This window comes from Melozone crissalis, unplaced genomic scaffold, assembly GCF_028551555.1.
Source record: "Melozone crissalis strain CALT ecotype California unplaced genomic scaffold, PUWL_Pcris_2 ptg000006l_1, whole genome shotgun sequence".
Taxonomy (NCBI): Eukaryota; Metazoa; Chordata; class Aves; order Passeriformes; family Passerellidae; genus Melozone; species Melozone crissalis.
The window spans coordinates 26,784,443-27,063,923 of NW_026535784.1; the positions used below are offsets into that span (position 1 = coordinate 26,784,443).

General features: G+C 42.0%; 4 protein-coding genes across 14 annotated transcripts; 2 read left to right on the top strand and 2 right to left on the bottom strand.

Moving 5' to 3' along the window:
• Positions 1-20,821: 20,821 nt before the first annotated feature.
• ENPP6 (ectonucleotide pyrophosphatase/phosphodiesterase 6) lies at positions 20,822-50,762 on the top strand. The gene is made up of 8 exons (XM_054295534.1): positions 20,822-21,077; positions 31,049-31,228; positions 37,235-37,346; positions 41,604-41,745; positions 42,637-42,816; positions 45,066-45,203; positions 48,064-48,187; positions 48,988-50,762. The coding sequence occupies exons 1-8, from the start codon at positions 20,822-20,824 to the stop codon at positions 49,209-49,211; spliced, it is 1,356 nt and encodes a 451-aa protein (XP_054151509.1). The 3' UTR covers positions 49,212-50,762.
• A 13,104-nt stretch (positions 50,763-63,866) lies between these two features.
• On the bottom strand, positions 63,867-206,540 carry STOX2 (storkhead box 2). 10 transcript variants are annotated; one of them, XM_054291623.1, is made up of 5 exons: positions 161,383-161,649; positions 108,538-108,636; positions 83,385-83,537; positions 74,205-76,470; positions 63,867-69,560 (listed from the first exon to the last, which is right to left on the bottom strand). In XM_054291623.1, the coding sequence occupies exons 2-5, from the start codon at positions 108,620-108,622 to the stop codon at positions 69,365-69,367; spliced, it is 2,700 nt and encodes an 899-aa protein (XP_054147598.1). In that variant the 5' UTR covers positions 108,623-108,636; positions 161,383-161,649; the 3' UTR covers positions 63,867-69,364. The 10 variants fall into 10 exon arrangements, with proteins under 10 accessions (XP_054147598.1, XP_054147602.1, XP_054147582.1 ...); XM_054291627.1 differs by lacking the exon at positions 161,383-161,649 and adding an exon at positions 158,408-158,487; XM_054291607.1 differs by lacking the exon at positions 161,383-161,649 and adding an exon at positions 134,365-135,007.
• Positions 206,541-222,135: 15,595 nt separating this feature from the next.
• On the bottom strand, positions 222,136-245,289 carry TRAPPC11 (trafficking protein particle complex subunit 11). The gene is made up of 29 exons (XM_054295653.1): positions 244,977-245,289; positions 243,825-243,994; positions 243,333-243,403; positions 242,369-242,483; positions 239,985-240,084; positions 239,169-239,242; positions 238,849-238,945; positions 237,894-238,027; positions 237,446-237,593; positions 236,900-236,993; positions 236,469-236,548; positions 236,286-236,364; positions 236,151-236,205; positions 235,057-235,202; positions 233,949-234,010; positions 233,714-233,846; positions 232,998-233,128; positions 232,353-232,508; positions 231,673-231,860; positions 231,321-231,469; positions 229,624-229,745; positions 228,812-228,931; positions 228,385-228,450; positions 228,129-228,285; positions 226,435-226,543; positions 226,093-226,184; positions 225,066-225,199; positions 224,531-224,698; positions 222,136-223,071 (listed from the first exon to the last, which is right to left on the bottom strand). Exons 1-29 carry the CDS (start codon positions 245,181-245,183, stop codon positions 223,027-223,029), a joined length of 3,402 nt encoding a protein of 1,133 aa, XP_054151628.1. The 5' UTR covers positions 245,184-245,289; the 3' UTR covers positions 222,136-223,026.
• A 350-nt stretch (positions 245,290-245,639) lies between these two features.
• On the top strand, positions 245,640-254,148 carry RWDD4 (RWD domain containing 4). 2 transcript variants are annotated; one of them, XM_054294227.1, is made up of 8 exons: positions 245,640-245,727; positions 245,984-246,064; positions 248,447-248,556; positions 248,666-248,810; positions 249,580-249,694; positions 250,857-250,906; positions 251,077-251,079; positions 251,981-254,148. In XM_054294227.1, the coding sequence occupies exons 1-8, from the start codon at positions 245,704-245,706 to the stop codon at positions 252,011-252,013; spliced, it is 561 nt and encodes a 186-aa protein (XP_054150202.1). In that variant the 5' UTR covers positions 245,640-245,703; the 3' UTR covers positions 252,014-254,148. The 2 variants fall into 2 exon arrangements, with proteins under 2 accessions (XP_054150202.1, XP_054150195.1); XM_054294220.1 differs by lacking the exon at positions 251,981-254,148 and having other exon boundaries at positions 251,077-251,258.
• Positions 254,149-279,481: the final 25,333 nt, after the last annotated feature.

Below are 279,481 nucleotides of genomic sequence, written 5' to 3' on the forward strand. Positions count from 1 at the left end.
TCTCCCATCAGAGAGACTCAAGATAAAGAGCTTCTTAAAATATCATTGAAAAATACTGTACTGGGCACTTGATAAGCTTCCCATCCTTAGGATGATATTCACATCTGTTGCTCTAGGAATGAGAAAACATTTCCTATTTCTTAGACAAAACTAGGCTAAGATGGAATTATAGCTGGAAGCAGATTAATAAACTCCAAAAGTAAAATATACTACACGACTGGCAATTATCTATCAAAACAAAGCATGTTAAAACTCCAGAAAAATCAGACTTACAGGTAAATTTAAATAGAAATGTAAACACATGAACACAGAGAGACATAGGCAGCCAAGCATGGCAGGGATGATGGTGCCTCTGTGAGCATGGTGTCAGTCCAACCCCACAATTTTGGGGCAGCACCTGCTTCATCTGGTGTGCTCAGCTGAGGGCCCTAGGGCCTTGTTCTTACACAGTTTTACCTCCATTTAAATGCTCCATTTAAATGAAAGTATATGTGAAAAATGCTGCTGATTTGTTTTCATCATGTCCAGACATTATCCTGGAGCACTTACCCCTTAGCTGGTATAGAACATTAGAGTATGTCAGTCCAAAACCCCAATTTTGTTAATAGTACTATGAAAGGTCATGCCACCATAAGATCCTGCCTTACCCCATCTTTAGCTTTGCCACATTGACTTTTTATACATTTTTAAAGCAGTAATACCATCTCTTCATTTTAAAAAGCAGTTATGTCCCCCTGGCATTCATGGGAAGTTAGACACCAAATCTCTCATTTTCTGTTGTCCAGACCCAGCCTATGACTGGTTAGATGGCATGCCTAGTTATAGCTCCCTCACCCAAATATTTCCTCTTGGCTCTAGTTACCAACAGCAACCCCACCTAATTCAAACCTAAGGAGCCAGAACCATCAGCCATCCCCAGCTCCAGTTCTGCCTGCTGGCTGAGGAATAACCTTTCCCCATCACACAGAGATTTCTTTAAACCCAAGCCTGTAAATAAACTACTTTGAGGTTGCAGTTTCATGTCATTTTTAGGGCAGACTGAAAAATGCTTCCAGTAGCAATACAAAAACTCCCCACCCTCCTTTCATTTCAGCTAAGTTTAAAAGAGATCTCATCCAAGTAGATGGTGTAAAACCCCTCTCACTCCCTCTCTCAAGTGGTTTGATGGGGTTTTACATCTCTGTCTGATCTGCAGGGATTTTTTTCCGGGCGTGTGCATAGCGCCTGCTGTCCCTGGGGCCAGTAAGCAGAGCTGCTTCTTCACTCGTGGGCTTCGCTTCAGCTCCTTTCTTAGAAAGTACAAGCCATGCAGAAAACCTTGCTGAGAAGTCACTGCATGCCTGAGAAAGTGAAAAGCTGTTCTTGGGCAGCCCCGAACGCCTGACTGTGAGCGCCGAAAGCTCGGGGGCGAGGCAGCTCCCGCAGCCCTTGGGAGGCAGCGGGGGATGCAGGGGGGCAGAACGCCCCAGGGCCACCCCTGTGGCCTCCTGTGCCATCACCCCAAGCAATCAGGGAGGAACCATCGTGCAGTTTAGTCTCATATTACGTTATGCAGCAGAGACAGTTTAAAAATAGGTTTCTTGGTGCCAGCCCAAGCTTCCCATCCCCTGATGTGTGTCTGAGTCTGGCTGTGATGGCCATGGAGGCAAGAGCTTTGCTCAGTAGAACATGAACTGAGCCACCTTTTCTAGCTAGCTTCTGCAGATACTTTGGAGGGTGCCAGTGAAGCTGCTGCTGGGGTTTTGTTTTGTCTATATTCTGGAACTGAAATTTATCTCTAACAGAAGGGTAGAGGGAAGAAGAAACACTGGGATCTCCACTACTGCAAGCTCTTTGACAAAGTGGACTTAGATGCAAATTAGGTGTGCCACAGCCTGGACCAGAGTACACAGAAATGAAAGTGACACTGATGAGCAGAGACAGCGCCAGCAGCAACAGCTCCTCCACAGGAGTGCTCGGATGAGGTGTGAGGAAGAAGCAGGTATGGCTGCCCTGAGGTGGGGGCATTTCCATCCCCCTCTCCACCAAAGCATTTTCACCATTTCCGTTTTCAGGCTGTGCTGCTCAATCTTTTGCAGAAACCAAGTTACTGTCCCATAGCCCAAGGCTGTCTTACTGTTCCCTAGCAGGCTGAGAGTGTTAAGATCACTCTTGCAGTGCATGTCCCCATGGGAAGGTTATTAGAGAGTACTTGTTTTGCCAGGGCAGTGTGAGACTACCCCATGACCCACTGGCATACACCAAAGCCAGTACACACTTAGATATTTTTAATGAGAACAACTCACAAACACTGCCTGTTCCTTCTATCTTCCATATCACATAGAGGTTTGCAGATGGTCTGAGATGTGATGGTCTGAGCTCTGACAGCTGCAAGATGTTCAGGTTGTTTATAGAGACTAGCAGAGAAAAAATTCAGCCTTGGCCCTTTCCCCACCTACATGTGAAGCTATATGTGGAACAAAGTGTCCAATGTTTGCACTGAACCTCGCTGTCAATTGCAGAGCTGAAGACAGGAGGAAACAAGAGCAGAAGACTGCAAGACCTGAACACAATCACAGACATTCACTTGAGGCTTCTTTCAACACCCCACTCTGCAATGCAGCTTTAATCTTTTTGCTGTTATTTGGATCAATACTTCTTTCTGATATGATCTTACTGGGGAGAAAAGGTGCTTCCTGAGGGGATCTACAGCTGTGCACCCACAGCCGACACACTAAAGTATCTGTAACCTCAACATGACAGGAGAAAACTTTGTTCTGCCAACAGCAGCTCTTCTCGGGCTTGTCATCACTTGGCAATTTTTGGTGTTCAGACATGCTGCTGACAGAAATTGTGTGAGTTGCTTAAACAGGAGAATCTGTGCTCTGGATAATGCCAGTGAATCATCATCAAACTTGTGGGAAAAGGTTTTCACCAAGGTTAGCCAACAGAGCTGTAAAGTCACCTACCTCAGAGAAAAATGTCACACTTAGAGCAGCAGGGGGGAAAAGTCTTGACTAAGGGAGGGAAAGGCTTAAGAATCAACATTACTCTCTGAGGGAATGGAAAACTGTCATGTGCACTTTTATTTGCTGTGAAATAAATTAGACACAGCAAACAGTAGCATTTACAGAGAATTCTGCCTGGTCCTGCAACAGCTATGAAACCCAAGACTACCAGAAAAGCAAAATCTGGAGCTTTTGCTCAGTGTGTCTTGAAGGGACTGCTCCAAGCTGCTGTCTCTGATGGGTCAGCCTTTCCCTGCCCCACAGTGTGCCAAAAGCTGACACTGCATTGTGAGGCTGGTGTGGCTGAGGAGCTTCATCTGCACTGAGAGTGTGACCTAGCTGCCTGAGGCAAGAGCAGTGACCTCTGAAGGCTTCGTGCTCCCAGGAGAGGGGCTGTGGTGACCAGGAGCCTGCCCCAGGCTGCCTTGCTCTGAAGCAGGTTTCTCACAACACAATGGGACATGTCATTAGACAGAAAGCCTGGGGAGAATTCTCACTCTTGGATTAAAAGAAAAAATTATTTTCACAGTTTCCAGGAGTTAATGGTGAATGGCAAGATCAGCTAGGTTGATTTTCGTGAACATTATGTTAAGGATATCTGAGAAGAGCAAAATGTGATTGAAGACATGTCAAAAGAGTGGCCTGCTCAGGATTTTGTAGGGGCACAGCTTCTCTTGGGACTCTGACAGCAAAATAAATATGAAATGTAGCAAACCAGGACCCCATCTGACTCCAGAGCAACTGAAAGGTCCATATGGAATTTTGAACCATAGAGGTCAGAGATAGATTTCAGGGCACTGTATGGCTGAAGCCATCAAAAAGTGGTACATTAAAGAGACTGCAGAGCACAATACCACTGCCCAAGTAAGGGATCATGCTGCAGAGATCAGGAATGGCAGAACAGGCAATGGGCTAAGGCCTAAAGCTTTGCCTTTGTGGGTCCTTAACTCAAAACAAGTGCAACTCCTGGATTCCGGAAAAAGAATGGGCGGGAAGGAAGGGGGAGGGGAAGGGGGAGGGGAAGGGGGAGGGGAAGGGAAGGGGAAGATTTAAAATCCAACTGAAGGAAATCCTATGTACTTGTAGTGAGTTAAAAGCTTAAAAAGGTACAGTCACTATAGCCACAAAGGCACTGATCTGTATGCTGTTTGACTGGGGAGGCCCAGAAATTCTGATGCACAAGGCTCCTGTTTCTGTGTCATAGTGAATATTGCTATGAACCACAAATATTTTGTTCATTTTGGCACTGAGAAGATGGCAAGAAACTGGAAGGGACTCAAACAACAGTAGACATGATTTAGGAGACACTGGAAGAACTGGCTTGAGAAACGAGCAAACAAATGTAAAATGGGATGAGCAATGTGCTAGAGCTCTTTAGAGACTATAAAACCACTGAGAGAGGAACTATTTAGTTTTATAGAACAGAATATAAACAAAATGAATGTGCCATGAGTAACAAAGAGCTCTACAAAATTAACTCTTGCTGGTCTCACTGCCCTGATTTAAGTTACCAGTCCTTTTTCTTGCACCCCAGCTACACCAGGGGCAGCAGCAAGACAGGCAGGGCAGCCTTCCCTCCACTGGCAGCCCCTGCATGGAGGATTTAAATCCTCACTTCTTCCAGGCTAGAAGGGCATGCCAAACTTGGGTGAGCTTGGTTGGTCAGTGCAGTCTGCTGCCATTGTTCCTGCCCCAATATCTCCAGTAGTGCAGGGATGAAGGGGAAACAGTGGTTGGCAATTTCCACAGCTACCCCAGCAAGAGCTTCTTGTTGCTGTGAGTAACCCCCAGCAGCAGCTTCTCCGTGGGGGTCTTCAATAAATCTGTATGGAGGTGAGGTAACAAAAGCAAACTCCTTGATGTGGTGCCCCACACCAGAACCCCTCTTTTGAGTACTGCCAGCCCCCGTGTGGACTGTACACGGTTTCACCTGCTCCCTCCAGCTGCCTGAACAGCAGCTGCTGGGCACTGCTTTCCTCCTTGGCTGCATTGCCTGCAGTGCATCAGCAGAGCAGCGAGCCCCAACAATTTCAGAGGATCTCTCCCACTCCTCCACAAGCCCTGTGCACAGCAGGATAGAGCACCAACAGAGGGGTGGGCTGCCCCTTCAGAGTAGCTCACCCCTTGACAGTTTTGTCACCTGTGTTTTGTCACCTTCATGACCTGCACATGCACAGAGAGCTGGCAGCATGTCGAGCATCCTTGCAGCTCCACTCCCTGCCTTTCCAGCACTCATCCCTATTTCTAAAGCAGGCATGAAGCTGCAGATGCCCATACTGAGCTCATGCAAAATATTTCAGCCTGTTCACATCAGACCTTTGCTGTGAGGCATGGCTTGCTCCCAGCTGGTGGCTCTTTGTGGGATGCTCATGCCTGCAAGTGACCAGAAGGGTGCTGTGCCCCCAGTAGGAAGCCTGCCCTTGCATCCATGCACTCCCACCCCATGCACTCATGCAGCAGTGCATTCATGCACCTGCACACCCACGCACCCACCTTCCCCTGCACCAGGACTCCGTGTGCCCAGGAAGCCACAGCAGCTCCTGCCGGCCCTGCAGCAGCTCTGCCAGCCCTGCAGCATCTCCTGCCATCCCTGCAGCATCTCCTGCCCGCCCTGCAGCATCTCCTGCCAGCCCTGCAGCATCTCCTGCCATCCCTGCAGCATCTCCTGCCAGCCCTGCAGCAGCTCTGCCAGCCCTGCAGCATCTCCTGCCATCCTTGCAGCATCTCTGCCAGCCCTGCAGCAATGCTGTTTGCTGCCTGCACTTCAGTGGCCATGGCAACTGTTGTTGTGTAATGAAGCGTTGCCAGGATCCAGGAGCAGAGCTTCGTAAAGGAAATGAAAAATAAAAAAGATCAAGCCATGGAAAGGCATGATGTCAAGGCAATGAAGTCCAAGTCCCCCCTCTGCCTGGTGTCACACGTGCTTTCCCACACAGGCTGCCTGCAATTCAGCCTTGCCACTGCTGACCCAAGGAGCAGCAGCTGAAGAGTCACTGCTCAAACCAGTGCATGTGGTTGTTTGTGCTGCTGTGTTCTTTCTTCCTCAGCAATAGTCAAGAACAAATTGTATCCACCACACATCTAGCTGTTCTTTAAGGAAGTGGCTCAGAAATGAAACACATCTTACCGAGCAGCTAAGCCAGCAGAACAGGCTACCTACTGCAGGATACCAGGCTGGAGCACCTTCAATACTTGTTCTTTTGACCCAGAGCTGTTTGCATTTTCTTTGCTGAAAATCCCTTGATTGAAAGAAGAGGGGTTTTCGAAAGTGCAAGAGCTTGAAGGTGTCTCTAGGTTTGTCTTTGTGAGGGGCAAATTCACCAAGAGAGCAGGAGGCCTGGCTGCAGGGATGCCTGAGCCCTTCCTGTGCCAGCCAGTTCAGATGCAGCAACCTCATCCCTGCTGTGGGGAGCTCTTGCCAGGCCAGGGGTGTCCCAAACAAACATATGGGAAGTGCACTGCACCCCATGGAGCTGCAGCTCAGCTGGGTTCTGCCTGGGGGATTCCTGAATGCCTCTCATTGCACAACAGGGCAGAAGGAAGGACAGGTGCTGGGCAGGGAAACTCTCATACCTTAAAAAAAAAAAAAAAACCCCCCCCAAAAAAAAACAACCCCCCCCCAAAAAAACAAAACAGAAAAAACAGAGGGTGGAAAAGCAGGAAGAGATGTGAAGGAGTGGGTATTAACTGCCAGCCTTTAATCCCTGGATTCCACAAGGGCATGTCACCCCTGTAGCCTGAAGCCCTTGCCAGGCGGGCCTGCCAGAGAGTGAGTTTGGGAGAATGAGAGGGAAATGGGGAAGGCTGTTTTCCAAACAAGGGAAGGGGAAATTGCCTCCGTCCCCAGAGTGGAAATATGAGGAAATGCTACGTTTTCACTGGGCAATTTCTGTTTTTCTCTCAGGGTTTTCAGTCGACACTAACCTTGGTAACTGGTGTCTGTGAGCTAAACAGTCTGGGACAACAATGCCGTGAGGAGGAAAAAAACCCTAATGGAGCTTTAAATTACTTGCAAAAAGCGCCCTGGTGAGTGCAGCTTCCCTGCCACTGCTGTCACTCGCTGTGACACCCAAGGTGCCCCATCAGTCTGAGCTCAGGAGAGCCCAGAGCCGGGGCTGTTTCTGGCCCACAGCAGCCCGGAGCTCCTCCAGGGCAGCGGTGCAGCCGCTTTCCCTCCCCATGGCCGGGGAAGGTGCCCCTCATGGATGGTCTCCGGGAGATGTCAGCCTCCTTCTGCCACGCCTGGCACAAGGGCAGGAACTTCGGGCGCAAGTTTTCCCCCCTTAAAATGCACAAACGCATGTTAATTTAGAAAGGGACTCAGTGCGAGGCGGCGGGAGCGCCCCTCCTTTCCCCGGCGCTCCGTGCCGGGCGCAGGTCCCAGCCCCATCCCCGTGCAGCCCCTCCGTGCTGGGGCAGCTCCGAGGCGCTCGGGGTCGGAGCAGAAGCGCCGCGGGCTTGGGCTGACATCTAGCGTCGGCATGGAGCGGCGCCTCCCCTCCCGACAGGTGATGTGGAAGAAAAATGAAGGGGAGTTTCCTTTGCATTAGTACTTTCAATCTGGCGAGAGACCTGACCCATAAACCCGCGAGTATCTTTGCTCCGTTAAAGACCGAATCATAATAACAGAATAAATAATCACAGAACGCTCAGAAGTGGAAATAAATATTGTTAAGGAAATTCAATTGTTAGTGGAAATTAAATATTGTTAAGGAAATTTCCCTAGCCCAGATTTCCTGCAGCAGAGTGTCAGGGGTCTGATTTCAGCAGGGGGCAAACATGAGATAACTGATTGCTACAGCAAGAGGAGCAGCTCAGCCTGGGGGCTGCAGGGAGGGACCACAAACAAAGGAATCCCTGGGCTTCTGTACCCTTACAGCCTACCCACCTGTTCCAGTGGTTATTTTTGGGTCTGGGGTCTTCCAGTTGTTCACTGGCTGGACAGTTATCACCCTTTGTCACCTTTCACATCTGTTTTTCTGGTTTTGGTTTAGATCTGTTCTAACCTTTCCACAGGATACATTAAAAAAAAAAAAAAAGAAAAAGTTGTAGCAGGCATTTTATCTGAAGTCATAAAGATATAGTCATTAAGTCATAAAAAAAAAAGTTGTAGCAGGCATTTTATCTGAAGCTGCAGAAACAGACTTCAGGCTTATAAATTTGTGAAGGAAGCGGAAAATGTGTTTGTGCTCTACTTTTCCCAGAAAACTGGGGTGGTGCAAGAGGGTTCCCTGGGTCCTGTTGGTCAAAGTCTACAGTGTTTATGCAGGAGCTGGCTTTGCTAATAGGGTCAGATGCAGTCAGGGAGCAGATCTTATCATCCTGACAGAGCAGGCATCCTGCCATTGATGTTTGCCCAGGAAGTTTCCTGTTGCTGTTTAACCTTTAAATGTGTGGTCTTTCTTGTCAGATTTCCCATCAGATAGCCCATTTCAGACAGCCAGGGTATTCATACTTCAGTTCAGATGGAGCAGGGAATCTTGTGGAACCATAAACTGTTTGCTCTTACACACACTTGAACTTCAGAATGTACACAGAGATACTTTATATTAAACTGTGGCTGATTTAAGGACAAAATAATCCCTCATATTGTTTTAATTACAGTATCTTTTACTTCATGAAACATTCAAATATATGCATATATGCATTTACGGGCGCTGTTTATGTTTGATACAGACCCTCTCTTTATCTTCATGGCCACATTGCTGCCATCACTCCACATGCAATCTGCCTCCCCAACACAAAACCAAAACAGCAGGGAGCTGATCTTGGCATGCAGAAACAGCCACTGGAAACAAACCTCTGGAGAGGAACAAGCCTGTCACCAAGCCGTGCAGTTACTGAAAGCATCCTTCAGTGACAGGGTTTCTCCTGGCTCAGCCACGATGCTAAGGGGTTTGGATGGTGCATCCTCCAGGGAGAAAATGGTCTGACACAGCACAAACAAGATACATCAAGGGTAGCAGCAAAGGTTGGGGTTTCATAACCCTCTTCTGTGATACCAAGGCCATTATAGCACTTGAAGAATAAGAGTTTTCTTCCAGAAGCCTTATTCCTGAGCCAGCTGCTGCTGGAGGCACCCACTTGGGCAAACACTGCCTCTGCCTTGGCAAACCGCAGCACAAGGGGCTGTTTTGAGACCACCCCTCAATTATTAAATCTGATGTGTTGGCTCAAAAGAAGAAGACAAAATCCACTTTTCTTTTACAATGTATTCTTTTAGAGTGAGTGCTGTAAAGCATTAGTGGTTTCACATTTCATAAAACCATGTAATGCTCTTGTTTTGAGGAAAGGCAAACTAGCAGCTGCACAAGGGCCGCATAAAAAAACAACTCTGGATGAGTAATCATGAGTTTCTACCTATGGGCTATTCAGCATGAAACTTGCTTCAGAGACTGATGCTTCTCTTCTCTTCTTCAGAAGAGCTTTTCCAAGCTCCTCTGATCAGTATCCCACAGATGAAGTTGCTCAGTCCAGTGTTTTGGCTGCTTGGAAGTGCTGACTTGCTTCCAGGGCACTTTTGAGTCTCGCCTTTTGGCTGATGGCAACAATGCTGTGCCACCCACAGAGAGTTTTCTAAGGAAAATATCTCACACTGACTGGGGTATGAGCAGCATTTACCTTTCAGTTTCTTTGGTTTCAGATGTGCTTCAAGTGTCATCAGCAGGAAAACATTTAATGGCTCATGCAATGTATCTTTAATTACTATTCATCCAGTGTCTTGCTAATAGATGCTCATGTCACACATTTTAAAATAACATGCTTGTAATTCATGTTTAGAAAGTATTGGTCCAATCTACCACTTGTAGGTGATTCCTGTGGCATATTCCACCCTGGCAGCAGTGCTGTGCTATGAGGACTGAACGATCAGGGAGTGGTACCCCACAGCACTCCCAAGGGATGTGACTGACCCTGTGCAATATGGTTCCCAAAGGAGAACAGAAATTGGAACTCACCTTCCCAGCCTGCCAGAGCCAGGAGGGATGCTGGAGATGCTGGGCACAAGGGAGAGCCTGGGGAATGGCACAGTGACTGGCAAGGGGCAGTGTGAGCTCCCAGCACCCAGATGAGAGGAAACCACATCAAAGAGACCTGAGCTGGTGTCAGCCTCAGTGACACTGACTCCTTCCCCCAGGAAAGGGAGTGGATAACTCCAGCACTGTGCACAAAGCATGGACAGCATGTTGGCACAGGCTGTGCTTCCACAGCAAAGGATCATCTCCTGGATTTGGGCTTCACACCCAGGTGTGGGGACCTCAATACTTCTCCAGTCCAGCCAGGGTGGACACAGTTTGAGATGCTCCCTTAAAGCATGTCGTAAATCCCTGCCTGCAGTACTGGAAATATTCCTGTTTTCCCCAAGACTCTGCTGCCTCTGGTGCAACTATTTCCAGCTTGTGGAGGAAACTGCAGCTGTGGGGAAGTATAACAAAATAAGTCAAACTCCAAACAAGCAAAGCAAACAAGCTCCTAACCTTATTTCTTGGAAAAAAGATATCCATTTCAAATGTGTCTTGCACCTGCGAAATGCACTAGCAGTGGTGTTGTATCCTGAACGAGCAGTCCTGATGAAAGAAAAATAGCTTCTTTGTTGTGACCTGGTGTGCTTGTGACAGCCATTCAGGAGATGATTTACAGCTCTGTGCTGGAAGCTGGACAGCCACACTCAGTGCTCACATGGTTGCTCTCCATCATTTCCAAACTTCCTTGAAAGAGCTAAGCACTTTGCCACCTATTTTCTCTTTAATAAAAAACCTCAAATGAAGTTTTGCACGTGTTGGCTATGCCAAGGAAAATAAGTCCTTATTGGGAACTGGAGGCAGAGGGCCATTGGCCCTGGAGATTATTCCAGGGTGTCCAGTTCCATGAGCTGACAGTGCTGCAGGAAATCTCAAACATTTCTTGCTGCCATGCTGGGGGTTAACACATCTGCATAATGTCAGGAGGAAAAACACAGAAAATATGAGCCACATGCTATTAAAACAGACTGATCAAAGAGCTTGGTTGGCATGAGGCTGCTCCAGTGGGCTGGTGCTGGAGGAACTGCCCATGCTCTCCACCTGGGGCCACCAGCTGCCCCTGCTCTGCCCATGTGGCCTCGGCCATGCTTTTCCTCCTCTCTGCACGGGAGGTGGCCAGGGACGTGCCTAACAGCATGCAGCCCAGAACCACAGTGCTGGTCAGCCCTGGCCTGTGGCAAATGAGAATCCATTTTTTCAAATAGGTTTTCACTCAAAAAGCATAGTGGGGTGGGGGGCTGACTGCTTCTGACACAGTATATCAGAGGAAACAGTTGTGGCCTCCAGCACTCACAGGCACAGCACAGGGTTCCCTGGAAACAAGGTGAAAATGAACTCTGGAAACATGAACCACTTTGCCATAGCTTTCTGTGGTGCCCGCTTAAAGTGGCAGTGAGAACACGTCATTTTGCCAAGATGCATGTGCCATTTTTGTGGGCTACTTGTTTTGGTGATAAAAGAGGAAGGATGAAAAGGATGGCAAGTTTTTACTGGTTATCCTGAGCAGGGGAAAGGGCACATTTTCACCTGCTTCTCTGTCAGTGGCCAGCGTGGTGCCTTCCAGCCCATCCCACTCCTCCCTGCCCTGTGTCAGCCTCAGGAATAGCTACAGGGAACAGTATGGGGAAACAAGAGCCTGAAGTGATTTGGCTCCATGACAACCTTCCTTGCGCCCTGAACAGGTGATAGATCAGGCAGCTGATGTTGGAGGGCTACCAGAAGAAAAGCACCCCTCAGAAAGAATGCAAAGCGCTGTGACTTCTGGGATCCCCTGGGATGATGGTTCCTAAGAAGAAGTAAGCCTTCCTACTGTTTATTTCTCTTCACTTCAGGTAATCAGAGCTTTGTTTAGCTTCTTCTCCAAGAAAACCATAAAACTACCGACACTTGAACTTCTCTGAGTCATTCCAGCTGAAGGGAGCACTCAAGAGCAGCCCAGTCACTCAGGCACAAGTGGCAACAGTGTGCATGTACAAACATGCTTCTCTCATGCTGCCCCTTGGCTTGTTTGCCAGTGTCCAGATGGGCTCATTCAGGCTAGAGGAAAAGGTGTGCCACAGAGGATGTGTAACACAGCAGGACAAGCAGGATCCCCTTGGCTGGAGGCAGAGAGGTCTCCCCACAGACAGGAGATGGCCCCTGGAGTCATTTACAAAAGAAGGAGAAAAGGAAAGGAGGGGGGCTCTTCAGGTTTTCAGCTTCTCCTGGCAGCATGAATGGTTGCTTTCTAGAAATGGTGATAGTGATTGAAAACATATTGACTTCACGATGTCCATACAAAGATAAAAGTGTTTTTACATAGCACTAAATAGGAGCCTCCACACTGGGGGCATATTTCAGGGAAAGGAAAGGTATGATTTCACTCAAGTCTATGATAAGGGCCTTGACAGAGAGCAGAAGAATGTTAAATGACAGACTGTGTTCACTACTGGAATTGAAAGATGTGATTGCAAATCTCAGTACTGCAGAGAAGTGGAGTAACACAAAGCCACAAAGTCAAGGTAACAGAAATAGGATGCAGATGTGGCATAGTGAATTCAGAGCAGAATAAACACCCCATCTGCAACATTCAGATCCCACTGAAATCCTGCTGAAGTCTGCTTGGACTTGCAGTGAGAGATAATGAGGACAGATGTCGGAGAATGACTTAAAGAAAAGGCCATGAGACATACAATTGAGAGAAAAGTATAGGGGAAAAGTAAAGCAGTTTCTAACAGTTCTCAGCCTTCTGATTTGTATAAACAATTAGACTCTCTCAGGCATCATTCTATAAACAATGGAGTTCTCAGATTGTCTTCCCATAATAAGCAGAACACCGTCTCTGGGAAGGCCTGCCATCCTGAGAACAGATGTAGAAGTTTTGGGAACACTGGTTTCTGTTTTAGTTTCTGGTTTCTGTTTTGGTTTCTGTTTTTAATAAACAATTGTAGGTATTCTAAAACAAAGGGAGTGGTTAGAAATTTCTCTGTTAGCCTATCATGACATTGGATTACAGAATATGCATGAAGTTCGTTAACTTTGTTATTTAAGGTGATTGATTGATCAATAAAGTTGGAGTTCGATGCATCAATCGGATGGTCGTGTCTCCCTTCACTTCAATAGACAGAAATCAAGGGAATTTGTCTCAGACAGAGACTTCTGAGTACTCAGATGGAAAAATCAGATCAGATACCCCAGCACTGAGGGCTGTTCCAGCTCCTGTCCTCAGATCAAAGATTCCTGCCATCACTGAGACCAGTTCCAGCCATAAGTAATATATTAGGATTTCCCAACCTGAGCCCACAGCTGGTGAGAGAAAGTAAAGCTGATCCTGATGCCCAGATATGGCCCTGCCTTCCTGTAGGGAAGGACGTCATCCATGGTGCTTGGGCAGGGATGGGACTTTGCCTGTAAGAAAATCTGATGCAGATAAGGCTTTGCTTGAGAAGTTGTAGCCTGTTGATGGAGAAACACCCAAAGCTGGGGAACAGATATAATGAGACTATTTCTTTACCCAGAGTAGTGATTGGGTTGTAAAACAGCTGTCTCTTCTCTTGGGAGCAAACTCCCCAGGGGTGACTCAGCACTCAGCATCATGAGAACCAGACGCTTGTAGTTTCTGAACAATGGGCAAAACTGAGACTTTAATTTGTGTCCTCCAGGTAAGGACTTCAACCTCCAGCATGGCCTTACTAATGAATAAGATACAGCAATGAAAAGCCAGGACTGATGAGATCAAAAATAGGAAAGCCAAGATGGACAATTTGCAGTGGCACACCAAAAAAGTGAGGGCAATTGGAGGCAGCAAACTCTCTGCAGCACAGGGCATGCTTGCTGCAGGCAGCCTGTCAGAGACCAGCCTTTGGCACCTCATTATAAATATCCTCAGGGTAGCTTAAATAACTACTGCCAGAATAAAGGCCTGTTTCTTTGTTAGATCATGATGCAAGCCCAACTCCCTCAGTTCTTAAACACTAATGTCAAAAGTTAAAGCTGAACTCCCTGTAACCTCTGGGCTATAAAGGATGCCAAATGCCAAATATTTTTTGAGTTTTAAAATGACATTTTATGTTAGACCTGGATAGTTTACTTTGTAGATATACTAAGTTCAAGCCAATGTTTTAAGTCTCTTTGTGCTCCATGTAGAAATCTAGCAGAAAGATCAAACATAGAAATTTTTTTGTTCTTGGAAATTGGGCACTGGAATACTTATTTGCCAGATATTTTAACCTCTCAAAATACCCCTCATTTAATGGGAAAATCTGAAACTCAAATACTTCACTGAATAGGTCTACATTTGACTAGCACTAGATGGCTGTAAGATTGTGCAAGATTGTTGGATTTAATCTCATACTTTCATCTTTTAAGGCTGAAGCTCCAGCAAGAGCATAAACTGTCAGGAACTGCTGTGCAAGGCACTGGTGGACGTGCAGAATACCCTGTTCTTTTCTTGGAGGAGCCACTGGCACATGAATGGATGTGTTGAGTTTGAGTGCCAGGAACATGTTAGTGTCACTGCACAGCAGGATTAGTGACACCTACTTTATTTGGCTGACCATAGTTTTGTATTTTTATACTAAATAAACCAAATAATCTTGATCCACCTGCTTAGCTTGCCAAGTTTTCATCCCCACTCACACTATGGCATGTTGACACCAGCTTCTAGAACAGCAGTAACCTTCACCACAGTCCCCCCTGTATGAGAAATGACCACACAGCATAGATGAAGTAGAGCATACAGTATCCAGGTGCTTAGGAGTGACTATCTGGTTTTGCTGTCTAGCAAACTTAACTTCTCTGATTTCAACAGAGAAATGCATTGCACAAGGTTTCCTCAATGAGATAAAACCTCCTGGTTTTATCTCCTGTGTTACAGAACACCAATGTTCAGACATGCACAGTCTTGGGCTAATTAAGCAGTAATGTTGCAGAGATGTGAGTTAGAAATGTTGAGGAAATAGTGGTGGTGGAGATGGGTTGATATCCAAGCAAAACTCAAATTCTTTGGAAGAGCTGAAGACTAGTTTCAGTCCAAGAAAATGAGTGCCCTTGAGCTGGACAGTGCTGTGCTCAGGCTGCCACATCATGGGCTGAGGGAGGAGTGGTTTTGTGTCACATGCAGCCATCTGGTGGTGCAGGCTTCCCAGGGGTTTTTGACCTGAGCTCCTATACCTTTCAGTGACAGAGGTTCCCTGTGTAGTTTAAGCCCACTGGTGAACTGTTTATTTCTCTTAATTGCCTTCACTAGGTAGTAACCCTCTGTGGCTCTGCAGGGTTCAGGTCAAAACTGTTCTTCCAGGCCACACTGGCTGTATGAAACATGCTTTTCCTTAGGGGCCTTTTTGGGAGCTCCTCTGAAGTGATATTTGCATCCTCTCCTTCCCACCTCAGGTGTGCAGAAGTGCAGCCTCTCCTGCTGGGCAGCACCTGGCTGATGTAGGGGCTGACAGCAGGCAGCACTGACTGGGTTCAGTCCTGTTGGAGACACATCCTCTCTGCTGTTGGCCCCAGAACCCTTCTCTTCTCTTCTTGGCTATGAATGTGCTCTGCAGCAGTTCAGATATCTGTGTAAAGTGGGCAAGAGTGAGCTGCAGTTAGTGCCCAAGAGAAATCATTGAGAGAAGGTGCTCTTGGAGCTCTGGGTAGTGATCGTACAACACTGGGTTAAGAGAGGAGCTAAGCAAAACACTTGAAAGGTCCTCCCAGTGATTAAATACTCCTGTTCACCCTCTGTAAGAACACAAAGCTCTAGGATGGCTGGAGTGCGTGCTGATTGCGTTTACCAGCCCTGGGTGCCCTTTTTTCCTGTGAATCTGTCCCACCTAAGCTTTTAGCAGTCAGGGTTTCCAGGCAAAAGGCCTTGCACACCCCAGCAGGGCTATGGTGCCAAGAGCCACCCTCTTTGTTCATTCTAGTTACACTTAATGAAAGCACAGCCTGTTCCCCAAGGACACCATTGTCAGGGAGCATGCACAGAGCAGTGCTGACAATGATGTACCAAGCCCATGCAGCTCCTTGCAAGGAAACTGGGAGCCATGGAGGGGTCTCCACTAATTCATTAAATTTCTTCATGCCCAAGAAGGAGATCTTCAACTAGGAAAGTTATTGATATGACCTGTGACTGTTGTAGTGAAAGACAGAGTGAGATTTGGAGAGGTGTTCTCTAAATGTCACAATTGCCTGAATTGAGGCACTTCAAAGAACACTAAACAGCCCCTGGCTGTCAGTCAGGGTGGTCACTGTCCTACTTTGATGTAATTCTTATTCAGCATGTGAAAGTTTTCAGTAAGGCAAGTCTCATATCAGATAGTTAGGTCTTTGCCTCAAGAAATAGGGAAAGATCCCTGCTTTTCTCCAGGAAAACTGGAGTTTCTGGCTTTGAAATGCTCTGTAGCTAACAAGTGTGTGACTTTATCATATATACCTGTACATGACTGACAGCAAGAGCAAACCACTTATGTCTTGAATTCCTCGTGGATGAACTACTGCATACCACAAGATCACAGAAATAACTGACTTGACATAAAGTATCATCCAGGAAGAGCTGAAGGGACAGCAGATGCTTTGCCTAATGCACACCTCCACGCAGAAGCATTTGTGAGAATGCACAGGGCAGGAGAGCAAAGAAAGGGATACTAAACCCCTGCAGGCCAAGACCTCTACCAAGGTAAGCCCTTCTATCAGCTCAGAAGCTGATACACATACTGCCAGAGGTTTTCTGTGGAAGGCAGCAGTGGGCCTAGTACCACCTGTGACTTTTTTATCTTGGGCTTGGTGGGCAGAAGAGGAAGAAGAACCTTAGACCAGCAGGATCAAAACTTCAGACTGGCACAAACTCCCTTCTTCCAAGAAAAGCAAGCAGCTCAAGGCTTATATGTCTGGATGTGGCCTGCATTCTTCTCTAATGACAGAAAAGAAACAACCAAACTAGTCAGGCTGTATTGGCCAAAGTGTTCAACTACTGCTGTGTGTGAAGGAGAACAGGAACTGAAAAGGAACTTCAAGCTGTCAATGAGTCCTGTTATGGTTTCTCTTCTTTCTTTCAGAAGAGAAAGAAGGACAAGTTTTCCTCTTAGATTTTCTAGTTCATTGGGGAAAAGGGAAATTATGTTTTCTTTTAGCAGCTGTTGTTCTTGCATGTGCTCCTGGACCTAAGAGCACAGACAGAGTTGCACTGCCAGGAAGGCTGTGTAAGGCTTGTATCTGACAGGGCAGATTGAGCTATTGGTGTCAGCCCAAAGAATTTTCTTTCATTTCTATTGTTATGTTTGTGATTTCTGTAGGACTAGGGAAAAAAAATGATAGATTCAAGGACACTGGAGGCAGTTTCTGCCAAGAGGATTTCTTGAACAATCCAAGTGGCTGAGGATATCTTCTCAAATAATTTTGGATCAATGGGGTATCTCCTCATGTTCAATTTGGGTTGAGGGATTTTCTTTCCTTTATGCATGCTTCTTCCTAAACCCTGTCTAACAGCTAACTAGTGAGCACTGTTCTCCCTAGACACCAGCTCAGGCTCTGTTAGCTTTTGTAAGAGCATTTGTATCAAAATATTGTTGTGCTGGAGTCTCCACGACCATCTGGGGCTTTGTGCAGACAGGGTGCTTACAAATGAATGTGAACCAAAGCAAATCAACATTGCTTGGAATCAATGAAATGTATTGCTAGGATCTGTCTCTGCCAAGCTAGAGACTGTTTGGCTCCAGTCCCACTCTTCAGGGGGATTGTCTGTCAAAACACAAGTTGGTATTATACAGCATCATGGTTACATGGCTCACTAGTCCTTTAACCCCTCTCAGGCCTTACTCTTATTTGTTGAGTGGAAACCTGTAAATTCCAATTCTAAAGGCAGACTTTGAGCTCTGGTACCTTGCTCCAATTGTTGCTCATGCCACTGTCAGCTCAGATAGAGCTTTCTCTTAAGGGGCTGTTAAATAAAAGATTGCAACCCTTTTGAAAGGAAGGCATTATTTCATAAGGTTAAGAAGACATATATTTTGTACCATCTCATGATAGAAGCCTGCCTTCTTGGTCTAACCACCTCAAAAACCTGGTCATCCTTTCAAGGTGAGAGTCCATCTCAGACACTTTACTGTCTCTCCTTTATTATCCCATTCCTTCACGGGCAGCAGCTGCTGCTGCTGCTGAGCCCTGCTGCTAAGCCCAGAGGCCACACATCAGAGGCCAAGCCAAGACATCAATGTGAATGACCTCGTGGGTCTGCCAAGAGGTGCATAATAATATTTCCCTTCCCATTTCTGGACATGTTTCTGAGTTCATTCAACATAAGTATGGACACAATAAATTACCACAGTGGCTTGGCCAAGACATGACACTACAGGTGGCTCCAAGCCCATAACATCCAGGTTTTGCTGTAGTGAAAATCCACAGTGAGCACTAGTAGAAGTGCTGTATCTGAACACAAGTTCTGCAGGGCTACCTCCCATCCTGGCAGCCCAGCCAGGGCCAGCAGAAGGAGGATGTGCACATTCCCCTCAGGAGGTGGATGAAGTGGCAGATTCTTGGCTGAGACCCCGTGGGGTCTGGAGCTGGCTGAGAAGAGCGGTGACTCTCCATAGGTGTGCCAGGCAGCACGTGCCATCCCTCAGGCAGGCAGCTGCCCAGAGCAGTGCCCAGGCTGTCACGTCTCCAGCAGCCTGGTGCAGCTGCAGCTCGTCCCTGGGGGCAGGGCAGGGGCAGCCTTGCACAGGCTGGGACGCCGGCCGAGCACGGACCAACCGCCCGGTCACGCAGCCTCGCGCCTGTCCCTCGCACACAGGATTGGTGTGTGCTCCTTCCACATCCAGGCTCGAGCATGCCCATGTCTGCTCAGGGGACCAGGCCTTTAATCATCCCAGGGGATCATGGTCCAGATTTCCCTCTTGTGGGCAGTAAGCTTTATGGATGGCCCCAGGGCTCAGCTGTCTCTGACACAAGGTGTGGCACAGCTGTGTGACCCCAGGTTGGTTTTTGCTGAGGAAACTGCTGCTGCACTGTGAGAAAACAAATTAGCTACAGCCAAGCAAGATAAGAAAAGTCAAAACATAGAATTAAAGTTGTCAAGATGATGATAGCTAGCAATGCAAGGCTTCCAAAGTAAACATTATGTGAAGAGGGACAAAGCCCCGAATGGCTAGGTCCCTATGTTTCTTTAAAGATCCCTGAGCTGCAGCTTAGAAATGCTCCAAGTTCTTGCCTCAGGTTTAACTGATGTGAGGGTATCTCCCAAGTGCTGGACTCCAAGATGGGAATGGAAAAAGGGGCACATGAAAAAAAAGGGGAAAAAATGTGGCTGGGCACATGACAGAGCGGGAGATGTCGACAAAGAGCGCATTTAGTCTGCTGATGGGGAGGAAGCATGAGGAATTCTACTGAGAAGGTGAACAAAAGCGCCGGTAGCTGAAGGGCCTGTGCAGTTCTGCTGGGCTGCACGCATACTCCATCCTCTTCCACCTTCCTAGAATGTCTACCTCCTACAGAAAGTTCCAGCACCCCTTCCCTGACAGGGCATCTTTTTTCTGGAGCAGGAAGCCCTGTGGGAGGAAGGCATGAATAGAACATCCCCAGCCATGTCCTGGGAGCAGTGACCTGCAGGCAGCAGCTTTGGCTCATGGGCACCAGCACCCTGTCCAACATTGTGCAAAAGGCAGGTCAGGACACGAGGAGGGTTTGCAAGGGGCTAAATAAGTGTTTGGGGCAAATGGGGCTGACAGCTGTCTTGCTGAGCTTGCACCAACCCAGTATTTGGCAAGAGGTAACTGGATGTGCTACGAGGAGATTTGTAAGGAGCAAGGAGAAGTTCAGATGCCCACACTGGGGTGGTGGCCAGCTATTGCAACCTTCCCCCGTGGAAACATCTGCAAAAGGCATTTCCCACAGTTGGACAATGTTAGCAATGCAATGAAATTCTTTTATTTGGGAAAAAGAAATAAAGTAAAGAAAGTAAAGTGTAGTTATGGTGTACAACAGGTGCAGGCATTGCATTAGAGGTATAGTTAGGTTTTTGTGAAGAAGAGGCACCTGGTGGTGACTCGTGACTAAAATGCAAGCATTTTTTAATTTTTAATATGAAATTAGGCGCTATCCAGCACTGAATATCTAAATAATTTCAACGGCCAGAAAATACATGTATCAATTATTATCTAGCTGAAGCTAGATTTTTCTGCTGGTACATCAGGAGCAGGGCAGCACAGAGGAAACCGAGAGGACAGGGACCTTTGCAGGGAGTTGCATCCAGGTAGAGGAGAGCCTGCTCAGCTGGAGCTCTGCGATACCGCCATGCCATCAACTCAGCACATCCAGGTGGGAGATGCTTTGTCTTAACCTCGCTCTGAGTTCTATCAGAAGCCCCAGCCGGAGAGAAGCGAAGGAAGCCGGCGTTCGCGCTGCTGGGGATGTGAGGCTGTGTTCCAAAGGCTGCAACCCCTCTCTGCGAGCCCCCAGCTCGGCGCGGGGCTGGGCGGTAAGCGGGCTGCGCTCCGTGCCGAGCCGTGCCGTGCCGAGCCGTGCCGGCGGTGGGAGCGCGCCGGGCCCCTCCTGGCCGGGGCCGTCGGGCAGCGTGCCCGCACCGCCTCGGGAGCGTCTGCGGAGCGTCCGGAGAGGCTCCGGTTACTTTTATGCTGGGTGTTCCCCACCGACGCGAAGCATTTTTTCCTGCAGCTGGGCAGGACCAAGCTCTTCCCTCAGCTCGAGGTTAATCATCTGCCTGCAATTAACCAGTGACCTCCCACGCCCGCCGGGCAGCGCTGTAGCTTTAACGCGGGCGCTGGAGCGGAGGGGCAGCAGCGGCAGGGCCGGCCCGGAGCCGCTCAGATCCCTCAGATCCCTCAGCCTGCCATGGAGAGCCGCAGCCTCCTCGCCGCCCTCCTGGCCGCTGCCCTCGCCGCCCTCCTGCCGCTTCCCGCCGCCTCCTCGGGCCACCGCAAGCTCCTGGTGTTCCTGCTCGACGGCTTTCGCTTCGACTACATTGATGACAGCGAGCTGGAGGGTCTGCCGGGCTTTCGGGACATTGTGAACATGGGGGTGAAGGTGGATTACATGACCCCAGACTTCCCCAGCCTCTCTTACCCAAATTACTACACACTGATGACGGGTGAGTACCTGTATCTCTGTGCTGGGATGCTCCTCAGAGCTGCCGGCTCCCCGTGCCAAGGTGGAAGGCGGCTCCCGGTGACTTTTGCTTCCAAAGAAGATATAAAAATAACCCAAGTCGTGCTTTTAGCTGGGAGTTTAAAAGCACTGTGGCATTACCGCCCAGAATTGTTTCTCTGAAATGTGTTCCAAATTTGGAAATGCCACCTGGCACTAATTAAGTTCCCTTTTGCTCATGCAAGGTGTAGCTATGTTCCTACCTGCTGCCACCTCAGCTCACCTGGAGCAAGCACCAGGGGGGCTACTGCATATATATATAGAGAGAGAGAACATAGAAACAACTGGGCCTGCATGGGAAATGAATACAGAGACTGCTCAGGGGCTTTAATAAAAATGCATGTGAACCGAGTGTGGCTGCACTAAGAACTTATTTTCAGTCAGCAGGTCTGTTTTGGCAAGTTCAGCATTAAATTTCTTTTTAAACTTAGTAGGTTTTCTGTTTTCTTAACTTTGCTACAAGTCCTCATATCTGTAATAATTCAAAATAGCCAATTGGAAAAACAGTCAGGATTTTTGCTTTTCCTCCCCCTGCAGTTTCTCAGAATGTCCAGAGGAGGCTTTCAGAAAATTGAGAGGACAGTCATAGTTTTCATTATGCTGATTTTCTTTTAATCTTATGTGGAAAACACATGATTACAGGGACACTAGGAAGGTGCAGAGAGTAGAGCTGGGCCAATTCCTTCAGAGACAGACACCAAGAAAGCAAAAGTTGAATAATAAAACAACAGAACCCAACAGAACAGGTTTGGGGGTTTTTTTGGTTTTTTTCTGGAGTTTCTGCTTGGATTTTTCTCTGGAGTTAATAAGCAGGAGTTTCCAACCAATGAGGAGGTGTAAGAAAATCTATCCTCTCCTAAGATATGTGCCATCTTCTGCTATTCTTGGAACAATGCAGTGCCCAGTGATTCACATACTGCTTGCTGGGAAAGCAAATAGATGCCATTGTAAGACAAAAATCTGACATCAGTTGTGCCCAGCTTGTTTTGAAACTGCTTAACTCCTTCTTCACTCTCTCTCAAGAGAAACCCTTTTCTCTTGCTCATCTCTGATCAGAGAAGAGTATAAAACCATCACAGGGTTGGGTTTGATTCTTTTTCATTATTTGGTGCAAATACATGAATGCAGAATAAATGTTGTGAGAGAAAACAGAGGTGTTCCACTCCAGGCCATGTTCTTTAGGTGTACATAGGCATACCGACCTAACACTTCACAGGTGCAAAAAGAAATTTGGATGGAGCTGTTAAAGAGAGAAGAAAAGTGAGTGACATTTCACTCCTAACCACATTTAGTCATCACTCCTATTAAGTATATATATGTAAAATGAAGTCTATTATTATCAGCCTTTTGAAGAGTTTTGAAAACCTCCTACTTTGTACTTAGAAAGAAGAGTTTTGTTTTCAGAGATGAAACACCACTACTGGACTTTTAATATTTTTAGTAGAGTCCTGCACCTCAGTCTGAAGCAATAAGATAGTCTGTGAGATAAAACTCACTCTTATTGCAAGTCTCCCAGACTTTATGATAGAGATATCAATGCAAATACAACTTAATTGGAAATAGCAATTCACCTCCCTAACACATGAGTCACAGGAGTATTAAGTAGGTCAGGAACCAATTGAGGACTAAGTTTAGGTGAAGAACATTGCCCAGAGGAAGATCCAAGTCTGCCCTTTGGCCCTTGGGGTGTTAGTTACCCCCATGACTGTGTCTTGGTACGACAGCAGGGTAACTCCCATAGCTGGACTGTTCTTACCCTTTAGGGCCATGGTGCCATTTCCACTGAGATTTTATGGGATGGTGAGGTTAGGAGTGCAGAACACATGGCAGATGTAGTGTTAAGCTGTGTTCAGAATACATACATTATACAGGTTTAACAGAAAATTCAGCATGGCAAGGGGACACAAGCATCATGCCACAGTGACCTGCTTAGGGAATGGCAAGCTGCTGTTTCCCTGGTGCTGCTGCATGGGCATGGGGAAGCTTCATCGTATCTCACCAGGCATGCAGTCCCTCTGCTGCAGGCAGACACAACCGTAACTGCTTTTATTTCTGTTTGTGGCTAGGATGTCTGGGAGTTAAATGCTGCCATAATTTCTTCTGAGAAATCAGGAACAAATTATTCTTCATGTCTTGTCCTACACTGCTGCTTCAGGAGCTGCTAAGAAAGTCACATTTTAACTTCCAAAACATTGTATTTTTCTTCATAGTATATTGGAGTCTTTCAAATCAGTTTAAGAAATTGCACATTCCCACCCCTGGCTTGTTCATGATATCCCACTTTGGGTTTTCTGTTTGTTTTTTGTTTTGATAAATACTCCTGCCCCTTCTCTCTCTGCTCATTCACAAGGCCTTATGGCTCCACATCCATTCAGGAGCACTCATGGCTGCCAGGTCTTGGATAACATGTGCATACAAGTGTTGTAGTTTGTGTGTATCTGATTTCTCTCTGTTCATTCTTGTGAGCAAGGCCTTTCCTTTCTGCCTACTGCCTTCCACCCCACATCCATGCAACCTTCAGGACTCCAGAGCACTTGAGTTGTTACCAAATGAGAGAAGTTCTGCCTCATTTCTGTGGCTTTGGAGGAGGACAGTGGACTCTGCCCCTCAGATACCATCACTTGGGGCTGGTCAGTCTCCTCAGACATGAACTCAGCTCCTCCTCCTGCCCAGACCTGCAGGCAGAGGTTGTGGAGATCAGCAGCATCGGCCCCAGCGCTTCTCAGTGCAGATGCCAAGCAGATGAAACCATAACTGTTGACCAGAAACCACATATCTAAAAGCAACTAACTTATGCTGATGAGAACCCCACCCCTTTCTGCTGAGGAGAGTTTCTAGGTGAAGCACTGACATAGCAGGACAAGCAGGGTCCAGCCTGGTGAAATTTTGGAAGGAAACATGGGAGGGACGTGGCTTGCTTGTGGTCATGCAGTGCTGCAGGGCTATGGCAGAGCTCTTCATGTGTCCTTCTGCTGCTATTAACCTGTGAGAAGATACTTGCTGGAGCGTCCCCAAGACACACAGAAAGCCCCAGCCCAGAGGTCTTTTCCTTTCCTACTCCAACTGCAAGAAAGAAAACCAGAGCATAGAAAAATGTAAAATCACTAAGTAACTCAGAGTTTGGGACGAAGCTCCAGTTTTCCTGCAAGCCAGAGCATGGCATCAGGACCTACTATTTGCTTGAAGAAGCCTCAAACAAATATCCAAATTAGGGCTGGTGCAAAGGCATCTTACTGACAAGCAACCAGAGAAGCTGTTTTGTTGCAAAAACCTGGTGCTGTGCAAGGTAGCTCAAGGATATGCTAGCTTAAAATCTAACTCTTTGAAAAGCAGTCTCCTCTGGCAACTTCCAGCATGCCGTGTTTCTTAGTATTGGCTTCTACTGTGGCAGAAAGGCTCGTTTTTAGGTGGTTGGGCTGCTTTCTGAGCTGCTGGACTGAATCCTGCCTGGTGTGCTGGCTCTCCATGGTGCAGTTACAATATTGCAATTGTTGACCTGAAAAACATGAAATGGAGAATTAGGTAGAAGGAGATGTTGCAGCTGTGACAGAGCTTTTGCAGGACTCTGTGGGCTTGGCAAGGGAGGTAAGAAGTCCAAATATGTCTATTTGAAAAGGCTCCCTTAATCATACCATGTGCTGTTTGTTTTGGAAAGGCAGGAATTAAGTCCACAAACCCTCTTGGGTTGTTATCCTGTGGGGAGTTTTCCCTGCCATGGCCTGGCTCTGCAGGGAGCTCTCATGCCAAGTTCAGTGGAAAGTCTGAGATCTTCCCTGTAAGCACTGCAAGGTAGGAGTTACTGCTCCAGAGCACTTCTGCCACATCTGTCAAGAAAAGCTGCTCATGCTCTGGTTGGGTCTCCCTTACCTAACAACCTGCAGGTGTTGGAGGGGTGATGAAGTACTCCCTGCAGCCCAGCTCTCCTGAAGTCTCCCCCAGCTGAGAACACTCAGGGGCACCTCACATTTCCAGCCAGCTTAAACATGAACAGAGAGTATCACATCTGATATAGAAATCCAGAAAGGATTTCTTTTCCTAGATCATAGCTAGAAATGAAGTCTTTCTGGCAGGTCTTCCATGTGGATGTGCCAGCTGCTGGTCAGCTGTGCAGCCCCACATCCAAGAGTCATATTTCACTTGGCCTCCATGGGAAGCAAAGGGAGCCCCTGATTGCAGAGATGGGTGGGGAACTGCTTGGAGAGGAGCCAGCAAGGAGCCTCCATGTGCCTCTTTGGACAGGACCTGATCTTAAATAAGTGGCAGAGGGGCTGTGAGGTCCCCTGAGGCTTGAGGGGTGGAGGAAAAGGTGGACCAGAGAACATTTCAGTCTCCTGCACCCAGAGTGAGGGCTGTGGCCCTTTGCAGGGGTGTGTCATCACTGTCACACAGTGATGACACATTTGGGTGTTGTCTAAAATACAGGGGTGGTTTGAGGTGTTTTCTCAGCCACTGCAGCTCATCCCTACACATGCCATGACCTCTTCCTCTGCATAGCAGTAGGGAATGGGGTGACATGGCAGAGCTCCCACGGATAGGTGACATCAAGGTCCACTCTGCCAGACTGAAGATTTCACCCATCTTCTATGTTTCAACAATCTTCCCTTCACTCCTCACTCTTGATGTTGGCATACTTAACTGCTGAGGGGCTTTGGTGGATGATGCCAAAGTCTAACAAACAGTCTACATCTGTTCTCCCCTGAGCACAGCAACTCAACATACACTGCACCCCATTTGTCCCATGTTTTCTGGGAGAAAATACCCTGTGGGCTCCCAGCCCTGGAATCCCCTGCAGTCTGGCTGATGTGCACACATACTCATGTATTTACTGCTTACTGTGAGAGGTTTCCTGATTAAAAGCACAGCAGCTCCAGGCTCCTTCCACCCAGCACCTGAAGGAAGCCCAGCCTGGTGATGGTTCTAGTGGATGCCTCTTTTCTGCTGCACAGGTAATGGCATCCTGACTCCAGCCTGGTCCAGAGAAGGATGCTGACAATGTCTGTTCAGCAGTTAAGCAAATTCTGTGTAAGCAATACCGTTTTCTGAGGAATAAAAAAATGGAAGGAAAGGAGTACAACAGGGAAGTTTATTACATACACATGAACTAAAACTATCTCTACTTCACAAGCTAGAAGCTTAGAAAAAATCCAGAAGGACACAAAGTGCATGATGAGTGAAAAGGGAAAATTACTTTTTCTTTTTGATCCTCTCAAACATCTACAGATGCCAGCAGCAGCAGAGATTTAAAAGATTCTGTTTGTTACATAAAGCTCTGAAATCAAGTCTCCTCTTGGATTCATTAGCTTTCCATTTCTAAAATTCTGTGTTGGGAAGCAAAACAGCATGAGCTGTGGTAATACTGTTAACTGGCAAAGAAAGGGTACTGTCCCAGCAAGAACAGGCTGGAAAAGTTAGTGGGAACCAGGAGGATTTTTTTTTCCACATTTTGCCTCTCACTTTGTTTACTCACCACCTGCAGAAAAGCTGCAATGCCAAGCATCAAGATTTTTCTCTTTCTCAGACAAAATATTGCAAAAATCTGTGTTTGCTTCTACCAGTTAAAGAATTAGAAACACTCCTAAAATGTAGAGCAGAAAGTTTTTTCTAACCCAAGTTCAAGTAGCAACAATGCTACAAATTAAAATACAGACCTTTTTTTCTCCTCATTAGCTACAATCTCACAGCTCACAACTAGTGTACCTACTGCCAGCTGTTAGCTAAGCAGACATTCACATATCAAGGTATTTCTTAGCCCAGAGCTGAAGTCCCTGCCACAGGCTCATACTCTGCCCAATAATGCAGGCAGCAGCTTTGCCCATTGTTCTGCCCCGTGCTTGGAACCTCAGTGCCCTCTAGTCACACCCAGCTCTGGGGGTTCAGGGGTCCCAGAGTGCTCCCTGAGCCCACCACAGTTCGGAAGAGCAATCAACAGCTCGCAGTCCTGGCTCTCCAGGGACACAAGACCTGACTTCCCACACAAGAAAGCATCTGCAAAGCCTCAGCTGGATGATTTATTAGCAATTTTTGTGCATCCCAGCCCTGGCTCCATGATGAAAGCATTAAATTAAGAGTTTCAAGGTCTTACTAAATGAATTCCCTTTAAGGAAAAAAATAATGCTGTGTGTAGCTGAGATTTTTTTCTGTGCTTTTTGATGTGATCCTACTTGAATTGCAAAGTCTTGCCTGACACAGGCTAAGGTGTTCATGCTTTGGCTTTGTCTGATATTAGAGGTCATAAAAATTTGGAGAGACTTTGCCAGCAAACTCCTTTGGAACATGAATTGCCCATGCACATCATACAAGTACTGTTTTTGCTTGGGGGTCTGCAGATGGCAGGGCCACCATTCCCCCATTTGTCCAGGCCAGCATTCCCCCAAGACTTCCCATGAGCTCTGGCCTTCTCCAGGCTCCTCAGGGTTTAGCACAAGGGCTTTTTTTTTACCCTGTGGTCTTTCTTGTCAAAGCAGAGCAAGTGAGACCCATCAGGGGAACAGCAGAGCAGTGCATATATCAAAGCTTAGTTCCTGGGGACAGCAACTGCTATATCTGCTCCAGAACAGGAATATGGTGCTGGTGACTTTTTAAGTCCTGCTTTCTTCATCCTTATAGGAGGCAGCATGAGCAGAGCATTTCCCAAGGCAAGTCATCCAGCTGTTTGCATGGAGGAATTTAACTCTTCCCCAGACTGCATAGCCCTGTGGCAGCCTTGCAGTGCTTGCATCTGCCCCCCTGACTCTTGCCACTTTCCAGAGAGTGGGGACATGGTGGTGGGAGATGAGAAGAAAGGTCTCACCATAGCAGCAAGGCACATACAAAATATTGCATAGTACATTTAGCTAAATGCAGGTACTGGTCTTCGCCATCAGATTGTGGTACCTTTGCTGCATTGGCTAAGAGACACACTGTGGGTTCTCTGATAAATCTGCTTTGCTGAGTGCAGAGATGGCAGATGGCCCAGGAGTGCACATGCTGGTTTCTGGATCTCACACACAGCCAGGGCAGGGTGCACAGCACTCAGTGTGACTGTGCTGCTGCTGTGGGTGGCCCAGTGGCTGTGTGTTCTGCTGGCTTTTTAAATTTCGTCTTTGTTTTGCAGAGATTCATTTGAATGCTGACGAAAGTGCCTGGAGACACGGGAATGTGCTTTAGACAAATGCTGTATGAAGTGTAGAGTCCAAGTAAGCTGGAGCATGCAGACTTGCAAATGCTTTTGCTGGCTCTCCTCCAGAAGGATACAGCAGTTATCATATTCTTGGGAACTATACCCTCTTTGTTTTCCTCTGTTGCTTGAGGAAGGAGTAATTTTTACTACAATTACAGTGAGTTTAAATAGTGACATCTGTGTGCTGAAATTGCTTGCTGCCCTGTTTCTAATTTTGAAACCCTTAAGATAAGAGTTTGATTACTGAGGAAAGCTATAGTAATGGAAGAAGTAATAAATTCTGAATGTTATGGTGACTCTCTAACACCATGTTGCTATTTTGATAATGATTAAGGAAGTACACCAAAGGTAATTTTCTTAGGCTGGAGAAAACAAGTGAAAACAGGATATAAAGAATAAGAGTTGGATGGGTGACCCAAAAGAAACTTGAGAAATGGCCTAAATTCTGTGTACAAGTATCCTGGAGGGAGGGGGCACGGGCAGAAATTCCAGTTATTCCAGAGCTTTTCAATCTAGTGAGCAAGGCTCAGAATAGCCATGGTTAAAGATTAACCAAGGTCAAAAATAAAATTGGACATCAGACATACTTTTGAATATGTTAACTGATGACAAATATTGGGTGGAGAAACCAAAGGAAGAGGTTAATTGCTTGATTACTGATGTCTTCCAAGGAGGTCCAAGGTCTTTCTGAGACACAGGCCACAGGTAAGCAGGCATGAATGGCATTAAATGGTCATGTCTTTGATGTGTTGCTCACCTGACCTTCTCTTCTGACCCTGTCAACCAGGGATGTCTGCAATGAAAACGGATGCCTTACAGTCTTCTAGGTCTCTTTTTCAACAATAAAAGAAAGGATTTGGAGTCCATAGAAAATTGAACTAATCTAATGTGGAGAACAGAATACTGTCCTCTGTATTAGTTCAAACAGTTAATTAAATTTCCCAACAATACTACAAAGAACTATCTCCAATCTCTTCCTTTAAAACAACAGATCTTAAGTCCTGTAGGATCAGTAGCAGCTAGAGCTCATTAGCTCTATATGAACACTACACTACACATCACACAGATCCCTAATATGTAGGTTTCACACTGATAGAGCTTCAGCATTGACCTGTAAGTTTCCCAGGCTGGCACAAATTGCCTGCTGCAGTTTATCAGGTTGATAGATGCTTAGGAATACATGGAATTCAAGAAGCTCAGGTTGTCCTGTAAATTGTACAGCTGTACTTTTGATGCTCTCTAGAGACTTCCCTTCTCTCTCTTTTGAGACTTACAGAAAAGAGAAAACTTGGCAGCCTGAAGAGAACAGATCACTGCCCATCCAATCCACCAGATCTCCTATGTTAAACCTGTTTGGGTTAGTATGATAAGGATTGACTGCCACAAACTGGGACCACTTTTTTCCTCTGGGAAAGAGGAAATGTTCTGCATAATTGAAATACTTTTTAGTAGGGAAGGAGAGTTCAAAATCCATTTCAAGATCACATGCTCCCAAAGCATACAGAGTCCTCTGCTTGAAATGACATCTTTTCAGAACAAGAATACCAAGGTTATTTCAGTTCTGATCACCATGCTCAGGCTCAAAATAATCAAAACCTGTTATCTGAATCCTTGCAATAACATGACTCACCAGCTAATGAGGACAGTGTCTATCACATGCTTCAGTCATTGCTTTTTAAGATATGTAAATAAGGAACTTCCAGTACAACTTATTCTTCATCATTTCTTTTCCCATTTATGTTAATTCATCTTCAGAATAATTATTAAAATATAGCATCTTCTCTTCTGAAAATTACAAGAAGTCAAGAGGTAGAAGATCTCTCTCAGTTATGATATACTAGTTTCTTGTAATATGAAGTAGCCCAAGGGCCCCTCAGTACAGTAACAAGCCTGAACATGTCTGATGAAGTTATTGCTGTGCCCACAAGCAAGAAAAAAGCATGATGATTGCAAGAAAAAAAAAAGAAAAATGAACAATAATCGAAAATAACAGTAACATATAAATGTTTTTGCCTAGATTTTGCCTGTTTGCAGAAAAACAGTGTGCCCTATGGATCAAAGAAGGAGAAATACAAATTTCTCAATCTTTGTTCTGTGTTTCTAGATTGTGCTCTTATCACCTTCTGTTCACAGCTTGCTTCCCACAGCAGGTTGTGAGTTCTGATGGGTTCCTTAAAATGGCCTCAGACTTGCCAGCTGTTGGGTGTGTAGAAGGAGCCAGGTGTCAGCCAAGCATGTGGCACCCATGGGCTGCTGCTGACACAGTTTGTGTGTGGGGCTGGGTTTGAAATGTTGAGCAAGACACGGGGTGCAAGGTTTGTTTTTTCTGTCCTCAGCTGTTTAAAATTTGGCTATCTGAAGCTGAGAAAAGGCCGTGATCTTTCTCTACCAATAATTGAGAGCATCTGCACCTCCAGATACCCAAATGCCTATCTTAGGGTGGCATGAATTGCTTTCTAGACATGACTCTTCTTATCTGTTGATTGTGAAGAGAACACAGGGGGCTGACAAACTTTAGCAACTCACTTTTGGGTGTCTGAACTGGGGGATTTAGTAATCAAACTGGAGCACCCCAGTGAAAGGTAAGAGTCAGGGAGATTTCATGAATGGTTGCAAGGTAAGAGATCCTGGAATTCAAGACAGGGCTTTTCAGCTGATTTGCTGGATGATCCAGTAGTAGCAGTGGTGGTGATGCCAGCAACCTTCTACTGAAGAACACCAGTCTGATTGTGCTGCTTTTGTCTCCACTCTCAAAGGTCGCCACTGCGAGGTCCATCAGATGACTGGAAACTACATGTGGGACCAGAAGGCAAATGTATCATTTGATATTGGTGTGAATAAAGAAAGCCTGCTGCCTCTCTGGTGGAATGGATCAGAGCCTCTGTGGGTCACTATGATGAAAGCTAAAAAGAACGTTTCCATGTACTACTGGCCAGGTTAGTATGTGAAAAATTCCTACAATGCACTTTGACACCTGAGCACTCCATATGCTGTAAGAATGGCTCTCTAATACAGTTCTGAAATACAGATAGGAATTTTTTGTGCTTTACTAACCAGGCATAGAAATGAATTAGCTTTTTTTCAGTCATGATAATTTGCATATTGCTTAGAAAGGAGAAAACTGAAGTTCAGTAGAGGCAGCTTTCCACTAAATGCTAGCTTCAGGAGGGTGCTGGCTTGAAGAGCATTCCCTCTTCCATCAACTGCTTTTTCCTCTTGTCCACCTGTAACTTCTGCTATGCTCAATGGTTGCTCCATGGTTCACGGTCCAATCAAAGTTAAACAATAACCACCCTCCCCCAATGCTTCTTTGGTTTTAATCTGGAAATTAGTAGCTGAGAGCTGAAGATTATCTGCTCTGTGAGAACAAGAAAATCCAGCTGAAAGCAAAGCATCCTTGTCTTCTGGTCCTCCTTCATTGTTAATTCATCTGTGGTCCCAGTTGGTCTGAGTCTGGGCCATTCATTTGGAGGGACTGGCCTTTCTGTTCCTCATTTGTTAGATACTGGACCACTGGAATGACTAGGGATGTGCAATAATGAGTCCTTTTTATCAAACAGAAGTATTGTATCCCCTTAGACTACACGTTTAGGGACTCACATGGAAATAGACATTCCAGCTGAGCAACCAGACCAAATCCCTTGCAAAGCACCCAGATTCTCAACATTTTTACCTTCTAACTGCTCCCTACCCTGAGCAGTCTGCAGACACCCTCAATGTGCAAGCGCAGGCAGGAGGACCAGAGAGCTGTTAGCAGAGCTGTGCTGAGCACAGCCAGTGCCAGCAGGGCAGAGGCAGCTGACTCATGCCATGGGCTCCTGGCCAGCTCGTCTCTGCTTCCCAATGCAGAGTGTGTGCCTGGCCACAGGCTTCCCATGCAATGTGACTAAGGGTGCCCTGGCAAAAAGCCCATGATTCTAAGGAATGGGAGGTAAGAGTGAACCAAGATGAAAAACATTGAAAAGCCATCCAGAGTGTTTCTACAGTACTGAAGAGCAAAAAGATCTGAGGGTGACAATGTTGCTTTGTGGACTCAGAGGCAGTCAAAGAGTTTACATCAGCCCTGAAAAAAGGCTGCTTCCTACTGAAGATGTCTCAAGTGATCTAACAACAAGGCAAATAGTAGGATATAGAAATTATACAAGAATGTACGAATTCTTCTAAAAATTTACAAAAATATCTCTTTCAGTAGACTATTCATTTTTAACTACTATTGTAATTGCTGTCAATAGGTATAATTATGTACTGAATAGATGTAACAGCCTACAGAGAGCTGCTGAAATCCAAAAAACCAGTATCACTTTCCATTAAGTGCCTTTGGACTTCACCTAGCTTCTTCATGTTGCCCTTTGAGCAGTGTTTCCCAGGGAATATATATGTATCCCTGTATATATATATATTTATACTATATATGTATATATGTATATGCAGACTCTGCCTGCAATTTCTAGCTGAAAATTGCAAGGAACAAGAGAAACCCCCTTCCCCCAGTGCTTATACTTCCAAGTATATGCACTGAACTCTCTTATGATACAGAGGGGGAGTTTTTGCATGGATCTGGAATTTTAGCTGTGGACTGTGACATGTAACTGCCTATTCTTAATTATTTATCTGTGATGGTTGACCTTTGGCAAAGCCATCAGCGCTTCAGTTCAGCAAAAGCATGAAGCACATGTTTATTTTCAGGGTACTCGTGGTCTCAAAGGACACATTGGCCATACAGGGTCAGACACAGGAAGCAGAGTGAAATATGGAACTTCTGAACTAAAATACAGGGCTGTTGGGGTGCAGTAGGACTCCAGCTATAACTGGGGTGAACAGAAGTCTCTTCAAATGCAACAGCATTTGTTACGTTTTCCCTATATGATTTTTTTTTCCAAGCATTTTCTTGTTCCATAGCAAGGACAAAATCCTTTCTAAAAATTCTACATCTATCATTTCAAAGCTTAAATTCTTAACAAGCCATTTGAGTGGGGAGCGATACCAAACAAAATGAAAATAAAACCCCAAGATTTCATAACCAAGGTGAGTAGAGGAAGGCATTTGTACTGCATATGATCTGCTATTAGCAATTAGCTTTCCAGCATGAATACACACTGCTGCTTAGTAATGAATCTTGCAATTATGATAAAGATCCAAACAGAAAAGTTTGGGAAACTCTTAATAGGAACTGCAATATGTAGCCAAATTCATTCCACTTTGTTCTGGAAGATGCTATTTTCTCTTTAGCTATCAATAAAGACAAACAACATCAATGAACCATAGCAGGAATGCATTGGAAACACCAGAGTGCTGATTCCCAAGATTAACTTTTACCAGCGTCATTTCCTCCTCAGAGTCAGTTCCAAGCTTTGCAAAGCCTAAACCCAAAATCTGCTGCTTCATTTTCTTCCCTATGTTCCTCTCTCATGTGTAGTCACTGCCCAAAGAAATAAAATCCAGACCCCAGCACACAGGAACACAGAACACAGGAGAGCTCTGGGATGCAAACAATCACACAGCTTTATCTGTGAGCCTGACACAAACCCAGCAAAGACAACTCATGAGCAGAATGCATCTGAGATCTTGTGATTCTAGAAGCAGTGGAGCCAAACTATCACCATGCTGGGGGTCCCAAACACCACTTCTGCCAGAACATAAGGCCTTGCCTTGTAGGGATGTTTTTCTCCTTTCTTCATGCTCTATGTGGGGTGAAAGGCACAGCCTCACCCCCAGGTTGCCTGTCCAAAGCACTGCTGCTCCAGCAGGTGGAGAATGCCCAGAGGAGTGCAAGAGCATCCTGGTCAAAATCTTGGAGTGATCCTTGCCCTCAGCCCAGTAAGTGCCATCATCCCAGATGCTCAAGCTCCTTCATTTTCCAGCAGCCCATGCAACTACTTCAGCTGAACTGCAGTGACAACTTCTCTAAACACTGAAATAAGAGACAGAAGGGGGAAGAAAAAAGACTCTAAACTCAACTTTTGCCATTTAAACATAATATTTACCAGACCATACAGCTAGTCTGGAAAGTTTTCAAAATCTTCTGTTATGACATGAAGTGTCCAACTGTTAAATAAATGTTTAGAAATGTAATTTAAAGCCGGCAGAGATTCTGGTCTCCATGTCAGATAGATAAAGAGGGGTTTATCACTCTGAAAGAAGTCCTTATTCCTGCTCCAGTAGTTCAGGTTTTTAAATAAAGGTTTAGCATCATGCAAAACTATGCAGAGGGATCTAGCATGACATCTTAGTAAATACAGCTTAACTATTTGTAGTTCAACCAAGAAAAACTTGGCATTCCCTTTGGCTGCCTCCAAATCTGCTTAAATTTTCTTTCCCATAATATCTAAAAGAAAAAACTTACCATCTGTCCTGGCCTCTTCCAAAACGAAATTTAAATATTAAAGGGTCTTCATAGCCACTATTTTGGACTTGTAACAAGCCTTAACATTAAAAACCCTAATTTAAGTTCTATTCCTCATAGAGGAAAAAAAAAAAAAGAAAAAAAGAAGCACACTTGAAGACCACTATTTCATGGCCAAAATGATTAAATGATTTCTAATTGTTGCCACCCTGTAGTCTTTTACGTCATGCTCATCACTTGACAACCTAGAAATAGCAAAGATAACTCAGAAACTAAAATATCCCGGATCCCCAAGAGGTTAATGCTCCCAGTTACCCAGTTAAAATTATCTCATGAGTAATTCTGAAGAAAGTTATTTGAGAAAATTACAATCTGATGTCAGTATCTGAAGGCAAAAAGAGGCAGAATGATCATATTAGTCACTGGCTACAAGCAGTTATCCAGCTGAAGTTAAACACAAGGTATTTCTAATGACTTTCCAAATGCATTCTTAACTTCTTGCTTGGTTTTGGAGACAATCTTGAGCCAGACTCAAGTATGAAATGAGAAATTGGCTCCAAAGTTCCAATTCAATCCTGAAATACTAGCAAAGCCTGTAGAGGACAATTGCATCACCTCTAGCATCTGAGGTAGCCGAAAGCCCTTGTTTTGCTGCTGGTAGCACCCAGGACACCCTACAAAAGGCTGGATCTCTGAGCCCTCAGGGAAGGGACTTCCTGGGTATGACTTCAGGCCATTCATGGAACACATTTTTATGATGATTTGGTTCAGTATCAGCTCAGACCCATCTCTGCTGCACAGTGTAATTTCTTGGGGACACTGTGTGCAGATGTAAAGGAGTTTTATTGCGGGGTGATCAAGAGACTCAGTTATTGTCACATAATCTGCTGGCTGCTTATCCAGGCTGCAGACAACTGTCATGGGGAATCATGGTGGAGAGATGAACACTGAGGTATTTTCATGCAGAAAGTGGAAGAGTAAATCCTATGTTTGGGGCAACAGGGGAAGAATAAAAAGTAAGTACCATCCCGCAATTTTGATACAAATAAAAATTAGATATAGCTTCAAGAGTAGGCAAATGTGTTTTTACAGGAAAATAAATCAGTTGACTACATTAGATGTTTATTATTGCAAATAATTAATTAATCATAACAGATGGGGTCCCTTGAAACACACAGAGCATGTGGAGACCTGGGAGCTGCTACCACAGGTGAAGAGACTGAATCTGTCATGTGTGCTATGGCCCTTTCACTTTTGGAAAAGATAATTTCCATCTGACTTATCTGGCTTTCTGCAAATCATTGAAGGTTTTAAAAAATTCCTAAGTTTAAACACATACGTTTTTCTCATTTTTCATGGTAGTCCTGAACTATCACATCAGAAGACTCCTAGCCATCTTGGCCTGCAAGTGGTGTGCTTTTCCCTACGTCCAGCACTGCATCTGAGTGATGTGAGCCCATGGGAGCTGAGATGCAAGGCTGACAGACTCTCTTTATTGAGTGTCCCAGTAAGCAAACCACTGTAAATCACCTCTGTTGGTAGCTCTGCTTGCTCTAGGGCCCTGCCTGTACTTACACCTCCTTCTCACACCCCAAGCAACAAGTCAACATATGACAGTCCTTAATGCATTTCACTTTCCTCCCAAAGGAGAAGCAGAGGGACCCAGATGTACAGATTCAGGCTTTGGCTTAGAGCTGCCTTTTTGACCAGACTGTGTTGCTATATGCAGAGGCCATTTTGCAAAAGGTGGGGGTTTTTTGGTTTTGATTCCTCCTTGTGGCCCTTGTTTTCTGATGTGTTTCTGAATACATCAGAAAATGCCTAACTGTGATGGGAGGACTCTGGGGTTCTGGAATGATGATTTGCATTAATCCAGTGTTTCTGGAAGCATACTTCTTTTAAATATTAATATTATTCAGCAGCATAGTAACTGGAGAGCAAAAGGGCAAAGAAACCTCACAAAAACATGTTTTTCTATGTTCAAGGCCATGTTCTCCTGTAGGATTTGTTGCCATAAATTTTTAGGCCACAAAACAGACTTTATTTTGCAAGAAAGGCTGCCAGTTACCAAGAGAGTTAATTGGTTTACACTGTTTTAATAAGACCTCCTGGGAAACAGATATAATAGTGGAGAGCCAGTATCACATCATAAAATACACTTTATAGAGGATATTGCAATGTAAGATACAGTGTGTCTAACTGGAAAGTATTTGCTGAAGTTTCAGAGAACAATATCTAAATCTATTATGTTGGAAGCCTGGAAATGAGGCTATATGGCCACAGAAGTTAAAATATAAACAAGCTGGTGATTTAGGTGGAAATGGTCTGCCACAAGGGAATCAAGCATTTTATTGTGGGCAGCTCGCACAGAGACCTTCCTTTTAGAGAGGGAAATAAAAGAGTGCAATGTACAGTTTGCTACAAGCACTTGTCAAACCAACCTCTCTCCCCTTTTCCCTTGCCAACCACATGGTTTCCTGCAGGGAAGACATAAGGTAAGTAATGTCACAGGGAATTTACAGACCTGAACTTGCACACCAGGGTGTGAGGTCTGTGACCAAGGTGAAATAGCAGAGCTTACCACATTTTTTGCTCGTAGGTTGCGAGGTGGAAATCCTTGGAGTCAGACCAAGTTACTGCCGCGAGTACTTCAGCGTTCCAACAGACAGGAACTTCGCAGACGCCATCAGCGATGCCATCGAGTCTCTGTGGTACGTCACGAGATTTTTGCAGTGTGGGGTTTCCTCTCTCTGGGACAAATCTTTGGATTTACTATCAGGGAAATTTTCAGGATGAGCTTCCAGGCAGAAAGAGGGGGGCCAAGAGTGCTTTAGAGTATCATCATAGAAACAACGCCATAACAGAAATAGGGCCTTACATTAAGAGTGGAGGGAAAGATGTGCTCCTTTGTTTTGGTGTAGTCTGCAACAAGGAGGAGACATCCTGACTAAAAGGCTTGTAATTTGCTGTTTCAAACAACTTCAGGATGAGCCTGTGCATGTCTACTCCTGCAAGAAAAGGCTTTGAAATGCTTGTATTTAGACAGGGGATTTGGAAATTCTGAAATTCAGCTCCAGTCACTTGTTTATGAGAGTGATGGTCTGGCTTTTTCTTCATTTTAGAACATCTCAAGCCAAATATTTTTGGGACAGGGCATTTCTTTTGTGCAAATATGGGAATAGAATAGAATAGAATAGAATAGAATAGCATAGAATAGAATAGAATAGAATAGAATAGAATAGAATAGAATAGAATAGAATAGTTCTATTGGGAGGGTCCTACAACAGCCATATAGTCCAACTGATGGGAATATATCTCTCAGACAACTCCTAGGAAAAATGCATGCTCCAGACCCAGCTTTCAAGTTCCACCATCTCTCATCCAAACATTTACAAGAGACAATTCCACATAGGGTGTAAAATCAGGGAAGGTTGCACCATCACATGCAGCACCAATGCCTTACTTGGGCTATAACTGAGCTCCTCCTTTTAAAGCCTTGTTGGTTCCATAATTAATCCAATCCTAGGAGATCCTTCTACTTCAATACTTGCAATGGCCATAGCAATTTGAATCCAAAAAGTTTTCTATTCAGGTGCTGAGTGTTGATTGTTCCTGAAATAAAGGCTCCAAGATTATGAGAGTGCTCTTGGGGAAGTTGCTCCCAGTTGCACACTGGGTCCTGCTGCACAGAGGCTCACAAATAAGTGTTGTTTGCAGCATGGGCTCAGACAGAAGGTTTCTGAGACCATGTGAGAGGTTTTATCCTGAAATTATTTCGCTTAGATTTAAAGAAAGTTACCTGCATGTGACATGAGGAAGCCATATGTGTCATAGGAGGCTTTCTGGAGCTTTTGCAATGCTTTTAATTCAGTGAATAAAAAAGGGAATGGAAGATGTAATACAGACATCAGCTCTGGCTTCTGGTAGAAACCCAGAATTAATGTAGAAAGATTTTTGGTTTGGTATCATTTTGGGATGGGTCAAGATATACTTGAAGCTTCTTGCCTGGTTTCTGTGAAGCACAGTGTGTAAGGGTGCTCAGTGCTGTTTTTCAGCTCTGTAATTGTGAACATAGTGAAAAATGAGGCACAAACTGCTAAAAGTACCAGCCCTTCAAGCTGTTATTTTGGGTAGCTGGAGAGTTTCAATAGCTAATTCTGTCCAAGCCACAAGGCTGCCTGTTGCTGGCTGTGGTGGAAAAGGAAAGGGACACAACAGTGTTGGTGGAACAACTTGGAAGAGGTGAAAGCTGATGATTTCAAGAAAAGTGTAAGTCCCTGCCACCAAGATGTCATAAATAACAGCTACAGTCTTCTGAAGTGCCCAAATCCCATAGATCATCCCAGTGTAGCAGGAGGTCCTGTCACTGGTGTCTGTTTACACACCATCCCTGGTGAATTTCTTCCTGAGTTCTTTTCCTTTAAACTAAGTGCCCTGTATCCAACAAGGTGGGAAAGAGGAAAAATTAATGCTCTTACATAAAACTAATAATCAGGTTTGGGTGTGAATACTGCAGGGACTTAAGGTAAGAAGGGAGGGTAGAGAATGAAAATATTAAAAATCTGGTAGGTTTTCCTTATTCTTTCTCTCATCCATCCTCTTTGTTTATTTCTTTAAGATTTAGAAGTTCCATGCTGCTGTGCCAGCCCATAAGAAGTAAAGCCTCTGAAATGCTTTTATTGTAGTCATATTCATTTAGGAGGATTTAGCATCTCCAGTAGAAGAGTCCTCAGCTTGTCATCTATATGTTTCACAAGTGCTTTTGACTTCTGGAGCTGTTCAAAGGCTGGCAAATGCAGCATGTTTCCTTTCCACACCCTAGGTAATTGGAAAAGCCCATTAGGCTGAGCCTGTCCTTAGCTGTATGTGAGAAAACAGCCTGTGGCAAGGGCAGTCTGTTGCCTGGAGCAGTGCCTCGCTCAGCAGCCCTAATGGCAGGTATCAGTAGTTAAAGAACTGCACTTGGGCTCCCACCATTAGCAAACCTTGCAGGGACTCCAGGGTGAAGTACCTAACTCATCAGGGAGCCACTGAGCTTCTCTTGCAACCAAAGGAAATCATCCTTCAGCAATATTCTCCAGTCTTTTCAAACAGGTGCTTCAAGACCACTATTTGGACCAAGAATATTCAAAACAAAGTCAAGCATCTGTTTTTGGCAAGTGAAACTAAAACCTCCCTTGAATCTTTTCAACAATTCTAACTTATGGGCTGTTGTAGTCTACCTACCTGCCTGGGGAGGTGTCCTGAGGTCTGCATTGTACTTGCAAAGTGTGCTGGTAGAATATAAAAGCCCTTTTTGATGTTGCCATCAATGCTGTCCAACTTTCTTCAGCATTCTTTTCTAAGTCATTTATTTGGAAAGTTACTGGTGATGGAAGAAGACAGAACTAACAGAATACTTCTGTCTAAAGACAGAATACTTCTCCCATGCAAGCCATGATAAGGGTTTTCTTAGAAAACTTAGAAAACCCCTTTTATCCATAGAAAAACAAGCAAAAATGGAAACAAAGTCAAGCCCCAGACATGCTGTACCAAATCCTGCAAACTCCTAAGCATGCTGCATTACTGGATCTTGTCCCATTGAAGTAATTAAATATTCTTCCTTACAGCACTAAGCCCTCATGGAGAAATCTCACCACAGCCTAAATGAGATCACTTGCTTTATGCAGTAAATCTCTTTCTTAGCTTCTATCTTGGTCAAAATGATAATTTACTTACAGGTGAGAAGACATAAATTAGTTTAAGTAGCTTATAACACAGGTACTGCAGCAGAAGAGAACTATTTCAATAGGTTCAATGACTGTGTATGCAATAGAGAAATTACAGGGTCAAATTTTAGAAAATAATTTATGCCTAATACAGATGGAAAGTAATGCTTAAAATGAAACTGGGGAGAGGGAAGTGCTGCTTCATTTAAATTATTTTAAAACCTTGAAGAGTGAGGAACAACACTGTTCTGCAGGGCCAGCAGTGGAGAAATTCCCACCCCAGCAGACATCTTCAGCTTCTCACAGGACTGCTCCTCTGAGCCTTCTACAAACTGAGAAATGCAAATGACAGACCCTAATTCATTCACTCAATCCCTCATCTCTGATTTTGCCTCTTCTGTCCCACTAATGACACCAGACTACCCAGGTGTCTTTAATCAGACATGCTGGATAAACAAGTCTTTCTGTAGAGATCTTAATATGGATGAGAGCATGTAATATGGATGGCATGCTCTGCCATATATTAAGTACAGCACAAAAAGACTGGGTTTGGGTTCATGAGTATAGGTTTGTTATTTTATCCACACAATTTCTCTCAGGGAGATTTACAGAGAACAGTAAAGTGGTCATGAAAATGAAATTAAGCACTGATATGTGTGCTATCCCCACTAATGAGGCTGACAGCAATCAATACAGAAAAGTGTGATCAGCTAAACTTGTGCAATTCTGAGATTACCTTTGTTTCCCTTGCTCGTGTTCCTGAATAAAACCCCCTCCTAAAATCTCATCCCAGTTCATAATGCTTGGTATTTTGTAAGGCAGAGCACATCCTGAGTTGACCTCTGTGGTTTGGAAGACCTCACACAGGAGAAAGCAAGAGTGCCAAACTTTAATTAAAGCACATTTGACTGGTAATTCCCATAATCCTTTTAATAGGGCCATTCAGCACAGAAATCAGAATTTCTTTGTTCTTAAAGGGAAAGCTTCTTTCCTGATTCAAATAGGTTAGTAGAGGACTGCCAGGCCAGCCTGTACATGGCAGTTTCCACCTGCTGCCTCTGATGGGAGTCTCAGGCAAACTCAGGAGACTCTGGGTGTGAATAATGAGCCCAGCAGTGCAATAGGTGGTAGGACAGCATAGGGTGGAAGCAGAAAACAGGGTTTTGTGGCTCTATGTGCTTGTGAAGACAACAGTGCCAGCAGCCAGGAGGTCTCCATGTGTGTCAGCCTTTCACTCCTTGCCCTCTGTCCCACCCCCAGCAACAACAGTGCCGAGATGGCCGCAGTGTACTACGAGCGCATCGACGTGGAAGGCCACCACTATGGCCCTTCGTCCCAGCAGCGCAAGAACGCTTTGAGGGAAGTGGACAAAGCCTTGAGCAACATGATCTCACTCATCAAGGTGAGTGGCTTCCATAAACCCAGCTCCTGGGTGCCTTTGGACAAGGCTTTTAAAACTGGTCCTTGTGGCACGGCCCAGAGTCCGTTTAACATCTGTAACTGAATGCAGTGGCTGCAAATTTTTCTTTCCTGAGAAACAGGCTACTGAGTTCATGTGGAAGTCAAGGCACCATTACCCTGATTATTATTTTCATTGATGGCATTATAACCCTCCTGGTGGATTTATACCAGTAGCCACAGGAAGCCACAAACCAATATACATGTTGCTCTGTTTATGACTTGTGTTGCCAGCTGGACTTCATTGTAGGTGAAGAAATCAAAACTGTGTTTCCTAAGGTTTGTGGAATCAGACTATTAACTTCTATAGCAGCTTTTATGACAGCATTCAGAACTCTGTACTTTAAACTTGTTTTTAAAAAAGCATTATTGAAATGATTTTGCAGCGAGAAAATCTTTTGGGTAAATGGCAATTCTATGAATATTTCTGACAATGATAAATGCATGTTGGAGTTTTTATATGTTTCAGTAAAGAGAGGAATATGCATCTTCAATTTCACTAAATATTAAAAGCTCTAATGCTAAGTGCTCATGTTTGGGAGGGAAAGAGAAACACCCCTTCCACAAGTGGTATCATGGCAAAATTGCTGTGTGGACTTGTTTAGGAAAAACTCTGGTGCTAACCTCTCAGACTCTTCCAGAGCAGCAATTAAAAGTGGGTATCCACCATTATGGATGGTGGCAAAGCACATTGCAGGACATTGATGGATGTGATCCTTCTGGTTAACTTCCACAGAAACAGTGGAGGTCAAAAGGAGATTTACATTTTTCAAGAAGCACAGACAGTGCAAAGCTCTTACCTGGCCCTAAAAGCTGTCATACACTTTCCTCACAGAGCAAAGGCCTTCAGAATGATATCAACGTCCTCCTCTTCTCTGATCATGGGATGACAGACATCTCTTGGGCAGATAAAGTGATTGAGCTGAAAAACTATATCAATATGAGTGACACCATACAAATGAAAGACCGAGGTCCTGTTGTGAGCCTCTGGCCAGCTCCAGAGAAGCATGCAGAGGTGAGTACAGCCTAGTTGTACACCTCAGTTTTGTGTTTTCTCAGTTTTTATGCCAATTGTGTCTTCTGTTTTCTCTTAACATCCAAATACTGCTCTCAGAGATGTGTGCAAAAATCAGCTCTTATCAGGAGTCAGACTTGGATCCTGTGACATCCTTGTGATGCTGGTTTCCAAAGGAAAGTAACACCAGGCAAATAAAAAAGCATGAACTTGCACTGTTACATGGCAGGGACACGTATTAGCTTCTGATAAATAGCTAAAATATTTTAGTTCAAAATGCGCTTTTAGGATTTTATATATTAGTCAATTTATTGACACTCTAGCTAGGATGTCCAAATCATCTGAAGCAGGTTCAAGCATTTATATTCCAGTAAACTTCCACTGAAGAACCAACTCCATTAGACCAGAATTGCAATATTGTCCTTGGAAGAATTTTTCATGAAGCATGTTGGATTGAGTCAACCATAAAAGCTCAATGCTAGAACTTCAGGGTTTTGAGGGATAAATTAAAACAATAGAGAAAAGATTTGAAAATCACTTGAAAAGAATTAAAATGTAATTTCTCTAACTAATAGACAAATACATTATAGTTTAACCCAAAACCAATGCATGAGGAGTCATTACTGCTGTTCTCAGAATATAGATGAGTGGATGTACAAAATGGGCAAGCTGTTCCCCAGGCAAATAATTTTGGTTTCTACATTATATTTCATCCAGTTACAGTATATTGTAGCCTGAGCAATTTTTAAAAGAGAATATTTGCTGATCTTTGCACCCAATCTCTTTAGGAATTGTGTGTCTGTGATATTGTGAACATTTCAAATTAGTGCCAGAACTGAAAGTTGTCTTAGAGGCATGCATGAGCAATTCACTCTCAAGTGCATCACAGGGCATCACAGCATTGACGTGCTTAACCCAGAGCTCCCTGGTTTTGTAGGCCAGACCTTCAAACAAGGGCAAGTTGCAACTTCACACAGCCATAGGGTTTCATCCAACAAAGCTCTTCAGCACATGCTTCTCTCTTGTTAAACACCCTAATATTCCTAAGGAGAATAAAGCACAATGCCTTATACTATTGTTTTGTTTCCTTCTTTCATTTCTTTTTAGGATTTCTTACTGGATGGATGCTTTTTAAGCAAAATGAAGTTGATTTTCAGTTTCCCAATAGCTAGATTCTCTATTTCTAATGAATTTTAAACAGCTATGTTTATGAGTTGTAGTATATTATAACATAGTGGTTATCATCTCCAAGAATTACCCCATTTCAAAGCACCAGAAGTACTGGTGACAACTCTCTAGCCCTGGTCGTGGTGGGAGAAATTGTGCCATCACACCCTGGTGATGTCCTTATGGTCACTGCACATCAGTGCACATATCTGGCACACATATACACACCAGAGTGACTTAGCTGAAAGGCTAGTGAAGAACCTTTCATTCTTTGAAGAACTGAGCTATTTATTCCTGAAGATTATTTATATTTAACTTATTAAAGAACAATATAGAGTCTGGAGGCTCCAAGAGCTGCCTTCTCTTTGGCATATGAACATCTTTTCGAGGCATTTAAAATCTATTTTCTGAATAATTTGTGGTGTAATGACATTTGTGTGATTATATTCCAGACAGTATAATTAATATTAATAAACCACTTGTATGGCATTGTGCAGATTCAAAGCTGCAGGTTTTGGCTAATTAACCTCACATCAGATAACTAACGAAGCAGATAACTGAGCACTATCAATCCCTTGATAGTGATTGAGTGGGTGAGTGCAGAAACACAGGTGAGGTGACATTCATTCTCCACTCAAGAGCACAAAGAGGGAATGAGTGGCAGACAGTAAAGATGATATCTCTTTTCCATGCCTGTCCACAGTCCACATGGTGCCTTTGAGTGTCTCAGCACTTCACTCACTGCCTCCTGTCTCCACAGGTGTGGTTTCTCCTGGTCTGTTTCTGCAGGCTGGTACACTCACATGTATACATTTGTGAACATGTGTATTATAAATACACACAATACATTAATTCATGCATTCCTATGTGTTTATGATTCGAGTTTTTAGAATCCCCTAAACCACACAGGCAGGTTTTGTCCAGCCATGATTTTTGGACAGGCAAAGTCCTGGTGTGAATGTGCTGAGGATTAGCCATTACAGAGGATTAGCCATTCTGCAAATCCAGGTGTTTCCATGTACCCATTAGTGTATTTATGATTTTACAGCCTGATCGTGTTCTAACATTCATTTGTTTTGCAGATATATCAAAAACTGAAAGCTGTGGAACACATGGATGTTTATAACATACAGGATATTCCAAACAGATTTTTCTACAAAAAAGGAAAATTTGTGTCTCCACTAACTCTCGTGGCTGAAGAAGGATGGTTCATAGTAGAGGTAAAGTATAGAAGCAAAATACTTAGACAGGACTGTGGAAAGGTGCAATATATTACTGATCATTGAGTTAAAGTCAATGGCCTGACTACAAAACTAATGTCAAATTCTGCTGTGTGCTTAAAAGAACTTAAATGTATTGCAGCTATCCTAGAGGCAACCAGTTAAATAGTCAAGGTGCCTCTTTTTGCTCTGTTGTCATAAAGCAGTAGTTCTTGTATTTCACATTCCAGTTTTGTTGCTTTACTCTTCTTCTCCCCCCTTGCTATCTACTTTCATTTCAGACAAAAAGAGTGTTTCCATTTCAAGTCCTTATTATCCTCCTCCTCCTTATTATGCTCCAATCAGCAGTACCTTGTGACAATTTTTCCTTCTCCCTGGCTTTCCTCCCATCAGACTGTCCTAAAAAATGCCCCATTTCTCCCAAGACCACCAGTCTCAAAAGGGTCAGACTGGAGATTTACTCCTCAGAGATTCCCATGCACACACTGAAAACCTGGGAACTTAAGCAGAAAACACAAACATGAAGAGATTTTTCATACTAACTTATTTTCTTACTATGAATTGTTGTTGTTACTTTGTCTTTGTGTCACCACTGGGCACCTCCACATTACAGATACTAACTGCAGCTCAGCACAGCTCAGAGGGTGAGATAACTGTGTATTTTTTAAGGAGGTAAACTGAGCAGTGTATTAAGTGATTTGCCCAAGGCCATACATGAATTCAGTAAGTTGGCAACAGAACCACAGAGTGCTGGGTTTCTTTTGTGTCCCAGCATAGACAGTGCACTTTGTTGCCTTGTAGGTGATTGTAACTTAGCTCAGCACCTTTCATGGCCTTCAGAGCTACTGCTCACCAAGCTTTGCTCAGTCCACACTACAGCATTTCTCACTAGCCAACATGAATTTAGCATAATAGTTTCTACAGCTGAATAAAAATGCACCTCTAAAAAAACCTGATGGCTTTTGAATACAGCTGGATGAGTACCACATTTCTGATTTAAAAAAAAAGTATTAAAAGCCAGAGTTAAGATTTAGACAGGTAAAGTAGGAATCTGAAACGTTTTCTCCAAAATTATTTTTAAAAAATACAACTAAACTCTCTTGCACAAAAGTTCAAAATAGAATGCTTTTACATATTCTGTAGAAAATAAAAAAGCACTTTAAAAATCATTGAAAGTCTGACAAACCTTAATAACAGTGCAGCAAACACTGCTGCTATGATAATTATTTCTGTCTCTCTGCCCATTCCTTCCTATTGTTTCTGATTTTCAAGAATGTCCTCTCATTAATGCTGTCAGATTTTCCTTCTCTTCAGTACATTTTCATTATCTGTGAATGGGATATGAAAATTAAAGTTTCCTGTCATATTTTTAAAGAAATTATTGAGCCTTTTATTATACTTCCTGCCCAAACCAGTGAAGAGAGGATGTGCAGCTCTTCCCTGTCATGCTCCCAGGGCTTTTAAACTCTCTGTTAGCTAGTGGATAGCTAAAAGCTGTTTGAAAAAGGGGATTCTGTTGATGGTGGGGGTTTTTGAAAGAGACAAAGGGGGTGTATCTGGAAAGTTGTTTCCCTCATCACGGAGCATAGGAACTGAAGCCCATCTATGTTTTGGTTAAATCAGGATGAGGAGGGATTTCATGCTGTATCAAAGCTGATCTGCTCATATGACCTTGTTCCTTTCACATGAGTGAGTGGTCCCCATCCTTTAGGCATTGCACACTCAATTTTCTTTCTTAAAAAGATAAAAATCAGACAAAATAAATGTTTATAAAAGGAAAGGGAACCTCATTTAATCTGCTTCACCATCTGCAGAAGCTGCAGCACTTGCCCAAAGTGGGAATGTGGGAAACTCTTGTGGGCATCTTCTGTCCTTCTGTACCTGAGTGTGAAGGCTAGACCTGAACACTCCAGAGGACTGTGCAGCTCCTTCTCTGTAATCATCAGAGAAATTAGTGCCATGGGTCTGATGAACTGTCAGTTGATGTTCTTTGTTTAAGTGAAATTCCTGCCACAGTTTTGGGGTGATGTAGAGTGCCACATCTGTCTGCTGCTATCCCTAAGGAGCACAGGACAGGAGAAACTCATGGACAGGTTGGTCCAGCATTTGATCAGCCCCTAGGGACTGCTGCTCTGACAGATATGGCACTGTTGTAGGTAAGAGCTGTGGATACAAAGCAGGAGAAAGTAAGGAAGGATTTTAAGAGTACATCTTAAGTGCAGTATGGGCTAGGAAGAACAAGATTTATAATGATAAATTAATAAAGCATAGATCCACTGAGCAAGGAAATAAAACAGAGCACAGGCCACAGAGAGTGGGACTGTCTCAGGCCAGAACCAGTGTTCCCTGGAACAAACTTCATTGCTGTAATACAAAAACCAGTGGGGAGAAGAAATAATGATTAGAAAATATCTAGTAGGGGGAATATTTGCATTATTAGGCTGAATAGTCAAATGGAGAAAAAATTACTTATTTTTTTAAGGTGTCAATGGCATGTGGGGCAGAACAACACCCCAGCAAACCCACAGAAGTGCATGGTGCTGGGTGGGAGAGCAGTGCTGCAGGCAAGGAACAGCACCTTCCTTACACAAGTCACATACGACTGTGGTACTTCATGTTTGTGGCAGAAATCTACATGAGTTGTCCTCCCCTCCCTGTGGAGGGGGAGGTGGTTACTCACTGAGACAGCAAAGCCTGTCAGGAGGGCTCACCCCTCCTGGGCATGAGCTCCTGTGCAGGTGACAGCACAGTGTGGGGCCTGAAGGGGTGGTACAGCACATGGAGACACAACATGGCACCCCACAGTGCCCAGCACAGCTCAGCAGGCAGGCACTAACCATGCTCTGCTGTTGTCACCCAGAGCAGGGACAAGCTGCCCTACTGGGAGAACGGGACGGGGAGGAAGGAGGCCTGGCAGAATGGCTGGCATGGCTACGACAACGAGCTCATGGACATGAGAGGCTTCTTCCTCGCATATGGCCCAGGTACAGTGCCACCATCCCTGGTGTTCCCCTTCCCCTGCAGCCCCAGGGTCCTCACCCCTGCAGCCCTGCAGCCCCTGGCACACCAGGACCCCGATGCAGCACTCTGTGACACCCAAAAATTACAAATAGATGGCAGGATTTCCTCACAATGGAGGGGTTGTTGCACTGCATCTATTTTATAGCTGAAAAAACAGGGCAGAGAGATATGAAGGGATTTAGTTAGCCTCTCTGTGATGTCCCAGGGCAGTTACGAACTCTTGGCCTAAATGTTTCCCTAAATTTTGGCCTAAATTTTCAATTCTATTTGAAACACATGAATCCTGCTTTTGTTGGGGAATTCACACTCGCTACAGCAGGGCACTTTCTTTGGGAAGGTTGCAGCATAGCTCACCCATGTGTCTGATGGGCAGACACATAACTCCTGGTTTCTACTTCATCAGGCCCTTTAAACAGGACAGAGCACCAGGCAGAGCACCAGGCTAATTGTATTGCACCAGTGAAAGCAGAATGTGCAATACAATTATGTCAGGCTATTACGTCTATCAAGCACATCCAGTAAAGTAACTCCTGTACTTAAAGCTTCAGAGCTTTCTTTAGTTTTTATAATAAAATTGGCCCAGAAGTAATAATAATGAATAAAATTGTTTAAATTAATGTTTTTGCTGAGCTGTGCTCCAAATTGTATAGCATGCCACATCCCAGCCTGGTGGGTAAGTCTCAGGAAAGGCAAAGGAGCCCTTGCCTCACAGCACCCCACGTTCCAGGGTTGCCTGATGCCAACTCCTCTCTTTTGCCTGCAGATTTCCGATCCAACTACCGAGCGCCTCCCATCCGATCTGTGGATGTTTACAACATCATGTGCAGCCTGGCAGGAGTACAGCCACTGCCCAACAATGGCTCCTGGTCCAGGGTGGAGTGCATGCTCCGAAACACAGCCCCCTTGGCACCGCTCCCCCCGCGCAGCAGCTGTGCCCTGGCACTAGCTCTGCTCTCCCTGTTCTCCAGGCACATCTCCTTACTGTGATCCCTGAACAATGTCACTCAGTGTCACCAGCAACTCCATCCTTCTCTGTTTGTTTTTTTAAAGTTCTTCATTTGAATAATAGCTTCATTAATAGAGGGCTGTCCCCCACTCCTCCATTGTGCTCCACCAGGCATGAATCTGACCCATCCTGCATTTACAATGGTTTTAACATGAAGCCGGGTTTTGTGCTGCTCCAAACACAGCCAGGGACAATGGTGTCACTCACCTAGATTTACAGCACTGCCAGTGAGGGCACAGTCCCGGCTGGGTGTCCACAAAGTTTTCTGGTGGGTGCACATGGGGATCTCTGAGCATCAAACACATCTCACCCAAGCATCTTTCACTGAGGAGCTCACTCTGGTTGGGCATACTGAGAAGTTCAGGAGTGGAGACAACCTCTCTGTGTGTAGCTGGGATCATCCTGGTTCACCCCTTCATCTCCAGCTCCAGCAGCAGCAGAGTCCCATCTTCTCCTTACAGCACCAGCCAAGCCCTGTCTATACAGACACAGTCTTTAAAGAGCCAAGAGCTTTGCTGAGGGACCATAATGCTGAGAGAGGTGGGTCAGCAGGAGAGCATCCTGCTTCTCTCAGCCTTTGCTTCTTTATTTTCACCAACACAAGTCCTGGCTCTGCCCATTTCCAGGGCCAGGCTTTCCTCACAGACCACAGCAGAGGGAAAGGCTGGGAAAGAAGAAAGTGACAGAAATCCTCCACTTCAAAGCCAGTGGGAAAATGAATAGACATCTGGACACACAAGGGTCAGGAGAACATAGGATGAGGAAGGCTGGCATTTAACAGCCTCTCTGCTTTTCCTGGTGAAGATAATATCATCTGATCATGTTCTATACCCAATTGCATGTCTGAAGTTTTTTCAACATTTACTGCTCTTCTATCAGCTTTTGCTCTCTACACCTCTGCCTGGTGATCAGCACATTTCCCTTTATTCTGCAGCAGGGAGAGAGGTCTACACTGATAGATCTCCCACCCTCCCAGCTAATCCAGGTGATTTTTTCCACCATGGGCCATCAAGCACAAGCAAAGTTGTAACAGCGAAGTTAAATTAAACAGCAGGAGAAGATAGAGTTGTTGCCAGAGGTGCCTTTGGGAGTGCACAGCGCTTTATCTGATATACCTCTGAACCAGGAGCTTTCAGCAACAACTGCCTTTGGAAGGACTGAGGTCCCTCCCCATGTAAAACAAACCCCTAGGACTCACAACTCTTCTGGATCCAGGGACAAGCACGATCCCAGTATGTGTGCTACAGTGCATTTAAGGGTGAATGATTACACTGGGGGGGGAGAAAAAACAAACACCAAATTAAACTTGACAAAAGACTTCTGTAATAGCTGTAAAGATTTATGTAATGTGTTATTAAAGCTCAAGTGAACCATCAAATCAGTTGGGAGAAAAATGGAAAAAATCAGGCTTTGTTATTAGACTGTTGAGTATAAAAGGCAATTTAGTGCTTTCGAAGCATTTGCAGTAGCTGTAAAACAAGCACCTATTGTTCAGAGTTCCCTGTTGCTCTTTAATGGATCAGGCTCAATGAAATCACTGGAGCACATTTTTAAAGAAAAAAAAAAGAAAAACGAAAAAAAGAAAAAATTAAGTCAGCATACAAGATAACTAAATTACCAAGTTTTGTCTGAAAATCATCAGGTTAAGACACCATCAGTGCCTGCTAACCCCTCCACAATGTGCCATTTTAAGTCTTACCAGAGAGCAGAAGCCAAGGTCTTCTTACAGAAGAAATGTTTCTAAAGCTATAAGGGTACATTCAGCTCCTCAGTTATACAAACAGAAACTGAAAATAACAAATTGGATCCCTTGAGTTGTTCCATGGATGGGCCATGACACATGAAACCAACACTGATCCTTGTGAGTACTTTGTGTAACTCATTTTTGTCAGGGTCCACATGCAAATACTGAAGGGTAAATCCAATTGCAATATGATTTGTTTGACCTTAATGCAAGCATTGTGTGTATGGTAAAAGATACTTGGTCTGTAAAAGCAAAATTTGATGGCAGATCTTCAAGAAGCTCGCTAGCTTCAGGAGAACTACAGCTCATTATTTTTTAGAAATTGCATCTTTCTTCCTCAGAAATGTCATACCTCTGAATCAATTCACGTTCTCATTCAAAAATCAAGTGTCTTAACTCTCGCCTATTTTTCTGTATACTATGCAATGGAGGTGGGTGTATTTTAAAACCTATTTCTGAATGATGTTTTTATACAATGATTGTGAATGAGTGAATAATTCTAAAAATGGTGTTAGAAAAAGCACTTCTTTGTAAATACTGTAAGATTTTTGAAGAAAAAAATAGCCCAAAACCTTCCCTTCAACACTTTGCCTTTCTTGTCTAATTGCTGCATCAAAGTGTGATAAACAGTGTTTGAAGCTTGTGCTGATTAATTATCAGAAAGACGAATGATAACATTGTTTAGAAATGGCAAAGTTGTCAGCATGTAAATTAAGGACATTAAATGCATCACATGAGATGATGTAGCTCGTATATGCAGTCCTTTTTTCCAGATGTATTTCATTATTTAACCTTTTGAACATCCATTGAGGAACACATCATTCCCACTAGGCAATGGACATGACAAGACATTTTGCATTTCTAAGAAGAGAGGTGAGCCCTGGATGCTCTCTCACTTCTCCAAGCCTCCTGTGTCACCATCACATCAGCTGCTTGCACAGAAATTAAGACCATTGTCCCTGGTATGAGGGTGCATTAGGCTCAGGCTGTCCAGAGCCCCCCTTTCCCGGTGGGAGAAGGTGCAAATGTCAACAAGAGCTCAAAAACCAACCCTAGAGGCCTCAAGAACAAGGGGGCCCTACTCCACCCTAAGCTCCACAAACCAACAATGTCCATGGAAGAGACTAATTTAACAGAAACAAGTCTCCAAGCCTACTCAGTAGAATTTATCTCCTTTTCCTTGTATTGACTGACCACAGAGCAGGGAGGGGATGATGGAGGAGGACCAGTGCAGGTATGCCAACAAGTCCTTTCATTCCCAGCAGGATTCTCTCTGAACCAGGAGCACTGCCAAGGTCTGCCAGAGATGCTCCCCTCATGTTCCATGAACATGGATCCTCAGGAAAGGGAGGTGCTGAGGGATGACCTGCACAGGAATAAGTCTGTCAGCTCCCCATAACAGTGCCAAAAATGGCATTTTCACAGCTTAATAAGATGAGTCCTTTTTACCAATGACCTTGGTGGCCATGCAAGTGGCATGGCTGGCTAAGGCTCAGCGGGTGAGCCCTCCAGCATCCCTCTGGATGCAGCCTGCATTGCCTGCACAGACTGCAGCACCATGGAGACACTTTCCATTGGCCCAGACACCAGCCTGCACCCTTCACAAGTACAGAGACTTTGCAAATAAGGGGTGAATGAGAGGGTTTTGCAGTGCTGGTCATCTTCCTTGTCTCCAAACTAATACATCACATCACAAAATCACACAGTATTCTGACTTGGAAGGAACCCGCAAGGATCATCAAGTCCAACTCCTGGCCCTTCACAGGACCATCCCCAAGAATCACACCCTGTGTCCAAGAGTATTGTCCAAATGCTTCCTGAACTTTGTCAGGCTTGGTGCTGAGGCATCTGTCAGATGTTAGCCCATACACCCCAGGGGAGGTGCAGACCAAACGAGCTCTGCCCACTGGGAAGTGAGAGGCATTGGAAAAGTGTAACATTTCCTCACCTTCTTTTCCCTGTAGGGCTGTAGCAGAGAGGGCAGGTAGCAGCAAATCCAACTGGAATTTTTTAAGAAAACATGGCCTAATGAGGAGGAAGGTGTGAAACCCTGCATTTTAGCATAAGAAGTATTTAACAGCTGTTTTAAAAGACAACTGTCACATACACAGAAAAACAATTTTTGTGTAAGTATCGAAACAAATCTAAGTTAAGACAAGGTTCAAAAATAAGAACATTTCAGAATTACAGTTGACTAAATACAGTAATTCTCAAGCTTCATAGAGATGGACTGCATGGATTATATGGACTGTATGGATTATTCCGGCATTCCAAATACATGGAAATCGATATGGACTTTAGAACCAGTATGAGTTGTCCCAAAGCCGTATCAATTACACCAGTTCAGCCCTGCCAGCCCAGTTCCATCAGGAAACCACTGTGAGCAGCCTACCCTGCCCTGCCCTGTCCTGCCGCACCCAGCCAGGTGTCTGTCTGTCCGACATGCGGAACGCCTTGTGCAGCCGCAGCACCGAGGCTGCCGCGGATCTGCTGCCCTCCGCTGGACCGGCTCCAGGAGCTCCACGTCTCTCACGTACCGCGGAGCCCAGAACGGGACACACATTTCCCCGCACGCCGCCTGTCCCCCTCTCCTGCCCATTTCCCGCCCGCCAGGCGGGGCCGAGGCCGCGGCCCTGAGGGAGGGAGGGCGGGCGGGAGGAGCCGCGGAGCCCGGCCCGGCCGCGCCCCCTGGCGGCCCTGCCGCAAACCGCGCCGTGGGACCGGCGTGATCCGGGCCTTGGTGAGGGGCGGAGGGACGGGCACTCTCCTTCCCTCTGCGTCTCTCCCCGCAGCTTTTCCTCCTTCTCCCTTTTAACTCTCCCGGTACCCTTTGCGCTAGGGCCCATTCCTCCTCACCCAAACGTGCTGCCTCCATGTAGCACTCTGAGCTATCTTCCCACCTGCTCCTGCTTCCCCGAGAGATGAGTGGGCAGAACAAGACCTTCGTGTGTACATGGCCCTAAGTGATCCAAGAGAGGAACCAGCTGGATGTAATCCCTACTCTCAGGACTTGGGCTGCGTCTCAAGCTGCCTTTGTTGTCATTGTAGTCTGATCCCACTGGTGGGGAACAAAGCACATAAAAGCACGAGGGGAGGGGAGCAGGGGGAGTGACCCACCTGTTGCTCTGCTGCTTGTGTCCGCTGGAAGCTTGGCTCGAACGCAGAATCCTTGGGTCAGATGTCCCAGCAGTGCCACACTGCGAACTCTGAGCTTTTGTCAGCACAGGGGAACTCCGACTAGAACAGACACAGGTAGCAAAGAAATGGAAGAATGGGCTGAGGTGGGGGAAATTCAGTGCCCACTTTCCACACCAGCACAGATCAGGGCTTAGCTGAGCTCCAGGTAGTTGATTTTGATCCTCCCTTGGTCACAGCAAATGAGGCATTTTAGTATCAGGATTGTATCTGTCTTCAGGAGCAAGGGACACCAGTGCAGGCATAGAGGATGTTCCTCCATCCCTCACCAAGGGGTTGCAGGGAGCCAGCCAGCCCCAGAATGTCGGCATTCTCTGCTGGGAACACGACCAACCAAATTTTTGTGGCTGCCAGAGTGGGCATTGACAGCTCTTGAGCAGCCCTCTGTTTTTCCCAAGAAATTAATAATACACTAAAACATTACTCATCACTTACACACATTGTTCAACGAATATTAATTAAGCCACAAAATTGGCTGGGGACTGTCATTTCTTCCTTGCCAGACAGAAAAAGGGAGGCTGAGGTGGCATCAGCTGTTGCAAAGTCTTTGGAGTGCAGGTCAGGCTTGCAGGGGATCATCCACAATCCCCACTGAACACTCACTCATCCTGCTGCTCTCACTGGGCTGCCTCCAGGCAAAGGCTCCACGTAAATCTACATAATCTCTGCCATGTGTCCATTAGAGGCAGTTTTAACCTTTCTTCAGCAGTCCCAGGTGCTGCCCATCCTACAACACTGAAACAAGCAGTGCATTGGCATTCACTGTACCCCCTGTTCAGGTTAACTTTAGCCCTGCGAGGACAGGGCCATCCCAAGGGACTCAGCAGGAGCCTGCTTCTGATTTCCGAGAGGTGCCTCACACCCTCTACGTGATCCCTGGGCAGAAGGAGGCTCTGACAAATTAAAGATTAATTTTTTTGGAAGGGTTTATTTGCCTCCCAATGTATCCATCCATCCATCCATCCATCCATCCATCCATCCACCTGTAAATTGCACTCTCCCTTGATACTTCTTCCATGCACTCCATACTGGCGGAGGTTTGGCATGCAAGACTTTGTGCCCTTGCTTTCCATAGTAGGCATCAATGTGGTTCTCATCTTACAGCTCATTCATTGTCCATGAGAATGTGAGGGCTGAAAGAGGGGTAATCCTGCTGACCCCATCTCAACTGAGTAAATTCTGTAAGAGACAGGGATAGCAGCCCTTGCCTATCCATGGAGGGATTCTCCAAGAACAGCTATAACAAGGAAATAATTTTGGTCTTAAAAACTAAGATTTTGTAGTAGTCTTCAAATAGCAGCTGTGAAAGAAGACCAAAAAAAAAAAGCTGAATGTTTTTTTACAGTAGAATTCAAGCAGTTTATGAGCTGGATTATACAAGCTGCTTGCTTACACTGCTGCAGAGGCTGGGTGAAACATCCTGAAACATCCCCTCTTGCCTTAATCTCAAGTGATTCCTTACAAGAACACTTCTGACAAAGAAAAATAACTATTTTTCCCCCTCTAAACAGAATAAAATTGTGAGGGCACTGAGCTTTCTTTGTGTTTCATACAACTTCTTTTGTCAAGAACAAATGGGATGAACAAACCCAGGTCCTACAGAGAAGAAGATATTTAATATCCATAATGTGGGGAGCTTTCCAGCAGAAAAAAACTCAGCAGAAATAGCTGAGTGCAGCCTGTAAAGGCCTAGCAATTAATCACGCACTTGAAGAAATACAACACGCTCATAGAGGCTGAATTTTAAATGCTTGCTGCTCCAGTTTGGACAGTGACAAATTAAGGCCCCCACAAAAGCAGGTGTGGCTCTTGAAAAAGCCCTCTGAGGGCAATTAAAAATGGGAAACCAGCTGGTAACTGTGCAGATGTGACAGCTAGGGCAGCTCAGGAAATTAATACAAAGGAAGAGGATGGAGGAATAAATGGTGTAGGAGCTGAGGCAATAGGAACAGGACCCGCTCTTCCCAGGGGGTTGCTCCATGGCAGGTGAAGTGCCTTATCATGTGGGATGCTCAAAGGGTGACAGCCACATATCCCCATTGCCTGAAGAGCTGCCAGAGACAGGCTTCAAACGAACCCCTCACTGAAGGACCCCAAAAACCAGAGGAGTTCCTGCTTTGTGTGTCACAGAGTTTCCCCTGGTGTCCAGGGGACAGCGGCATTCAAGGATGTCTGATGCAGATGGCCTGGGCACATCTGAAATTGTCTGTGGTACCCTGTGATGGAAAGGGCGATGGATGAGGTCAAGGGTGGATTTTCCCAAATCAGCTTCAATGAGCTCCAATCCAACAGGTAGTATCCAGCCAAGTTTCACATACAGTGCTTCATTGTTCTGGTCAGTTAATTGTCTCCAGTGTTCACTGTTCTGAATCAGTCAAGAAAATGGTAGTTTGTCCCATTGAAAATACAGCAAATAATTCAGACACGTGACAGATTATAAGGACATTCCATCAGGATGTCCACTGAGGAAATGTGAGCAAAATTATAAACAGTGCCATGCAAACAAACTGTGTATCAGTACAAGCCAGAGCTCCTCATCTCATTTGGAAAATGATGTCCCCATGATTTTCATCACAATTGCTCAGGGCTGTTCCTCACACGTCTACTCCTACTCTGCCTTTCTCCACACATCCAGTGTGTGTGAGGCATCACTGGACAGAATTTACCTTCTACCAAAGTGCAGGCTGGGGGACTGGTCCCATCAGTCTGTTCTTCTAAAGTAGTTTGTTGATAAAAATCTCTTTCCTGTTGTGAATTCTATGGACTATTTCTCAGAAAAAGCTGTCAGCACAGATCATTATACATTACTTTTTTGGTTGTTTTTTTTTTCTCTCCTTGTCCATAGGAAACATGTATTCCTGTTAAAGTTAAGCTTTGGCATCCTTCTAGGATGCTGAGCTAACAGCATTTTATTTGAGACTGCTGATAAAGGGCAGAGTAGACAGGTCCTTACCAGTCTCAACTGGTAATAAATAAAAAGATCTCTCTAGTGAAGAGCTGCTCGGCCACCTGCTTGGCTCTGTGAAGATGAGTATTCTCTTCTCTCTTGAAAAAAAAAAAATCTTGTTCTGTTGGACCTATTTCCAGCACAGTGTTGACAGTGTGAAGCATAGGAAACTTTCTGTGTTCCCCTTCAACACTTGCTGCTTGTCACCAGTGTGCATCATGACAGTCCTCACAGTGCCATCCTAACCAGAATGCCAAATAATAAGGCAGGAGGGCAGATTCACTGTGAGAAAGTACCATCCACCTCAGTACCTGGGCACAGGAAGTCATTGCAGCACAGAAACCCTCTCTGGCCTAGCAGCTTTCATATCGTAAACACACCCTAAGACTGAATAAATTTTATAACAAGCTCAGCATCCAGGGTCTCAGCCAGGGACAAGGGCCCCAGCTGGCCAGGAAAAAACCCAGCATCAAAAAGCAGGAATTTTTTGCCAAAAATCCTGCAAGGGTGGGAGAAAGGCTGCAACCAGAGAGAGCCATGAAGACAGCCTGAGGCTGTACTGAGCACACCACCAGCAGCCACAGGGTGGAGATGATCTCTGCCAGCACTTTTCCTCTCTTTGAAGGGATGGTAATGGGCTAATTTGGAACTGGCAATGGGTAAACAAAGAGAAGATATAAGATGAATCTTATAGAATTATCTAAACCTGTTCTGCATCCCCCTTCCACTTCCCCTGACAATCACAGATAGAAATGGAGAAGCTTTCAAGTGATGTTTAAAAAGTTTCATGTACCAGCATGGCAAACAGAGCCAACAAAACAACTTCCCAGCCTCCAAGAAGGGACAAGAGGAGAAGAAATTGTTTGGTGCTCATCCCTTTTCCTCCTGTAATCTGTGGTGACTGGTGACTGCAGCCACGTGCGAACATCTGGGATGCACCACAGACCTGCTGGAGAGAGAAGTTGGTTTTTTTGGACACAAAATAAGTTTGGAGACACTTTGCAGGCCTTGCAAAGGAATGAACAGCAAGCTATTGCATGTATGATAAGAATGGGGAAAAAAAGGGAGAAGATTTTATTCTAAGACAAATGTGGGTGCCTTGAGGGTGACCAAAACTTTCAGGAGCAGAAACCTCCTGCACACATGAGAAGGGGGAGGCTGATAGGTTGAGACAAGCAATTATGACTTGTGTTTTAGAGCCTTGCCTGAGCAGAGGGGAATACCTCACCAGGTTTGTAAGATGTGCCGAGTTCCTACCTACTGGGTGAGGAGTGGCAAGTTGTTCTTCAGGCCAGGAGTAAACCAGGAGTGAGGAGGGCCACTGCACTTGAGCAGCAGAGAGGAGGAGTCTGCATGGCAGGACTGCCAGATGGCTCCTACCAGGATCTCTCTCCATCCCTTCCCACAGGGCTTTTCCAGGACCCCACTCTGCCTACAAACAGGGCACCTCCAGGAAAGCCAATCTCTGCTGCCCTCAGTGGCTGCACCATCTCCTGGCCCCAGCTGGGCATCACTCAGGGACACCAATGCTTACAGTACCACCACAGACATGTCAGAACATTCCAGTATCAGTTCCTATTTATTTTAAGTCTGTATAAACCATGAAGGCAGTCACATGTAGTTCCCCACCTCAGCTGGCTTTTGGGAGTTCAGGATCCTCCAGCCTCCCAATAATGCAAAGAATTTTTTCATCTGTCTTGAACTGACATTCCTTCTCCAGCTGCTGGTCCTAACTGTGAATCCCCTGCTACTGAAGTACATCCTCACATTCCTCTGTCCTCAAGTTTTCCTCTTTATTTGGTGAACTCTCTCAGGATTTTAAGCCCTGATATTCCAATTCCTTCATCTTCCTTATGGAGAACAGTATCCACCCTCCTTCTCTTCCCCTTGAGTTGCAAGGATCCCAATTTGGAAGAAATCTGGGCAGAAGCTGGTTCCTTCTGCCTGCTGACCCGTCTGTTCATGGAGACCCATGCCAGAGTTGCACCCCTGACTGCATTATCCATGGCACAAGGCAGCAGTCAGGAGACACAGAATTCACATAGTACATGCCAATATAGTCTAGAGATTATACTATTATTTTTATTTTTACCAAGAAAGAAAGACAAAAAAAAGGGGGAAAAAAAAGAGGCTGGCAGGTGAGACTAACTCCTAATCTAGTGTCAAAAAAGGCAGCTTCCTCTTCTACAACATCCCAAGCAATTAATTTTTAGAAAGACAAACAGTTCTGAAACTGCAATGGTCTAAATATATTAAGGCAATAGTCTTTCATTAGTTTCTGGATCAAAAAAGGTCCACCCATCTCCCAGCAAGTGTTTTAAATGCAGTGAAGGAGCTTTTCAAAGCTGTTTGTCATTCTGTAAAGCTTTCGCTTTCCAGGATTTTTTTTCCTTACTTCTGTGTGCAAAAATGAGTGGGTTTCTCCCTTTTTTTTTTTTTTTCTGTGATTTGGTGAAACTTGTTTGCTCCCAACAGCAAAGCATGAGAGGTAATTGTCTCTTGATATTGTGTTATAGATAACAATAAAACCATAAGGGCAAAGGGGTCTAACTTTAAGGAGGAGCAATAAATATATTGCCTGCCTTAGGTCTGAGGACTCCTGAGTTTCTTCATCATGAATTAATAATAAATCTCCAGGGTCCACTGGCACCTACTTACAAATAAAGCACTCTGGTTACAAGATAGAATAATTTTCTTTGTAAGTAAGAAGTAATTAGGGAAAAGATGGGACACTAGTCCCATCTAGACTAGATGGGACACAGTCCATGATGCTGGGAGGGCTCTGGGGAGCTGCCAGCTGCCAGGCACAGGAGCCATGGGACAGCAGAACAATAGAGCTGAGGAGTTTTTTAGGTTTCCCTTTCTACTTCATGGGCTGGAGGTGTCTTCCTCACCCACCAGGCAAGGCAAGTGGAGAAGGCTCCAGCTGGGGTCCCTCTGTGGACTTGGCACCTCTGTTCCTCAGGCTGGTCACCAGGGTGGCCTTGTGCACTTGCATCATGATGGACAAAATAGTTCCTGCCCCTCTCCTCCTGCCTGCCCTGACACTTGTGCCACAGACTTCATCTGACCTCTGCCTCAACACAGAGTGCCCTGGGAATTTTCAGCACTCCTTTAGAAGAAAAGGAAAAAAACACACTGCTTTGTCCAGGTTAAAAAAGAAGAGGGGAAAAAACCCACGTGGTTACTGTTTTAGTGAGCTGTGCCAGGGTCATGTTTTAGGTGAGTTTTACAGCTGGACCAGTTACAAGTGTCTTAAAGTCACCATCAGCTTGTGTCACAAAGAAGCACATTAAACTGCAGCAGCTGGATGTACAATAGGGCTGCTCTGAACGCTTCACCTTGGGCCCAAGCCAGAGGCTTGCACTAAACTGGACAGAGAAGAGCCTCTCCCTCAGCATTAATTAATTTTAATTAATGAGGGGGGTGAGTGGCAGCAAGGGGCTGGGGCCCCACAGCCCTTCAGGGAGGAAGCTGAGACTGGGGATTTGGTTCAAGGCTACTGAGCAAGGAACAGCGGTGCAGAGGGAAGGGGGAGACCTCACTGTGGAGGCAGGGACATCTACCATCTGCCATAACCAGCAAGTCAAATGTCCCTCTCTCCTGTCCTTGTCCCTGTCACTGCCCATAAGCCTAAGGCACGCCTACCCCAAAGGTTTGCACTTCTGAGTCCGTAAGTCTGTAGCCCTGACGGCCGCTGGCAGTCACTGCACAGTGGTACACGCTCAGTGTGTGCATGGTGGAGACCCAGGTACATGGGTCATGGGTGGGGTTTGCATTCAAACCCTTCCAGTGCACAAGCTGCCCTGTTAAGTTAATTACTTAGGTCCTCCTTTTCCAAAACCCAGCTGACAGGACCCAAAAAGGCTGTAGTGCTGTGGCTCTGCTCCTGATGTGCATCCTCTGGTACAGAAGTTTCATCAGCAAGTGGTGCAGCCCATCTGTGCTGAGACTGCAACTGGAGCCACAGCACAGAGTCACAGAGTGTGTGGGCACCCAGGACAGCCCTTGCTGGAGCACAGCCCTGCTGCATCTCAAGTGCTAGTGCTGGTGTACCTTCTGGCTCTGCATGAGGAAAGCCCATATCTACAGGAGAGGCCCTGGCTCTTGCTTGTCCTCTCACTACTGGTACACTACTGAAAACACTGGGAGCTGCTATTTTGCAGCTTCCTGCCAGAGTGACCCTCTTTGGTATTTAAAAAGCAACTGGCCTAATTTTACCAGCAACAAGCACAGGGACAAGAAGAAAGAGATTGAGAGAACTCAAAACAAAAGGCTTCAGGTTTCCCTAAGCAAGCAAGCAACCAAAAGATACAACTATTTCAGTGTATGCACAGCCATGTTGGTAAATTTATTTACTGTCTTTGCTTACTTTCACATAGCTGGCAGAACAGGGTTAGGTTTTATGTGCTTATTAGAATGAGAGAGAAGAAAAAAGATGTTAAGTAAAAGTACTTGGGATTTCCCGTTCCTTGTCCTCATTCATCACTTCTGTGACAGCTGGGCTAAAATTACTTTGCTAAACATGAGGACCCATGGGCATGAAAGGAAGTTGCTTATAAATGCAAGCTCAGCCATCTCCACACAAAACAACAGGCAATTATCAAAGCACCAGCATCACTGACTGCTCAAAACCCTTTTCTCTTTAAGTACCAGCTACAGTGAACAGGACTCAGAGCCATGGGCTCCTTCCCTGCAGTTTAGGACAGGCTAGTAAGTTGAGGCCATTTTCTTCATATCCATTCTGCAAAGCACAGCTGAATAGATTGCTTTTTTAAGCATTTACCTGAGGCCTTGCTTGATGCCCTAAGGAAGACAGATGTGACCTGGTGTTCCAGTATAGTTAGGGGTTTTGTGTCTTCTCTTTCAGCCCTCAAATCACAGAGACACAGAGATGCTGGACAGAATAGCACATAGTCTCTAAAAAAAACCCAGAAGCAGCAGATAAAAGGAGGAAGAGAACAGAAAGGATTAAAATATGGGGGTATATTTACATTCCTAAACATTTTTAAAATTATAAACTGCAACAGCATGGCCTGAAGGAAAGTGGTGACAGGAGCACTGCACCTATCCTGAAGCAGCTGACCACCTTTTCTTCTCTAAGGTCTTTCTGAGGAGCAGGGAAAATGAAAAAGGGAAAGTAATGGAGAAGTGGAAGATTAGGCTTTAAGATTAGAATGAGGTTTTGAGAGGGTAGGATGAGAAATGAGCCAGAAGAACTCTCCAGTCAAGTAATATGTAGGGAAATAAAACCCCAACCTGAAGGAAAGTAAATGTCAAAAAGAAGCAGAAGATGAGGGGATTCAACAGAAGAAGGATATTATAGAAAGTAAGTTATAAGGAAAACAACAAACTAAAGAAACAGTTGAGAGGCTAATGGAGACAAAATATGGAGAGAAGATCTTTGAAAAAGTTATCTTACAGAGGAAAGATATCTGTAGATACTGAGGGATGTAAATCTACTCAGTGCTCTCAGCAGAAAGGTGTGACCTAAGAGCAAGAGAGTACTTCTTCAGCCAAGCAGTGGCCCTAGACATTTTCAGTATGTTACAGACCATGTTTGACAAAAAAGATGTCACTTGATCAAGATCTTCAGTTTACCTGTCAGCAGATTAACTATAAAGAGAATTCAAGCCAGGTTTGCAAGCAAGTTTTAAAGTGCATGGTGTGGTAACTTTGGACAACAGTCGTTTCTTTCTAATTACTGATTAGGCTAACTTAGCACCTAAAATAAAAGCACACCATAAGGAGAGAAAATAAAACAAAGTGCTCTGTGAGGGGAAATAGTGCTTGCAAACTTCTCCAATAATACTGAAAAGGCCTTGAAAGTTTGAGTCTACCAAAACCCAAAATTGACTTTGCCTGTGCAAAGCACTAGTGCTGGCATAAAGCCCTAACCAAACCCTGTCTGGTTTTGGGATTTTTTTGCCCCTGTAATTCAAAATGCACAATTTCATGAATATGAATTACAGTGGAAGCAGATGGATGAAGGGGAATGAGCTAAGACTAGGAACAGTGTGGTATTAGTATGTGCCATTAGCAGGTGACAAGCCAAGGTGCTTAAGACAGCACCAATTTTCAAGAGATGCTGCTCTGTTTTTTATCTTATAAATGTTGTAAATTCTCATAGCTGACCTTGGCAAACAGCAGTTCTCATGACACAGCTCTGGCAAATCTCCTGGACCCTAAACTTCCTCCAAACTTTCTTCCAGGTGGTGGCAGAAGGTTGGAAAATGGTACTTGCATGTTACATTGTCCACTTGGGCCTTTCCAAATAGCAGCTATCAGTTTTCTTGAAGAATGTTAAAAAAACTCCTTCCTAGAACCCTCTCTCTTGGATGCACCAGGTCCTCCTTTGGCTCACGAGGATGGAGAGGAGAGGAAATGAGGAACCTGACAGCTGTTGCCCTTGGCATCAGGAGGTCCTAATGCACTTCTCATTTCTTGGAGCTTGGGTGCATCTCAGCTGGACACTCACATTCAGTGGAGATCACACTCTCCCTGCAGCTGTCAAATTCACATCCAGTCCAAGCCAGAAAAAAGGTTATTTTCTCTCTTGCACTCTTAATGGCCCAAAGAGCTTTTATAAAGTACAGGGGAACACAGCGAGTTGTTACAGTGTTTGTTTATCTGAGATTTCTGTTTGCTGTGCAAGGTTTCCTAAGTGAGGGAGAGAAACAGCATGTTAAATGGAAATATAAGTATACTCTCTAAAAATCACCGATGAGTGCAAAGAATCCACTTAGAACATATAACCAAATGTTATTTAATATCTTAAAAAGTAACACAATCCAAAATGGATATTTCACACAACACTACATAAACAACATGAACACAATATTACCATATGGAGGGACTTTCAAATATAGACTTACAAAAATCCCTGTCCTTTTTTTCCTTTAAATTATTATACTAAGCATGACAAGTAATCATCATTTACAATATGGTACACTGACACAATAAAAACCATGTTACAAATGTGCTGTTATAAATCAGTAACGTTAGGGAAGACATTTCATGAACTGCAATTATTTCATATGAAATACTATACAATATAAACAGAACATCCATCTTGGATGACCTTTACAGCAACCAGAGACCAAGTAATTTTTTAATTTTTTTTTTCAGTGCAAACACATTTATACAAGGCAGTCTTGGCTGCAAAACTCCCTTCTAACATACAGTAAGTCCCACTTGCATTTATTAACTCATTTAAACCTAATGCAACAGCCACATTCAGTCACTCACAGAAAATTACCTGCAGAATTATGATCCCTTTAAACTTAAAATCTCCTCCACACATAAAAGTAACATCTGTGCCAATTACTCCAAGGGCCCTTTCATACATCTGGGTGGGTATCCTTTGGGTGGCTCTAACCGAGGGCAGTGCACCATGTGGAGAATCACCCTCGCAAGGCGGGGCACGCTGGCGGCTGGCCCGGATCCCGGCCGAGTGGCTGTGCATTCCAGCAGGGATTCAGCCCAGGCTGCCCTGCCAAAGCCAGGTGCATTCCAGCAGGGATTCAGCCCAGGCTGCCCTGCCAAAGCCAGGTGCATGGCCCTCTGCTCAGTCTCTGCCTTTAGTGTCTCGGGGCGGGGGGAGGAACACGGAAACCCTCAGCTCAGAACTGAGCTTCAATGGAGTTAACGACCCATTCCCATCTCTCAGATCCTCAGAGATCAGGGGAGTTATGCCAGATTCACTCTCGCATAACTGGAACCAATGTTTAGAGCGCCACTATAAAAGACATGTGATAGTCCCGTTTTCTTCTAGCACCAGCTTGGCTTTTGGTGGGTCCGCTGCATGCGTCGCATGCAGTAATGATGTACTTTACTTATGCTGGGGGGAACATTTTAGATATATAGCCTTTTTTTTTAAGAATTTTGTAAAAAATAGAACTTTTCTCTCTAATACTGTACAGTTTTCTTCAGAAGAGCAAAGAGAATTGTAAACTGTGGGTATGACACCAGATTAGGAGTGCTATTTGCTTTCTCAGCACAACAATTTGAACAAGTGTTTGGGAAAAGCACTGGAAAATGTATCTGAAAAACAAATTTTTAATTAACATGACTGTTTCTAAAACCACTGCTGCCAGTACTCATATGACTGCAAAATTGTTTTTGGAACTGCTAATCCAAGAGTGTCTACAGGGCTGTGAAGTAGTTTCTTGCTTAAACAAACTGAATGCGTCAAAAGAATAATTTCAGAATATAAACATTAAACACTTTGGTTAACTTACTTCAGTAACTTTAAAAAAGCAACTGGTTAATAAATTAGTCTGCAGACTCTTAGCCTTTGCTATTTCCAATGGGCCGACAAAAAGTAGGGTCAGTGAACTCTGCCTACCTCACAGGCAAGTGCTTCGAGACCCTCAGGCAAAAAGGTGTGATTTAAGTGCAAAGTATTATCTGTGTTCATGATGGCCTCTGAATACTGGTTTGCTTGTTCTCTTTCCTAACAATGACTACTGCTGGCAAGCACTTCGGCCACGGTTTTCATTAAAATATTTGTTTTCCAATACATTTTTATTTTTAAAGTTGAGTTAATGTTGTTTCACATATAACAGTCATTTTACAGTGGTGCTGGGAGTCAAATGGCTAATGATTTCTTCTAAATTTTAACTGAAATACTTAAAATGGCAAAATTAGCTCAACTGATGATTGTTTATTAATCTGCATCAGGATAATGGTACTAGGTTTGCTGAAAGGTGTTTATAAATCGGGATTTGTATACAATGTGATCTGCTTAGGTTCAACTGCCACTTTCTTCCTTTGGTTTTTGGAAAAATCTTTCTTTCTTCCCTCTTGAAAGGTGGCTTGTTGCAGCTGGCTACTTTTCAAAAGCCAGCTTAATTTCTCTTGGAAACTTGCCCATGTTCTTTGAACAATAGGCACATACCTCGAGTAGGGACCCTAATACTGCTCCCAGCAACGTCAGTGAAAGGCTGTTGGTAATTTCTATAGGAGCAAATGTTTTAGATGCACACAATCTAGAGACCAGAGTGCACATCATTAAAGGAAGAGTTGTTTTAACACCCTTGCCAGTTCAGAGAAACCATGACGTACTAATGTTGACAAAGATGGAGGCAGAACAGGGCCCCAAGTATCTGAAGGCTGCCAAGAAAATACCCAGAGTGTCTTCTGTTAAACCCCAAACTGTCAATCATATTTCACAGACTGTAGATGTTTCTAATTTGCTAAATTACAAATACATTTTCAAGTTCTACCAGGCAGAAATTTTAGCAGTAACTGGGGGAGAGGATGGAAGGTTTCAGCCTCCCTTTCACTTTTATCCCAATTATGCAGCCTTGTCAAAGTCTTAATTGACTCATCTGAAAGCCATCTTTTTAACATTGTAGAAGGAAATTGTGGCAATGGAAACATGATGACTTCATATGCAAGCTTTAACACACAAGAGAACGCCATGACCTAATGCTTCAAAGTTTCTAATCTTGCTTTGTACAATACACTTTTCATGTTGCTGCATTTCATCAAATTCATGGAGGTAGTTATATGTGTAAAAAAAATTACCATAAAAGTAACATGTTGTATTATAATAATACATATTAAGTGTGCAAAATGCCGACAGATTTGTGTTGACCCTTTACAGTTGAACACAACACAGATTCAACCTAATCTAACTCTGTAAACCTTTAAATTGATACATTAGAATGATAGATAAGCAACCACATAATACAAGGCTATGATTTCATCAAAGGATTAGGGTGACATAAAGCACTCAAGCTCCACTCTCGTGGTTTTGTTACCAGAACCTCAAGATGGAATTTTCTTATTTTCCATTGTTGATTTTAAAAGGAAAAAAGAAAATCAAGATTAGAACGTTTCTATTTGAAACTTCTGTTTACATTCCATATTCCAAGAGTCACATTAATATTGGTACAATGCCATGTCAACATTAATATGACATTTATGTTGTCTGCTGGTCTCTGGGAACTTCAGGAAATAACATACTATACAGTTTATAGGTATGTACTATCACATTTTGTTGGAATTATGTCTTCTGTACAACCAGCTGCCTGCACAAATTCTGATTAGCTTATGACAAACAATTATTTCTCCAAAGGTGACACCTGTTTCTGCTCTTCACATTTTAATACTGCCATTAGTACTTCAGATGATCACTGTAAATTTTTTTACCATTTCAACATTTCTATTTACTGAATTGATACATACTACTGATGTCAGAGCTCATTTCAGAAACAAAATCACAGTCAGCCACTGCATAGTATATGACAATTTCCCACAAGAACTCTGACTCTACAGTTCGCATGGAATAAGTACGGCTGGAGTTACATATCGAATAAGAAGATGCATCATGCAAAGCATTATATGGTAATTAGAGCACATCTTGGAAGGTATGATAAGGCAGAAGGCTAAAGGCCAAGTGACTTTGATAACCAACCAAAAGCACAATAATTTCCTTTGTGTGCACTGAAAGGTCTTATTGCTCCTATGAAATGGAAATTATACACTGAAATCAATGAAAACAGACCTGTGCATTGGCTGTGTATTCTTGACAGAACTGATTGTGTCCAGAGTTAGAAAGCTGTTTCATAAGCAAATGATCAATATCCCATGGTGTAACATAAGGCTGAATTGTCAGTAAAGACTTCCGATCACAATAGAGAACATAAGTGAAGCTCAAATGACTTTGTATACAGAGTAATAAATGTCACCAGAACCTGATGAAAATACTGGGTTTTCATATGTACAGTTGGGTTTCATACCTATGTACTACAAGAGCTAGACAGGGTAAATGTCCCTTTTCTATGGAACAATTTGGGCTGTTGCACATTTTAGTATCTTTGTTATTATTCCACCAATTCGTCTGTTCTGATAAAAAAAGTCAGTTTGTTGCACTACCAGGTTGCATGAGCAGAATGTGACCCTATACCTAAAATTACTCTTGGAGTTTAACTATCTGTAGAGTTTACTCTGCAGTAATTAGCATAGTACTAATTACATTGGAGTAACAGTTTAGGGAGAGCAATTGGGATGTACCGTGCCTGCAGGACTCAGATTTCTACTGCAAACCAAGTGGACATATTGAATTTCTAGAAACCAGACATGTCCATAAAATGGTAAATTGCAAATAACATCCACTGAATAAAAAGGCCAGAAGTTTATAATTCTCTAAATTTTGTTCTCTGATAATCATTACACTGTATGCTATTTTTAATAGCCTAATTTAGGCACTCTATTTAATAAGCTACATAAAATAGATTTATGTCCTTCCACTAGAAAGAAATCAATTCTTCAGGCCATACTTGTCATTTATATCATAAAGGATATTTTTGTCCCAAGAAATTAGTTATCCTGATTTCTATATTAATGGCAAGTTGCAATACCAGAAGTGACACAAGAATTAGATTATCTTTTTAAAATAAGTGAATTATACTGAAGACATTTAATATATTTCGTGTCACTCCACATGGTGGCTCCATGACAGTTACATCTTTCCCTTCCCTCCCCACTCCCCCCACTCTGCAAAGGCCCACCTCCTCACGGGTGACTATGGAAGGTCAAGTAGCAGGTCTCATTAAGTAAACATCTCTCGTATTTTTGAAACAAAAGGAGGAGCTGCCTCCCTTCCCACCCTCCATACCTAGAAAAAAAGCAAATCAAAACAAACCCCAAACCTCCTTTTACTCGCTTAACTAGGTATTTGTAAAATTGTGTCACAAAAATGCACAGTGAAAATGACTGATTAGTATTAATAATTCACATATAGAGCTGAGGTCATGACTTGTCATGTTTGGCATTGTTTTTCCTCATGGTGATCCTGGCTGGTTACTTTCAGCAGTGGCTCAGTTTTCGAAGAAAAAAATGATGAACTCTGCGGCAGAGTTTAGCCTCTGACCAGGGGCATCACACATCTGTGGCATTTTTTAAATGAAGTTGGCAACTGCATGGACATTGAAAATGCAGATTACACTTACAGTGTCTAGACTTTCATATATGTGCTCAGTTACAATTAAGTGAAGCAAAAAGTGTACATATTATCCCTACTGCTATTCTGTTGCTACAGAGCCGCAAATGTGAAAAGCAATACCTTGAAATAAAGACTTCTTTGTTGCCCCTAGTCTACGTAGCAGCACAGTTTAAGTGAACACCAAAACTGTGGTTGAGATGCTTGCTTTATTTTTCCCCAAAGATGTAAACATCAGTCCCAGTGTGGTAAACTTTGCTGTATAGGATGAGACAGACGATCTGAGGCAGGCTGACTATCAGACACTAGTGACAGAAGCTTGCAGGCAGTTACCAGGTTTCTGCAGTTTCTCAGCCTCGCTCGTGGGCGGGTCTGCAGTGGCTCGGAAGCTGAACGTGGGGCCTGCGCCGCCGTGTGCAGGGCTCAGAGCGGGGTTCTGGCGTCTGTTGCTTTCGACAATACTTGAAGTGTTGGATGCCAGGCTCTCACGAGTACTGGAATGGAAAAGAAATATATATACACACTCATATATGACATGCCTATATACCTATGGACCAGACAGGAAAGGAGAACAGTGTTTTATAATGGGTTTCCTGTGTTTGTATGTAATGTCACGTCAATGAAATCTCTCATTTTGATAGTACACATATGTTACTCCCAAAATGTGTCCCAGAGGTGCTCAGCAATCATCATACAGGTATAGCACTAAGCACAGCTCAAACTGTCACACAGACTATAAGCTGAACCAGTATCAAGCATCTGGATTTTTCACTCAAGGAAATAGCTTCCATCTTGCACTTGGAATTTACTAGTTTTCTTTCCTAGCTTCTTTCCTAGATGCAGTTTTGCACAAAGTAGCTTCATCAAATAGATTCTGTGACTAGGCAGAGTTAGGACAGCAATCATATAACACAGTATCTTCTGTTGTCTCCTCTTCTACCTATGTTTTTGTACACAAAATATTACATAAAAGTTTTACCTTACATTAAACCCAATGCTTCTAAACCCAACACTGTAATTTTGCTTTGCAGCTGAGATCATCACAACTTAACAAGACAATGAGAAATCTTAACTGCCAGTCTGTGACCTTGCCTTGGACAACAACTACTGCTGCAATTTCATTCACAAACTGGATAATGTTCCTTCAGTTCTAACATATAATTTAACCACAAGAGTGACAGAACACTTAACACTTTTGAAGATTAGGCCTTTTAATGATACGTCTAATTATGAATGCAGAGAAGCTTGTATTTTAGTCTACAGCTTTTACAAAGCTCAGCCATGACATGCTAAGGGTACTTTTATCAGTACTACTGCTTCTGTTGTCTTTACACTAATAAATAATTTTTGCTCTCTAAATAATGTGTGCCTGTTCAGGAACAGATTTGCTTTCAAACATCCATGTGGCCCCCTGGTCATGTATCCTTCACTGTACCCCTACTTCTTTGTAAAATGACATCACCACTTGCTATGGAGATGTTCACAGAATAGATTTAGAGGACTGAATGCACTTACTAAACAAGCACTAGAAACGAGGATACTAATGACAAAAGTTTCATAGTCAGTTTAAAGTCAACCTAAATTTACCTGCTACTGAAAGGGGTAGTAGCTCTTGCCTGCCTTGTGTGGACCTGACCCTGCCACATGTTTCTGCTGCTTTCCTGACTAAGCCTTGCAGGCAGCCAGACAAATCAGGGGCCACTCTCAGTTAAATACTAGCCCTAAGAAAAAACAAAAAATTAGTCCTAGCATCAAGGGAAGAGTAGGAATGCACAGCTTTAAATGGCAGGGGAGTGCATGGCATAAGAGAAGGAAAAAAACACTGTTCCTAGTCATCAGGACAGATTTAAATAATCTTAAACTGACTGAGTCTGGAAAATCAATGAGGCTTTTAGAAGAACTCTCATAGATCTTTTAAACTGGTCGAAATGGATGGTACTGATATTCTTCTGTCAATGATTGTTTTATATTCCACAGTTCCAAAGAGCTATGGTGGGTGACACACACAGTACATGATTCCTGTGAGCTGCAATGATGTATGGTGCACTTCTCTTGCTCATTTTTTAATTCCTCTCCCTCTGCTTTTTAATGAAAATAGATGCAAATCTTAGTTTTCAGAGATGATTTAGTATTGTATCATTCTTTTTGGGACCACCAATTCCAAATCTTCAGACATGTTCAACTCTGATATTACAAAGTGACTGTTACAACATGTATACACAAAAACTGCATTGAAAATTTTGCATGCAGAGTAATGTCAAAATTAGCTTTCTTTAGGTGACAAAGGAGCAACAGTATTATATAAGCCCTAAAAATAAAGGAATAAAATTAATCATGACAGCTAACATTTCCTATATATAACTTGCATAAAAGCAATGCATGAAAAATTGTGAGGTTTTTCTTCCCAATGATAATTAGTATCTTCACACATTTTGCACACAAATACTTTGGAAGTCAAATGACCATTGCAAATCTCTTTAACTGCAGCCATTTCGTTCTGATTTTTTTACTGTCCTTTTTTCAATTTATCAGACTTTAAAAATGTATTTTTTCTTTTATAGTACGAAATTGGTAATTTTGATTCCCCAAACAATGTTGTCTACTTCAGTTTGAATGACAAGATACCACCCTACCTCAGGAAGCAGAGTTACAAAACCAGTGGAAGCTAGAAGAATATACTTGAGGAACATCACTATATGCACAACCTGTTCTTCTATTCCTCCCATGGCATCTTCTGAAGGACACTGTCACACCTAGCTGAATCTTGCCAGATGGATGCTGGATGCTACTTTGTATTTCCTGGAAAAGGGCTGTGGAGTACATTTTTTATTATAAGGTAGGATAATAAGAACAACATGGTACTTTCAGCCAAAGGGCTGAACTCACCCTCAGTTCAATTTAGTTTTGGAGACTTATGTGAAGAAATGACGCAAACTCAGCAAAATCCCCAAATTTAATTATTTTCACGCAAAGCTTATCAAAAAGCTTTGAAATATCCTATCCTATCCTAACTATATGCCAGTCTCCCAAAACAAAATGCCCTATAGAATGTTTTGGCTTGGTTTTTTTTTAAGCTTACTTTATGTGACCTTGCAAAAAAATGGTATTTGTTAATAATTAAACAATTAAAATTTTTAATAAAAAATTTTAAAAAAAGGATGTGTGGAACACAAATGTAATTGAAAGTTGCTCATCTGTTTCCTTTATGATTTAAACAAGGTGGTATAGCAGCACTAAATCCAGTATGTTCACCACATTCTGTTCTCTTGCTAGCCAAGTTTAGCATAAACAGAAATTTTATCTTTTGTGTAAATAATTAGGGAAGAAAATGTCTACCATTGCATTAATCAGAAACACAAGTTTGATATACAGCTAGCGTACAAAACAGTAGTCCAAGAACTGATTTTTCATCCAGCTGACACCCTGTCCTGGAGGGGACTCTCATACTCTGGAGTGAGACAGGCTGAGCAAGAAGCACACACCGCAACATACTCCCCCACAAAAACTGACTGCAAGTACAGCACTTCAACTACTGGAAGACATCGCATTTAAAGAAGAAAAGTGCAAACAGTTTCATACAACAGTTCTATGTGAGAAAAATGTCAGGCATCTGCAGAACAATCAATAACATAAATTCAAAGCCTTCTCAAGCTTCTTTTTTAGAGCAGACTCAGTGGTAATGGTATGATTTACTCAATTTTTCAGGATTTTTGCTCAGGAAAAAATATTCATTCATTAGAATCTCACTGTAGTTTGATACATCACTGCAAGCTGCATCAGGCTCTCTAATTTCTCTCATCATTAACATAAGAGGGAGTAACCATCAAATCCAGAGGAATTTCTTCCAGAATGACAGGACTTCGACTGAAATTGAAATTTAGTCCCGTGTATGAACAGGACATCCTTCACATGCCTGAGAGTCTTTGCTATTGATGTAAAAAAATATACATACTTCTGAGGAAAAAGAACACCATTTATAGGGGAAAATAAAAAAAAGTGACCAAAAACCAAGCCAAGAAAAAAAACCCCAAAACAAAACAAAACAAAAAAACAACCCACAAAAACCCACCAAAAAAAAGAAAAAATAAAACCCACAAACCTCCTCCCCCCCTTTTTTCACATAGTATAAAATCAGTCTTGGAGGTTTTATTTTTAAACACAGGCAATAAATAATTTAAGCTTAAGTAAGCCACTCTAAGAGAACTACTACTGTACATTATTTCTGTGTTCTCAGAGTCATTGTTCTGAACTCTGATGAGTTGCTATGCAGGCCAAACAAAGCAGGTCATGCTCCATTCCATCAAGGACTGCCAAAGGTCAGACAGACAAGGAAGAAGGCTAGCATAAAGGATTCTTGAACCTGGAAATGAACTTTTGAAATCTCCAGGGCAGGGAATGCACCAACAATTCTCTCCTCCCTACATTTCTAAGACTTCTAGCACACTGAGACTTCCATGATGCCTGAAATCCCTGGAACAGTAACTACTAACCAGCACCACCACATGCAAACATCTGGACTCTCTTCCCAAGTATCTTAGACAAGGCACCTCTCTCTCAGCAGTGCTAAGTCACATCTCAAATATCAAGTTCAAATATCCTGAGCACTTTTAATTTGTAGTGGGAGTGGCTATTCCAGTTTCACCAGCTTGAAATTGTGACTAGATACACTTTCAAAACTTTTGAAGAAAACAAACAAGGAAGCCCAAACATAAAACAACATAATTTGTTTTTCTTTTTGGCTGAGCCAAAGATTATGCCACCTGCTCATGCCTAGTCTTTCCATTAGTCTTGTTGATGGTGCCTTAGAGGGCAAGGGAAGAGTATGCAGGAGCTCATCCCTTTTATTCTAAAAGCAAACACAAGTTTAATATAGAAAAAGAAGGACACAGGGAGGTTTTCTGCAAACAGAAAATGAACTAATACAGAGTCAATGCCGCCAGTAGTCATTGGTTTCTTACTGTATGGTGGGAAACCCATACATCTGAACAGAGGATTCCAGAGCTGTAGAAAAAACACTGTCTGAAAATGTGTGAAATTTTCAAATACAGCCCTACATTCTGTCACCAATATCACACACCCATAAAACCATAAATGGAACTTGCTAGTCTGTAAAGCTGCAATGAATGTGACAGTCCTACCGTGGAGAGTTGAACCCGCTGTCCACAGTAATGCTGCTGCTGTCCATGCTGTCCAGGCGGGCTGAGTGGGTGGCTCTCTGGTTGTTGCTATTTTCTGTTTCCTTCGGGGTGAGAAGAGTAAGATTCTTCTCAAACTTTCGCTGCAGATCCCTTTCCTTTTCTCTCTCTAGGAGCCATTGCATGGTACCAACATCATCCCTGTTCTTTTCTTCCTCAGCATTTTTGTTGGTTCCTTCCTCTGAGTCATCATCATCAGATACGTTGTAGTAGTCAAAGGAGGCCTCCTGGTTCCCGGCTGTCTCCTGCTGTCTCTGAGAAACAGGCATGACTTGTGTGACTGAGGTTACCATCGCTTGTTCAAGTTTCTCACATCTGACAGGCAATGTGTCAGAGGGGGTCTTTTGATGGGGCTTTAGCAGAGGGGTGTTAGACTTATGATAACTATTCACAGAGAGAGTGTTGTGCAGAGGCTTAAAGAGTGTATCCTTGCTAAATATTTCTTTCCTTTTATCAAGGCTGCTTGATTCAGTGCTATGGTGCTGAACTAGCCGCCCGTTAGCAATCACCTCTGGAGTTTGGCCAGCAATCACTGAGCCACTGCTTGGGCCCTTTGGGGACTCCTCCTTGTGCACCCCAGGCTCCCTAGCAATATGTTGAGACTGTCTTTCTGTGGGAGTCATTTTTTTTAGCCCATCTGTCCCTGTTAGCGTATCATGATCCTCTTTATTCTTTCCCAGTGGTGATGGAGCGGTAAGCACAGTCTCACTGGATGTGTTGCACTGAAAATAGTCATCAACTGCAGATTTTGTTGTGCAGGAGTTGAGCTCACTATATGATGGCAAATTCTCTGTAGGCTTGCCTTGTTCCAATAGGCTACAAGAACTGGGGGTTTCTGCGCTGCCCCCGGTTATTTCAGGGATGCAAGTCTCTTTGTAGCTTGCGGATGAAATCAGAGCCCTTTGATGACTGAGCGACTGAGATGGCCTTAAGGTACTATCATCAATGTAGGTTTGGCTAGTTGTTTGGTCATCTGGGCTACAGCCTTCACCTATATCTTCAGGTGTGCCTAAAGTAGCTGAGCCCAGAGGTCCCTTGGAGTTATCCATGGATCTAGACCTTTCTTTAGCCTTACTGGACCGCTCATTCCTTGATCGTCTATCCTGCGTATGGCTGTGGCTCCGATGGACCTTGGAGTGGGAGCTTCCCCTGGAAGGTTCAGGGAAAGGCATTTCAGTTCTTCTTTTGGCCAGTTCACCAGACACATCCCACTCTGGTGTCATGGGAAAGTGAGATTCAATCATGTTAGGATTGCTGTGCATTATATAATTATCTCCCTTGTGTTCTATTATAAAACACCCTTCCCGTGGGGATCGAGTCAAGGGATCATAGAACTCGTACTCCCTTTCAGCAGGTATATCCAAATGAGAGCCATCTGATGGGTCTCCTTTGGACACCCGGGTCTTGCTGTGCGACCTTGATTTCCCATGAGACTTTCTGTGATTCCTGCTCTTTTTACTTCGTCCGCTGTGGTGAGCTGAAGACCCTGCTTTGCTTCGTTGAGCTTTTTCTTCTTCAAGTTTCTTCATTAGTGCAGTGTGTCTCATGACATTTTCCACAGTCAAGTCTGGGTTAATGCGCCTAATAATCTCCATTTCTACCTCTCTAGGTATAGTGGTAGGGGTGTCCTCGTCCCTCAGCGGCCACTCCTCTGGAGGAAACTGGGCAGAGAAATTTGCCAACTGTTTGGTCTTATCCTTCTTAAAACTTAATCGGAATAATTTGAGTCCAAATTTCTTAGACTGCTTTTCTACATCCTTAGGCTTTGTGAGTGTCTCTGATTTATATGAAAAATTGACAGTACTTTTACTTTTCTCAGTAGGTGGGACCTGACATAATGAAGGAGGACAGTATGAGTCTTTACAGTCTTTTGCTGATTTCCTCTGTAGGGTGGATGCATGCATGCTGTGCATGTCTTCTCTGCAACAATGGCAGGAGTCGCAGTGGTTTTTGGGTAGTGTTCGGTCCCTGACACATCCCGAGGTGGAGGGAGTTATAGTTCCTTGTTGTGGAGAGGTACATTGAGACCTGTCAGGTATCCTCTCATCCAAATGGTACCATTTACTGTTAGTTCTTATGAGAGATGGCGTTATAAAGTAAGTCTGTGGGGTTACAATGAAATAACCATCCGGAGTTGGGTATATTTTCCTCTCCCGTACAAGCATGTTCAAAGTATGTCGAAGGATTTCTGGACTGGGTGTTGGAACTCCTAGAAATAACAGTAAACACATATCAGGAAGTGCATAAAACTGTGTAGGACTCTCTAGTTTCCCCCTTCCCAGCAAAACGCTAGTTTTCCCAATGTGCAAGCCGAAATATGCTGAACAAACATAAAGCGTTTTAGGTATTCTCTTCTCTGTTTATTTCTCCACTTATCTCCTACACTTCAGACATATCAATTATTAATTAAATAGTAGGCCATTAATAAAGAGCTAAAAAAAAAAACCCAAGAGAACTTCTAGTCACTTCCAAGTGCAGGTGACCTTAAGCTAAAAGATGGAATCACTGAAAATCAGAATGTCAAGGGAAATATTCTACTTTTATTCTTCTTCCAACAAAACATTTATATCCAAATTCACAAGAACTATTCTTATAACGCCTTGTCACATAAAAGGCAGTAGGTATTTGTTATTTTGGATAACTAAGCTGCTTTTCCCACAGAATAGTACACAGGAAAAAAAAAAAACCAGTTCCTCAAACTGTCCCTTTATCACCTGATTTAACTGATTTGCTCTCCCATTAAAATATGTTTCAACCATATCAACTGCTTCAAAACAGAGACATTCTGAATGATCACGTTCATCTTACCCAGAAAGTCTTTTCCATCAGGCTGGAAATTACAGATTTAGCTCCCAAAAATTTGCTTCTCAGTTCCTTGTCTTTCAGGTGAGATGTGTGGGACACTACCTAAGTGCATGTATTGCATACCAAGAGAGGGACGAGTATGACTACCCCACATCAATGGCATATGATACACTTGGCACTGTGAGCCAGATCCTTCCCATTCCCAGTGCACCTGCTGGATTCAGGGGTGCTGACCAAGTCTTCAATACTTCATTAGATAAAACACTAAGTTGCATGTTGTGTATAGGGGTAAGTTCCATCTAGAGCTAAGGAAAAAAGAACTTTAGTTCACAAACTAGTTTCAAAAAGTTTGTTTATGCTGAATAAAAAATTAAAATACTTCCATGTTATAAGTGGAAAAAGCTATCTTCAATCAATACATTTTGTTTAACTAAAAAGCATTTTAATTCTGAGTACTAGTCTGGTTTACATTTTTAGAACTAAGGACTTTTTTTTCAAACATTTGGATGCTCTATTTTAAACAGAAAAAGTTGAAATTATTTATTCTGGGTCTTAGTTTTAAACAAAAGTAATTTAGGGGGAAAAAAAAGAACCAGAGAGCAACTTAGTTTGGAAGAGAACTCATGAATTAATCTGGTTAGCATCTCTACTCAAATCCTGGCAAATTTAGATGAGGCTGGTCAGGAGCTTGTCAAGTCAAACTCTGTCTTGAAGAATAGTATTTCAATGCATGCAAAAACATTTCAGTGAAGCATCTGCTTTTTTACAGAAACACTTCATGGAGAAATCTCAGCTGGGGTACCTGCCCCAAACACAGCATCTCCAGGGGCACACAGAGTCTGGTCACCAACTCTTCTCCAACATGTCAAAGGCTGGAGCCTGTAAGCTGACTGATCTCCTGATGACAGCAAAACCCATTAAAAACAACAAGAAAAAGAGAATTTGGACTCATCCTGTTTCTTGCAACTGGGTTGGAGGCAACATATTCTTACATCTGACTCTGAGTGTTGTTTGAACTTAGAGACATGACCATACTACTCATACACATAACTAAAATTTTAAAATGGAAACACAAAGGGTTAGGAACAACACGGACATGAGTGAAAGCAGTTACAGCACAAAAGACACCAGGAAGAAGTACACAGGGACATGTGCTGGTTTTGACTGGGGTAGAGTTAATACAGCTCATCCACCATCCATAGGCCTGAAATATTTGGGCCACTGTGGACACAGGAAGTGAGAGGCCAAGATACCATATCAGTTGAGAGCACAAATGAGAATGAACATTAGAAAAAAATTATGGAGAATCAGGAGCTTGCATTTTCTTCCTCTTTCATGCAGGTGTCCACAATTTCTGTAATAATCTGAGTGAGAGTAACAAAGATCCCCAGAACCTCTAGATGAGTTAACATGCCAGAAAGAGCAACAGGTGGGAAAAGCTAAAATCCAGAGAGCTGGGGGAAAAAATCTAGCCCAGAATTCTGAATCTCCCTGAACTAAGTAGACAATATGCTGGCTTCCTGTGGATTATGAAGCAGAGCAGGCTGTCCTCTGCATGACCTTTTGATATCACACAGGAACATGAAGAGTGATTTCAATCCCTGTAACAACCCATGGTCACCTAACTCTTCATTCCTGCAGTGGAGCTGCTGTGTCTGCTCGGGCAACGCCACCCCTTTGACATTATGATGTGCATCACAACAAGACGTGGATGACTGCAAAACTCAAGCTCATTTGTTTCTCCATCCTGTGCTGAATATGCACTGCAGGGTCCAACCATGGTCCAGCTGGTGCACCTGCCCTGCAGCAGCCAACCTCTCTTCCTTGCCCTACACAAACAACCTGCCCCACCCATTGCACTCTTCAGAAGCTTACAAGTAAAGACTCCAACACATACTTAGCTTTGTGAGAACCTGGCTTTTCCTCCTTATTTTACTAAAAAGACTTTTCTTAACATACTGTTTCAAAAACATCACAACACAAATAAAAGGGATGAAAGTACTTCTCCTGGGAGCTTAGAGAAAAGTTAGGGAAAGAGATTGAAATGGATGTACTGATGTTTTACAGCAATTTAGGCAAAAATGCACTGCAAATACATGGCAAAAATAATAATATGCATTTTTCACCCAGTAAACTATAAGGGCTACAATGTGTTGGGTAAGTCTCTAAACACTGGATACACAGTAATTACATTGAGTAAGTCCTATGAATGGAGAATGTGCAGATAAACACCAAGGGAAAAAAATCAGCATGCCTGGCAGTCAATGATGCTGCAAAGTTAATTGTGTCAGCCTTCTCTCTGGAGTTGAAGCCTATCATTTTTATCACTCCCAGCATACAGTCCATGCTGTGGTTCACTAAGCCAGCAGGGATGACAGCAGATGCAGATCTTGGAAGCTCAGCACTGTCAGCTAAGGGTAGCTATGGGTTTTATTCCAAGCTCTTTTAGGTACTTACAAAAGCAGAAACAGACCCAAACTCAGCTTCGGCTTTCCTGCATGCAGACAGGAGCAATGACATTAAAAAAGGAATAATGGGATCCAGAGTGAATACAGATTTCTTGGCTTTCTCAAGACTTTCCTCTTTAAAGCAATCTGCCCCCCCGCACTCAAAGGTCTCCTTATGGTCTCCCTTCCTCCATTAAATAGGAACAAGGGAAAAAACCCCAGTGACTTACAGATTCCAGCCCATAAAATATTGCATGACAGCAGTGGTGTTATTTAAGATTATGTAGTGGTTTAATAATTCAAAAGCAGAAACTGTCTGGACACTGAATCATCAGACATGTACATTTTCTGTATCTCAAGAGAGTCTACTATGCCATCCACTGAGCTTCCAGACAGAAGATTATGTCTTGTTTGCTGCTCACAAAGAACACTGACCTAGAGTGAACTCAGTTAATGTAAGACACTTCTTTTAAGTGCTACACATATAATTCATATATTTAAAGAGTGAAGTTATAAAGGTGATTGTCAGAGGAATTTGCCAGCTTTCAGAAAACTGCTTGCTTCAAAAGTAACCTAGGCCAATACACAAGTATTTTCTACACTGAAATTTTGAAGGTCTTAAAATTATTTAAACATATATGTGGACAGAACTGGTGAGGAAACAAAAAAAAAAGGAGACAAATATCCTTATTAAAGGCAGCACAGACTAAGGTTTGATGTTGTCTTTGTCCAGGTTCATACAGATAAGAGGGTCTGGTTGCCAAACACAGAACAGGGGTTACATTCTTAGCTCTTTATACTGGATTTCAAAGATTTACATTTAATGTATGGGATTTAAACCATGGTCAATAAATTACAAAGCAGGGCTGTACAAACATCTTATTGTTTAATTCTAAGTTAGAATAATGGAAGCACGTGCAGGAGCAGCCCTCTTGTTTTTTTAAAAACCCAACAAATAACAAAAACCACAAATAAGATGTGCATTATCAATACAAACTTTTTGAATAAAATAAATTCATGAAAAATACATCTGAAGTAGTACTTAAATGGTGTTAAATCTGCTAAAATGATTTTCTCCTGAGCTGATGCTAAGGCTTAACAAGGGATAAAAGAAATACTCTGATTGGCTCATGAAATACTAGTTAAAGATGTGGAGTGGTTGCTATGTGATGTTATAAATAATTAGCATACCTTATTTCAGATAGAGCCATGGCCCAGATTTATGCCTGCACAATGGCTCAGCAAACTAGAGGGCTAGACAGCAACTGTAAGAGCCTGCACTGAGCAAAAAGGTTTATTATTCTTAGGCACTTTTGAAAATAGCATCTGGGGTCTTAGGAAATTTATCTTCACCATGAAACGCAGTGAAGCATCTGTTCATTAAAGCACAAACAACACAGGCAGACAAGTGCTGCTACAGGAAGAGATACAGAGAGGTTATGTGATAATAACAGACACATCTACAGTGGTAATGCTCTTCTCTCCCTCAGAGCATCAGCACCTAGCTAGGAAAAATAAACTATCAGAATATGAGAGGACATCTGAGAGGCTATTTTACAATAGCCACAAAGAATACAAAGGCTCAAAAAGGTACAGATTATTTATTACAGGGATTTGGGCAGAAAAGTGAAAAGTGTCAGCACAAGAATTTCTTTTTATTGGAAAGGAGAAAAATTTTGGATAATCCTCATACACTGAGAGAACATGTATGCTTGCTATATTAAATATGCCATGGCTGGGAGAAAAAGGCATTTCTCTAGTGAAGGGGAAAAATTGGTCAACAAAGGGTGAATTTTTTTTCTTCAAATAACTTTATCTACATTTTGGGAAGTGAGGCTCTCCCCTTTTTTTTTCTTTTTTTTTTTAATCTCAGACTTGAGAAATTCACATGTTAATGGCTAGTGGAAAAAAAAAAGGCAGCAAGAGACTATGTGCTAACTTGCCTCAGGCTTCGTCTGAGCAACGTCTACAAAATAATCCAGCCAGTTGAATAATTTTTCATGTTTGGCTCTGTCTAACAAGAATAGCACAACACACCAAGTGAACTGATAATCATGCTCCCAGGAAACTCAAGGCATGTCACCAATAAATTATTATTTCCACCATAAATGGTTATATAAAAATATTGATCAAATAATTGAAAAAATACTTGCAATCTATGAAATTCTTCTAGTACATAGCATACATAGAAAAGATAACTTGGGAAAAAATCATCAAAATTAATTCAGAGAATTACAATAGTGAACTTTGCCTTCTTCACATTCTAGCCCTTACAATTTTTACCACTATTTTCAAAATCAGCCTGATAAACAAAACTACAAATATGGAGATAAAGCCAGTATTTAGAAAATAAGCTTGCAGTATTTTTTTCAAAGTGCAATAATTAAATGTCAGACAATTGTTTATTCCAAACATAGCACTCAATTGAGAATTATATTTTAAATTCTCAGAACTCAGCATCAGTTATAGCAAAAGACATGTAAATTGCAAGGCTTTAAGTATCTCTTGCTGTAAAATGTAAGCAAAAAAATTCCAGACATCAAAACATGGCTGTGGTCGGGCTGCCTAGACGAGACCGATGCATCAGTAGTTTTCCTGCTGAGGTATTTTTAATTAGCTACTTTTATGTAACTATAAATAGGTACAATGGAGAAGTTTCTCAGCTACTTTAGAGAACTGTAAACTCAGACACAGAACAGATAAACATCTTGCCCAGGATCATACAAAGCACAAATGAAGAAGTTCTGCTCTCTTGAGCAGTAAACCTCTGCCCAGTGCCTTAGTGCCTCAATGCAAAAACTCTCTACAAGATGCATTTTGCATGATTCACCTGCTCCAGATACAGCCAGCAGAGAAGCAGCATGTTCAAGAATACATTCTTTGTTATAGGATTCCCTTTTGTGGTATTTTGCCTCTAATCCGAGGCAATTTCCATTTACCATTTGATAAATATCAAATGCTGACAAGAATACCTTCTGAACAGTACATTTGTGTATGTGAACACAGCAAGTGTATCTATAGCTCTCCAAAACTTTTAGTTTAGTCATGGAGAGAGATGCCTTTTTTTGTTGCTGTTTTTCAACCAAGGGCAGTGCAGAAGCAAAAGTCAGAACTGTGTCCAGGAAGGATCTGAGAACTCTTGGAAAGCAGGCTGACACAATCCTTTCACTTTAAATTGATCTCCCACTGAAACAGTCATATCATTGTTACTGGACTCTACTACTGGCATCAGACCACACATTGAGAGCCTGTTCTAGGTGAAGGAAGACATGCAGTTGTGTGGGAAATCTGGTCTTTAGAAGGGAGGTCTCTACAGAGATCTCCATGAGGTTACCTCTTCAGAGGCTGGACAATGACACTTCAACTGGTTGAATGATGCCAACACAACCTTATGAGTTACTACAACCAGCTTGAAAGCCACAAGGTGAAATTAGTTTCTCTGGCTATATCACGTCATGCTTTGTTCTCCATAGTTATTAAAGAAGCCCTGCACTTCTTTAGCTATGATGATAAAAAAGGTTATTTTATGAGAAAAAAATCACAAACAAGCTTATTCTGATACTGTCTGAAAAAAGAAACAAGCCAATATTTTGTTGTTTAGTACACCAAGTATTTTTTATTACTTATATGAAGTCAGGAGTTTGCTCTGCAGAATGCATTCCACTTGAATGATCTTATCAAAGAGAACTCAATTCTCTATATGTTTAAGGATAAAGAACAAGTTCCAAGATTAGAACCCTATTGTCCCTTTTACTTTTGGTTAGAATGTCGGATTAGTCAATATTGCCATGCAGAAGGTACTGAGGATTCTTTAACTGCCTTTTTACAGCCATGTGCTCATCTGACTGATGATTCATGAATGACTGGTTACCTGGGAAGCAGGTGGTTAGGTGCTCCATTAGTGCTTCTTGTGTGACTTGTTTCCGGGCAGAGTTCATTGCTGAGATGGCCAGGCAAAGGATTTCCCCAAGTGGAATAAACTGTGACTGAGTGATGGGAGACATGCTGATGGGTGATACATCACCTGTAAAAAGACAAAAGATGTGCAATGAAGCATTTTGTTCAAAAATCTGCTCATAGGACAAAGAGGTAGAGATACAGCTGGTGAAAATTCAGAGATCTCTAGTTTTTGTACTGAGCTGGGGATAAAACCCTTACAATGGAGAACCATCACCTTATTTCAAAACTTAAGACACAGAGAAATTTGAAAAAAGAGAAATGTACACTATGCAGACATAGTTTCTCAAAGGGTACAACTGACAGACTCAGAAAAATGCCAATAAATTAACACTCATGGTTGCAAAATCTCCTGTTAACATCCTACTAGGTAACAGCACAAACAAAACAGTTGCATGTATTTCTCTGGACATAAAAGGGGAAATTTCACTCCCCTTTCAAAGTATAGATCACCCACCATTCCCATTTGATATAGTATTTTTTATTAATAGTAACAAAGATAAAAAAAATGTTGCTAATTTAATGAATAACATTTTAACTCAGCTGATAAAGCACAGAACTCTTTAGAGGCCCAAAAGCATCAAAACACCTTAAGACTGATACTCTGAATAAACCTCTCCTGGATCTACATGCCAATATATAGTTGTACAAACGATACATTTTTTAGAAGAGAAGTTTTATGGTAACTTTTCTCATGTTGTCTTACAAACTATTCATTAACCTACAGTTTTAAAAAATCATTAAAAGATCTTAAAGTTATGGGAGAAATTACAATTTGATAATACTGGCATGACTACACATATACAAGGCCATTTTAACATGTTTTATCCAAGTACATAAATCTTTGATTCTGCTCTGTAAATCTTCCTGAAGTGGTAACAGCTCCCCAATGATGTCAAAGAAAGGAAAGCAACAGGCTAAAATATTTTCCTTGCCAGTGAAAAAGGAGTAATAAAGAGTAACAGACAGAACAAAGGGCACTTAATTATGAATCCTATTCTGCCCACAGGTCAGTAAATAGCCAGGGATTAAGTTCTACCTAAATGGCTTTGAAATGTCACAAAAATCATCTTATTTCTGCTGTCACAGAGCAACACCTTGTGATCACGCCATGAATCAAATTACTAGAAATTAATTAAAATTCAAATTTTCATTCTCAGTTCAGAAGATCTAATATTTGCCCCATTAATTCTATATTCCTATTATGTCTACTAAGCAAGAGCAGCAGCTTCCGAAATTGATTATCAAAATGCATTCACTCTAGCATTATACTCAGCACTTTGGTGGGAAAAAATTGGTGAGAGTAGTAAACTGCATAGCTGTCTCAGTGAGACTTATGAGCAACATTTTTCAATCACAAGTTCTACAATCTGCTTTACAGCAGTGATACACATTATCCAAGGCACAAGAATGATTTAAAACAACACATTTGTGCTATGCTATCTCCTGATTGCTTTTGCTTAATCAGGCCTGACCAGATCAATGCTGCACTCCCTTCCCAGCACAGCAGCATTCCTCCCCCTTCAACACAGTGAAGCCCAAGATCCGACTCATTCTTATCTGACCACAGAATTATGACCTTAAAATATAACATTCTCTGGACATTTTTTTACTCAAATACACCTAAAAGTTCCTGCCCCATGCATTACAGAGAACAGCAAAGAAGATGACACACAATTTACAGGGAAACATGAGAGATATGCTTCCACATGACATGGGAGCAACACCATTTGTTTCCTCATCATTTTAGTATGGATAAAGAACATCACAGTTATTATATTGCTATTTACTAATAATTATCTCTGCTGTCAGTTTAAACTCCTTCATAGACAAATCTTTGTAATCAGCCAGACACGTAAGTTTACCAACTTTGATCACCAGTCATCATACACTTTGTACAGAACATCAGTTTCTTTAATGATTAGTTTCATGTCTAAGAAGCATCAGAATTAAGGTAAGAATTATGTAGATTTAGCTAAATAATATAAGAAACTACTGTCTTTGACACAAAGATTATGTCATGGGTATCCTTGGGAGAACTACTAAATTAAGTTCAGTGCAATGTCAGACAGATTGGCATATAGTGGCCACAGCTGATAATCTTATCAAGTTCACAGGGCACTGAAATGGGCTCTCTGGTGTCCTGGTTTTGCCTGGGATAGAGCAGCTTTAAGGGCATCCAGGCAAAGGGCAGCAACTCCTTAATTGTTCTATCTGTATCATCAAAGACCTGGCAATTTCTCAAACCTAAGCAGCCTGGCAGGAGTATCCCTGTGCCTGTTCCCAGCCATGCACCCTCACTGCCACCTACACAGGTGCCAGGACAAGACAGCAAGAGGAAGACTTCTTCCTTTCCCTGACATGGGAATGATCCATTCACAGCTAACCACCATGATACTCAGGATGTAGAGAAGAGGCCATAATACCATAACCAGCCTCCTGAAGTGGGAAAGGGACTCAAGGAGTTCTATACCTGAAGCTTTGCTCTGCAGCCTTATAGTTACCCACAGAGGGATGCTTGAACAAGAACTCAGAAACCAGTTGCTCTGCTCATGTCCAGGAGTGGCCCATCCCTCTGCCATGACTGCCAAGAACCTGCAGAAATCCACCTCTGAGATCACTTCCAGTTGGGACTTGTTAACTTAAAACTGGCTAAGTACAAGCTAAGAAATAATAAAATTTACCTGATTTTAGTAACTTCCCACAATTCTCCCTTTTAAAGTAGGCCTTCAGCAAGGAATTGCTTTCTAGGTTAGTGAGCAGAAAACACTCACTGACCCCCTGCCAGGAGGGCTCTTGTCACCAGGAACAAGCCAGGGATTTCCACTGAAATACTAACTATAGGTCACATAATTCCTCAATATGAAACATTCAGTAGTGGCTCCTCAATGTTAACACAATTTCTAGCACAGCATATTATAGTTAGTATACCAGGGTAATGCACACCCTGCTTGCAAATATTTGGGAGCTTAACAACCATTTAATTAACTACAAAGATTACTATAATTGCCCATTAAATTTTAACTTAAATGGCTTTAAATGAAATAGAGATGTTTAAAAAATATTGGTTTATGTGAGGGCCTTTCTGGTTTGTAAGGGAATACCGTGAGTTAAGCCTTACTCCTTTCCACTGAGTGCTCCTCAACCTTCTTCATTATGACAAGGAAACTTGTTTCAGCTCTGTTGAGATAGAATGATCTCCACAGCTTGTTCATAACTGTCTGCTAGAGATAGTTACTAGCTCTTGTTTCAAAAGGCTAGCACAGATTTTGAGCAGACCTAGTGATAGAAAGCCAAACTCCCCTCACTCAGGGAAGCTCTAATTTGTCAGATTTTATCTTGACTGTCCCATGGCTCTGAGAAATCACACACACTCTGTGGTTATAGTTAAGTCAACAAACTTCTTTGATGCACAGTAACAGCAAATATCTTGCATCTATGAGATAATATAATACATTAACATCAATTACACACATAAATACTGTTAGGCTGTTGAACAGAAGGTTTACTACAACTTCTTTAGGAAAAGATCTGCTAAAAAAAAAAGGCAAATACGCTTTTCCTAATTTTTTTGAAGACCACATCACTTACATCTAGCATATGGCTCTTGTTAGCTGTGACTGATGTTTGTCTCAAGCAGCTTTCTTTTGAAATCAAATTACTAGCCTCAACTTTCATATGTTTGTGTTCCCAATTATATGAAAACTAGAGCTCAGAGAGCAGTTTTCACCAGCTGACTGCATGTTTTGTTTAAATATGAGATATATACATGTATATATAGCTTCAGCTCTGTTTCTACAATGTCTTTCCAAACCTTTCTCTAAATAATTTTAAAAAAAAGTTTTTTAGAATTATTGTATTAAGTGACATTCAATTTTAAAGAATGTCGAAGCACATAAGAAACAGTGAACGGGAATTGTACTCATTTATGCCTTGGGGATTTGTATCGCTGGCCTGGGGGGAAAATTATTTTTATTACTTAGAACAAAAGATAATGTAGCACATAAAATAAACACTTAGCTCTTACACAGCACTTTTCTTCAGCGGTTTTCAAACACTCTGAAAAACTGGGAACCATAACTATCCTTAACATACAGATGAGAAATTGATGGTCTAACATAGCTGAACCCACATCCTGAACCCATACCAGCCAGAACTTTTCCTGTGCCAGTGTATCTAGTGTGTCTGTTCTCTGCAAGTCTGGGTAACACCATTTGGAGAGAAAATGAGGCAGACTACATTCTGTACCATGTATCAGCAATTAACTATCAACTACATACCAATGACAGACTTTTTATTAGTGATTCTACTGCTGGAAAGAAGTGACCTGGAAGTCAAACTCTTTGTCTCATGAACTTTGCATAAAGATTACTTGAAAAATCACCTCTTGACTTACAAATGGAACCAATTCAGTACAACCATTGTATATGAATTAAAGAAATTACAGTGCAAAATCATACTATATTAGAATTTATACACCCTATTTCTCTGAAACAGGGAGGAAACCCTCTGATTTACACACTGCGTCCTGTAAAGTACAGGAAGTCAAAGCCCTTCTTTAGACACTCAATGCCTTTTTAATCTTTTGTTTCTTATGGCCCAAGACAACCTTTAAACACAATTTTTAGCCTGGTTTACACAGAAAATGAGGCTTGCACAATCACAATCTGGGTGTTTGTATTGGAGATTGAGCCTCACTAGACAAGCGTAGGGATTCTAAAACAAGTGCTTGCTACACTTGTATAGATGTATACTTTGTATAGATGCTACACATTACATCTATACAGAGCTTCAGGCATAGCAACCTCCCACTACATAGGACAGAATCCAGTCAAAAAACACTTGACAAGGGAAATCTGACTTCACTTCTTTTGCTGCTTACAGAACTACATTATTAATCAGAAAACATCAAGCTAGAGCACAGTAACTTCATGGCATCTCATGATTACAGTGGTGGCTGCAATAGAAATCCCCTACAAAAATGTTCTCGCCAACAGCCTGTTGTCATCAACACTTGTCTATGATTTCATCCTTGGAATAACTACAGAAAGGTCATTTTCTAACAAAACTACTTGTGATGGGCAAAGGAGGGCCTAGAATATTATCTTTTTTTCCCCCCAATAATACTGAAAGTAAAACGTCTCTTCTAGAAAAAGTACACTTTCAGATTTACTTAATGATGGGACAGATGCTGAAGAAGTTACATGTCTGGCCTGGGTTGCACAATTATCCCATTTTGCCCCAAACCCCAGCTTGACTGAATTATGCTAATTAAAGAATACTTTGTAAGTAGATGCAGCAAACCTACTCTGATGTGAATTCACAACAAGGAATTGCCATTTTAAGTTAGACATTCCCATTTGACTGAACAAAAGGAGGGAAAAGGAGGAATATGCAGATTTCTTCAGTATTAACCAGACTACTGTGAAGTACCTTGAATCTGCACTAGCATGCTAACACAGAAAAGATCCCATTTCACTGACAAAATCAGAAACAAAGAAAATTAGAAGAAATGTTGCTTGTTCGGTTTCCAGACATAGCCTAAATCCTCCTTTTAAGCTACATTTCCTGGAGTATTTTATGAAAAATGCTGCAGGTTGTGTTTACTGGACAGATACACATATTAGAGGACAGAAAACAACAATAAAAAAATACATTAAAGATTTTTCCATTTATTCCTGTATAAGAGCAGCTTAAACAAAGGCTCAACAAATGCAGTAATACATTCATTCACTAACAAGCAAGTTCCCTCTGCAACTCTGAAATGCACACCTATCAAAATAAGTAATGAACACTTCCAAGGATGTGACCACTCCAAATCTACACAGCCTGAAGAAAACACATCAAACTTACCATAACCAATATAACAAACCTAAACAGAGTTCTAGTTCCTTACTAGTTATTAACTTCAACTGTGTAAATTGATCTTTTTAATCATTCAGACCTAGCTAAAATAATGATCTCCAGCTTCACCAAGTGGCACCAACTTTCAGAAGTAGGTGCTAAATTACCCACAGTCAGCAGACTCATCTTACGTGCATTCATCCTGTGTATTTCCTGTGATTTAATTTTCCATTTCTTTGTTCATGTCCTGTGGCCAGCTGCCTCCTGATCCAAAGTGATATCCCAGCACGTGTTACAACCATGATCATAAAAAGTTTCTGCTGGAGCACGGAACTTTCCCAGAGGATTCAGTTGAGGAGATTTCTGTAGCGTTGCTTATCCTGGGAAGGAGGTGTGGGGGGACTGTGTTTTTTTAATATATTGTGTGCTTTAGAATGTGTTTCCCCAAACAATATTTTTCAAATGCATTTTTAATAAATGTCCATGTCTGTATTCCTGGCACACAATATGTTAAAAAAGGGGGACTTACCTGAACCCCTATGGTCTGGTTCCATGCTCCAGCACAGTATCCAGAGAAGCAGTGATGTAACAACAATGTGCATATTGGGGCTTTATATCACTGTGGAAGCTGGCTGAATGCAGCATAGGTCAGTGCCACAGGACCTGAAAGAAGGAAAACAAAGCATGCTTTTAAGCATTAATATGCTGAACACCCACCTCTCAAAGCAGGAAATAGGGGCATACTGAAGAAAAAAATGCAGTTATCTATGCAGGTCCACTGAAAGGAACACTATTTCATGCAATTCTCATATAAGCATGAGAAATAAATGGTTAAGAAATTACAGAGGAGGTGGAGAAGAATCTAAAAGGGACTACAAATATAACTCCCACACAGTGTTTTGAAAACATCTCTCTCTCTTGCCCTGTTTCCATGGAATGGCTGAAATCACGTTCTGATACCACCCCCTGTTCCGAAGGCACTCACAGTCTTGCAAAGCACCTCTCCACTGCAGTGCCTCAGGATTCTGCAGTGTCACTCCTCTTCTCCCTGGCTCTCTGCAAAGTGAAGTCATAGGAATGGATCAGCCAACCTGACTTCTCACTACCCTGCCCAGAATCCTTTGTGAACTGAAATGAGTCATCGCTCTGAAAAAATCCACAGCGCAATGTTCCAGGTTTCTCCCTGTGTCTGCGCTGGCTTCTTTGTCTTTGAAATGAAGTGCCTATGCTTCTGGAACAGTGCCCAGCTGCATTGTACAGGATAACAAGCCAGCCTTCTCATTAAGTGGACAAGAAAGCTATTTACATGCATTAGCACAGACAAGTTAAAGCTTTAACCCTCTAGTCAAGATAAAAAAATCACCCTTAACATATCTTCTTGATGTAATGCACAACTCCCCCTATACACAGAAACATAAATGCACAGACATACATGGGCATACAGATACACAGAGCAGTATTTTCTTTAACTATTCACTATTTTTCATTACACTTACCAGTTTTGGGTCTATTAATTAAAAAGAATGATTTACTCTCTTTTGTCAGTCCTGAAGAATGCTGCAGATCTAAATGTAACAAGCAGCTCTGCTGTACACTAGATCAAAGTTGTGCTGCTGTGAACTGTTAATCAAAAAATTAGAAGCAGTGGACAAGTTCTTGAAAGCTTATTTTTCATTATCCCATTCACCATTTGGGCTTAAAACAAAGTGAGCCCTGAAACCATGCCAGACAGAAAATGTCAAACTGTTCCAAGAGCCGAGGGCCAGCAGAGCTGCTTCAGCTTCTGCTACCACTGACAAAGAAGGTAATGCTCAGAACGAGGTCACTGTGTCAGGATCTCACTCCCAGTGCTAGGTTTTCTTTTACTTGGTGAGGATATGCTAAGGTAAAGTATCAGGAAGACACAGAAGAAATAGGAATAGTGTGAGATGAGAGACAGATGCTGCTGTTTCAGAGGAACATTTTTAGTTGTTCTGAGATATTCTTTTAAAAGAAGGAAACACTTAAAATTGACTTTACTATAAAAGAACTATTTCTAATCATGGCCTAATCATCAAAATCAGACCAATATGCCAAAATGGAGGTGCAAAAGGAAAAAGGAAGTTTTGCTACAAAGCACCTCTTTAAAGGATCCTATATTCCATGCATTCTGAAATGGTTTGAAGCAAAGAAGGCACATAATCCACAGAACTTTGAAACACAGCACTTTAGGACTCACCTGTGCTATGCTGGAACAGGCAGTTCCCCTATGTGTTTCACCAAATGAACACACCAGGTGCTTAGGACTGAATGAAGTACAAAAGTCACTACCACCCTGGCCCTTCAAAAACCCTGGCAGTGAGAGTCCAACCAAGCCTTAAACAGGTCTGTGTGTTTCAAGAGGACAAGTAAATAGCTGGGTTATACAGCTACAGTTTGTTGTATGAACAAACATCACTTTTGGCCACAGGTCTGTGGGGGTTGTTAAGCAGCAAAGCCATACAGATCGATTTACAAGTGTACCACACTGGTAGTTACACAGTAGCCATAATCTCAACATTAAAAGATGGGGGCTTGCTATACACACAGTCGGCAATTTTTGTGTTCCCTGAAAGGCCTCCTTCCAGCAAATCTTCCTTCAGCTTCACAGAATTTTTGCCTTCCCTGGAGCTGCAGCATCAGCCACAGCATCTCTAATGAATCCAACTTGACATTTACAATGTTTTGGGTCTCCTAGGATTGTCCTTCAGAAACTCTGATTGTCTACTAAGTACACACCCACTTTACAGCAACAAAACCCACTCCATGAAAAAAAAAATTAACAAGTGAATTAGACCAAGCACTTATTGAAAGTAAAAACAACAGTTCCAATCTTCTTCCCCTTTGCACCAGACAGCTGCCATGCAAAGCTAAATGGGCTCATGCATGCAGCACTGTTTTCACAGACACACACAAGTTCTTGCTGCAGTAGTCTTGCAACTAACACCAAAGTTAAAACACTGACAGAAGAAAGCTAAAGGTAATTAATACTGCAGCCTAAACAGCTTTTCTCTCTACCAAATTTCTCTAGCACTTGAATCCATATTATATGCTCAGGACAAACTCAAGTATTCTGAACAGACTAATACAACTGCAAGCTCTTTCAGTGAGACAATTCCTCTCGTATGTGTGATGCCTATGGATACCTGGAATGCACCAAGCATGCACAGACATTTTGTGTGCGTGCACCTAGGCATGCCTTTACTCAAATTCCTCAGTTTACAGCACTCTTACACAGCCCTTTAAGCAGTATTAACAACAACAAGAAATACCTGATACCTCAAGCATAGCAGAGAGCAAAAGTGAGAGACCAGCAGTGGGGGAAATATAAATGAGAATGTTTAGAAGAGCTGAAATTGATGGACAAACCAGTGCTGCCACCATCAGCGATGTCACAGGACGGCCTCACAGGAGGAAGCCCTAGTGAAAATCCCACATGCACTCCCCAACCAGGGCAGGTGCTCTGTTCCTCCATTCCACATCTCCGCCTGTAGCACGACGGAGGTTGGTACTAAAACAAAAGCTGCCTTATTGATAGCATACAGTACAGTACACTCTGTGTAACTCCATGCATGCATGTGCATCCAAGCAGACCAGTACAAAATACAGTACAGCTTAACATCAATCTTCATCCCACACTGAGGAAGCAGATGATGTAAAAATCCCAATTTCTTTGTTTGCACACACTCCTTTGTCAAACTCTACATTAGCTTAGCTACATTACATATATCCTTCACTCTTCCCAAGTTGGGGCCTGGGATTCCCCTCCTTTGCCACAGCCCCTTCCTGATCATTAGAGGGAAAGTCAAGAGAAAGAAAGGAATATGCTAAAATGGGGATACACACACACTGACCCACACACATGGTAACACATGAGAGAAAATAAAAAAGGTTAAAAAAAGAACATGCTCAAAAGAAGCCAAGAAGGTTATCAAGAGTGCAAGTCCATCTTGCCTGTACCAGTTACCCAAATTTCAGAGGCTAAAATGAGCTATCGGTGCTCAGCAACTGTAGCTGCAGAGACCATAACCATCTACCACAGGATCATAGAATATTCTGAGTTGGAAGGGACACACAAGGATCATCAAGTCCAACACCAGTAAACAGCTCATAAGCAGACCAAACCTGCAACCTTGGTGTTTTTAGAACCATGTTCCAACCAACTGAGTTAATTTCAGTGTTGGTCATCATGATCAGCTCTACAAGAATGAATTTCACAAAGCAGGAACCACCCATCCACCAGGAACACAGCGCAGGAACTCTGTGGTCTCAGAAGAAACCAGATTGAGGAATATCAGAAAGATACCAACTTACACTTCCATTTCTTTAGGAAATCTCTTAATACAAGAAATTTTGACATATTAGTGCTTCACTAACAACAACTTACTTGCAGTATGCTAATAAGTTCCGCTTGACTTACCTGAACAAATCTCCTGGTTCTTTAAGAAATCACAAGAGGAAACATGATCAGGGTATTAAGTTCACTAAAATCTCAATAAGTAAAACCCATCTGTTTCTGTGCTAGTTGTCTAGGAGCTAAATATCCTTCCTCTTTTTTTTTTCTTACTCCTGCTGCTTACACCCCAGTTTATTAGCAGAGAACACACCTCCTCTCCTTCAGATCTCAGTGCACTGGCTTTTAAAAATCACACTCTTCTAGAGTTCTTTTCTATGTCTGCCCTTCCTGTCCCTTTAATCCTGTTAGAGGACTCCTATACATTTACTCTAACTTACGTAACTTTCCTTTAAAAGCAACAACCAGAATTCTGCACCATATTCCAGTGTTCCAGCTAACCTCCCACCTGCATGGGAAATTGCAATTTCCTTACTTTTAGTAGAAATATCCTACTTTAAACCCTGCTTTTTTCCCCACAGTTGTATTTTACTGGGGGCTCACTGCCACTCTACAACTGAGCAAGCAGTTCCAGTTAACCTTTTTATGCTGACTGCAAGTGAGTTTGAAGCAAATATTTCTAGGTTTGACTCCCAAAACCACGATCTTCAACAGCTCGCTCTGTGGATATGATTAAGGATCTTTGACCATCCCGTTTTTCTCAGCTGTTATCCATTTTTAAGCATCTCTGCTTACCACATTCTAAAAAAGAATCTCAAAACCTAGGACCAAAAACAAACAATGTTTTAAGTGTTACCTAATGCAGGACAGAATCATTATCCAGTGTGACACTTGCTAATACAACCACCCAGGAAACAGCATTTGAATGAAAACATCAAGTCTTAAGGGAGAACCAAGGCAACCAACGTAACTCCTTCCCTCAAAAAGCCCACCAGTTAAAACAATTGTGTCTTTTCAGAATTCAACTGCTAAATGAGTTTTCTTTAAATTATAGCTCACTGGAAAGTATGTGATATTTTAAACCACACAGAAGAATTCTGTAATATATTTTGTCACTAGGACCACAAAATGAGAAAAGAGGAGGGTTTGGGGCTTTTTCATAGAAATCTGCTACTATCAAATTAATTTGACTCATGTTAATGCTATATTGTAATCAACCACACCAACACCCCACTCCCTCAAAAACAAAGCCTGCTTGTTCTCTGGCAGCAAACAGCAAATGCAAGGAAAGATAGAAGCATTTTAAAAATCTGACACTAGAGGAAGTTTGGCAAGAGAGAGTAAGCAAATGAGAAACAAAAGAAAGAAAACCCAACAAAGATAAACCTAGATGTTTTCTTCTAGAAATTTTAAAAACACAGATAAAAATGCTCCTTTGCAAACACTTCTGAAAGCACAAAACACAGTTGTTGAAGGTCTTAACAAGATGTTCTTCACTATCCTCTTCAGTTTAGCCAGAACACATGCAGTGTGGCTGGAGATGCTGCAGCAAACATTCAGCAAGAATCTAATCAGCAGAAAAAATTCTTGAAAGGTGAAGTGATAATTAGTAACACAACCCGAAGACATAGTGCACTCTCTCTCATTTATATTGACTGCTGTAACCATTAAAAGATTTTCAGCCCAAAGACAGTACTGCAGTGGTTACAGCTTTTCAAACCAATAGTGATGACTGGCAGATAACATCAGGTTAAAATAAGAACCTGCAACACTGAACACAAGTCCCATGGTACTGCAGCAGCCTTTAACAGCCCAATTTTTCCTGGCAAGAAGAGAACTGATGAAAAGGCCAGGCATGGAATCAATTAAATTAGTGCCAAAGTGCTTTTAAAAGGAAAAGGTTAGATGCTCCAAAGACTTAGCAGTTGAGAGTTTACTGGGTCATTTTTTTCCCTGTGGTCGACAGTAGAGTTTTCAATATGGCTGGAGTACCCTTAAGAAGATATACTTTAAAGTGAAATTGAAATATTTTACACCTCAATACATGAAGAAGCTGTATTAGTATATTCTGCCCCTATGCTCTACCTGCATGAGGTAGATGCAATGACCCCTGCTTCCCACCATGGTTCAAAATTCTTTCAAATTGTGTCCTTTGGTCTCACCTGTGTGGGGATTAGCTGTGAGGATGGGAACAAAGGAAATGCCATGGCACAACAGTTCAGCAACTCACCAAATCTGCTGCCTGCCTCATGCTCATCAATCATTTTATAAAGGAAGCATTAGAAATCCAAGTGCACACATTACCACTAGTGTATACTGCACCTTAAAGGGAAATGCCCTTGTTCCAGAAACAGTTCTTTTGAGATCCTCAGGGACTGGCATATTTTGACTCTTTATCCCAATGAGTATAACTATCAGCAAATGCAGCAACCAAAACCGACCTCCCCAAATAAATGACAGTACCTGGAACCAGGGCTTCCCACAATTAACTCACTGGATGAAATATTTCCTCCTGTCCATTTTATAAATCTTTTACTTTTGAATTTTACTGAGCACTTATTTACAGGAAGCAGTAAACTAAAACCTACAACAGACATTTTACTACTTTTTAAACAGCAATACATCTCTACCTGCTGCTCTACCATTTTTAAATGAAATCTCAGAAATCTGAAAACTGCCTTGTACATAAAACCATAGTATCCAAAAGGATAAAATTACCAATTTCACAGAGCAACCTCTCTTGTATGACTTCTTACGCACCTCCCCATTTATAGCCATAAGTTTAGACTTTTAATTACCACTCCTGACTCATCTAATGCATTCACCGACTCCAGCAACACGCAGAGACCATGCTCCTAAAAAAGCACAAAACTTAACCAATTTAAGCACTATTTTGTCAGTGCCCACTGCACTGCTTTATCCTACAGTGCTGATGTCACTACTCTGCAGAATTGCTCAGCTGTTTCACTCAGCTGTCGCTAGTCCCCTCTGAAATCCTCCTCCGCAGTTTTAATGAACCTGAACAACTGCGATCGGACAGACAGGGTTACCACTTCATTATCCATTCCATCCTTCAGACTTCTTGTATAGCTATTAAACCCCAAACATTTGGTATTGATCCCTGCTGCACAAAGCACCATTAACCATTTACAGGGCCCAGAAGGGGCCATCCTTCTTTTTTCTCCTCTCCACATTAAACTGAGCTTGACAAGACTCTTCTTTTGGACTTCCACCAAGCATTTATAAAGCACTAGAGCGTAGAGTTCTTGTGCTCCCTGAGTGTCGCTATGACCCAGTTTTCTGAAAGATGAGAGCACATAAAAATAGTTGTCTCTTTGCCCTCTTATTCAGTATAGAGAGACCTAAACTAGGATATCAAGGCTAGATTCCTGAAATGATCTCAGGAGCTGATGATGATCTCACCTTCAACTGAACTAAACCAAAAGGCTAGCAAAAGGAGAATCAAGATAATTTCTTTAACAAATTTCACAAGCAAACACAGGACACAGTGAGAAAAAAATAATGTATCAAAACAGGTTGAGATCAAAGCATAGAGGATACATAAACCCAAACTCTGAATTACTACATTTTACGCCATAGCAAGATAGTTATTTTCTAAGACACATTAAAACAACAAAATAAGTCTTCCCTTGTATCTTGTCACCATGTTGTAATTCCTTACTCTTGGCCATTAAGAAAAAAGTCCTTGTAGTTACCATCATATTCTTTCACCAAGCAATCTCCACAGGCAGTACTTTAACTCACCCAGATCTTCCTGGCCTGAGGACACCCCCTACTTAGGTGAAAACCTAAGTTAGGTTTAAGTTAGGTCAGAACCAGAGCTTGAGAAGGCTCTCTGCTGCAAAAGCACTTCTGATTATCAGTAAACATGGCTCTACACATGGCACTGCACATAAGCCCGAAAGAACAAATGTTATCTTGTGCTGCAGACCCAAGCCCGAGCCCAGGTGCCAAGGGCCCAGGAAAGGCAGCATCCCCAGCAGAGCACCAAGCACCTGCCAAGGGTACCCACATATTACTACACTCCCTTGGAAAGAGCCCTCCTCCCCTCCCAGTGCCTGGAACAGGCAGAACAGCTAAAAAGAAACATTTAGCTTCATATCCAAAAAGCTGCTTCTAAGCTTTTATGATGAAAGATCAAAGCTAGGGGAAGGGTGGGAGCTTACAGGACAGTAAAAAAAGTTGAGAGTAAATTAGTAGTGTGCATGCTAATAAGACACACATACAACATTACTAAGGGAGCATGTTAATGGTTTGGATAGTTTGAACGGAAACATGTGAAAGCAGTTCAGCATGTTATCACCAATACTGTCTTTAGAAGTGTTCTGCTGCTTTATGAGCAGCTCTTAAAAACACACATGCACGTGTAGTTGCATAAAAAGATGGTGTAATCCACAAGAACTTGAAAATGTGAGGCTACCCAAAGGGTGTCCTGCATGGTCTGCAAAGCCTATGCATAATGCATGAGAATTTTTGCTTTAAACTGTGGTATTTCATTTCTGGTACTGCATTTAACTGAGTTATTCCAACATGGATTTGTTGTGCAGTGTCCAGTTTGATACAAGCTTGGAACATAATTTGGAGAACATCTATGTAACAGGGATAAGATGGAAACTGACCTCAGGACTTTGGTCTAAAAGACTAATTTACTGTCAGAACTATCTTGGTGTAACTATACCTACATAAATAGCCATTTATTTTGGAGTAAGAGTATCTTGTTTAACCTGATTTAGCTTGTACAACTTCCAGAAGTTTTATCAATGGGGTTGGTAGTACATGCACAATCCTGCTAAATTCATCTGCATGACCTGTTGTATCATGCACAAAAAGGTGGAAGTTAAAAATGGAATAAACAAGACTAAAAATAAAATACTAATTTTGTTACAGGCAAGCATATATCTTCCTGTTGTTCAATCATATGATCATGATGCATTCAAAAACGAAATGTTTAAACAAAGGAATTAACTTTCTACTGGTATTTTTTTTTCTGGGTTCGGATAGCTTCAGTCATCAAGAGTACATAACCATTGACATTAAGAGTTGCAAGTACTATTTCTGTAAAATCTTCCTGTTATGGGAAAAGGCAGAGATAGTAAGGGAGCCAAATGTGGCTTCTATTGCCATATGTTGTTTCTAATAGTCGCAGCTTCAAACCTGATGTGGGTTTTCATTTCCCTTTATCTCAATTGAGTGCTGCTGTACTATCAGTACTTCTTAAAATCAAGACTTACTAAGAAGCCTAATTTTAGGCACTCATTTCTGGAACATGGCACAGAAGCTCACACTCAAATGTAAAAAGAATCCAGGCATGTAAGGTATCTGGAAATACCTGAAAGTCTTGGACACTTCTCCTTCATACTTCAGTTTACAAACAAGAGCTTAAAAGTCTACTTTAGGGCATAGAGGTTTGTATGTGATTTACATGTCTTTTGCCTTGCTCCTGACAAACATTTTTTGATGGAAGTTTTGATGTAATTAGTGTTTCCAAGAAAAGTCTGAGGGTTACAAAATTATATTCTTAAGGTACACAGAGTAAGAAGTTATTGCTTTAGAGAGTGCATTTCTGGTATTCTTCATATCTTTGGAGACTGAGGATACAAAAGCTGAGTGTAGCTTCCCAGTGACAGTTTTCTTCCTGATAACATCTTCCAAGGGCAAAAATTACGTTGAAAACATAATCACCGCATATTTTCCCCTCACACGCGGCCTCTGATTGTCTCATTCATCACCTAGGTAGACAGGCATTATGCAATTCTGTTTGCCAGATACTGCTCCTTAGGAAGCACTTGCACAATACTAAAAGGATATAAACTGCCCCCAGGCCTCCAGAATGGGTCATCTTCAACTATGGCTTCCACCAACAGTGAAGTCACAGTGTTGGCTTTCTGATATCACAGCCTTCTCTGTAGCAACAGCCTATGAGGTCACAAATAAAGGATTATCACTTTGTTGTAGGATTAAGGGAACTAAGAAGCTGGTCTGTCAGAAGATGGGTTTTACTTCAAATAATGGGAATTAAGAGAATGCTGAAAATAAATGGGTTGTAAATTGTCTTTGTCTGGCATGCATCCTTTTTTCCATAATACTGTAAAATAAGGTATTGCTTTCATTAACAGCTCCTAAGTAATGGAATGAACTGCAGGCTACCTCCTGAGCTATTACATGGGAGATGAATTCTGAAACAACTTTCATACCTTTGGACTCCTCAGTCATTTGATTTTGCAAGCATAGACACCAGTCAGACCACTCTCCTCAAGGGTCTGCTGGTTAGTTTATTCACAAGTATTCAAAGCTAGTAATAAGTTTCAGAAAGTGACTAGAAAAAAAATACAAAAGGAAGTCTAGAAATATCGGCTGAGGGAAGGAGGAATAAAAGGAAGGGTGATACCAGGTGACAACAGACTTACCTACATTATTCACAGAAATCCTATGGCCCATGCATGCCTACAGATGCAGACTTTTCCCATATTTTTGAATTACTCACTTTTCTAGATGACTGGCAACTCAGGCTACCTGGAAACTAGCTACTATATGCATATAGTCTTATCTGACATGAGCAGCAGGTCCAACACATCAGGTGTACTATGTATGCATAATTTATCCCACAGGGACTGTCCCAGATTTTAAGATTAAGATCTCAAAGTCCTAAAACAGACTGGCTCACAATCTTCAGTCTGACCTGTGGTGCAAGCAATTGTACAGTGTGAGAGTATCTTGCAGCTTCAGGGAGATTCTTTACTAAGGCCCAACAGGAGCTGGAGAGGGAGATTCTTCCAGCACTATGAGCATAGGCACTAATACCAATTTCTGTTCTAGAACTGGAGGAAAACATTGGACAGATTTGCAGTAGCTGATCAAGGCTTTACCTGGAGTCTCACCCATCAGTCTGGAAAATTTATATTTCTATTTTGCAGCAGGAGAACTATTAAAAACGTTGAGAAAAAACAACACAGACGGACCGACGAGATGCTTCAGTGTGCTTTAAATAGGCTTTGAAATTTTGCAACCTATTTAAAAAGGTTGTTTCTTTTGCCCTCCAGCACTAGCAATAAAGAACCTCAAAGGAAGTGCTTAGATAGACCAGACTTACTCGCTTTGGCACTGAGCTCTGCAGCTTCCCAGGGCTGAGCCGTGCCGGGAGACACGATCGACACGATCCCCGCGCTCAGCAGCGCCGAGCGCTGCCAGCGCCGCGGCCGCCTCCGTGCACCGGAACGCTGCAGAGACGCTGGGCCTCTACCGGCACCGGCACCTGCCAGCGGCCCGCTGCAGCCAGCCCAGGCCAATGCCGAGCTCAGGGCAAGGCACCACCCGCGCCCGCCGGGGAAGCGCTGCCCCGCCGGCACAACCCGCCCGCCGCTACAGCGCAGCCTCCCAGCGCGCCGCGCTGCTGACGAAGCTTTTACCGCGCAGCACGGCGGGCAACCGAGCCGAACGGGCAAGGACCGCCCCTGCCAGCCCGGCGGCTCCCCGGTACCCCGGACGCGGCATCTACCGAGCGGCACCCACCGAGCGGCGCCTCCGGCAGCGGCCAGGCGCGACTGCCCGCGCTCCGCCGCGGCAACGCGGGGCCCGGTCCCACAGCGCCCATGCCGAACCCATCCCGGAAAGCTGCCAACGCTTTAGGCCCCGAAACACGGAGAAAAAGCAACCATGCGCCTAGTCGGAAGATGGGACGTTACTCCCACCCTTGCACAACATTTCCAACCAAAAGCCAGCAGAGTGTTCTCCCCTAGCAAAGGCCACCCACGCCCCAGCCATTTTGGATGCGTGAGCAACTCCCACAGGACATGCACCCCTGTGTGCTGCTGCTGCTGCTTCAGGAACGGCCAAAATCCCAGACAGGGAGAACTCAGAAACTAAAATAAAAGAAGGGGGGGTTTGTTGATTGGTTTCTTTGGCCTGGAGGTCGTGGAGCTTTGTGTTTTTGTTCGAGGTTGTTGATTTTACATGATGGCAAAGCAGATTTCCATCCAATTCATCTACAAGCACTCTGTCCTCACAAGAAACCCTGGGGTTGGTACTCCAAAAAAGCAGTACAAAGGGACAAAAACCCCTCTGCCTCCCTGAGGGCAGTGATGTGATGGGATGTGTGCTGCTGATGCCAGAAATAAATCTGAACAGCCATTGCCATTAAACCCACCTCCCACTTCAAAAGTACTTCAAAATACTCATCAAGTATTCTATGCAACTTTCAATTCAACGCGGCTTCAGGATTGATCCAAGGTTTTTGCTGTTTTGTTTTTAGAGTTTAAGGAGGTCAAAGGACCAACAGCAAAATGCTCCTCTCTGGCTGCTATTGAGCAGAATCTGAATCTGAACTTGGGCAAAAATTTCAGCTGATTAGTCACCTATATTTAGAAGCTATTGTCTGAAAGGGCAACCATAATGGAAACGTTTTTGCGCAACAAGTGTAGCAAGACCCACTGCCTCTATTTTTAATGGATGCAGAAGGTTCTATGACCAAAATATGGTTTGTCAAAACAGTGATCAGCACACATGCCAAAAACCACAGCTATAGAGCAAATTGAAAGCTAAATCGAACCACACTGTCCATCTCTCTTGGTTTCATCAAAAGCAATCAGGAGAATAAGTTCATGAAGGCAAATCACAGGGTAACAATAGGTGCCTGCTGTGGATCCTGAGCATGAATTTGAACTTTCTCTGAACCTGGGCTCAGGGCTTTCTTCACAAGTGTAAATGGACATCTTGGTTTTTAGGGCTGGTGTATCTTATGGTCCTCAGGCATCAGCAACATGCACAGCCTAACCACACCTAGCGGATGGATATTTACAAGAAAGCTAAAGCAGTACTACAGTCACAGTAATTCGGTGTTTGGGACACAGCTGGGCAAACACTGGTAAGACACAGGAGGTGTCTGCAGCGTGCTGTGGTCAGGAATCAGCACCGGGACCTCATGTGCCTCCAGCACTCAGGCACAGAGGGACCGGAGATCAGATTGGCAGCCTATTAACCACTCATTCAGCTTGAATTTCAATATTCCTCTTTTTATAAGCTCATCCATTGTTTTAATTACTTAAGGAAGATGTCCAATTTGTGCTTTAGTGCACACATTAAAGCACAAATGCTTTCATTCCAAACTTTGACATACAAACTATTACTGGAGATGAGGTGAACTAAACAGAAACTTTCCACTTGAACAATGGATGAAAGAGATCAAGAAGGTAACTCAGCAGAGTAGTATAAATTTTGAAAGGCAACTCCCACCCCCTCCAAGCAAGACTGAGAACTACTGGATGGCAGCATAAGTGCTAGGATCTCCCTCACCCTGCAACTACACCCAATATCCACAGGAACACTGGCACTGCCCTTTCATAATAAATGAAGAGCTGAGTGGAAAAAAACAGCCAACCAACCAACCCCTCTATAAATCAGATTTCCCCATGCCAGGCAGTATAAAAAAGCAAGAGCAGGTGATTCCTATGATCATGCAACCTCTGGCATACAGGAAATCCCAGACCAAGACTCAGCACAGAAGCTACAAGCAAGGACAGTGCAAAGTTGCTTTAAAAAGCCATATGACGATACTGTGCTGAAACATTTTCTAGCCTGTACATCAATTTCACATAGTATTGCTTTGGCTTCTCTATTTGCCAATCATCTCCAAGACCTTTACATGCTGGCAATTGTATTTCCTTCTCTAATGCCACTGACATCCATTGCTTTCTCTACAAGTCAAATATGAGGAAATGGTTCTTTAGTGGATGACAACGGCTCTGTCTGGCATTTTACAAGACCTGAATGACTGGCCCTGCCTGAAGGACTTCACAACCAAGCTTAGATGGAGCCAACATATTTCAGATACAATGGTTATCTGTGAGGCCTTGGAAACAGTAAGATCACTTCATCCTTGCAAGCTTCAGCTTAACATACTAATCAATTACTGCTATTTTTAAATTTTCCTTTGGAAAAAAAAAATACTCAAAATTATTTTATCAGTTTTGGCATTTGACTTTGGGATCAATCATCTATCTTCAGTTATTAAACATTTATGATTCCCTTTTCCCTCAAATACAGGAGGAAAAATGTGGCAATCAACTAGGCAGGACAAACTGACTGACAGTAGCTTACAGCTAAACTAGCAACTGCTCAACCAAATTGGACCATCTGTAGAAGATGTGCCATAAATATTAGCTTGAGGATGATAAGCCTATAATCAACAGCCATAATTTTTATTGGCACATCTTGTTTGCATTTCAAGAAAATAACAAAATAATCTGATGGTCACATATTTCTGCAGTATCTGAAAGCAAAGAATCCCTTAGCTTTCTCCACATAGTTTCTGTTAACTGAAACCCTGGAATTATCTAATTACTACCTCCATATATAGGATGTGCCCAGATACTAAAATTCTGAAGCTGTAAGCTTTCAGGTGTTTTTGCTCTTTTCTCCTTCACTGCCAAATAGGAAAGATTATGGCAAAGATTAACTAGACTAGGCACTCAATTTGTTCCAACTTCTTACCCCTCTCAGATGCTGGTTTAAAAATGTCAACCTGAACTGAACCAATGATCATCAAGTAAATTACTCACAGCATGAACCAAATTTGAGACCCCACACTTACCAGTAAGGACCCAGGAGTTTCTCAAACAGAAGACCTGGATTCTTCCAACCACCAGGAGAAACTCCAGGACAGATCTAGCACACTCTAACTCCTGCAGGCTACTTTAGTTCCTAAACAGCACCAGGAAAACAGCTTTGATTGAAAAGCAAGGAATGGTCAAGATGTTGGAAAGCTACTCAAGACATCTGTGCTGCATTCAGTGTTGTGAGTGGAACTAACAGAAATGTACCTGCATCAGTTTTTGTGGTCTGTGTTGAACACTGTGGTTCAGCAGTTACTTGGCTCACATTAACAGAGCTGACCAGGGCGGAGAGAGCTCTGGCCTGACTATACACCTCTTAGTACATGCCATATCCTAGATATATGTTTGGCCTCCTTAGACTTCATTTATTTTGAAATTTAAGTGTCTAGAAAACCTTATTGAATAGTTTATTCAAAATGGTATCTCCCATGCTAGAAATCTTTCATTTATAAGAGAGTAATAGGGTTAAACAAGAAATAAAAAGACCAAACATACCCATCCTCAAAACATTCACATCAATGTACGATGGAAATTATGTACTCATCTATGCTAAAGCCTGACAAGAAAATCTGGAAGATACTGTTGGATATCATAAGCACTACTTCAGATGGCCTGAGGAATCCATCACCACGCTGGTGGTATTCTGTGGTACTTCTCCTTTGTTCACAGGAAAATGAAAGTCCTTGCACAGACAAGTCATCATTTGTCAAAGCATTCATCATAGATGCCTAACTGTGCAACAGAGCTACCCAACCTAAAGGCAATCTATCCATTGCAGTCCTCATCCAGGCCAGGACAGCCCACATTTATGCTAGATCTGCTCTCATGAGTTAGTTTAGGGAGCTAACCTGGCAGAAGGCTACTCCTGCCAAAAAAAAAAAAAATTGTATGCCAAACTCCAACTGGGTGCCCTGTCTGTTAAGACAGAGGAGATCCTGTCTCAGGGCAAAGTAGGAGGCAGTCTGCACAGGCAGTGGAGAAGCAGGACCTCCTGCTCTGGGAGCTGGCAGTTAAGGGTAAGAACTGCTCAGTTATCACAAAACTGCACGGTAATATGGCCACTCATCACTAAAATGACTGACACAGTCACCATCCTGACAGCAGGTCCATGTGACAGCTGGAGTTTTCAAAAGGCTTTAAAAAGGCTTACAAAATTCCATTCATGTTCATGGCATCCGGGTTCAGGTCTATCAGCACTGGTTTCAACTACAAAGGGCAAGTTTTGCAAAAGCAAGCTTTGTTTGTCATATCCAACAGACCATCAAGACTTAAACAAAGTAAGGACATGCAGCTGGAATAAACAAGGAAATAAGTAGCAAGCACACTTTCCAAGAATATGTTTTAAAATAGTGCTGTTCTTACAGAGACAGCATGTACCCATTTTCATCAGTAGTTCCAAAGACCTGGTAAAAACCGTCACTTGCAATAACTGAGCTTCCCAAGGAATATGGTCTATTAGACATCAGATTTTGACCATTCTAGTGGGATATAACATGCAGAAGACAGGAAGGATCCTGCATTTCTCCATCCACTGCTGCAATATCTTCCCAAAACACAGATGACATTCACAAAGAATGGCAGACATCCTACTGTGTAGAATACAATTCCACTGATATTAAATTGTATTAGAAAACCATACTTTTTTACATATTAATTTTAGAAAAAGGGAGAAATATTTTGACAAATGTCAGAACTTCCTGTTACGGCATTCCTGCAAGAAGTGTTTCTTTCTCTCCCTTCAAATTAGTTTGTTCTAAAAGACTGCATTAGGTAGAGCAATATTTAAAACATTTAAACAGTCAAATTTGAAACAAACCAGTCTGATCCTGCTGGAATTAAGTGTTCTATGTGATCTAAAAATACTGGGTTTTGGATTTTCTTACACATGAAATCTGTCTACTTTGGAGCTCTGTTTCAAATCAGAAAACAATTTCCTTAGAATCCCAAAACCTCCACAAAATAGAGCCTCTGTCTACTAGTCAACAGTATGCAAGCTTCAAATTTTACAAAACAAGTTTCAACATATGTCCTTACAAGAACATCCAGTATCATGTATTTCCTCATGTGAAACTTGAGAATCTTAACACATTCGTTTAAAATGAAAACTTTCATTTAGTCTGAGCTGGATTGAAGCATTTTTGCCTTGTTCTGTATCTCAATCTGTGTGAGATTAATTTATCTTGTGAACACAAGTCTTGATTGACTCGCATGTGTTTATAAATATGTATGTACAGCTCAGAGTAGGAAAGCAGGAGCAGCATTACATCAGCCTCAACACCTGCACCATGTTGACTGAAGCAGAGAAGACTGTCTATTGTTTCTCCTCCTTATTAATGCCTGCCTTCCCAGCCTTACAAACGCCTTACTGCTCTGCCAGTAACATAAATCATGCTGACTCTCTCTGACTTGCAGTTTCCACTAAGACTGCAGAGGCAGATCTTGAAAGAAAAAAAAATAAACAAAACCCCAACAATAAACTGTGAAAATATCTAACAAATATTCTTACGATTTTTATAATGACATTTGCCCTAAGTGCCCATTTGTGTGGAAAATGTTTAAATTGCTCCATTTATAAAAAGTCTACAGTCCTAAGGGAGCTTTTAGAATTATATACAAAACATTTTCATACAGATGGAGGGCATTAAGTACTTCATGCATGCAAGAAGGAGAAAAAAAAAGCTTGAAGAAATGTTACAAGAAGAAAGCAGAATATTTTGAGTCTGAGACAGAGATCTTGTTCATCACACTCACAGAGAAAACAAGCTGAAAAGAAACCAAAAGGAAACAGCTGACATACTATAGAACAGATTCTCTCCAAAAACTTACTCAGCATCTAATGTAACCATCTCAACAATCCTTCTCAGTTAAAATGTAAACCTCAAAAAATACCTAATTTTACACCACAGAAGTTTGCTACTCTTTAAGCTGAGCTATGCATTTAGGCAGAACAAATGGTAAGGATCCAAGTAACCAGCACTGGGGGAGACACTCACCATACGTCACCCAGAAAACAGCAGTTTCAGCAAACAGCAAATCCAGACTGGAACTGAGACCAAGACTGCCAGCCATGACAGCAGTGAGTGATGGCAGAGTCTTTTAAGAGGAACAGTGGGGACAAAATCTGGTTTAAAAATTGATCACTCATGGAAAGGTTTAACGGTCACCTGCAGCAGCTGCAAGAGGTGGGACTCAAAGCCCCCAAGTGCATCTACCTTCAGAATCAGGCCCCTACCAGAAGGCAGCTGTGGGAAGGACGCTAGTTGGAAAAGCATCTGAATACCTGGAAAACAGGCTACAAAGGAGCAAGCATTAAGACAAACCCCTGCAGGGCAGCAGGACTGCTTTGAAAATGTTTTTTTGTAATTTCCATCTTGATTCTGAAGTGATAACATCATGCCACAAGCAAAGGAACCAGAATGGCAATGTTGTCTAGAGCACGATTTCATCCTCCCCACCTTTCAAGTTGCTTATCAGCTCAGAAGGACACTAACAAGCTTAGCAGCACAGGCTTGCTGCTGGAAGAATGTGAAGCTAGCAGGGTTTTTCAGGTCAGGCTGGAGCTAGTACAATGCTGCAGATTAAGCAACTTCTGTGAATGAGGTGGGAGTCTCAGAGCAGACAATTTGCTCCTGGGAAGAAGATTTGGAGCACCTAAGCAAGCATTTAGGTAGGAAGGGACTGCCAGCTCTCAGTTTGTTCCTACTTTGATGCTCAAGGGATCTGAAAGGGTAACCTTTCTGGAAGTGAACAAATCATACTAAGCAAAACATTCTGTATTGCCCATTTCTAAAGTATACAAAAATACCCTGGAAAAACAAGTTTTGGTTGCTGCATGGCAAAAGTTCCCAAACTGTTTTAAAGATCTGCTGTGGTTTTGTCTTAAAGCTCATCAATGTTCAAAGCCCATGAAAAGCTGTCATTTTCTCACTGCCTGAGAACATACCAAATAGCAATTATAAACAAGCATTGTGAAAAGAAGATCCAACTGGTGGACAGGTTCTTGAAACCTGAACACAACATTCAGACATTTTTCTGTAATTTCTGTGATCTTATGCCTGAGGTCTGCTGTCAACAGTAGATTATCTGGAAGTCTTTCTATTGCCTCTTATTGGAGCCCAGATCCTTAATAGCATCATTTAATATTCATTATCTATTACCAATAGGTAAAAGAGACAAGTCCTGTGACATAATTCCTGCCTGTCACAAAGTGAAGCACCTAACACCAGCTGTTTTAAATGTCATTTTAATGATAAATAGTGTCTCACAAAACAAGGCAGACATACCACTGGAAATGTCCCCATGTTCCAAATGCCTCTCTTGTATTGGATGCATCATTCTTGTAACCTTGCAACAGTCAGGGCTATTCATTAACCAGCTATTAGCTGAAAAAAATAAAATGTCCATTAAAAAGCAGCACCAACTTTCTGAAAGTGCAGTAAACTGAGACACAGGTAAACTTGCAGAAGCAGAAAAGGATTTTAGCTAGCAACTTCATCCTGAACCTCTGCTTTATCTAACAGGATTTTGTACTTTTGCAGAAAGTTGCCACAATAATCCAAGTAAATTCTGAGCATGTGAAAAGGGAAAAAAAGAGGAAAAAAAAAATTATGATCCTTCAGGAATGCCCCAGATGCTGCCATGCAACCTCTTCAGAAAGCGAATTCCTTGTATTGGGAGTTGATTTTGTACCACCTTCTATTATAAACTCAAAGGATGCACACAATAACATATGGGTGAAAGTGATTTAAAATGTGTTTCTAATAATGCCTGAATAAGGACCTGCTTCTGGAATTATTCACACAAACTATTTCCGTTTGTTAAAGCCATTATCCCTATTCTTTGACTAACCCCCTCTGCACCTCTTTCAAAAGAAGAAAAAAAAAAAAAAACAAAGCAAAACCCAACAAAACCAAAAAACCAGAGAACAATTTAAATGTTTTGATGTGACAAATGCCAGACTCCAAAGCTCATAAATGTGCTCGAACAATGCATTTGAAACTCTCATCCCAGCACCTTGCATCTTCAAATAATCTCCTGAGCTCATTCAAAATGCAAGCACTTTAAATGTACAAACATGGAAAGAACCTTCCAGCTCTTGTAAAGAAGATAATGAATCACAAAGTTAACTTTTTACTTTCAAGATGACTCTCAATCATTGCTTCCATCATTTCACTTTCAGCCTCACCCTGTCCTGATCCTGGCATGTTCTGCTCCAGAACACACAGAGAGATCAGAAAAGCTCTGCTTAAGATTCAGAAAGAAGATAAAAAGTACAGGTAACTAGAAGTGTGCTCTATCCTGCCTGAAAGGATGGGGAGAGGGCTGAGAGTGATGGGGCACAGCAAAAGAGCACACAAGAGCACACGTGATATAATAAAGGGAAACGCTCTTCCAGAATGAGATGGAAAATGAAGGAAGCAAGGGTAGAGGGGGAGCAGGAAGGGATCTAAATAGTTATGAAGAACAAATAGAGACAGTTTTTAAACTCATGAGAGAAAAAACATCTACAGCTTTACGGAAATGGATGTCATTTTTAAAATTTAAGCTGAAAGGTAAAAAACCAAAAGATTTAAAGTAAAAGGTGAGAGAGAGACCTATCCTGAGCAGATTTCCAGTAGATGCTGACACCATGCATTATGAAGACCTGAATTTTTAAGGGGAAGTTGTCTGGAAAATGATTTTCCTTCAAAGCAAACCAAATCTATGACCAGGGCAGACCTACAAGCAAACAAGCATCAGCACCCTTGGCTACCCAGACCAAAGAGACAGAACTAACAAGCTCTTCAGCTCACTGTGGGAGTGAAAGCATGGCCCTTTGTGGATGGCACATGTGAACCACTGCTAAATAAGCATCCTGAACACATTTTCCAAGCATTTGTTTGGACACAGGCCTCTGCTGCTGACCTGGATAATGGCAGGACTGGAAGCTGGATGGAAACCACAGCCTCCAAATGCTGCTCAGCACTGCTAATCACAGGATAACCTGGTGGTGTGGAGAGGAAGAATTTCTGCTCAGTTTACAGCAGAAGTCAGAATTCCTCCCAGGCAGCAACACCTTCACTTCATTCCCACAACCCACTACCCAAAGCTGATTCTCAAAAACTTTTTTAGGGGCTGGAGGTTTGGTCATTTTCAAGTTTTTGTTTGTTGGTTTGGAGGGGGTGGGTGAGGTTTGGGGGCTGTAGGATTCTTTTGAGGGTTTTTTTGTATTTTATTTTTCTTTCTTGGTTCACTATCAGGGTGTAATTAAGGTTCAAAGCCAAGAAAGAAAGGGAACCAGCTCTGTTGTCAGCAATCAGCTCAACATGCTGTTAATATCTACCCATAATCTCTCCCAGTCTAGGCCTATAATCTACCTGAGAGGTAACTTAATTTTCCAGTGGTTGCCTCCATGGGTTACCAATCTCTATTGCTTGTTATATATTTAGTTACACAGGCATCATGTCTCCTGAGAATACACAACCAGGTGTTACACTTTACTTCCATGAACCCCTTCTCTTCATAGCAGAGCTTGTACCTCCACACACGGAATACAAGCTTTGTTAGAAATGAGAAGCCCTATTTCCCCATGCACTAGGACATCCCTTACTTTACATATTTAAAGAAAAATACAACTGAGTACAAGCAGCCAGAATTAACCTCAAAATGTTTTGGGTTTTTTTCCCTTCCAGTGTTTTAACTTGTTAACAAATCAGGATAGTTTCACAGTCTCTAGGTGTCAGTTCTCAGGGAAAAAAAAAATTAGCAAGTTATAGTCATAGCTTTTAACAAGTTCTCAAAGTTCCATAATACCTCATAAAACAAGTATCACTTACATCCCCACCACCCAGCACAGTGATGCATACTGAACACGTGCCACAACAGCGAATGCACACCATTTCCCTTACAGCACCGTTCAGTCAAGTCAAACTGACACGTGAGAATATGGTACCCCACATTTCCATTTTTTCCCTTTTCCCTTCCTTGCTGATGACAGGTATCAGGTCTGTACACCAGCTTTGTCTTGAACAACCCTCAGGCAAACATTATGGAGTCTCTCCTTGCAGACCACGAGGGACCTCGGCTGGCGCTGTGGTGGGACCCTTCTGGCCATGCTGGCAGCCACAATGACTGGGGGGCAGACAGGCAATGCCCATTGCTCTCCCAACGTCTTGGGAAAACAGGGATTAACATCAAATCACTAGAAAGAGGTGACCTAAATGCTAAACAACATCCTACATCCTCACTGCTGACAGGACTATTCATTTCAGAGTGGACAGGGTCTATTTTACCAACAGTTTTCCCCATTTATACACTCCCTAACACACACATGCACACACACACAGGTTCCTATTATCTGACAGTGGTTGAATGATTAAAGGTTAAGAATTACTCCTATCTCTTTTTGACTTCTTGCTAGTTTTAAAACAAGAGTCAACTCAATGAATGTATCATTTATAGAAATTGTTTTTAACTCAGCTGTTCCACACAGGGATTGGGAAGGCAATGGCTATGCTGCAAAAAGAGGGAATAAGAGCTCCCAGGCTCCCAAAGGATGATTTATTCCACACAACCCAAATTTCAAAGTGAGGTTTCTCTTGCACACAATAGTTAATAATCTGGATTTTTCTTTGCTGCACTATTATTTCACTGACAGAATTTAATGGCAGTATAAAATGCAGGAGAATATTTTATTCTGCATATATTTTGCACCTCCATCTCTTTTGCATCTTATTTCTCTTTCAGTACATAGAGTTTAAGACTTTACAGCATTTACAATCCCTTATTTTATGTGCCCAGCACAACAGGTATCCAAGTGCAATAAAAAATAAATAAGTACAAGAATAGAAGGGCGTTTTCTCCTCAGCTACACATCAGGCACCTGAATTCAGGTGAAGTCTCTCTACTTGTAGAGTCAAAACTTGATCTGCTGGTCATGGACAGGTCACTGACAGTATGGAGAGCAGTGCTGTGTTGGGATAGTAAGGAAGAGCCAAGTCCAAAACTTACCCAGCAGAGGTCAGGCTAAACCAAAACTTCATTGTCATTACGGGTCCTAAGAAATTGTCTCTTGGTCCTTCCCACTGTTTCCCCTCAGAATCAAACTACAATTATTTTTACAAGTATTTTTAGATACCTATGAATTACTCTGAAAATCAATTTAAAACAGCAAAGACTTAAGTTTGTTGATCAAAATACCCTTGAAAAAGACTAAGACAAAAGCATCTGACACCAAGCATTTGAAGAACTAGAATATAACTGTTGGGCAAAACTGTATTACTTAAATGAAATAAGAATGAAAATCCACTGTAGCAACATAAACAAATCATTGTGCATGATCTCCAAGAGTATTTCAAGCAAATTTTGTGCTGATACACAAGGCATAGTAAATGGTTCTAAAAATACATATTGATATAAGCATTCATAATGACAAGAGGAATTACGAAGGGTCTCAAGAGTTTGGGAGTCATCTGTCCACAAAATGAGAACAAAAGCATCATGCATGTGATTTAGCATTTAGCACAAGAAGCAGAAGACAGAAAACAGTTAAAACAAGACTCATGGAGATAGAATAAAGTAAGCCTGCATAATGTGCTCATATGCATGACAAAGAATCTACATAGGTCCCCACAGCTTTCAAATAAAAATGTGAAAATACTACAAAAACCCAACAAAGGAGATGCAGTGTTCAGTATTCCAGTAAGTTGCATTGAACAAACTAAATAATAGAGAATGTACAAAAAATACACAGAAAAGTGAAAAAGTGCAACAGCAAACATGTCTGTGTACTTGTGATATGTACACATACACACAAACACGCCTTACTTGTTAAGTAAACTTTTCTTCTGCAGTCAACATAAGTGTTGGGGGGGAGGTTTGAAGCACGTGAATAAGATTTTAGCACAGGTAAGATGTTGAGTAATATTTCTTATGACAGTTAACACTAGAACATTGCAGACAATGCTAATTACACCCTGAATATTGTTTGAATCAAGGGGTTGGACAAATCATCCAAGACTGAGTATGGCAAGCAGCAACACTGCATTTCACAGGGGAAGACATCAGAGCTGTTAGTCATTACCTTAAGGAAGCAAAGCACCCTACGGTTGACCTAAGTAGTTGGTAGGCAGTGAGCTGTTTGTGCTTAAAATGCCTAAGTTTACAATCCAAGGCAATGGATTTTACAGTCTTTCTTGTTGCAGCACAGATACCCACACTCTAGGTTATGCTCTAGTCTCCTTTTGTTGCTGCTTACCAGAGAATGTCAAGATTGGTGGAGGCAACTTTGGATCGCCTCTGGGCCCCTCCCTTTGCCCTGCTCTGTGGTCTCAGAAAGGTTTGATCTCAGCTGTCTCCTTGAAGTTGCATGCAGAAGTCTTATCCCAGAACACACCTTTTTCTTTCCCTAATAGTCACCCAACTCAGAGCTTGTGCACTGTCCTCTAAAGGCATGCCTAAAACTGCTCCATGGTCTCTGTGCTGAGGACAGTTTATTTTCAAGCAGATCAGAGGCTTTGAGACACAGCTCTATTCCTCTTGTTCCACATGAAGGGGACGCATGCAGTTCAAAGGTTTTCAATGACAATATTTACAGCAGAACTAGAACTGGCTTGCAACCTTCCTGTATTGATATTTACACTTTTCTGAAGGGCTGCTTTCCAGTCTTGGCTGTGCAGAAAGTTTAAAAGAAAATGTCCCACCTCAAGGGGAAATACCAAGTTCCTAAATCACTGCTCTATTTTTGTAGGACACAGAGTTTTATCCACATAACACATGCACAAAGCTTTCAGCTCTGATTAATAAAGAAAATATGGTCACATCAAAGGTACTGCAGGGATGCCAGACACTGCTCTTTTCTAAGTGGGATCCGCATTAAACCTGACTTCTTTAGCATGCAACTTCTGCAAGGATTTGAAAGACTACACCTGATATCCTAGAGAAGTAACTTAGAGAGTGTTATATTTATTAGTTCAACAACAGTTTCAACTGAGGGTGAAATTAAATACAAATGACTACTAAATACTGCCATTACTCTTTAAATACCTCTTCTGCAAAGCCAGAATCAATTACAGTGATTGCAAAAGCTAGAACAGCCTCCCTCGTTACCTGAAAACTACTCAAACTTGGAATGAAGTCAAAAGAGAGACACAATTCATGTCATGACAGCAAGACAGACAACACCAGTGCTCCGCCAGACATGGCCCATACATCTGTGCATCCTGCAGACAATTTTTCTTCTATCTGCTATGCCAGCCACCCTTGTTCCATGTTGCAGCTAGTGATTAATTACACTTCAGTGCAGCAATTCATCCAAGCCAGACCTCTGGAACAAGAAAGACACTGTGGGAATCTTCTGCACTTTTTAAGCACTTTCCTGCACTGGTAAAATTGAAAGTAATAAAGCCACATGGTATCAAAAAGTAGTATTTCTTTATTTTTTACTGCCTTGTGGTAGTAAAAGAAAAAAACCCAACCTGTAATGTATCTTCATATTAAGTACTTAGCTGTCATTTATCACATCAATGTTCAGTGAAAGTTTCTTTGAGGGAAGGGAAACACTTTTCCAATCTAAACCTACAACCCACATGTTGTACCATGTGTGCTATAGGTTTGGATTTGAAAAGTGTTTCCTTCCATCAAAGAAGCAACATTGTTCTGCAGCAATGTGTGCTGATATCCCAGCTTAGTACTCGCTGCACTTTGCCAGCTGTGGAAATGTCTAATTGCATTCTGCTTTTCCAGTCCAGAACTCCTTGTACTGCTGCTATCACCACTTTGTTGTGTTCCTCCACGCTCATTTTGACAGCTCTTGTTAAAGACTAGCCAAAATGTAAGCCTGGTTTAGACAGGCAAATCACCTCACTCATACAAAGGCAATCTTCAAGCCTGCCTTAGAAAATTAAACTTACAGTTATAAGAAAATAATGAGAAGCATTCCCATGGGCTCATCTGAAATGTGGTGCTAGGTATGAGTTGCAGCCCTGAATAATTCCAGCACAAGTCCACCTTCAGAGACAAAATACACAGGATTTGAGAACAGGGTGGTGTTTTCTCCTTCTGCTTTGTTTATTCTTGCCAATGTAACTACATACGTTCTTGGGCCAAGAATCATCAACAAGTCCCGAAATTGCATGAAAAATGCGAACAAAGACACAGACGTGTTATGCAATCAATAAAATCATTATTTTTGCAACTGAAGCAATAAATGGCTAGGTTTAACAAAATACCCTTCTAGGTAAGATCATTAATGACAAAATGAGTAGTCCTTGAATTAACTTTACTTTAGCATGGGCAATTTACCTTAGCATGGGCTTCAAGCCAATGTGATTTGCATGTAGTACTCTCCAAATAAATTAACAGAATTTACTTTGATTTAAAAAGCATTGTTTGAGCACAAAGATTCAACTCCTCTTGAGAGGAATGGCATGGCCTCACATGGAAGAAGGTGGACTGCAATCACCTGGGATTCATTCCGATCTGAATTTTTCCTATGATCTTGATACTCAAGGTGCTCATTCAGATGCCAGTCTGTACAGGCTATAGGGATCACTGAAGGCAGGCTCTGGAAGAGCCTGCACACTCTTATTGAATGCAATAAAAGTTCTCATGTCAAACTTCTTATGTATGTCATACAACACTCAACAGCAACCAGTATCAGTCTCAAATTTGCCAATATACCTGTATCCTATGACTCATGCTATCATCTTGGATGTGTTAGCAACAGCTGTCCAAGTAACAAAGTGTAAAATGTGGCCTTAATGCCATTAACCTACGTATATTTTTAACAGAATATTTATAATGAAAAATCATAAGTCAGCTCTAAGTAGTGTTTTTGTTATCTTTCCTAATGCACTGTTAGATTTTGCTAATGATGCTCCAGAGTTTGTGCATGTTTGGGACTTTCTCCTTTGTTTTGCTGGCAGGACCAGAGAAGTCCCAGGGCTGAGACTGGTGGAGAGGCAGCGTTCCCAAGGACTGTACAATAGAGCAGTGTTTCCTAAAGTAGGTTATGTGAAGGACGAGCAGAAAGGCATCAGAGGGAGGGGTGACTGTGGAAAATATGGATGATGTCATCCTCAGCATTAGCAGATCTTTGAAAATACATGGCAGTGATTTATTGTCCTGGTAGACGATAAGGAGCTATGCTTCCAAAAGTTGGGATAGTGCAGACCTATCCCAGTGTTTCCTTGTTTCACTGAATCCTTTTAACCAACTAGTTCTGGAAACATGGACAACTTGGTTATAAATGGCCACGTGCTCAGCCTTTGTCTTAAGCCTGTGCCCAGATGACCCATTTTGCACATTTCAACCAAGAATAAAGTGACCTCATTTTCAAAAGTGCTGAGCACCAGCTGTTCCTATTGTATTCACAAACTGCACTATAGGTTCCTGTTTTCAAATTCTTGACCTCAAAAGAATTTTCAGGCAGCATAGTGGTTATATGTTCTTCCACTTGCCATATGCCTATTTATTTTAGTTCAAACATAAAAGTCTGGGTCAACTACTTTAAAGTCCTGAATGCACTAAATCCTGAACAAGTACTCTTGCCACCAGAGCTTAAGTGCAACCTAAGTGAGCCACGTGATCTAAAAAAAATATTTTTGCACAGAAGAATGACTAGATGGAAAGTCAGAGCATTTTGGCTTTCACTCCTGGTTTCTTTTTTATTTTCTTTCTTTCTAATAAATGGCCTAAGAATGGGGGAACAATAGTATCCCAGATGCTACACCTGAATTTGTATTTCTGGGATTAAGTTTGTTTGTTAGTTTAAAAAATTCAAGATCATTTTGCTACAGCTTTTGCTAGTGACTTTTCCCTAACAAGCAGGTATTTTGTAGTTTTAAACTGTTACTTAAGTAGTTTTAAACTGTTAATTGAACATACCACTGTCATCTCCAGACAAAATATCACACTGCTTGTGCAAACAATAAATGCAACTACCTTAAATCTCCCCCAAACCATAAAGCTTCAAATCAGCAAAATCAACAAAACAACTTACCCACAAAACACAAAATGAGTCATGCTGATGATCGGTGCACAATATTTGGTTTTGATTTTTAAATTAAGCTGTTTTTTAATAAAAAGACAGCAAGAAAACCTCAAAATAGATTGAACTTGCTATGACTTCTTATTGATCTCTACTGAGAAGACACTGATTTGCACTGCATTGGATCCCAGTAAAAAAGATCCTAAGTGTGAGGAAAGCACTACTGCTTTTGGGCATAAGTAAATAAATCCATATAAAGACAGTACACAAACGCACACCACCCACTAATAAAAAAATCAAAAATATTCCTTCTCCAAATACAGTATTTTATTATTCACAGTATTATTCTCTTCACCTTGAAGAGAAATTGACTGTACTCCCAAATCCAATAGATCTTGACACCTTGCTTATGTTGATTAGTCAGAGTTCTATTTTGATTCCCCTGTAAAAGTAAACTTGGTCTTGCTTTGTACTTCTAGCTCTGCCTGTGTTTTACAACAGCAGAAGGCAAAGGTGTGGGAAGGAAGCTTTGCTAGAAAGCAGGGTCATTGGGTGGGACCAAGCACCCAGAAGAGAGGGTGAGATAAAAGCAGGAGGGTTCAAGGTAAAGGCCAGGTGCAAAAATGTTGCACAGATGGACTCTCATCTTTGAGAACCAGAAGCAAAGCAGACACAACAGTAGCTCAAAATCAGTGGTTTGATACAGTTTTTTGAAATTCTGCTCATACTTGCTGATATTTTACAGGTCAAACTGCCTACAATTACAACAGGAAACTATCTGAAAGTTGCTGGTAAAGTGCATATGAAGAGGTAAAAGTTTTATTTTATTTTGAAAATAATTCAGAATAGAGACACTGTCAGATCACCAGATTTATGAAGGTGCTTGAGCAGACACCACAAGATAACAGCAAAGGAAACAAATAAAAATGGTCTCTTTCTCTTGGTGACACAGTCTTTGAAATACAACTTGTTTCCTTGGTCTAAGAAAGATTTGTCAGTGACGTTTTGAGAAAAAATGGCTATAAATCCTGCCAAAAACAGCTTATAAATTCCTTCACACATCACTACTTTTGGCTTCACTTGTTCTGTACTGCTGATGCTCTGAGAATCACCAGAAAGCACATCCCACCCTTGACCTCCAAAGCCAGACCACAGTATTTCCAAGCTTTGCACTACTGGCAAGGCACAGAGATTTGCCAATATCACAAGAAGAGCTGGCTGGTCCTGTTTGATGAACTATCATGAGAACAGCTATCAATTCAATATTAATTTGATCCTTAATGCTATTTTTCCGTGTAAATTATAGCTGCAAACACAATGATGTCATCTTCTCTAACCATGAATGCATGACAAGCAACATAAGATTCCAACTTTTGTGATTCACACACTAAATGAAAAAACTATGCAGCAAACATGAATTTCTTATCTACAAAAGCAGGTTACGTCTTTTCCTTTTCAAAGAACAAAACCAATACAACAGACCCACGCATACCAAGAAACAGCTGAGCATAACTATGATTTCTAGATCACTTTAAAGAAGCCATATATATACTCTTTATATACTCTCACTGCTGCTCTGAACTGGTTTCAGGCAGCTTTTACAATTTTTCAACACAGCAGTAGCCATGATATATTCAACAAATTAGCTTGCACTACACCCATCCTTTCACAAACGCTTGGTCAGACAGACTTGGTGGCAGGCCATCAGCCCCTCGTGCAAGGGATCTCAGAGTTCACCATCCAAACCCATCACTGTACCATCCCAACCCTTTTTGGCTGTGAAAGAGGTGACAAGAGGGCTGGCAGAGGGACTTACACTCATATTAGTATTTCTATACAAAAGACTTCCAAAAATGGCAAAGTTGAGATGCAAGTACTAAAGAAAAGATTTAAATGCAAGTGCCAACATCAGTTCTTGCAATTAAACTCATTAGACTTTGGCCTTTTCCTTCTGACTACATTTGTGTTTTCAAAGATAAAAGTAGTCAGGCCAAGAAAAATACCGAAAATGCTCACACATAAAATGCAGCTGCTTAGCATATGTCATTACCACACTCACTTCAAAAATACTGAGCAACTTAAACCTGCAAGCCACTTGGCTTTAGCTAGAGATAAATGCCTGAGATAAGAGAGGTGTAATTGTTCAATGTAATACTGTAGCATGTTTTACATAAACATTTGCTAACACTGCACTTCATATATTTCATTTCAGTGCTGTGAAGTGCTGCTGAATGTTCCAACTTTATTTATGGTCTGCTCCTGTAATATTTACACATCCAATGTTCCCCCTGATGCTGCATTAAATATACTATCCTAGCTTCAAAGTAGAAAGGAGCACTTATGCTTTACAACAGAGGGCACAGCCTACAGGTTTCTAGCAGTTACCCAACTAATTCCTCTCCACTGCTCAAAGAGGAAAGGGGAAAATCAGAAAAGAATGTGTTAATTTGTGAAGAAAACATGAAATTGGGATTAAAGACAGCTTTTGCATTTAGTAAAATGCTTTGGGTTTAACCATAATTTTTCTATAAAGTAACTATTAAGTAAATTATAACATCTGAAATCAGGGTCTCCACAGAGGAGACGTGTTTGTAAACTTCTTGGACAGTTTGGTTTCATAATGGCATGCGTGGGGGACTGCTGGATCTCTTAGCACTGTTCTTCCATATCACAGCTCCTGGACAGCCTCAAGCAAACTTGACAGAGAGGGGAGCAGCCTCAAAGGTCTTATGCTCCCACAAGTCTTGGTGACCCACCACAAGGTACCGAGGTAAGACTGAAGCCAAAGCCCAGACATACAAAGAGACATCAAACTACCCAGAAGGGAGAGATGAGAGAAAGGGATGGAAAACACAGCTCACAAAGACTTCCTGGGTCTTTTTCACTTTAATAGCTCGTTGTAACTACCAGGGAAAAGTCCTGCAACCTCCACTCAAAGAATTATCCCTTTGAACACTTCAGTTTTCTGCCTGCTTTTCTGCTGTAAAATCAAGGGGAGGGACTGCCATATTGCAATGACAGCAAGGCACAGGTCAGAATCACAGGAAGGAAAGGCAAACTTGGTGATGTCACACCACTGCACATTTCAGCAATGTATGACATCTCACCACAACACCAGGCATCTTGCCCTGATTTTAGAACAGTCTACAAGTAATGCTCAGCAGTAACCACTTCTGGCTCCAGGTCTTCCCCTTCTGTCACCTACATGTTCTTGACCTAAGTGCCTCAGGGTCCTCCCCTCTAGCTGAGCACCAGGAGCTGCAGCTCCTCCTTTCACCCCTGTGCAAGCAGGGGATCGCCAGCTGCAATGCACATGGGAGAGCACACTGAGGGCACCACCACTGCCACAGCAGTGACAGCACCCACTGCAGTGACAGCTACTGCAAAGGGAGATACTCCACAGCAGTGTGATGATCTGATTTAAACCAGACAATTAGGAATAAACCAACACCACTAATAAATGCAGGACTAAAGCCTGACGGCTTTCATACTGCAAATGATCCTTGGTCTTCCCTAAGTACCATCAAGTGAAGTCCAATTTTGTGGCCTGGCTCTGTCTATAGAAACCATTCTACTGTTGCCAGCAATGAACGCAATGGCCTTGCTTTTGTTCTCATGCTACCATAAACCAGCAATATCGCAGGTAAAAATCAATTAAATTGTACTGGTATACAAAGAAGAATCTGACCTCATGGTCAATGAGGTGATTTTTAATGATCCTACAATTAGAGAAACCAAATTAAACATTTAACATTTGATCTTTGCTGCTGCTTCTAACCTAGTTAATAGAGATTAAAAGCACATACTTTTTGTGCTTTTACAAAAAATTTACAAAAAAAAAAAAATATTTCAAATGCTGCAAATGACATTTGTTATGTTTTCATTGTGCTCTAGAGTTTAAAATGCTATTTTTTAATGTGGAATAGTAGCTTCAGACTATAAATCATGGACTCTGGAGGTACTCTGATTAAGCACCCACTAGACAGATTGGATCATGGACTGGAGTGGATGAAAGCCAATGTCCTGTGAGAATCTCAGTGCTATAATGGTGTTAAAGAACAGTTCTGCAAATAAAACAAGTGACAAATTCAGAGAGTGCTGAGAGAAAATTCTTCTTTTTTTTTAAACTGAAGTCTATTAAGAAAATTTTATCACTTGTTATCGTATTTACTGTCTTCTATCCTATATTTTCTACCATTTGCATTGTTTTTTCAATGTTTATATTTTACTCTTGTTAGAAAACACATTTCCAACATCAATTACAATTACTAACAGTATGCACAGCTAAATAAACACCTGCAGATCTACACAAAGCATAAACAAAATACACTCATATTGGTATAAAACACAGCCTCCCCAACTAAAACATATTAAATGGATGTGCTCTGATGTTACATTAACAAGTAATATACAGAAACCTTCACAGGAAGGGTGGAGATTAAAAAAAGCAGTCTTAAAAAGAACATATATATAAATATATATGTATAAAGTAAAATTATATAAACATGTATGAATAGATTATGGCACTCAGTACAGGCAGCAAAGTTGGTTTGTACATACACAGCAAAAAGATGATTCCTGTGAGCATCAGTGAATGTGCATAGTGGATCTCTTGGGAAGGCTGGACCACGTGCAGTGCATACACAGACAATCTCTGGAAGAATCACCACACACAGTTGTCTCCATCCATTTCTACACAACACACCTGAAATTTATTTCAGAATGCATATTTCTGTTATGCTGGTCTATGAATTGACAGGGCTTGGGACATAATTCTGATGGATGTTTAGGTGGCTCTGCAGAGAGAATGGCGACTATATTCAGCTCTACACTCCACCAGTGTTTTCAAAGGTAATCCACTGAGCACATGGATAGAGTTAGTTCAGGCCCATATGAAAATCGAGGTATGTGAATTTTGAGATCCCTGCAGTCCATCAGCCTTTAGAGATGTTGAACATTTGCCTTCTTCAAAAAACCAGCACTTTTACAGACACCCAATGTGTCATAAGCTCAGGAAGTCATGCTGTAAAGTTATGGCCTTTAGCTATTAGCTGAACCAAGATTAATCTTGTGAGCCAGCCAATGACTCCAAAATAAGGAAAAGGGATACCTTGGAGACACGAAACATTAGGATCCACTTCTGCATCCTTTTCTCAGGTCAACAGCTGTCTTGAAAGAGCAGTTCCACTTTACCAATAAGCAGGAGACTTGGAAACAGCTAATGCCTTGGCACCAGATCCTGCTTGCAATTTGAATCAGAAGTTGACATTTTTGGAATGTCAAGAGTTGATACAACAAGAAATTCCTGCTTAATGCAGGCCTTTCATCTAGGCATGTCACCTTCAAGATGAGAGGGCTCATGAGGCCCAGAATTCAGAGGGAAAGGAAAGGAAGGAACTAAGAGAAGAAAACTATGTGAAAGGAGTAAATGGAATTACAGAAATAATTAACAAATGCTTCTTTCGTGACTTCAGAAGAGAATGTGTGATGACATGAATCCTATTAATATCCAAGTTACAGGAATCTGCAATGTCTATGTTGTTTGGAGACATGGGATTAATGCTGCCTCTTGACCTAACAGCTGATCAGCTTTTGTACCACCAAAAATACCAAGAACCTGAAAACCTCCTTCTCACATGCATATATTCCTGATTATTAGGAAAAGCAGCAAAAGAGGACAGGATGAAACCTAATGCTAGTTTAGGACTGACAATGCACACAACTTGGGGCTGCCACAGTGCAGCTCCCCTCATGCAAGGCGAGGTTGTCACTCCCTAACACTGCCTGCTATCACAGAGTGCACCTGCAAGCAAAGCTTCATCAGGACTGCTAAACAAACTGTACTGCCTCAACCAATAGCCAAGGATGGGAAGCACACCAGGGGGAGCACCAGACGCCCTTGCTTTCTCTCTCCACTTCCTTAGATACCTGTTTGTGGTTATAGTTGGACACAGCACAGTGGGCAAGACAGACCCGGGTCTGGCGCAGCCACTCTCAGGTTCTTACTTGTTGCTGGAAAAACATAATCCACAACTGCTATTGAAAGACAACATATACCAGAGCAGGTTTTAGATGTCTTTTTCTTCTTGCTGGTCCCCCACAACAAAATAGCACTCCCAAAGTTAGGCACAGCAACCACACACATGCATCCATCCATTCAGGAGTACCTAAGAGGTCAAATGCTCCCTCTGATCTGAGGAGCAGGTTTGAAGCTAATTTGCTATTAGAGATAAAATGACACTTCCCATGGGTAGCTGTGCTGTCAGACAATTTTGACATGCCTAGTACTGACAAAGCTTGGTCTGACACCAACACACTAGTAAAACTCAGTATCAACACCTTTTTGTATGCTTTCTCACTGCTTGATCCACACCATCCTATTCAACTGCAACATTAATTAGTGAATGAATTATGATGACACAGGCATGTTGAGCTTTTTACCTCAACTCTTTTAACTTACCTTTTCATGATTTAACTCTAAATGTAATCTACAGTGAAACACTTCACTGTACTTAAGTACACTGCTGTGGGTGTGAAAAAGGGATCACTGTTACAATAAAAAAGAATAACCATAAAAAGCCAAGTGTACTGTATACTGTAGAACCTGTTGGTCTGTTTGGAACAATCAGCACTGCAATGAAAATCAGACAAGATTATCATCTGGTAGGCAGAAAAAATATTGTATCAATTTTGAAATTAGCTCAGAGACATGTAAATGAAAGACCAATGGTCCTGATTTAAATACAGCCAGTTTAAGGACTTAAATTGAGATCTAAGGGCGAGCTGGTAAAAGTGAAGCGTACTTCTCATGACCAGAACACAACAACATCAGCCTTCTCTGGCAGAACAGCAACTCTGCCCATGACTCCTCTTTTTGTGCTCTGCCATCATACTCACCCTTGTTTCTGGTAAACCTGTCCCAGTTTCTCTAGCTGTCCAATCTGTGGCCCTAATTCAAAGGCAGACTCCAATTAAAAGGGAGAATTACTCAGCAGTTACAGCTACATTCTTGTCAGCCTTTCCAATTCTCCTATGGAGGCCAAGAATACGTGCAAGAGAGATGAGTACATGCACTGCTCGTGGAAGGAGCACTGCTGTGTGTTAAGGTTTCCTATCTAAACAGTCAACCAAAACTCTGTGCACTTTTCCACTAAAGGACAGAGCCAGACCCTTGGAGCCTTGAGGTACATGCTCATGTAGAACCATCAGCACAGGCACACAGAGCACAGGCTCGCCACGTATCCAATTAAATAAACTTACATAAATCATATTTTACTGTGCTGCACAACAGGCAGTAGGGCTGACCACATCTGGGGAAGAGTTACTGTATGTGGCTCTAATATAAACAATGTCTCACATAGCTACTCCAGCCTCTTGTGAAAAGAGGTAGTTAAGAATGTGATTTTTAAAGCCAGGTCTCTAAAACATGCCTGAATTTTACACCTATGGTTGCTGAAGAATATTTCTGCAATTAAAATAATTACACAGACTGAACCCAAGATTGATTCAAAGGAAAACATCTCATGATTTTAGCAACAAGCAAAAAATGCAAAATATTTCATTTAGGGATGGCTATATATTTTTCCAACAAAATTGGAAGAAGTTGTTCAGAAACTGAGGTTTCATTAAAGCTGGAAGGAAAAAAATGCAGAAAACTATTTCTTGCTTCTCTGTTCTATGAAAACATTTCAGTCAAAACCATTCCTATGCAGACATCCCATGCAAATACCATTTTAAGATTTCACTCTTGAAATTCATTGCTTATGGAACATTTGTATCTAAAGAGAAAGAAAAGTAACTACATCCATCCATAATGAAAGCAGAGACTAAGGATCTATTTGTAACATGTTACAAACCCCTAAATATTCCCTGAAAATGGACTTCCTTTATTGATAATTTTTGACTGGATTAGTGCAAGGGGAGGAGGTCAGTGCACGGACAAACAGCCAGCCAATCTGCTCCCACCTGTAATCCCATCTCCTGAATGAATCCATGAAACTGCCCAGAAACCAGAGGCTGAGGGATTGCTCGGGCCTTGGGTGAACTTTCCATGGCCACTGGAATTTGTCCTCCATCCCTCAAAGGAGATGTACTGCAGACACGCCTAATTTACAAGTGAAGGTTGCAGCTGTTCCAAACTTCATGTTACAGGCAATAAACTTCTCTCAAGTTTCTGGCCACTCTACTCACCCAGCCAGCAATGCAGTAATTACACCTAAAAGCACACAAATCTGAAGAAAACCTTGTAAAAAAATATTTCTGCTTCACTCTGTTTAAAAAAATATTTAGTTTAAGGCTCACATTTTGTGAAACAGGCCACAGTATGGTCCAAGAATGCAAAGTCTCACAAGAGCAGAATTTAGAATGTCCTATGAAAATGAAGAATGGTACTTCACTCTAAAATGTCGTGAAAATTTAAGAGGCAAAGTCAAGTATCACAATGAAATTTAGTACATCATCTTTACTGGCCTACAGGATAAACAGTCCAATTTATAGCATTTACAACATTATCACATATGGTCAGAAGTTCATCTACAAACTAGGTCACAGGTCATCAACAGGAAATTCATAGGAAATTATGGAGGAAATTAAAAGAACACAAATGGGCAAAGAAACTAATTTATACAATCTAGGTTCTCCCAGCACAGCTTCCTGTGTTATGATGAACTCAGCTTTCATACTGAACTTTGCCTTTTCCAGGCCACATTAAGTATTTCTGAACTGTCTATTATACCCTCTAAGCCTCAAAATGTGCAGGTCAGATTCACCAAAAAGAGCCATTCCATTTTTTTTTCTTTAAACAATATAGCTGGGAAAGGAAATGGTAACTAGAAAAGATGTTTTGAGATCATTAAATGCAGATTTATCACTACTGGCACCTGAACAATGGATGTACAAGATCCTTCATTGACACAAATACCACAGTGAGGACAGATATCACCGAAACACAAGAAGATATTCTCATATTCCTTCAGTTCCAGCATCCCAGCCAAACTGACCTGCACTCCTGATCATGTTTGAGAAGATGACAAGTAGTATCTGTGGGCCTGTTCTACTCTCACGTTAGACATGCTTTTCAACATAAAACCCCTGGTCAGTGAGGCATGGGAATAGAGAGAGCTACAGTTCATCTAGGTTATCTGGACAACTTTTGAAAAGAAAAACTGCTACACAGAAGCAGTTACTGCTTAATTGTTTAGAGCTGAAAGCTGAATGCACTGTACTGCCCATACCTTTAATGTATCACACAGAAACAAAAGTTAGGAGTAACTTTGCAAGACAGATACAAAATGAAAGACTGGAAAGATGCCTCGGCTGTCTTCTTTTTCACAATACCCAAATATCCACATAAGCTCCACAAAATAAAAGCAGTTTAAGTTCATTCTTACTCTGGTGCTTTTGCACCTTATGAAATTAAATAAAAACACCGAGATGCGTTTTTTCAATATCACAACTTAAAATTTCTCGTAAATTGTGCATTTGTAGCTATCTTCTGCAGATAGTATTTCCCACTGAAGCAACAAGAAAACACACTCACACTTCAAAAATTTTAGGAATCGCATAATCTACAATTTGATGAAAAACAGAACTATTTTGGGTTGTGAGGAGCTGGTTGACAAGGTAATAGTGATAACAGTACCAAATAACACTCACACCACACCATTTACTGCTGGTATTATAAACAGGCTCTCTCTTCTGGCTTGCAGGAAGTGAGATGGAAAATTCTGAGAACACACTGTTGATCTGAACATGGGATTTCACTTGCAGAATGAGGATTGCTATGTGCACACTGAACACGCCTATTACTGGATGTCTGTTCTTACCTGCCATTACCAAATCAAAGCCTGGGTTGAGAAAAGATCCTTTTTTTGTGATGGGCAATATTACAGTATAAAACAAAGGTAAAGATTCTCCTACTGAACTGATTAAAACAGAAGCACAGAGAACTGCAGAAACAGTTAAAAGTACCCAGGAAAACAAAGTCAGCGACTGATACAAGTGGGAATACCTCCCTCGCCTACTAACTTTCAAACCCAGTGATTTTAATCTCTCTCTTAGGAAGGAAAAGGGGAAGTTGCTATCCTCTTTATAATGAATTCAAGCCTGTTGAAAATCAAGTTTTCTTGTTTCGGTTACCTTTTGCAGCCTGTTTAAAAGCTGCCAATACAGATCAGGATTCTGTCTAAACTAGACTGCTCTACCCACTCCATCATGCTGCACACCCAAATATACTTGCAGTAAAGCCAGGTCTTCCTTTTCCCCCACCCCCCTCCACAGGCAATCTGAGCAAGATAATTCCAGCACCTATATGTCATCCAAGAGTGAGATACAAAACAGCATCAGTAGAGCAGCCAACTCAATAAAATATGCTGAAAAAAGGAAGCCAGTAGCTATAAACAACTTTCATACCCTTTCATAGTTACAGGCAATCACTTGGGAGCAACAAATTCTGGTTTGGGAAAATTTTGCAATTTCAATATTCAAGCATTTTCCCTAGGACTACTCTGGTTGCTACTGGCCTTGATACCAAAAATTCTGCAAGAACAAGTACAGAAGGACAATTCCTGAGACTCTTAGAAAAGCTTTTAACCCTTGTTTCTGCTTCCTGTCCTGTTCAATTAATCTAGAAAAAAAGACCTTTAAATGAAAGTGTTCAGTTTAAGTTCAGGCACTCAGGACTCAGTTTCAATGGTCTCTATCCATTTTCCCTCTTCTGATAAAAACGAAACCCAATGGCTGGACAGAATTGCATGAAGCATTCATTAGTTACTTCTTACAAGGGGCAATCTATATTTCCAAGTGAACATTTACACCTACACCACCAAACCCATCAGATATCCAGTTTTGGTAATTTAATGGTAGTTTTGTCATTTCCACTAATGGAAAGTATGTTTTTCAAGGAAAAAACCCAAATATCATAGTGTTATTTAGCAATTCTTACACAAGCTCTAACTTAGCTGACAATTTTTGGTCCTGGCTGATACCCTCTGGCCACTTCCAACTATGTAAAAGCATGCTTAGGGGGATCCAAGAGTAACTGTACCTGCCATTTTTTTCAGCATTGCTTTACTTGAGTCGTGGCCCAGAATTTGGATTTGATTCTTTTTGAATGCTGTTCACAGAGATATTTTACAACCTGCTATGGGATATAAAGCACAGTCGTGCTAAAGAACCTTCCAGAAAACTGAAAGGAAACCCCCAATTTTTGGAGGATTTCTACAACATACTTAGCAAAATAGACTCTTTCTGGTCTTCTGATAGTACTTATACATCTTTAAACCGTGCAAAGAACGTTACAAAGACAGTAGTTTACTCTGGGATGAACTCTCCAGCATACAAATGAAGGCCTATTGTTGCTCACAGCTGAGCAGGTTATCGAGCTAACCCAAGGTGATCTGCAGAATCCTCACATTTCAGGCTCCTCCAACAAATAATGCATTTTGCAAAGATGTGGCTGCTATTCAGTTCCAAAATGGCAAGATATTCAACACCCTTCAGGTTCATCAAGTGTTGCCAGCGGGTTATAACCTCTACACCTGTGAAAGGCTGGGAGCTATTCATGATGAATCAGTACTGTGTTTGTTCTGAACCCTTGTCTACTCTCGAAAGAGGAGCTTCCTGTACCTTCAGTAGTCTATCATGATACCTAGTGTGCATATAGAAAAATTACTTCGGTCACGGGATGACCAGAAAACACAACTAGAAATGTATTCAGACCCAGACTGACATTCCAGTACAAATGTCAATGACAGCCTTTGGTGACTTGATCGTGGAGTGCCTCTGTGCACCCCAGCCTGGCCAAAGGTCCAAGCAAACCAGCAGAGAGAACATGGAGACTTTGAATGCAAGCAAGAGCAAGGGGCTAGGAAGGAAAAATAACCTGGAACTTAGCCCTGCAGAGATGAGTGCTTTGAACTGAGACAGAAACATGAACAGGTCTAGGTAAGATAGGCACACAGTGTTCTCTTTCTTTGTTGTATTCATTCCTCTTTGATTTTACTTCTAATGCCATGAAGAAAAGAGACTTGGATCCCCACACTCATAGGTCACAACAGCCAGGAAGAGCAACAGGTACTCAGCTGCAGTTTGGTCACACAGGCAGTGCTCAGGACACTGCCCACAGCTCGGTCTAAAAGTGAGCTCATGGGCATGCAGAAAACGTCTTGGCACCTGGTGGGCAAGGACCAGGCATACCCGTGACACAACACACAGGCATGGGCACAGCACTGTTTGTGAGTTAATACCACACATATAACCACAGGAACAAAAACCAGGGCTCTACAGGAGAGAAGAGCTTGTCTTTGGAATTCTTTTAGGCAAGAAACCGGGGAGAAAACAAAATGAAGTAGAAACTGTGCAAAAATTACTGGTCTGTGAACTTGAACCAAGTTTGTGGTTCTGAAGACACAGCACACTTAGATCCTTCCCCCATATCAGGATGCAGTGGAAGTTCCTGTCACAGTAAGTGGATGCCACAGAGACCAAAAGGGACTGGAAAGACACAGTGAGCCCAGCAGTAACCTCCCAAGCAATAAAGCAGGCACAGCCCCTGAACTAACTGAACAGAGCGACCCTCTCAGCATTCACCAGCTCACCACAGACAGAGCAGGATCCAGGAGGTAAAGCTGGTCCTACCAGCCACTGACACCCATACACTCTCAGGTTTTATTGTCCCAGCAGTGGGCCTGGCCTAAAACAACACAAAACTACTCAGAATTCAGGCAAGCAAAGAGATCACATTACTGTTAAGAAGATATATGGGAAGCTGTTTCTTAATACCGCATTTAAAAAAAAGAAGGTGATGCAATACTGATTATTCCATTAAATATTAATTACAATACAGCTGCTTTCAAGCTACAACATATTCCTTTAGATAACTGAATTAAGGGACAGGAGAACTGAATGAGCTTTGTGTGTATTTGGCACTTCTCAATTACATTAAACTGAGTTCTTCAGCTCACGTGTAATTATCTCCAAATATTAATCTTTAGACTTACAGATTGAAGCTTTAAAAAAAAAAAACCAAAAACTTAGGACTCTCAAATTTGTTTAGATGACTCCCAAGATCCTTCTTACTGTTCAAGGAGCTTCAAGAGTTTATCCTAGACCTTTCATCAAACATTCCTGAAAGAGAGAATGAGGTTACCTTTTCCTCCTGCAAATTTTAATTTGCATACAGATACCATCAGTTGGATAGCAGAGTTACATACTTCTCTCCTTTCCCTTCTACTTGAACTTGGTAATCAAACTCCAGTAACAGCAGACAATAACGAGACTGAATTTTATTCTTCAACTTTGAAGGGCAAGGAAAATGTAAAGCAAAGAGCAGTAAAGTAACTGCACACTTTTCAAAAGTAACCTCCAAACAACCAGGCTCTGGAATTAGTTTCTACCATTGCAGAAAGCTCTTCAGACATTTCTTCATGCTGTGACTGATACCCTAGACCACCTCCATCTCAAACTGACATGTTACCTCCAACACCAGAATTGTCAATTAAAGTAAATGAAGAAGGCTGCAGGAAAAGTTTTTTTCTTTCAAGAGCATTACTCAGTTCCAGTAATATTTAATGGCTGGGTCGATCACAGGGTGCAGCTCCTCTCTCTGCTAAAACAAAATCCAGGATTTGCTTTTGTATTTAGAAGGAAAAAAGGAGAGAAAAAAAAGGCAAGAAGCTTCCAATATTTGAAAAGCTATATATATATATATATAATTTCATTTAACTGTTTGGAGACCACCAAAGTTGCATTAAATTTTATCCTGCTTGGCAGTTGCATATGATTTCTTTATTTTCCCTTGATTTAAGCAGCAATACATGACAAACTTCAAGTATATTTCCCCCTTTTCAGTAAGAGGTACTGTATACGTGTATACGAATTGTATTGGATTCAAACTTTCACCCTCTCTTCTCACACAAGGTCAAAGCTCTACATTGTTGTAATTTTCTTTTTCAGTGTTTTTTCTCCAAGACAGTCCTCCACTGGGAAATTAATATTCTGCATGAACAATGAACTCCTTGCATGGCCTTTGAACCTAGTGGTTGCTAGGAGGCCTAAAGAAACCCTGGAGTACAGCCTATTTAATAGCACGTATCAAGAGATTATTCAGAAGCAAAAATGTGTGATTTTCTAAATTGTCTGCTTTTTTCCCTCCTTACTTCCATCCCCATTCATCTGTCAAACAATCTTTAGATTTCATATGAATTGCATCTGCATCAATTTTCTATAATTATGGGCAGTTTGTTCCCCGAGTATTGAAAATGTGACTGGCCAGCCACCAATGCTGCTTCAAATCAAGCAAATATCAAACTGCTCCTTACTCAGTTTTACTGAAAAGGCCGCTCAAAATCAGATGTGCTTCACCACTGTAGCATGAGGTTTGCACTTCCATTATAAACATGGTTCTGCTTAGGGACTGTATTTTCCTCATACAAAACACCATGGCACTCACTGCAGAACCATTACTCAGTATTTCTCTGTGCTGAAAGAAATATATATAGCTTCTCTATTCAATTCAGGCATACTTGAATATTAACATTTCAAGCTTTTTAGCATCTTACTGAAGGTTGTTTGATTGTATGCATTTCCATATTTCCCCAAGCAGAGTAATTGAGGCAAAACCCCAAGGTTTCTTTCCCACCCTCCACCCCCATTCCAAACAATGAGGCATTTAATTAAAAGATAACCACAACAATGTTAATGGTGATGAGGTTAAATGGTTGGATAAACAGAATGCAGCCCTCTGAAAAGCCCATGTGTTTCAGGACACTTTCTCCCCCGCAACACTCTGGGTGACAAAGAAAGTATTTGTATTCCTGATCCTCACAATTTTTACACCAGTGGACTTCCTACAAATTTCCTGCAAGGAAGAGAGTTTCCTTCAAATAGTGAGAAGTGTACACAGTAGCTATTCCTCCCAAAACTAATATTTGGAAAGGCAGTGGACAAGGATCCTTTAAAAAAAAATGGATGTGGCAACTATCCACTACGAGAGAACAATTACATTTCCAGATAAAAGCCTAACAAGCTGTTGTTAAGGTTGAAAAAACCAACAACAACAAGAAAAACCCAAAACAACAAAACCAACAAATATTTGCTGATTTTAATTTTCAACGTGTTCTCCCTCCAAAAACTTTAACAAATTAGTAAAACTTAACATGACATTTGTTCTTATCTTCAGTTGTTGCAATTGAAATGACTACCCACTATAGTCATAAACAACTATTCTTGGTCTGGAGATTACTTTAAAATATCTATAGCAGATTAAAATTCTGTGCCCCCTCCTACCTCTCAAGGGCATGGGTATCTGCCAACAAATGCAGGGTGACATATCTGATTCTGCAGATTGCTGGTGTTTGACTGTCTGGTTGGTTGGTACCAACCTTGCCAACATAAAGCTTTCACAGAGCCAGAGCACTTTGCTGAAGAATTAAAAACAAGCAAGAACCACAGCACTTGGCAAAAAATGCTCACGTGAGCTCCTTCTCTTTTAAATATGGCCTTTCACACTGAAAGAAGGGCCTAAAAGTACTGACTTCAACAGATCTGACACAGGGTATCTTACACCGGGGATACCAGGACATTCAACCAGAACAAGAAAAATCTTTGCAGTATTGTCAGATTCAGCTTTCCAGACACTTTCAAGTCCTGCAGCACCAATGGAACCAGTCAACCACTTCACCAACACAACCATTCTCCTCTTCAGCTGTCCAAGCATAAATTTTCCTTCTTTTTTCCACTCACTATGTGACTTCCCAGGAACCAGAGCAGAGCACCAATTGCCAAAATGGCACAATACTCTTACACAGGCAGATTTTTCAATAAAATGCACATTATTTCTCTCGTACTTGGGCATGAAAGAAAAAAATTAGTCACGAGGCACTTTTAAAACATGAAAAACCAATCCTGACTAAAGAGATATGTTTATTAGGGCCAGAGACAGGAAAGTGAGCACAAAACTGAAAACCACAATCTTTGGCTCAACCTTTGCAGCAGAAATGGGGCGGAAGGGGACAGCAGTACAGGGCTGGAGACGTTTTCAGTAATGCATTATAAATACCTTAGTTTTCTCCTTTCAAGGAATCTGCCTACTCAACCTAAATTGTGCCTCAGAGGGAGAAACGTGTCTTTGTGATAAATTGGAATTTGCCATCATAATAATGAAACATTATGTCCTATCATCACAATAAACAGGCAGCAGAACAACAAAGGAGGTTTCCAGGATTTTCTGCCCCCGGCCCCCTCCCCATCAGCATTTTCCCAAGTCGCCTTTTGGGTGTTTATGAAATGCCTTAATTCCAAGGCCATTAAGATGCATTTCTGGATGGAGCAGATTCTACAAATAGTACTGAGGCTTTCCAAAATCTCACGAGCACTCCATCGGAGGCCAAGCCTCTCCCTGATGCCTGCCTTTCCCTGCGCTGTTTTTTGTTTTGTTTGTGCTTTCTCTTTCCCATGCACAAACATGTTGGTGCAGTGTCCATTATTTCCCTACGGCCTTCCTTGAAAGCCACTGACAAATGAATATACATGCACGTGTGTGTTCCACCACATACAGAGGTCTGGTCTCCTTCTACACCTCAAAAAATAAATGCAAATGTGTTTACGGTCATTTTCACCAACACATGCCTTGCCATTGCAGAAACATGCAGCTGAACGCCTAAGAGACTGTAACAAGACAGCTGCATTTGCAACCACAAGTAACCCTTTTCCTTTCCAAAATGGAAAAACACGAAAACCTGATGAACTAACTAGAGTTAACTGCATTTTAAGAGGAATGTGTGGGAGAGCAGTAAATATCCAGCACATGCTTTTACGCACAAAAGGCGCAAAGGGCTCCATGCTCTGCACATCCAGTCATTTTTGTCTGCTCTTCCGCAACAGAGATGCAACCGTATCTCTCATACATTTTATTTCACTAGACTAACAGATTTTAAACACCATATTGCGAGGACACCGCTGTGAATCTTGCAGAGGTACAAAATGGTGGATGTATGCTATTTTTTTTTTTCATTATTCCTAACAACTAAGCCTCCCGATCGCAGGCTCCCCTCCGTACCCACCAACACATCCTTCCCAGGCAGACACACATGCCGAAGCAGCCTCGCAATAAAGCTCTCTCGCATACACAAATTATGTTACAAACCTGATGTCATGTAGCCCCGTGATGCCTGGGAAATAAAAGCTGGGGGGAAGTGCTTGTGCAGTCGGTAGTCCTTCTCGCTGCGGGACCTCATGCGGTCTGAGGCCCGGTCGGAGAAGTCGGAGCTAGGCCAGGCCCGCCGCAAGGTCGTACTCCGCGTCTTCTTCATGCTGAGGACGGCCGAGCCTCCTCCTGCCGCCGCAGCACGGGTCAGGGCTGCGCGCTGCCGGCCATCAGCCTAGCGCGGCCACCGCCGGGCCGCAACCTGCGCGCATCGCGCCGCTCCCTCTTCTAGGGCGCCAGCCGCAGGTCCCTTCCTTTTTTTTTTTTCCTCTCCCTCGAATGATCCAATTTTACACACGTCCCACAATGCATTACACTTCATTTGCAATCGGTCCGGCTTATAGCTCCCAGATTTGCGTGGAGGAAAGGCACGTTATGTGGCTTCTCAGGCAAAAAAAGGAACGGGGGGGAGGGGGAGCCGGAGGGGGGCTGGGGACGAGAGATGTGCAGCGTGGGAGCTCGGGGGTCCCGAACAATGGCCCGATTCAGCCCGGCCGTGCTTAGCCAACTGTGAGCCCCGACACAAAAGGCCCAAACAAACGAGGAAAATCCCGCGGCCGCCGGCTGCGACCCCGACCGCGGCGCGCCCGGCGCTGGGGAGGAGGCGGCAGCTCCCGGCGCGGCGGGAGGAGCGGCGGGAGGAGAAGGAGGAGGGAGAGGAGAGGAGGGAGGGCCCACAGACGCCTCTCTCGGCCGCGGGACGAGCGGATGCAGCCGCGACCCCCCCGCCCGCCGCCACCGCCGCCTCCTTCCTCCTCAGGCCCGCGGCGCCCGGGCGGCCGGCAGCGGCCCGCGGTCCCCGGCAGCGCCGCGCCTCGCCATGGTCGGCGCCGACTCCCGCCCGCCCGTCCCCGGGGCTGGATCGCCGCCGGCTCCGCGCTAGGGAGGGCCGGGGCGGGGGGGGAGGCCGCCGGCCGCTCCGCCCGCCTGCGCGGCCCGCCCGCCGCCTGCCCTCCGCCTCGCCGCGCCGAGAGCAGCCGCTGCCGGAGCGCCGCCCGGGCTCATGCCACTCCCGCCGCAGCCGCGCTAGTTCCGCCGGGCTCCGCGCTCCCCCGCGCGGCACCGGCTCGCAGGCGCCCGCGTACGAAACCCGTGCGCGGCAGGGACCCGGCCCCCTCCCGCCCCGCCTCCTTTCCGTCCGTCCTTCCTTCCTTCCTGGCGGCGGCAGTGACGGCGGAGCGCCGGGCCGGGTGCGCAGCGCTGGGCACCCCGCACGGCCGGGCTGCGGGCGGCGGGCAGAGAGAGCGGCGGGCAGGGCGGCCGTGCGGGCCGGGCCTGGCCATCGGCCCCTTCGGGCAACGCGGGGCGAACGGACGGACAGGAGCGAGGGAAGGGCGCCGGGACAGATGTGCATCCCCGGGGCACCCTGCGCAGAGCCTGCGGGGCTCACCCTCGCATCCTCCGCCGCCTTTGCCCATGGGCGCCTGAAGAAGCGGCTCTCCCCAGGAGGGCCCAGTCAGCCACACCGCCACATTGAAACCCAGTACACTCCACAAAGGTGTCCAGGACACCCGGGCTGCCCCTCACTGGCGGGAAGGGGGTTCCCGCCCTCTCACTGTGGCTCACACATCTACTCCCAGGGCATCCTCTTTGAGTGGGGCCTGGCCACCTGGGCATTTTATGAACTCCAGTTAACCAGAACGGTGCAAAGGAACTCGGTTCCTCCTCTGCAAGGCAGCTCTGAGCACGCCCGGTGTTGTCAGGTGCTGCCACCGTTATCAATGGGCACAACTGCAATGCAGGGATGTGAAAATGTTGCTTTTGCAGCCTAGTTAAATTACTTATATATTTATATTTTTATAATCAATCCTTCTTACAGTGGTTTGTGTCACATTTATAAGAGTGTGGAAAAACAGAGGACTGTAATTTTGTACCTGGCACTTTTCAATAGAGGTGAACCAGTAGAAGGATGACCATCAGAGAATGAACTCCATACCAAAGGCAGTGGACCATGAGATATTCTCCCTGGGCTGCCTTGCTGCATGGCTGTGGGTGAGTCACTGCAGCAGCCACCTCAGCCCATCTGCCTGCGCTCTGGGGGCAGCACACACACCAAAGAATTATGCAGGGGCTCGGATGCAGCGGTCCCTTTCACTTGAATAGAATATATATTAATGAAACTCAGCAAGAAAACTGAAAGCTAAATGCTATGGGGTTCTTTCTCATTCAGCCTCATCGTTTTCCAGCTGAGAAAAGCTATCAGGAAAGACGTGTTTCCACTGATACTTTGTATACTGGTAGCAACAGGAAAAAGTTAAGATGAGAAAAAAGATGGCCTAGAGCTCCTCTAGTAAAAACATAAGATTTTCCCTCATGAAACTTACTCATCCAGCAATTTACTCATCAACCTACGCAAAGCTTATAATAGAGCATGTTTTCACCCTCAGACCAGAAAAACCATAAGAACTTTTAGAATCATTCCATTTTTCTCCTTGAAGGCTGAGGTTGGGGTAGATTGGTTAGCACTACCTAGACAAGTCAAACCTAAAAAATGCACCTATTTTACCAAATGTAGAAGCTAATTAAATTCTATTTAGAAGCATAAATTCACATTGCACTATCTGAACACTGAATGAATGATGGCTTTGCCTTTCCAGCAGTTAAGAAGTGGTTGGATATAGTTGGCCAGCTAGCTTCAACTTATTGCTGAACTAAACTTAACTTTTCTCCTAGTCTAGACACAGCCCTAGATATCAATCTGTTCCATTAAAAGATGACATGAGACAAGAGACAAATAGGAATCAGCAATGAGGAGGAAAAATGAGGTCAAGAAGTAGAAAGAAAGAACAAAGCAGGACACACACACAAACACTCTTGACAACAAACAAGGCCACAGTGACCTTTACACTGGCTTTTTGTATAATTATTCCTAACTAAAATATTCTAACAAGTATCAAATAAAAAAAATATGCGATGGCTCTGCAAGTGTCAGATAAAGCACACATCCCAATTCTTTTCAAGCAATTTGCTGTGCACTAATGAACTGGTGACTGCACAGAAGTCTTTCAAGTGGCTTTAATTGACTTAATTTGTACACTTCCATGAATTGTCACAAGAGTCATACAGTACATATAATTAACACATGGTATCATCTGCTTATCGAATTGTAGGAATTAGACTGGTTCACAGTTTTGGGTACAGATAATGACCCATTTTCAACGTGTGGTAATTTTAAATGAATAATAATTTGCTCCTACGACTATGAAAGGAGGAGGGAATGAGAGAAATAAGCAACTGTAGTGGTTTGACCATCTGGCAAGATCAATTTTCCCTTCCCACATGTGGGGAGATCTGTTTAAAAACAATTTAAAAACATCTCAGTATTGAGATATTGTTCCTGTGGTCACCTAAAGTTCCTTTTATCAAGTCTTCTCACAGTTATCTTGTTTGGTTTCAGCTTAAAGTCTTCTGACATGGTATCTGAAAGAGTACTCCTCTTTGAAGAGAGGAATTCAGAGCAAGTTTCCTCCTGCTCTTGAATTGTTTGAAGTCAAGTGTTGTTACTGGGATGAATCAAATATATAATTAAAGACCAAGTTTAAGTTTTGGCTGTTTTCTTTGGAATAAGAGCTAGAACTGTGAGTGTAATTGATTTTTTTGCTTCAATGGCCAAACTGAAATAAAACTATTTTCTTCATATGATCTGAAAGCTAAAACTTGAGAGCTTTAAAAAAACAAAACAAAAGAACAAACAAATCCACAACATTTTATTCTGAGACATTTAAGTTTACTTTTTTTTTTTAATGAAAGAAAATAAATATCTGGATTCATATAGCTATGTCAGAGCAGAGTAAGGAAAAGATTCTCAGCCATGGAAATTGTCTAATAGAGCTTGCTAGAAGTAAGGAAAAATTCTTCTTCCAGGCATGAATTATACTAATGGGAATCTGAACACTTGGTAGTGATGAGAAAAATTGAGATGGTGGCAAGGCTTGTGGTTTTGGGTTTTTTTATTTGTCCATAATTGTTTGGAGGGGGTTTTGTTTTGGGTTTTGATTTTTTGTTTGTTTTTTGGGGGAGATTTTTTGTTTAATAAGGGAAAGGTTAAACTCAGAAACTTTTCATTGAGAATAAGATAAAGCATTCATTTTTATAATTTGGTATTTAAAGTCCAACAGGAACCATCTCTATCTTGCATTACTAGAGGGAGAGGTGATGCTTGGATAAAGAGACCACAGAGATCTTGGGGAAAAGGTCTGAACTAAACAAAAATTAGGCATCCTGCCTGCCTCATAACCTAACTATTCCTTATCAGGAATTGGCAATATAATAGTAGCCATTTCAAAAGTATAGATTTAACAGTATGAATTTAAAAAAATAAGCTTAGTTCCATATCAGACATTACAAAGGATTCTTATATGTTCCATCACAACCCTTCTTCAGCCCAAGTTCATAAGGAGCCTGAAGTCTTTTGGAGAAACAATTCAAAGTTTTTGCTTCTGAAAATATGTTTTATCTTTTAAAAAGTGAGAAAACAAATCTTACTAAGAATATCTATTGCATGTGATCTTCATAAACACTTACTAGTTGCTGAGCAGGCCTGTTTCCATTTTGTAGATGGAAAACAGAAAAGGACATAAATTGCCCAGAAAAGTGTAGGAAATCAGTGGCAAATGCAGTGTAAAAACTTTGGGATCTCAGCTCCTGTTTCAAGGTTCATTTTTCCTTATCTGAAAAATAATTATGTAGCAGAGTACAATATGGTGAGCTGTATCTATATGTCTCTGCATGTGTATGCGTATGCATGCTTGTACGTATAAGGCAATTGCTCTCATGTAATGCGGTATTTCAAGTTTCAGCTGGGACTACTTTTTTTTTCCTGCCTATGACAAACAAGTTTCCATAGGGACAGCAGCAGGCTTTGGTAAGAGGGTGGGCTGGTGTTACTGCCTTAGCTACTTCCTTGGCTTGGGGACTGACTGCATGAGGTTTTTCAAATTAGATAAGCACACAAGCCAAATACTAAAATAAAAAAGGCAAAATAATAGGACATGCAAGGAGGAAATCCCCCTCTTCACTAAGACAAGCTACACCTCTAAAATAATTTCCTCTCAAATATGCATTAAAAGCCTGGGTTCTCCCTTACCCTGTCACTACCTTGCCTGTGGCACACAGCCTGATCTGGCTGCCTCACGGAGGAAATTAGGAGGGCTTCACTTCATTACTGTCAGCTGGGCTGGTGCCTGACAAGCACCCAGCACCTCTGGAGGAGCTAACGCTCCCAAGATGCCAAGTGCCACACAGAGTTTTGTGGCATCCCACTGCAGGTCTAAGATAGGGGTCCTTTCCCCCTGCCCAGCTTCAGAAACAAACACTACAAATAACATTGGTAATACTGGGACACATGGGAGACTTTGCACTAAGGAAGGCCATAGTCACAAACAGGGAGCAGAGGGTCCTTCTGTGGCCTATGAAAACAAAACCATCACAACCTGTAACATTTTAAAAGGGGGAGATAGGATGCTGTGAGATTCTGGGAAGGAATTGCAGGGTTTTTGAAAGTAGGAGAGGGAGAGCGGAAAGGACTAAACAAAAAATAAAGTGGGGGAAAAAGCCTAGAGTACAAACAGTTGGAAAGCAGAGGAGGAGGAGGAAAAATGGAGTGTGAGAAGAGGTGGGAAAAATGTAATTATGAACTTGTGAAAAACCCCAAGCTCATGTATAACATTACAGGCCTTGGTAATCTATAGGTTTATTAGATTTATAGCTCTGCATAATAGAGTTCCTGAGAAAATACATTGCCAGCATCTCTAACATTATAAATCCATGAAGAAGAAAGTTTTCCATGTCGTAAACTCACCATTTTCATGCGTGGATTATTTTATCTCTCTGTTAACAAAGGTTAAGAGCTCAGACTCTGAAAGACATATTTTTAAGCAATCCTTTATGGGTTAAGGCAGTCTGGAAATACACCATAATTGTCTTTGTCTGTAGGAAGCACTACTTTTCTCTTCCAGATATTTGCAATCAGATATACTAGCAAGAACAAACCAGAAACCTCACTCACACCCTTTCACATCAGTCCTTAGACTTCTGACACTAACACTATTAATTTGTAACCTCTCACTAGAGTACTTGTTGTTACTCAAATATGCAAGAGAAGCCAAATAATTGTAATCCATGCTTGTGGTCCAGGTCACAAAAAGAGGCAGCTTTTCTTGATGGATTTATTGGCAAGGGAAAAGTTGGGCTTGCCTAGACAACTCTCTTCTTGAAGAGAGCATTTGAGAAACTCCACCAAAAAGGGAAAGAAAAAAATCCCAAGGGCAAAGGTGTAAGTGAAAAAATTTCCAAATAGAAAAAAAAGAAAAATGTTTCAAAGCCTATCACAAGCAAGTCTTCAGTCTTGCTATCAGGTTGTGTTATACCATGGTAGTAATCCTGGCTTACTCACAGCACCTCTTAAACTAGTTTCAGATCATATTTCTCTCAGTGTTATGCTTTGGGAATGTGTGATGACAGGAATGCAGCGCTGCTGCTGCACACGTGCTGTAGTTCACCGATTCATTTTTCTGTGTGCTGCCTTATGTGCTGTGGTATTTATTTTAACTTGCATGACTTTTAAGAAAAACCTGTCTGTGTAATGAGAAGAAAGGCTCCCCTGTTTTAGTTCTTTTTTTTTTCATGCCAGACCTTCTGATTGCATTTGTGCTTCCTCTGCACAGAAGACAATTGATGCAGAAGGTTTCTCAATCTGGATGCCCAAATCTACCTAAAAGCCAGTGTACAAACAGGAACACTTGTAGGATACAGCTTTTGTTTTGATGCATGCTTTTCTTCTCCTATTATCACTGACTCAACGCAAGTTAGATAAAATGAGTGGAAGCTGGGCTTGTAACTCCTCAGTGTACAAAACTAACAAGAGAGGGAGACAAGCCATGAATCCTGCACAAATTTCCTCTCACACATAACAGAATTCTAAAACTTGGAGATGTGGACTTACAGCAATTCCAATCACAAGTCAATTCACTCACCGGCTGTTCTTCCAAAGGATATAGTAGCAAAAGATATGCCAAAAATGTTGGCCTCAGCTTTCTTGTTTTCCACTGGTGTCACATATCATTAGTACCCTGGTATTTAAGTAACACACTGATATATGGGGACCAGCTGTACTGCAAGTTAGAATAACAGCCTAACCTTCTGCTTTGGGAGTTGAAACAATGGAGAGCAAGAAGTCAACAGCCAGTGTAGGTCCCACCAGCAGTAAAAGCCATCACAAATTATCTTCCTAGAGATGAATTCCCACATCTCTGTGTCTATCTATTCCCATTCCTCCGCAGAGTCTATGTTGCAAAGATGGCACCATGCATGTGCAGGCCTTGGGCTCTTGTGAAACTTCTGGGTGTTACATCAACACAAACAAGAAGATTCTGTGTGTCAGGCAGGTATTTTTTAAAGAAAAAATGCACTAAGAATAAAAGGCCTTTGGCAGTAAGAAGTGGGCAGTGTTTTGCATCTTGCATGGCTTGCATTGTCTTGCAAAGAGGACAATGAACATATTTAATGGGCAGTCCTAAAAGCAGCATACCAAGGAAACTAAATCCCAGCAGCTGCTATAACACTGCAGAACATTTGCTGAATAACCCAGTACTAAGGGCCCTCTCAAAATTCTTGCTTATACAGCTGTGCAATATAGTGACTATAAAATACAGTATATATATAGCATGTACAAGAGGCAGAGATCTTTAAAACCTTAGAAAAATTTTAAAGAGGCTACTCCACCCTTTGTAAACAACCTCTTGTCATTCAGTTACTTCCATATGTGCACAAAGCTCTGCCTAAATTAAACAGACTTTCAAAATAGCAGTTTAGTACTGAAAATGTATGGTTTCTACCAATAAGTTTGAAAAAATGTAAGCAAGAGATAAACTTACAAATAAAAAAGTACCAATTTCTCACCTCACAGAAAAGTAGTTCAATCACTTCTTAGATATTTATTATAGTCTCAGATTCAGAGGCTGTCTCATTGGCACATACATTTGGGCAGGAAAAAACTCTAGAGAGGAATCAGAAGAACAGACAAAAATTACACAACTCTACACATGCCTGACTCAAAGGCTTCTGGAAAATCAAGGCAAAATCATCAGTCTGTTTGTCCTCTGGACCAGACTGCAGCACTGCAGAGTCAGTTTGTTCCTGTGAAGGTGGTACTCTTTAGTCACTGGTTTTCAGTGGGACCCCGGAGTTTGTCCCTTCTCTTCTGATTCTGCAGTAGCACCCATCAGAAGGATAATTCCACTCCTGGGACACCTACCCTGACTAGTCCTGGTTACCACAGCTTGTTGCCATCCTCCACTTGGCTTTTGAAGCTCTGATATTTCCCACCTGTGTGCAACCAGAGACAATTTCCTATTGCCCTGTGCAGATGAAGGTTTATGCAGGCACTACTTGCACTTGCCTCTGTAGAAGCTGTTCTTAGCACTTCTCCTGAATGCAGAGATTTTTGTATTCTAGTAGAGGAACAAGAAAAAGACATTTTATAGCACTGGGTCTCAAACTTCTCCCACCACCTTGTAAGAAAGTTAAATTCTTCCTCAGGGGTCTAGTGCAACAAAATAATTTTTGTCTTACTAAGTGACACCCTATACAACAGTAGCAATCTGCTAAAGCAAAAGTATCATCTCCAGGGAGCTCTGCTACTTTCTTTTTCTATAAATCCTTTTATATTACTGTGGGGCTGTCAGTTGGTTTGTTGTTAATTAATGTTGTTTTAAACAGAAAGAGAGGCTTAAATCTAGGAGAGCACAGTTACTTCCCAGATTTCTGCAGGTCAGTGCAAGATCTTTGGCTCCTCTGTGGAGCTAAGTGGAAGGGAGCGGCATCCAAAGCCTCACCTTGGCAAAATGTTTCTGGCACAACACTGCAGTGTCACACCAGACACGAGAACAATCTCTGGCGTGAATTTTGCAACCTATAACTTTCTGGCCAGATCAAGGATAATAACAAGTGAAAAATATAGATGTTATGGAGAAAAAAAAATTCTCTTATGACAAAGGAATATCAATGTGAAAATAAAAATAAAATTGTGAAATTAGGAGAAGTAAATGAATATCAAATCAGAAAATTTAATAAGAAAATTTCTTTGTAATTCTGAAAAGCAGACTCCTCACTTCTACCACAATCTACCACAAAACCATACTTCCATCCTTTAAAGCACATGAATGGCAGTAGCATAGGATAAAATTTCTTTCAAAATGCTTTATGTATTACAATGAACTTTTGTAAGGCACAGAGAACCATTGACATTTAAAATTTCCAGAAACCCAAAAATATCTTTCTCAAAAGAAACAAACATCTTAAGTGAGACCATATACACGAAAGTAAAATTTCCTAGCATTAGAATTCTATTTGAAAGAATCATGTACAAAATTAAGAGCTAGAAACTCTTTAGCCTTCATTAAAACTGATCACTATTGAGCTGAACTCAATGCCTACACATCCCAACTGTGGTAAATCTTATTAGTTATGGTGATCATCTCAGAAACTTTAGCAAGGAGTCACCATGTTCCCATACATAAAAATTTCAAGTGCTTTGTACCCCCAGACATTCCAGGAATCAGCAAATACTCAGGGCAAAGGTTTCACAGACTGTTGTATGAAGTAAAAGAAACTCCAAATGCAAGGTGCTCAGCGACTTGCCTTTGATCTTTTTCCTGATGGGAGAGATGTTTAGTAACCTTTCCATCTCTCAGACAGTGTAAAGTAGATCAGACAATCTGCCTTCACAACTGGCAGGGTTCAGATTTGTCAGAGCATGATGCTAGTGTCAAATTGTTTTTGTCTTCCTTCCTCTCTAAAGATGGATCTTAACTATTATCCCAGCTGATGGAACCAAGACAAAATAAACACAGACATCGGGACTGAAACAATGATAGACTATCTGAAAAGGCATTTAAGTGCCCACAGTCATCCAAAGAGTAAAACGTTATAAAAACAAGTACTTTTTTTTAATTGCCCATATCCCCATGTCATTGCTGAGGTACTTAAAAAAACCACAAACCCTATGGATTTCTACCCACCGCATAGTAATTACTGAAATAACAAAGAATTGGAAAAAAGTATTTCCAAAGCCTGATGCTATTACTGAACTGCCAGTGAAAAAATTCTCACTAACACCCCTTAAGTCTATCCTCCTGCACTCCCTAATCTGAACACAAAAGGTTGGGTTTAAACACCCACCCCCCACCCTGAGATTAAAACCGCCTGCAGTTTTCAGCTTTGGGCCAGCACTGACAATACTCTAAATCCTTGGCTACTGGCTTCGTGAAGACACAGCCTACAGAGAGTCCCCAAAGTTCTTTGAAATGTTAAATACAAAGCAGGAGGAGGTCATAAAGGAAATATTCTTTACAAAAGGAATGGATATCATATGCAGGCTTTTCAAATACATTTCTCAGTTGCTTTGCTTCCAGCCACCATTTTCTCAATCCTGCATTGTCTGAAGCTTTTTAAATAAAATTCAGGAATTAAATAAAGCACACAAATTAATGTTATAAACAGCTACCAGTATATGAATTTGTTACCTTTTAGCTCTCATAAATCTCTCCAATGTATATACTGTATCCTAATTCTTCTCTGGAAAAATGAATTATTTACCTAGTAAATGGTCCTACTGCAATTACTAAAAGCCCAGCTATGTAGAAGTAACATATAGGTTTTATTGCATCATCTTCTGTAGCATCTGCCCAATTACTGCAATAGAAGCCAGTGTGGTTCCCTGCTGCCCTGGAAATCCAGCTATCTTTCTGCCAAGAGCCTTCTAGCATACACAAAAGGAACAGGGACTGAGAAACGTGTTTTATCCCCTCTTATCCCATAAACTAACAAGCCTTTTTCCACTGCAGCTTTTCTCAACAAAACCAGGTGATTATGCAGGATGGGATTTTCAAGGTAGGTAAAAGGAAAAAAAAAAGCAGTCAGTTCAGCATACCAGCTTTGCCAAGTACTGTCACCTCAAACTCTGAGGGACTTGCTTGCAGTGTGGGGGAGCAGGCAAACACAGTGATGCTCTGCCACTGACATAGGGGCCAGCTGTAAGCAATGAGCTTTGTGGTTCCAAACTGTTGGGAGGTGGTTACATTTTCCTGTCCACTTCCATTCTTCTGGAGGCAAACAGGATGATACAAGCCTTATTTCTGTGCCCTGTCTCACCCTGAACACTCAGTGTCTCTTCTTTCTCATTTGGGTATCATAAACTCAATGATAAAATGAGTTTTGCATTCATTTTGAAGAACTTGTGTTTGGCTTACTTGTCTCATAAGGTCTTGTGAGCCTTATCAGTACTAGGTTCTGACAAGATGTTCCACCAAACATCCATAAAAACATCCCTGCCCAAATTTACAAATTGTGTACTTGAGGAGAAAAGTAACTGGTTGTCATAGTGACGCTCACAGTCTGAGGAGCCTTTGGACTTCAGTGTCATGAAAGGCACCAGGAGTTTAAAAGCTCCAACTAGATGAAGTGGTTAATGGAAGCAAGTACTCCAGCCAGCAGCAAATGCATGCTTAAATCACTGGTGATCCTGTAGAATCAGGCTGCTGCACTTTGAAATCATTTAAGATGTTTAATTTTGGGTTATCTGCAAATTAGTACAGCCCAGCTCACAGAAACTGCCACTGCTGTGACTCACATGCATGTCTGACAGGCTGCTGTCCTCTCCTTTTGTAATATTGGGGTACCTTCACAGGAGGGAAAGCCTGCTGACACAAATGTTCCAGCTACAAAAAAAAGACTGAAAGGTTACAGCAAGCTCAGGAACATCGCATGCTTTTGGCAAGGTGAGACACAGGAGGATGAAAGGCAAAGGAGGGTGAGCAGAATTATTGTTCCTCAATGATTAAACAAGCACAGAAACTATGATTACAGATCACTGACATCTTTTATAACATGCCAAACTAGCACACAGAGAAACATGCCTCAGTAACTCAGTCATACAGGCAGTATTGGCTCTCCACAGTTTGAAAGAAGATGAGGGTCTTCTGAAACAGAGGCTCTGCCCTGACTCCCTGCTTTAGGCCAGGGAAGTGGCACAAAGCCTTTGAAGCATCTGGAGAGCAGGCACTGCTAGATATAGCCCTGGCAGCCAAAAATGCTCCTTGCATTCAATCCTCATTCTTCATGGCAGGAATCAACTCAAGATACACAGTGATCTCTGCCTGTCTGTTGGACTCCTTACCTCTATAAAACAAGTAAGAACAAACTCCAGGCAGTTGTAACCCGAACCTAGGCTTCGGCAAAGCATACAGCTACAAAAGCATCCCTAAAGAAACCCTAGCAGGAAGGCAATTTATTGTTGAAGGGGATCAGGTCCATAGAACTTCCGAGGAATGAGAAGCAATGATTCAACTGACACAGTTCAGTCTTGCCTTGCCTCACATTGCACGTAATATCAACCACCATCAGTCTGCCTGGTTTACCCAAGAGGAAAAGATAATATTTCAGTATGAAATTAAACTCCTGGTTCTCTATGTGCTCAAGTAAAGCAACCAACCATGCATTATTTGCAAAAGAATGTTGATGACTCAACAGTATTAGGAGTTTTTAAAAATCACATCTTTCTGATAAGACTTGTCCATTTTAATGAGATCTATACCAGAAACATTATAAAAGTAAGATTTTTTTCATAATTGTATGAAATTGTATTCTTGTTTCTGTGTTACCAGTCATTTCCAACACAAAGACAAAAACAAGAACACTGATCTCTGAGCATGTGACTACAATAACACATTTCTCTTTTAGTGAGCTGTGGTGTCGAGCAGGCCATTTCAAAACGGCAAGATCCTGGTTCAGAGGATGTCTGAACATATTCCTGTTTATCTTTACCACTTCAGAAAACTGTGTTCTCTCTGACTGCTACAACTTTGAAAATCAGTGCAAAGCTTGGTGATTTCAGAACCAATAGATTTTAGTCCAAGAGAAGACAATTAGAAACACAAATTTCACCATATCCAACTTCTGATAACAGCATTCCACCACCCCAGAACAATCGGGTAAGAAACTGAAACCTTACAACTCATATAATAATGTACAAGAGACTTAGGCATACCAGCTGTGAGTAAATTCAGTGGACAAAACAAAAAACATATTCAGAAAACATTCTATCTCTGCCTTCTTGAAGAAAAAATATGATACTATGCATCTTTGATGGCAGAAGTGTCCAATCCCTTTTCAAAGCAGAGGCATGGAGTCAGTTATAGAGATATATATAGCAACGTGAATGTGAATTACAATGCAACGTGAACCTAAGTTCCAACAAGAGATACAAGCAGCAACACCTCCCAAATAGTAGAGGCAAGTTATCAGATACTTAATGCTCCTATTAATTATGTTCACACAAGTTTCAAGATATTCCTGCACAAGGTAGGGTTTCACATTTACTGAACAGGGGGTTACTCATTCTGGATGAAAATTAAATAACTCCAGCAACAAAATAGTTATTCAGATAAACTGGATAAATCATGTTTATAATTAATATATAAGTTCATGTTTTGCTTGGCATTTTTTAAGTCAATTTTTTTCTGGATATCATGATTTTCAGAGTCAGAAATAAAACATAGACACTCAACATTCCCAAGGATGCCTGCAACCAAAGAATTATGTGAAGATGGCAAGCTGAAGTGCCTTCATTTGGATACATTTTTGTATCCAAAGAGCAAGCAACAAAAACAGAGTCACAGAGAGAAACAGATGGCCAGTGAGTTATCACTCCTGATCTGATGACTTATGTGGGCTCAACTTGTTTATTTACTCACATATTTGCAAAAAAGTAACTTTCCTTATGTTAGCAGCAGCAATATTGTATATTATGTATATTATAGACAGAGTACATACTTCTACCTACACACAACACAAGGGCATCAGGTATTTACCCTCCCATTATGGGCTCTCCCACAGCCATGAAGTCACACCTGACCCTTCCCAGGGCCAGGGAGTTAAATGACTGGCGTCTAACAGCACAGCTCAAGAAAGGGTTAAAAGAGGATCAGTGTTACAGCTGCCCTGCTCACTGGCTTGGAGACAGGACAGAAGTGCTCAGGCCCTCGGGGGCAGGGAAGTGAGTCTGTAATTACTGGCTGTACCCTTTACACCATCCAGTCTGTAATTACTGGCTATATCCTTTACACTCCTCAGGAACTGCTACTTCTCTCTGTTCAGTACTCCCTGTTGATGCAACCCCCATGCTAACCTTGCATGATGCATGACAAAAATACTGTCATATGGTCCTGAAGCAACAGGCACCATTTGTTTGTCATTGATCCTGTCAAATGAACCAGCCTCAAAAATACAGATTCTTCTTAGATCATCTCACCCCCTCTTTAGGACTGATCTCATTATCTTCACTTTAATTGTTCTCATTATCTTCTGGGCATAGAAAAATAATGCAGCCTTTCTAAGGACATTAAATCCAATTATGTAAAAACACAGTATTGGGAAAAAGAGTTAAAATATTTTAGCTAACAAATTGCTGAAAATCAGGAAAGATCAGTGTGTGACCATTTAACCCCCCTGAAAATCACCAGGAAGTATTTTCTAGCTGCAATTACAAGAATGCTACTGCCCTCAGCTATGGTTAATTGTAAAGGCAACTGATAACCACCTCCTAGCCTGCAAAGAGCAGGCAATGGACAAAGAGCTTCTGCATTATTTTCCCACCAGCAGAGTTTCACTGTGTTCTTGCGGTGCAACTAAAGTAAGTAAAGCATTCAAAGTAGTCAGTGTAATTTTATATACTGGAAGTGTCCTGAAAGTAGAGCAAGATATTTTTCAGTAGATTCTTCAAATTGCCAGGATGTAAATGTGATGAGGAATGTGTTTATAGGCACCCTCACAGAGCAGGGTGTAACATTGACATAGGATGGTTGCATTGATCAGCTGGTTAAGGATCAGATCCTCTTCATAGGTATATTACCATGGGGATAGACAGGGGAGTATCTTTGAATAAACTACTGAGCTCCAAACAGCTCCTGCAACAATCCCCTGCAGTCCTGAGGACTTGAGTGGGACCACAGGTACAGCAGATCCCACAGCAGCAGTCTGCAGACTGAAACCCAAAAGAAGGAATCAGGTACAGTGAAAAAAAAGCTGAACTCCAAGCAGGATGCTCCCTCCTGACCCACCAACATCTGGTGCAAGACAGCCTGGTGCTGTATCTGGTGCAGCATCTGAGCTCTGTGACAGTGCAGAGAATTCTACTCCCATCATTCCACCCACTCTGTGGTGTAGGAAGTGCTGCACAGACAGACTCATGAACACCATCTGCTTCAGCTGTGGCATTTGACTCCCTTCCTCCAGCATGTAATATTCTGAGATGGTCTAGGCACATTGATACAATCCTACAGTTTACATGTCTGTATGTTGAGCCATCAAAAAGCAAAATCAAAATATATTTTTCTTCTCCCGTAACACTGCTTCAAGTTATTCTAACTGGATTTGCTTGCAGTGTTTCTTAAAAGAAAAAAAAAAAAAAAAAAAACAAAAAAAAAAAAAACAAAAACCATAAAACTCTGGGGGATCATGAAACTCTTATTTCAATAAAAATCAATAGGCATAAACACATGCAACACTTACATCTGTGCAGTACTGTAAAGTCTACAGAGGAAACAATTTTTTTTCCCCCATGGTACCTTTATTTATTCTACTACAAAGAAAGAACATTAAATTTCATACATTAATGCAAACACAATAAAAACTTCCATCCAGATCAGGAGAAAACCCTTTTTCCTAAATATGTGCAATCACTATAATTCAACTGTATCATCTATTAATTATAGAAAATATATATATTACTTACAGCATTTCTGTAGCTTGGAATGCAAGTAACTGAAATGGCCCCCCAGTGCTCTTGGAGATACAACAGCAAGTTAGACAGAGGCACACAACATGGCACACTCTCTTTTAAAAGGTGTTCAGTGATTTGCAGTGTCCTTAAGGATCATATTTTAAAATTTATTTTTAACAGAAGCCCAAAGTCCCACAACTGCAAAAGTAACCACTTGGCTCTTACTAGGCTTCAGAATCCCAGGGCAAAAAAACAAGGAGAAAATCAGTTCCCAGCAGCTTCCAACTGTTTCCCCTAAAGGGACACACCCCAGCACACTGCTTGCTCTCCCGAGTGTCCCGGGGAACTCACCCAGCACCACGCTGGGAGCAGAGTTATAAAAAGTCCTCACATCTTCTAGTGCCAGCCCTACATCTTAACAAGAGATTAAAAACATGTTCCTCATGCATCTATTGTCTGTGGGCTACATATCAGCTTTCCCTAAACCAATAAGCACTGATAGAAGGACAAGGTAGCTTTTGACATACACAGATAAAAATTATCTCAATCTTTCATTTATCTTTAATGCAAAAGTACCTGTACAATGCCTTTAAAAAAAATTAAAGGATTTAAATTTTTGCTCAACTTCATGATAAAACTGCTTTGTTCGACATGGGGAAGAAGGACAGAAGAAAATAAGGAACATACTTTTAACAAAGGAGTGGCTTAAGGCAGGAAGAAGAATGAAGACTGCTCATTGAGCTCATCACCACACAAAAACCTTTCACCTGTCAGAGGAAGCCCCACCAGCCCCAGGCTCAAGCTGCCATCAGCTTACATCTGAAAACTGGTTGTGCCCCACCTCAGCCCCCTTCCCAGGGGGCATATTGCATGTCTCTAGACCATCCCAGCAGGCCCACCACAGGCACTTTCTGCTCTGGGCTAGAAAGAAGGAGAAAGCAGAACATGAGATAATGATGCTGATCTGAAATTGTATATGCAAATAAGCAAAAGGGCCAACTCCAAGCAAAGGGATTGTTTCTGATTCTCATAAGACAGAAGTTACCAAACTAAGAAAAATATAAAACTGTTACATGAAAAACAAAAGGGTTACACAGAGAATTTGCATGTGGACAGGACTGGCGTGTTTGGGACGATTAAAGCAATGCAGATCAAACCTCGATCATGTACTTCTGAGCACCCTCCAAACCCACGCAGGCCAGCCAGCCACGGAAAAGTCCAGCCAAGGGAAAAGATGGCAAAAACATGGCACCCACGAGCCCCCAGTGCCTGCCTGCTCCAAGCACCCACAGCATTGTGGCACCCCTGGCATGTGCACAGCCTGCCCTGCACGGGCACTGCCTGGCAGCAGCGGGAAGGTGAGCGCTGCTCGGGCAGGGCAACAGCCCACAACAGGCTGGGTCCCTGTTCCTCCAGGGCAAACCCTGCAAGGGAACAGCCCACAACAGGCTGGGTCCCTGCTCCTCCTGTGCAAACCCTGCAAGGGAACAGCCCACAACAGGCTGGGTCCCTGTTCCTCCAGGGCAAACCCTGCAAGGGAACAGACCACAACAGGCTGGGTCCCTGTTCCTCCAAGGCAAACCCTGCAAGGGAACAGACCACAACAGGCTGGGTCCCTGTTCCTCCAGGGCAAACCCCTGCAAGGGCTGCAGCTGCGGTAAGATGGGCTCCCCCCCTCGGTACCAGCCCCTGCAGAGCAGGGGAGATCACACCACACACAGTGAGAGGCTCCTTTAGAGGTGTCAGGCGTGTCTGACACCAGCACAGCTCTGCTGGACTCAGGTGCAGTGAGTGTGGGACGTGCAGCTGTAACTCCCTGCCAGGACTAGCTGCCTTTCTGCTAGAAGACAAGGCTGGACCTACTACTGTGGCCACAGGATGCACATTAATTTAGTCCAGAATTCTATGTTTTGGTCATTTGAATAGCAGGTGGCATTTGTAACCAGCTCAAATAGCATGATTGTCAGGATAAGACATTAAAGAAAGCAGCTATTCACCTTACTAATCGAACATTCTGCACACTGGAGATGTATTAGTGGACCAACTGAATACAGGAGATTAGGGATGAAACACAAATAGCACAATTATTTGGTTTAAACCATTCTAGAAAGTTACTCAACAAAAAAAGTACAAGAAGGCAGCATTTGGAAACATTTGGAGAAACACATTCTTAAGTGAGGCTTGAAAGTCATCTGAAACAAATACAGCAGAACTCTTCCAGAGGCAGAGGTTTATAAAAATTATTTATAGTCTGATAGCAAAGCAATGAATGTAGTCTGTCATGCACCTGAAATTGCTTTACATTTGTGATTCATTTGCACAAGGACTGCTTTCAACAGCCTGATTTTTTTTTAGATTTTAACCATTAACTCCATTAAAATAGAAGAAACTCCCCAGCAATCCCCAGTACAATCTACTCCAATATTTAGTCTACTAAAAAGGCCGGCAGTACACAGCCAGGGAAGAATAAGGTGGCATTTACACCTTCTCATAAGAGTCTCTGTCTTGCTCCATTTTCAGCTCAGAGGATTTGCTGTGCCTGCTCTGGTTCCTCTATTGAGTAGTCTCTGTGAGGTTTCTCTGCCAAAGGATGGCCCAGTCTTTCCATCAGCCTGTGTAAACTTTCTGCACTCACAGCATCATCTGAAGTCCTGTAGGTCCTGTCTCTAGCATGAAGAATTGCCTCCTTTTGCTTTTAAATCCATCTCCCTCTAGTTTTATTTCCCCTCAAATTATTTTAACTGAAGAAGCAGTTCACCTCATCTCTTACCATCAAGAATGGTTTCATCCCTGACATGTTTTATGTAAATGCAATGAACTATTCCTTTATTTCAATTTAATTTTTAACCAGGCAAATTAAATGTACTCAAAAGATGGTAATGATATAAACTACTTTCTAGTGTAGCGCTATGAAACTTGTAATGAACCATCACACACACTTTTTATATCATACAGCTTCCAGAAAAGTTTAGACTACTTTGATATTGAGAGAAGTGATTATGTCATTGTGCAAAATATCATTGCTGTTGAAATCATCAAAATACTTCTGTCTCCAGTCTTGTGCTGGCTGGCAAATTCTTCAGAATTTGGCCCTGATTTTCTGGGAGTTCATCTACACCATCATTGTAGGATGAGAAATCTGTCTAGGTCTTCCCCAGTTTCCCCATGGTTGTGCCTGGGAACTTATGAGGAATCATAATGACAGTGATGACTGCAAATCAACTCAGAAAATTAGTTGACATAACATTTGATTTTTTTTTTTTTCAAAACGTAAACCTGGAGACAGACTGTCCTTGGATAGGCTGTGTCTCTAAATTTTATGAAGACAAAATGTAACAAATGTGACAAAGATACACAAAAAAGTACTAGTCAGTAATTGAGACCTGTGAGAAGTACTCTTAAGGCAGCAATCTGGGTAATGAAGGAAAAAAAATGCAGAATTTTCCTGTACTTTAAAAGCTAAGCACCACTTAGTGCCCTCTGCTGCATACAGAGGTAATATGCAAAGCATCACTGAACAATGACATCATCTGGTATTAACAGGCTATGCTGCATCTATGACAAATATTTATTTCCTTAATTGCCCTTGTTTTCTAAAAATACTAATAAATTATGCAAATGTCTTCAGTACCAGCTTAAAGCAGGTGTTTTTTACATCCTCTCTTCCCATGTAGTATCCTGTGCTCTGCCTGCAAGCAAGCTGTCACCTCATCTCCCACATCTTACACAGTGGGAAATGCACGCTGAGCGAGTCGAGGTGCTGGGTGGGGGGAGTGTACAGCACCCTCAGCGTGAGATTTAATCATGAGATGCTCATGACAGCTGAGCAGCTCAGTGGGACGTGGCCCACACACCGCCCCTGGCACTCCCACGGAACTCAGGGCAGTGGGAAGTGCCCCTCTCCCCCTGCTCTCAGCTAAAGGAAACAAAACAAAGACAAACAAACACAGGGGAAGGTCGAGCCTCCAGTGCAATTTTCAACTTCCAAATAAATGTGCATTAAGAGTCTATAAAAGGTCCTTCATGCACAACATGAAAGAGGTAAATGCAGACCAGAGCAACTGCAACCCTGAAGAGGATTAATTGTCAGACAGAACCGAGGAGGTCTCCTAATGTGGAACACAAATATTTAATCTGATTCTGAAATCTTATCTCCTGCCTTTAAGAAGATTAATGGAAATTCTTTTGCAGCAGACTATTATTTCTATTATTTCTGATCCATTTCATGAACTAAGAATATTTTCCAGAAGCAAAGTTTGTGCATTTTAAATAGTTTATTAGCATTCTATTCAAAACCAAATCAACAGTTGATCATTATTAAAACCCATTCAAGGAAGTGAGGACATAAAAAAATGTCATTTGCATGCATTCAAATTGCATTAAACAGGCATGTCACACATGTGCACAGACACAAAAATGTAAGATGTGAAAACATAAGGTATCTAATTTTGCATGAGACATGAAGCATTCAAGATCTCCACACTAACCAAAACTGGCACAAAGGTGTTATGGCAGTAAAGTTATTCTAAAAAACCGTTTTCTAAACTGATAATCCTTGTTCTAGCCTGGTTAAGGGAGATTTCATAGAAGGAGGAACAATTAATTAATACATCCTTTTTCTATCTTACACAGACTGAGTACAGGCAGACAGTTGTTATCATTGCTGTGCTTGGCTCTGCCCAAGGAATCCATGTAACTGGCCAAGTTTCAGGGTTCTCCTTCATTTTTCCTTTGAATAAACTGACAAGAAAAATACAGCCAGCTGACTTCCTTTGTCCAGCCTCCTTCCCCCTGGAGGAAAGCAAGGGAGCTGTCTTTCCCACTTCTCTCATTCCTGCTAAGCCAGCATTGTCCCAGATAGTCCAGCCCTAAGCTTTTGGTGTATTTTTTCCTAGAAATCCAAGGGCTCCAGTAGGGTCTATCTGAAGCAAGAAGAGCATGGTAGGCACTACAGTGGACAAAAGGAAAGATCACTGCCATCACTCCTGCTCCTAGAAGTCCCCCTGATGATCCAAAGTGAGACGAGATGCTTGGGGCTCTGCTCCATGGTCACGAGCCACTCCATCCAGCTCGTCCTGCAGCCCTGCTGAATGCCTGGCATCTCTGCTGGCTGACAGGAGCAGAGCAATGGTGATGCCAAACATCTATTTAAATCAGGGCTGAGAAACATCACACATCAGGCAATCCTCAAGAATTTGGCTGTGTTGGCTGGTTGAATTGAGCCTGTTCTGGTTTAAACCAAGCTAACCTGCATCTCATTGCTAAGTAAGGCTTTACCTGGGAGCTGTCAGCAATGAAACCAACCCAGCAGCATACAAACCTACACTCCTCCTTTTTTCTCAGTAGTCAATTAATAGTGAAGCTACCAGGCATCAGCTGAACATTCTCTACACTATTAACCGCAGGGCTTTTACTTGAGATGCCAAATGATTCAAATAACTTTACATTTGTCATGAGCAAAGAATATGCATGCAGTTGCAGCACCTCACATGACTCGATTTGAGCCTTTAATCTAGAGAGGACCTTGATCCAAGGGCAACTCAAATCAGTCCTCAAGTAGAACACTGTGTGGGCTTCTGCTTGCTACCTGAGAAGGTAATGTAATGCTCCACTTGTACACATGAATGCCTGCATCTTTCCTGTAGTCAAGGAAACATCTTTATTATGCTTTCATTTCTAAAAAGTCCAAAGGACATTGTTCTTCTAAAGCCTCTTGATAGTTCTTTATATTATCTAGAGCAGAAATACTTCTCTTTCACACTGAACAGTACAAAATCACAAAGACATGGGCACAATGCCTCCTGAACCCATGGGAAACCCACCCCCCACACACACACCAAAATCATCCTCTTCAGCAGGGTTTAATGAGTGCTTCACAACCATTATTTTTGCACATAATAACCACAGTCACGAAGCAAGTCTCCCCTACAGCAAAAAGAAAGTATTTAATAAGGATCCTTGCATAATTTCAGGTAAAGCATGTTAGTTTCCAGTTCTCCCTGTACCTTCTTATGAAAATATCCAGTCAGTGAGAAGATGTATGAGCCCCTGAGGTGATGCAATAATGCCACAAGTGCATTGCCTTGTGGACAAGGACACCCTTCCCAGCACAATAGCCCAGATTCAAGCATCCCTCCCTTGAATCCCCAGGTATTTTCCCTCATATACCTGTGTTACTGGTATGAAACAGAAGCCCTGAAGAAAAACACAGTATGTGGTCATGTATTTTGTCATGCTCTCAGCTGTAAAATGGCAACTGTAACATATCCCTCCCTAGAGGACTTTGGTGATCTCAGAAAAATGTCACATACATTCTGGCACAAAGACAGCACAGTCTATATGCATACTCCAAAAGAGGTTTTGTCCATCAATACCTGCAGGCAGGAGAGCACCAGAACTTTATGTTGTACCAGAAATTAAATACCTGCCATTTCTTAAACTGAAAGCAGTTGTCCTCAGAGATTTTAACTTTAGGTTCCAGCACATAATTTTCCAAAGTATCTTAAGAAAAACAGAAAGACTGTTAATTGCACGCACATCCTGCACTACATGCATACAACCCTAAACATCTGCTTTCTTACATTGTGGAAAGCCATTATCCCAGAACATACTGCCCTGATGGGCCTCATGTGGCTTCTACCATTTTTGCCCCCAAGAGTGCTTTGTGCCAAGTTTACAGACTTTATAAGTTATTCTTTCTTCTTTCCTGATCTTAACCCAAACCACTAATTTTCTGTGCAATATACCCAGTAATATATATGCAAAATACCTATTGGCACCAGCAACCACTACATGACATAAAACTTCAATTAAATTTAAAAAAAAATTCAGATTACACAGATTGTATTGGACGTTGCCCATGGAACTTGATCCTGAACTTCAGCACACGTGTTCTCATCTTGAGCAACGTGAGATGATGGGGAAAGGCAGTGGTTACTTTGTGAGGACCAGAAGCAAGAGAGAGCTGCCTCCCCAGCACTGAAGGCCTGGAGGGTGCTCCTGGGCAGCTCCCAGCTGGAACTGATGGCTTTATCAACCCTTCAGCAAAGTACCTGAGGTATGCACTGCCTGCTGGGAAGGTCTCCTTAGTCCTGCAATTTCTTAGGCAACCCCAGAACCTTTCTGGCTGCTGCTACTTTAAAGGCTGTGTGGTCAGACAGAGCACAGATTTTCCAACACAACTAAAGTTTCTCAAGGAACGTAGGCCACAGTGAGAAAATTGTCCTTTTCTAGCTCTCTCTTAGTAAAAGCAGAAGTTCCCAAGTCAAAGAAAAGATACCCCCTTAAGTCAAAGGCAAGTTATATGCTGCTGCAAACAAAACCAGTTTTAGAGTTCCTTTCTCTCACCTCCTGCTTCCCCTAAAAAAGGAAAAGCCCCACATGCTCATAATGCAGTGCATCTGGTGGCCTAAATATGGGTGTTACCAGATTCCCCGCTGACATAAAGAGGTCAGAATTTGAGAAGCTGAGAAAATGACTTAAGCTTCCACATGAAAACTTGACCTAGAACAATTAACCTGAGAACAACACCAGAACAATGTCCCAGAAAGCTCATTTCCAAGACAAGTTTCTGCTGGGAAAACTTTAGTACTTCAGGACTGCTGAAAGTAAGTTCTCACATTTACACCTGACAAAACAAATTCATCTGGACATGCAATACTCTTAGAACCCATGTGAAAAAACAACTGCCTTTTGCAACATCATTTCCTAACCTCTTTACAAAAATTCTAGGTGTAACATGCCACCATATCTAGTACTTTTGGCATCTGCCTACAGTATAAAGGAACATTTTTTTATGTAGTTGCAAAGCCATCAAGCTCCTTTGAGAAACGTCCTTGTCTTCCAGGATGCTTCTCAGCCTGAAATCTAATTACCAAGGACCACTCCTGATCACCTTTACAAGTTTTAATACACTTAAAAAATGTTTTCCTCAACTATAGTCAGCATTTTTAACATGTTTTTTACCTCAAATGTGAGAAGCAAAATAAAATACTGTGTTCTGCCTTTAAATAAAATTGCCTACACAGCTACTTTTGATCCACGAGTGCTTGTTCTCCCTCACAATTTTCTCTGCCAACCACCCCCCACAAGACATACTCAGATTATTTGATTGGGGTTTTTCTATTAGCCATCTGCTGTGCCAATGAACACATGAAAAAATTACAAATCAAAGAAAGAGAGGCAGATAAATGGGCTTTCACTGACCTTTTGCCAGGGTGGGGAGGCTGAAAGGACCTACGAAGGCTGAGCCAAAGGGAACTAAAGCAGGCAGCAGGTTTGCTCCAGTCGGCTGGTGAGCAAGTGAACAAGCAGGGAGAGCTGGTGGCTTGGGCGGGAAGGAGGAGCACACCAGGGCAGATGAGTCATTAGCTACTAAATTAGAGAATAAGCAGCTTGGAGTTGCAAATAACTGTATGCAGTCTGGGAAGTGGAGAGGAAGAGACACTTTCTGTCAAACTGCCCCGGACTGACAAACATCTGCGTTTTTCACTCTGTAGGGAGTCTGCCCCTGCCTCCTCTGCCAGCCTTCCCTGTGTGCCAGCAGAAGGCTTCTCCCCAGCAGCTGCAGACCCTGATTTTCATTGGGAACAGCAGCTTGGTTTGCAGGAAAGCACAGAGAGCTGGCATGTGGCACACACACCTGGGAAGGAGCCCTGGAGAGCTGCAACCGCTCCTGGGCATCCCTCATTCCTGCAAACCTTCCATTGTGGGAAGTGCTCTCTGCTCCACTAACAAGTCTTTTTATGGTCAAGATAGTTGCAATGTTGCCAAAATGCTGAGATTGCTGAAGCTGCTTTGATGGCCTAAGAAGGTCTGCAAAAGCCTGAAGCAAGGGAGACGTGATTAGTCTCCACAATAAAATTTTCAAATACTCTGGTGAGGAAAAGTCAACGAATAAAAAGCAAACCGCAACCTCTGACCCACACCTTTGCTACCTAATTTTCTGTTAGAACATACCTCTGCTGACTGTAAAACCTAAAACTTGTAATTATGAAGCTGAATACATTTTTAATATGGTTGGATGGTTATGGGTGAAGTAACTTTTAAAAGCAAAATGACTAGAGACCTTTCACAACCAGAATTTCAGATGTCATTTGAAAAGCAAGAGGATTCAGATTCAAACCCAACAGTTTCAAACCTGATCAAGACTGTGCTGAAGCCAAAACACCACAGACCTTAATTTTCCAGACCATGCTAATATAGGAGAAGAGATTGGGGGTTTTTCAGTGGGGTCAACAAACTCCTCATTGTAGTCAAAACATTTCTGGTCTAATATAACCAAAAATTTGTGAGAATAATCAGATATCATTTATATAGAATTATATTTTAATTTATTTAATTTTTCATTATATTTTATTTATAGGTGATATATATATATTTTACAAAATCTTGCAGGATGTGCTCACAAGATTTCAATGTCATTGCTGCAGATTAATCAGGGTCTAACCCTCAGCCCACATGAAAATAACACCTCCTCACACCCCCTCTGAATAAAATTATTAGTCTTAAAGCATCCCATCCTATTTTGATAGCTTTTTTGTTCACATTTCCACTCACAAAATAATTCCTAATCCCTCTTTTCGAGCAGGCTGTTTCTGCTTTGTTTTCTGTAATCATCCTCACAAGGTATGACAAGGGAACAGGTCACAGCATCACCGTGCCCCACTGCCCTCTCCAGCAGCACCCTCTGCCCTGCCTTGTTCCAGTCCTTGCTTAGTGGTGAGCATTAAGCTTTCATGTTAGTGACTAACCTACACTTCTGAGAGTCTGTGGGTGCCTTGCCCAGGTTTAGCAAATAATTATGCTTTTAGTGTTTCTGCTTTACTTGATGGTAAGAGTTCTTTTCTCCTGCTAGCAGAAACGCAAATACCTATTCAAGTAAAATGCATATTTTCCATTATGATTTCTAGCTTTGCAGTCTTCTACTAGTTAGTTCCACATATTTCTGTTCCTTGGGCTCTTTGTAGCTGATATTTCTCTTTAGACACCTACAGCTATATAGCACAGGAAAACTAAATTTATTTCTATACCCCCCCTCAGATCATTTTTTGATGACAGAAATGTTACAAACAGTCTGGCACACATTCAGTCTACAGCACATCTATTCTGTGAATATCAAGGGAGACTTTGCTTTCCAGTCCAGTCAAACCAACATATTTAAATGGTTAAAGGGAAGGAGAAAAAAAAAAAAAGGAATACTTCTATAACATAATTGCATACTTATAAATAGCATGCTTTCCATGTGTGTCAGATATCAAATAGCTTAATGACAACTGATAACTGGCTGATTTCTGCAATCTGCCATCAGCTGCTATTTTCAAGAGAACATGAGCTATTCCTAATACCGTAGTTCAACTCCACTTAGTTGTGTAGGAAGCTTACATTTTTCAACCAGATGGCAGGTATATGCTATTTTAACCAAAACCCTGTTTTAAGAACAGCAGTTGGTACAATGACAGTGCTTGACAAGCCAAGAGGAATTAAAAAAAAAAAAGTAGATAACTACATAATGCCATTTAATACTGGCCTTTAAAAAAATATAACATAATTATGAACAGCAACAGATGGGCCAGGCAATCAGGCTGCATGACCTCATTTGCTGGGAAAAACAAGGTGTTTTGTTTCGTTTTTTTTAATTAAACTTCAGCTTTTATTCTCAAAATACAATATACTTTGTAGAACTGGGATGTGATTTTCCTTGTATCAAGCCAAAAAGCCTCTTCTCCCTGAGTCAAGCAGGGATGAGCTGTTTGGCTGCATTATGGTGTGATTAATCCATGCACTGCTTTAACACCCAACAGAGGGAAAAAGCCATCTCTAGAATACAAGGTTTGATATGATACAAATAACTTGTTGTTAAACATCTCTATCATTAGAGCAATGTCTAATGATTAGGAAATGAATAATTTACACTGGCATTTCTACAGTAGCAGAAGACATTATCCTGTTCTTTTTCACTGATGTCTCCTAAATAGCAACAGAAACAGTAGCTGTGAAATCCACTTTACATCTCACAGAAGCGAAGTAATTCTGCATTTTTCAGAAGTGCCATAGCCTGAACATATTTTTTTTTTCCCCTGCACCCCAGTAACAAACATCAGTGCCTTTTTGGATCTGACCCACTGCAGTCTGATTTTGCTGCCCGTAACATAGGACATGGTTTCCCCCTCGGTACTTACATTATGTATGGAATCCTCTCTTCAAGCACAAATGGAGAATCAAGGGGTGAAGTTGAGTCTGGGTGCCTGAGCAGCACACTAAAACACCCCAGGTGATCACTGTGGCTTCTCCTCTCTGCTGTGTCAGAGACTTCCCTTGTATTCAAAGCTCATTTCAGCGGGGAAGATCCAATATCCTACCAGTCAAGCACACTGAGCCTTCAGATCCTTTAAAACCCTACCAAAGCATTTAGCAGTAGATGTCTCTAGATTTACTGTTGCCTTTTTTTGGATATACGCCTATGCAAGAAGGAAGCAAACTCTCTTTATATTTCACACCCATTTGCACTACTTTTTTTCAGGGTGTTGCTGAAAGAAAAAATTCCCAAGCTAGCCCAGCTCCAAATGGCCAACTACACAACCATTATTTTCCTTTGGTTATCCTGACTGAGTTATTTTCCCACACGTCCCTGATGTGGTGGATGACTTGTCTGAGCAAGCAAGATAATGCTTTAGGCAGCAGAATAGAAAATGCAAAATTGCAGTGAGTCCTACAGGCACCTCCTGGGTTGCCTCCTGCCAGTGAGGCTTGGTCTTCTACCCCCAGCTGAAGCTGCAGGAGGTGCCCATCTATCTGAAGGCTTACACTGGGCATCTCAGGCCCTGAGTGAGGTGCTGCAACAGCCCCATGTCCCAGCTCTGTGTCTGAACATAAATAAAGAGAATAATTTCTGCCAGCAGTGGACACCAAGGCTCAGCCCTGCTATTAACTGCAGTGACAGCTACCAGGTTGCCAATCCAGAGCAGACTATCTCAGCCAGGACAGATGGAGAGAGAGAAAGGAGAAGAGAGGAGAAAGGAGGGAGCCTCTTCTCCTTTCTCCCCTTTCCTGGGGAGAAAGGAGAAGAGCCCAGGACCACCACCATTCCTACTGCATCACTTCTATGTGGCTGTGGCAAAAGGTCAAGGAAAACCAGGGACACAAGGGGTTGGACTGGTTTTCTCCTCCTTTATTGGCAGGATGGCTTGCCCCATACCTCCCCCTAAAAAAGGAAAAAGCAGGTCCTCATCCCTTGCACCCACCCCTTCATGGCAGGGAGCACCACGTAGAAGTGTCCTAGACTTGTGGGATCATTACTTACACTGCCTCCTAAACAAAGAATCTGAGGGATATCTTCTACAGAGAGAACAGTGCCACGTATTTACCTCTGACCGCTCTAAGTGCCACATGGTAACAAACATCAAAATATCAAGGGTTTCCTGGAACTGGCTGCCCAGCAGGGATGTGCTATCCACATCTCTGGAGGAGACTTCCCAGCCTCACCTGACTGGATCAAGCCTTGAACAACCCTGTCTGATCCCACAGCTGGCACTGCTCTGACAAGGAGCTTCTGGAATCCTCTTCTGTTTGACTGCACTCAAACCAGCATTGCTGACCACTGACTCTTCAGCCAGCAAGTCCTCACAAGCTCTGCACCCTCACAAGGATTTTAGAGCAAATTAACCACAGAAGCACAGCAAGGTACCCTCCTCCAGCCAGGAAGGTCTCCGGACTAGGGCTCTCCTAATGACTAATAGCTCACAGTGAAGAGCTTCTAACACGTACAGGGTTGGGAGTCAAAAAGTGCAGAAATAAACAATGTCTCAGTTATAAAGAAGGATTTTCTAGATCTTTCCATAAGCTTTTACTTCTAACACTTTGTCCATAAGCTTTTATTGTAGAGTTTACTTTTTTCTTTTTGCACTGATAGAAAAATCTATATGGAACTATCAAGAATAAAAATATCACTTTTTAATATTTAGAACAACTGAAAAGTTGTTGTCACATTAAAATCTTTACTGGAATTGGGAGTGAATCTTACACATGGCAACAATGAAACAATGCTGAGAAGGAACACCCTGACACCTCTTTTCACAGGCTCTTCACTTGAAATTGCAATTACAGTGATCTAAGTAGGAAAACAATTCTGACATTTAAAAAAAGCTGTAATAAAAGAAAACACTGTTTTAAGTTTGCAGGGAGATCTTGATTCACAGGTGTGCCTGATCCATGGGGTGCACCCCAGCTGCTGGCAGGATGGGTCTGCCAGCGGCACCTCACCACCCTCCCCCAGTCCCTGCCCCAGACAGGGCTCAGGAGCTTGGCTGAGACACCAGGGCCACATCCCCACTGCTCAGCATGACATCCCCACTGGGTCACGGGGGCCACAGGGCCACATCCCCACTGCTCAGCAGTGCAGAGTCCCCACTGCTCAGCACAACATCCCCACTGGGTCACAGGGACCACAGGGCCACGTCCCCACTGGGTCATGGGGACCCACAGGGTCACATCCCCACTGCTCAGCAGTGCAGAGTGGCATGACAACTCCTCCCAGGCAGGAGCATGGTTAGGGGCAATTGCAAAGGCAGCTGCAATCTATTCTTGCTGCAAAGACATCCCAAGAGCTTCAGCATCTCACAATGCCAATCAGTCTGGCTCCCTTCCATCTGACTCATGCCCACGTACCAACACAGCTGGCACATGGCTCTGCAGCAAGGGAAGTCACGTTTCTCCCCTGAGGGGAAGCTTGATTCATGCCAAGAGGTATTCCAGCCTGGATCTCAGGAGCAGTATCCACCTGTGCTCCCTAACACCAAGGCTTTTTAGCTCATTCCCTGTGCTCAGCCCAAGAGCCTCAGCAGTTTGGGCTCACCACACCTGAGCAGCAGAGGCCCCACGAGGGGCAGAAGGGCTCATGGATGGAGTGATGTACTTCAGACATTCAGAGTGCCCAGATCCCATTTAAAGTTTCACAGCGGGAGAGGAAAGGGAAAAAGAGAAGAAGAAAAAAGAAAATTAAAAAGATACAATAGATGTGTTCACAGAAGCCTGAAACACAGACAGACAGCAGCCCTGTTATCATTGCTGCAGCTGCTATAAAGACAGCACATTTTCACGTTGCAGTCACATTTCCAGTTTCTTCTCAGACCTACCTGGAGGGGCTGAATAATTTGCATCTCTCTTTTTCCCATATTATTTGCACATTCCATATATTATTTGCATTTATCGTGAAAGGGTGGAGAATAATAGTGCTTACTGCAAGAAATAAATACATTTAAAAAACAAATCAGTCAGTGCTGCCAGTCAGACAGATGCAAAAGTTGACAAAATACAGCCTTTCATTATTTTTTCATTCCAACCAATGCACAAAATACATGAAATATAAAAGAGTGCCTCACATAGATTTTTTCCAGCTGAATGGAGCTTTGACAGTAAAGAACACTGCATTTTTCACATAATAAAATGTGATTTTCCATCAATTTTACCAGTAATGAAAATGTAACGTACAGCACAATCGCTTGAAAGCCAGGAAGTTGAAGCCAAGGGTGAGGTTAGAAGTTGCAAAACTGGGAGCCTCAAGGGAAGAGAAGTGGTGGGTAGACAAGAACTGGTTCTCTGCCATTCACTGAGTTTTCTATAAATGCCACCCCCACCCCCCAAAAGGGCTCCCCCCATCCTGTTCCTGGGGCTCCTGTGGGAGGGGCAGCCAGAGCAAAGCCATCCATCTGGTTCCCATCACAGCAAGGAGTGCCTAGGCTGGCTCCTGCCAAAGCCTGCCATTAGCAATCAGCACCAGAGGGAACATGAGAAAACACAGCACAGCTAAGACAACAAACCTAATACTTTTAATACACTAATCATAACAGTAGTACTCAATTTTGCTCTTTATAGAAATATCACAGGAGTCAGATGGGTCGTCCTGGTAGCCTCATTTTATCTGGGAAATTAATGTAACAGGCAACACAAATGTTATTTTCTTATGCCACAGTAGATCCATCAGCACCTATTAGAGGCATCTACAGGAGTGAAAATATGGCAAAGAAGGATAATTCGATTAAGCAGGTGCAAAACCTTGCTACCTATTAAGACACTTTGTCTCCTTTTAACTACAGCATAATAGACACAGCATTTAAATCCTAATGCTGCCACTGTAGCCCAAGATCTAGTATTTTATGAAAGCTTGGAGGGATGACCATCAAACTGCTCGTGTTCTCTTGCCACAGAAGTTCAGCACAACCCTTCCCACCTCCCTTAGCCTTGCCAACCATGCAGAGCAATGCCAGCATTTCCACAGTTTCCACAAATCACTTGTCTTGCATATCATCCTTTAAAATCTATTTTATCACTCTTTCATTTCAGACGGCCAGGGGCAAAGAAAAAAAAGCCAAACCTACATCCAAGCAGTCTCTAGCAATACCTCCTCCAGCTGCTGCCATGGGAATGAAGATCTACAGGGATTTGAGGACCTTGTACGACTGGGTACTGCACACAAATGAAAGCAGAACTGCCAGCTGGACTTTGCAGGCACAACTGTCCCCCCACCTCGGCAATATAATCACACACTCCCCTAATTACTGAGTAAGAGTGGCTGCTAATTACCCATCCAGAGTAATGAAATCTGGCTAGGGTCAAAAGTGATCTGACAGTAGGGAACAGAGAGAGGCAGCAAGTCTAATCTTCTGCCTCAACCTAATCCTAACGTGCCTCAAACCTTTAACCAGTTCCCTCAGGAGTTTGCTCTCCTCCCCATAGGCTACACAAACTCCTTGTGCAGAGTGCTTCTCCAGGTCTCTGAGAGACACATTTTCCCCATCACTTTGACAAGAACTGCCCCTGCTCCTCTGGCACAATCCTGCCACCCTGGAAGAGCACACCGGAGCAGATGAACACTTTGGGATCTCCAGGAGAGCAACCCGAGATCAGCTTTGCATTGCAATGCCTCCCTGGAGCTCCTCGCACCACAGTAACAACTAACACTCACACAGCAGCCACCAAAACTGATGGGCTTCTTCATAAACACCTCCCCTTCCTACAGTTTCCTGTACTGCAAGAAGGGGAACGAGATGGGAAATAAAGAAACCTCCTTCAGGAAGAATTGCCAGGTCTCTGCCTAAGGATGGCACGGCTCAAACTCCCTCAGGACTGTCCCAGGCACATCACGGTCACCTGGCTTGCCTCTCTCTATCTCCCTGCTTTTGTTAGGCGTTCCCACGCACATCTAAGAATATTCTGCTGAGTGAATATGAATAACAGCTCTTTCTTCCTCCTTTCAGGAAACTATTTCCTCATTTGTTTCTCTCCCTGCTTTGGTATTTAGCTGCAAACGTTAATGACCCATTTAAGAAGAGGAAAGCACCTTCTAGGAATGACTTGCCCCAGGCTATTCCATGGGCTGCTCAGAAGTGAATCCCTAATTTATACCCTCTTTGGTCAAAGTGGAACATTCCCAGGACCAAAGAAAAGCACAGACAGAGAGATGGAAAGGGAGAGGAGATTGTCATGTTCTCTCTTGCACACTTCACTGTTTGTTATTCTAGTGCTTTAAAAAGTTAAGATTACTGGGATATCAGGGCTGAGCCCCAGGCCAAGTCTGCTCTGACTTGCTGCCATGTAATCAATGAGAAACTTTTCAAAATGTCCTCTTTCTTCCCCTTTGTGCATTTATGTCTCAGCCTGCTACACTGCAGCTAAGACAAGCCTCCAGAGGCTCGGACAGGCACCAGTGCCACACCCCAGGATGGGACCACACCTGAGGGTAAGGCAGCTGCAGGAACCTGGCAGTCCTTACCCCTGACCTGGCTGCCTCCCTCACACCTCCTGCCCTTCATTCCTGCTCTCTTGGCCTGACATTGCACGCTCACCTGGTAAAAGGCTCCTGCTGGCTGGACTCCTTCAGGCTCCTTGCTGGACCCTGGTGACCATTCCCCCTCCCAGGAAAAAGATGCACAACCATGGGATACATGCAGGAACAAACCATAGAGCACTGCACATCCAAGAGAGCTGCAGAGCAGGACAGGATGCAGAATGAGGGCAGACAGCTCTGTGAAAAGCAGCTTTGAAGGAAGAGATATGGTTGAAATAGAAGTTGACCCCTAAAAAATGGAAAAAGAACAAAGAAGGTTGTGGAAAGCAAGCCATCTGCTGTAGACTAGGCAGCTGGGATTGTGAAAGAAACAACGAGGGTACTGCTGATGGATTGATGAATGAGCAGGTCAGTTTTTCTCCTAGACCTCCTATGATAAGAAGATGGGAAATGGTGTGTTAAAATCTTCATGAGGTAGAGCTAATAGAAATGTATCTCCCATTTATCCCTAAAAAGTCATGGATCACAAAGGGATTTCCTCCCTTTCACCATTCTTCTCACCTCTGAAGCATTTCCCCTGTCTTTCTGTACTGTAAATCTACACTTTAAAATAGCAGAAGATACTGCGTATAGGTAGCCAGCCTGCTGTTTAGATAAAGTCAAACCTAAACAATATAAAGAAGAAAAAAGCAAAAGGGAAGAGACAGGCAGATGGGGTGAGCTGTGTAGACAGGCATTGGAGCCTGGGTGTTATTGAAACATGCTGAAGCATCATTTGCACAACTTTTAACTCCCTAGTTTTTACAAGTTTAAAAATGCAAATACAAAATCTGACTGCAAGGCAGAAAGTTGGGAGCTCAAGTTTCAGCTCAGAACTACACTCCCAGTGCTGTTGTACTTAAGGTTATAAAAACAATGCATCTATAGTGAAAAGGCTGATTTGGCATGCCTCTAAACTAAAAAAAATTAAATAAAAACTGGTATCATTTGGAGATGCAGAAAAGGACCAACAGTGTAAAACATGCTTTTCATCAGTTGCTCACGTATCACTTGTTTTTATGTGACTACATATATACCATTTTCACAGAAGTGTTTGCCAAAAATTCAATAAAGTTTCTGAAAGGAAGGAGTATCTCAATACACTCTGGTTATCCTACATTGGCAAAACAATTTTGGACAGACTTTAAATGCATAATGCTTGCTATTATATAGACTATGTACACTACACTCAGCAGAATAGTGCCCAAAAACACTCAAAATATATCCAGGAGGATTCATGCTAAAAAAAAACCCCATAGTTCCCTTCCTTTTCACTTGCAATTACTGCAAGGCCAAGTGGAGTAGGCTGCAAGGAGAAGGCAAGCACCCAGCAACACCTTGCTTGAGAACACACCAAGCACTCAGGCTCTGCTCTCTGCACCCTTCCGAGAGCCCATCTGAGATCCCCGAGTTTCAAATTACGTCAGGGCAGCTGAGCTGTGATGAACTACCCTCATTAATGCTGAACTTCTTTGTTTTGATGAGGTAAATGAAAAATTATGTTTGTGCCCTAAGTGGACTATAAATCACCGAGGCATTTAGCCTCTTACCTTAGTACTGTCAAACATACTTTGCAATGGCCAAACACAATCCATATGATGAATTTATGTAGCTGAAGACTTCAGACCACCAGTAATTTCTGCCTTAAAACCCTCATAACTAAGAAAAGAGGCAGGACAAGAAGGAAAATAGGGAATAAGTAAGTTTCAGTGACCTGAAGTGTCACAGATTTCCCAGAGAATATGACAAGCAGAGGCAGAATAAAATAATCCAGAGCTGAAAAGGCAGAGGAAATACTTTCAACTTTGCATTTCTGCAATCTCACATTGTGCGTCAGCAGAAAGACGAGTGCTTGCAGAAATTGCAAAACATGGGATCTGCGGAGGCTGAGCCACAGACCAGATTTGGAGAGGACTCTGCCTCGGTCCACTGCTGGGGCAGACGTGCACCCATTGACTGTTTCAGCTCAGCTCACCTCCTGTGGGGTTTGTCTGGGGATCCACTAAGGGGACTGCTGCCAAAGATCCCACAAAAATAGAGGGCCACAATGCATTGCCTCCCTTTTCTCAGAACCATAGACTGCTTTGTGTTGGAAGGGACCTTTATAGGTCCAAACCCCAGCCATGCACAGTGACATCTTCAACTGGATCATCCTGCTCAGAGCACCAACCAGCCTGACCTTGAATGTTCCCAGAAATGGGCATCTCCTTCCTCTCTGGGCAACCTGTTCCAGTGCCTCACCACCCTCGTAAAAATTTCCTTGCATCCAGTCTAAATCCCTCTTTTAGTTTAAAACCGTAATCACTTGTGCTATCAATAAATGCCCTGCTAAAAAGTCTGTCCCCATCTTTCATAGGTTAGATATTAGAAAAAGGGGTTTTCACCCCTAGGGTATTGGGAAGTGCTCACAGCACCATGCCTGACAGAGTTCAAGAAACCCTTGAACAATATTCTCCAGCACCTGGTGTGACTCTTGGGAATGGTTCTGCCCAGGGCCAGGAGTTGGACTCGATGATCCTTGCGGATCCCTTCTAACTCAGCTTATTCTGTCATTCTTATAAGCCTCCTTTAGGTACTGCACGGCTGCTCAAAGATCTCCTCAGAGCCTTCTGTTCTCCAGGCTGAACAACCCCAACCCGTCACCAGCCTGTCACCACAGAAGGACTCTAGCTCCCCAGTCATTTTTATGGCCGTCCTCCAACTTGTCCACGGCTCTGCTGAGCTGGACGCAGCACTGCAGGCGGAGGTCTCACGGAAACGGAGCAGAGGGGCGGAATCACCTCCCTGTTCCCGTCTGCTGAGAGGATCTTTACCTTTAAAGAGGCTGGATCCGACTGCGGGACCCTCCCCCGGCGCCGCGCCAGGGCCGGGTTCGGCGCTGGTGCCGCCGAGGCCGCGCCTGGAGGGGCCTCTAGCGGATCTGCCGGCGCTGCCGAGCCGCGCACCGTGCGCGGGCACCCACGGGGCACCGCACACCCACGGGGCACACAACACACTCACGGGGCACATCGCACACCCACAGGGCACCCGCACACCCACGGGGCACACCGCACACCCACGGGGCACACCGCACACCCACGGGGCACACAACACACTCACGGAGCACATCGCACACCCACGGGACACCCGAACATCGCACACCCACGGGGCACACCGCACACCCACGGGACACCCGAACATCGCACACCCACGGGGCACCCGCACACCCCGGGGGCTGCGCTCCCCAGAGTCGGCTGCCCGAGCTGGTCAAAGCGCAGCAGCAGCAGAACCAGGCGGAGCTGGCGAGGATGCCGAGCCACCCGTGGCTGTCACCCACCTGGTGCCATCAGCCCCGCGCCCACCAGACACCAGCTCTGCTGCTTGCCAAGGGTTTGCCATCCCCAGCTATGGATGGCCCAGCCCCTGACCTCTGGAAGAGGCACCCCAGCAACTGGACGGCCAGGATGCTTGGGGTGAGCAAGCTCCAGACAGCCCAGAAAACGTTAATCTTATTTTTCTTCCCGTTTCCTGCAATGAAACCTGGATTAGCAGCATTAGCTGGGTCAGCTCATACAGTATATCAACATTCATCCATCAATTTGGAAAAAGGGGATAACGGCAAGACTGAAGGCTTGGATAACTCCAGGGCTGTATTTGCTGCATCACAGATAAACACCCCACTCACCCTGCCACTGTTCCCCCATGGGGATGCACTTGGGCAGCAGTCAAATGCTCATGGAAACATTTGTGGTGACAGAATTTCCCACTAACACCAAGTTCAGCACAATCGCATTAGAGTCACTTTTTAAACCCAATTTAGAAGTGGAATACCAAAGGGAATGTAAGCACAGGCCCCACTGCATTCCACTCACTTCTAAACCCTGTATTTATGGATAATGTCACTAAATAAGTCTGTTCCAGTGGAAAGGGACCTTGGGAAGTCTGCAGCTTCCTGCTCAAAGTAGGGCCAAGCCTGACTTTGTGTGATACTGCACAGAGCTTGGTTTACCTGGGCCTTGAAAACCTCTGAGAACAAAGCTCCTAGAGTCTCTTTAGGTCAGTTATCAATGCACAATTTTCCCTATGGAGATATTCTTACCTTAATATTTTCTCAGAAAATCCCACTCCAATTTGCAATCCTTGTTCTTTGGAGCTGGCTACATCTTTTCATCAACTTTCCCATAGATAGGGGCAGTAAGGTCTCCTGCAAAACCATCTCCTCAGGGCTGAACAAAGCCCTGTCACTCAGTCTCTTCTTCCAGAGCACATGCTCCAGGCCCCTGGCCATCAGAAGCCCAGCCGTTTGACTGTTTCACACAATGTGCCACTCATATTTTACAGAAAATAACAAAAATACTTAAAATACATGTCTGAAGCCACAGGTCCAAATTTCAATAGTTCTCCACCAAAAATGCAACAAACCTACCAGCTATGCATTTATTTAAAGGAAAGGCAGACAGCAGAGGCCATCTATGTTTAAAATAAATAAAAGCAACCCTCCTTCAAGGCAGCAGAGGGAACCTACTTACCATTTTTCACTTAGGTCTCTGTGAAATACACATGAACATACTTAACTCCTTGAAACCTTAATGCCTTCAAGAGAAGTTGTGCTCCAAATGCTAGCATGCTTTATACCAAAAGAGTCTTCTGATTCACACACCAACAGGAGTATAATGATCGTGTGTTGCAGGTAAATTATTTGCAGGAAGGTTGTATTAGAAAATAACACATTGCAGTCCCAGAGACTGTGCTCAGTGCCCAGCACTTGGGGAACACTACAAGAATGATCAGGGCCTTTGTATTTGTTGATGGGAAGAGCCACCATTAAATATTCTGAGCTCTGAATACAACTTTCAGGTGAAGAAAGCACAGGAGGCATATCGGGCCAGCCTGGGAGATGACTCTTGCAGCAGTCCTCCTCCTCTGCTACAGCCACAAGCCACATCCTTGGGCAGAGCTGCAAGAAGTGCCAGTCAGAGCAAGTACTGAGCCCAAGCCCAGCTCTTGTACATGTTCAGGGGCCGTGGCAAGTCACTGCTGCATAAATAGGAAACCCAGCCTCTATGCAAAATGACATTTGTACACACATTTGAGTTGACACTGTCAAGAGCTGCCACCTAAATGCTGGCACAAACACAGCATCCCATCTCAGGGACACCAAACAAAACAGATTCAGCTGCCTTTTTGAAATCCAGGAAGCTGACACCAAAACCACCCAGCCAGACTGGTTAGCTGGCTATTCCACTCCTCTGCATCACAATCAGGATTTCCAGCCTCCTCCCCAAGTGAGCTGGAAAGATGAGCTGTCACCATGACAGAGCTGCATGGGGATATGATGAAATCACCAGCAAGGCTCCTGTTGACCTCAGGTAAACTCTAGAACACACCATGACAGGCTCCAGAGAAACTTGACAAAGACAAAAATTAATATCACTACTCTTTTGGATGAGAAAAAAAAAATTATTTCTTGTTCTTTTCCCATACATTCTTGGGACATCACTTGGAAGCTTCTCTGCAACTAATGGCTAATCACTTTTTCCCCCATTGGTTATATTTCAGAGGTAAAACCATCACACTTACTTAGACCAAGAAGGTATCAGAACAGTCAGTGAACAGTGCAGACTCTTTCACAACTACAGTTGATCTGGAAGACACATCTTTATTGTTTCAGCTGCAAGCAGTCGTTATTTTTCGAACTAACCAACACAGGGGAAAAAAAAAATCTCCATTACTACTCAGCATGCCAAAGCATACTTGAACTGCTTCAACACGCTACGCTGGAATTAAAACAAAGAGTTATTTCAGGTTTGTTTTAATTCATTACTAATGTGTCGACTGTTTTAGGATCCTTTGCCAAGAGCAGCTACCCTTTGCTGAGAGCTAATGAAGTTAAGATCAAAAGCCCTGGGTCCTGGAGCAGACCAATGTCAGGGATCAGGTGGAACCACAGGGCTGAGCAGTGCAGTGCACAGTGCCTGGCAAAGATGTGATGTTTAAAGCAAGGACCAGAAGTGAATTCAAGTTCAGGATGGTTGCTTACTGTACAAGATTGACTTCCCCAGGTTAGCTGCTTCCTGCTTGGCTACCCAGGAGGGTGTGTACAGATCAATAGCTGCATCTATCAGCAGCAGGTCATTTCTAAACTGGTGTTAACCACCACTCTGTCTCTGATTGGGACTCTTGCAGGGGAAGTCAGCTAAGGATCAAGTATGGCTACAAACAGGGAGTGCATAATATGGATATGAGTGTTGTGTCCTGGGTCTGCAAGGGTGAGCTGCAGTGCTGGGCAGCAGCAGGGAGCCCTCCTCCCTTCTGATTCCAGAGATCTCTACAGCCCAACATTACACAGGCTGGACAGCAGATACAGCTTACTGATGCCCTGTCCCCCCTGCAGCTCTGCACTTCTTTGGGGGGGTTGAGAAGAGGCTGTGATGCCCTGCCAGCGTTGGAGGGAACAGCCAGGAGGTATTGAATTCAGTGTTTGCAGGAGCAGCAAATAGGAATCTCACCCTGTGTGCAAGAGGCTACCAAAATGCTTTGAGAATGACCCAGTGCACCATGACAGGGAGACAATCTGAACACAAACACAACAGATCAATGGAGAGACTCCCAGCTGCACAAGCATGTTCACAGCACAAGAGGTGTCACAGCACCCAGCCAGAGCTGGGACCTGGCTACAAAGGGCTGGCAGCCAGGGTGCTAATTCATAATGCATCCGTAAACACCTTTATTTCTCTGGAGCTACATCAAGGTCTGGAAGCAGAAAAAACAGTTGCTCCAAACCAAAACTTGGCACAGTGCCTCCACTTGTGATTATTTAAGAGCCAACACATTCCCAGAACAGTTAATAGCTCTGTGCTCTGCTCAGAAAGAAGGGCTCCACAGAAACAAAAGTGGAATGACGAGAGAGGCAGCAGTGTCACCAAAGTTATAAACTGGTTTGGAAACAGGTCAGGCATCAATGACACACAGCTTCTGCAAGGACCCCCAAAGCACAGACTGGGAGGGTATCATAGGCACAATTCAAAAGTCAGCTATTTCTCTCTGCCATCAGCTGTGAGGCTTCAGATGAAGACTTTGCCCAATCTGGGAAATAACCCTTTAAAAAAAAAGGCAGGCATTTTGGCCTAGAGTCTGAGAAATAAGCAACAAGAGCCAAAAAACCATTTGGAATCACAATCTATAGCAAAAAACTCAGATGCTTAAGAGGTTACAGAGGTGGCAAACACATCCTGAGAACACAGAGACCCAAAGCCAGGTAACTGTTTGAAAAGGATGGTCAGCAATTGCCCTACTGCACAAAGAAGAACAAAACCTTACTATACACCTAATAATTTCTGAGGGCATCATGAAAACAGGGAGAGTAAAGCCCTAACATAGGATTTGTTGATGGGTTGTGAAATCAGCCTCATCAGAGGTTTTGAAGATAAACATCTAGCCTTCTCAGGGACAAGGAGATGGATTAGAATATATCTTTAAGTCGCTTCTGGCCCTGAATTTATAAGAGTATTCCATTTTCATTGGTATACCCTTTCTTGTCATTAGGCTTTGATTATCAACCCTAAAACAACAACAAAAAATCTAGTCCTTCACTGACTTCTGTGATGCCAATTCTCATTTTCATCCTTCTTATCTTATTTAATCAACAGATTGTACCCTTCTGTATCAAAAACTTCTTGTTTTCATACATATAACAAATATGATGGACACAGAAGACACCAGCCCTGCCAGCTTTAAAACAAAATATATTGATTTACTCCATGGCTGAGTCTTGCACAACACCCCCAGACACTAGCTTATCAAAAATAAATAGTGAATTTTGCTGAGCAGCAGAAAGTCAGAGATGATGGGCAGCAGGGAATAACTGAAAGATTTAAAACTAATATGTAATAGTCAGACCTGTTTCCTGTTTCCAGAGGTAAAGGAATTTCCTGTTTCCAGAACTGGCTATTTAAAGAAAATCCTGACAATAGAGGGTTTGGGGTTGGGTCGTTTTCCTAATAATGCCAATGAAAATAAATTAATAGGGTTGGTGATCCTGAGCTCATTCTTTGGAGAGGAGTGGCCTCTCATTTGCAAGACACACAGATCACCACACTGCCAGGTGCCTCGGTGATGGAGGATGAAGAGGAGGCTGCGGCACTGGAAGCCTCTGCAAGAGGGCTCTGCCATCAGCCTCTTCTTTCAGTTCATGCCATGAATACTGAAGTCAATCCAGACTGACTGGTAGAAACACAGGAACAGCAAAGGGCCCTACAGCCAGCTAAAAATCTTAGCTGCTGCAATTATTTACTGAAATGCCCAAAGACTTCTTTTCTCCAAACATCAAGCTGGATCCTTTTTGTTCCAGCTGTTTTTGCAGTCAGTCAAGGAGGGGAAAATAATTTTTCTTTAAAAATCCTAGATTGTTCACTTGTGGAGTATTTCTGTCATGGCGTCATTTTAATGGTTTTCATCTCTGCTCCAGAGCAGTTCAAACAGCTACAAAAATGGGGTGGAAAAATGTGTACTGAAACTGCTGGGAACTGTAGGGGAGCTCTGACCTCCTCCTGACTATAAAAAATGTTTGATATTGGAAGCACCTGTGTTGTACACTGTGCATTTTGAAAATGCGAAGGTTTCATAGATTTTAAGTAGCTGAAATTGCTTTCAATTTTTTTTCTTTATTTATGTTACATTTGCATGTTTTCAACACTTCAGAAGCAAAATTCTGTCCAGGTTTGGTCTTGAAGAAACAAAAGCTGTGTGCCCCTTTGCATTGTGTTGCATCAGGATTTCACAGTAATTTGTGAAGGAAAATCAAACTGATCGGTTTGCTGGGGTTAGCTGGGCCCAGGACTTTCACAGAGGAGATCATGAAGGTAGAGGGAAGCTGGTGCTACTTGAGGACAGAGCCAGGCAGTGCGACATCCACCACCCTGCTCAGCTCACATGTGCACAGGCTTGCAGCTAGGCTCCCTTCCGTGGTAATAGAGGTAAAAAATACACAACAGGGCATTTCTAGGGATGGAAGCAAGGCAGCCTGTGACCATTGCTCTGCTTCCTGCTCTCCTGGGCCCCACTTTATTCCTCCATACATAAAATGACACAGGGCTCAAAGCTGCACGCTCCATGTTTTCATTTTAATCAATGTACAAAAAAACTAGGACTCTGAAATTGTCCTGATCTACAAGTAGAGAGCAGAACCTGAGAAGTCCCACCAGTCTTCATAGCACAGGAGTTTCCTGATGCTCCTCTTATTCCTGACTCCACAGGAACACACAGTCTTGCCCACCTGCCAGTTAGGCAAAGCACATTTAAGCAGGCACAAGTGTCAGGGAGAAAAAGGGAGTGGAACAGGACTGCCACTAAGTACCCTTCAACTCCCTTGAATCACTCCTGGATTAAGGGAACTGGAAAGATTTCTTATGGAGAAACATGAGGGATGCCCAAATCCAAACAGAGGAGCAGGTGGCAAAGACAAATGGGTGGAAGAGAGGGGATAAAGCTTTCTCTAGTTACCACTTCACATGATGCAGGGCTACACATACTGCCGGTTTTGCAATGCTTGTTCTGGATGGAGGCAATTTAAAAAAAAATGTTGCTTCATATATTTGCAACACTGAAATTAAGCATTATTTTGTTATTGGTATTATCTCAGCTGTGAAATATTTGGGGCATTTGAGTCAATGAATAGACAAGGGTCAAAAGGATTGAAAAAACAGATTTCCTGCCATTTTTCACATTGAAACAGATGCTCAATGGAAACTGGCCTTCTCACCCCAGCTGCCAAAACCCAAATTGCCTATTGCAAGAGCCTGGTCTATTTTTCCTGGACAATTTTCCCACCTGTTTCCTGATAGGTAATGACACCTAAGAGCAGGGAAACAGCAGTGTTTAAGGGTCATGGTCATAGCACTACACGCACGGATCTGTGCAAAATCTGTACTCCAGATCCACTTTGGATTCCTGCAGATCCAAAAAAACCCATCCTCACCACAAGCAATCTGTCAGGGATGGCCTTCCTGCTGCTGCCACCAAGGAGGGCTGACATGGAAATCAGCACAATGACACTTTGGCAACATCAGCTTGCTGATCCTGCTCAGAGGTGGCCCCTCAATGTGATGGGCTACAGAAAGACCGCCCCAGGCAGCCCCAAACACAGAAACCCTGGGTTAACATGACACTCTCTTTCTAGCATCCTCAACAGCTCAGTGCTTTTTTCTGCTCTGGAATTTCAGAGCAGGCCAGGCACAGCCAAGCTAAGGACACACAGGAAGGTTTACAAAAGATTTTCACAGTGGCATTTGATTTTCTTCCCACAAGTCACAAAACCTACTTGCAGCCAGCAGCTATCACAGAGCTTGCCAGAGTTGTCATGATCAGAGCATGCAGGAGCTGCAAACATCATTGCATGCATTTCACAGAGACTGTGGTATTTGCCATGATGCCATCGGACTGCCAGGGCGCAACCACAGCAGCATTCCCAGGGTCTCAGGACTTGAAAAGGCATGGAGCTTGGGGAGTGTTCACTCAGCTCCAAACCATTAAAAAAGCCAAAAGGCAAATTCTTACCTCCTCGCTCGCTGTCCCCGTAGAGGAATACCAAGATGGCCACACCAAGCCCCAACAGCATCACCCAGAGCCATGTGAGACATTTCCTACCAGAAAAGGACCAAAGCTGCCTCCTGAGTGACTGACCCCCAGAAACAGAGCAGACATTGAAACAAGGCTGCAGTATCATCACCAAAAGTCAGGGTTAATAGAGCACAAGTTGCTACTTAAATAAATTATTCAGTAATGCGAAGCATCAAACCTCCAAGACCTGCAGCCATTCAGAAAGTCTGGAAAAAGGCAAAATCAGCTCAGATTTCAAAAGCAGCAAAGCAAGTGCAAGCTTGACAGCAAGCATGCTGCAGTTCCCGACCTTTGGAAAATATTGGAAAAGGTATTAAGCAGGGGGAAAAAAATTAAAAATTAGTACATGCCTAGACTGCCTCTACCCTACTGTTTTACAACTTCCCCAACATACCTCTCCCATGAGGTGGAGGTGGCTGGCAGGGATAAGAAAGGAGAGCTCCTGAGGTCAGCAGTAATAACCTAAGAGACATGACTAATATGAGAGCAGAAATCAGGAAGCCTGGCTCACATGCTCACCTTCACCACTGCTAACACCAGTGGGAAGCATTTGCCAAGACTAATCTGGTCTAGACCACAGCAAGGCACAGAGCTGCCACCAGACTCGCCTCACCGGGAGAAATGTATGCAGAGGAACCAGAAATTATGTTTTCTTCTCAATGTCAAAATCATGGACCAGAGCGAGTTGCTCCAGTTCTTGGCATGTAAGGTGTCTCCCACATAACACAAATGAGGACATCAGGTATTAAACTGAGGGCTGGCTGAATGGGAAATTTTAAGTGTGGGATGGTGCAGGGTTTTCCTCCCTCATCATGTACAACTAGTGGCCTGGTTCCTGCATATTTCTGGCTTTTTGCACTGTGATTTAATGCTGCAGTGACTTCAGTCAGAGTTAGTAGGACAGCTTGCACACCAAGAAAATATTTAGGCAGTATTTAAAAACAAGTTCTGGGTTTGGGGTTTAGGCATAACTGCAAAAAAAAAATCACAGTACGTAGGCTAGGTGCTTGAAAAAGTTAGTGCGAGAACTAACACCATTCCTGCAAAAACTTTGTGATCATCATGAGCTACTTGGTGCATAAATAATTCTCAAAACCTAGGTATCTGCAGATCACACGCAGAATCTAAGTTATTCAGGCCATTCAGATAAAAAAAACAATTGCTGATGGCATAAACCCAAATACAGGGTCACTTCCATCTTGTTCTTTTAAAGCTAAACCAATTTCATTATATGTACTTAAACTTGTAATTGCTGTTGAGATACCGTTTACATTTAGTAACTTCCATTTCACATAAAAGCTGTGGCAGTCAATGGAAGTGACAAGAGCTCTATGGATCAGAAGGAGGAAAGATGGTGGCTTACACACAGAGAAAAGATATCATTAGCATCATCTCCATGAAACAGGAGAAACAGCAATGAAACCAGAAAAGAACAAAAAAGCAGAAGGGGAAAAGCAAATAATATGTCAGGTAGGTCACACTACACAGGAAAATGGCTAGGCTGAAACTAGCTCACAGACAGCTGGAATGCTCCAAAAGTCAGACTTTTTCCAGATTCCATCAAAAAAATCTATATTTCAGCTACTTAAAAGAGAAATCTGTGTTCTCCATTCTATCTAGAGGTCATAACTTTGTTACTGGAAGATACTGCTATTGGCGGAAACTGGATAAGAGCTGTGAAATCAAATATTTATTTTCCTGTAAATTCAGGGGAACTAAGAACCACTTACACTTAAATACTAATCTCCCCAAAATTTTCATGGAGTAACACGTGACTCTGCAGTCAGGTTGTTCCTTAAAAACATTATAAAAATCACATAACTTTGAAGATCAGCTCCAACACCCCTTAAAGTGATTTCTGGCCTCTTTCAGGTGGAGCAGCTTTAGAGTCAGGAGACTGAGGAACAACTAATGACAGCAAGTCTTGCATTCTGAAACTGTCTCCTCCTACATATGGTTTCTACAGTGAGACCAGGACACACTGGATACTCTTTAAATCCAAGGCATAAGCCTTTGTCTATAGGCTTGGGAGAATTAGGGTAATGCTATGGCACAACACAATTCTTAGTACAATTGCTCCATATTACACTTTTTTCTAAACTACTGGTTTATTTTCAAGGTTTAAACATTTTCCTTTTAAATCAGAAGATTTAAAATAAATATAGATTTTGTAGCTGTATTAGCTATTGCATGTCTATCTATCTGGTTTTTTTTATATATATACACCTGTTCTCAGAAGGTCAGGACACCTCTGGACAGCTACAGATTGCTGTCAGCCCTCTGGGGCTGGTTTAGCCTGCCTCCAAATTTTAAAGTCGACTCCAGAGCAGATTCCTCCTGGGATAAGTTTGATCCTGTAACGAGCAGTAACAACATGCTATCCACGCTCACAGAGTGTGCCTCAAGACCCCAGATCTGAAGAGTCATTCAGCAGTAATTTGCTAGGGAAAGAGAAATTGGTATTCCCACACCCTTTGACCTTGCTTCCCACACCACCCAGGGAAACAGGGGCACTAACATGCCTTGGCCCAGACCCGCACAGCAGCTGCTCAGGGCTGACAGATGTGTATTTCACCACATACCTATGACAACAGTTTACATGGATTAGCTGGTTTGACTCACTTCTCTTTTGAAATATGAATACATCTTAAAATTACCTAGGAAGTGGCACTGCCTGTGTATCCAGGCTCCCTGGTCAGAAGAGAAAAAGGTTCCTTTATTCAGGTTTGAAGCATGGTTTCCCCCTGCAAGTTTTCATTCCTTCTCCCCCTCACCTTTTGAAGTGGCCAGCTGACTAATGCCAGTTGCATTTGCCATGCTGTAGGTCACAGCCCAACTGGGCAGGCTGGCAGCACTGCCCAGGTAGATATGGGAAGTCCAGGTTTCCCAAACATGGGTGTTCCTCTGCATGGTCAGACAAACTGAGTACAAGCAGTAGGCCAAATAAACTGAGTACAAGTAGTAGGCCAAATAATTATATAGCAAGCTCCTATTTGGTGCTTTACATCCATACACTCCAAACACATTAAAAGAGAAGCAGTGTATTATTACTATTATTGCTGTTTGCTATATGGGGAAACTGAGGCATGGAGAGATGAATTTCCCTATTAGGTTCACCTAGTGGGTTGGAACAAAGCTTGGGAGGGGACCTGTTAGCACAAGTTTGAACCTAAATAGCAAAGAAAACGAAGTTATTATCTGCATTCCATCAGCTGCTGTACCATATGGTTAGATGTGGGCACGAGTCCAAGCAAAGCACCCAAATGACTCCTTGAGCTCTAATGCAACAAACAAAACCCAAAACTTACATCCATGTATTAACCAGTGTAATCCCTTAAGCTTTGCCTGTGTTTCTGCTGACACTATGTTATGAGGATCTATGCTGAAAATTTAATGAAGGATAAACCCAGCAGATGAGCACTGTCTCTAACACTACATATACCTGATCCCACCTTCCCAAAGCTCTCAGCTTCCAAGAAGATTTTCTTCCCTTTGACTACAGGCTCTTTCCATTCCTGCTCAGATAGTACTTTGCAGTATACTTTAACTTTAAAGCATTTGTTAAAGAGCTAAGAGCACCTTGGTTCCTGATTACATCTCAAGCACGTGTCAGAAGATACTGCACATCCTAATTACTCTTTATCTGAATCAGAGATTCTGAGATTTAATAATTCAGAGTCTGAGACACAAGAATGAGCAAGTCTTCTGTTATTAAATATTGTACAGCTTACCAAATAGAAAAAAAAGGAAATGAAAACCAGATATAAATGACGTTTGTTTCCTTTGAAAACTGCTTTGTTCTGCTGCCCCACTGCTTGAAGTAGATGAACTCATGTACACCAAGAAATGAGGAAAATTAATCAAGAGATGAAGGGCAGGAAAGGGAAGCCTTTACATGGGTGCCCTGTGCTGATGGGCTGGATATGCAGAGATTTTTTGTTATGTTTAAAATGACATTTTCTTGGGCTTCTGCTTTCAAATCTTGAATCAAGCAACTCTGGATTGCAACTTCTGCCCTTGAAGACCTGCCAGAGGGCCTTCAAGGAGAAGCAGGGAGAAGACAAAAGGACCTACCATGACTGCTCCACTGACTCTGAAATCAGACAAGCATGCCCAAACCAGAGTGGATGCAGCAACACTACTTCTTGTCTCACATCCCAAGGCTTTTGCTGCTCTGTATTTTAAGAGTTTGGGCATTCTACCCAAGAAGCAAGTGGTGACAATGCATCTAGGGATAGAAAAAGCAGGTACATTGACAAAAGGCTGTTTCTCCATGAAAGCTTACTTTTTATGTCCTCCATAAATTTGCAGACACCCTGCAAGTAATTTCTGAAGTGGATGGGTTTGTTTTTTTTTTTGTTTCTTACAAAGGTCAGCATAATAATTTAACCTCACTGAGAGGCAATGTCACACTAGGGATAAGTTCACCAGAGCTGTTAAAAAATATTTCAGTACCAGGTTAAGATGCTGTTTATTTCCTAGGCTAGACTAAAATGTGGAAGCACCCTTATGTAGAAAGGTGCCCATCTGCCTTAGACCAGGAGGTCAAGACAAGGAGAACCAAGGGGAACAACAAAATCACAGTAGTTGTGTCAAGGCTGGGCATTGACAGGGGGCTGGACATGCTACAGAAATGGCATCTCCACACCAAGGTATGAAGGTATCCAGTGGAGGCAACCACTGGGGGCATTTCAATATAGCAAAAGTAAGGCCCAGCCAACCCAGAAAGACGCTGCAGACACACACAAGGGAGCCCTTCCTCACCAGCTTGATGGGCAAGGGTAGCACAGGGAACAATACCTGGCAGACAGGAGGAAATGAGGCAGGGCCTGGAGGAGCTGAAAGAGCTGTGCCAAGGGCAGTGACAGCAAGGGTCCAGCGCGGGTGAGCCGGTGGCTGCTCAGGCTGAGGCCGGGCAAGCAGGGCTCTGGTATTTGTACACGTGTGTGCTCGTGTGCCTGCGTCAGGGCAGCCGGCAGCAAAGAGGTCCCAGTGATGATGGCAACGGGTAATTATAGCCTGCAAAGGTTGGAGCTCATAAAAACAGAATTAGATTTCCTCGAAAGTTTGCAGCCGCCGGTTTTGCACGTAGTCTGGGCGCAAGAGATGAGCAAGATGCTGAACAGCCACTCACTTTGTGTCCAAGTGGGATAGGCAGGCAAAAATCATGATGGGATCAAGAAAAGGTGTTTGGGAGGGAGGGGTAAGGAAATGGCTCATACCACCTGTAAGCTACTGAGAGGAGCATCAAGAGAGAGGCAATGAAAGGCTGAGAGGGAAGCAATGAACAAGGGAGAGCAGGTGAGCAGTATGGAAAGGAGGGCCAAGACCATGGAGCAGGCTGGAGTACAGCAGGCAAGAGACTGGACTGGTGAGAGCCAACAGGAATCTGCAGAAAAGGGGCAGGGAGAACTGAACCAAGGGCCAGCAAGACATCCAGAGAGGTCAGTGAGGATCAGGAGATAACAAAGGAGGAGAGTTGAAAGCAAAGCAGTCAAACACAGATGGCAAGAGGTCACAGTGGCCTGGCCAAGAAAGGGTGTTGAGACAGAAAGGATGTGAATATAAATCAAAGTTCAAGGAGAAAAGTTTCCTCATGCATAGCAAAAAGACTGTAGGGAAGACAGAGGAAAAACTCCAGAACTTTTATATATCACGGATATCAGAACCCCAAACAGGCATAACCCACAGGCACAAGTCAGGAGTTTATACAGGTGTTTCACCTTCTGCCTGAGCCTGAAATACTTCAGACCAAACATACACATTTTATAGGGTACAATTAAACTCTGCTCTCCTTCCCACCCCTCTGCAGAGGAAAACCAAAGCCTGCCAAGGTCCCTTTTACTCCATCATTTCCTTTCTTACTACACCATGAAACTAAACCAGCGCAGTAACAAGATTCAGAGAGATCCGTGTTTATTTCCCTTTGCTGTGTAGGGCGCAGTCCAGCCAGAACAACGACGACAATTATTTCCTACAATTATTACCACATTTCACACCCTTTCCTCTGGGTTATGAGAAGCAGCACCCCTTCCTTGACAACACCTAGTTTGAGTTTCCTTCCTCACCAGAGACCTGCCAATGGTCTCATCTTTATGGGTTTTTCACTCTGCCCCCTCCCCCTCTATAAAGAAATTGGGTTTTCTTTTCTACCAGAAACAACTCTGTCCTCAATTTCATCAAAAGAAAAGAATTCACTTGGCAGTTGTTAAAATAATTTTAAAAACAATCAAAAATCTCATTTACACAATTATTGTCCCATTCAGAAACAAAATCTGGTTCTTTAAACCATCACTAATTTCTGGCACAAGGCCCTGTCTGGCCCATCACAAGTAACACAAGGCTGTCTGTTTTTCTGCCCAGCAAAGGGGACTGTTTTGCATGTTCTCTGCAAGGATGGCTTTGATTTATCTTCCTCATCACTACTTGGTGCTACGACACCATTCCCTTGATGACACCACCAGTTACATTTAAAGGGGTGGTCATTTTACCCCTGCAAACTTCCATCAAATGCACTAATTTAGACAAAAGTGGTCATTTTACCCCTGCAAACTTCTATCAAATGCACTAATTTAGACAGAAGGCATTTCCCAATCTCTTGGTGCAATTCTGAACTGGCTTAGTTGCAGATCCTCCAAGGGTGTATAAACACTGAGCCAGAGAGCACCAGCCATTTTTAAGGGCTCTCCATTAACATCCCTGTCAAATTCACTCCAAAGGAATGCCATTACAGTAGAAGGACATGCAGCAAGGTCTTCAACTTTATTTTTATTTTGTACATGAAGATTCTTGAAACAAGAACACGGTTTGTTTTCCCAAGGCCTGAAGAGTCAGTCACAAGTCACAAGGAAAAATATGGTCTGTGTGAGATGTTCAAACAAAATACTTTAAATCAAATAGACATGCTTTGCAGGTCACATTTAAATTCCATGCACCTTGTCATCTCTCTGTATGGGAAAAGAAATCATTTCACAGGAGGAAAATACTTTATCTCAGTTTGACCTAAACACGCTGTGCATTAATGGGGGTGATTTGAGGAGACTTATGCAGAAGTTTGCACCAAGGGGCAAGAAACTTCTTCAAATCACAGTTCAAAATGAATGTTTTGGAACCAAAAATCTCCTTTTTCAGTACAATAGTCTGATAGCTAGAAGACACTTGCAGGCACATCTTTGCCAGACACTGCCCATCCACAGGCCCAAACACATCCTGCCTTGGATCTAGCTTCAGCTTCCTGACCCACCTCCTCTTCCTCCCTTCCTGGTAACAATTCCTTTTAATTATAACTGAGATAAAATAGCTAAATGGCCACTAGCAGGCTAATGAGCACAACACACCTACATGCCTAATTTCAGAAGATTACATCAAGCATTCCTTGTCAAGCTGAAACTGCTCACAGGGCTGTGGGATCAGCGCTTAAACAAAATATGTGTATTTTGCAGGAGAGAAAAGGCAAGAGGATTAGGGTCCTGTATCACCTTTAAACAAGGTCATGGGAGAAAAACACAGCTATTTCTTAGTCCTCTTTACCTGTCAGGTCTAAAACACAGCCCAGCCTGACAGCAGCACTCAACCACCCTGCATTCTTCCTTGGGATAATTACACCCCTAATAGCTGACCCTCTGTTCTGCACTGCATCAAAGGGGTTTGCCTTTTGTAACATAAACCCAAGAAATGGCTCAGAGCAACATGAGTTGGGCTTTACCAGTCATCCAGCAAGACACACATACCTGCACTTCCACAAGGCTACTAACGAGCTGGACAAAGCCATTACAGAATCACAGAATCAATTAGGTTGGAAAAGACCTCCACGATCAAGTCCAACCTATGAGGGAAGCAAGAGAGAGGGTGAAACCAGCACGTTTATGTAGGTCAGGGCAAGTGAAGATGCAGGCTGGAGTGCTGCTCTGTAATAAAGTTTACCCACAGCAAAGATAAAGGCCTGATTTTACAACATTCTGCCTCTATTTTAGAAGTCGAGAGCAAGTACCATAATGCCAACAGAACACCACAGGGATAAATCCTCCAAAATACACAGCAAAGCAACCTTACACAATGGCAAGGAAGCCCACTGGATTGCACACTAATACATCTTAACTCATCTGGGCTTTTTAGTGGGGAAGAATAGTTGGGAAGGAGAGAAGAATAGGAATCCAAAATGCAGTGATAAAACTCACTTCCTCAAGAAGCCACTCTTGCCTATTCTGTTCACATTTTGATCAATAAATACTCTACATCCAATATCACATTATGCTTACAGAGATTACTTCTAAATCTTTAAGTCAGAGACTCTTTTTGACATCCTGCTTACACAAAGGCCAAAGCCCTGAAACCCCAGCCACCATGAGGACATACTGCCTCAATATACAATATACAGCACAATATACACATGTACATGTACAAGACCCACAGGATGACTTACATGGCATTTCCTCTCCAAATGAATCTATAGCCCAGATGTTCTCTTCACTTTTATTATTACTATTCCATTTCTTTCTTTCCATTCTCTCTTCCCCCTGTTCTCCATAACATTGACACCAGACATAACCCATACAGTGATGATGTCTCTTGGCCACCAATCTGGTTGCCTGGGCCAGCCAGATCATGCAAAGGACTAAGCTCTGATATCAGGATTCACCTCTGAAAGTTTTCATTTTCTTAAGCTTGAAGACCAGATTCCCTTGCATGTAGTTGCAGCATAAATCCTCCTTAATACACAATCTTACTTTGTGTTAGCAAGTATCAGTGCAATAAATGTTCTGTCAACAAACTGTTTGGTGCACTGCCCAGCAGACTGAAGCAGAAGGGAGTGGTTATCCCAAAGCATGCATGGGATTTAAAGATTTCTCCTAGGATTTAGTCTTTCACAAGTTGCTTTGCCTCTGTAGGACTTGGTCTGGCTGAGCCACACTAGCAGGTACAAAGAGTTTTAGAAAAATATCCAATAACGCCGAAGCCACCACAGCAAGGAAGAACTACTGCAAAGGAGTAAGCATTCCAAAATTTCTTCTTTCTGCTCAGTCTGCCACACCAACATCTGCAAGCCTTCTTCCTAAAGCTGCCATAAGTCTGTCTTGCACACAAGCACAGCAACTAAGAGTGCAGTCCCTAACATGCTCAGCTTCCCCTCTCACTATCCCAACAAATTCCCAACACTCAGCATGGGCTGGACCTTGCTTCCCAACCTGTGGAAGTGAGCCCTTCCTCTGTCTCCACCACACCTGGCATTTTGGATATGCATGGCTCAGCTGTTTGTTTGCTCTAGGACTGGCTAAGCAAAGCAATTTTTGGGGACACACCATTAGAGGTTGTGTCTGCTCTAGGTAAGTCCCTGCACACGGAAAAGGTCTTGCCTCAGCTCAGTACATCCTGTTCAACCAGGATGTGCTTGAGCAGATTTGGGCAGAGGAAGATTTCCAAATAACTGCTTCTCAAACCATCACATGAGATGGTGTAAGAAAGGCCTCTCTCAAGTGAGCATCCTGCTACTTGGAAATACATTACCTATAGAGGGCCCAGCTACTTCTGTCCTTTCTACTACCTGTTGCACACAGTGCTATACAACAAGCCAAAACTGGGAAGTCATTCCTACTGGCTCACCCAATCTTAAGGAGTGACACCAATAGAAAAAACGCCCACTATGGCTGTCTCACACTATGTCATTTGCCATGCTGAATTATTCCAGCAGGAAAATTCTAAAAATTAAAAAAAAGAAAAAGGAAAACAGAACAAAAAAAAACCAAAAACAAACAAAAAGTTCCTAAGCAACAATCAGCAATTAGCAAAAATCCTAAATGAGATCCTGTGTGAGATCCTGTATTCCACAGAAGTTCAGCAAGTATATTTTTAATTGTCAAATAGTTTCACATCACACAGGTAGCAATAAAGCATTTTTTTCTTTTATTAGAGGTGTTAATGAACTGTTATCCTTGCTCATGCTATTCAACAGACATGACAAAAGAATTCCCTACACTTCCCTAGGTTTGCATATTATTCCAAATGTACTTCATGGTCACGCTATGGAAAATATTCACATGAGTAAACATGAGAGTCATTATAAGTATCCCTATGAAGAGGCATTTCATCTCCTCTGCTGGCATTTGAAGAGACCAAAAACCACTAATGTGCTGAACTCGGTTTGTTCCAAGCTCAGCATTTTTTAATAAAACAGCCCATTTTGAAATCAATACTGTAGCAAATACCTCCTTTTGTAAGGAGCCCCTGACACCAACAACCCTTGGCTTCATGTAGGTCCTCACAACTCTATAATGAGCTCGTGGGAGGTCCCCAGGTTTTTCTTTCAGCACTGGGGGCAAATTCCTTGAACTCACTTTTCTGGTCCTTGAAGCAAATTATCAGACGAAGAAAACGATGCGTCTGTAAGAGCAGAAGGAAGATCGTATAATGGGCGGCATACCAGTGCACTGACCCCCTTCAACCCACCAGGGGAATCCAAGCAAGCACCTCCAGGCTGGCATCTCCTGCTCAGTGCAGCCATGCTCTGCTTCTCGTGGAGCGGGGGCCCTGCCTGCTGTGCCTGCTGCCCCCTCTCAGCCCAGCCAGACCCGCACGGCTCCGGGACCGCAGGCAGGTCCTGCCCTGGCCCTGACACTCAGCGGCCACTGGCACAACCCAGAGCAGAAAGGAGCATCTGCACGCACAGCTCTGCTGGGAGCCACCTGTGGCCACAAAAACCAGCTCCAAATCAGTCACGGGGAGCCAGGAATGGTCAGGCAGCACACAAAGAAGTTCTTGTGTATGCCAAATTTTTCTTCTGTGAATGTATCCTTTTGAAGAGAAAAGGCTCAGGTTTGGGGGGAAAAAAGCTGTTCTGTTGTTTGGGTTTTTTTATGAGCAATCTTTCATGTAAGATATGGAGAATACAGAAAGTCTAAGACATTATTCACGGTCTCATTATTTTTATTATGTTTATTATTTTATTTTTTTATTATGTTTTCTGAAAATACTGCTCTTTTGTTTGTTTCAGACTTACCTCCTAATATTTTAATTTGATGCTCCCAAATCATTACATCAGGAAAAAAAAAAAACCCGAACAGAAAAACATCATTGCTCAACTTCTTTTCTCCCAGGACTTATAATGCAGTTGGTTTCTACAATACAGCCGCTGCATGCAAAAATTATTCTCCAAACCTCAAGAATACTTGTCCTCACATCTTTTCTAGTTTTCTAGCTTTTTAAAATTAATATTCTACCGCCTTCCATTTTATTACCTAGTTCTTAAGCCATCAGTTTGTTGGAAAAAAACTCCAAAACATACATTAAGTTCAAACCAAACTGGCAAAACACTGAGTTTCAAAAAAAAAAATCAAAGAGGAAGCTTAAGTTCCTGCCTTTGTTCTATTTATTTCTACTCAATTTATCTTTTTGTTATCAACTTGAATATGTTCTCAAATATTTTCCTATTCTTTAGATAGAAAATGTCCAAGTACTTTGCTGCCTTTGCCTCAGTACCTCAGAAAGAAGACTGAGCAAAAACCTTTAGTCCAGTTCTCTGGTCAGCCAGAAAAAATACTAGAACTCCTGCAATGGAAAAGCTGTGACCTTCAAAGAAAAAAATAAACCTAACCGTAGTTAGAAGGTGATTCACACCCTTGCCTTTAAATATACATAACAACACGTTCTTGACAGGAAAAAAGACATTTTAGTTGCATTTGTTGTGCATCTGCTTTCTCAGCATTGTCCAGTCATCAGCATGAACTCCTAGTCATGAATGCCAGGAGTGTGGGTGCCCAGGCCACCACCACAAACAATAACAGACAACCTGACATCCAACACAAACATGGGATGAGGAAAGAAGTTATTTAAATGAGTGGCAAGTGGACTGAAAGGAGGAAATACAAACTGTATCAACAATAATAATTTTAACACAACATCTATATTTTCCCCTCCTTGTTTACAATGCACAATAATAAATTTTGCAAATTTCTAAAGAAACAGAATGGTGCTTTTACTTTCAAGATGTCAGGAGTTAACAGTGTGTGTGAGATAGCTTGCCCAGACACTGCTAGCTAATCAGAAAGACCAAAAAAAAAAAAAAAAAAAAGGGCCATCTAAGGAAGCCAAAACGCAGACTCCTATCTAATAAAGTCAGGCATGCCCTTACCAATGTATTAGTCAGACAGGCAGCTCTGGATTCTACATTTAGAAATGTAGAAAATCTTGTATATATTTGCCTGGGCTTGCAAATGCCACTATATCACATTTCTAGCAATGCTTTGGGCAGTGTATTTTGTATGAGTTACAACATACAAATGAAAGGTATATAATCTGGCTCAGTTGGCAGCAAACTTTGCTTACACATATAAACTTCTCAGTTGCTTAAACGTAAAACAAGAGTAACTAGGACAGCTGAGCAGAGAACTGCTTGGTTTTATCAATTGTCCCTTCTACAATTCACTGAAAACAGACACTTACAGCACCACAAATAAAGCTACAGTTTGTGCAAAAGAGAATGGACAAGTGAGGAAATGGATATTAAAGAAAGAATCAGACAAAGTGCAAAGTCTTCGTTTAATATATTCTTTTTCTCCTGTGCTCCTCTTAGCTTGAAGCATCTCTACTTCTCATTTCACTGAAAATACCTTCTAACTCCTACTATCAGTAGGAAATTCCCACTGATGGAAGTAAAAGTTGGATCTTTCATGTAAGAAGGGATGGGAAGGTCTGTAATTCCCAAGCCTGCCTCTTCCAGTAACCCCCCACGGTTTAAGCAACAGCTTCTACAAGTACAAGGGTCATCCATCTACTTTGCTTCTTCCTTTAGCAAGGCCCTTTTCAGATCTGCTGTGGTGCAGATGCCCAAATCCACTGACCAGGCACACAGAACACAGCCAGTCTCACCAGGAGCAGATCAATAGATCTGCTATTGTATTAGAAATTGCAGCATTTGAGCCAAAATGCTCACAAACCTTGTATGTTTTCTGTAGGTTTACTGATGTCACCATGCAAAAAATATATCCAGGGTACTTTTCTTTCTTTTTGTTTGCAAAGTCACTTATTCAGACAATGAATTCTGTGCAAGTCGATGAGCCACATTTTCACAGTCCAAAGGGTATCTGTCAGAAACACTAATTAAAGTATGGATGGTCAAGATTTCCTCCTCCCCTCTGTTCTGAGACCAAATTCAAGGTCTGCAGCCTCCATTCAGTGCTTTCTGCCACAGCTGAGGGAAGAATAAAGTAAGGAGATAAGAAGAAATGTTTTCTAAGAGTAGTTTGAGAGTCTAAACTCTGATGAAGAATATGATTTAATGAGCTGATTAAAAAGACTCTGATTGCACAAGGAGCAGGTCAACTGCAGACAGAAAAGTCCCAAAAGAAGTGGGAAAATGAGGTTATGAGAGAAGAAAAAGCACTTAATGATTTGTTTTCCATAACTTCCAGTCACCAAGTCATTACAACTTCTCAGCATGTAAAATTAAAGAAAGGGCAGGATTACTGGACATTCCAAAAGAACTATCAAGATTACCTAAAGCAGCTATTGCTGGGACTATAAAAAAGTTTAAGTCAGGGATTAAGTGGTTCAAAAAAAAAATCTTTCCCAAGACAAGCATGGTAAGAAAAGCTCCTATAAAAAGCTGCTGGCAACTACAGGTCTGTCAATCACCTTAAGGATCTGTCAAAATAGAAATATATCTGAGGCAGGCTGGGGAAGGAGTTACACTTCTTTTTTTTAGACAAACACATTTCAACTAAAGGCAACAGCTGCCTAATCTCATTCAGAACTGTGCATTCAAAAAGGTATTCCATGTGCCTCAAGAAAGCCAGTGTCCAAACAGTGTGGGTGGAAGAGACAGCCAGACAGCACTGGGTGCTCCCGGGTCCCCCATTACGCAGAGCAGCTGGAGGCAGAAAGACCAGGGGAACCTGTTAGGCAGCAGCCAGGGCTCCAAAAGGACCTGTCCACAGCAAAACATGTGGGAATTGGGGAAATCATCCACCAGAGCTGCTGTTAGCTGCTGTTGTCTTCGGCAGGCCATTTCAGGTTAAATGATGGGAGCATTTTACCCCAATGCATGGCTGCAAGCAGGAGGTCAGAGCAGAGACCCACAGAGGTCTCTTCCTACAAAAATTACCTTATGATTCCACACGTATTTTTTGAGGACTATAACGCAGAGAAGATAAGGTAGCAGGTCCACAGTAACTTATCCCAAACTCTCTTTTCCTCTCTCCAGATTTGGTTTTCACCTTTGAGATGGCTCATTGTGGGCTCCCATGTCAGAGCAAAAGCTGTGCTGACCCACACCAGCTCAAATCACTGTGGCAGGGCAGATACATAGGGAAGTTCAGATCCTGCTGAGAATAAGAAGGGCTACAGTACTGCAGTCAAACATCTGGAAATAGACCTGTGCCTTCCTCAATGAAGTGTAAACAGAAAGAAAAAAGGCAAGTTAGGGACAGCACTGGCACAGATCAACTCAAGCACTTCCCACATCTACCTAGTACATCCCTGTGGTTGCTTTCTCAAGCCCACTCTTCCCACACTGTTTGGCATCATGCCCTGCCTTAACCATCTCATGTTTTTAAGGATCAAAAACATGCCCTTTACAAAACACACAGTCTGACTTCAAAGCACAGTATCACCATATCCATTCCAAGAGCCAACTTTTGAAGGCTCAGCCCCAGCTAGCACCAAATGCAGCCCGTGGAATTTCTGGAGCCATCAGGAAAGACGAGATGTCTCCGAAGAAGGTGGATTTTGTAGAAGCAGGTAGAGCAGAGCCAATAGAAGAACGATGATGCTGCAAGCAGTGAGGCAGGTAGGCTGTGAAGGGATAGGCTGTTCAGGGCACTTTATCAGACTGGTGTGATCCTGGCACAAAGCCATTGCTGGAGAAGATGACAAGAGCTTACATGCTGGCATGAGCTTTTAAGCAGAGAGATAGCATTGAGAAAAGGTCAGTCGTGGATAAAGGTAAAGGCCACACTTGCTAAGTTCACAGAAAAAGAAATTCAAAAGGCAGGAAGCAAAAAGCCCTGAGGAATTCACTGCAATAGCTCAGTTTGTAAAGGAGAGTTACCGTATCCCAGCACTGCAGTCTGGATAAGGCCAAGCTGGCTTTAATCTAGGAACTCAAGTCTCTTACTGCAGCAGCTCATCACAGGCTCCCCGAGCAGCAAGGGGAGTTAGACACTGCTGAAAGCCATAATTATTGCTGGAGTTGAAGAATGCAAACCACACCTGAGCTGGCTACTTCAAAACTAACTCAGATACACTTATGTTCAGCTGAAACACAGGCAGGAAAAGTCAAGGAGCCCAAAGCTGAAAGAAACCTTGCAGAAGTCATCTTGCAGAAGCACTGAGACCTGTGGTTTCAGGAAGGGAAAGGAAAGATACCCCACAAGATACCACTTCTCTTTCCACCTCTGCTTTTCCAGGACAGGAGTAGGTCACTTCCACAGATGTACTTCTGAGCACTGCCACAGGGAGAAGAGATCCTACTGACAAAACTTAAAAGGACTGCACTGACAAACATTCTTCAGTAGAAGATGCAGAGATGCCTTGAGGGGCAAATTTCGTATTTTCTTACCACAATTAGGAAAGAACAAGCCTGCAAGAAGCCATATACAGTACTAAACGCTACAGGTAACATCACACATGAATCACTATCTTGCAGTTTATTAAAAGAAACATCATATAAACCATGAGAAGCTCCAGTTCTCTTCTGTGCAATAACCATATTATATGGTATATTGGTCATATATCAAGAGTACAAGACCACAGACTGGGAGAGTATAACAGGTCTCCTCTTACGCCTCTTGACCCATTGGGCCCTGCTCTCATTTTCTTAGTTAACAACCAGAGCACATAAAGCAAGGATAGCCCATTTATGCACTATTACACATTTATGGCTCCAGATTCAAGCCAAACACATATCTACGTATCTGCAATTGCAAACTCACCACAGCTCTACTAAAACCTTCAAGACTTATGTGTGCAACTCATTCATGGAGCAGGCTGAGGACTGCCACACAAAGTAATTACTATTGCCCAAGTGGTGAGAAAACAGGTAAAGCAAATCCAGGCAGGTTTTGAGCAAGAATTCTTTGCCTAGCTGCCTATTTCCAGCTTACCTCTCATTCACTAATAACCTCATATGTGTGTATTACTATATAAGGTTTGCACTGTGAGAGCACCTAAGGGCTTCAGCCCCAGCTCAGCACTGCAGCGCACATCAGTGTGACAGAGCCACCAGGTTCTCTGCCCCAAGACTTGTGCTCTCAAACACAAGGCAAGGACCAGTGCTTGGACCAACCTTTCCAGCCTGCAGTCACCAAATTCCCAGTCATCCCTGCTGCTCCAAAAGTTACCACCACAGGTGTCCTTGCCGAAAAGACAGTGAGGAAAAGGTGCCGAGCTCACAGCAGCTGTCGCAGATGATAAACTGTGAATTATTTGAAGGGAAAGTTTGGTAAGTCTGCAGCATACTGGTAGGGGAGCATAAGCTTCAGCTGTGTAGGTACCCACACATTCAGGTATAAAATGGTGAGGTGGGCAAGGTCAGGAGTTTTCAGCTTGGGGTCTGCAAGTCGCCAAGTGATTTGTACTCTTTTCCAAATGGTCCACAAAAAGATAAAAGTGAAAATCACCACTTACACTTGCGGTATTTTCACTGGAAACTCAGCAATCTGCAAACTAAAGAAAAGTGAAGATATCACACTAGTGGATTGTTACTCACCAGGACAGGAGGCAGAATAAATGACCCAAATGGGTGTGCAAGCTGACAAGAAAAAGTGCTCCCAGCACATAAAGAAAGGAAAAATTGAAATAACACATTCCAGTTGTTAAATATTGTCCTAAGTAGTGGGAAAAGTTCTGCCAAAATTGTTTCCTTTTAACCCCAGTCACTCATCACAAAAATGAACACTGAAGCCTGCACTCTCTTTTCTTCCATCTCACCAGATGATTGGTGTCTAGTGGTTCCCAACAGACAGGATATGTTTTGGCCTTTCTCTCAACGCAAACACTGAGGAGACTGGAAAGACATCACTGGGATTAATTTAAGTAACCACTGAAACCTGAAGCCCAATGATTATCTGAGCAGAAAAATTGAAAAGACTCATGTGCTGGCACATAGATAAATCTGCTTTCCCCTTTAAGAACAAATATGTCATTGAATTAGACTAGTTATTGACAGAGAAAAGCAGAACAATGACAGATGTAGTGATTCTGACACTGGAACATTTTACAGCCATCCTGCACTTGAGAGGCAGCCAAGAAGCAAGTCCCTACAGACCTTCCCACAGCTATTTGGCATCAGCTTCACTGAGGAGCTCTATCTGCACACCTCTAGCAAAGACAAACTAACGATAAAAAAATACCTTGGAAACAAAACCAAAGACCTTGAATTAATAAGAAATCTATAAGCTAAAGGCTACAAGCTGCTGCCATAAATAAAAAATGACAAGATGATAGTCACTAATTCCTACACAAGGAAAGAAATCAGAATGACTGTAGGTCAAGTTGCCTACTTTTTACGACTTTTTATCTAGTGACAGAGTATTAATTAAGACTTCCTCTTCATACTTTTATTGCAGTATTAATTAATACTTCCTCTTCATATTTTCCTGAAGTCACCTACAAAAGCTGGGTAAGCTCTTCTGCTATTTAGTTCTCAGAGTACTGTATACATCGAAATACAAATGCAAGGAATACCAGTTTTGGATTCCCAAGCTGAATTCTCAAAGGGCTCCTGGTTTAGACACACATGACCACTCTGGGATTAACCAGGAAAAGATTCCTCTGGCTAATCTCTAGCAACAGTCAGGTAAATGCAAGAATATATGACATGCCTATATTCAGAAATGGTGACTCCTCTACCAGACTCAGACTTAACTTACTATAAGCACATGTGGGGATCTGTATCTTGTTGAATCAAGACCACTCAAAGTAATGGAAAACCTCTGTTCATACAGCACTTAAAGCACTACATACACCCTCACACACGTCTGTATGAAGCAAGCCCAGCTGAAAACTGCCCTAAGCTTCCAGCAGGGAATACTTAAGCACACAATTTCTTCAAGAAACACTGCAAAGCTTCATGGCCCTATGAGCCCAATGTTCTTCCCTCCCCATGTTGCAGACACATCCCAGTCTCCCAAAAGATGGAGATATCATGTAGCTAGACCCCCTAAGAGAAGGCATCAAGTACAATTAAAGTATCCATTTTTCATAGAACCAGAACAGACCTGACACCTATCTACCTTGCTTCCCTACCACAGTATGTCCAAGATTATCTCATTTCACTAAAAGGCTGGCTGGCTTCCCTTCTCTTTTGGTCTCCCATTCTTTCCAGACATTCATTTTCATAAAGGAGGATTCCCTACAAGGCTGACATCTGGTCTGAAGATAACTGTTTGAAAAATAAACTTTCTTCTAGAACATCTAAGATTGCAGAGCTTTGGAGTTATTTTTCTTCACCCTGTTTTCATCCACTGTTTAGCCCTTGTGACTTTTTCTCTCTGCAGCTTCTCACAAAACTATAATTTTTCCCTCAAGCTGCCTAGGATTTTTCAATCAGTAACACCAATAAGATGTTTCTTTTTATCCAATAGGATAATTATGATAAACTAGCAATGGCAGTGAAGTTTAGTGTCCTCAAAGCTTTTTCCCTCCCCACTTCAGGGAGAGTGGGTGAATGTGCTCCTTTAAATTCTTTTTCTCTAGGACTAAACCAGGGAGAAAATGCCTTCTCCCTTTTATTTCTTTTCAATAACCCCTTCTGCTAATAATGTCTGGTATGTTGGATACTGTATCTGCTTTCAAATAGATCTTAAAATCCTGGTTTTCAACTGGTTAAACCACCTTGTGAACATGTGACTAACTAGGACATCCCTGTAGCCCAGGTGAGTTGCTGACTTCCCAAAGCTAGAGCAGGGCCATCCAGGTGATACCAGGTATCTGTAAATATTTGCTAAGGTTCATCCAGCTGTCCACAACTTTCTCCTCCTTCGAGCCATACAAACACTGAGTAAGGGGCAGTCCACCAGGACCTCCTTCCCGGTGCTGTGAATATTCCACCCTCTGCTTTGAGCTCACAAGATTGCCCACATCAGCCTGGGCCACCCCACTGGACAGGGACTGCTTGCAAAGCCTTACCAGGAGTAGCAGGCACACCAAGTGGATGGAGATCTTCACATGGGTGCTGACCTACTCCTGATTTCACCAGCCAGAGCATCTCAACAGCACTCTCAGATTTAGCAATGTGTACATGTTGCCCCGAGCAGAGACTGTGGAGACAAAGGAGGCCCTTCAGGGAAACCCAAAGAAAACACTCGGCTTTCTCTTAATGCCAGGTATTGTTATTTCATCTGTCAGTGAAAAGGGAACTTGTTTGGGCACAGCCCAAACAGCCATAGCCCATTTAGCCCTGCAATATGCACAAGCAGGAGAGCAAACATTTAATACCAGTCTGCCAGACTGGGAGTCAAGGGCATGGTCCACTTCTACACATGCTGAAGAATGGATGGAAGGACTACTGGCACCCAAAAACCACAATATGAACCCTTTGAGTAAAACTCCCCTGAAAGAAAAGCAATTAAAAAAACAGAAACAAAAAAAACCAACCTCCCAAAAAACCCAACTCCCACCCCCAACACTGCAAAAAAAACCCCACCAAATATACAGAACTTCGCTGCAGCATCACATGGACCTTACAGGACTTCAGTTACTCCTTTAGGACTCAAACACAAGAAATTAATTGGCAATGATGAACCTTATTTACGTCAAGTTGATCTCTTTGTAAAGGGACATAAATAATAAACTGTATGCCCTGCTACTGGCACAGTAGCAGGACTCTGTAACCTCATGTACCCAAGGATACTGTTAACACAAGGTAAGTACACATGATATATTTATTAGGCCATTAAGCCTTTTTCCCAGTGACCTGGAGAAAGGCTGCTGCATCCAGAAATGTATTTCTTCCATATTCTTTGCATATAGAAATATATCCATGGATATTATGATCTTGATTATATTTCAATGATAATCTGAAAAAGTTAATATTAATTTTTCTTCTTTAGCTAAAAGTTTTACTATACTTGTGATAGGGCTTTTTAAAGAACAAAACAAAAAAAATCCATTTTTAAAAAAGAAATACTCATTTTATAGCCCCTCAATAATACCTAAGACTCTCCTGCCAAATCTCAAATACACTGGCAGCACCCAGCTTGTGGTGCTAATGCTAATAATACATTGCAAGTTTTACAGCTCCAGTGAAAACACAGTCCTTGCAGTTTCACTCCTTCCCAGGAGCCTCTGAACACCCAGTGAGAGAAGACATTGCAGCACGTGCAACTGCAGGGCAGCTGATAAGCTGGAGTTATGGAGCTGCAGTTACTGATGAGGATGGACACAGCAATGCAACTGCCCTGCTACCAGTGCAGGGGAGCAGAGACACTTGCCCAGCCCCAGCACACACCTTTATTCCCCTTCTGCTGGCACCAGAAGGAGCAATCAGCCTGTCTCATGGCCAGCCCAGTCTGGAGCCACTGTGGTTTAGGCCACGTAACTGTGAAAGCCATTGGGTCACCATCCAAGAGCCCATTCTGCTCTCTCTGTGGGATCCCCCACACTGGGGCCAGCAATGGGTCCTTCAGCATTCTCATCCTCCTCTAAAGACACACATGAGCCAGAATATGCACCCTCTGAAGCACTAACAGTTACCAAAAATTGCTTTAAAGCTTCTGGAATATACCCAAACCAAGCTCTTTGGGTAGAGGCATTTTACACAGTCACAGTACATTATAAAGAACCAAATTTGGAATTATTTCCCAGAGCTTAGGTGAATTGGTTTGCACTTCTACAAGAGCAATCTTTGATACACCTGCACATCTCTTTATCAATTATCTGATGGTGGAATTCAAGGTTAAGCTAAAAAGCTGCTCTGTTTTACTCCAACTCCTGCTATTTTGGTACCCCATCCCGACCACACGTGCAAGAACAACAACCAAGTCTCATATTGCTGGATTAGAATTCTGTCCAGAAAATACCTTACAGAAGTAATTACTCTGTGCATTAATTTAGTGCACAGAATTCTAACTTGCTTTCATAAGGAAACCAAATATAGCTTAATAAGTGTTGATAGTAATATTGCACCATTGCTTTTCTGTTACAGGGGAAAAAAAAATGCAACTAGAAGAAGCCCTATTCAGATTCAGGGTAGTTGTTGACTTTTGAATGCATGCTCAAACGCTACTGTGGCTTAGAACAGGACCCCAATTTAAAAAGGAGGCGTGAAGACCTGCTCAAATATCAACATGAAAACACTTTGTTTCATCAAAATATGTGTGTTTGTACATTCTTTACATTCAGATACTTCTCATCCCAGGTCTCAGGTGAAATCCCAAGTCATAAATAGAGGGATCAAGTACAGCAGACAGAAGAAAGCATGTTTACGTATTAGGTGAAGGGATTTTATTCTAAGAATGTAATAGCCTTAAAAATCTTTCCAGATCTGGCCCATCCAAGGAGCAGTTTCAATATCGGAAACCAGAGACTGCAATAACATTCCCAGCAGTCAACATCGTTAGAAAATAATCAAAATATTTATGTTTTTGTATTTAAAACAAAGAAGAAAAAGTTTGAAGACAGCTTGAATTTTCAGAACCCTGTTAAATTTCTGTTAATGCAGAAAACTATTAAGTTTTCCTTCCATCCTCACATTTCACAGCCTCAGTTTCTGCAGAGGAAACCACCATCTGGTTGCAATTTTCATTTTCTCTGAACACTTTAGGCTTTCCTTGACTACTAAAAGGAAAGAGAAGTCTGCCTATCATGTTTGCCATAGCCAAAGGAAGGAGTGATGTTGCTTGGGAGGCAGCTTTTGATGCCAGGAGCTTTGGAGGACACCCAGTCCACCTGGGTTGCACCTTTTCTGCCACACTCTCCAAAAGAGTGTCTAAAATGCAGACAAAAATTTGGCAATGCTTTGGCATATCCTGTCAGGGGACAAGCTGTGATTCTCCTGGCCTGCAGAAAGGAGGAGAGATTTATCATCCAAACTCATGGCCTGAGGAAACAGCACCAGAATTGCTGGGAGAGAGCACCAACTTTGCTATCACTGCCTTTACAAAAGAGCTGAAACAAAAAGCTGCCAGCCGAGCCCAGGGACAGCAGAGTTTTCAGACACAGATGACCCTTCCTAGCACCTTTCTCTGTGCACTTAATGCACATTTCTCCAGGCTCAGGGGCTGGAGCACCTCTCTCATGGAGACACACTGAGAAGACTCTGGGGAGGCCTTCTAGTGCCTTTCAGTACCTAAAGGAGGCCTGCAAGAGAGCTGGAGAAGAATTTTCACAAGGGCATGTGGGGATGGGACAAGGGAAATGCCTTAAACTGAAAGAGAGAAGGTTTAGCAGAGATACTGGCACAAAATTCTTTACTGTGAGGGTGGTGAGCTGCTGCAACAGGTTGTCAAAAGCAGCTGTGGGTGCCCCATCCCTGGAAGCACTTAAAGCCAGGCTGGATGGAGCTCTGAGCAACCTGGTCTGCTGGAAGCTTCCCTGGCCACGGCACAGGGGTTGGAATGAGATTATTGTGAAGGTCCCTTCCAACTCAAGCCATTCTATGAATCAAAACTCATTTAAAGCAAAATTTTAAACTGTGGCAACACGCATAGACAGTCTGCATCAACTAAAATCATTACAGTTTGATAAGTAAGGTATTTAACAACATGACTCTTGTTAGCAAATTACAAAGATGGACAAAAGGGGAAACACAACTGAATTTTCATGCCACAAAACAATAACAATGAGTGGGCAGGATGGAGGTGCTTGTGACTAGCAGCTCCATGGTTATCCATTGCATGGCCCCTGGACACCTCATTCACCTCAGTCTTCTTAAATCCAAAAATGACTGTGTAAAAAAGAAGAGTGGGACAGATGGAAAGGTGATTTAGTGACTGGTCTGGTGGCACATGATGCTGGCAGCCAAGGAGCCCACTTAAGTGCTGGGAATAACACCTGACGAGGGCTTCCTTCAGTGCACAACCACTGTGCTGCTCCCTGGCAAAGACAAGGGCCCTTTGAGGAAGGGAATGAGGAGCATTTAATTAAAGACCAGACCCTCACACACAAACAAAGAGATGGAGAGAGTGAGAGATCTCTTGTTTTGTCAAAGCCCCACGGCCAAGGGCTGCTCCTGGCCACCGCAGCTCCCTTACACATTGCTTTTCACACAGAGCATGCACTTCACTTGCAGGGCTGGGTGACTTATCTGCCACAGGAAAAGATGCTTTGCTGCACAATGGTGCTCTTTGTGGGGAGGAAGGAGGTGGGGAGACAGTACTAGCTGGCTATTAACCTTATAAATCCTTCCCTTGAGTTGCACAATGAATACCACAGATCTGTGTATTTGACTTTGCTTGTTCAAGAGAAGCTGCTTTGAGTGAAAAAATGAAATTAAATAGGCCATATCTTTCCTTCCCTTGTGTTTTTTACTTTCACAATACATTTTTGATGACTAGCATTAGCCTCACAGGCCATCCACAGTTTTCTTTAAAGAGCAGAAAGCAATTCTGACTCTAAGACTTCTTTCCCACAACACAAGCACAAACCACATACTGAGAAATCAGGCACTTTATATGCAGTCCATACTCATTTAGCTCTTGTGTCTGTCTCCCCAGTCTCTGAAAGCTGCTTTTACAGATTACATTAAAGGCCCAACCCAACACTTGTGAGCAGTGAAGTTCTTTACTCAGAGTTGGGAGTAAATTCATAAGCACTTCAGCCTGGCCACAAGCTTAAGTTTACCCTTTATTTTCAGGCTGCAACAACCACCTCACAGATATAAAAAGTGCTTAGTGAATCTCTAACTGGCTCTAGGTTAGAGTGGAAGAGAAGGAGAAAAAAAAATTGTAGTGTAAATCCACTGAATTTCCCATGATAGGAATACAATTCCATGTCAGGCACACAAAAGGTATAGTTGAGTGTGTGGTAAAGTCACTGGAGGTTTTATTACTATGAAACCTAATGCTCCCTCACTGAAAAGACATTTTCATTATATGAAGGAGATAATTGGGAGAAAAAAATTCATGATTTATAAATGCCTACAGATGAATAACATTTAATGTCCAACAGTCTATGCTTCACCATGATCATCCACTAATGACTGCAAAACTTATTGTGAAAATTACCAAACCTAAACTGGTGGGGTGTTAATTTAATTTTTTGGTGGTATGAGAGGATATGGCAGGGAGAGAAAAGAAAAGGAGCACTTAGCTCCAACTCCCAGCGTGGCAAAAAAAGTTTCCCCCCTACGCCTGGCCAAGCAGGAACAATGCACAACAGCCCGGCCCTGCCGACTTTGCTGAATTATAACTCCTGCTAGTTAGTTTAATTATTGCACATACATTTCTTAAAAACTCCATCTGAACATCAGCTTCTAATTGGAGAAATTGCTCTGGGCATGGCCAAAGGGTTGTTATACAGTTTGGTCAGTTCTTTTCAAGCAATCTTTACAGAAGGGCATGGCCCTTCTGCGAAGCGTATGAAAACCTCTCAAAGATGCCCATTGTCCGTGACACAGAAATCAAGAGAGAGAGATACAGAAGGAAGTCTCATCTGGGAATACAAAAGGAGATGAAGACATGAAAATGAGGTGGAACATCCTGCCACACTGACAGTACCTAGAACAGAAGAGCTGAAAAGTTAAAAAAAAAAAAAAAAACCACCAGCTCTCAGGATGACAAATATTTGTAAGTGCAAATAGAAGGTGTGTCAAAAAAAAGAAATCTTATTAAAATACTAACGCTCATTAAAGACTTAAGTTGCAAAGTCTTGCAAAGTTACAAGAGAGCTCCCGAAGACAATTAATTTCATCACTAGACCTATAGATTTGCATAAAGCTTCCTTGACCCCCTAAATCAACATATTGAGCAAGTGCTGGTTTGGGGATTCTGTTTATTCAAAGGCTACTTATGTTTCCCAAAGTTTCCCATCTGCCAACTTAAAAACCTCGATACACCCAACAATTTCCTAATATCCGAATAACTTTGATCACTGCAAAACTGGTAACTGAGCAGGCTTTTATGGTGCAACCATTTAGTTCAAGAAAACTGCCAGAGGAGTAAGTTTAAAAGTCACACATGAATCACTTCATCCGCCATACCCTCCAGCCCTAAGATGTCAGTGCAACAAGCAAATTTCTCATGTGCTTCATATTCCTCCTGTATTTAATTCTCCGGTCTAATTTTATAATTCAAATCTCCAGAGACTGGAATCTCATGTGGATTTTAATCCATTCACTTTGTGGCTCAGGTACACCTGCACTGAGCACAATAGGACTGCCCAGTCCCTGCTAACTACATGCGTACTTTCATGAACTTTTCATTATCAAGTCAGGATTACTTAAAGTGGGGAAGACTATTCAGCAGTGAGTCTCTCCTGGTTTACATTTTACAATTCCAGCAGCAGAAAACATGATATGCACACTAGAGATTTAGCATTCCCTCTTCCTCACCAGCTGTATTTTCCTCCAGTTATTATTTCCACAGCTACCACAACCCACCAGAGCCAAGGCACTTGACCACAATGTAAAAGAAACACCAGCAACATCAGCAGAGGCTTGAAAGCCAGGCTGCAGTTGTGATTTCTGGGTCATGTTAGCACTTAATATAGGGGAAGTGTTGTCCAAGGCTCTCTACTACCCATGCATGGAGGTTGTGCATCTGAGGAGACCTTTCTGTCCCTTGTGCCATGCTAGACAGCAGCAGGAGGTTGGGATGCTGTCCCCACACCCACCCTGGGGCAGGCAGCTGCTCATCCAGCTACTCCATCCCAGCTGGACTCCAGGGGCAGGTGAGGCAGAAATTGCCCCCACCTGACTGCAAAGAGACAGCCAGCTGAGAAATGAGACAAGAACCAACCCAACAACTCATCACAGCATTGTCCAGGTATTTCAGTGGCCCTGGGGTGCAGAGAAAGGCCCTCTGGTCAGTTCCCCCCATGCACCCCCCTACTGCCCAGGCATGGCAGACCCTATTCCTCCCACAGTGTGGGGACTACCAGCTGGACCCAGAGCAAGAGAAAACAACAATGTCACCTTCATCAAAAACACTATGCCACTTTTCCCCCTTGACCCTACCAGTTATTTATTAACAGGAGTAAAATATTACTATTCTGCAACTCCCAGCAGGCAGGTTTTCCTATCAGCCTAAGATACCAACCTTAAAAGCTGAAAATCTTTGGAACTTTTCCTTTCTGTCTATGTGTTGTTTGCTGCTTTAATGAAACAAAGTAGATAATAAACTGTGAGAGAGTTCTTCAATAAGTCACAGCCACTTACACATTAGCTACCTAATTATGCTGAAAATACTATTACATGCATTTAAGCAGATGCTCATGCCTACAGGCCAAGCCCATTATTTTGACAATTCTTTAACTTTACAGTAAGTGCAAGTTGAATCTACTTAGATACAAGACCTGAGTTATCAGTCTGGGAGTGGGAAAAAAAAGATGGAAAAAAAATAAAGTCAATCAGTTCCTTCCATCATATTTAGCACAGCTAAGGCACTACACAACAGGCAAGACTCCAACAGGTCCCTGCTCTTCTTTCATAGCCTTAAATCAAATGCTGAGAGGCATTTGCTATTTTTAAAGCCAAATGAAAAATTCTGGCTCCAGTCTTTTGTAAATTTGCAGCAAAGATAACCCCCAAAGGAATGCATATTATTTGCACACCAGTGAGCTTACTTATTAACGTGAACTTCTAGCAAAAGTTTTGTTTCCATATTTTAAGATAGGCCACAAAGACCTGTTTACATTCCTGGGTGGCTTTAGTAAAGTCAAGGTCAGAAAGCACCTTTCCACAGCCCTCCTGCGCAGCAGGCTGAGGAATGGCACCCAATGAGCAAGGTCCAGGAACACCCCAGAAATCAAACACTGACCCTGATACTCCATCAGGTGACAGGGCCAGTTCAAAAGCTCTGCATCCTCCATCCAGCTGCAGCCAAAAAGCCCACATGAGCGAGGCTGAGCAGCTAGCACTAACCACTGCCCAGCTCCTTCCCTTCTCCAGGTAGTGGTGGGCCACACAAAACTTTCCTATCACCAGAACAGGATTAACCACCTGCTCTGCAACACTGTCTTGTCATCTGAGGTTCAAAGGAAAATTTGCTGTTATAAGAAAAAAAGGTCCATCAGCTGATTTTTAACAGGGAAACTTGTCTTGACCTTCCCTCTCAGCCCAGAAAAAAATGGTAATATTCAAGTAAGTCTGATAGGCAAATAGTGAGTGACAGACAAGTGTCTGACAACTCCGCAAGAGACAAGACTGCTAATAACTAGAAATTATGTGAGTCAGCATTGCTTGTTCAAAAGGACAAAGGCAGCTAAAAACATACAAAAGCCAGATTAAAAACAGGAAACTGGGAAACCTCGAATATCTATGTTCCATTCTTTTCAGGAACCTTACTCAGCTATTTTTTTAAAAGAGAAATGCATGGAAGCATCCTGATTTAAGGGTCTGAAACTCCCAGCACAGAGAGAGCATCTCTAGTTCTGTTCATGGCACAAGTTGCACAGGACACAGATGGTATAAATTGTACACAAGGAAAAGACAGTTTGCCTCACCATCACTGCAGCAGACATGGCCAGTAAGTAAGACAGCAATAAACCAAATTCTCATCATTTTCCTTCTCTCTACAAGAGAAGCTGCATGTTTCAAGCTGTGATGAATGTTGAGTTGCCTTAAATCTTAAGAAAAACTTCTGCTCTGCTGTTCTTCACTATTCTTCAGTATACCCACCAAATAGTCACAGCTTTATATCTTAGGGTTTGGGGGTGGCGGTGGAGGAGTTGGGTTGTTTTCTTGGCCGTGTGTGTTGGGTTTTTTTAATGTCAAAATAAGTGCTGAAACATTTTTGCTCTCCATGCTAGGATTTTTTGGTTTCCCAGAGAAAACTCAGGATGAGGTGCGCTTTGTCCTAGGCCACTGCTCATTACTGCTCACACTGTAACTTGAGATTTCAACCCATCACGGCATAACAGCCTTGTCGTTTATAACCCCAAAAGCCACCTGCTTGCACCGCAAAAAACCACGTTACTCATCTCCTACTACTACTCCTCGCTGGGAAAGACACCTTCACAGCAACGCTGGGATAGAAGTTTGATACAGCACGTAGAGCCGAACATAAAGTAAAATATTGTTTCAGCACACCTGGAAATACTAAACAAAACTTTTAACTCCCGAGCCAAGCAGTCCCGGGAGCACGCTGCGGGCGGAGCCGGCCCGTAGGAGGCCAGCGGGCATCTCACCCTGCAGGGGTATATTCCAACCCTTCCAGTTTACGCTTTTACCCTCGCCCGCCGAGGGGAACGGGGGAACGCGCCGCTCCTACGGACCGTACAGCCGCGGCGGGAGAGCCCCGCTCAGCCGCATCCCGCAATGCCGCCGCTCCCACCCCGGCTCACCCCGTCCGCGCACAGCCACTTTAGGGGCTAAACCAGGGCTCCCCTTGCCTCCCCCGCTCCCTGACCCCGCCGGGCCCCCGCGGAGGGTGTCCCGGGGCAGCTCGGGGGCCCGGCCCGGAGGCACCTACCCAGGCACTTGATGTGGAAGCCGCTGGGGGGCTTGAGGGAGCGGCGCGCCCAGCCCTGCCGCAGCACCTCCAGGTGCTCCTCCTTGCCCTGCACCAGCAGCACCTGCTCGTCGATCCAGCCCAGGAAGAAGGTCTCGGCCACCGCCGCCGTGGCCCGCCGGTCCCAGAAGTGCTGCATGTTCTCCCGCTTGAAGTCCGCGAAGATCTCGTAGCCGATGCGGTGGCGGCCCAGCTCCGCCGCCGGCCCCGCACCGGCACCGGCGGCACCGTCGCCCCCCGGCCGCCCCCCGGCCGCGGCGTCCAGGACGATGGCCAGGGAGTGCGGGGCGATCTGCAGGCACTTCTCCACCCTGCGCGGCATGGCCGCTCACCGCCCGCCGCCGGGCACGGGCACGGACATAGCTCCCCACGGCCCGCTCCTCCCGCGGCCGGCTGTCCGCGCTCCGCGCCGCTCCGCCCCCGCCCGGCCCGGCCCGCTCCGCCCCCGGCACACCCCCGGCGCGGTCCGGTGCCGCGGGCGAGGCGGGGACGGCATTCCGCCGCTCTCGGTCCCGGGAAGTCCGCGCGCCCTGCAACCCAGCGCTCCCCGCCTGGCGCTTCCCTGTCCCAGCACGGTCACTGTCCCGGCCGGTAGTTTAGGCTTCTCGGCACCATCCCCTCTCCCCACCTTCGGGAGACCCTCACCCTTCCCTTCCACGACTGAAGCATTCCCCAGCCACAGCCAGGTTTCCCAGCAAGGCTTATAATACCTTATGGTTTTGTTTCTTCCCCCTGGCTGCGCATCTGTAAGTAACATACACAGTGAGCAGCACTGACCCTGCCATGTCCAAACGCCTCTCTCTTCACTCAGTGTAGTCCTGAGTCACTTTGTGTCTCAGTGGTACTGAAATATGAAGTGTAAGATTCATTCCTTGCTTCTGTAGCTTTTTCCCAGAAATTTAATATTTTGCATCCTCTGTGTTCTGCATCACCAGCTGCCCGTGAGGCTCAAGGGAGAGCTCAGCAAAGCTGAACAAGGTGCAAGCAGAACTGGAGGGGTCCTTGCTGGCAGTGCAAGGCTGGCAGCTGGGTTGTGCATCAAGGTGGTAGGTGGCTGCTGAGCTGCAGGTGCCAGCAGCAAGGTGCTGGTCATGCTTGTGAGAGGGCAGATTTAGGAATTTCACTCCTATCTTCTATAGGAACCCTCTAACCCACAGCAAAACTGAGTCTCAGTTCTGAAAAGACTCTTGAGTTCCTGAATGGTCTGTAGCTGCTGGACTCCGTGGTGGTGTGTGAGCTGTGAGTGGCCTCAACAGCAGCTCTCACCTTGCCCCAGGGAGCAGGGCACCGTGGCACTTGGGACATGGGCAGTGAAGCATGAGAAAGCTCCAGAAAGACAAATGACACAAAGAAGAAATCTAGTGTAGAGAAGCAGGGACAAGAATGCAGGCAGAAGAGAGGTGAGTGAGAGGAGAGAGCAGGCAGCAGCCACTCTGCCAGGCAGCAGTATGAGAGCTGCTACAGTCACAACACTCTATGCTGTGCACAAACAAAAATGTTTTACTTGTTGCTTCTGAGTTCACACCCATCAACATCCCTTGACATGTTTGGCCCCCTTAAACTATCACCCATTTGGTTGCAATCTCATTCAAATCCTCTGCCATTTGCCAGCTGGCTTCATCCAATTCCTTCTCAGGGTTTCATTCAGTGCTGTCACTGTATTGTGGAAGGTCAAATTTACCAGTATCCCAAAGAGATTTACAAGGAAATAAATTGTATGAAACCCACGTTTCATACAGAAATCAGAGGTTAAATAAATTATGCAGAAACATTGGGAGTAGTTTTGAGCCAGGAGCAGAGAGTATTAATACTCCGTTTGCAAGTCTCTATCTCTATCCCTTCCCAAGTATCCAGCACAACAAGATCTCAAGAGGCCCATCACCACAGCCAGGAATAGTTTTAATGTTGCTGCTGTCAGTATTTCAAAGGAGGTCTTTTATTAAGCTTTGCAAGAGGACCCCCCTGGCACCCTCGTTGTCCTCCAAAATGCTTCCCAAAGTTCGACTGAACCACTGTTCAACTGGTTGTCTGTTGAAAGACCTAGTCTTGGTGTGTTGAAACTACTGTCATGAGCTTGTCATATTTGTGTTATTCTTACCCTGTGCCTTCCTCCTCTGTATTATATCAGCCTTTTATCTCGCCCATCATACTTGCATTTCAGTTCTCTGGGCAGGGTTCACCTTTGTGTAGCTTTTTTGTGGAGCGCATCACATTGACATCTCAACTGCAGAGCAGAGTCACCAGGTAACTTCAGGGCTTGGATGAGTTTTCATTTTTATTCCTACCTGCAGAACAAAGGAGGCAGATTAAGCCCTTTCACTGTTTTTAGGCTTTTGCACCAGTTACATCCTGAATGCCTAGATGTGGAGCCCCACACTTTGCCTACAGCCCCCAAATCCCAAGTGCTAGCCAAATCTGTGATCCCTCAGCTGCCTCTGACATAAACACATGCTCAGCGTGGCCTGCCCGTCAGCCTTTGGCCATGGCATCAGTGTAGCTCTCTCCATTAGCTGAGCTCCTTTTCCCTTCAATACTCACTTCTGAAGCAATTGGTGTGGTGAAACGTGCCACACAGTCATGTCCCTCCTGCTTGCACTAGTGTTTGTGGGTGTCACCTCTTACCTCCTGTAGAGGCTGTCCCCAGCCTGCTAGGCCTCTCCCACCCCGCTTTCAACACCTTTTCCTTCACGCCACTCCAGGCTGGAGTGCTCACAGACTGGACCTCTCTCCCTCCCACCCTTCCTCTCCTTTTCAGCATGCTGCCCCTCTCTGCTGCTTGCCCACCTGTAGTGTCACACACAAGTGTGATGATAAGGCAATGAAAGAGGGCGTGCAATAATTTGTCCAACACTTGTCAGATGAAGCTGTGGCATAACTCAAAATACACAGTGTGCTAGGTGTTAGGTGCTGTCCCCACAGAAGCCAGTGCCAGGACTGCTTAAGCAAGTTCTTGAGGGCCTGGTTAAGAAATGCCCAGGGCTAGGGGATAGGCTGTGGACAACAAATATGTCACTGAGTAAACAGTTCATCATTCATTACTTCCCTTTTTTTCCCCATCTCCTTATTGAACAAAACATTTTTTATCCTCAGAATTTGGGGTGTTTGGTTTATTTTTGTTTATTTGCATTTTTTGCTTGTGGATTTGGTGTTGAATAGCATCTCTTCCCTTTTCGTTCACTCACTTCAAGGGACTTGTTCCAAGATATCAACATCTATAGCCAGACTAAAGCCCATCCGGTATTTCCCATTAGAAATATAAGAGAGAAGACAGCCTACCATCTTCTTATGGCCAAATTATGAAAGCAGGTGAAGTGGAACTCCTAAGTGCCTCTGAAGTGTTTGGAAAGACAGAGGTTTACATTGATAGCAGGACAAAACCCCTGAAGATTTAGATATGTCTCTGAAATACATCAGTGGTGCAGGAGGTCTGCAGCAAATGGTGTTGTCCATTCTGGGAGGGAGCAGAAAGCCAAACAAACCAAACAGAGCTGTGCTCTCTGGCTGTCTGTACTGAACCATAGCTCAGGAGTGGCATATCTGTCTGTTGCAAACATTGCCTCATTAAAAACTTCCTGGGAAAAGGGTATTCCCCCAGAATTCATCCAAGGCCACAGGATGGAGAAGCAAGGCTGAGGTGGAATACATAGTTATTGTGAATCCCTAGATTGTACATAATAAGGCAAGTTACAGAATTTTTACAGCCTACACAGTATGTCAGCAAGTGGTCTGCTACAGATGCAGTACTCGGGCAGCACGTCAGCAAGTGCTTTCCAGAGAGGTTTTGAAAGACTATTTCCTATCAGAAAATTATTTTTAAATCTCTCTAGTCATTTTTTACAAGTAGAAATGGTACCTGCCCTCCCACTGTCCATCCACTGTTGCCACCTGTCATGACAGTCCTGGATACTTCCCAGCCCAGTGGTCTCACTCCCAGGAAGAAGCTTCTTTTATCATTGTGTGGGTCTTCGTGTGGTTGAAGCATGTTTGGCACAAAACTGCCAGCTACAGGATGGTCTTTTAAGATATTTCTGACAGGATATTTTTCTGAACACACCTGCATGTATTCCCATGTGGAAGGCTGACTGGAGCTTGAGACTCACACTGGTGGTGCAGTCGCACAGCTCAGTGCGACTGCTGTTGTCAGAAATAGAATTGACTGCAGCCCTAATGAGACCAGAGCATGCAGACCTCAATAACAGATTTTGAGAAGTGTTATACCCTCCTCCTGTCCCATTTGAGACTGACGTGAGCCTGGCTAGACTTTCCTGGACATGAAGTCAATGTAAGCTGGGTTTGGCTTTGCTGCTGCAGGTGTGCAGGAGAAGGGCCAGCAGCAGGTCTGCTGGTAACACACGGGCTGGATGCTGCTGTATACTTGTCATACTGCAAGAAACAACAGAAGAAATCTTACAAGAGTGAATGCTTTAAAACAGCAGATCATGAACAGTGGTGGAGACTTGCACCTAAGGAAAGCAAAATGGTGGAAGGGGAATACTAGTAGTTGTTCCTCAAAACTCTTCCCAGAAACATGGCATCCTTTTTAGGTAACTGTAGCTCTACATTCACCTAGTTTGCATCGCTTGATGACAATTATTTGCCACCAATAATTTCTAAAACAATACATGTTAACTTCACCCTTTTGTTTTGGTAACCAGTTTTTGCAATACAGGGATAATAATACTTCTCACATTTGTGAAGTCCCTTGAGTCCCCAGCTATTAAAAATCAGGAATGGCTGTTTCACTCTCTCTGCTGTGTTAAGGGCCAAGTCTTTCTGTGCTCAGCCCTGTCCTGCCCTCCTCCATCAAAAAACCCTTCTCAGAAATCCTTGCTCAGTATTCCCAGTGAAGTCAATGGGAGTTTCCTGGTGCAGAGTGATGAGCTGGGTCCAAACTAAACACCCAACTAATAAACAGAGCAGGAAATAGCTGACTGCATGATTTTAAAGCTGTGAGCTTTTACCTGACTCAGACACGCTGGCATCAAGAGGGATCCTGGGGGCAGGATGCGACCCAAGGGAGGAGAGGAGGCTCCAGGTTATGGGCAGGCGTGCCTATCTTCTTCTTCAGGAAAATCTTTGGCAACAGTGTTAAACCTTTGCAGCCAGGTGAGTGCTGCTTGCATAGGTGAGCTGGTAGGTAGGCTATTATCTATTGTCTGCTTAACAATAGCCTACACATACTGGGGAAGTTACAACTGTCTAGGAGGAAAATCACTTCCCAGCAGACACTGAAAATAAATCCTCACTTTACTCACAATACAGGGTACAGGTTTCTCGCATTGAAACTCAGGTGCCTATGTTTAGACATGTGAATAACACAGCACTAAAACACGTGGATTGGAAAGCCCTTTAATTTTATTTATGTATGAATTTGCAGAGGGAAACAAGACCTGCAGATGTTTTTGTAGAAAAAAAAGTTGTACAGCTGACAACAGCAGCGTGGGTTAAAGGGGCCAGAATAGGTTTTCTGCACAGGAAATTCTTGACTTTAAAACAATAGAGGCAAGAGAAGGGTATGTTTATATGTTGACTTTCTAAATTTTTTTCTAGAGATGTTTTTTATGTGCCTTCCAACCTATATTTGTCTCTTACCTGCTATGGTATTGATGATTGCTTTTAGCCAGATTACATTCAGACACTAAGACAGGGGCTTAGGTGATGTATTTGACCAAGACAGGATTTATTTCAAACTCTGCAATTGTAATCTACTGAAGCCATAAAGGACTCAATACTTGGAGGAAACATACAATTTTATTTACAGAAATGGCACACCAGTTTGCCTTCAAAAATATGTGCTTGTCATGTTGCCTTGGAAGGACTACTGAAACATTGAGGCAGCTCAGGCACTGACATGCAAAAAGAACTAGGGTTTGTTTTTATGATTCCCCTACCAGTGATAGAAAGAGCTTGTGAATGAAGTGGCCATTAATTTTCATGAGTGCTTTGGAAGAAAGCAATAAAATCTATTTGTCCACCATTTTTCATATTTCCTTTTACAGCCTGTGGCCTGAGCCAGCCTAGCAAAGGCATATGGTTGCTCCCTGGGAGATCTCATATTGCCAAATTAATGACCCCAAAGTCACACCAAGGAGATCAGAAGCTCTTCCCCAGCCTTGGCATTTTAATCTGAAATTTCTCTGCTTGAATAGAATGCTTTCCTCCTACAGTCCCTTCCCATGTAGTACAAGGCAAGTCCTGTAGGTGCTGGGGGTAGTGGAAAACTGCATTCAGGAGAACAAAATTCCAGTGAGATACCTACACCCTAAGAGTATGCAAATGTAAATAGCATACATAGGTAAAGTGAGATAAAGGGAAATCCTTCTTCATGTAACATGCACAGCCAAGAGCTCCAACCCATACTGGCTCAGTTTTCCTGTAGGAAGCCCATTAGACTGTGGGCCAAAAAGGGAGAATGATGATCTGTGACTCCACACTTTCATTTGGGAAGTACATTTTGTGCCTAAGCAAGAAAGCAAGGTAGGCAGAGCTGACCACTTCTGAATAAACAGTTAAATGAACTCTTCTACCTTCCAGAAGAATTTAATCAGGAGCTGCTATGACAATGACCACCTGGGGTAAAAAAGAAATTTAAAACGGGATTCTGCACGACAAGACATCCTGCAGGCAGGCTGATCAGCACACAGGGTGAGAGAACCAGAGCCAGCCATGGCTTTGTGAGCAGCCTTTGCTCTGCCCTGGTGGCAGGGCTGTGAGTGACAAGTAGACATTTGTCTGAACAGCTCTGATGTGAGCTTGAAAAGGGTAGGAATACCACGTCTGTAGCTCAAATGCAGCTATGAAGAACTGCCTTGTTGGGAACCATACAGTCCATCCCTCAGGCAGAGGTGAGGGACTTTCACTGGTGCCCTCTGGCATGGGGGGGGAGCTGGCACAAGGTGCCTGAAGGACAAGTTGGTGCATGATGGCTTCTCTGAGGATCCCAGTGGCACAAACATGGGGAGGCTTTCCCAGATCACAGGGTGGGGAAGCTCTACAGACATTTGTCTTGCCAATTTTTGGGTGGCAGTTTCTCCTTTCTGACCGGGCAAAGGGAAAGCAACTGGTGTTGCTGGTTTCAGGTAAAAGCTCTTTGAGATTTTGTCCTGCTCTTCAGACAGACAGGCAGACACCCATCCTGATACACAGCACAGGGATTCAACCTGTGCCACAGCATTTTTGCTCTTCCTGCTGGGAAGCACAGGCCAAAGGATGGGCTTGTTCTCTGTACCTGGCCTGTGACATCTTCCCACTTTCTGTCTGCTGATCCACTCACCATGACCAAGTTCAGAAAATGTGACTCAGGCTTACAGCCCCCCTCTGGGCCTCCCTAAACCAAGGGCTTGTCTTTCCCACCCACAGAGCTTTGCAGAAAGAGGATTTCTACAATCAGGCATAGGAAAATGCCTGTGGGAAGCAGAACTAACCCCTACCACAGTCTTTGCAGGTAGGGAAAGGCTGGAGGCAGCAAAGAATGTTGGATAACATGCCCATCTTGAATTTTGATTCTCTGCTCTTCTTGCCTCTTCTCCAGCCACCAACCAACCAACCAACCAGCATGTTTTTAACTCATCTATGCCTTTTCTTGATCAGGATACCAATTCAATTTGTGGTGTTTCCTCACTTGATACCAATGCCTCGGGGAAGGGACAAAGTATCCTGTTGCATTCATATTGTTGTTATCATATTTCTAGAGTCCCATACCTTCTGAGTGGTTTTCTCACAAGCAGCTCTTCACAGCAGTGTTGTTCCTGCTTCTTCATCAGGGCTCCTCCAAGGCTCTCCCTGACCGCCCCACCCCCTTTTATCCCAGTTATCTTCATTAGCCACAGCTGCCGCCCAGTTAAGGACATCACAGCTGCAGCCCATTTAGAACAACTAGGATTGGGGCAAGGCCACTTATACAATACATATATTTTACTAGGACTCCTACTATAGTATCTCTGAGAAATAAATTACTATAATGGCTTTTTTCCTCCTCTTTTTCCTTTATAGAAATTTCTTATTCATTTTGCTCTATTCAACAACCTCAATTCTCTTTTCACTTCAGGCCTTAAGTTGCTTGCTCTTGATGAACTAGTTCAGTCAGAGCCATGCTTGGTTTACAAATAGGAGAGCAACAGGCACGTTACAGCTGCCTACAATAAACAACTATTATTTTTTAAACGAGACCAATACCTGTTGCACTGTGCTGTGAAATATTCCCTTTTGTTCTTTTAACTGGTGAAGGGTGATGGAATAGCCCAGCAAATGCACAGAGGAGGAGGTAACTGATCCCTCCTCCAACAGGACCTGCCACAGCTCTTCCAGCACTGGTTTTGTGCCTGTCGGGTGAGTGCCAAGAACTGGCACACATTCAGGTTACAGTGTCAGCCAGCCACCAGCTAGCTTCTTCACTCCTCCATCATTTTCATTTCACTCAGAGCAAAGGGACAAATGTGAATGCTGATGGGCTAGATGCTCACCTTCAGGTCCCCTTCGGCAACAAGGAATTGGTGAAAGGGGTGGTGGGGTGGATGTAAGAGAATTTATTCCTGGTTTAATAGCCCTTCATTATAACTAAGCCTTTTGCATAAACAGCAATTTGGCTCCCATCTCCTGAACATTGCTCCCTTGTATTAGGCCTTCTATAATGGCTGTAATTACAGTTGCAAGCTCTGCTTTTATTTTATGGGAGCCGAGGTGAACCTGCCCAGTGTCCCAAGTGCTGATCCTCAAGTACAGCCATGTCTGTGAGGCAGTGTCTCCATGCAGCAGATCTAATAATGGGTGAGTCACAGCGAAGACCTGCCAGTTTCCTCACTAGCCCTGCCTGCTCTCAGGACTGATCTCTCTTGCAGGTAATTTTAAGCAGCTACCATGCTATTCTCCTGCCTCTTCTCTTTGCCTTGGCTTGCCAAGATTAGACAGTTTAACCAATGACCCCAGTTGTCATCAATCTCAATATTGAGTGCACCAAGATAATAAGGCACTTCTCTGTGAAGACAGGCATTTATGAACTATTTGTGAAACCATTTTAGCTAAAGAAGACAGACAGCTCTATTTTGTGCCTAATATTGTCTGACAGGTGTGGACACACCCTGGGATGACTTTCTTGTCATTCTGACTAGAAGGTCAAGAGTCAACATTTGACAGAGAATTGCCTTTGGCACTTCAACAAAAAATGAAAACACAGCAGCGTCCAGAAAAAAAAAAAAAAACAACAAACCCCTTTGTAAACCAGATGTGCCGGATTTAACATTTCCCAGAGCTTAATTCCTTTTAAATTTCGTAGCTCTTCTTTGAAGATTATCCATGGACCAAACACCAGGCTAAACCAGAAAGTTTAGCTTTTGTTCTTCTATTAGCCATTATCAGCTTACTGTTTTAAACATCCCAGGGATGGTGGGCAGTGTTTTTCTTCTCTCTCCTCTCCCCACCCTCCATTTCCATACTTTGCCTAGGGACCATGCAATACCACCATGCATTTCCCTGCCATTTCCAGAATGCAGCTGAGATCCTCTGTGGAAGAAGAGAGCAGGGGCTGACCTCAATCACCACAGCAGTGCTGTGGTTCTGGGGAGAAATCTCAGTCCCACCAGGATAAGAAGGTTGAGTTCAGAAAGGAAAGTTCACCAAAAGCTCAAGAGTTCAATAGTGGGACCATAAGACATATCAGGTAAGATCTTCTGGGTTATTTCTTTGGCAATGCACATTTCAGCAACTAAATCTGAGCCCACTCCATTGGTAAACGCCAGACCCAGGAGAAAATACAGTTTCCTGCAAAGGTAACAAATATTATACCCATAAATGAATTTTGTCTTGGTTTTGAAATGAGGTTCCCTGCTTGTATAAAAACGGACACATTACTGCTTCATATTTGTGCAGAAGAGAGTTACATGTTAGTAGCCAAGAATCAGATAATTTCTTTGCAAGGAAGAGGTGGGAATGAGTCGTTTTTATCATGGGTTTTATGAGAAAAGCCAGGGTATGCTTTAAATTTAGAAAAAACCTCCTAAGGCTTTTCCTTCTCTTTGCCATAGGAAATGCTGCAAGTTACAGACCCCAACAGCCACCTTTTGTACTAGCTGCTTCCACACACTGAAAGGGCACATTCAGAGATGCTGCAGCAACCAGCTGTGGTCAACCCATACTTGACTTTTTGACCCTTTTTGAGGCCAACCTACTGCTGCTTTCAAAGGCTGGATGATTTCCAGGAAGATCACACCAACCCAGGCAATGGAAGGGAGGAAGGAGAGAGGAAATCTTAGGGTTTCCTTGCTTCCTTTTTAGCTCACACTAACTCATTGTACAAAACACTTGAGCCAGTGTACCTGGAAACACTCCTGTGGAGAGCAGAGCTGGAGGTCACCCTGCTCTGACTGGCTGGTGGCTGTGGCAATCCTGCTTCAGCAGGTGCCACTGGATGGTGCTCTACAGAGGGGAGCAGGAACAATTGGGTTTGCTGCTAATCTGAGCCTCAGCAGCCTTTGTTTTCAAACTTGATCTTTTTGACATGCAGAGCAATGTGCACAAAGTCTGTAGCCATCTGTGGGGCTCAGGCAGAGAGCACTGAGTCATGCCCTTCATCCTCAGCTGTGGGTAGCCTTGGGGAAACCTGAAAGCACAAAAGGGTACAGCTGACAGCAGAACACCAACGGGACACCTGGCAGTCACTGAAACCAAGGATGGAAGAACTTCATTTGAGAATGTCCTGGCAGACCCACTGCTCCACCAGTGCTGGTTTAGGTGGTCCTAGGAGTTGGGCTTCCATTCGTTAACTTCCCCTTCTCCATCACCAAAGGATAAGAAGGGGAGAAGGGAGGTGGCATCCAGGCCAGGGTAAAGAGGGGGTGGCTGGATCAGCCCTCTTCTTGAGGCTTCTTCAGGCTCCAAAGCAGGCAAGAGTACTTCACAGTCGGGGATCATCACTACTCATTGTCTACAGTTTCTCAGGATTCCTTGCCTAGTCCTCCTTCCATGGCCTGTGGGGTTTTTCTTTCATGCTGTTTAACCATGACAGACCCCAACATTCAGTTTTTCCCTGCATTAGTCTTTCAATCAAACCAATCTTCCTTCCAGCCTTTGCGGATGGGGTAGAGGAAACTCCAAGAGATTATGATCGTGGTTTTCAGGAGACAGTCCTTGGTTTTACAGTCTAAGAAGGCAGGTTACTTCCAGTAAAGTCATGCAGCACAATTCAAACAGCTTGCATTTGTAGATCTTCTCACATGGATAAAGTAATAAAACATCAAATTAATTTACCTAGAAATAGGATAGCAATCACAAGCCAAAGTTCACCACAATGATTTGCATTACAGTAACAAACACAAAGTTTAATCATAGCTGTACATCTCTATTTCCCTTCAGAAAATACTATGCCCTCTGCTCATCATGGATAGCTCATAACTGATCATGCATGTTACTAATGCTGGTTTTCCTCTAGCAATGAAATTCCAGGTAGATCTCATGTGCTCTGCTCAGCAGTGCATGCCTCATCTCATGGAGTAACCGTGGCACAAAGAAATTGTGCCAGTTCCCCCCAGCTGCAAATGGGCACAGCTCCTTTCCAGTCAGTGGAGCAATATCAGGTTGCTCCAGCAAAAAACATGACCTCCTTAGGGAAAAATAACCAGGAATTAGAAAAACATTTCTTTTAAACTTAGCTGGTGTACACACAGCTGAGGAGATAAGAGCATTCCTCTCTCACTACCCAAAAACTTCTTCACTGAATTCATTAATTGTTCTTATCAGCATTCCTTTGTTCCTGGGCTATAAGAGTACTTGAACTAAAAGTTTCTTAAGTCCAATTCCACTCTAAGTGATGAGTATCTTTGAGGTCATAAATTAATGCAAGCAATTGTTACATTAGCCACATGAAAGTCTTCAGTGGAAGAGCAGTGACCCCAAAAGAGAGTGAGATTTTATTAAAGATAACTTTTGTCTGACCTCTGCAACCTCCTAGCCAGGTAAATATCTTATAAACATCTTATCTTATAAGGTGATTTTTGTAGTAGGTAGAGAAGAATTAGTATTTTTTCCTGTTAGAAAGAGGCTGGTCCCTGAAAACTGGACTAAAATAACTTTGTTTTGTAACTTCCTAATGTTGGTGCACAGAGAAACCACTCTATGGAAAACCAAATAGGGAGCATTTTGATATCTTTGAGTACATTTCTATATTCCTTCCTTCTGTAATTATCATATATGTTTTGATATTTATCATTACAAGTGTTTGCACAGTCACTTGTAGGCTATTTTGAGAAAGCAATCCATTACTGAGCACATATGTCCCAGTCCCAAGCTTCAGGAGATGCTGAGGTGGGATTCCTTGATGTCAGTTACAGAACAGAGGGTGTATATATCTATATATCTATATATTTGTGTGTGTACCTACGTGCTTATGCCAGGCTTACAGCTGGTGGCTCTGGAGGGACAAAGGACTGGCTGCTGTAAAGCAGGCCCATGCCCATGGTTTTGTTTATTTTAGGGCTGGAGCAGGCACTTGGAATGCCCCTGGTTGAGGGTGCAAGACAGCCACCCCACCTCTGCTGCTCGTAAAAACAGGTGCCAAGAAGATTTTTATTATGGCATTGCAAGAAAAATCAGGCTAAGTTCATCCCAAGCTGCAGGCTATTGGAATGTCTTCTGTGTAGGACAGGGAACTGAAATATGAAGGGTTTCATCCTCATTTAGGTATTCATTGTTCTTTTACTGGAATTTATTTATTTCACTGGCATAATAGGTATGAGTACATATACATGTATGCATATATAAGAGCTACATAATGAGAACCAACTGGATTCAATATATTACAGCTAATTAATTTAATTACTTATTTTAATAGTTTGGGAAATGAGTAGTTTAAATACTAGTTAGCAAAAAAAAAAAAATCAAGGAAAAAAAATTTACAAATTCAAGATTTACCCTTACCTACCCCAAAATATTAAAAACCCCACAGTCATTGCTAAAGAGTACAAAAAAGGTAAACTTTTGTATGCAAAATTATTTATGTGGGGAAAGTGTGTGCATGTTTTAAAGTAAAAATACTGTTGGAGGAGGAACGGTTAGACTTCTAGAAAGATTAACTGAAACTTCAACATACAGACATCAAACAGAAGGCCCCAGTGCCCTCTGGAAGCCAGCACCTATTTGCATGGGCAAGCAAGCAAGCAGGAAGGCCACTGCCTGAGTGAAGGGAACATTCAAACAATTTTATTGAAAAGCAGTGACCTTGCTTCTGTAGAGCCCTCTCTGGCCGCAAGGGGAAAGGCAGGGAATCACACTCGGCATGGATGACATTCTGGGCAGTAGAGAAGATTGCTGACATCCCAAAGTACAGAACAGCTGGGATAAGTCTTGACCAGTTTGCAATAAGTCTAGACAAGTCTCCATCTATGTTATCTGAAGGCAGCTCTGTGGATTTTTGCAAGCAGACAGATGTAACCCAGCTACATGCTAGCCCTTAAATTTAGCAGGATTAAACAGGTTCTAGGTGGCATTTAACACCTCTACTAGGTTTCTTCATCTCTGGGGTTTACTCCAGCAGAAACCTCAAAGCAGATGAAACTACTTTTCCCCTTATCTAGTTGTTTCAGACAGTACTCAAAACCATCCCTGCAGAGAGCTCTAAAGAAACCACTCTCTGAAATTATTTTACACATCACATAAACTTATTTTCCGGACTTTCTTTAAGCACAATAATTGGGATTTACACTTTCTTACTGACAACACAACTCACTTCACAGCTACTCAACAACCATATTCCTGGTGAGGTAAGAAGTGTTCTAATCATGAACTATTTTACAACCCAGGGCACTGGGACAAAGCCACTTGGTGAGCAGGAGCTGCCTCAGCAGCCCAATAAGCCAAGTGTCTGTGAGGGCACACCTGATACACTGAAAACAGACATGCAAAGCACTCTGCACGGGCATCCTGCATCTGAGAGAGCTAAACACAGTCACAAGTCCTGCACAGCTCCCTATCCTCCACTTCAGTTAACCAGGTAGCATGCCTAATCATTGGAATACAGCAGAGATTGCCCCCTTAGCCCTAGAAGTCTCTTGCCAAAACCATCCCTGGAGGAGGGTTGGGAAGGTATTTTGGTCTAAGATACCCATGTTGCTCTCCTTTAGCCAAACTTCTTCCCTGAAAAGACATGAAGGAGCAGGAGCTTGTTGCTGGAAAATGAAGCAGCAGAGGAGGTTTAAGGAAGGAGGTGCCTTTGAGATTTTTTTCCTTCTTGCTTTAGACACAGTAACCTCAAACCTGAAGGAGGGTACTAGTAGTATATTCTTACCCCCAAGAGGCTTCCAATCTCCCAGGTGAAGACAGAGAAAGCATGAAAATAAACAACTTGTTCATTAGGCTATCCAAAAAGTAAGCTGGTAGAACCTCAAACTCCTCTATAAATCAACAATCTGAGAATACTTCATATAAGACCCTAAAAATGAATCTAAAATTAAAATCTTCCCTTGAAACTTTCACTTTTCCTAATTTCCTACAACTAGAGTTTAGTGGTTGGAAGCAATGGAGAAGGAACAGAGTACTTTCTCCACTCCAGACTTTGCTGTAGGCTAGATCAGAGAGGATGGGAAATGTTCTTCCCCTCCCAAGCACTGAGATGGGACAAGTTCTTTCCCTCTCATGCAGCAAGTAGCATAAAGGGGAGGAAACTACAGTGCTAGGGCTAGGTCTTCAGCTCAGTAGCAGTTTGAACACGTTCATCTCAATTTTTTTTCCCTGAAAGCTATTTTTAAACTTATCTGTAGCTTCTCCTTTCTTTGATACTTAATTAGTTCCAATTAAAATAGACTACCTTTATGTAGTACACATTGAAGTGTGAATGGTGCTTATTAAAATATAGTAAATAATAAAAAGATTGCAGTTACACTGAAATAGATGTGAATATCTCCTTAAGACTTCCAAAGGGATTTGGGTAATGAAGCACAAACATTCCCCTCAGCATTAGAATCTTATGAGTCAGAAAGATAGTCATCATTAATCATTTCTCCAGCATTTTTAACAAGGTGGCTCCTGCTTGCTGCATGTTTTCATTCACATCAGTCATTTACATAGCATAAAAGGTGTGCCTAGCACTTTAGAGACAATTAGCACAAAAATATTTGCTTTGTAGTATTTACAGCTATAGTAAGATCATAGAAAACAAGAAAGGATTCACTCTGCAAATGAAAGAACAGGAATTGTGACTATGGCAAAGTAGCAAGCTTTTGCCACGGTGTGGGATATGCCTGCATTCCTGTTTTTTCTATATTATTCTTACTACTCACAATTTTAAGTAGGAATGTATTTACACAATTCCCTTAAGACTTCAACATTATTGTAACCATAAATATTTTATGCAAAATATTTTATGTCATCCCATTTCTCAAAGGGAGAAAAACCACTGTTAGACTGTTTTTGGGGTGGGGGAAGGCACCCAATTCTCCACCAAACACTTACACTACTTGCATCAACATGTCTTTCAAGAAGAAGTAACAGAGGTGCCAGCATTGCTGCAACCTGAGTGATTACTTAAGAGAAAAAAAATATCTGGAAAAGAAATACATTTTCCACTCTGAAAAAAAAACAACCCCTAAAATAAAAGACAAAGATAAGATACCTATTCCATGACTGCCACTTAGTTCAGCACATTTAAGCAAAGAATAAGGAAGGTTTAATTTGTTCTTCCCAGCACAGTTTGTCAGTCATCTTCTCATCCCCATCTATACATTGGAAAAACCCTCATAATACAGCTACCTCTGCACTCCATGGAAAAACAGCATATCCTCACACATATTTTTTCAGGACTTCACTCATGCTTTCCTTCAAGTATCCCAGCTGTTCTTTTGGACCTCAATGCCAAAGATGGATGTATCAGTTCACAAGTGAGATCAGTTACAAAAAAACTGTGAAAGCAATGCAGTTAGGGACAGCTTCACAAGTACTCTGTCACAAGCAGTTTATTAGAACTTCACTTTGACAATAAATAAGGTATTTCCCAAGCAATCAAAATGTAATTATTTAGAAAGTTAAACAACACAAATTTTCACAATGCCTTTTTTTATATATACATATTTTACTGTACTTTACACACCAGTTCATCCAGAGCTGTACAACAGTAGGATGTTTATTTTTTAAATTCACACAGCAGGAGCATATCAAGACATGTTTTTAATCTGGAAACTGTGTGTAGAAGTAACCCCAAATCACACCAGCTCCAGGTTGGATAGTCCAACTGGTATGACTGAATCTCTGTTCTTTAAACTTGCTGCTGAATTCAAAATTGGATGTATGGCTTACCTAGGAGAAATAGTGCCTTTTGAGAGTTATGGTTTTAAAGGACTAGTAAGCTGCTCAATTGCAACAGTAAGATGTAGCCATCTGTAATTTACAGTGCTACTGCACAACCTGCTCTGTCTTCAACGCAAGTGGCACAGGACAAACTTCTGTAAAAAATGGTAATTTTTTTTTAATAGTAAATACAAACTTTGCACTTTGCACTGTTAACTGTGAAAACATCTTTCAGGTTTGGTCAAATGAATTAGCATTTCTTAAATATTCAAGACATTTAATATGCCTCAATAACACTTTTCAGAGTTTGACATTCAAAATTAACTTCAAAAGAATGCTCCTGTTAAATAAAGCACCAAGATTTCCCCATGTGTTTATTCCCTAAAGAAAGTCTATGAAACACTAGCTTTTTTTTAAACATTAGTTCTGCTAAGAGTTGTAATTTCAAAATAAAATTGAATTCTTATGGTTTGATCAAAGTGAGCTTTACATATTCTGTGCAACATCCCATTTCTTTAGGTGCAGAGGTACAGGTCTCAAAGTTATGCAGCTGCAATCGAGTTGTCATCTGCTTGGCGACCCTGAGGCTTTAAGAAAATAAAGACAGAGAATTAAAAAAAACTAAAACAAAACAAGCCACCCAAACAACCTTCCCTCAAAAATCCAAACCCAACCAAAAAACCCACACCCAGGCAGAAAAGATAGACTACTTGGAAACTAACTCTGCAACACAGTGTGTTGTCAATGTAGCTCTGCATTGTAGCATCAAGCTTATCCTACTCCTAAAGGTTTCCAACAGTGGCACAAACACACAGGACATCCAAATGAAATTTCAGTTTGGCCCCTGGAGGCCTCAGCTCCTCAACTGCCCTGGTAAATGCCTCCTCCACACACATGTGCACAGCTTAGACAAGGCCTGGCTGATCAGAGCTCTGAACATTACTGCAGTATACAAAGCTGATAAATATTAATGTGTAAAACAGGAATTAGACTGACAGTTTCTTGGAGAAATTTTAAGCAACATCACTAGAGATAGAAGAGAGCAAGGAAGAAGTTCTAAAGAAGGAAAGGCATCCTTACAATAAGGTTTTCTGATGTTCTTACAACTCCAAAGCAAAAGCAAAGAATTCTGAAGCTTGAGAGTCCACAGGAGTTTTATGAACACCATGCTTATGAGAAAAAATGCCTCTTCTATTTTCTTAGGAGGACACCCTGACTACCAGTCTTGAAGAGCCAGTGACTGTCAGCACACTCAAAAAGTAAGTTCTGCCTATCTCTTTTGATTAAAACAAAATTCAAATAACACCAGGCCAATTTCCTAGGAACATGATTGCATATTTTTGAATAAGTACATCTCAAATCATATAAACAAGTATTTGGGCTCCTTGCTTGTTAAGAGTCTGAATAAAAAGTGAACAAATATTCTGGAGACAGCAGCAGTGGAATGAGAAAGCACTGTTTTGGGCAAATGGATTTAAATGATTCTTAAAAAGTAAAAAGATCTGTTTTTCATGGCATGATTGAACTGTTTTCAGTGTTATACCACCTATGAAAAAAAAATTCTAGACTGATTCACTGACAGAATGTGCTTTTAGAAGTTATTTATGGATGTGTGGGATGCTACAGTGTCTCTGAACTTAGTCATATGAGTTGCTCAAACACTTTTTTCAGAAGTGCTATGAATCATGGTATTAAAAGTATTTGGTTACTTAGCTTGCTCTACTGTGCTCAAAATAGAGGCAATTTTAAAACTCCTTTTACAGAGTCAGACATGGAACAGAACATCAGGGACATGTCAAGCACATTCAGCTCATTCACCTAGTGGTAACCAAATACATACTGCACTGAAACAAACTTCCTAAAGATTTTGGCTGACAACACCAATGCACAACACAAGATTTTTCAAAGCAAATGACCCTGTTACAAGCTGGACATTTTAGCCTGCTTAGAGACACTCAGCTTTGAACACAGCTGGGGTGGCTGTCCCCAGAATGTGAGCAGCCCCAAGGGGAGCCTTGAAACACAAGTGACTCCTCTCAGCCTTACCTTTACAAAAATGTGTGTTGGTATGAACCGCCTGAGCAGCTGGTTGGTGAAGTTAGGGAACCTCAGCAGGTTAACGTGCAGAGAAGGTAACTGCTGATAGCCAGCCATCAGGGGATAGAAGTTATACAGCATCTCCTGCTCAGAGCCAGGGAGGATCCGGAGCCGGATCTTAACAAAAGAAGAAAAGAAAGCCACAACCATAGGTAAGTTCTGTGTTCAAAAGCTCTGCCTATTTTCTATTTATGCACTGGTTACTTTCTGAAGCTGGAAAGAATGCAACTAATTTCCAATTCTAGTTGAAGTATTGCTTCTATACCAAAACAACATGTTACCTGTGAATGACATGACAAACAGCTCCTAGACAGGCTTCCATCTAGCCCAAAATTGAATCTGCGTTCATATATTCTTCCAGACAGAATTTGCCATACTTTAAACATCTAAAAACCAATGAGTTTATCCTCTCTGTACATCAGTGTAAGTCTAATCAATGTACTCTTCACTACCAGCAGGATCAGTGGATGTAACAATTCTGTACCTGCTTAAGGCCAGAGAACATGAAGGCATCACTGGGTTCCACAGACACCTCCACATCCTGGACTAAATTGGTTTTATTTTGCAGGTGATACCTCACAGGTAAGGACTCTCGGACTCGACCAAACGATGGCAGATCTTTGGAGAGAAAGTAAGTTATCTCAAACACAAAACACATCTTCAAGTTACAATCAAAAAAAAAAAAAGAAGTCTATTGCAAAAAAGCAGTGAAAAATCAAGGAAAAAAGATATAAGCACTAGGCAGCTAAAGTCCTTCTGACGAGATTTTTTAGAAACAGATTAAACAACAGAACACAGCTTTATTAGAGTTTTTCAGTACCATGTTTCAAAATCTAGTTACAAACCTCCCAGCTGCTAACACTGCCCAAGAATACTAACTAGGAAATCACTTCCATTGCTGCTGACTATTTTCAGCTTACCAAAATCTAATCAGATACTGTCAGGAAGCTCCTTCAAAGCGTATCAGGAGAGGAGGATAGTAGAAGAATCTCAGTAAATGAATGAAACCAAGCTGAGGAAAGCATTGAAATGATGTGTGTTTGGTGGGCATTTCAACCTCCCTCTGTTCTTGTGCAGGTGAAGTGCTACAAAAGAAACATTTCACCTGCCAACAAGCATCTCCAGCCCTCCAGTCTGTTTCTTCCTGGGATGCACCCAGAACGTGGGTGGATGGAACAACTGTTGCCATAGGCATCTAGAGAAACCTACTGGGAAGGCAGCATCAGCAGAGCAAACTCCAGCCTCTGGGCTGCCACATAACACACATTGAGTATTATGTCAGCTCCATTGACAGCTTTTAGGAGAACACATTTGTGCAACTACCAACCTCCTCTTCTCCTCAAGGGGAAAGAAGAGCAAACCTTGAGGGAGTATCTTTCTCTAGCTCCATAATATTCAGTACCACTTTTCTGTATTTTGCTACAGTAAATTTTACAGCTCTGGGTGCTGTAAAAATTTTGTCAGTCTTTGAAATTCTAATTAGGACATGTATGTTGCCAAATCAATATTACCTGCATTAACATGGAGGGGAATGCTCTCTACAATCACATGTGGCAGAGTGATGACTGTGTTAACAACAGGGACACTTTCCACAGGTGAACTTCTGCAGGAAAAAGTCAAATGCAGACCATGTTGAACATTACACTACATAAACTATCAAGTAAGTATACAAATTAAGTAGTAATTAGTAGGTCCAAAGTCTAAACAGTGCTTGTTACAGGAAAATACAGAACTTTTTTTTCATTTTTTGCACTCCTCCTCATTCCCAAAAAAACCCAAACCCAACATCTTACTATCATTCCTAAAACCAAATCAGCTTACTTCTCTCCTTATCAAGGCCAAGAGATGCTTACCTCTTCCAGGAAATTATATAACATCCAGTTGCCACTCCACTAGCATTAGTAACTGGAGGACATCGAAGGCAAAAGCACTCACTGGCACTCTCACCTGTCTGTAAAACAACTATCAGCAAGATTTTGTTTAAAATCAAAGCATAATAACAGCCTAAGCCACCAAGCCTAGAAATGCAATATGACACAAACACAAGCATTCAGCCAGAAAGGCCTTTCAAGTGCTTTGCAAAGTATACCTATATAATGTATAAATCCAATAGATTGGGAAGTATTCTAATACATGAAAGGGTAACATACACAAATATATGTCACTTTACTTCATGAACAGCATTATAATATCTTTAATGTACACATAGAATGAATCATTGCAAATTTAGAGTTCATAAACACACACAAAAAGCAAAATAATGTCAATTCAAATTCTACACTTCTACAGCAGATTCCAAGACATCAGCATAAGATGCCTCTAATGCTTGAAAATTAAAATTAACATGGACACATCCCCTCTCCCTCTGAAATGGATGAGGGCAGGGGAAGAGAAGGAATACAAGAAATATCTACAGGCTTTTCAGTGAAACTGAATTCTCACTTTTCTTCTTTTCTTTGTTGGTCCACTCAAATAAACTAAAAAAAAGAGTGCCTTTGCATGTAGAGAGTGATTTTAAAAAAGTAATAAGAAAATAGGTTTTGGTCTTTCAAAATTTATCATTAATATTAAAAAAAACCCATCAGCCAAAAGATGGACAGCTGAACACTTGATACCTACATGGTTGCCATGTCCTGGCACTTAGCTCTTTCTGAGCACCAGCCAGAAGCCATGAAGCACAAAGTGCCAGAGCTGAAGATGAAATATCATAGTTTGAAGAGGAAAGGATCTAGGAAATAATTGCTTTTTGCCAGGCAATCCTTGAATCAACAGATCAAGTAGAGCCTTGCAGGTCCTTGATTACAGGAGTGGACAGCTGTCCCACATGGCAGCCACCCAGAATAGCTCATTGCATCCACAGTTTTGACAGCAGACATAATTCACATCTCTGATGCCACAAATGCAAAGAAGGTGTTTTGTTGGAAGATGTTGGATCAGCTCTACTTTTAAGTACTCCAATTATTTAACTTCAAAGCTAACACCCTGCAGTTTTAATGGCTGAGATCACCAAGATAACTTTTTAAAATGCAAATAATAAGTTACTAAACTGTGGTAATATTAAAAAAAAGTTGGCTACTACCAGTTGTTCTTTATAACCTACCCTTTCTATCTTCACATTTTTCAGTTTTGTGATAGTAATCATGGACTTGGATCACTGGCCTTTGGATACTGCCTCTATCACATGGTAAAGTGCATTCCAGAAAGTATATATGGCCCAGAAACACTGGAAATATTGAGTATCTTTTGATATGGATACCTAAGAAGTTGCATTTCAGAAGTATTTCAGGTGCTTCCCCTCATGTCTATTATAATCAGAATTTTTTTACCATCCATCATCCAAGTCTATTTAGTTGACCTAGTGAAGCAGAACTAAATTCTAAAGCATGCTGCTGTCCAAGTTGTATTCTGGCAAGCAACTAAAGTACTAAGCAGCTGTCTTCCACTTCCAATTCAATAAACAAACATTATTTAAAGTGTCCCCCTTTATTACTCCCAATTTATGCAAAAAGTATCCTCCTGACAGAGAACATACTCTAAGGAAACTTACCATTCTCCACATAAGATTCCAGTTGATCTACTGGGGTCATGGAAGCTGACAGCTGCAACTTGCTTGTTACAATAGTGAGAGGCCAAGGAGAGGCACTCAGGATGTCTGTCATCAGCAGAAATGGTATATCTGCAAATACTCTGTCCAAGTGCTCCAGCTGTAGAGACACACACAAGCTCTGACTATTTCTAACTAAACAGGGTGTGACTCCAAAGTGCTGTGATTCCAAAACATGAACAACTTTTCACACACATACCTTTGTGGAGACAAATTTGACAGCAACATCAAAAGGAAATACTGTGTCTATGGTTACAGTTTCATCCTTTAGAAACAACAAAAGAGATGGGAAGAATAGAGGAAAAAAGTTATAGTCAACTTAAGGCCTGGCTATTGATGTCAAAGATTATATTAATATAAAGTTACTTTTAATTGTTATTTTAATCAGTCCTCCCCAAGGAAGAATGTCTCTTTAAAGATATTTACGAACAAATATAGAAAACTTTTCCTCTGCTAATCACTACAGAACTGCTCATGCTAAAAAGGGCAACCATACTGCTGACTTAGCATTTATTCTATCTCCTGGAAAAGTTTCTAAGATACTCAAAATTACAGCTTTTAGAATATTTCTTGTATTTCACAGATTTATCCGTATAAAATGCAAACAGTGCATCTTTAAAACCTACCCGGTGACACCTGCAGAGGATTTCTTTCCCCTCTACAACAGTGTTGATTAAGTAAGAAATATAAAACAGAAACATTCTTGCACCAACTGTTCCACAACGGATGTATATTGGTTTTTCCAGCTGCAAATAAAAGGAGACTCTGTGAGCTATAGCTAAACTACATTAATTAGGGCTAGAGCTGTCCAAAAGTTGTTAATTATCTGACTTAGTCCAACAGGGCAACAGTAGAATTATTTATTATTTTTATTTATTCATTTATTATTTATTATTATTATTTTGACCATAATGCATCTCCTAGAATGCACAATCTGGATCATGCAGCAAATGTTTTTAACCAGACCAGCACAACTCCAGTTGCTTCACTGGATTTGTTCCAGATACTTGTCTGTTACTTAAGAATACAAAAAAAGAACCATAACTGTAGTACATGACATAACCAACTTCTAACTAATTAGTCACAACTTCAGTTTAGTGCATATTTGATCCTCTAGCATCTTGAACACACTTGCTGACTATTATCTACTGTCCATTAAGCAGTGCATTTCATTAGCAGTTGAAGTTAGCCTCCTTATTTCTTATCTCTCAGCTGTATCATCAAACCCAGAACATACCTTATTCTCCAATTTAGTCCAAAAGATGATCTCATTAAAATAATACTAAACTACATCTAAACAGTAGGCAAAATATGCCATAAGCATTTAATTTATTGGTTCAGATACCAGAAAGTAAACTGAAGTCTGTCTAAGGGAGTCTTTTATCAGTTGGTCCCTATTTTCTTGAGTGTGATAGAGAAGAAAGGTTTAAGCCTTGACCTTTTCCCCTGGTTGCAAGTCTCCTACAGGGATATCAGGAAGCAGTGCAGGAAAAGAGTCATCACATGCATCTGTTCCATGAAGAGTCACCTGAGTTTTCTGAGTCAGGTTAGCATCTTGCCCTAGGATTAAAAACAGTCTTCATATCCACACAGGCTTACATCACTAAAGCATGAAAACAATAACTAAAATGAAAAAAAATTTAAAAAAATCTCTAAAAGCAATGCATGAGGAATTAACACAGTTCATTTTGTCAAGATTCTCTCAAAAGTACCAGCAGAAGATTGATTTGACAACACCTCAAAATTCTCCAAGTTTTGGAAGCATTTGTACCCTTGCAAGTTTATTGTTACATCTCTTTGGGCTAGAAAAAAAAAATCTCAAAAATCACAAATTATATCTAGATATTGCCTACCATCTATGTAATACAACAGGATTATGTGATCCGAGTTTTTCTTGATATTCTATAATGAAGTACAAAGGAAGTTTTACTTTTCTGTGATTCTTTTGTTTTCAAGAACGTGGTTTAATGATTTCACATATTTTAAAAATGTTTCTTTCAAGTCAGTGTTGAAAGTACATAAAAAGAAATGTATAGATGTTAAATGACACCATTCTTCAGTCAGAGCTTAATTAGAATAATGCATTACTGCAATTATATGGCATAACTCTCAAAGCAAAACAAGCCACATCTTGCCAAAGAGTTACTACTGTGGAAAATACATCACCTTCCCTATAAGTGAAATGTCAGATTTCAATTGTTCTTTTAATGCAATCAGCAAACCCACACTGACCTTGCATATCCCATGTTAAAGAGATTAGATCAAGCAAGGAAAAAAAAACCAACTAGGAACAACAAAGACCATCTATTAAACAGTGCTTTAGGAGCCAAGCCCAAACATCCAATTAAACAAGTTTCAAGAATACTCCAGTGACTTTAATGAACCATACAACTCTACAGAAAACTCTATTTCAGAATACACAGAATGTATGGCATCCTATATTCTAGTGACTGAAAAAATACTTTTAAATACTTTTGTCTTTCAGGAGAATTGCTACAAAGATGAATACTGAGTATAACATTTGGGCTTCACACACTGAAAACTGTCAGCAATATCTACATAGAGACAGCTAGGACTCAGACATACAATATATGCATTTTTTTCCTTTGCTTTTTAAGAAATATTGCTTCAGTGCTCCATTGTTCCCCAAATTTCAAGTGGTTTAAAAACCAAACCATGTTGTCCAGGGCAGGGAAAACAAAAAAACCAGGGTGGGTGTGAGAGAAAACCCACAAAGTCTATACTTAGAAAACATTGATCTAGCACTGTCCAGTGCTTTCAGCTCAGCAAGGAAAAGATCTCTGTCTGGGGAAAAGACAACTTTAGTAACAAGCAAACAGAATAAAAAGTTAGAAAAGAATAGAAAAACTTGCATGTTTTCTTTCAAACTTCTAAAGATTTATATTCTGAAAATACCTATGTAATCACCACAGACAAGCAGTGGTTAAAATAATCAGAACTGAATGAGTCTGTTAGCTGCTGCTCTTACCAGTGGTATTTCATCATTCCCAACTTTCACTTTGTTTTGGCTTTTAATTACTGCATAAAACCAGTTTACTGTATTTCTCTGCACTGCATCCACAAAAAGGAGTCAATTATGAGACTGTTGAATCAAAAGAAAATAACCCCAAATACCTGGCTTTAAACCTGCTGTAAGCTTGACATCTTTGGCCACTGTCTCCTCATGTGACTGGACTGTCACAATCAAACAATACATTTCATTAGTCAGGGCAGGAGGTTCATGACGGAGCTGAACAGAAATGTTCGGCACTCTAGAAATAATCCTTTAAGAGAAAAGACTCAGTTATTGTATCTTTCTTAAATAACCTGCTTTTAAGCCTAGTTTAAAGGAGGCTAAAGCACCCTATTGTATAAAAGTTCCCCCAACTGATGGCCTATTAAATTAAGAGGTGTGAGACTCCTGAAAAACAACATGATGAGAACAACTCAATAAAAAAAAGACCAGTCTGGAACCCCAGTTACTCACATCGTGCTGGCCTGAATGGTCAAAGTGTCCCAGTGCACCTCATTGTCTGGAAGCTTGGGTCTTCTCTTGAAGGACCGTGCTGCCTGCAGTGCTTCCTGAGAGGAGGAAGCATCTCCCCCTCCTCCTCGCCAGTTCAGAACCACACAGCGGCCAGATTCACTTCCCAGGATCAAATCCACAGATGTGATCTGACAGACACAAATTTAAACGCCTATCACAAAATTGGTGAGTCTTCTGATCACCTGCTGTAGGAATGTAGTTTTCCAACACAGACAGACATCATAAATACATGTACCATCAGAAAGCTTCTGACAGCTTGGAGACTGAGGACCTCACCACCCCAGGATTTCATTTAATGAGACAGCAGTGGAAAAAGGATCTGTGTTCAGGTGCAAGCAGTGTAATAGGTTGTAATTTCCTACTCTCCCATAGTACTATACCACCACTCACTTTTTAAGTACTACTCATCTTTTAAAAAAATGATAACATTTTCTTCAGTTTTTCTGGTTTTCTTAATGTTTTGTCATTATCAACAGTTTCACTCACTTTTGATACTCAGTTTCAAGAATTCAGACATTCAGAACTGCAGTGACTTTTTAACTGGTGCTAGAATAGGGGTGCATTGTAGATTGAGTTCATTGTATGTAACAGTAAGAAGGGTACAAAACAAAAGGACAAACCTCAATCTTCTTTCCTACATCTTCAGTTTTTGCAACAAATTTGAAAGAGAACTTTCTTGTTTTGCCAGGCACTAAGCACATTGTTCCTTGTGATGACTGTTCTAGAATATCACTTTTCTGATAGGCTTCTTCTACAACACAGTATTGGTTGTAATCCTGCAATGGAGCAATGGGGAAAAAAGTTGATACATTCATTCAGAAGACATCTTTAGAGAGTAATGGCAATGTAGCAAATATTAAAGCTCTGTGTCACTGGATCAAACTGTATGGGTTTTTCTGACTTTTCAGAATATCAAAGTTAAACTAGCTAGTAATTACACTGCAATTCTTTGACACAAGATATCCATTATATTAATATAACTTAATGAATCAGAAGAAATAAGACATTAAAATGATCCTTCTGAAACTTTAGCAAGCTTCATAAAAAGCTTGACAGATGAACTAACCAAACAGTCTTATTCCAGTACCAATATATTTGTCAAAAGCAACAGATAATGTATTAAAAACCCAGACATCTTTCAGCTTTAGTCTTAACATAATTTTAGGCAAAACCAATTTTTTTTAATGTTTAAAACCAATAAAATGTTATTCCATTCTTATTATCAGTTTCTATCACTAGGTCAGATATAGTTAGAATATAGGTACCTGATTATTGAAACTGATGCAGAGCTTAGAAAACCTGATAGGATGAGGACAATCAGCTCTCAAGTACACATCAAACTGCACAGGAACATTAACATGAAAACTAGGAGCAAGAAATTTTGCTTTGCACTGTACTGGAATTAAAAAAGAAAATAAAAAGGAAAAGCAAAAAGAAACAAGAAGTAGATGTTAAACAAACTATAACATTAAATTCCAGAAGCACACTCCTGAAATGATTGTGGCAAGAATTGTTCTGTGTACACTCTTACAACTCTGTTTTGCAAGGACAAATCTGGCAACTAACACTGCCACAGAAAGGCATTTTTCAGCACTTGGCCAAAACCTTTGGACAGGAGAGGAGATGCAGATGTCCAGCAAAAAACAGACAGTCCTGTACATCTGGATATCATGCATGCTCCCTTTTCGATGGCAAGTATTACTTTGCACACACTCTGCCCTCTTTCCTCAGAATCCTACTTCACAGGACACCTGAATATCAGAAGTCTTTCAAAAAACAGGGAATTCTTTAGTAATCCATACCAGGGATAAGAGACCACCAACTTCTCTCATTATTTATCTTGTTGATTTAGACAAGGAACAGAGCAAGGCTGGAACACTGTTGTTAGTTTTAACATATCCTTCATATTTTCATCCTAGTTAGTTACTTTCAAGGTGTAATCCAAATTTATGATCTAGTGTAAATTTGCTTTCTTACTTACCAAATGGTATAAAATCTTGGACTTCTATTGTAAAAATGTTACTGCCTGCCAAGGAAACACGGTCAGCCCACAATTTCTGTGATGCTTTCACAGCAGCAGCATCACAATCGGGTTCAGGATCAGGGCTTTCATTCTGTATGCAGGCAAAGGATTACAAAGAACAACAAAAGAAGGTTATCAGACACTGACCACTCCTAGCATTATTTGAAAGGGGAATAGGAGTTCTGCCACTTACCATCAGAACTTTTATGAGATTTTTTTCTATTCGGGATTTCTGATCTTCTTTAAGAGTAGATGCTAATAAAGAGAACAAAACAAAGATTACAAGACAGAAGCAAAGGTCTCTACTTTTCTCTTAACTTAACAGTAAATCTTACCCTCAGATTGCATCATTCAAACAACACGTTCCAGGGAAAAAAAATTCCAACATTCATCTACCATAACAAAGGACATTCCCATTTTAAATGTTTCCTCTTACTTTCACTGGAACCAAGTAAAATATCTTTCTATTAGATAAGCATTTTGCAATTTATTGGAACAAAGCCTCAGAAGAATAATGCTTATGTCTCCTTGTCGTTTATGTTTAAAAACAGAAGAAAGCATAGACAAGTCTGGAACTCCAAAGAGGCCAGCTCAGATAATATTGGAAAAACCAAGTACAGTGGGTGACAGGAAGAAACAAGGACTACTTAAAATAAGCATTCTTTTCTTGAAGAAATGTAGTTTTGCATCATTTTCTATTCTTCAATACAAAGCAGCATAGCCTGGCTAGCTCTAGGAAGATGCAAAGCCATTTTTCCCACACCTGCACTAATAGTGGTATTAGCAATTTAGGAACCCAAAGGATTATTTCTGCATTGTCAAGGAGCAGGCATTACACAGACCAGTGCTTGCATTTTTACTGTGGAACCACCCTATGCCACATTTTTCCCCTAAAACATCCCACATACATACTTCATCAGCAGAGTTCTAGAAAGAGTCTTGGAGAAGCATATTTGGGATATTAAAGTCCAGAAAAATTGTGTTAGGTTTGTTACTAGGAAAAAATGTTTTTCTCTTTTAGCTGTACTACTGTTCTTTGCCATCCCAAAGCTCAGGAAGTTCCTGTTACATTATTTGAACAGTCTCAAATGAAGCTCTGCATCTCAGATATCCTAACACAGTCTATTTGAATGCAATGAATTTTATAATAGAAGAAAGACAACTCAACTCCCAGTGCAGCACAGAAAGTAGTGAAAATCCATCACAAGTACACAGTTTTTTGTAGTCAAATAATTTGAAGTACTGTAAGCACTGTGTCTGACAATGATTTGTCATATTTCAAAACATTCAAAGAAGAATACCTCTGCCCAGTAGCTCTAAAGAGTATGTGATATAATCTTTCAGCTGGGCCATCAGATATGAACATTTGAGTGCTGTTGTCAGTATGGAGGTGAGGAGGGTCCACCATCCTTCGCTGCGATAATCACACATAACATAATCCAACAGCCTGCAACACAACAAGGTTGAGAGGAAACAAGTTATGCTCACCAATACTTTTTAGAAGCATGCATTTTTTGGTATCATTAATACAAAATTCATTTTCACTAATACAAATGCTAGATTAAAGTCTATTGTTTATACAAGGCAATGATTTATCAAAACCAGCATGAAACTATGATAAAGAAATATTTATTCCCTGAATTTTCTATTTCTAGATAGAAATATTTTCACAAGACAACTCATCTGTCCTCACACATAGAACTAGCAAAACAGCAACTGGACAGAATTGCCTTAGTCCAAGAGAAGAAGAAATTTAATGTTCCTTAAGCCAAGATGTTTCCTTTCTTTCCTATTCCCCTTCAAGGGTGCAAAGGTCCACAACATACACATCAATCTTTATCAGGCAAAACCACACACCTTAATATGTTCCTAATACTGACCACTGTTTGCTGTTACTAGCTAAGCAGTAATTTTTTAAACTCTTCTCAACTATTCAAGACAAGAATTTCTGCCTACTTCAGAAAAATCTACCTAACATAAACAAAAAATGCTTGTTCATGGAACAATCAGACTTGACACAAATTGATCTGCTTATCCTAGCCTATCTTCTCTTCCATGTAAACTCCAGTTACCTACAAACAAGCAAATACATCTCTCCTACTTCAAACAAGAGAGACAGACAGCACTCAATCAGCGAGTAAGAAATAGATAATTTGCCCAATATGGCAAATCCCCACAACAGCTCAGAGCAGGAAGTTTTTATGCTGTAATAACTGACTCATCTGTTTTAGTTTCTTTAATATAAGTGGGGTTCATAGACTCAACAGGTTGTCCTTCAATCACAACCAGATACAAAGCATGTCATACAAGCTTCCAACATTATTCCATAGCAATAAAACATGGGATCTTAGTGAGAAGGCAGCACATAAAAGAAGCAATCATGAATGATACTCACTTCAAAGCTTTGGCATAATCTTTAGCATAGTAATATTCTTCTCCCATTTGAACCACTGAAAAAAAAAATCCAGATCACTACTGAAAACCTTTGCAAAATTAAATTTTAAAAATGCATCTGATTATCTATACTTACTCAAATGACTCTTCATTCTTGGACATTTGTACTTCTTGAATTGTGCGACAGCATTACTCAACAAAGTGATTATTAGCTCCTAGTGGATAACACCATTACCAATATCATTATATATGCAAACATTAGAGTCATGTTAAAACAACAGATTTCTTTTTTTTTTTTTTTTTAAATAATAAAACTTACTGAATGAAGAACATTTTTCTCTTTTAGCTGTAGGGATAAAATCCCCATCTTCTCCTTTTCAGGATCAGAAAGATCAAAGCCTGCATAAGACAATGAAAAAACCCATGAAATCAGAATTCTGTCCAGACCCAAAGGGAACAATTTATACCATAAGCAATATGCTATGCAAGCTTCAACTCAAACACATTCACACATTCTATTACCTCACATGCAGCTATATCTCTCTAGAAGGGAAATTCTAGAGCACAACTATCTTTCCCCATGCTTTTAAGAATCTACCAAAAAATCAGCAAATTACAGTCAAACCACTTAGTCTTTATACTGCACATTTTAACATTTAAAGTGTGTATGTTAAGACAAATTAGTCCTTTCCTAATCTGATCTCAAATAAGGATTCAAGCTCCTATTTCCACAGCAGTAGAGAAACATACTCAGTATTCCTTGCCGCCATGGTCTTTGCCCATAGAAGTCAAGCACTCCAGTTTGTGTTTCCAGGGGATCTGGATTGGGATATGGCACAGAGGGCTGGAAATTCAAATACAGCAATTAAAAAGGTTCCTGTTTCATCTTCTGCCAGGTAAGTGTTAGAAAAATATTAAAACAATACCCCCCCATATCCTAGTACCAATGCTCTTGTTTCTCTGCTTCCTGTAAGTCACCAGACACAGTGCATATGTAAATATACCAAAAAAACAAAGTCAGTTCTCAAGTATCCAGAGATGCAAAAATATATTTTAAAAAAAATTTTTAAACATGTCAGAATTATTTGTAAATAAATAAATACTGATGTATTTGTCCTGAGGCAACTTTTTCCATACAATACAAATGCATGTAATGTTAACAAGCATCACAAAGACACATGTCCTTTACTAGGATTTAATTTACAGATATTACAGATTGTTCTACTTCCATTTAAGACTACTTTAGGGATTTCACTATGTGGTTAATTACAAAGCATTTTCTCCCTCCCAACTTACATCATGGTTACATAGCATACTTGCTAGTTGTTTCCGTTCCTGTGCATAGTAAGCTGCCTGCTGGTAATAGAAACCTGGATTCTGAGTTTGAATTGCTGTCAATCCCAGCTTAATTGCTTCATCAAACAAGTCACCAAAGGCCTGAAACCTGTTAAAAAAACCCAAAACGTTCATAACCAAGACTGTGTATAGAACAGCAATATGAATGAAAAGTACCCTACAAATAAAAGTTCTGGTTACTCAAGACACATCTAAGTTCTATGGCTGCATTTGTTCATACTCTGTTCATTCAAAGAGAAAAACAGTCAATAATCAATGCAAAACAGAACAACAGTGTATTTTATGTTCTTGTGCATCTCTTAGAGAACTAAGACTTGGTATCTTGTCTAGACAAGTAAACCTTTTGAAGTTCACTGTTTGTCTAAAACACTACTAAGCAAAAACATACTGTTTAGACATCCAGGCAGCATGCTCAAAAGCCAGTTCTGCACTTCCTATTTTTTTCTTGCATAGGTCAATATGCTTCCTGAACTGTGCAATTGCATCCAGTGGAGTGTTATGCTGAAAACAGAGGCGGCAGATCTAGGTAAAGATAAAAGTAAAATGAAAAACCACTGTTAGGCTGCTAAGGAATAGCACTCAACCCCACCAGTCCCCCAACTAATTCTACATATTTCTGAAGAGCAAAAATTGCCTAAAAAAAAAAAAGGAAGAACAGTTTATGGTTTACAGGTGTAAACCATAATGTACTACACCTGAAACCATGTGGTTCTCTATTTCATCTAATACTATTTATCATCCCCTTCTTGCCCAAGACATCAACAGAAGAGTGCATAACTCACTGCCAAATATAACAGGGAACTTCAGAGCCTCTAGAAAGATCATTATTTAGAAGCCTGCAGTTCACAAATGGAATTTGATGGAATACAACTCCAAGATTCTTGTAAGTGGTGGGATAGCTCTGCTTTATCTAAAAGCCCTCAAAATACCACGAAAGTCTGGAGTGATTCTTAGAGAATTACTTTCTTCCTTCTAACAAGCAGTAACTGAACTAAATTGGCCTAAGCTTCGCAAGAAGACAAAAATATTCAAGGAACAAGCAGCCCTGGTGTTCATTCTCCCTGCTCAGAGTGAGAGTTAGAGCCTATTCTTTCAGAAGACTGCATCTCAAATGAACCTAAATCCTTCAAAATAATCCCAAACTTCAGCTAAGAATCTTTATTTGTGTGGAATTCAGAAGTCTCTGCAAGTCTGAGCATAATTGGTGTTCCAATGATAACTCTTTCTAATCCATCTCTGTAAAAGCAATATAAAACTGAACTTTACAACTTTTCCCCATTGAAGGTGCATCAACTTTTTTCTTTTAAGTAACAGTTGTCAAAGACTAGAAGTACAGTTATTACCTTGTAATTTATAAATCCTGCCATGGTCTTGATTTCCAGCATATTTGTTTCATGAGCCCTCAATTCATGCACAAGATTATATGCAGTTCTGTAATTCCTAAGCAGGAATAATTAGAGTTAAATCACACATGATAATAAAGTTCTAGAACAGGACTGCCAACAGTGAAAAACAGCCTTCCAACCTGAGCATTCTTCCCAGTGAAGAACTTGCCCCTTACATACATGTTTAAATAATTTTGCATTCAGGAAAATATTTGTCAGTTTATGGATTAGCAGCAATTTGAGGTAGAGAGGGTGGGGGAAGGTAACGTGAGTCTTACTTGAGAGCATTCTGTGTATCCTGCTTCAGCTCACTGAAGAAGGCTATTTTGAACTGGTGTCTAACAAACAAAAGCTGCAAAACACAACCAGTGTACATCATTCACAAACATCCAAACAGACCTTGTTACCTACAAAGAGATACAAGTGGTAACTTCAGAAGTTTACATAATACAGCACTTGACTTGAAACAAGTGACTGTGCAACTGTTTCCTAATAGCTCTGCCTATAGTTCACCATGACACAGCAGTCATCTTTCAACAGCTTTCATCTACTCAAAGCCCGTTGCCCTGGCACAAGAGAGAAGCTTTGGAACAGCCCAAAGTCTCTATGCCAACAGAGCTGATTGTGGTTTGGAGCTCACCACTTGGATTCCAGCTTCTAAGAGAGCAGAGCTGGTAATCACAACAGAACATAATGTGTCTGAGTAGATTTGAAAAGCAAAAGTTAAAAACTGAAATCAATTGCAACTCTGAGTACAAAATATCTAAGGGAAACACATCCCACAACTTAAGATACTATACTCAAATATGCTAAACCCTGTAGATAAATGAGAAGTTTTTCTTTTTTTAATCTGAGAACTTAATTTTGTCCTGCAGCTCTTCTAAGGAAGATGTGAGAAAGACAAATGTAAGAACAAAACCAATCAAAATAAAAGTTTACATTGCAGAAAATAGAACCAAATTTACTTCCTATACTAAGAGAGGACATCTCTAAATGGAAGGGAAGAATAAAAACATTTAAATAACAAATACTTATTTTCATGTTTTAACATGCAAAATAGATTGCACAGTATTTCACAAATAGGGTAATGTTACCTGGTGAGTGGTTTTGTTCAAGAACTCCTTATGAGATTTAACTCTTCTTATTTCTGTATAATAGTAAGTCTGTGCATGCTCATAGAAAGCATTTTCCAACCTGAAACAAAGTTGCTCATAAGTGTCACAAAGTTTCTCCCACAAAGAAATTCTTAAGTTCTTCAAAATAAGTTACTTTTAATCATGTTTATTTTAGTGTTGGCAAAGGACCTTGCGGCATTACTAAACTCCTCTGAGTTACCACACAGGATAACAGTCTGCAGACAAAAATCTTTCACAAAAAGGGTAGTAATAAGTAGAGCAAGTAAGTTGAGAGCTTTACATACTAACTTCTCATACAAACACCAGTATTTAATTTAAGATAGTCTCAGAATAAGCTGTTCTGATTTTGCAAGGTAATAGAAAGATGAGAGATGCCCTTAAGCCAAAACAAGAAAACCCTGCTGAGGCTCACAGAATGCATCTGAACTGCATCTGTTTGCTGGACTGTGGGGGAAGGAGTGGAAAGGAAAAAACAGCAGTAAATAAAATTTTGAGGGTACAGACTAGGTCTCATCATTCTGCCCAAACATCAACAGCTACCTCGGTTGCAGAGGTAACAGTGAAACTTGTCAGCAAGAGAAATAGCCCACGGCAACTCACGGGGGGAGAGGACAAAGAGGACAAGCACACCAAATGCAACATGAGAGGAGGACCTAAGGAGCATATATTGTAAGGAGTAAAATCAACTAGAACAAGATCAAAATCTAGGAGAGGAATACATGCAAAAGCACTGGCACATGCAGGAAATAAAGGCTGAAGTACCAGTTCTGTTACCATAATCTCAATTTAGCATTGAAAAAAATATGAAAAGCTAGAAGTAATGGTTACTTTGTTCTGATCAATTCCAGGGCAGTTTGTGAGCAGACTGGATACAATAGCAGCATTAATTTATGTTGAGTATTATACTGTTTATATATAAATATGAAGGTGAGAGCAAAGTTAACCTCAGACTGTGACCTGTCTTCTCCCTGAGAATACATGGGAAAATTAGAACTAATTATTGTAAAACATGATTTCGTTAGTTTGAGCCCTTCTTTTTAGAGCTACACAAAAATGTTTACCTTTCTTCAATCTGCTTTTGAAAGGCCTTCCTAAATTATTTGAAGTTGTAGTCCATGTAAATATCAAAACAGAAGGCACAAGAAATGTAGAAAATGACAAAGACATAATATTTGCAACCAGATAGATGCCACTTTACATAAACAGAAGGAAAAAACTACATGGCCAGGGAGCGAAAGTGGGGGAAAAACCAAAAGCCTGTTAAGAGATAAATCTAAAAACATATTTGTATGGAAAATCATTTCAAACCAGCAGGGCCAAAACCAGTGTAGAAGTAGAAAAGGCCACTTGGGATATCGACAAATATTTCTTTAAAAGCAACATCTCTGGCTGTCATTACTCAACCTCACATAGAAATGAAATTGTGCAGAATTCATCAGAATAACCTGAAGAATTCCAGCAAACAGGTAAAACATTCACTGCTGGTCTACAATCAGTGCCAATAGCATTCATCTCAACCTATGATCTCTCAAATTCTCCATCAGAATCATGGAATTGTTTAGATTGGAAAAGACCTTTAAGATCATCAAATGTAACTGTCAACCTGTTACCAAGCCACACCACTAAGCCCATCCTACTGTCCCAAAGCACAGTACACATGCCTTTTAAATACACCTTCAATGGTGACTTAATCTCTTCCCTAGGCATCTTATTCCAATGCTTGATAACCCCTTTGGATATTAGGAAAAATTTCTTCACCAATCTAAACCTCCCTTGAAGCAACTTAAGCGATTTCTTCCCATCCTACAGCTTGAAGGGAAGCCCTGGGGAAGACACCAACCTGTCCACTATAGCTTCCTTTCAGGGAGTTGTGGAGAGCAATAAGGTTTTCCTCAAGCCTCCTTTCCTCCAGGCTACAGACCCCCAGTTCCCTCAGCTGCTGCTCAGAAGGCTTTTGCTCCTGACCTTCACCAGCTCTGTTGCCCTTCATCGGACACACTCTGGCACCTCAGTGTCTTTCCTGCACTGAGGTGCCCAGAGCTGGACACTGCATGGATTTCCATCATCTCCACTGAGCCAGCAGAATGAAGGCCCTCACTAGCACACCAACAGTCCAACACTGGCATGCTGACTCCAGGCTTATTTCCAGTGAAACTGGTTTTATCCCTTTCCCACTTTAAGTCTGGTTTAAAGCCCCCTCAGTAAGCTCTGCTAACTCTTGTGTGCAGATCTCTCTTCCCCTGTGAGACAAGTGTTCACCATCTGCTGGCAGCAGGCCAGGTGCCCTGTAAGCCATGCCACATTCTGCAAACAGGGCAAGACAGGGGTTTTACAACACTTACCTTATAATATAGCCAACAAGATGATCAGTGTGGGGAAGCACAAAGAGGGATTTTCCAGAAAGGTCACAAGCATTACACAAAGCTGCAGCCCTCTCTGATGCAATAACATCTTCCCCTAGAGAAGTCAAGGAAAACACAAGTAAGAGGTACGTGGTGCTGCAATGTCAAACCAGTTCTAAAAGCTTAAAGGTCAGGTTATGAACCTTAGGTAGACCAAAAGGTCTAAACAGTACTGAAAAATCTAATAAAGATAAAACCAACAGCACATTCTTGTTTCTTTCAGAGTACTATGTGCTTCATCCAGCAGAACACATGCAGAAACTTTTTAGCAGTTTTTAGCAAAAAATTACGAGTCTGATGTAAGTTTTCCATCTCTCACAGAATTAAATATCCCATGTCTTGAGAAATACAATGGCATCCAGGAAAGACAAACACATACAGCAGGTAGAGCAAAAAACAAAACATGGTTTGTCAGACACTAGAAAGCACACAGTAGCTCTACAGAAATGTAAAGTTAAAAGTGTATCACATTTCACAGTTCCATGTGGCTCCAAAATTTTATCAATTAAAACCAAGTTAAGACAAAAGACCTCTGAGGTACTAAACACTCTTCCTCTAAGTTCGCAATGCTTTTACTGCTTTTCCCAAGCAATGTTTAAAATTTGCTTGCTTGTAAGAAGGCAGGTCAGGTGTATTACCATATAAGCCATCTCTGATACTGTGTACCACAAAATGCACTTGGACTTAAGAGGAAGAAGTTAGGGATAAAAGTATCAAATGTTTAGGGTCAACTGTCCTGAATGCTCTTTTTATCTTACACCTTGCTGCAGTCACGGTGCATTTAATGAATGTAGATGACATCAGATGAAGAAGCACAGATTATGTGACAAACCAAAGTCAGCCCAGTCCACTGGGCCTTCTGAAAAATGAGAACTCCACAACTGTGCATAGAGTTTTCAAGTACCTGGAGGCAATGGTGTTTTTTTCTGAATCAAAACCACAGCAACTTTGGTATTTCTTCCCTGCAAACTTTGCCTAAAATAAAAACAACATAGCACAGTGTCAAGGTTTCACTTCTTATTGCTGAATAAACAGGAAAAAAAATCAGTCTAGATGGAAGCACTGGAAAAATGCCACAAACATGAAAAAGCCAAACAACAAAATATACTCCATCATTCAAAAAATCCTGTCTTCCTTCTTTTGGGACAGAACAATTGTCTTGAGTTTAGCAAGAAAAATTTCAGGGGCTGTTTTTACTGAAGTAAAATAAGTAATGGTTTTACAAATAAACCATTAAAAAGTTCTTTATTTTGAGTTGTATATTAAAAAGCAAAGTTCAAGTTCCCCTTAATTTATGTTTAAGAAAACAAAGTGTATGTTCTAGAATGCAAACAGATTCTGCAATTCACACTTACATTAGTTTGCAGTACATAATGAAGCAAGTGAAAAAATCTACCTGACAATTTCAACTCGAGTAGCACACTCCAACTGTTTTTCCTTCCACTGTGGCTCATCCCAGTCCAGTTCATAGAACACCACCACAAGTGCTGGAACCAAATTCAGGTGTTTGTTCATCCAACCAGTCTTCAGGATTCCTTTTGGAATATACCACTCATAGGATGTCCTCTGAAAATATTGAGAATATTGAAGCAAGCTACAAAACCCATTTTCAAACATTTATAGCAGGAGAAAGGGCATATCCTCGACATTCCTGCCACTTAATATGTTTGTCATCTTGCCTTTAACATTGTTCCCCTCAAGCTTTTGCTTCCTATTAAGCCATATCCCTCAGTAGCTCAGGCATCAGGGCCTGGTGCCTGAGATATTAGCAGCAAAGAACAACAGATTCCAGGGAGGCTGGAGAAGAGGGTCAAGTTTAGGAGCAAGTCTCACACACTGCCATGTATGAGAATATAGGCTAGTATGAAATACTAGGCTCAGTTGAAAACAGAGCTCTCAAAACAGTGCAAGGACACACCAGTTTAGAGTCCTTGTCTTTACCAGCATCATGGAATTATGTAGTTTTATAACAGTTAAACTCATTGACGTTGCAAAGCAGAAAGAATAGCAGAGATATTCCTTCTGCTGTGTTTCACTCAGTTAAAGTGAAATGTTTAGTAAAAAAGAGCTTTAGAGGTTAGGTTAGGGTTTTTTTGAGATACATTAAGTGTCTAGTTTCTCCAGAGTTAAATTTCGGGTTTCATCAAAGCTCAAACTTTACAAAGCACCTTAATGCTATGTACAGGAGTAGCAAGTACTTTAAAAAGTAAACCATACGGGCTTTCTCTGCTTCTGGCTCACGAGCTAAGGCACCCCTGGGCTTCCTATGCACCCACAGCGCTCCATCACAACGCCCTCGGCTTCCCCTTCGCCCTCATAATTCCCTGCCTTGAAGCTCCCACACTTCCCTCCAACATCGGGGGCAGAGGCAGCCGAGGGCCGGCAGAGCGCGGTGCCAGCGGGCGGCAGCCCAGGCGGAGCGGAGCACGGCCCTTCCCCGCCGGGAGCCGCCGAGTCCCGCACCGCCGCTCCCGGAGCCCGCCGGGGCAGCGGGCCGGCACGGAGCCCGCCGGGACGGGGCGCAGCCGGGGCCGGCGCCGCTCGCTACCTTCGTACGGCACTTGGGGTACTCGTGGTCGCCGGGCAGCACTTTGAAGGAGATGGGGACGCGGTCGGCTCTGCGGTTGGCGCAGAAGGCGTCCCACACGGCGCGGTGCACGGCGTTGTACACCACGTCCAGGCCGGTGAGCGTGACGAACGCCATGGGCCGGCAGCACAGCTCCACCGGGAAGTCCCAGTGAGACGGAGGGGTCATCCTGCGCCCGGGACGGCGGCCTGCGAGACAGCGGAACGGCGGCGGGAGGGCGGCCCAGGCCGGCCACAAGAGCGCCCCGCTGTCCCGGGCCCGCGCTCCCCGTAGCGCCGCTCACTGCGGCGGGATGGAGCTGGGAAGCGCCGGGAAGCGCCAGCTGGGAGCGGCCGCGGGTCACGGGAGGCGGCGCGGGCGGGCCGCCGCCTCAGGAAGCGAGCGCCGGGCAGCGTCGGAAGGGCAGCGCGAGCGGCCAATCGGCGCCTCCGCTGCGCCCCTCGGACCAGTGAGGAGCGCCCGCGCGGGGACGTCACCGCGAAGGGGCCAGTGAGCGGAAGGAGGAAGCGCGGGGGGACGCGCGGCCGGCCAATGGCAGGGCAGGGGGCGGTGCCCACGGTTGCCCCGCGCTGCCCTCGGGGAAGGCGCGTCCGTGCGAGTCCGGCGGGGCCGCGCCAGGCAGGCCCGCCCAGCCCCGGCGGCAGCGGGGCCGGGCCGGGCCCAGGGAGCGCGGCCGGGAGCTCCGGCCATGGCGGCCAACGAGGACCAGGAGGCGAGTGCCGGGCCCCGCTGCTTGAGGGAGAGCGGAACCGGGGCTGGGAGGGCGGGATAGCGCCGTGCGGGGAGAGGCGGCGGCCGCCGTGGCGGGGGCGGGAAGGGAGCGGCGGCCCTGGAGCGGGCGAGGGGCGGAGGAGGGAGCTGGGCGGCGGCGGGGCCGGGCACGGCGGGGCGCGGGAGGTCGTGCCGGGGCTGCGGTCGGTAACCCTTGCTCTGGTAACCCCCGCTCTCTGCTCTGGCCCTGGCTGCAGATGGAGCTGGAAGCGCTGCGCTCCATCTACGAGGGAGACGTGTGCTTCAGGGAGCTCAGCCCCGTGTCCTTCCAGTACAGGGTAAGGCCAAGGTGCACCCTGGAGTTACTTTGCTGCCTTGCTGTTGCCATTCTGGGGGATTCTAAGCCAAAGGGGTATCCGATGTGCGGTAAAGGATAGATCCACAGGGCGCTCTTTCCAGGCTGTTTGGTACAACAGGGCTTCACACCGCAGAGTGTCGTGTATGTGAACCTGCCCCCAGCACGGTTTGTTACAGAGTCACGGGACGGGTGAGGCTGGAAGGGACCACAGTGGTCACCTGGTCCAACCTCCCTGCTCAAGCAGGGCCATCCTGGAGCACGTGGCACAGGATTGTGTCCAGTCTGTTCCTGAAAATCTACAGTGGGGGAGACCCCACAACCTTTTTGAACGATCTCTTCCATGCTCAGTCACTGCACAGTAAAGAAATCCTTACACTCAGGTGAAACTTCCTGTCTGTCACTTTCTGCCCATTGCCTCTTGCCCTATTGCCAGTTATCCCCGAGCCAGGCATCCCCCTTGTGCGTCTGTGCCCTGCCTAGCCAGAACTGTCACATCCTCTGAAGAAGGCCTGCTGTGTAGTATTTACCCTAACAGGTTAGAAATGGAAAGATTTATAGAGATGTTTCTACGTAAAATTTGGAGCCTTTGTTAACTGCGTAGTTACAAGATTGCTGTCTCTTGTCCAAAGACTGTTGATTGTGTCTTGTTTACCTGCTAAAGAGAAGATCTGCAAATGCTTTGGATGTGTGCACTGGCACAGTCTGATCACAAGAGACATACAGGGAGTGCTGAGCTCAAGGTACACAACTAGATTCTGGCATGAAGTTCTCACCAGCTTTCTCAGATTTAAAAACCTGGAAGTTCTTCTGGGCACAGACTGAGGCAGATCTTTTGATGGCCAGAATACTTTACTTAGGCACCCACAGGACAGAAGGGAGATTTCTGAAAATGCTGTATGCCTGTTTCGGGGAGAAACCATCTGAAATCACCTTTCTGTGGCTTCTCAAATAACTTTAAAATAATGTCACTTATTGTAATGAGAAACAGCTCAATTAATTAATAGCACTTGAAATGCCAGCCATGTAAGAGTGGCCTTTCTTCATTGATTGGATCATTCTTAATAAATTTAAATTTTTTTGAAAAGGGAAATAAGACATGCCTACAAGCCTAAGTCATTTTACCTTTCACCAGCTTTGGTTGTTGCTGATTTTTATTAGACAAAAAATAATTGTCAAAAGTTAATAATAAATAAAATAATAAATACTTATGAATAAATAAATACAATAAAACTTATTGTCATACAAAGGTAATAATACATCTTTCTCATTAAGAGAAAATTGTACTGTGAGAAGTCATCATGCAAGTAAGTGCATGAGAAGATAGAAAGAATTTGTATGGCTTTGTAGGATTTGATCTGCACACAGACTGCTTTCCTGAGAGAACCCTGTGAACCTTGCAGCCACTTCTGCTCTTGGTAGCAGTGGGAAATGAACTGTAAATACTGCCTTGAAAAATGTTGCAGTTTCTTGATTTAAAGTTTTATTTATTTCACCATTAAACAAGTGGTTTTGAATGTCAGTTAGTCCAGTCTGCTGAAACAGATATTGTAAATAAGAAAGCAACAATTTTTTGTTTACTTTTTAAATTTTGAAACCATAGCCTTACCTTGATTAGGACTTCTCTTGTGGACACACTTTATTCTACATAATTAGATAAAGGCTGATTTTTATAATGAGGCAAATAAGGGAAAATTTCGGGTGGTTTTAGAAACCTTACTGTGCTAGTCTTCCAGATCCTTGTGTGAAACAGCTATTTCTGATTGTATGTCAGTAATATGCTGCCTTTTTTGTTTTTAATCCAGACTCATTCTACTGACTTCTTAAATCTTTTACTAGTCATTCTTTCATATAGGTAAATAAAATATCTGTAGCCATGAGACGTAAATATTGATATACTTACCAGTTATTTTTGCTATCTTAGCTTAGTGGTTTATTACCATCCTTATTTCAGCCCTGTCTTGTGGCTGGTTTTCATATTGCTCTGTGATTAGATGTGTGGGGGAGAAAAGGCTTCATATTTTCTGTTCTTATATGTGATAGTATAATATTTGGCTTGAAGATATTGTAAAGTAGCTTTTAAACAAAGGAATTTAAAAACCCTAACCATAAAAGGAGATTTGTCAGTTTCTGCTCCTTCTTCTAGAATGAAAAAACTGCAGGGTAAATGTTAATATTGATGTCCAAAACTTAATGCTCTTTCTAGCTAATAGCACTATTTTCTAACTGATAACTATCAAAATAGTAATCTCAAAGAATTTTGGTGGTCTAAAAGCAGTAATAGGCTTCTTTATTGGCTTTAATCCTCAGAAAGTAACCGGAAACTGTTGATTTATAAAGGTTTTGGGTTTTTTTTCCTCTTCAGATAGGTGAAAGTGGAGATCCCAAAGCCTTTCTAATAGAAGTTTCTTGGCCAGAAACATATCCACAAACAGCACCAGTCATATCGATGGATGCTTTCTTCAACAACACAATGTATGTATTTGTGACAGCTTCACTCCCTGGCCTTGTGGTGGGAACTCTTTGCTTGAAAAGCTTTTTATTATCTGTCTAGTTTACAGTTGAGTTTAATGATCTCTTTTAGATCTTCAGCCATTAAGCAAAGTATATTGGATAAGTTAATGGTAGAAGTTGAAGCAAATCTCGGAACTGCAATGACATACACACTTTTTGAATATGCCAAAGACAATAAGGAGGTGTTCATGGAAAATCAACCTGTTAACACTGTGGTAAGTGGATAAATTCTGATTTTAATTTTGTGCTTTTAAAACTGAAAAAGAATATTGATATTATAACCTGAATACTTCAGAGTTCTCTCTAAGCTGAAAATCACTTCATTGATTATACAAGTTAGTGGCTGAAAGTGACACACAAAGTATGGTGCCACAATGCTCTGTGGTGATAATTGTTTTATTTGATAGTTATTTTTCTGTTACACCAAAATGTTTGCAGCCTGCTGTTATGTCCCACAGGATAACATTAAAATAGAGATTTTGAGCAGAAGCAAAACTAAAGTAAGCTGAAACAGAGGTGTGTCTGCTGAGGATTGGATGGGTGGCAATTTACTGCAGCCTTCCTGAGATTGTATAAGTGCACCTCCAGGGTCTTAAAGTAGTCAGGCTGGGTCCATTTTTGGCTTTTGAGTTGTGTAAGCACAGTTTGCCATGATGGTGCAGCAGATCGGCTTTGAGGAGGTAGGAGTGATTTCTGTGTTTGAGAAGTCTGAATCCATTCAGACTAAATCACACTCCATGATGAAATTTTAAAAGTGAAAAAGGTGCCCTTTGCAACTGGAAGAGAGAAATTCCAGTCCCTAACAAATGTTTTTTAAAAGTATAGCCCTAATTATATGTGGATTAAAAGCTGCAGGCTGCTGACAGCATTGCTTCTTTCTGACAGTCAAGGTATTTCAGTATGTCAGGTTTAATAATCACATTACACAGGGATATCCATGAAACTAATATGCAAAATATTTACAACCACTTTTATCCTTCTCAGACTTCAGTAAGCAATAGTATTTCAATTGGAACTCCTGAAGTGCCGCCAAGTAAGAAAAAAGAGAAAAAGGAGCAGTTATCCAAAGCCCAGAAACGAAAACTAGCCGATAAAACAGGTTTGTTCACTATACTAATCTTTGCTTTGATCAGTATCAAAATCCAAATTTTATAGCAGGGACACCTGGCTAGAGAAAGTATAGCTAGTAATTTGTTTATCATGAGCTACTTTAAGTCTGTGGTCTCCATTTTATTTGTTTTAGATGAACTGTTCTTGCTTGAGATGTTAGTTCTGGTCACAGCAACTTTCTATAGAGTTATAATTTAATGACATCTTTTGTTGACTTTCAGCAAAAAATGCAGATTGTTGATGGGCTGTCATAAATAATTCACATTATTAAAAATGTAATTTCTAAACAAAAGTATTTTATTTGCAACCCAGAGTAAAGCATCTAATTTAGTTTGCATTCTAGAAATAGAAGTGCTTGTGCAGATACTTAATGCTTTCAATGAAATAGAAGGATTTGGATTGAAAGAGTTGATTACTTCAGTTAATTTGCTGATGACTCTTTCATGTTCACCTTCAGTTTTCAATAATGATCTGGATAATTCCATCCTGTTGTAGCAATAAGTTATACCCTGTCATAGCAATTCCTACATATAATCTACCTAACCTAATGTATAATTGGCAAGGTTAATGTTAACTGTATAAAGGAAAAGCTGCATAAAATTTAGTTCTTTGACAGAATTCATCATTGCTGGTCAGCCCAGCTCATATTGGAGCTACTTTCTAAACTAAATTTCAGGTGGACTGAAGTGTTTTTATATCAACTGAATTACTTTGAGTCACATAATCAGTGAATCACACCAAGGTTGGAAGAGACCTTCAAGTTCATCTATCCAACTGCCAACCCATCACCACCATAATCACCCCTAAACCTGTCCCCAGGTGCCACATCCAGGCACCTCTGGAGCACTTCTGGAGACAGTGACTCCACCACTCCCCATGGCCACTTACTCCAATACCTAACTACTCTTTTAGTCAAAAATGTTTTTTGGAAATCTAATCTGAACCTCCCTTGGCCATTTCATTTCCTCCTTTCACTTTGAGGTTGGTTGAAGAACACACTGTGTTTAAGACATTAAAATCTGTTTCTGTCCTCATGGCTTCAGAGTGCAGAAATTGAGGAATTTGGCTATTTAGCATTTTGTGGGTCGATTTTGAAGAAAGATAAATATTCCCCTTCGCTTGTGTGCTGAAATTAAAACCTTTTTTTGCAGATAACAAAGGAGAGCTTCCACGAGGATGGAACTGGGTTGATGTAATTAAGGTAAAGTGAGTGTATTATATACAGTATTGTGAACATGCTGTGTATGTAAATTGAAAATTATTTATACTTATATCTGAAGAAAACTGATCTGACATATTTTTTTCTTGCTTTTCTTCCTAACTATGTTTGGATTTGACTATGATGTCTGATTAATTTCTATATGTGTCCAGCATGTAAGTATTTTCAAGTTCTCTTATTTACTGAGCAATTAAATCTTAATTTTATGAGAGGGCTTTGCTAACGAAATGTGCTGCAAATATTCTGTCTTCATATGACAAGAAGATTTTAAATAAAGTTAGTAGTGCTGCCAGGTTCTGGAGGGCAGTGGATAAGTAAGGAATAAAAGGGAGCTGTCCCAGTGAATAATTCTTTTCTACTTGCTCCCTCAGTATTGATTTCTTCCACCCTCTTGTCTTTGTTGATTCAGTGAAAATCACTGCTTTACACTTTTGAAAGCAAACTATTTTATTTTACACAATTGAGGTAATTTTTGCTGTAAGACCTAACACCAGTTCCAGTTGTTAAGTCAGAGCAAGTAAATGATGAAGGTTGTTTTGGGCAGAGTCCTTCTGAGTTAAAAGTGGCTATTTATAGTGGATGTCTTGGTTTTCAGATAGATTCCATGACAGGCATGCTACTTTTAATAATTTTAAGCCTAGCTTTCAAAGGTGAGAAATACTAAGTTAATGTTAATGTCTATTTTTATACTGTCTATATTTCTATATGGGAATTCTCTCAGAGATATGTGAAGATAAAATTCCATTACTTCTTTTTTTTTTCTTTTTGGAGAGCTGCTGATAAAGCCTTCAAATTAAATAGAAACAGTGCCCTGAGGTTTTTCTGGGGTTTTTTTAAAATTCAGCTTTCATGATCAGGAAGTAAGCTCATTTAGTGTTTAAGCTTAAGAATTAACTTCTGATGCTTTTCAGTCTTTTGATACAGTAGCACAATCAGTCTGTATTGTTGATTAAGTAAATGCATGTTCAGTGTGAGATGGAAATAATGTTCTTGTTTCCTAATAAATGGAATGACAGTCTAAAATTTGAATACTTTCTTTTTGTGTCTCTTTTATAGTTAAGCAAAACTGGTTCTAAAGATGATGAATAAAGGACTTTGGTACAAGGAAACTCCACCTTTTAATACAGTGCAATTCTGGGTCACCATCTCTCTCTTAATAACTTTCATATTTGTTGAAGTAAACATTTTATAAAGCTCGATTTCCTAACTTGTAAATCTAGTCACACAAGCTTATCTAGAGACCATGTGGTCGTCTTCAGAAAAATCAACCAACAAACTTGCCTTAAATGAAGGTTAGAATGTGACAAAGGATATAGGGAGCCAGTGTGGTGAATAGTGCTGAAGTGTTTATTAATTTATATTTAGTCTGTAGTAAAATCCTGTTATAGTGAACCCAATGATACTGTAAACATTTCATGATGTTCTTATTCCAATTGAAGAAAAAAGCACTATAACAGTGATTGGTGGCTTGATGGCTTAATTCATCAAAATAAATTGTTCCATGGAAATAAGACCTTTGTCATTTGTTTATCTAGTATGAGTTAGAAGGAGGACATACAAATTGTTGCATTGCAGAACAGGCTAGAGCTTGTGGTCTCATTTTCACTAGTAACTGGCTGAAATAGTAAATACTAGTGAAAGCAAGGCCAAATATTCTAGTCTGCTCAAAAATGAATGGTTAAAGCAGGAGTGCAGCTTCTTTATCCTGCACAACATCCATCTGTTGGTCTTTCTCCAGTGTGCATGTTTACAGACACTGGGATGTCTGAGGAGGGGCAAAAGTGCTTTCTTGCACATGTCTCAATGAGTGTTGGGATTTTGTAGCTGCTTCATTGGAGAAATAGGCATTCTTTGGAGGGATTTCCTGACTAACTGGTGGGACAGGGGAAATCAGTAATCCATCAGTTTGGGAGAAGTTCTTTGTGAGAGCTCTTTTCTTTTTTTTTTCCTAATCTGCTCTCTTGTATAAGAAGGAGAAGTCATTTTTACTGTATGAACTGTCATTGAATACAAGATGCCTTAATGTCTTTTATTATTTTTGTTTGTTTTGAGATGAACTTTAATAAATGCCTATTTATCTGCTGTGGTATTTGTTTATTGTTTTAAATTCTGTATTGCCTACTGCACTTTTCAATTTGCAAATTTGAAATTGAAAGGACTCTGTTACAAAGAAAGGATTATTTTCAAAAAATTGCTGGAAGAATTCTTTCTACCCTCTTGTGGTATATGTTTACATGATCTTTAGGATGGCTGTGTTTGTTGTTGATAGGAGGATCAGTCACTTTACCAGGAGCACAGGACAGTATCCATTGCATTCAGTACACACAGAGCAAGTCCAGTGACCCTTTGGAAGAATGTGCTCCACTGTGTACAGCATCCATCATTTCAAAAAGGCTGGTTTCTTTTTGAGCTTTACTCTCATGTAGTAAAATGTTGTAAAGTAGAAAAAGGAGGACTTTTTCTGACCGATGCAGCCTTGCCTGTGACATGAACTGGGGGTTCATGGCTGCAGTCTGAGCAGGAGCACCCAGCACAGAGTGCCAGTGCCAGGAGAAGTTGCTCTGGCAGTACACAGTGAACCTGTAGCAGGGAAGGACGTTTAGTTTTAGTCTCTGCCAGCACCAGGACAGGCAGGACTCTATTCATGAGTTCCCCAAGGGGAATTGACATGTTTTTGCTGGTATCCTTGGTGTATAAATCAAGTTGCTCTGACAGTTTATCTGAATAGATTAGTTATGAGAGGGTGGGGGAAGAACAAATAAGAACCACGTCTCTTGCCTTCTATGGCTATAGTTACTGTGTGTAACCTGGTAACCTTGTGAAATGCATGCTTTTTCAGCTCCTAGTTTGCCTGTAAATCACATGCTCTCATGAAGATACCTGAGAGTCTTCTCTAGTTCTGTTAGTAAATGTATTTACTTTGAAGTCTAATTTCACAGGAAATATTTTGTATTGGAAATTTTTATACTCATTTTTTGCTTCTGTGTAAATTGTGAAATTGTAAATTTGTGTCGTTCAAACCATTTTCTGATATGATGTGATGGCTGGAACAGGATCATTTAAAGAATCTGGGTATTCGATGTTATGGAGAGGCCTGAGCAGTGATAAATGAGGGTAAGGAAAAATCTAATGATTGTCAAGCAAGGCACAATTGTAAATAAGATCATGACTCCTGAAGGAATTCTAAACCCTTGAAAAATCTCCTGCCACCTTCTTTATTTTTTTACAAAGACCAAGTGGCAGTGGAAAATCAGTGATTACTCAGTAGGATGAGAGTGTCTTGATTGTATGGCTACACCACATATTTAAATCCATGAGTTTTGCAGTAGAGCTTTGTTTGGCCTGAGAAGACAAGTGTCAATACCAGTAACAGTAAAATAAAGGTAGCAAATATCCAGAATGCTGTAGGTACCATGACCAAAGATGCCCCATTGCTCTCTAACATATCAAATTCCAGGGAGTAATGCAGACTGCCTTTAGTATGTTGAATAGAGATGACAGCTGTGATTAGTCAGCAGTGTGTGCCTAGCAGATCCTGCTCATCCCCGTGGTCAGCCTGACACAGATACACTGAAATCAAGGCTGATAATTTCTGCAGTCCTGCTCTGACTGGTTGTGTGTGGGGTGCACAGATGAAGAGTGCCCAACTGATGAGCAACTGCATTTTGGTGAGTAAAAGACCAGTAGGAAAAAAGCCAGCATTTCCTCACAGAGGACTTGTGACAAAAGTGCAAATATAAGGATGCTATCCTCCTCTCAGCTGAGGCAATACAAATGACTTTGGGTTATACTGTGAAATTTGTGCTGTGAAAATCCTTGAACTGGTCTGAACCAGAAATAATTTCCCTTTGGAAATTGTTTCTTCCAACAGTACGGCACCCTAAGCTCTTGCAGTTAACAGCAGAACAAAGTGGGGAGGAGATGCTCATTCAACAGAGAAAATACCAAAAGTGTGAGAATTCTGAGCGGGTGGGAGGAGGAAGTGGATGGGGGAAAACATCCTCATATGCAAAACTAGAAGAGCATAGAGGATAAATTTTCATGGCTGCAGGACAATACAACAAAACAAAAGCTAAATTCTAGCATGAGCTTGGGGTATGGTAAAGGACAAGATGATTGTAGATTTTCTTTTCATTGCTCTGTTTTCCTTCACCAAAATGGATTTGGCTTCATCTCAGAATGGGTCTGTTTTGTGGCTGTGAGAAGAATTTGTGTTTGCCTGTTATGTTTCCTGTTATTCTCTTTCTGAGCCTATGTAAGCAGCCTCTGAAAGCCTGGTGTGCTCTCAGAAATAACTTAAAACGTATTGACTAGGCACTGGAAAATCATTAACTATTTGTCCTCTCCTTCATTCAGAGCAAAGTGAAGAATGACTCCAAATGTCTTAGTTACACAAGACATGAATATCTACATCCAGCATTGGTGTCCTGTGTCAGACTGAACATGTTACATAGCTGTCCCCTGCCACTGTGTCTGAGCATTCTTGCCTGTGGTTCCTACAGATGTTGTGTTTGAAGTATTCATGTTAGAAATAGAGCAGAAATTTGAAAACTCCTATTGTGGTTAGCTACCACAAGTTGTGTATGTTGTGAGATGGGTCATAGCAGTGAGGGAAAGCCAGGCTGTAACTCCAGAGCCTCACTGGAGAGGAATGAGGGTGTGTGAGTGTCCCTGAGGGCAGAGCTGCCTCTGCAGTGTCTCCATTACTGCTGATGGTCAGAAAGGGAAATTAGCCTAGTCTGAGTTTGGAAGATACCCTTCAAGAAGTGATATAGAAGGAAGAAAGCAATAAATCTTTTTCTCAAACAATCATCTGCTATAATGTCATTGAAAGACAATAAACACAACCTTGACTGAATTTGCTCTTCAGAGCAGAACCTTACTTTAAGTCAAGTATCTCTGTCAGTAATGCATTCTATGATTTCCTGCAGGTAAAACAAATGTGAACAAAGCATTGCTATGTGAAGAGCTGCTGTTCCACTGTAGAGAACCATTTGATCTCTACCTACAGTGAAAATGATGCTTCAATTGACCTTGAAGACACAGATTTTATAATAGCTCAGGGAAGAGCCCATCGATCAAAAGTAGACAGCTTCTGTAGACAGTTAACAAATTTTGCCAAGCATTATCAGAAAAATGATATTTTTTTGTGAAGATCAGCACTAGAGTATTACCAGGTTTTAGTTAACTGGTATATTGCATAATTATGATTTTCCTTTCCCCTCCTCATGCCATATGTCTTTAGCTGATAAAAGTACAGGATGTCATATAGACATTTATTTCCAAAATTAAAATAGTGCTAAAGGAAAGGAAATAATCCTACTCAGAAGTAAGGATGTGCCAAAATTAAAGCTGGGTATGTGATGTTTATATAAAAAAGAATTCCTAGGAAGATTTTCTTTCTGTGACTACGTGTTTTTGGGTTTGTTTGTGGGTTGGTTTTTTTCCCCAGTAGAGTCCGAACAGATGGTTAGTGCTTTTCTTCCTAGTGCCCTGTTAGTGGGAAAGCGATACAAAAACTCAATTTTAGTACTCTCCTAAGACTGAAAAGAAAAAAAAGTTTTCACTTAGTGAAAGCAAGTAAAGTAACAGACCTGTCCCTGGAACAGTGTGGACCTTTGAACAGGATGGCTAGGTAATGAGGCAAATAATTTGCTTTAATAAAACTGACTGGATCTGAGTGGTTTAGTCTGCTTCAGAGTCTATCTTCATGTGGTGGATTTGTGACTTATAAATGCTTATAAATAATTGTAGCTTTTATACAGAAAGGTGTATTGGATAGGGGAGGAAGAAGATAGAAACTACTGAGTGGTGTTTATGCCTCACACCTGGAATGAGTTAACATAATCTGTGTCATGTTGCATATAATATAATGCACAAGCTACAATGTGTCACTCCTGGTTTATTTTCTCTTGTTTTACATGTATGCGCTTGAGACCTCTGCTGCAAACTCTGACTGGTAAAAATTGGGCAGAATCTCTTTGTGATCATCACAATAATCTTTGTTTCACAGACACAAGCCCTACTCTGTTAGATGCTCTACTGATGAACAGAGAGGAAGCAAAGCAGGTCATTGTCTTGCAAGATTAGGAAATGGGAAAGATATTCTGTGAGGAGGCACATGCTAAATATGAAAAGGAAATACTCAACTTCTTTGGATATCTGTTTAGGGAGAAAAGATGACAGTAGAAGTGAAGAGTTGAAGAAGGAGGAAGGATCTCGAATTTGGAGCCTTAAGAACATGGTTGGTTAGTCTTCTAAAAATTACAGTTGATAAACATATGTTGTTTCTCTGTATGTTAAAATATCTCTTAAGGTATTTTAGAAGAAGATAAAGTATTTTTTAAAGTGTTTATAGTAAACCCTTGATAGAAGGAAAGAATGTCACCAGAAAAAAATTAGGCACAGGAGCAAATCTAGAAATTTTGATTTGAAGCTGTGGGGTTCTTGTATATCAAGCAAATGCAATTTCTGTTATGTGAAGAAGTGGAGACAACCCTAAAGCCTCGCTTCCTCTTTTCTGCAAGATTCTGAATACTTTAATACTTTGAGTGTTGTAAGCTCAGAATTTTTTCTGCTGGAAGGAAGGGGAGTGCACAAAATTTGGGTTTAGATGTACATTTTGCAAATGTAAATCCAGCTCATCAGTATTTAAATCTCCAGTTCAATGTGTGTCTTGTAAGCAGAATGGTTAAAATGTGATTTACTATGCATGTGTGTATAAACACAATCTTAGTGAGGTACCTCATTACATCATATCACATTGGGTATCAATGTACAAAGATTATCTGTAAGAATACGTGTCTTATTTAAGAAATATTTATCCTCTGACTCATTCAAAGCTTCTGCCATCAACACAGCAAAATAATCAAAACTGCAGTGTTTTCTTTTTAAGTTACAACAATCTGATCTCACTGTGCTTATTTGTGCTAGGGTCAGAGGCAGAAAGAAATGCATTAATGGAAGAATGCTTTCCTCAGTTAGACAACTACTGTAAAGAAAGAGGTTATAACTCCAGCTGATGGACCTGAGGTGGGGGCTTCCAGGTGATGCCACAAATTATCACCATCATGTTTCACTGCATCTGGAAATTTTGAGGAAGTATCAGAGATGAGATATTGAAGATTTGTTGTAAGGTTTTCCAGATAGTTGTTTTTAATTCTGGAATTCTGTTGAATTTATGCTTTTAGGGTATAGTAAGTGCATTATTGGGTTTGGTATGTAAAGAAAGGGCATATTGTAAATCTAGAAGGCAAAAGAGGAAGGGACAGTAATACAAAGTCTTGGCTGTTGCACACCATAAGAAACCTGTTAGGTTTCTGCTGTGTGTAGATTAGTTTGCATTTGTGTCCTTAAATATGTAAGTTTTTTCCATTGTGTTCAGGTTTTATGGGGCAAAAGGCCTGATAATCCTATCATCTCAGGAATATTATGAAAGAAAATCTTGTAATTACTTAAAGATATAATTGGAAGAATTAGGTTAACTGACATAATGCAAAAGCAGACACTGTTGTGTTGCATCTCATGGAGTATCAAAAGAGCAGTGCAGACAGATTGTAATCAAGCAGGTGTTACTCAACACTTTTTGGGAACTGGCAAATCATCAAAAGTATAAATGAGTTCATTCTAACAGAGAATTGGACCCAAACATTTCAGATAAGCAGGATCTGTTTAATGTGTCATCTTCATTCCCAGAAGGAAGCTGAAATAGAAGGAAATCAGATTTGACGGCAGGACTTCCTTCTCAAGCAGCTGTGCTGGCTGGGACTGATGGCTGCATTGTCCTCCAGGTGTTTTTCAGTATCTTCCAGAATAGTTTTTTCCATGATTTTACCTGGCACTGAAATGAGACTGACAGGCCTGTAACTTCCTGGGTCCTCCCTCTTGCCCTTCTTGAAAGTCAGGTTAGTATCACCCAACTTCCAGTCCACAGGGATCTCTCTGGATTCTGAAAAAAATAAATCAAGAAAAAAAAATTCTCAAGAATCAAGAGAGGTTTTGCAATGACATCTGCCAGCTCCTTGAAGATTCTCAGATAAATCCCATCAGGCCAAATAGATTTTTAGGGATCCAGCTGAAACAGCAGATCTGCTTGACTTCAGGGTCAACTGGGATGAGCCCTGGTCTTCCATCTCATAGCACTGAAACCCCCTTGGTCCATCATCTGTGTTGTAGACAGAGGCAAAGAACACATTAAACACCTCTGCCTGGTCCCTGTCCCTGTTTGGGAGGTGACCATCCTCATCCTGTAACAGGCCAATGTTATTTTTCACTGCCTATTGCCATTAATATATTTGACAAAAACCTTTTATTGTCCCTGACAGTTCTGCCAACTTTCTCCCTACAGTGGCAAGAGGCATCTCTGTATTCCTACATCACCTGACCTTGCTTTCACTGGGCATACACCTTCCCTTTTTTCACCTTATTTGCAAGAGAGGGTCCCTGTTCTGCCAAAATAGCCTTCTGCCTTGTCTGACTTCTGACATTTGGGAACTTTTGCTCCTGTGCTCTGAGGAGGTGATGTTTAAAAAGTGACCAGCATTGATGGACCCCAGCACCAGCAAAAACATTTTCCTGGGAGATCTCGCTTACTAGTTCCCTGAGTAACCTGAAATCTGAGAAGTTGCTCAGTAAAGGAATAAATATACATTTCTTTCCAATCCTTAAAGGAGATTAATTTATTCTTCATTAATCTGAAGGTGATTCACTTCTTTAATCAATGGAAATCTAATTGCTAAGCACTTACATTAAAAAATACTAAATCTGAGGAATTTCCTTCAACATTTTATGGTGCAAATGAATTGTATATTTAAATGAGCAGCAGTGCTTTTCTCATTATAGCATGAAGTACAGCACTGGAAGATATTATCTGAAGGAAGATATTCCCTGAGCCTTTATAGATGATGCTGGTTACACTGTCATCAAATAGATACATAAGATTTTATCCCCATCTTAGAGATGTGTAACTTTCCCAGTTGAGATATATATTTGTTAAAACAGAGGTCATAAATCTCAAATCCACATCTGCCCATCTGCCAAACTGCAGCAATCTGGTAGGCGAGAGCTGCACCCACCTGAAGTAGTAATGGTGTTCTTTAATCATGTTTTATGATTAGAAAAGCCTCTTAACTTTCTATTATGTTCTCACAGCTTGCCTTTTAGTCATGTTCATAACATATTTTTCAGGGATATTTTCAGCAGGGATCTGCACACAGGCAGTGAGCTAAGAGCAAACGGCTGAGCACTTTCCAGAAACTGCAGAACATATTTCAAGAGTATGCTCCACTTGCTCTCAGAAAGGAAGCCTCCACTGAGCTTCTGGAGACAGGTGAGGCTAGAAACCCAAAATTAGGAGAAGGGCATTTAGCCAGAATGATCAGCAATACATTATTTCCTAAAAGAGGGGGACAGATTAGTTTAGGTAATAAAATAAGGTAGAAGACGTCATCGGTTTTGGCACTCCTCAGAATCTTGTGGTAGGACAAGCAATACCTTTAATGAAAGGGTTATCACTGTCATAAATATGTAAAATAGACATTATTTTGCAATAACCCTAAATGCCTTTTCCAAGTTCAATGTGTTTTTTAATCCACTTAAATGTATGTAACTCTTTTTACAGTCTGCAGGCAACTCTTTAGGCTCTACTAGAGGACCAGAAAGCTTGGAGTTTAGCCAAACAAAATAAAACATGCTGTGAAATGCTATTTAACTGCAGAGAATAAAATGACTACTGCAGACTAGTCTTAATAGCACAATAATATTTTAACAGCAAAGCCACAGATTTCACGAGCTTCTTGCAAACAGATCTTTTCTGGGTTTAATATTAAGAACAAATGAAAATCAGATATTTTCTCTGAGGTTCAAAGCAGTTGTACATCAGAGCTAATGAAGTCAGTTAGTATTTCTTTCTAAGCACAGAACTATGAGTATTGCAAGCATGTTCATACAAATGTGCTTTATCCTCAACCCTCCACTACATGGAGGATTCTGTCCTACTTGCCTACAAACATGTCTGTCTGTACTGTATATGACTTGCATGTAAGCCCCTCACCTCATAAAAGCCTTGTGTTACTTCATGGAAGTGCAAACATATGAAGCAGCATAAGGGGAGAGGAGCTAATTACAATAATTCTGGAAGAAGTTTCTAGGGTATTTTATGCATTGCTTGGAATTCCAATTAAAATTACATATCTTGTGAAGAGCTTCTGATATCAGGTTCTTATTTGTACCTGAAAGTTGGATGGTTTCCTTTTTTAAAAGGAGAAAAATGTTCATAAGAAAGAAATGTCTTTTGTAAGTTCCGCAGCTTCTTTCAGAATGAAAGTTGGAATGTAAAACACATGCCTGCAGCTTAGTTACCAAGGAATCAAAAAATGGTTGGGAGGGACCTTTAAGGGTCATCTAGTTCAACTTGCCTGCAATGACATCTTTAACAGAGCCCCATCCAATCTTACTTTGAATGTTTCCAGGGACTGGACATCCACCACCTCTCTGAGCAATCTGTTCCTGTGTTTCACCAATCCCATGGTAAAAATCTTCTTCCTGATATTCAGTCTGAATCTATGCTCTTTAAGTTTAAAACCATTATCCTAGGACAGGAGGCCCTGCTAAAATATTTGTCCCCATCTTTGTTAGAAGCCCCCTTTAAGCAGTGACAGGCCAGAATCCAGTCTCCACAGAACTTTCTCTTCTCTAGGCTGACCAACCCCAACCCTTGGTCTTTCTTCAGAGGAGATGTACTCTAGCCCTCTGAGCATTTTTGTGGCACTCCCCTAGACTTGCTCCAACAGGTCCATGTCTTTCTTGTGTTGGGGACCTCAGCTGGATGCAGGGTTCCAGGTGGTGTCTCAGGAGAGCAGAGCAGAGGAGCAGAACCCCCTTCCTTGCCCTGCTGTCCACACTGCTTTGGATGCAGGCCAGGAGATGTTTGGCTTTCTGGACTGCCAGTGCTCATTGCCAGGTCATGTCCAGCCTCTCCTCCAGTGAGCTGTCTTTAAATGTAATGTAATTCCATAAGCCATTTAATGAACAGGCTATACAGTTGCTTAAGTTGGACCTCAGCCTGAGCAGTATGGTTGTGATCCATTGAAGGACATGAGTTTACCTGACCATTCTCATCCCAAATGTTCTCATACTCAATTGCAGTTTTCTGATGGGAACATGGAGTTGTTTTTTTCCAAAACAACTGTCAGTATGTGATTCACACCAACAACCAAGCTTCTGAATGAAAGAAAAACCAACCCAGAGACGCAAGAACTAACGTTTGATTTATTGGTGCCACTTGTGAGAGCAGAAAAATACAATTCATTCTAAGCCTCTTCTGTCAGATTGCTGATGTTGGCAACATTTCCATGCATTTTTAAGAGGTAATCAAAATTTAAGTACTATTTTGTAGAGGAGAGATTACTGATTTTATTTTAACATAAGAATTATCACAAGTTGCCATTATCATAACTGATGTATTTGGGATACTTCCATACAGTCTGCACATTGTCCTTGTGGAAGGACTTAGATTTGTCCCCAAGTATATAAATTATAAAATATGCTGTAAGTTTCAGTTATTTCAGCAGATAAATAGGTGGGCATACATATTTTATAGTAAGATAATCATAGATTTAAAAGCATAGTTTTCTTTTTCACTGAAACTAAATTAATTTTAACAAATGAAGAATCTTTGGGGTGTGAGATTTGCCAAATAATGAATATTTTCTGCCAGCAAAATGCTATTTAGAAAGGGCATCAACCTTTATGCCTTTGCTGTGCTTCAATCCTAGCCAGTAACTAAGTATCATGAAAAAAAGCCCCAAAGCTCACAGGCTGAGACAAGAACAGTTGATTAATGGAAAAATAATGAAATATACTACTAATAATAGTAATAATAAAAATAATTGTAATGCAAAAAGAAAGAGTAATAAACCCTAAGAAGGACAAGAGGTGCACAGTCCAGTTGCTCACCACCTGCTGACCAATGCCCAGCTGTCCCTGACCAGCCATCAGTGGCCATTGACCAACCTTCCCCAAATTTATGTCCTGAGCATGACATTCCATGGTGTGGAATATCCCTCTGGCCAGTTCAGGTCAGCTGTCCTGGCCATGCTCCCTCACAGCTCCTTGTGCACTTCCTCACTTGGCAGAGCCTGGGACACTGAAAAGTCCCTGACTTGGGCTGAGCACTGCTTGGCAACAGCCAAACATCAGTGTGTGATCAGCATCATTCTCACACTGAATCCAAATCACAGCACTGAACCAGCTACCAGGAAGCAAATTAACTCCATCCTAGCTGAAGCCAGGACAGCTCAAAGTATCAGTCAAGAACAGAAATACAAGTGAATGTTCTCATAAAAACAAATTGTTTTTAACTAGTTCTTCATTTTAATCAGTGTTAGATGCTGAAAATCAGTTTCTGCCTGGACTGAAACTGCCATCTCTTTGAATTCAAAGGGAGTTGTGTTCTGACATGAAGTTCTCAGCACAGATATGTGAAGTTATAGCTTTAATTCTGATCTCTGTTGTAATCATTGCTCATCCAGTGTATTTATGTGTATTTTAAGAAAAATATGGCAACCTGCAGATTCTTTCATTTTTTGGTGGTTGCCTTCAGCAGTAATTGCTGGTCTCTGGAGTATGCATTACCCACCAGAGGGAGCTGAAGCCAAGAGCAGTATGATTTTCATAGAATCATACAATCATTTAGGTTGGAAAAGACCTGCAAGATCACAGAGTCCAACCATTAACCCAAGTCCATCATTAAGGCATGTCCCTAAGTGCCACAGCTACTTGTCTTTTAAATAACTCCAGGGATGGTGACACAACCTCTTCCCTGGGCAGCCTGTTCCAATTCTTGGCAACCTTTTTGGTGGAGAAATTTTTCCTAAAATCCAATCTGCCATCTTCTGGAGCAACTTTGAATACCCAGGAGGTTGCCAGGTGAAAGTCATGCCTTACACTTCACAGAGCTTTGGATTTGGGCATTTGTCCTCAAGCAATTGGGAGCACATGACGACCAGGTAGGAAATAATTTTGCCTCTCTGTGCTATTACCTCTTAGGAACTCTCAGTATCAAAGCAGGCAAAGCAAAACCTTGTGATATACATGTCATCATTCTTTGGTTTTTATGTGTGCTGTTCTTCATGTAAAGACAACAGAATTGTACAAAATATGAATAACTGGGAATAAACTACTCATCCCTAAGAAAATTAGGCCAGGTAGAAGCAAGTGTGAATGGGTTCTCTGAGTCTTTAAAATCTCCCAAAATTCTTGACTACAAACAGTGTGCCAGTACTGACACAGGCAATGAAGCAGGAACTCCATGGGGTGTTTATTTTTGGTAAACAATTGGTCAAGGTGAAAGGGGATTTATTGTTCTAGTTCTAGTTTGTTAAATCATAAGATCAATTTGTATTTCATTAAAAAAAAAATCTTCCTTTGACTTAGAGTATGGGAGGAATGCTGGTCCTTGTGGACAAATGAGTTTATTTCTGCATATTTCCTTCTGCACTCGGAATAAGTCATCCTCAGAGAAGTAAGTAGATGTTGAGACATAGAGATTAATGGCTGAGAGGTGGTCAAGAATACCTTCTTACACCATTTCTGAGTTGTAGCTGACCACACAAACAAAAACACTATTTAGAAAAAGATGGAGTTGACTTCTTTATACTACAAAAGGAAGGAAAGCTCACATAAGTAATTATGGCTGAGCAATTATGTACAAAGCTGGTCCCTACTGCCTCTCTGCTACTTGCTCAAGTCATTTGTAATTTTCAGTGCCATGGCATCCTCTAACTTCTGCAAAATGGTCAGTCTTTTGGTCATGAGAATTTTGACTGACAGGAGACAGAAACTTCCCTAGGTAGTAGTTAAATTTGCTTTCTATGCCACCAATTATGGCTTAACAACCTCCTAGACTTCCTATGGCATTTTTTTTTCAGTTTCAAAATTTTGTCTTGCAAAAATGGTAAAAGTCTCATCAAGTAAGCTCAGTTTCAGCTCAGGTTTCTGTTCCCTGACAGCATTTTGTCATGTCCTTCAAAGGAAGGTACAACACAGTTTATATAAAATTGCTGTCTGATGGACTTAATGGCTTCCTCAGTTAGAGGTTGCCTCTTATACTGGAGCATGAGGTTTTAATACCTTTTTTTAAAAATGTCTAACTTATGAAGGGCTCATTATCCTTTTCTTTTCAGCATTTCAGAGAGGAGGACTTGTTACTGTATTTATTTTGCTTATGAATTTAGTTAATAATAGGATAACTTGTCAGGAATTATAATAGGTATTTTCTGACATTTCAATGGGAATGAATCCGTCAAATGTAGAAAATAAAAAGAGTAAGATAAAAACTTTAAAAATATTAGCAGGAGATTCTATCATTTCAAAACTAAAACAAACCTTAAATTATGCAGTTTACAATTGTGTCTCTCAGCAGTAGCTATTGGATAAATTACACACACTTTGTATTTTCTTCATTAAAGAAAATAGAACGTGAGAAAATTCCACAACTCTTTTTGAAGATGAGACGTTATAATTTCTTTCAGAAGTTAACTAGCTTTGAAATGACCCTTCACTTTGCTTTTTTAGGGTTTTCTTATTACTTTTTATGCTTCTCATTCTATTTCTGACATCTTTTTACTTCTCTCTCTGCACTTCATTCCTGCTGTCATTTCAATCTCTGTTTCAATTCTCTCTCTTGTCTGGATTTATTTTTCTCTGTTTTTCTCTTGCTTTGTATGTGGGTTATACTTTCACATTCTCTATTTTCTTATTTGACTTCCCCTTAGAATTTTATTGGTTCATACTTCATTCTGAGGTCAGGAAAGGGAAAGGAATACATGCCAGCTACAAACTCAGGAAATATACTCAGCTCTGTTTTTTTTTTTTTTATTATTTTAAGGTTTTGATCTGATGGACTCATGCCAGTTGCTGCATGAAATACTCATTTCTTCAGCAGATACTACTATACAAAAGAATTTCTCCATACGTATGTCTGGAAATTCAGTGAAAGATTACATTCTATGTGTTTATAGGCTGGGAGAAAGTATTTTTCACCATTGGGAATTCAGTATTAAAAAGCTCTTCTTCATAACTAAACTGAATATCAGCCTTCCATCATTATCTTTTTGAGAAGTCAGGTCTGTTAATAATTTCTTTATATTTACTTCATTGGTCTATAATTGATATTTTGTCATTATAGAAACCAAATCCAAATTTATAAGGGATTCCAAGGATAAATTTTGTAGGTTTGAGTTCTCTTGTGTCTTAAGCAACCTTCTATATCTTCCACTAACAAACTGCTACTCAAGTGCTTCTTCCAAACATAATTTGAAAGCCATTCTTTCCTGGTTTGATACACCAGTCTGGCATGCAGCTTTATGTTTGTTGAAATTGTCAAACTGAATTTTCTGAGAACTAGATTTGTGCTAATGCAGTGCAGGACTGCTCCCTCAGTTGGTGTCATATTCCCAGTGTCAGATCAGGGTTCATTCTAAATCTTCGCTGTGTAAATATTGTAGTTATGTAAAAAGTGATGGCTTTCCTAAGGGTGGCCACTTCTATAGCATATAATGCTAGGAAAGGATGGTCATAATTACTTATGCAGCATGTTTGACAGGACTTGAATTATGAGGCGTAGGACAAGTGTCTGCCACTCACATTGATTTGGTTTTTCAAATGCCACTGGCAATACTCTGTATCAAAGACAGAAATAACTTGCAAGGTAAATCCAGGAGTTAATTGCTAAGAGTTAAGATAAAGTGTTAGAAAGAAAATGGATGAAAAAGGAAGGAAGCAATAGACCATACATGCAAGAGATTGTAAAGGAAATCATCCAAACTGTCTGCTGGTGTTCTTATTCAGTCCTGGTTTTTATCTTTGGAACATCTGAAGTATATAAATCTAGATTTACAGATGGTGATGACACTGAGAGGATAGCAATTCATAATGAACACTGCATCTAGATTCAATGCAGGCAGAAACAGGAGATGGGGCAAAACAGTTTGAAAATAGAAAAATCAAATCACATTAACAATCCTAACTACCATACATGGCAACTTAGAGCATTAAAATGTGCAGTTAACTAGAGTATTTAGCAAGGTGATAATTTTTATTCCTGAACTGTCACTGCCAGAGCAGTCCTCCCCTTCCCAGTCATGTCATAGTTGGTATGAAAAGTCCAAATCTGGCTGCATCAGAGCATGTGGGGGTTATTCTGCACCTTGCTCATCTGGTTGATTCTGACAGTATAGACCTGACGTTGTCACATACCTCTGGCACTGGGTTGAGCATACACATCTGGAAACAGTTCATTCTTCCTTGTACATGCACTTAAGTCTCCAGGTTTTATTTAGTAGTGTGATACATTAGTGCTACAGGTTTTTTCTGTTTTAATTAACTCTTTTGTACAGAAATAGAAAAGCAGCCAGGGTATTCAGTACTAGCAAAGGAGATGTGGTTGAGTTGATATGTTGGGACTCTGTGGCCGTTGTTCAGGGAGAAGCTGTAACTAATGACTAATTCCCTGTGATCTTTAGCTAATAAATGTTTAGAGACTTTATTCTTGCTTCTTCAGAAAAGGAAGTTGTGTGCAGTTTAAAAAAATATTTTGGCAGTGGTCCATGAGGTTTTCGAGGGCATCTTTTGTAAATTTTTCTGGAGTTTTTGAAAATCACACTGGAAGCCTTTCAACAACTTTATGTGTCTAATTCTTCCTAAAAGTCTGGGCTGTTACCCACAGTTTTTTCATCCAGCTATGTTTTTCTGAAGGCAGGAGGTTTCAGCTCTTTTACATCTCCATTCAACTTCCAGATTCTGGTACCTGCATCCTCTCACGCCCAGCAGTTGCTCCAAGAGCAAATCCTGTATTACTCCATTACTTGCAGAAGGGTCTGCAGGGCTGCTTTCACTTTTCCCTGACATAAGTTTGACCCTAAAATATTCTCGATAGAGCATGTTTTCTTTTCATATAATCTTAGAGGGTTCAAAACAATTGCTGTTATGAAGTGCCTCCCTCCTGCTATGAACAGCTCTGCTGTTCCTTTCAGAGCAGGAAGTAGAACCTTTCAGTGTTGGCACCTTTGTCTACTCTCACACTGTTCAGGGTTGCTGCAATGACTTTATTTGCACCTGCTTCATTAATTGTCTGGGCTGTCATCTCATGGCATTAATCCATGTTGCAGACACTGCTGAGATAATACTCTTGAATGTAAAGACCACAGGCACATGGCCCAGTTACTTTCAGTTCACCCTGGAGGTGAGTGGTTTCACTTCAGTTGCTATTTCTTAAAAAAGGAGAATTGTTTCTTTGGGTTTGATTAATTTCTGAAAGGATCATGCAAATGGAAATTTCAAACTATTGCTATTGTTGTTCCATATTCTATTTCAATAATCTCTTCTACTTTACCATGGTATATTATTTAATTTCCTACTGTTTCACATGAACATCTGTAACAAAGTTGCAATGAAAACCAGCGTGCCATTTGGTTAATGAAATTAATACCAAATGACCTGAATGTTCTGGAATTAATCAGGTGACAAAGGAGATGGGCTTAAGTTGTGAATAAGTGTATTCATGCTTGTGAGAGTACAAGAGATATGAACCAAATTTAATGTGGATTTTTGGTGGAATTTTAAGATAATTTAAATTAAGTTTCAAATGTTACAAATGCTCCTTATCAATGAAATGTATTCTAATCCTAAAAATCTCCATATTCTGGAAACCAAGGTATGATTTTCAGTGCTGACTTCACTGGATACTGATATCAAAGATCAATAATTGAATATACATTTTAGATCTTCTTATCAATAACAAGAAATTAATACATGTATTTGATGGCATTAAAATCATAAACCATGGCATGTTTTAAAAAATGTCCTGTGCAGCTTGGCTCAGAAGAAGATATCTGGAAACATTCCTTCTGAACACAGCTGTTGTGGTAAGACAATTGAAGAGAGAAAGTTTTGCTGATTTCTACTTTCTCTATAAGCCAGATTACATCAGGCTTTGCACATAGTGATCACCTAGAAAGTGAAATGTTCACCACTGCAAACATTGGTGTACCTGGCTTTTGTGTACTTACCAAAAAGGTGGGCAGCAAAATTCAAGTAGACTGTTCAGCAAACTCCCACGGTAGTCCCAGTAGAACAACCACAGACACATGTTAAATGCAGAATATTCTATTGCTGTGCTACAAATGCTTTCTTTTTCAGTTTAACCTCAAATATGTGGGTGTTTCTCTTGAACTTCTTTGTTTAGCTTTTTGTGATGGAGAGACTACCTTCAAAAGGAACTTGGCTGCAAAGATCAATAACCAGCAAAAAGCAAAAATGGAATCTGAGAAATTGTGACTATACTAAATTTTCCAGGCAAGTTCAAAATAAACAGATATTTGATGTTTAAACATTGCCTTCCCTTCAGATGAGGAGAGGTAGCTGACAAGACAACATGAAAAGCATGATGTTGCCCTTGAAAACATGACTGAAACCCTTAAAGGTTGGGTTTGCCAAAAAGGACACACAAAAGGTACTACTTTCTGCAATTTGTGCCTGAATTGCCTTGCCTGTTTTCATACAGCAAATGGCTGGATTCAGAACTTACATAGATGCTGAGCATTGCTGAAATCATCTCCTTTGAAAGCAAGTTGAACACAAACCATTAGCCAAGGACTCATCCTTGGAGCATTTTGATGTGGAGACTTTTTTGGGCCATGTCTCAGCCAAATTACAGCAAAAACCAGGATTTTTTTTAATTAGGGAAGCTCAGAACTCCAACAGTGAACTCCTGATTCCCACTCATTTCAGTGAGGCCAGGATTTCAGCCCTGAGTTACAACTGGATACATTTACATCTGTGCTGGGGAATTGGAAATCACTGTCATAGAATTGTTCAGAGGATTCATAAACCAAGCCACGTCAAACTTTAAAACACAATGGTGACAACTCTGGGGGCAGAACAATTACTTGTCATAAATTATGAATTTTTGGGGGTTTTTTTCCCTCAGAGATGTATACAGGAATCTCATTGCTGCAGTGGTTACAGTGTTAAACACAGGGAAATCAAAATGCCATGCTGTTCAAATGGAAAAGGTAGAAAGCTTTGAAATTGTGCTGATGAGGGATACAAAACTCTTTGTCTTTACAAACAAGGGAATTGCCTCTCTTCCAGATTCTCTAACAGTCATTTTTCAGGTACTAAACACAAATTTACTCAGAAAGTAAGTTTAGGGGGATGTGCATGCTTATGGATTTTTTTTTTCTTTATATTTTTATGAAACTTAACTAAATAATACATGTCTTCATATAATTAATTGCACAAAGTAAGCAAGGCATTTTTAAAATACATTTTTCCTAGACTCTGTTAACTTATGACCTTTTGAAAAAGTATGTGAAGAAACGATCAGGCCATTACATTGTTCCGTGCCAAAGTAAAGAGTACTGGATTCTTGAGGGAGGACTACTGCTTGGCCTCTCTGAGAATAGGTAGGAGTTTGTCTCTGGCACTGACTGCAGCAGCCACAAAGTTTTATATATAGAACAAACCATATGTTCACTCTCCATACAACTAACTGCTAAATACTTTCAATTAGAATGATTGTTCGGTCAACCATCTTCATTTTGTTTTCTTGAGTCACAATAGTTATTAGCATAAAGGGATAAAAAATTCATCAGATACTTATGGGAGTCTCTAAACAAAGTTCAGATCTGAAAATAAGCAATTCTTTAAGGTGTATTGTGAAACTGTATAGAAACTTTAAGTCTGGTTAAGGTCAGCTTTACTTCTTAGTTACAAAGCTACTGTGGGATCTGAAATGGGAGCTAAGGCCCCTTTTTCCAGAAATAGAGGGAGACAAAAGGAGTCGCTTCCTGGAGATAAAACCCTTTAATAGTAATAAAGACCTCATTGGAGCAGAAAGATGCAACTCATTCTTCCCTGTGCCTGTTGGACTGAGTTGGTTTTCCCTAGTGTTTGTGAAGTCTGTGAGAAATGTTTGGATAAGATCTTTTGGTGCTGTTCCCAGAACATGGTTCATGTGGTATCAAAGAATCCTGATGTTTTGCCAGGGATCTTTTTGTCACTGGGAATTTAGAGGCTGGGCTTGCAAAGAGTTGGCTGAGCTGCAATACAAAGAGAACTCCTGAGCAACCTATTCTGGCAGGCCATCTTCAGTCAAAGCCTCCAGGGAGCTGTACCAGCAGGCTCCACCCAACAGGACCATGAGCAAAAGTGACAATTTTAACTTCTGTAACACTGCAGAGCTGAAATTGAAACATCAGTTTTCCAGGCCGTGGGTTTACACTGAAGTATGAATTACTGGAATAACTAAATGAGGTCATTGTAATCTTTCTTAAAGCCAGACTCTCCTTGTCTTGAAGCAGGGAGATCAAAGAGATGAAGCCCAGACTGATGTGCAATTATTATATTCCTTCAACTGCAAGAATTAGTGACTCAAGCTGCCTGAGAAGTGGGAAGGAGGGATTTTGACTGACCTCACTTAAATACTATTTCAGTAGCATTACTGTTTCTTTAGACATCAGTTTAAACTGGTAGTTCCCAATCTTTTTTTCCATCTGTCATCCATGTTTTCTTCACTGACAAGGCAGTCCTGGATTAATGGGAGGTAAACATTTGGACAATTTTCCTCACTACTTCCATTCACCTCTTTAAGTCTGGAGTTACAGACAGCCTGTTTTGGCTTCATCTCCCACTGCTGTGCACAGTACTTAAGGTGCAGCGTGCCACCATGTATTTACAATACACAAAAGATGAGAAGGAAGCAGATTTTCCAGAAGCCTTACATTTGCAGTGATGACATATTAGGTAAATTGGCATCCTTCCTCTTAGTGAAGATGAAAATGGATAACAATATCCTAATGGCTCAAGTTGATACAGTTTCTCTCAGCTCACAAAATATTGTTCTGCTTACTGATGAATATGTTATGTTTCAACTGTTAAAACTCTGAGAAGCTGTTTTGTCGAACTATGTCTTCCATTTTTATTATTATGCCACTTATTTCTGTATTGATTTCACTCCATAGTTATTATTATGATCTGGTCAGGAAGGTCTAAAATAGGTATGTGTTCTGGAGTCATAACCATAGTTAAGGCCATTTTTAATTGCTTAGTTTACACTGATGATTAAATTTCAAATTAGGAAATTTTGGTTTTCTTACTAAAGTTCAAGTTCAAATTGTAATAAGAATCTTACAATTTCATTTTTTTGTAAGCAGAACTTTTTTTTCCACAACTTTGTGAAGAATATTAATAATCTTTGCTACTTACTGTCACCTGGCTGTATCACTGGTGGGCTGTGCTTGGCTTTACCGTGAGCATTTTATCTGAGCTGCTGGAGGCATTTTCAGCCCTGTGTTCATTTGACATGATTAACTTTGATTTTTCTCAGCCATCACTGCATTTGGTCAGTAAACAGGTCAGCTGAAGAAGTTATTACAAGTGCCTATAGGTAGATATACAAAAAATTGATATGTCCATGTGAAAGGACTTATGCCTATAGGTTTATTTGGTGTTAAAGTTCATTGACCACCACCAATGCCACTTAACTAATTATGTAGGTAAATATGCTAAGACTGAGAAAAGGGTACATATTTTTAGTTAGAAATGAGATGGAAAAATGCAGACAAATCTGTAGAAATGTTATTGAGCTTGTGACTGACTTACACATGATCTGCCTCTCCTTAGGTCAGTGGGTTCATACACCACATGCACTGTCTCTAAGTTCAGTGGGCAAGCCTTGTGCCAACTCTGCCTTCTTGAAAGCAGCCCATCTATCCTCTTTCTAACATTACTCTCTTGACTTACATCTGTGCTTTCCTGATACACTGAAGAAGAGAAAATCAATTTTATCATACCATGAAACATAGAAACTGGAATGAAAAGTATTACTTTTTCTAAGTTTAGATACACGTTTCATGTTGAAAAGTGACTGCTATATTTATAAAAATAGTTTGGATGATGAATAGTTTCATGAAACTACTCAGAAATTATTAGCACAGTAAGGATTACATACTATCTTATCTGAATAAGTTGCTAAAAGTTCATACTCTTGTTTTACCAGTTCCCTCCACCAAAAATTAACACTTACCAAAGCAAATACTGTGAAATGTTATTCCAAAGTTTCTTGAATAGGTTGAAACCAAAGCAAAATATCCAGGATTGCTGCTTAAGATACCTGAACATCAGATTTTCTATGACTGCAGAGAATATAATTATTTTGTTAATAATTTATTAATTAGGTGCAACACATAGGAAGTGGAGCTGAAAATCCTTGTTAGGAGGTCATTTATTTCAATGGTACTGAAATTTATTATTACTGGGCCTATCTTTCTACTGCAATGTACATATATTCCTATTTTCAGCCCAGCCAGTAGGTGTTACTTCTGTACAATAGCTAGAATCTTGGCCCTGGGTAGTTGTGTTCTGCAGCCACTGCCTGGATTGCCAAGTATCAATAGAAACTTCCTCTCCCTGATCCAAGTTTTGATGCCCCAGGGAAATGACACCATTCCTCACATCCTATGCCTCTAAATGCTCCTCAGTAGTGGATCTGAATTTCATTAGAAAAGGAAGGTCAGCCCACATGGAATTTCTGCTGCTGGGGTAGCAGCATAACCTTCACCACAGTTCAGTTCACTTTTGCCAAGGGAATGCAGATAACATGGAACAAGTGTCCCCAGCTGGCTACTGGCAATGCTCAAAATGTGCCCCTAGGTAGGGAGGATCTGATGGCTCTGCTCCCTTCCTGTCCTGCTGCCTGAGAGGAAGCACAACATTCTTCAAATGACTTTCGGAGAGAACTTCAAAGGGAAAAGGTCGGAAGAAAGAGAAATACCAAATTAAATTCTTCTGGAGCTTTACCCGGGCCTCCAAGGATATGTCACTGTCTTACCACAGCTCAGGAACTCCTGATCCAATCCACTTCCCCTGCCAGCAGCATCAGTTACAATTAAACTGATGTCAACATAATTGTCTAGCCTGCCTTGTAGCATCTTTGTCACTGGAGATCTTTACTTTCCAAAGTAATATATTCCAGTGCTTCACTGTCACTATGGTTGGACAGCACATTTTTTTGTTTTGTTTTCCCCCTAGTGTCATATTTAAACTTCCAGTGCTCCATCCAAGGGACATTAATTACTGTCCTTTTCACTTAGATTGTCCTTTTGCTCTTGAAAGCAAACTTTCACATTACTGAGAATTCCTGACCTCAGTCCTCTCATTTCTAGGCTCTGTTCTATCATTAGAAGTCATTGTCTTCTATATCTTTTCTCTATCTTGCTTGTTTGAACTCCCTCCACCTTTAAGTGTGGTTTCTGAAACTAAATAGCATACAATTACTCAACATCTGAAAACAGAATTCTTATTTATTAGTCTCACAAGATTTGGTGGGATTTTGCAGCTTTCTTTTTGCTATGGCACAAAATTAGCAATATGTTGATCCTAATCTCTTCACATCCTCAGGGTTTTTATCATTAATTATTGTACTATATTAAATAATCATTGAAGTGGTATTCCTTAACACTGGTATCAAATTAATATTAGCTATGTTTATCTGACAGACATTTAAAATTACTTTTTTTTTCTTAATTTTAAGTTAAAAAATTACTGAAGAATGAGCCAGATTTGTACTGCTTGACAATTACATGTGACACCAGGAGAACTGGGTTTGGAGTCATGATGGAAAATAGGTAAACTCCTGAATATGTTCCTCTTTTTTTCTTACATGAATGGTATACTCCACAACTATCAAATTCTTCTACCCTGTGACTTGGTCAAGAAGGAAAAATGAGGAAGCTGGCAAATGCTGATAAGGTAACTTCATGAAATGCAAAGAATAAGTTAATAAATTTTGTGCTTCTGCTGATAAGTCAAGGAGTGTAAATGTTTGTAAAAATTACTTCAACTTATCTTCTTAAACAAACTTACTCCCATGTCATTTTCATCCACTCATTTGCCTCCTTTCACTGTGATAAAACCATGGTCAGTCATTTTGCCAGGTTTTTGCTACTTTAAGTAATGACACAAATATATTAATTTCTGCTTATATGTTCTCATCCTCTAAACTGGAAATGAGCAGGAATGTCGGGCTCTCATTGATAAGAAGTTGCATGATTTATTTGAAATTAGGCTTTGTTTTATGCATCTTTAGTAATCATGGGACTCTGGTTTTAGGTATGACTATTTGTGAATGACTCCCTTCTTTTCCCAGCTGAAGTACATGATGATCATTCCACTCTGTACTCCATCCATTTCCCTCCCCTCTCCATTAAAAACAAATGAGAAGAAACCAACCAAAATCCACACACAAACCCCTGTACCAACAAAACACACACACAAAAAAAAAAAACCCCACAAAAAAAAGCCAAAACCCAAACAAAAACAACAACAAAAAGAAAAACCCAAAAGACCAAAACCCAAGAGCAACCAAGCAAACAAAAAAAAAAAACAAACACAAAAAATCCCAACCCAGTACTGTCCCTCCACTGCCAGCAAATGCAACTCTTGTGACAACTTCATGTTATCCCTGTCTGGGCTGTTGTCTCCCAGCTGAACCTTGCTGTATTCCTTACTGGAAGGTTACAGTCACAAGTAAATTGCAGTTTTCCCCCAGAAGTATGAAAAAAGTTCACACACCTAAAACTTGTCCGATTTTTTATTCTGACTGCATATGCATCCAATCTGCCACCCACAAAAATCTCTGCCTCACTGATACCCATAAAGGGCCAAAATGAAGTTTGGGGTGGCATCTACCTTCCAAAGCCTTCCATTTCCTAGCCTGACTGGTGACCTAAATAAAACTTTTCAGTATTAGGTTTTTACAAGATGTAATTTATACTATGGCTGTCAGGAGTTAAGATAGTAGTTGCCATGGAGCTTTAATCTTTTTTTAGGCTTTAGTCAAAGGAAGCTGGAAATCAGTATGCTGGGTAGAACCCTGCTCAATAGAGTTTTATTCAAATTGGGGCAGGATTTAATCCTAATTTTTCTGCTGAACATTAGTATCAAAAGTTCTAGAATTCATTCTATTTTCTTCTCTTTTGAGATTCTTAAGCCACATTACATTCAACCCAAAAAGTACCTGAATTGCTTCCCCTCTATTCCTTCAACTATAAACTGTAACTTTCTTCTAATCTTCATGTGCACAGCTAATCACTGTAGTGAAATTCATTCACCAGTTCTTTCATTTTCAGTGGAGGCATTCTGTATGTGTATGAAAGCAAAGCTTTAGGGAGGATTTTATTTCACACACTAAGCACTAATCTCTACACTGGAAAACAGGCCTTTGAAACAGAAATTACAGTTTGAATCTGTGTCTATGCTACTTATAACTTCCTTGATGTATATTTAAGAAAAAAACCCAAAAGCATACAATGCATAAAATGTGTCTCTGAGCAGTACAGAATTGGCCAGCAATGCTCTGCTGGAACACAGCTGCAGCAGAACAGAAATGCAATTCAGTTTAATACTTGCAGTTAAAACATGCACTTAAAACTGAACTTGCCCTAGATGAGGTAAATTAAAATGCAGATCTAGATAAAAAATGAATTTGTTAAAATGAGCTTTTAGAAATCTTACTCACCAAAAAATTAGAAAGGATTCAGATGCAATCTTAACTTGACCTTGAAACTAGGATTGAAAAGCACATGGCAGCTTCACTTAATGAAAAATTTCCCAGAATTTTCACTAAATACAACTGTTTGTTGCCCAGCTGTAGTGGCACTCCATAATTCTCAAGCTGTTCCAAAGACTGCAGAATAATCAGAAAATTGTCACAGGAGAGAATTTCAAACTCCTTTCAACTCTTTCATGGCATGTATTATAAAAGAGGCAGGAAAGAAAAATACATCTTTTCCCTTCTACAGTATGTGTGGGACTTGAAAACTTGCACATTAACATCTGTTTCTACCACTGCTAGCAAAATGTCTTACCTAACTAGCATTGGCCAGAAAAACAATTGTGGGTTTGAGTGAAAGCCCTGCTCATCAACTTCAGAGGATCTAATGCAAAGACCTGTGGTATATTTTTCAGTCTGAGGTGTCAATATCAAAGACTTGCAGAGCTGCTGGAATTGAGACCTCTTAACAAAAGAAATATATATGCAGATAAGAGGGAGAAAGAAGTCCAAGCCCTTAACTTGCTGGTGTGGCCAAACAGCTCATGTGAATTCAGACAAACCATAGCAGTTTCCTTAAAGGTGAAGTTAGAGACTTTTAAATGAAGAGTCTTCAAAGTTATGAAATGCCATCTTCTTTAGACAGGCCCATCTCAGCTCTAAAAGGATCCAAAACAAAATCCTTATATAAATTCAGGGAAGAAAGGGGCATTTCCCTTACCTTTATTCTGAACCAGTTTCAAGACCTGTCAGTATCACATTACCATTTCTGAATGTGTAGATTAGTTGAAGCTTGGCAGTGAAATACAGTTAAAACTAGTTTAAATACAGAATATTATCATAGTTTATCATAGTGCTGCAGATATCAAGATGGCCTTACAATATAGATGACAAGTATTAAATTGCTTGTTGTGCTTTCAAAACAGTATGCTTTCTCTTGTGTGCATTTGTGTTTTGCTTTAAGGCTTATTTCATCCAAATTAATCAAACCAGCCCACAGGACAGTGATCAAGAAACATTCTTACTCCAATAAAATTTCTTTTAAATAGCTTATTGGGGTCATTTTGCTGCTGATAAACTTGCATTACTTCAAAACTGAAAGGCGAAAAGAACAAACTTAGAAGTGCACCATTTTTTCAAAAGCTCCAAGAAAACAAGATGTAACTAGGCTGAATTAGGATGCAGCATTGATTTTCAAAAGAGAAAGCAGTAAACTGTGTAGTCACATATACTACTATCAACTTCCAAAGTATGCATTGCCCTGATTACATTCTTTTTTTTGCAAGAAGACAGACTTACTTCATGAGACTCAATACGTATCTTGAATACTGGTTTAACAGTCTTTACTTTTCATTTTGACTTCACTAGTGAGGTTCATCCCTTTAAGAAATGTAACTCAACATTAAGAAGCAACATAAGAATTCTCTACTTACTTTTCTGATTTCATACTAGCCTCTTGTGTGCATCTTCAGCAATTTATCATTGATCTTCTATGGGAATGGATAGAAACCCATAAAATTTAGGTTTGGTTAAAAAAGTGGTGAAAGGCTAGATACCAGATAACATCAGTCAGATATTTTCTCATGTATGTCTTAACAAAAAATTAGCTAGAGCATTTAAAAGAAATAATTGCAGAAGGACCCAGTATATTTGAGACATGCTGCTAATTTGCAATATAAACAGAACTATTGCTACATTTGAGCAATTTCATACATTAGGCCAAGCAAGTGCCATTTCTCAAGCACTATCTTCACTGGAAGCCTTGAGAATTCCTATTCACTACTAGAAGGGTCATTAGAATAAAAGAAAGCATCCCTGCATTAAAGATATTTATCTGGACCACTTTCAAAATCTAAAATTTCCTTTCTGTATCACCCCAACATACACCTCCTACTTCAGCAATTATTTCAGATGAATTATGTAAGGCTCCCAGATTTCCTCTCTGCATTGGAAAGAAGTATTCTTGATTTATGCAGTACAAATTCAAGCAATACTTTTCCAGATAAATCAGTAACATTAATAGTTATAATTTCACTTGTACTTTGTTCTGCAGCTTCAATGCTTACCTAAGCAATGTTTGTTTTTTAATTCTAGGGAGCATTGCCCATTTTAGGTAAACGTTAGATTTTCATGCAATCCTCAGCCTAAGGCTTCCAATCAATCTTCTCAAAAAGGAAATTTGAGAATCCTTAAGGCGTAACAAATAAAAAAGGAGTCAAATGTTCAGAAGACAACTTACTGCCACTTATCTCCAACAGCAGGTCTGATAATTCTCCATCAAAAGCCATGATCCAGCCCCTCAAGACTGTATTTGCAACCTGAGATCAGCTAGTAGGCCTGGAAAGCAAGGTAGGGATAAGATTTACCCTCTATCCCATCCTACTGATGGTCAGAGCCCTTACCAGAGTTTCCTGCAGGAGCTGTTTGCTTACTGTGGTACAGATCTCCCTACTGGAGCACTGCTCCACTTCATAAACCTACAGTTTTAGAGCAAAAATTCAAACATTTGCCTTTCCACTCCCCTGCTACATGCTAACTACTTGCAAATGCTCCATCCTGCTAAGGAATCAGATCATACCTGAGGAAACAGGCTTAGTATGTTACTTACCTTATGATGCTGAGCATGCTGTGCACTGATTTGTGCACCTGGTCTGACAGCACCGAGGCTTTGTGCCCTGCTCTGCACATTCCACCCGGAGCCCCAGCTGGCACAGCCCTCTAGTGGAGATGCAGGAAGGAGTTCTGATGGCATTCATCCATCCATCCCAGCTCCCTTCTGCTCACTGCCTGCCTTCTGGGCTGCTCTCAACTCAGCACAACTGTTTCTAATCGGCCTTGGCCAGAGCTGGTGTCACTTTTCTCTCTGTACTGTCAAGGGACACCTTAGCAGCAAGGGACCTCCAGGGACTTTGAGCCCTTGCAGCCCACCCTCAGGTAACCCCACA

Bases quoted from the DNA above. Each gene is read 5' to 3' on its own strand.
- STOX2 (XM_054291601.1), bottom strand. From the start codon at position 206,540: ATGCCGCGCAGGGTGGAGAAGTGCCTGCAGATCGCCCCGCACTCCCTG. The intron at 83,538-206,179 runs GTAGGTGCCTCC...GTCTTTTTACAG, and splicing joins CTTCCACATCAAGTGCCTGG to GTGATGTATCACCCATCAGC. The intron at 76,471-83,384 runs GTAACCAGTCAT...TGTTATTTCTAG, and splicing joins CCTAACCACCTGCTTCCCAG to GAGTTCCAACACCCAGTCCA.
- TRAPPC11 (XM_054295653.1), bottom strand. From the start codon at position 245,183: ATGACCCCTCCGTCTCACTGGGACTTCCCGGTGGAGCTGTGCTGCCGG. The intron at 238,028-238,848 runs GTAATAACTGTA...ATCTTTACCTAG, and splicing joins CAGGATTTATAAATTACAAG to ATCTGCCGCCTCTGTTTTCA. The intron at 232,509-232,997 runs GTACCTATATTC...GCTCCATTGCAG, and splicing joins GCATCAGTTTCAATAATCAG to GATTACAACCAATACTGTGT.
- ENPP6 (XM_054295534.1), top strand. From the start codon at position 20,822: ATGGAGAGCCGCAGCCTCCTCGCCGCCCTCCTGGCCGCTGCCCTCGCC. The intron at 31,229-37,234 runs GTTAGTATGTGA...TTTTGCTCGTAG, and splicing joins TTCCATGTACTACTGGCCAG to GTTGCGAGGTGGAAATCCTT. The intron at 41,746-42,636 runs GTGAGTGGCTTC...CTTTCCTCACAG, and splicing joins ACATGATCTCACTCATCAAG to AGCAAAGGCCTTCAGAATGA.
- RWDD4 (XM_054294220.1), top strand. From the start codon at position 245,704: ATGGCGGCCAACGAGGACCAGGAG. The intron at 248,811-249,579 runs GTAAGTGGATAA...TATCCTTCTCAG, and splicing joins ATCAACCTGTTAACACTGTG to ACTTCAGTAAGCAATAGTAT. The intron at 249,695-250,856 runs GTTTGTTCACTA...CTTTTTTTGCAG, and splicing joins AAAACTAGCCGATAAAACAG to ATAACAAAGGAGAGCTTCCA.